We start from the raw sequence: 288,358 nt of genomic DNA, 5'->3' as shown, positions 1-288,358 counted from the left end.
TCATGTGCACAAGAATTGACTGGAGATCCTGCTAAAATCAAAAAGTGAATATGGCAGGACAATCGGTACTGAGCCAGGCACATCGTTAGCTCTCATTTTTCATTGGGGGTGACCAGGCTTCAAACCTCTTTGAGCATAAACTTTCAGTAAAGGACAGTTTGCTGGTGTGGATCCAGTATTTGCCATGCTGTCTTTTTAACTTTTCTATAAATCTAAAACTATTCTGAAATTAAAAGTTTATTTAAAAAGCAAGCCTGCCATTCTGATGATTTCTGAAACTGGGTGTGGTGATCTCCAGCCTCTGACTCATAAGGATTCCCCTCCCTTCTTCCTGCACTGGGCTTTATAGTAGTTTTTATTTGATCAGTTGGTTTTTAATATTTTTAATTCTGAATCCGTGGTCTACTTTTCCTACAACTCAGTTTTCTCCATCTATGAAAGTGAAGGAATCATAGACGACAGTATGGAAAGATACCTTAGGCAACAGTGAAAAAGCAATCCTATGTTTGGCAATAAGAACTCGTAAGATTGGGGTCTTACCAACATATACCAAACACAGCCAACAGCAAAAGGCAAATTGGCTGCCCCCAGTCTTCATGTGAAAGTCAAAAACTGACCTTTCTCTGGGTCCTTCTATCAAATCACCTCATTAACTTCACTTTTTTTTTTTTTTTAATAATCACCATGGCCCAGAATGGTGGCTCATGCCTATAATCCTAGCATTTTGGGAGGCCAAGGCAGGAGGATCCCTTGAGCCCAGGAGTTCAAGACCAGCTTGGGCAACATAGGCAGACCCTATCTTATATAAAAATACAAATACATAAATTAAATAACCACCCTACCGTACTGGCAATTTCTGAGTCTTCCAGGAAATGTTGGTATTTTATAAGACAGGCTACCAGAAACTCTTGCAAAGCCCTGTCAGGGTATTATCAGCTCATCTCTGAAGCACATAATTTTTCATCTTTGATGTCAGAAAAGGTGAATGGAAAGATCCATCAAGTGACAATAAGGAAAAAAGTAAAAAAGTCACACTCACACTAAGAACCTTTTAAAAAGATCTACTGTTTTTCTGTCTTGGTATAGCTTTACATATGGGTTTGTCTTCCATAAAGGAGGCAAGTACACAATTAATCAAAGACAAATGAAAAGTCATGCTGTCTAGCTTTGTATCCTAGAAAGCTATTTCCAGCATTCTTTATTTTAGCACTGCTAGCACATGTTGAAATGAATTAGAATAATCAAGATAAGATCTTTAGGGGACATACACCTAATTTTATCCTAAGTAAATATAGTAACCATAGTGGTTCCAAATTACAAGTTGTTGGTGGGGGAGGGGCATATGAAAAAGTATACAGCAGTTATGATGGAGTCAGAAATCTATAAATTAACTTGAGATAACACAATAGAAAAATACAGAGAGCTACACACTTCTAAACTTTTGCTGTTAGAGATATTTATGATAAAGTGGCCTGAAATCTGTGTGAATGTCAAAAGGAATGAACACCTTTTCTGCCTAAAAGTTGTCACCATGTTGTTCCCCAGAAATACTTCCCTGTGTCTGATGAATTCTCTAACTTACAAGTTGTTTGATCAGAGGTAAAGTTCACCTTCCACCATCCAAGTTGAAATTACCAGATACCCTCAAAGCATTATTTGCAGTTTTAACAACCCAGGCCTCATCAGACAGACATACCCACTCCAGACTGTGAAACAGGAGAAGCAGAGGAGCTGGGATAGCAGGGAATCATCTCCAGCAGCAGCACCCAGTGTTTGGGGACCACAGCAGCACGGTGCTACAATGGATTGTCCTGTCTAGTGCACAAGCTGTAAAATTTAATGTTTGGGATGCCAATGGCAGTGACCTCACCAGATCTACTTTGTGGTAGTTTTAGATGTCTAGTATCCGGATGAATTGGGCTACCTGATTTCAGTGAGGATGCCACAATCCAGCCCTCATGGTATTTCTGTGAGCTATCCAATATTCTTCCAATAAACTGTTCTTGTAAATCAAGATGGCTTGTTTTTCTTGCGACAGCATTTTAACTGATACGGGAATGACTGCAGGCCATAAACTCCAAAGAAATAGAAAAGAATCTGAGATTGATTACCCAGTCTGGTAGGGATAAAAGGCAATGAAAATCCAGCTAGCACTGAAAAATTGCGAGGGGAAGGGACTCTGGCTGACTCAAGACCAGCAGAGATGAAACAATTGATTTCATTATTTCCCCATGGTTATCTAGAATGAAGTTCCTGCTGAGTCATTATGGCCTTAGAGGAGTTTCTCAACCACAGCACTATTAACATTTGAGGTTGGATCATTTTTTGTTGTGGGGCTATCCTATGTGTTGTAGGATATTTAGCAACATTCCTGGCCTCTGCCCACTAGATGCCAATAGTACCCCCACACTCAGTAATAACAACAACTAATGTCTTCAGATATTTCCAAATGTCCCCTGGAGGGCAAAATTGCCCAGGGTTGAGAAGCACTGCCATAAAGAACACAAAGAAGCTGATGAATTAAAATGACTTTGGAGTGGGTAACTTAATTAAAGAGAATGACAATCCAGGAGAATTTTTAGTACAAGAGGATGGAGAGAAAGCCAGCGACTCCATTTGACATTTGCCAAAAGACTCCTTTATCTCATACAGCTCTAAAGGTCATCTTGAGCTTGAACCATGCTCCCAACCCAGTGGGGCCAGAGGTACTCAAAGAGCTGCAAATGGGAGGCCATATGGAAGCAGTGGACCCTGGTTTATAGCATTTGCCAATTTTCATACAAGCTAGCTCGTGCATACCACAAGTCATGGCCAATTTCCCCCTTAGCCCCTTTCTGCTTTCTTCCCTTCTTTTCTACAGGCAGTAATCCAAGGAGCACACCCTGACAAAACTCCTACTCTCCAATCTCTGTCTGTCTTAGAGTCTGCTTCCAAGGGAATCCAACCTGCAACCAATGTGACTCAAGTACAGTGAACCCCGAGAAGGGAGGATAAACTCCCATTATTGAGAGAAAATACTTCGCCCTTCAAATCATGGAGAGCCTTGTTCATCATACAAAGTAGTCTGAAATTTATCACGTAGTCAATGGGGAGATAGTGAAGTGTTTTAAATAGAGCATTAACAAGACTAAACAGTTTAGGAAGGTTATTCTGAAGCAGAACAGAGAGTAGAGTGGCAATTACTCTTGTAATTGTTCCAGCTGGGACAGGTAGAATGGGGCTAGAGAGGAAAGCCCAGAATAAATTGAGAGGATTTGATGACTAATTAGACATGAGGTTGGGGGAGAAAGAAAGAAGAGTCAGAGATTTAAGATGACCACCAGTTTGGGAGACAGGTCAGATGAGTTCATGGCACAGAATTTAGGAGGAGGATAAATTTTCAATGTGTTGAAATTAAGGTATCGCCACATGGACGACCAAGGTGGAGATATTGAGCAGGGGTATGTGTACAGTCCCAGGCCACATAACAGCCTTTCTGTCCACAACGGACCACATATACAGCAGTGGTCCTTTAAGATTATAATGGAGCTGATACAGTCCTATCACTCAGTACTTACCAAACTTTTTGTAGTTATTTTAGACTGTACTCCTATTTTTTTTTTTTTTTTTAAAGCTAACTGGGGCCAGGCATGGTGGCTCATGCCTGTAACCCGAGCACTTTGGGAGAACGAGACTGGAGGATCGCTTGAGCCCAGGAGTTTGAGACCAGCCTGGGCAACATAGCAAGACCCTTCCTCTACAGTAAATAAATAAAATAAAAAGCTAACTGTAAAACAGCCTCAGGCAGTTCCTTCAGAAGGTCTTCCAGAGGCATTGTTGTCATAGGAGATGTCAGCTCCTCTGTGTGTGTTTATTGCCCCCAAAGACCTTCCAGTGGGATAAGATGTGGACACGGAAGACAATGATATTGATGATCGTGACCCTCCGTAGGCCTGGGCTAATATGTGTTTGCATCTTAAGTTTTTAGCAAAGAAGTTTAAAAAGTAAAAAAAGTTAAAAATAGAAAAAATCTTATAGAATAAGAATATAAAGAAAATATTTCTGTATAGCTGTACAATGTGTTTGTGTTTTAAGCTACGTTTTATTACAAAATAGTCAAAAAGTTTTCAAAAAGTTAAGTTTATAAAGTAAAAAAGTTACAGTAAGCTAAGGTTAATTTATTATTGAAAATGGAAAAAATTTATAAACAATGTCACCTAAGTGTACAGGCTTTATAAAGTCTACAGTAGTGCACGGTAATGTCCTAGGCCTTCACATTCACTCACCACTCACCCACTGACTCACCCAGAGCAACTTCCTGTCTTGCAAGTTCCATTCATGGTAAGTGCCCTGAAGACCTTCCAGTGGGACAAGATGTGGACGTGGAAGACAATGATATTGATGATCCTGACCTATAACAGGTGTACCTTTTAAAATCTTTGATACCATATTTTTACTGTATCTTTTCTATGTTTAGATATGTTTTGATACAAATACTTACAATTATGTTACAATTGCCTAGGAGCAATAGGCTATACCATATAGCAGAGTAGCGGCGTAGTAGGGCAGCTCATCTAGGTTTGTGTAAGTGGATTCTATGATGTTCACACAATGACGAAATCACCTAACGATGCATTTCTCAGAATGTATTCCTGTCATTAAGCAAAGTATAGCTGTATTTATAGACACAGGCAGCCCTCCTTATCTGTGGCTTTTGCATCTGTGGATTCAACTGACCATTAATCAAAAATATTCAGGAAAAAAAAGAAATGTTGTGTCTGTACTGAACATGTATGGACTTTCTGTCATTCCCAAGCAACACAATATAACAACTGCTTACATTGCATTTACATTGTATTAGTTATTATAAATAATCTAGAGATTATTTAAATATATGGAAGCACATGCATAGGTTATATGCAAATATCATTTTCTATCAAAAACTTAAACATCCATGGATTTTGGTATCTGCAAGGAGTCCTGAAACCAATCCCCCATGGATACTGAGGGAGGACTATATATACAAACGATTATATAAATAGTCTGTATATGCAAAATATATTACCTCATATATTACTTATATTCATACCCCCTCCTAGTTTAAAAGCAAGGTTATATCAATTTATACATTACAACAGGGTAAAAAACAGATAAAAAGTTTAGGCAAGGGGAATTGAGGTTAATTTAATACACAAAATACAGATCTTAAACAGCTACAGATAGGCCACCAAATCTGTCCTGAATCTCCTAGTGGCAAAACAGAGGGAAACTGTTACAATTTTCTTTTCTTTTCTTTTCTTTTTTTTTTTTTGAGACAGAGTTTCGTTCTTGTTGCCCAGGCTGGAGTGCAATGGCCTAGTCTCGGATCACTGCAACCTCCACCTCCCAGATTTAAGCAATTCTCCTGCCGCAGCCTCCCAAGTAGCTGGGATTACAGGTGCCTGCCACCTCACCCGGCTAATTTTTTTTTGTATCTTTAGTAGAGACGGGGTTTCACCATGTTGGCCAGGCCAGTCTCAAACTCCTGACCTCAGGTGATCCACCCGCCTCGGCCTCCGAAAGTGCTTTGATTACAGGCGTGAGCCACTGCGCCCAGCCCTGTTATGATTTTTACTGTTACGGTTTCTATTTTGGTCTTAAAGTTTCTCTGGCAACAGTGGCCATATAAGTCAAGTTAGCTGCACTCTAGGAGGGTCGACAGTTAGCTTCCAGTGTGATGGTCAGGTGAGACGCAATGATGAGATCAAACCAAAATGCATGAAACAGAAGAAGAAATTTTATCACTTACAGACCCAGAGAGGTTAGGAGGGCTGACGAAAAGTCTGGAGGCAGCAGGGAGCTCAACCATCGGGTGGTGAGTGAGAGAGAGGCGCTGTGGGATGACGCCTTTATTAAGGCGCATAAGCATTAGCACGTGCGTTTTCCCAAGGGAGTTGTGGATTGGCTAATTTAAGGAAAGCACGTGAGAAGAGGGAAACTTATTTGAATGACTGGTGTTGACCACTAGGTTTTATGGAGGTTAGCAGCTGTGGATGTTTTGCGTGAACAGAATGAGGAACGAGTGGGCTCAATAGTATACAACCACACAGGGAGGGGACGTTTTAACTGGGCCAAGGGTGGTGCAGTACCAGTGGGTTTGAAACAACTTAGGGCCAAAAATGGATGCTGAGGCAGCAATGATATTAAAGTTATAACAGAAACACAGTCAAACACATGGTTCACTGAGATTCTAGGTTAAAAGCAAGTCAATGCTTCCGAGAATCACCTGTTTTAGTAGTGAGATCTGAGGGGAAACACCTTCAAGGCAAACCAGCAGTTGCATACAGAGAAAAAGGAGGCTTAGAAGAGGGGCTTTCATTAGAGATGAAGATGTGGGAGCCAAGGAGTATGGGTCCTAGTGATGACCACAGGCACAAGGAGAGTGTGTAACAGTAAGAAAAGGACCAAAGATGGAACCCTAGGCAACACTGGCATTGAAAAGGAAAGCTGAAGAACCAGGGAAAGAGAAAGAATAGGGAAAATTAACCTGCCCAAGGTATCACAGCTATAAGAATTGCAGATATAGGCCAGGCACGGTGGCTTACGCCTGTAATCCCAGCACTTTGGGAGGCCAAGGCGGGTGGATTACCTGAAGTCAGGAGTTCAAGACCAGCCTGGCCAACATGGTGAAACCTCGTCTCTACTAAAAATACAAAAATTAGCCAGGTGTAGTGGCGGGCATCTATAATTCCAGCTACTTGGGAGGCGGAAGCAGGAGAATCCCTTGAACCCGAAAGACAGAAGTTGCAGTGAGCTGAGATTGTGCCACTGCACCTGGGCAACAAGAGTGAGACTCTGTCTCAAAAAAAAAAAAAAATTGCAGATATACTGTTTGGGAGTACTTGCAAATATATTTTATTCCATTCCATTGTCTACCAAATGAAAGCAGAAACCATAGTCTTGAAATCTACCAATAATAGCCTTCAAATGCTTGTCTGGGGAAAAAAATTCAGCAGTCTCCTATCTATCTTTAAAAACACAGGAAAGGCCACTGTCATTAACATAACTTCAAATACAAAGGAATATTAGATTATATCAATGATACCATGGTTATTATGATATGACTAAAGTAACTGGCAGTGGCAGAATGTCTATATAAATTATTAATAGTTGCTATCTTAACTCTGATTTTAAAGTAAAAGATTTTATGTTCACTTCAGGAATGACTGAGTCTTCAGAAAACAATATTTTTGAGGAATAAGTTTCTTCCACTCTGCTGTCTTAAAAGTATAAAATTTTTGTTCAGTGTTTTTTATTTGCCCCACAGATAAATTCCTCTCTATATCCTATATAACAAAAGAATCACTAGCTATATCTATGGATTAGCTGATAAATGAAATCACGTGATCTCTGCCCTGCGGAAATGTGAGACCTGCCTACTCTCTGAGAAAGAAGGCTTGTGGGAATCAGTTCAAGAGGTCATTGTAGGCTCTGCTTTCTTTAAGCAGTTGGAGATGAGATACCATGAAACACAAAGACATAACATAAATAAAAATGATAGTGCCTCCTTAATCCAAATAGTTTCTGATAAGTCTTCAGCCAATGAAAATGTCATGGGGAAAAATACACTATTTTACATCAGATTTTTTACTAGAAAATAGGAGTAGGCTGTGTATCTTGTATGAGAAAGGAATGAACAGATGTAAAACAGGCAACCATATGAAAAGCCCATTGGAGAGAACTGGATGATTAATACTGTACAAACAGGTTGGGACAGCGTGATTGATCTCCATCTCAGAATGAAAACCTATGATGCAGAAAATGAGGTTAAAATGAAAAATGAAGGAATCCTGACAAACAGCAGAATAATGGATAATCTGTGTTTAAAGTAAGGACATAAATTAAAATGTAGAACTGAACTCTTCTTTAAAGGAATTCAAGAATCTACAGACAAGTCTTGGTGAGTAAGCAGACGTGAAATGCTTCCTTAGAGAACTTGGAATTTTTCTCTAGCACAAGACAAACCATAGCTCTTGAATCAAATGACCCACTGTATTTCTTAGTAAGATGATGATGCTTTACTAGGAAAAACAACAAAAAATGTACAGAGAGAGCAAAGGCAAGGAATGGAAGCCACCTAGATTTTTCTTTGTGGTAGATGCAGAGGAATAATTTAGGGTTCCCAGGAAAATAGTTGTGCTCAGATGAAATTATTTGCAGAAATTAAATAAAAACAAACTAGAACCAAACGATGTTTGATAATATTCCAATAACATTATTAATAATCAAAAGATCACTGGCTGGGCGCGGTGACTCATGCCTGTAATCCCAGCACTTTAGGAGGCCAGGTGGGCAAATCACTTAAGGTCAGGAGTTCGAGACCAGCCTGGCCAAAATGGTGAAACCCCATCTCTACTAAAAAAGATGAAAATTGGCCAGGCGCGGTGGCTCATGACTGTAATCCCAGCACTTTGGGAGGCCAAGGCGGGTGGGTCACAAGGTCAGGGGATAGAGACCATCCTGGCCAACATGGTGAAACACCGTCTCCACTAAAAATACAAAAATTAGCTGGGCGTGGTGGCGGTCGCCTGTAGTCCCAGCTACTCAGGAGGCTGAGGCAGGAGAATCACTTGAACCCAGGAGGTGGAGGTTACAGCGAGCTGAGATTGCACCACTGCACTCCAGCCTGGTGACAGAGCGAGTCTGTCTAAAACAAAACAAAGCAAAACAAAAACACAAAAATTAGCCAGGCGTGGTCTTGGGTGCCTGTAATCCCAGCTACTTGGGAGGCTGAGGCACAAGAGTCGCTTGAACCCAGGAGGCGGAGGTTGCAGTGAGCCGAGATCGCATCATTGCACTCCAGCCTGGACGACAAATTGAGACCCTGTCTCAAAAAAAAAAAAAAAAAAAAAAAATCACCTACCAGCTGCCAGGCAGGGTGGTAGGTATGACTTTCCTTTCTACAGATGGAGAAACAGGCTTAGAGTGGACAGTCAGTGAAGACAACTGTCAGAGAATAGGATTAATTACTATATGGGTCAGACTTCTGACGGCCTAAAGGGCACAGTGTGCTTCATAATCCTAAAGTATATCTTAAAGGGAAGGAGTGTTTTCCTACCCTTAGAAGAATAAGTATCTTCATTTCCCTATTCCCATTTCTCAAGATTAAGACCATCAGCTTTCTGGAAAAAGTTATTAAAAAGCTACAGTTTCATTCTGTTAACACTTTCTGTTAGCACAAACCTTTTTTTAAAAAAAATAAGAGCAGCATCAGGTAGATCTTTTCTTTACTTAAATTTTGTGGCTATTATATTTCACTTTAATTTTTTGTAATATAAAATTTTATTGAAGTATATATACAGAAAGTACACACATAAAGGATACAGTTCAACGAATTTTCACAAAATGAACACACATATGTATAAGCTTTCAGATAAAAAAGAAAAATAGAACACGACCAGATCCCCTGAAGTTCCCTTGTGCCCATTCGCTGTCACTAATCTCTCAAGGGTAACAGTCACCTTGACTCCTAACACAATTGTCTTAGTCTGTTTTCTGTTTCTATAACATAATACAACAGACAGGATAACTTATAAAGAAAAGAAATATACTTCTTACAGTTTTGGAGGTTGGGAAGTCCAAGAGTATGGCATCAGCATCTGGCGAGAGTCAGCCCGTGACAGGAGGGCAAGAACAAGGGAGCCAAAGAGAGCTCGCCTTTATAACAAAGCCACTCCCACACTAACAAACTCACTCCTGTGACAGTGACATTAATCCATTTATGAGGGCAGAGCCTTCAATAATCCGTTAATCCATTCATGAGGGCAAAGGGAATAACGTTCCAACACATCAACTTTAGGGGAACACATTTAAATCAAAGTGACAATAAATTAGTTTTGTCTGTTATTGAACCTCATATAAGTGCAGTTGCACAGATTTACATATTACTATATTGAGCTTCTTTCATTTGATGATCTCTGTATTTATGAGGATCATTCATATAGTTGGATATGGTTATAGTTTGTTCATTTTCATTGTTGTATGGTATTCCACAATTTACCTATCCTACCATTAATAGATATGTGTTGTTGTTTTCAACTTTTGACAGTTAGGAAAAATGCTGCTATGAATACTTCTATGTCTTTTTGGCAGATATGCGGGAGTCATTTTGCAATCATTCAGAGATACTCTTGAAGACTTTGAATGGAACTTAAAAGCATACAGTCTGTCTTTTCAATGTGCATTCCTCCTGTTGTATGTACCTAGACAATATATCTTGCACATGGTCAAATGATAAATCGAGGAGTGGAATTATATTTTTAATTTTAATTTTAATTTTGAGTTCTGAGGTTCATGTGCAGGATGTGCAGGTTTGTTACACAGGTAAACATGTGCCATGGTGATTTGCTGCACCTATCAACCCATCACCTAGGTATTAAGCCCGACATGCATTAGCTATTTTTCCTAATACACTCCCTCCCCCAACTCGACCCCCCAACAGGCCCCAGTGAGTGTTGTTTCCCTCCCTGTGTTCATGTGATCTCATTTTTCAGCTCCTACTTAAAAGTGAGAACATGTGGTGTTTGGCTTTCTGTTCCTGTGTTAGTTTGCTTCCAGCTTCATCCATGTCCATGCGAAGAACATGATCTTATTCCTTTTTATAGCTGCATAGTATTAGGAGTGTAATTATTAATATATACTCTGATCAACAACGTAGGAAGGTTTTTTTTATCATGAATTCAATTTATTTAGGAGTGTTTAGGTATTTCATTTGTTTTTGAGTCAGTTTTGTCAAGTTATAGACACACTCCTAGGAAATTATAATCGTAATTATGACAAGGCTGGCCATAATTGATGGAGCTGAGTGATAGGTAGAGGTGTTCATTATTTCACCCTCTTCATTTTTGTATAAGTTTGAAATTGTTCATAACAGAATTTTTTAAGGTTCCCAGCAATGAGAACCATGACTTACATATATTTTATAAGTATACTTTTGATCTACTTAATAGTTAATTTTAAAAATTAAAAAGTGGGCTGGGCATGGTGGCTCATGCCTGTAATCCCAGCATTTTGGAAGGCCAAGGTGGGCAGATCAGTTGAGGTCAGGAGTTTGAGATCAAGCTGGCCAACATGGTGAAACCCCGTCTCTATTAAAAATACAAATATTAGCCGGGTGTGGTGGTGTGCACCTGTGGTCCCAGCTACTCAGGAGGCTGAGGCAGGAGGATCACTTGAACCTGGGAGGATGAGGTTGCAGTGAGCCGACATCATGCCACTGCACTCCAGCTTGGGCAACAGAGTGAGACTCTGTCTCAAAAAAAAAAAAAAAAAAAAGATTAAAAAGTGAATTCAGGAGCCAGGTGAGGTGGCTCATACCTGGAATCCTAGCGCTTTGGGACGCCAGGGCAGGAGGATTGCTTGAGGCCAGGAGTTCCAGACCAGCCTGGGTAACATAGCAAGACCCTGTCTCTACAAAAAATACAAAAATCACATGCCTGTAGTCCTAGCTACTTGGAAGGATTAGGCAAGAGGATCACCCCAGGAGTTCAAGGCTGTATTGAGCTATGATCATGCTCAATGACTACACCCCAGCCTGGGCAATACAGCAAGATCCTGTCTCAAGTAATAAATACATACATACATACACACATAAACTCAGCATTGCCAATATAAACTTGATACAACTTCTTAGATAATTTGGATACTTCCCATATCTATGTTTCCAGGGAAATACTTGGCAATTTTACCTTTGAAGATATTTCAAATACTTTTTAGAATGAAGTGAATATGAAGAAATTATTTATGCCAATTGCTAAAACATCATCTAGCAAAGAATTTTAACAGCATGAAAAATGTCAGAATCTCCCATCTTCTTGCCAAGACCAAATTCTTAAGTCCATTTATGCAAACTCGGCCTCTTCTGAAAATAGACATTAACACTCACAGCAATTTCATGTACAATTTCCTGTCTCGATTTCCCTGCTACATACCCACTACAATGCATGTCACTCCCTTCAGAACCGGGACCTCACTGTATTACCTTTATATTCGTGATCCTGCTAGAGGACCTGGCCCACAGCTTCCTGTCCATAAATGGAAAGGTTAAGTATTACATTATGCCAGCTCCCACCTTTTTCACTGGCTTATGCGGAGACTTAAAGGAGATGATGAAAGTAAAGCCTTGTAAATTGGATGTCTAATTGTGCTTACATCTCTGCCCCAGGTAGAAAGCAGACAGTTCTCTTCTTTTGATTTTTCTTTTTTTTTCTTTTTCTTTTTTAACTTTCCTATGGTGCTGAAGTTCTTATCTTTTGAAAGAAGTTTCTTTGAGTTGAGGAGGAGGCTCCTTCCCTCACCCAGTCCACCACCACGGGCCGATGGAGAGGCTCTCTGCTTTCTTTCTGTCTCTTTACTCTCGGCTAGTTGGGTCTGCCCAGAATGGAATAAAGAGGCTGAAGTCAAAAGAGCACATGAAAAGCCCTGGCTTGCTGCCACTCATGCCACGGCTGTCTCTGCAGGGACATGTTACTCAGATTATTTTGGCATGAACTGTCACCATGAGGAGAGTGGTGGGAACGCATGGGCAGGTGCTATATCATTACTAAAGGGCATAAAATAATGGGGATTATTCTCTGTGGCCTTATTCAATTTAAGGTACAGCCATACCTTGAAGATATTGTGGGTTTGGTTCCAGACCACCACAATGAAGCGAATACTGCAATAAAGTGAGTCACACAAATTATTTGGTTTCCCAAGCATATAAAAGTTATGTTTATACTATACTGTAGTCAAAGTGTGCAATAACATTATATTTTAAAAAAAAACAAGGTACACACCTTAATTATCAAATACTTTATTGCCAAGAAATGTTAAAGATCATCTGAACCTTCATCGAGTTGTATTCTTTTTGCTGATGGAGGGTCTTGCCTTGATGTTGATGGCTGCTGACTGACGGAGATGGTGACTGCTGAAGCTTGTAGTGGCTGTGCAATTTCTTAAAATAAGACAAAAATGAAGTTTGCTGCATCTCTTGACTCTTCCTTTCAAAGATTTATCTCAGCAGCTAATGCTGTTTGATGGCATTTTACCCACAGCAGAACTTCTTTCAAAATTGGCCGAGTGCAGTGGCTCACACCTGTAATCCCAGCACTTTGGGAGGCCAAGGCGGCAGATCACTTGAGGTCAGGGGTTCAAGACCAGCCTGGCCAACATGGTGAAACCCTGTCTCTACTAAAAATACAAAAATTATCAGGCTTGGTGGCGGTCACCTGTAATCCCAGCTACTCGGGAGGCTGAGGCAGGAGAATCACTTGAACCCGGGAGGTGGAGGTTGCAGCGAGCAAAGATCGTGCCACTGCACTCCAGCATGGGCAACAGAGCGAGACTCCATCTCAAAAAAAAAAAAAAAATTGGAGTCAATCCCCTCAAACTGGCCACTGCTTTATCAATTCAGTTTATGGAATGTTCTAAAACCTTTGTTATCACTTTAACAATGTTCATAGCATCTTCACCAGGAGTAGATTCCATCCCAAGAAACCACTTTATTTGTTCATCCCTAAAAAGCAACTCGCCATCCATTCAAGTTTTATTATGAGAGTGCAACAATTCAATCATATCTACAGTTTCCACTTCTAATTCTAGTTCTATTGCTATTTCCGCCCCATCTGCAGGGACTGCCTCCAAGACTCTGAAATCTTGAACCCTTCAGAGTCATCCATGACGACTGGAATCAACTTCTTCCAAACTCCTGTTAATGTGGATATTTTCACCTCCTCCTATGAATCATGAATGTTCTTTGTTTTTTTTCTTTTTTTTTGAGATGGAGTCTCACTCCATCAACCAGGCTGGAGTGCAATGGCATGATCTTGGCTCACTGCAACCTCTGCCTCCTGAGTTCAAGCGATTTTCTTGCCTCAGCCTCCCAAGTAGCTGGGATTACAGGCATCCACTACCACCCCCCAGCTAATTTATTTTATTTTTTATTTTATTTTTTGTATTTTTAGTAGAGAGAGGGTTTCACTATGTTGGCCAGGCTGGTCCTGCTCTCCTGACCTCAAGTGATCTGCCCACCTCAGCCTCCCAAAACGTTGGGATTACAGGCCTGAGCCACTGCACCCGGCTGATTCATGAATATTCTTAATGGCATTTAGAATGGTGAATCCTTTCCAGAAGGTTTTCAATTTACTTGCCAGATCCATTGGAAGAACCACTACCTATGGGAGCTATATCCTTGTGAAATGTTTTTTTTTTTTTTTTTTTTTTTGAGACAGAGTCTTGCTGTGTTACTAGGCTGGAGTGCAGTGGCATGATCTCGGCTCACTGCAACCTCTGCCTCCCAGATTCAAGTGATTCTTCTGCCTCAGCCTCCCAAGTAGTTGGGACTACAGGTGCATGCCACCACGCCCAGCTAATTTTTGTATTTTTAGTAGAGACAGGGTTTCACCATGTTGGCCAGGATGGTCTCGAAATGTATTTCTTAAATAATAAGACTTGAAAGTCAAAATTACTCCTTGATCCATGCATGCTATATCAGCAGGCATGAAAACATTTATATCCTTATATATCTCTGTCAGAGCTCTCAGGTGTGTGGGTGCATTGTCAATAATCAGTCATCTTTTGAGAAAGTTCTTTTTTGCTAAGCAGTGGGTCTCAACTATGGGCTTAAAATATTTAGTAAAGCATGCTGCAAACAGATGTGCTGTCATCCAGGCTTTGTTGTTCTGTTTATAGAGGACAGGCAGAGCAGATTTAGCATAATTCTTAAGGTCCCTAGGATTTTTGGAATGATGAATAAGCATTAGCCCCTAACAAGAGAGTCAAGCTTTGAAACCAGGCATTGACTTCTCTTCTCTAGATGGCATCTTCTTCCAATAGAAGGCTGTTCTATCTACATTGAAAATCTGTTGTTTAGTGTAGCCACCTTCAACAGTGATCTTAGTTAGATCTTCTGGATAATTTGCTGCAGCTTCTACATCAGCACTTCCTGCTGCAGCTTGCACTTTTATGTTATGGAGATGGCTTATTTCCTTAAACCTCTTGAACCATCTTCTGCTAGCTTCACACTTTTGTTCTGCAACTTTCTTTTTTTTGTTGTTTTTTGTTTTTTGGTTTTTTTTTGAGATGGAGTCTCGCACTCTCGCCCAGGCTGGAGTGCAAGTGGCACCATCTTGGCTCACTGCATGCTCCGCCTCCTGGGTTCACGCCATTCTCCTGCCTCAGCCTCCCGAGTAGCTGAGACTACAGGCACCCGCCACCACGCCTGGCTAATTTTTTATATTTTTAGTAGAGATGGGGTTTCACCATGTTAGCCAGGATGGTCTCGATCTCCTGACCTTGTGATCCTCCTGCCTCAGCCTCCCAAAGTGCTGGGATTACAGGTGTGAGTCACCGTGCCCAGCACTTCGGCAGCTTCCTCACCTCCCTCAGCCATCATAGAATTGAAGAGAGTTAGGGCCAGCTGTGGATTAGGCTTTGGCTTAAGAGAATGTTGTGGCTGTTTTGATCTTCCATCCAGACAACTCAAACTTTCTCCATATCAGCAATAAGGCTGTTTCACTTTCTTATCATTTGTGTATTCACTGGAGTAGCACTTTTGATTTCTTTCAAGAACTTTTTCTTTGCATTCACAACTTGGCTAACTCTTTGGTGCAAGACACCTGGCTTTCAGACTATCACACATTTTTTTGAGACTGAGACTTGCTCTGTCGCCAGGCTGGAGTACAGTGGCACCATCTCAGCTCACTGCAACCTCGCCTTCTGGGTTCAAGCGATTCCCCTGCCTTGCCTCCCAAGCAGCTGGGATTACAGGCATGTGCCACCACGCCCAGCTAATTTTTTGTATTTTAGTAGAGACAGGGTTTCACCATGTTGGCCAAGACAGTCTCGATCTCCTGACCTTGTGATCTGTCTGCCTTGGCCTCCCAAAGTGCTGGGATTACAGGTGTGAGCCACTGCCCCCTGCCCCTATCACAAATTTTGACATGCCTTCCTCACTAAGCTCAATTATGTCTTGTTTTGATTTGAAGTGAGATATGTGACTCTTCCTTTAACCTGAACACTTAAAGGCTATTGCAGGATTATTAATTGGCCTAATTCCAATATTGTTATATCTCACGGAATGAGGAAACTGGAGGAGAGAGAGTGAGTCAGGGGAAAGGCTGGTTGATGGAGCAGTCAGAACACACACAACACATTAAGTTCACCATCTTATGTGGGTGTGGCTTGTGGTACCCCAAAACAATTGTAATAATAACATCAAAAATCACTGATCGCAGGTAACCATAACAGACATAATAATAATGAAAAAGTTTGAAATATTTCAAGAATTACCAAATGTGAAACAGAGACAAGAAGTGAATACATGCTGTTGAAAAATGATGTCAATAGACTTGCTTAATGTAGGATTGCCACAAACATTCACTTAAAAAAAAAAAAAAAAGGCCAGGTGCAGTGGCTCACACCTGTAATCCTAGCACTTTGGGAGGCCAATGCAGGTGGATCTCTTGAGGCAACCTGGCCAACATGGTGAAACTCCGTCTCTATTAAAAATACAAAAATTAGCCAGGTGTGGTGGCAGGCCCTGTAGTCCCAGCTACTTGGGAGGCCGAGGCAGGGGAATCGCTTGAACCCAGGAGGCAGAGGTTGTAGTGAGCTGAGATTGCACCAGTGTACTTCAGCCTAGGTGATAGAGTGAGACTCTGTCCCCTGCCATAAAAAAAAAATGCAGCACCTGTGAAATGCAATAAAGTGAAATACAGTTAAGCAAGGAATGCCTGTATCTTCTTCCATGTTCAATCTTTACATAGAAATACTACAAATCTCTACATCTCAACCTCTCTGATCCCTTTGTTTTGTTTTGTTCTTTGACAGGTCTCTTTCTGTCACCCAGGCTAGAGTGCAGTGGCATGATCGTGGCTCACTGCAGCCTCGATCTCCCAGACTCAAGCAATCCTCCCACCTCAGCCTCCCAAGTAGGGACCACAAGCATGTACCACCACACCTGGCTCATTTTTTTATTTTTTGTAGAGACAATTTCGCTCTATGTTGCCCAGGCTGGTCTTGAACTCCTAGCTTCAAGCAATCCTCCCTCCTTGGCTTCCCAAAGAGCTAGGATCACAAGTGTGAGCCACTGCACTCAGCCTTTGCTCCTAATGAGATAAGAGAAACTTGAGAGAGAACTTTTTATTTCTCCTTCCTTTGCCCTTCCTTCTTCAAGACAAAATAAAAGAGTGAATATTATATTTCACAGGGATATGGAATTATTGCAGTTAAATTTGAGGTTGGTATTTAACATTCCAGTTTGTAATTTAAATTGATTTCTCTGTGCAGCTCAAGAAACAAAAGAGATTTTTGGAATGAATTCCAATGGAGTTCAATAACCAGCCATACTGGGAAGATTTTTTTAAAGCCCCAAGTAAGAAGTAGTCTATACATACTGTTTTTGAGCTGTTCAGATGAATTTTTATGACTTCTCCTTTGTCTGGTAGATATTTGTTTTTCCACATGGTATAAAGTGGATTAACTCAAGAGTTTTACACCCAGGAGCAGCTAAAGGATAATTTAACATTTGAATATACTGACGTCCTTAGGGCCACTTCTCTCCTTCCCACCACTGTGACAGCTCTACTTTTCATTTCCTCCTGTTGTGATTCTGGCCACATTCTCTCATCCCACCCTGAATGCACGTGCACAATTTTGCCAACTCTAGATCATAGAAGCTGATCATATATCCTTGTAGCTCAGAAATGTTATGATAGCTTCCACAGAGGACCTCCTCAGCTCTGCTTTAGCCCCAAGATCAATTTATTCTTTAAGCCAAAAATCTCAGTTTATCAGGAGAATCATGCACCAGATACACTTTATAAAATGTACCTGGCTATCACATATATCTTACTTGAAGTGTGTCATAGGGCCACATACATGTTGACAAGCTCTGTTTTCTTTGCTCAACAGGTCATTAGTGTTTTCTGAAAAACTGGAGAGAGAAACAACCTCTCTTCCCACCCCTTTCCACCCATCTCTGTTCTCTAGGTCTACTTTGTCAGCTGAGTGCTGGCAGAGAATTGCTACTGGCTGTCTACACACATGGCAACCAGATCTGACCCATTTGTTTCTGTGCCTCTGAGATGGAGAGGAAGTAGGAGCTGTTCAAACTTAAGATTAGTTGCTTTGGTTCCCATTTCCACTGTAAATTGGTTCATTTTTGTTTTCTTCTCTCACCCATTTTAGTTAGTGAACAGAAGGTCACACAATGAAGAAATTCATATGTCCTGAAATGGTATGTGTCTATGCAAATGTGTGTATATTATATGTGTTGTTTAGGTAACTTAGAAAAAGCATACTTGAAAGATAAACCAGTAAGAACCTGGAACTGATGTCCTGTAACTTGTTTTCCTGTTGCATTAAACATTGACTACAATCACATACTTGTCAGTGGCCAACTGAATCCAAAAGCAAAACATGCATAGCGTAGGCTAATATAGTCCTTTCCCAGATTCCAGAGAACAGCTTGTGGTAGCTCTGTTTCATTAAAGGAAGGTTGGCTCTGTTGCAAGAATGGCTTGCTCATTCTGCTGATGAATTAGTTGTATTAATGTGCCAGAAACCAAACAACAATCTGGGGATGATTTCTATAAAACTTGGTGTTTCATTGAAATGTGATTAACACAACCAAGATTTTTTTTTGCCCTTGCTACTGTGAAATAACTCAGAGTCAGAGATTGAGTTCATAAGGGCTAATCTTCTGTCCACATTTGAAGAAGTGTACCCATCGATTTTCCTTCCTTTGTGTATTAGTCTGTTTTGCATTGCTATAAAGAAATACCTGAAGATTGGGTAATTTATGAATAAAAGAGGTTTATTTTGGCTCACAGTTCTGCAGATTGTACAAGAAGCATAGTGCATACAGAAGCATAAAGCTAATGCTTCTATGACGGCCTCAGGAAGCTTACAATCATGACAGAAGGCAAAGGGGGTCACAGGTGTTTCACATGATGAGAGATGGAGCAATAGAGAGGGAGGGAGAGAGGTCCCAGACTTTTTAAACAACCAGCTCTCACGTGAACTAGCAGAGTGAGAACTTGCTCATCACCAAGGGGAGGGCACCAAGTCATTCATGAAGGATCCATCCCCATGACCCAAACACCAGGCCCCACCTCCAACACTGGTGATCACATTTCATTCCAGTTCAACACGAGAACTGGAAGGCATTAATATCCAAGCCATATCACTTTGGATACTAGTTTTTGAGAGAGCCATAAATAAGCCTCTTATTTTTTCAGTTTGAAGATTTGTTAGTGAGGACCAGAGTTTGGAATCTGCCACATCGGAGAGTAATCTAGGGATGCAGCGTACTCAGGGATCAACAACTATGCACATTTTGTAACAAAATAGCTATAAGACAGATACTGACTTTTAAAGCTGTGCTGTGGCAAGTCAGAAGCTGTAAATATAGCCTTGTCTTTATACTTTGGGAATCAGTAGAGGATTGTGGTTAAATACTCACACATGGGCATCAGGATGACTCAGTTTTAACACTGCCTCTATCACTTTAGATTCTACTGGGAACTGAAGCTAGATGCTGGAGACTGCTCTATGTGTCCATTTCTCATCAACCAACCTCGCTAAGAAATTGAACAAGATAGTTTAACCCTTTTCCTGTTTAGAAAAAAAAAAGTGCGGCTCGCTGCCAGCGCTCATTTAATTTTATATAAACATGCTCTTTGAGGCTGAAGCACATCTGACTGGTTTTCAATGTGAAAATAAAATATAAAAACTGTTCTTGGAGTTATTTCTAAACAGAACTAACAACAGAATTATCTATTTTGGAAAAATCGGGTTCATCAAATGAATCTTTGGCCAACAACTGTTCGAGAATGATGCTAACATCCTGTGTAGGAATACTATGTTTTCTAGGATTTGACATTTTTTAGCTATTTAGAATTACTGTATTTTGTAAATGGAAATACCACTACTAAAAACAGAATGCTATAGCTGTAATCCCAGCACTCTGAGAGGCCAAGGCGGGCAGATCACTTGAGGTCAGGAGTTCGAGACCAGCCTGGCCAACATGGTGAAACCTCGTCTCTCCTGAAAATACAAACATTAGCCGGGTGCAGTGGCTCACGCCTGTAATCCCAGCACTTTGGGAGGCCAAGGCGGGTGGATCATTTGAGGTCAGGAGTTCGAGACCAGCCTGGCCAACATAGTGAAACTCTGTCTCTACTAAAAATACAAAAAATTAGCCGGCCTTGGTGGCGGGCACCTGTAATCCCAGCTACTCTGGAGGCTGAGGCACGAGAATCGTTTGAACCCGGGATACAAAGGTTGCAGTGAGCCAAGATCGCGCCACTGGGCAACAGAGTAAGACTCTGTCTCAAAACAAACAAACAAAAAAACGCAGAATGCTATAAATAGAATGATACGTTTTGTTTCCAAAGTTGATATACTAGAGTGATGTGAAAATAATAATAAAAGCAAGACATTTAGTGGCCAAGTTATCTCAGGGTAAATGCTGCTGCTCTTAGCACTGCTGGCAAGTATTCTCAGGGAAAAGGGGAAAGGGTTTTAAGTAAAGCTCCTAATTCAAAGTAAGTGCTCAACAAATGGTAGCTACTCCTACTAGCTGCCTAACTATTAAATGAATATAATAATTATACTTTAGGTGATAGTAAAGATTTTGCACTGAGTCAGAGGAAATAGTGAGAATTTATCTTATTTAAGTTAATGTTAATACACAAATTCATTTTCTCCATAATTCACACGCCTTATTCATTGCATTAGTAGATTGCATTTAAAACAAAAAACACCACTTAGTGATCTGAAACAGCTGATGTACAGGAAGCTTTCTGAATCAAGCTGACTCAGAAGGTGGCAAAACAACTCAGTGTTTGGGTACAGAACATGATTTCTATTTTAAATATCTTAATCCTTTAGACTTCAATTTCTTTACCAGCCAGGATTTGAGATGGAAGGAGCAAGGAAACTCATCAAATTGCCCTTCCCTGATTCTCCATCAAGTGGTGGAGCCAGGGGTAAAAAGAAAAATTATTGATTCAGGTTGGGGCAAAAGTAATCCCGCTTTTTGGCATTACTTTTAATGTCAAAAAAACTGCGATTACTTTTGCCCCAACCTAACAGATAACCCCCAAATGTGTATTTAACTACTGTGCTATACTGCTTCCTACTTTAGGATAAAGACAGGCCTGTGCTAGAAGTTCCCAACGAGCAACACTCCAGAAGAGCAACATGGTACAGTGGTGAAAGGTGTGGCTTCTCAGAGCCTGCTGCCTGAGTAGGAATCCAGCTCTGCCACATGTGCTGCTGTGAAAACTTGGGGAAATCAATCTTTCTATGCCTGAGCTTCCTTATCCAGAAAAGGCGAATGGAAACAATACCTGCTTATAAGTTCACAGGAGGATTAAATGCCTTAATACATGTAAACTGCTTAGAATGGTGCCTGATTATAAGCGGTTGTTATCTACCTTATTGAGCATATGGAAAATATCCTAAGGTTTTAGGTTTTTTTCTTCATCTGTTTCTTATTAGATCTAAAGAAACTTGCCTCATTTGCAACACATTTTTTTCTTTGTTTTAAAAATCTGGGGATGTACCTTTTATCTCATACATTGACTACTTCAAACACTGCTCATATATGTTTTGCTGGATTTTTTCTATTTCATAGGGATTTCCAGTGATTGAAGGAGATACTTCTAAATCAAGTTCTCTTTCCTTGAGGCCTATAAACGTTATTTATCTTTGGGGCAATGGTTCCAAAATCACTAAACTTAAAAAAAGAAAAAAGATTATAGGAACTGCTTTGTAAGCTGTTCCTATAATAGTAAGGCAAACTCTTACCCAGGGGAATTGCAGTTTATCGTGGAGCTAGGCCCAGCATTTCAGGCAAAAATTAAAGACAGTTAAAATTACCCCTGAAAATCCCTTAGAATACAGGACAGTTCTGTTTTTCAGTAAGTTCACGATAGTCACTTTTTTCTTCAGCGTTGGAAAAGATCACATTTCTTCCATTGAACACTTGATGATGTGATTGTCTTGTATGTAAGCATCTTTTGTATGAAAAAATATATACAAGATAAACCAAGCATTTTCTATATACCACCTCACTTACTCCTCATAATGACCTTATGAAGTATTATTATTATTATTATTTTGGAGACAGAGTCTCAATCTGTCGCCAGGTTGGAGTGCAGTGGCGCAATCTCGGCCCACTGCAACCTCCATCTCCTGGGTTCAAGGGATTCTCCTGCCTTAGCCTCCTGAGTAGCTGGGACTACAGGCACACGCCACCACGCCCAGCTAATTTTTGTATTTTTAATAGAGAGAGGGTTTCACCATGTTGGCCAGGATGGTCTCAATCTCCTGATCTCATGACCCGCCTACCTCAGCCTCCCAAAGTGCTGGGATTACAGGCATGAGCCACCGTGCCCGACCATGAAGTATTATTATTATTATTCCTCTTTTACCTTTGGAGAACTGAGGCAAAGTAAACCCCTTGCCAGTGATCACCAGCAGGCAAACTGTGGAGCAGAATCTTGTTTTCAATTCTCTTAGCCATCGAAGCCCCTACTTTCCCTCTACAGAGTGCTCCCATGGCCTAGCATCACTGTTACATGGCATTGAGGGATACAAGTTGCCTTTTCCTCTGCTCAAGACTGCTTAGTATCTGTTGGAGGAAACACTGAGTTCAGAGCTCCTCAACTTCAATTCAAGACAATACGAAGTAACTGGAGACAGTCCAGAGAAGACTAAGGAACTGATTTTTCTGAAAGAAGTCCCAAGAGGGATTCTGTTTAAGAGTGGAAAGATTTAGAGTGGAATAGAAGGCATTACTGGGTTTTAGGTCCATAAATAAGTGATGCAAGGAAGCTGAGGAAGAATCAGCGCTGGCAGCCTTCCCTGTTTGGTTGCAATCCTCCTTGAAGATGGGCTGGATGGGCGCCCTACGAAGACATCTTTCTATCTGGCGATTCTAGGAATCCACCCCCAGACATCACTAATAAATGTGGCAAAGTGAGAGAGATCAGATACACTCAGCTGATTCCTGGAAAGCCTGTATAAAGGGGGAACAGACATTACTGTCTTCCTCTCATTTAACGATGAGGAAATGAGACCCAGAGACACAATTCACAGGAAAAGTGACTGTTCAACAGGAATGTTTTCAGGCCAGGCAGCCCCAAAGGAGCTGCTTCACATGTGCAGGGTTCTAAGGACACTACTGAGTGAGAGAGGATACCACTACCTACATGCCAAGTGTCCAGACCTCCCCTCCTGGCCTGGAGGAAGTGCAAGGAGGGTACTTAGTCACCCGAATCAGTGGGTTGGTGTGACGAGGGGGTTTGTCAGTTGTTTCTGATGGCTGGTGCCAGCTACCTGTGACCACCGGACAAGCCCATCTCCTCTATAGAAATAGGCTTGTGAAGGAGACCAATTACTCAAATTGCCTGGTCCATAATAAAGTCAGGATCCTTTCTTGTGGCCTTGCTCTCTCTAAAGAGTTCTTTGTCTTTCAATTGCTTTTATCGAATTATACATATAGTTCAAGATTAAAAAAGGAAAAAACAGAAGGCGTAAAAAGATAAATATCACTTCTAATATCAAAGATCACATATTTAATATATATAATTTTTCCTTAAGAAACTCATATATTTAAAAGTCTATCATACAGATAATGGTAATAACAACAATAATGAAATAAACTATGTGCCAGTTGCTGTGCCAGTGCTTAATTTGCATCACCTTGCTTATAAAAGCCAACCTAGAGAGGAAAAGTCTGACACTTCCTCCAGGTCCAATCCAGTATGGCACCTTTAAGGGGTCAGATACTTTTTTTTTGCTTTCCTTGAAAAAAAAAAAAGAAGCTAAATATCTAATGATGCTTAACATTTAAATCATCTTATCATCTTAATTATAGCCTCCAAGGTTGTGGTTAATATTAAAACCTAAGAAGAACCAATGAAAATTAACATGAATGATAAGCCTCTGATCAGTAAGTCCCCTCTGGGCTCTAGGAATATGAAAATTCAAAAATTGCCCACCCCACTTAACCACTAGGCCAATGGTAAAATTAGCAGCCTGATCTCAGAACTGTTTCTAGAGCTTGTGCTTCAGCCACACTTTGTTTTGACGATCTTCTGTAAGATCTACTGTTCTTTTTAGTTCTGTAATTTTTAGTCTTGTAACTGTTGAGGGTTTTTGTCTTGTACCTGTTAAAGATGATACTGGTACAAATATTCTATAAACATTTATGAAAGGTATAATTTTAAAAAGGCCAACATGTCTAAACAAAAATGTTTTCAACTACAATTTCTTAATAGAACTGGGTTTGAAGCATACTATAATATGGAAAAATAATCAATACAAATCTTAAAGTCCTTACAGAGGAATCCACCTTTTCATCTTTTTGTTTTCTCTTCACTTTTGTTGGTTTGTATTTCTATTTTTCTATGACTTCCCATTTCTCTACTAATTCTGAACATTAATTCTCCCCTCTAGAACTTATATATAATTTGTTATTTAAAAATCCCTTTAGGCTACTGAATTACTATTTTTTTATTTTATTATTTAATATATTTTGAGACAGGATCTCGCTCTGTTGCCCACGCTTAACTACAATGATGCAATCACAGCTCACTGCAGCCTCAACCTCCCAGGCTCAAGCCTCCCATCTCAGCCACCCAAGTAACTGGGACTACAGGCGCACACCACTGCACCCATCTAATTTTTGTGTGTTTTGTAGAGACACGGTTTTGCCATGTTTCCTAGCTGGTCTCAAACTTCTGAGTTCAAGCAAACCACCCACCTCAACCTCCCAGAGTGCCGGGATTGCAGACATGAACCACTGGTGACAGGACAGGCTACTAAATTTCAAAATGTGCTTTCTTAATTAAAACCTTAGCAACAAGCCCTAATAGAGGGCTTACTACTTTGAGACACTTTTTGCATACTATTTTTTTCTCTTTGCACTGTTTCAATTCCAACTATTACTTATAAGGTAGAAAATTAGACATATTCCATTCACCATTCCCACATATTAAAGCAACTTCTATATCAGAGTGACTTCATATAGTAGTGTGCTTTACTGAACTGTATCTCAAAAGGTTTCCTATTCCCCTGACTAAATCTCCAGCTCAGGTCCTGCTGCCCTAAGGCCTGCTGGGCTCCTACCTACCTAAAAAACAATTGTCACTCTCAGTTCTGGAAGCAGCTCTGACAGCCTTGCCTCTGACATGTGTGAAGAGGAGAGAAGCTCAAGGACTTTCTATGAGCAAGATTGCAGGAAGAGTAAGGAAGTGGATGGAGTCTTTACAACAACAAGAAGTGCTTTGATCTATAGCTATGAAATGGACTTGATATTTTAATGAGGGAAAGAGTCAGCTTCTGAGACCAAAAAAGGAGGGGGGCAGATAGATGGACACTGAAAACAAAAGCAAAAGGGTTAGAAATAAATTTAGTCAGGAAGACACAAGACTGGTACATTGAATATGAAAAACATTGCAGAAAGAAATTAGAGAAGACCTAAATAATTGTTCATGTATTGGAAAACTTAAGATAGCAGTATTACCCAAAGTGTTTTACAGATCTTTATAATTCCTATTAAAATACTAATGACCCTTTTTAAGATGTGGAACAAATCATAACATTCATATGGATTGCAGGGGACCACAAATAGCCAAAACAATCTTGAAAAAGGAAAAAAAAGGTTGGAAGACTCATAATTCCTGATTTCAAAACTTACTAGAAAAAAAAACAAAAAAAAATTACTAAGTAATCAAAACAGTGTGGTACTGGCATTAAGAATAGACATATAGGCTGGGCAATGCGGTGGCTCATGCCTGTAATACCAGCACTTTGGGAGCCTCAGGCATATGGATCACCTGAGGTCAGGAGTTCAAGACCAGCCTGGCCAACATGGTGAAACCCCATCTCTACTAAAAATACAAAAATTAGCCGGGCATGGTGGCACGTGCCTGTAATCCCAGCTACTCAGGAGGCTGAGGCAGGACAATCGCTTGGACCCAGAAGGCAGAGGTTGCAGTGAGCCAAGATCATGCCACCGCACTCCAGCCTGGGTGACAGAGTGAGACTGTGTCCCCAAAAAAAAAAAAAAAAAAAAAGAATAGACATATAGATCAATATATGGAATAAAATTAAAATTGAGAGTCCAGAAATAACCCATATATCTATAGTCAGTTGATTTCAATAAGGGTGCCAATATCACTCCATAGGAAAAGAATAGACTTTTCAACAAATATTGCTGAGACAACTGGATATCTATGTGCAAAACAATGAAGTTGGGTATATATAAATATATAAATATAGATACAAAATGTATCCACAAGATATACACAAACTAACTCAAAATGGATCAATAAACTAAATATAAGATTTTAAACCATAAGCTTCTAAAACTCTTACAAAAAACATACAGATAAATCTTCATGACCTTGGATTTGGCGATGAATTATTAGATATGATCCCAAAAGAAAGTACAAGCAACAAAAGAAAAATAAACACATTAGAAATCACCAAGATTAAAAAACTTTTGGGCATTATGGCCAGGTGCAGTGGCTCACGCCTGTAATCGTAGCACTTTGGAAGGCCAAGACGGGGGGATTGCCTCAGCTCAGGAGTTCAAGACCAGCCTGGGCAACACGGTGAAACCCCATCTTTACTAAAATACAAAAAATCAGCCGGTGTGGTGGCATGCAACTGTAGTCCCAGCTAATCAGGAGGCTGCGGCAGGAGAACTGCTTCAACCCAGGAGGTGGAGGTTGCAGTGAGCCAAGATTGTGCCACTGCACTCCAGCCCGGGTGACAAAGTGAAACTCTGTCTCAAAAAACAAAACAAACAAAACAAAAAACTTTTGGATATCAAAGGACGCTATCAAGATAATGAAAAGACAACCCGCAGAAAGAGAGAGAACACTTGAAAGTTATATATCTTTTTTTTTTTTTTTTTTTTTTTGGGGACAGAGTCTCACTTTGTTGCCCAGGCTGGAGTGAAATGGCGTGATCTCGGTTCACTGCAAGCTCCGCTTCCTGGGTTCAAGTGATTCTCTTCCCTCAGCCTCCTGAGTAGCTGGGATTATAGGTGCCCGCCACCACGCCCAGCTAATTTTTGTATTTTTAGTAGAGATGGGGATCACCATGTTGGCCAGACTGGTCTTGAACTCCTGACCTTGGGTGATCCTCCCACCTTGGCCTCCCAAAGTGCTGGTATTATAGGCGTGAGTCACCATCCCCGGCTGAAAGTCATATATCTGATAGAGGTTGTCTGGTATCCAAAATATATAAAGAACTCTTACAACTCTACAACAGAAAGACAAGCAACCCAACTGAAAAATTGGCAAAGGACTTAAACAGGCATTCCTCTAAAGATATGCAAATGCCCAACAATCACATGAAATGACATTCAACATCATGAGTCATTAGAGAGATGCAAATCAAAACAATGAGATACTACTTCACACCCACTAAAATAGCTATATTTTAAAAAAAGAAAATAATAAGTGTTGCCAAGAATGTGGAGAAATAAGAACACTCATACATTGTTAGTAGGACTGCAAAATGATACAGTTGTTATAGAAAACAGTTTGGTAGTTCCTTAAAAAAATAAACATGGAATTACCATATGACCCAGCAATTCTTCCCCTAGGTGTATAGCCAAAAGTATTCAAACAAAAACTTACACACAAATGTTAATAGCAGCACTATTCACAATAATCAAATGGTGGAAATACCCAAATGTTCATCAACAGATAATGGATTAACAAACTATGGCATAATAAACAATGTAATATTATTTAGCCATAAAAAGGAAGAAGTTTCCACATGCTACAATGTGGATTAACCTCAAAAACATTATGCCAAGTGAAAGAAACCAGACATACAATGTCATATGTTGTATGATTCCATTTATATTAAATATCTAGAATAGGAAAATCCATAGAGACAAAAAGCAGGTCAGTGGTTGCCAGGGGAGAAAGGGGAATTGGAAAGTGAAGGCTTTATGTGTATGGAGTTTTCCTTTGGGGGGATTAAATGTTTTGAAGCTAGATAGAGGTGTTTGTTGCACAACACTCAATGTGCTAAATGTCACTGACTTGTACATTTTGAGATGGTTACTTTTATGTTTTGGTTATTTTACATCAAATTTTTTTTTTAAAAGATGGTTGGCCGCTAATGTACAACCCACTGCAGTCATTGGCAGTTATTTTATAAATGTATATTTGCTGACAGATATTTTCATAATCGTCATTATGAATCAGGTTATAAAATAAATTATAAATTAAATTTTAAAGATTATAAATGTTAAATTAAAACAAATTATAAATTTTTACAAAGCAAAAGAGCAAACAAAAGAAGAGAAAAAACTGAGAAAGAGAGGGAAGAGAGGCAGGAAACATGAGAGAAGAGAGAGAGAAGGAGGAGGAAGAAAAGGAAAATGCAAAACAAGAGAGGAGAACAGGAATATGAAAGAGAGTTAGAGCAAAAATTTTAAAGTTGGGTAATATCAGGTGTCAATGGGGGTTGTGAAGAAAGGAGAGTGCAGGAAGGAGCACTCTCCTATATACCTGGTAGGGATATAAATGGACACAGACACTCTGGAGAACAATTTGTCAGCAGCAAATAAAATGAAAATGAACATACTCAGAGCCCTACTTCTGAGCATATATTCTGGAAATCATCACATATGTGTCCAAGGAGCATGCACACAGCATTTGTTTGCTATATCAAATGCTAGAAATAGGCCCAGTGCGGTGGCTCATGCCTGTAATCTCAGCACTTTGGGAGGCCAAGGCGGGTGGATCACTTGAGGTCAGGAGTTCAAGACCAGGCTGGCCAACATGGTGAAACCCCATGTCTATTAAAAACACAAAAATTAGCCAGGTGTGGAGGCAGGTGCCTATAATCCCAGTTACTTGGGAGGCTGAAGCAGGAGAATCGCTTAAACCCAGAAGGCAGAGGTTGCCGTGAGCCAAGATTGTATCACTACACTACTCCAGCCTGGGTGACACAATGAGACTCTGTCTCAAAAAAAAAACAAAAAACTACAAACAACCTAAATAGTTAAGAGGATGGATGCACTGTGATATGTTTGTGAAAACAAGTAAAAATCTAAGCTGTTGGAACTTTAAAACATTTTGAGCCTTAAGGGAATCTGATTATGGGATCTGAGTCACATGTAAACAGGCAGCTATAAAGTAGGCAGCTGTGACCTTTTGTTTTTCTGATTAAGATTAGCCTTTGTCTTTACCTATGTTGTTTTGTAAAATGTTATAAATGACTAAAGGGTACCAGGCAAGACCCCTTCTCTCTTAACTGTTGATCTTCATTATAGAGTAACTTCCCTCTTTCCTCTCTCACACAGACTTCATGACTATCACATTGTCTAAGATGGAATGTTAAATACACTCTTTTAAATAGGAAAAGAAAACAAGCTGTATGGAAAAGAAAACAAATTGTAACTAATTAAATTGTTGTAAGTCATAAACCAGCCTTGTATAGAAAATGTTATAATCCTACTAAGTTTCTTTGTTTTCTGCTGGTATATGCAAGATCTTAACTTTGGAGCACTAACTCCATTCCTTTGGAGTCTGTGTTATCTGAATGGCATTCTCAGCTTTTCACTTGGATAAATGCTTTTAAACTGGATTCTGATCCTTTCCATTATTTCAGGTAGACATACTAATAATATAATAGTATATAGTCATTTAAAAGAAGAATTTTATATATACTATATATGTGAAAAGATAAATGAACTTCAAGGTATTTTGTTGTCTGGAAAAGAAAGTTGGCAGATACAGTATAATGCCAAGCAATATACCTTAGTATATTGAATTATATTCATGTATTACTTATACAATAAAATGTATAATAACAAAAAATGAGGGATACAGAGAAAGAGAACTCTGCCATGATCAAGGCAAGAAAATACATGTGAAGGAGTAAGAAAGAGATAAATCAGAATGCAGCAGGGCAGCAGTATTTAACACAAAAATTTCAAAGAGGGATTGCACTCTGTATATACTCTCAAAATTTGGGTCGGGGGGTGCATTTAGGAGTCCAGGCATGGATTAAGTAGATCCTCTGCTCCGGGTTTCACAAAACTGCAATTAAGGTGTCATTGGTTTGTGTTCTCATGTGGATGATTGACTGGGGAAAGATTTACTTCCAAGTTCACTTAGGCTGTTGACAGAATTCATTTCCTGGAGTTTGTAGGACTTCTTGCTGGCTGGCTATGGGCCGGAAGCTGCCTTTCAGCTCCTAGAGGCTGCCCATGGTTCCTCACCATGTGGACTTTCCAAGCATGGCCACTGCCTTCATCAGGCCAGACCGGACAGTCTCTAGAGAGAGTCTGTTCATAAGAGACAGTCTTTTATAATGTAATGTAGTCATGGGAGTGATATCCATCACCTTTGTTATATTTATTTTCAGAAGCAAGTCACAGGTCCCAACCCCTCTTAGGAGGAGGGGATCTAACACAGGTATGAACATGAACAGGTACTGGGAATCAGAAACTATTGGGGCCACTGAAGAATCTGTCACACAGGGATATCTTTGTTGCATTGAGACAGGAAAGCTATTTTAAGATGGTGTGGTGAAAAAGGATGAAAGCTCCTTACTCAAGCTCTAGCTTATCTAACTCTCAGTCAATAGGTAACAAAACACCCAAGAAGCTGTTAACTGCAAGCTCCTATTTCAGAGGGCTAGGGACTTCCCCAGATCCCCACCTGTACAGTTAGACTTAAACTCCAACCTACACTTACCCCTTCCCCACTTTAATGCTAAAAATTACTCCTGGAGTGGAGATTTAAAATGCTAACGCTACATATGATGTATGAAAAAGCATACTGGGCCACTGTGCAAGCACTAGAAAAACTCCTCCTATAGGTGCCCTGATGTAACCCTCCCCTATAGAAAGACCCTATAAAACTGACCCACACACTATCCTCAGAGCAGTCCGTTCCTTTGCCTTTCTTGGTGCTGACTCCCTTGCGCACAAGCTGAATACACTTTCCTTTGCTGGTATGTTTGGTGATCTCTGTTAATCTCTGTCATGGGAGATCATAAGAATCCAGGGCAACAGTAACAGCTTCTGAGTTTTTTAATTAAAAATAACAGTAATATAATCCTTAAATTTTTAAAATGTAGGACACTAAACAAGTAAAATCTAAATCCAGAGTACATCTGACCTCAAAGTTCATGGGCTTCTCACTTTCCTGGCCACAGTTTAAAGGTGTGTGTGTGTGTATATATATATATACACACACCCACACACACACACACACACTATGGACTACATCCAGTTCAAACTGGATTTCCAACATTTGAGCGAATCCCTGCAATGAAGAGAAAGAGCAAAGGCCTAGGAGTCAACTGGTTTCTAGCCATTTCTGGGGTGTAAGACTTTGTGTATTTCTTGATCCTCAGTTCCAGCATCAATTAAAGGGAGTTAATTTTACCATCTATATTCACTGTTTTTGTGGTTACCCTGGGGCTCAAAAAAGACATTGATTGCTCAATAAATGCTTGTTCCTGGAGTCGCTGTTATCAATATGGTTATATAAAATGAAAGCGAACTAGAAGACAGGAGGTGACATTCTTAAATTAGTGGAGTGTTTTACTGGTCGTCACCAACCCTCACATTTGTTTCATCACAAAAACAAAACAAAACTTTGCTAATTGCAAAGGAAGAAAAAATGCACCTGATCATTGCTTTAAAATTGTATGCATTTGGTTATTACTGATATGAGCTTTTTGTCATTTGTGTTTTTAAATTTTTTCCTTTTATGATTGTCTATGCCCTTTACTCATTTGCTTTTGGAGATGTTCATTGATTTGAATATAGATATTTTATCTTTCATGCAACAGTCCGTATTTATTGGTTGGGTGCGGTGGCTCACACCTGCAATCCTAAGCTTTAGGAGGCTGAGTCAGGAGGATGTCTGGGCCCAGGAGGTCGAGATTGCAGTGAGCCGTGATCACCACTGCACTCCAGCCTGGGTGACAGAGCGAGACACCATCTCTAAAAAAAAAAAAAATACTATATTTACCTCTCTCTCTCTCTCTCTGTCCAATACACCCAAATATTCCCGTCCCCACTATGGTGATTTACCTCTTCAGTTTGTTTACGGTGTGTGTGGAGCGGGGGTGAGAGAGCAGGCGTGCAGTTGCCTTGGTTCAGCAGCCAGCCCATCGCTCCTGCCTAGTGTGACTGTGAATACTAGGTGTATGTTACAACCGGGAGCGGTGTACACTCGGGGAACCGCATCTTTGGAAACTTCGGTCCGTAGCGGCTGCTAGGATTCTCCGCAGCCCCGCACCCCGGTGGCCGAACCGCCTGCCCCGGCCCAGACGCAGCCGCCGCGCCCGCCCACCCGGCTGCGCCCCGGGGCGCGCGCCCGTGCCCGGCCCCCGCCCGCGCCGCCGCGCCGCTCCGGAGCCCGCTGCGGTCACGCTGCGCCCGGCGCCGCGGGGTGGGCGACGAGGCACTCACGAGGCGGACGCTGAGGGCTTCCGCGCGGGCCACCCGGGTCCAGCGCGCTCCGCCGGGAAACTTCTGCGGGCGCCGGGCTGGAGCTCCTGGCAGGGCTGGGAAGGAAAGGTAAGAAGGTGAGCCCGGGGGCGCTGCGTCCGCCGCCTTCCGGTGCTGTCCGCACCCTCGCACCTCGCGGCCGCTTCGGGCAACTTAGCGGGCGCGGCTTCTGCTGGGCCGCCGACCCCTGCGAGCGCTTGCGTCTCGCTGCCCCGCGCCGCTCCCTTCCCGGCTCCGGTCAACTCCGCGCCCTGGGGTCCGGGGTCTGGGGTCCCGGCTGTGTCGCCGCTCACAGCTCGGAGGTCTAGGGGATCCTTTGCTGCGGTTCCTATCCGCGCCGACCCCTGAAGAACGCGAGTCGTATGCCCTAGAGGCTTCTGGGCGAATATTCCTCCCAGATCTTCTCCTGCAGGTCCTACTCTGGCCCCAGGCACCCTGGAGCCGAAATAAACAGGCCAGTTTTGCAAGGGAGAAAAGCCGTTCCTAGGGGCCCTTGTCAGTCCTGGGGAAGTCATGCCACCGCCGGGAGTTTCCTTCCCCCCCACCCCCGCCCCCGGTCTGTAAGCAAAGGGCCTGACTGGTGTCAGTGCTCTCACACTCTTCTCACAGAGTTGGGGGTACAAAAAAGCTGCCTCATCAAAGGTCGCGCTGACCTGTTTTCTCCATTTGGGGATCCCCCTGCCAAAAAAGAAATTTGCCAACCACTAAATTGTCTTATCACCATGTCGGTTACAGTGGTATAGTTTTGAGGTTCTGTATTTTAGGCAAAGATGAAAGGCACAACCAAAATACAGTAAGAGGGGCAGTGCCAAAAATTTAGCCAGAAGACATTTGCAGAAAGTGAAAAATTCTGTTTGTAAATAATAAATGGAAAAGTAGAATAGAAGCCCACTTTTGGACGCAATTTGATTTACTAAACTTCGTTGCTTCCTGACTTTTCACTCTAATTCCGGTAGTTAGATATTTTGAATTTGCAAGCCTACAAACTGCAGTTGAGTTTTATAGCAGCCTTAAAAAATTATTGTTGCCTGTTCATACTAAGTTTAGTGGCTATTTTTTTTCCTTCTTGTTTTTAATTCTACGGACTGTTGCATGAAAATATCCTCTTGTGAGTACAATAACTTGGCATTGTTCTTTGTGACAATAGAAAACCAAACAAGAACTACATGAGACAGAAAATATAAACAAAAAATTGGATCTCAGTTTCCATATTTGCAAAATGAAGAGCTCTGGCTGATCCCAGATTCCAGATATCTCTGAGGTTCTGTCCTGAAAAATCTCTGTGTGTGTGTGTGTGTGTGTGTGTGTGTCTTCAGGAGTTTGGGATACAAATATTAATTGAAATCTAAGATATTCTCTGTCCTCAAAATTTTATACATTTAAATGGGAAATATTTGATAGTTGAGTTTCTTTAATCATATCAGTCCCTCAGAATAGCTGAATCATGGTGCATCTTCTGCCTCTAAATGGTTACATTCTATGCTATTAAATAAAAATGTGTCATGGGAAACAAAAGTCCCATACTTTTCACCACAAGACTGACTAATACGGTTGACACACTAGAGCACTGATGCCTGCTTATTTTGAAACAGTCTCCAGGAAGAATTAAGAATGTTATGAAGCATTTGCTACAGTATGTGAGCATAACACATAAGCAACATGGCAGGCAAGAAATTTCAAAACTGCTTTGGAAATATCCATGATAGATCTGAAAGTCTGTAAACTGCAGTTGAGATCACATTTTGTAATTATGGTCATTGGTCAGTTGGGATTATGAGCTCCCTCGAGAGAATGTCCCTCCAATTAATAGAAGAGTATATCGAATCACCGATTCGATTGTTTTAAAGGAAGAGAGAAAATGTTTCTCCCTTTTATCTAAGTAGTTATAAGAAAAAGTCTTACAAGGAAAATTACATCAGGTGTTTTCTAAATTAAATAAATAACCGAAAGTTCCTGACTGAAATTACCTATAAAAATGCAGGGTCCTCCTCCAACCCAGAGAATCCAGGGATTGATTCACACAGACTTTTAGCGAGACCTTCTTACTTTGTGTTCTTCAACAGAATAATAACCTCCAGTGACTCTGGCAAACTGAAATTGGCTAGGATGGGATCATGAAGGAAGGTGTTGTGGGGTAGTATTGGAAGGACATGCAACTGGCTAAGCTTATAGAAGAATCTCCATCCCTCTGAGCTTCATCTTCCACTCTGAACAATGCTGACGATAGTATGTAGGTTTCAGAGTTGCTGTGACTCCTAAATGGATCTGTGTTTGTAGGAATTAGTACCTGCACAGAGAAAGAACACAGCTGATCTTGGTTCTTCCTGTCTTCTTTGGAAGGTGTTTGTTTCCTAGCTGAACAAATTGCAGCTGAACTGTAGATAACAGCTTTTGCTTTTAATTTCAAAATTCTATGTGGCAAAATTTTGATAATTGTTGAATCTGGATAACAGGTATATGGGAATTTGTTGTATACTATTTTCTCTATTTTTGTATGTGTTCAAAATTATCAGAAAAAAAATTTAAGTGTGAATCTGAAAAAAAAACTCCACACTTTTGAGTTATTTCTAGTCCAGGATTTCATTTTACATTGTCTGTTTCATTTTACATTGTATTTTTTAATTAGTGAATACTTAAATATAGAGAAATATAAATTATGTACTATATAGGGAGTGGATGGGCAGCGACTGGTCCTGGAGAACAATCCATGGCAGTCTTCAATTTTTTGTGTGAATATTTTTTATTATGAAACAATCTAAAGAAAATATGACAGTGTGATGGTTGTTAATTCTGGTTGTTGGGTTCATGGATTTTTTTTAATGTTTATATTTAACATTTTTTTACATTGATATAAAATCACCATATTATTTCCCAAAATCATTATAAGAATACAAATAATGCAGCTATTTTTAAAAAGGTAAAAATAGTTTCTATCCCACTATCAAGACATATTCATCTTTAACATGAAGTGAAAATCATTGCGTATGTCTTTCTATTTTTACACAAATAGGATATGTTGGTCGGGCTTGGTGGCTCATGCCTGTAATCCCAGCACTTTGGGAGGCTGAGGCAGGCGGATCACCTGAGGTCAGGAGTTTGAGACCAGCCTGGCCAACGTGGTGAAACCCCGTGTCTCTACTAAAAATACAAAAATTAGCCAGGCGTGGTTGCGTGCGCCTGCAGTCCCAGCTACTTGGGAGGCTGAGGCAGGAGAATTGTTTGGACCTGGGAGGCGGAGCTTGCAGTGAGCTGAGATCGCGCCACTGCACTCCAGCCTGGGTGACAGAGCAAGACTCTGTCTTAAAAAAAAAAACGATATGTCAAAAGATTAAAAAGAAATGCTTTTATAAAAAATAGAATTGTTAAATAAGCAGGAGGCCATTAGCCTGAGTCTTTCTCCCTACTTTGAGTCCGTGTGAAAAACTGACTTTGTACATAAACAAACAGAAAACTAACTCAACAGTGTATTTTTTGTAATAGCCAGGTTTCAGCCAATCACAGGCGGCCAGCTCATCACACTATGCCCAAATAAAGCAGATGCAGAGCTGTAGCCAATCGAGTGATTTTGGTTTTTTACTTCTGTCATCAGTGTATAAAAACTGCAGCTCATGCTGCTGGATAGAGCTCTGTGAACCTCTTCTGGTTGTGAGTGCTGCCTGATTCGTGAGTTGTTTGTTGCTCAGGTAAACTGTTAAATTGAATTTATCTAAAGTTTTTCTTTTAACAGGATGATACTATATATGCTTTTTAAAATAAAAAAATTATATTTTAACAGAAGAAACTGTAGTGAAAGTGAAGGAATTGCTGAACTTGACATCAGTATTTCTTCATTCTTAGAGATAAACAAGTCTTCCAAACTAAGAGAAAAGATTCTGAATACATCTTGAGATCAAGATTTTTTAAACATACATTAATTTAGACAGTCAGAGGCTCCCTGTTATAAAGGATGGAGCACTGGGCACTCTTACATTACCTATAGTTTCACTTCTACTCATATCCCAGTTTTTATTCTTTGTTTATTTATTTATTTATTTATTTATTTATTGAGACAGAGTCTCACTCTGTCATCCCAGGCTGGAGTGCAGTGGTGCGATCTTAGCTCACTGCAACCTCCACCTCCTGGATTCAAGCAATATCCTTGCCTCAGCCTCCCGAGTAGCTGGGATTACAGGCATGCACCACCATGCCCGGCTAATTTTTGTATTTTCAGTAGAGATGGGCTTTTACCATGTTGCCCAGGCTAGTGTCAAACTCCTGACCTCAGGTGATCCTCCCACCTCTCCTCCCAAAGTGCTGGGATTACAGGCATGAGCCACTGCGCCTGGCCTATTTTTTATTTTTTTAATTTTGGAGACAGGGTTGCACTGTGTCACCCAGGCTGGACTGTAGTGGCATGATCACAGCTTACTGCAACCTCAGCCTCCCAGGCTCAAGCAGTCCTCCCACCTCAGCCTCCCATGTAGCTGGGACTACAGGCATGCACCATGGCACCCAGCTTTTTTTTTTTTTTTTTTGTAGAGTTAGGGTCTCACTGTGTTACCCAGGCTGATCTCAAACTCCTAGGCTCAAGGCATCCTCCCACCTCAGCCTCCCAAAGTGCTGGGATGACAGGCATGAGCCAATATACCCAGCCCCAATTTTAAAAATATGTTTATATTGTGAGGATCTATAACATTTGCATTGTGTTTTGTAAACTTCATTTCAGATACAATTTTTTTTTTTGAGATGGAGTCTTGCTCTGTTGCCCATGCTAGAGTGCAGTGGAGCATTGTTGGCTTACTGCAACCTCAGCCTCCCGGGTTCAAGTGATTCTCCTGCCTCAGCCTCCTGAGTAGCTGGGATTACAGGCGTGTGCCACCACGCCTGGCTCATTTTTGTATTTTTAGTAGAGATGGGGTTTCACCATGTTGCTCAGGCCGGTCTCGAATTCCTGACCTCGTGATCCACCAGCCTCGGCCTCCCAAAGTGCTGGGATTACAGGTGTGAGACACCACGCCTGGCCATTTCAGATATAATTTAGTCTTAGTTTTATAACTAAATGAAATCACGATGAATCACTGGTTCTTTTACCATGGCATCTCAAGTATCAACTTTTGATTCATCCTTTGATTGGCTAGATTTTGTCAGTGTGTCTGTTTGTTTCCAAGAAGGGCTCATTTCCTGTGTCTTTTTATGTTTGAAATGCCCATGTTTCTTTCCAGACAGTCCCTGACTCACAATGGTTTGACTTAACCATTTTTCAACTTTATAATGGTGCAGAGACAATACACAGTCAGTATGCTCAACTTTCGGTGTGGTTACACCCAAGTAAACACATCATCGTCATAAATTGAGAAACTGTAAGTCAAACGTGTGTTTTCAACTTACGATATTTTCAGCTTACCATGAGTTCATTGTACATTGGGGAGCATCTGTACTTGAATGACCATTTGGCTGGCTGTACCATTTTTGAGCCAGTTTCCTTACCTCCGGATTATATAGCCTTCACTCCATTCACTGCTAGCATCTAATGTAGCTGTAGAGAAGTCTAAGTTTGGTTTCAAAATTTCTAGCTGGGCGCAGTGGCTCATGCCTGTAATTCTAGCACTTTGGAAGGTCAAGGTGGGCGGATCACTTGAAGTCAGGAGTTCAAGACCAGCCTGGCCAACATTGTAAAACCCCATCTCTACTAAAAATACAAAAAATTAGCCGGGTGTGGTAGCGCCTTTAATCCCAGTTACTTGCGAGGGTGAGGCAGGATAATCGCTTGAACCCGGGAGGCGGAGGTTGCAGTGAGCCAAGATTGTGCCATTGCACTCCAGCCTGGGCAACAAGAGCAAAACTCCATCTAAGAAAAAATTTCTTCCTTGCAATTGATTTGCTTTTTCTGCCCGGAGTCCTAAAGTATCCTTTATATTCCTGAAGTGTAGTAATTCAGGCTATATCATTGTTAAGTTCTGTATCAATTTTTCATGGAACCTGGTGCATTCCTTCTATTTCTGTTCTTTCTATTGGAATAATCTGTTGTTCTTAATTTCAGGGTTTTTTTTTCCCATTATGAATGCTTTTTCTTTCCAATTTTGTAATTCTCTACTTCAAAGACACCAATTATTCTCACACTGTCTCATCTTTGTTCTCCATAATGATTGTTATCTTGTTTTAATTTCTCCTCTGTTTTCTTCATTCACTCTACTTGTCAAAATGATTAAAATGTAACTGATTTATAAATGAAAGTGTAGCATGGTATAAACAGAAGCAGGTTAGGTATGAGGATATTTGGATTCTAACTCGGCCAAGTCTTTCTTAAAGAGGTTTTCTTGCTTGAAAAATAGGAAAGTAACTACCCCTTCCTCCTGCCCCCAGTATTTTTGGAGCTATGAAATAATATACATGTAGTAGTTCACACAGGTTCTGACACAGGGTTGCTACTCAACAGATGCTGGTTATTATTACTTACTCCTCCATTCAAGATGCAGGAGGGGTGGTGTTAGAATTCAAGTTCCAAACACATGTTACATTATAATTGTTCTGGAAGTTACAATGCATGAAGGATAGCTAGTACCTTTTCCTCTATGTTATAAAGAAAATTTAACCTCCATGAGAAAAAGAGATAAACAGAAGCACTTTAAAACATTCTGTTTGGAATTTATTTTGTGGAATCTCAGCTTATTTTCTGTTGTTTGAGTTCATTTTCAAGTTTATATTAAATCTTGGTAATGCATGGAAACCTACCAATTAGTGGAGCATCCTTGATCAATACTTGGTCAGATATGAAAGGAAATTTAAGATAATGATTCTAATCTCATTAAGACTTTAGACTGTTTTAAAATGTAGCATTTCTTTAAAATTTAGTATGCAACAACTGACTTTATTTTTTATTATACTTTAAGTTTTAGGGTACATGTGCACAACGTGCAGGTTTGTTACATATGTATACATGTGCCATGTTGGTGTGCTGCACCCATTGACTCGTCATTTAGCATTACGTATATCTCCTAATGCTATCCCTCCCCACTCCCCCCAACCCACAACAGGCCCCGGTGTGTGATGTTCCCCTTCCCGTGTCCATGTGTTCTCATTGTTCAATTCCCACCTATGAGTGAGAACATGCAGTGTTTGGTTTTTTGTCCTTGCAATAGTTTGCTGAGAATGATGGTTTCCAGCTTCATCCATGTCCCTACAAAGGACATGAACTCATCCTTTTTTATGGCTGCATAGTATTCCATGGTGTATATGTGCTACATTTTCTTAATCCAGTCTCTCATTGTTGGACATTTGGGTTGGTTCCAAGTCTTTGCTATTGTGAATAGTGACGCAATAAACATACGTGTGCATGTGTCTTTATAGCAGCATGATTTATAATCCTTTGGGTATATACCCAGTAATGGGATGGCTAGGTCAAATGGTATTTCTAGTTCTAGATCCCTGAGGAATTGCCACACTGACTTCCACAATGGTTGAACTAGTTTACAGTCCCACCAACAGTGTAAAAGTGTTCCTATTTCTTCACATCCTCTCCACTGGACCTGTTGTTTCCTGACTTTTTAATGATTGCCATTCTAACTGGTGTGAGATGGTATCTCATTGTGGTTTTGATTTGCATTTATGTGATGGCCAGTGATGATGAGCATTTTTTCATGTGTTTTTTGGCTGCATAAATGTCTTCTTTTGAGAAGTGTCTGTTCATCTCCTTCGCCCACTTGTTGATGAGGTTGTTTTTTTCTTGTAAATTTGTTTGAGTTCATTGTAGATTCTGGATATTAGCCCTTTGTCAGATGAGTAGATTGCAAAAATTTTCTCCCATTTTGTAGGTTGCCTGTTCACTCTGATGGTAGTTTGTTTTGCTGTGCAGAAGCTCTTTAGTTTAATTAGATCCCATTTGTCAATTTTGGCTTTGCAACAACTGACTTTAAATGAGTTTTAATGGCTGGGCACAGTGGCTCACGCCTGTAATCCCAGCACTTTGGGAGGCCAAGATGGGAGGATTACTTGAGTCTGGGAGTTTAAGACCAGGCTGGGAAACACAAGGAGACTCCATCTCTAATATAATAAAATAAACGAAATAAGTGTTAGGTAGTTTATTTGTAGATAAGGTGTATTTTTAGTTAGTAATATTTAAAATAGATCACAGTTTTGAAAACTGGACTTAAATAGTGTTAACATTGGAATTTCACTAAAATGCAGGCTCCATGAGGACAGGTTTTTAATGAATAATAATAATAATTATTATTATTATTTGAGACAGAGTCTTTCTCTGTCGCTCAGGCTGGAGTGCAGTGGCGTGATCACAGCTCTCTGCAACCTTGACCTCCTGGGCTCAAGTGGTTCTCCTGCCTCAGCCTCCTGGGTAGCTGGGAATACAGGTGCATGCCACCATGCCCAACAAATTCTTTTAATTTTTTTGTAGAGCTGGGGTCTCACTTTGTTGCTCAGGCTGGTCTTAAACTCCTGTGATCAAGCAATCCTCCCACCTCGGCCTCCCAAAGTGCTGGGATTATAGGCATGAGCCACTGTACCTGGCCCTGAATTATTGCATATATTAATTCACAATATTTTTAAGGCCATTTGAGAGCTAATGATACAGTTAATTATGTTATAATGCATGTTTTGAAAGTAAGCATTATTCCAAAAAATTGATGTATTAGGGAACGATTTGGGCATAATACAACTTTCATGTTTGCTTATGCATGTTTTACCCAGAAAAAACAATGGGTGAATTCATTAAATTGCAACTAGCTGACCTAAGCCATGTAGGGATACACAAAATGCAAAATGCAAAATGCAAACACATACCTCTCAAACATCTACCAGCTATCTTGGTTTGCCATGTATTATTTTGAAAATTTACACTTTGCTATCCTTTCACACTTGTGAACTTTCCTATATAAAAACATGCTCATTCTAGGATTTAAGGGCTGAGAAAGAGCACAGTTTTTATTCCTTCTTCCACCGCTTCACCATAACTCACAAATGGCAACCATTCCCATACCACCTCCCTAGCAAGTTTTTGGCCTTTTTTTAAGATCAAGTGCCATATTTGTGTATTTTTAACCATTTAAGATAGATAGATGTAACTGTGCTATTGTTTTTATTAAATTCCTATCTTTTAAAGAATGTGCCACTGATGAAGATTTTAAGTGTTATATCACTAACCCCATTTTCTTGTGAGCCCTGTGGTTGTTATTGCACAGTTTAGTATAGTGCAGTGACTGTTTAGGATCACATATGTTGTTGTGTTACAGTGGAATTGACTCTAGTTGATTAAAGTGGCGTAGAAGTGCTATTAAGTGTCATGTTGTTGAGACAATAAGCGTGATATCTACATCTGGTATTCTCTCTACTAAAAGAGTCCTAATGTGACTCCCCTGACCCAAATGTGTGGTCCACCTGGTTATTTAGCCAGAAAAAAAGAAAAGGCAGAGATTATGGCCAATTAGCTATCATACATGATCTTGTTAGGGCTGTTTGCCAGGAAGTAACTTGAAAACTTGATCTAAACATAGGAAAATTGAGTTCATTTTCTGCATATAGGTCACTTAGAGTAAAGGAAAGCAAAGGTGTCTATCATTGATTCATATAAAGAAACGACTGCTTAATGTATCTAGTTTCTCTTGCATCTTTCATCAGGAATCTCTCTTCAGTAAACTTACTGCATGATGTCATAGCAGCTCATCAAAAGGGAATGGCTTCCTGCTTATACCTTTAACCATTTCCAGGATATGGAGAAGTCAGAAGAACTTGAGCAGAGCCTGTCAATTATTTAAAACAGTCTAATGGCAAGCTTGAGAAGTAGAGACTTTACTGCTGCTTCTTAAAATTAAGGATTTTCACAACTATAGGGCTGAGTGACTCAACTGGTAGGACCTACCCTCCTATCCCTCTGTGCCTCAAAAAACTGTAGCTTCTTAAGAAGACATTTAAATTATTTAATCTAAACTGAAGAAAGAAAATAAGAATGTTGATTTGTTTTGTTCCAGTAAGTCCAGATATTTATTGAAATTGTACATGTAGCAGGATATTTTGGTGGTAAAGAGAGCAGACACTGGCATCTGCCTGCCTGGGAGTGAATCTGGGCTCTATCTTCGTGTTTCCCTAGGCAACCAACTTAACTTTCCTAATACCTCAATTTTCTTATCTTTAAAAACTGGACAATAAAACTATCTGCTCAGTAAATGCTAGATGCTAGTAGTAGCATATGAGGATCAAGAAGATGACAGCTGGATATTGCCTTCCCAATGCTGAAGTCATCTGGCCTTGGTGGCGTCACACAATTTGAAGAAGTAGAGTTAATTCTTTTGAGTTTCTCTGGGCTGTATTTTGAGGGTCAATCTCTGAATATATGTAAAACATTAAGTATTTGCCCTATCTTTATGGCTCAATGTTACAAAGAACTGACTGATTTGAAAGTCAACCATGAAAACATGGTATTCCAGGAATTTTGGAGATTGGTATATCAATGTCATAACTATTCTGGAAGTTGCCCATGTGTTCAAATGCTTAACAGTATGGTGACTACCTGACTATGAAAGGAAAACCTCTTCAGTGACACTAGGAACCACAGTGAATTTAATGTAATTCCCAGGGTCTCTCATAGGGTCTTGTTTTCCAGGTTCTATCAAGGAATGATTCTCAGCTGATTTTCCTGATTTAAATCTAGCAAGGATTGAGTGTCTTCAGCTTCAGAGATCTATATTCTAATTCTATTATAAAATATAGATTATTAATGAAAAGCCTCATATACAGTGAGTACTTATAACTGTTTATGTGTGTGTTTAGTTTTCTGTTGCTGTATAAAAAATGACTACAAACTTAGCATCTTAAAACAATAAATATTTGTTATCAGTTTTTGTGGGTCAGGAGTCCAGGCACTGTTGAACTGGATCTTCTGCTCAGGACCTCCCAAGCCTGCAGTCAAGGTGTCAGACACACTGACCTTCTTATTTGGAGTTTGGGGTCCTCTTCCAAGCTTCTCAGATGGTTCACAGAATACTGTTCCTTGAGGTTATAGGACTAAAGTCCCAGTTATCTTCTTCAAGCTCATAGAGGCTGCCTGCCGTTCCTTTCCTTGGAAACCCCACAGGCAGTTCACATATGGATGTTTGCCTTCTTCCAGTAGGAGCACATCAATCACTCTGACATCCAATCTCTCTCCAGTCCTATGATGGAGTCCTGTATAACTTAACATAATCATAAGAGTGACTATTCCACCACCATTTGCCATATAATGTTACCTAATCAAGGGAGCATCTATCCCATTCCATTCACAGGTTCTGCCCACACTCAAGGAGAGGGAATGATACAGGGCATGTATACCAGGAGGTCAGGAATGTTGAGAGCATCTTAGAATTCTGCCTACCACTGTATGTGATAAAATGAGAGATCAATCATGGGTAGAGATAAATGTGATGTTAGCTGAGACATGAGAACAGAAAAAAGTCGGGTGTAGCCTGTCGGCATGTTCTCTGATTTCTTCAAGTCTCAAGGAGACTCCAAGATCTCATTGATAAGGGGGATCAAAAGCATGCTCCAGCCTAAGAGATTAGTGGTACATGAAGAGTCTCCAAGTATTGTGTGAAAGCAAAGGCTGGTGTGAATACTCTGGAATCCATATCAGAAGATGAAATGAGAAAATTAAACCATGTAATATAATTGTTTGGGAAAGGGGAACTGTCCTCAGGCAAAAGGAAAAAGGTGATACTTCCCTTGGTAGGATAAAGGAGCCAAGTGCTGTAGTGGGGTTGGCCACCCCTGTAGGCAGAAACCAGATGGTGACATCTATGCTTTGGGTAACATCTGACTGATGGCAGCATATGAATGTTGTAACCAATACCATTTACATTTCCATCAACACTCTGTTCTGAATCTTGGATAATTCTTCCACATTTATACACTTATGCATTATACATATGCAACGTTTGCATAGCATCATGCCAAGTCTTTTCCTTTCTTCTCTCTGTTACTTGAGAGACTCTAGACCAGCACTGTCCAATAGAAATATAATGCAAGCCACATACATTTTTTTAAAGTAAGAACAAGTGAAGGCAGCTTTAATAATAGGTTTTACTTAACCCACTATTTCTAAAACACTGTCATTTCAATATGTAATCAATATAAACATTAATGACATATTCTTTACTTTTTTTTTTTTTTGAGGCTGAGTCTCGCTCTGTTGCCCAGGCTGGAGTACAGGGGCACGATCTCAGCTTATTGCAGCCTCCGCCTCCCAGGTTCAAGCAATTCTCCTGCCTCAGCCTCCCGAGTAGCTGGGATTATAGGCACCCACCATCACATCTGGCTAATTTTTGTATTTTTAGTAGAGACGGGGGTCTCACGATGTTGGCCAGGCTGGTCTTGAACTCCTGGCCTCAAGTGATCCATCCTCCTCAGCCTCCCAAAGTGGTGGGATTACAGGCGTGAGCCACCATGCCCAGCCTATTCTTTACTTTTGTACAGTCTTCACAATCTATTGTGAACACTTTCATTTCTCCCTATGCTCTTTTTCAATAATCTTAACAACCCTAGTTTTTATTTAGCATTGACCTGTGTGATAGTAACTGCTAAATCTCTCTCCCTTTATCCTACCCCTTATCCTCTGCTGTAAATTCTGCTAGACTCAGAGCATCAGATTAAACATGGCTAAAACTGAGTTCCTTTTTCCTCTGACTTTTTCCCTAACTTCAAGATCTTGTATAACCCCAAAATGTCTTCAACCCTTCTTCGTTCCTCTGTTTCAATAGATCCTTTCACCTCTTCCTCATAGTCTAATACATGCTTCCCTTTTTTTTTTAATTCAACATCTAAACTGTTGATTCAGGAGCTTTCTGATTTATTAAGCCTTATCCCAAGCTTATTTCAAACACTGTTTTTCTACCTGTGCACTCTTGTCTTTATTAGTGAATGTTTACTAGAGACCACTTTGTGCTAGACAGAGGAAAATTTCAAATATATTTATATAAATATATATATACACACACACAATGCTCTATCAATAAAGCTGTTATTCTACACACACACACACACAACCATCTATGTTCATTTTTTTAAATGCTTGAATATGTAACCCAACTGAAAAAATTAAAAAATTGTGATGCTTTAAAAAGGAAAAATATACATAATGGTCAGTATGACACAATCTATGATGGAGGCTATGTAGACAGATAATAAAGGCCATTAAAAACTCAGCTTACAAGGTGCACTTCAGGCCACCATGGTCAGGGAAGGCTGCTGCAAAATTTCCACAAGCTTCATCCCTCTTGGACTGATGAGTGTACGGAAGGAAAACGTCTTTTCACCGAGGTAAAGGATGGAAGTGAGAACACACGAAGAGGAAATGTACCTTTCCAGCTCTTTAAAAACAAGGATTAAAATCCAGATCCTTTATTCTGTGGAATGTTCTGGTGTCTCTTTTCCCTCCCCCACCCCCACCTGTCACCTCCTTCCTATCTCTTAGATTTGTTCAACACTTCTTAACCCTGGTTGAACATCAAAATCCCTGGGAAGTTTGTGAAAAAAATTCAGTGCCCCGGCGACAAAACAGGCCAGTTAAGTAACAGTCTCTGGAGCTGGGCCCCAGTCAAACACCTGGTGTTAAGACCTGCAGTCTTAATTCAGTTCTGCCACTCGGCTCTATATTTTGACCCATGTTTGGAATCATCTTCTACTCCACATCATACGGAGTCATGTCATTTTAGAGCTCTTATGATGTTGTCCAATTCTTTCATTTTACCAATGAGGAAACCAGTCTAAGGAGATGAAAATCACATAGCTATCTAGGGATACAGCTAAGACTAGAACCCTTCTCTTGGGTGGAATCTTAGTTCCATTATAAGCAATGTGACATTGAACAACTTAGTTTTTTGCTGAATTTAAATTTTCTTATCTGTAAAATGGAGATAATAGTACTTTCCTCCTGGGGTTGTTAAATGAGATAATTTTAAAAATATGCCTGGCACATAGTTGCTGGGTAAATGTACCACCTCAAGGACAAGTCGAAAAAACTAAGAAAATGATAATTTAGCTTAGGGAACACATGCCAAAGTTGAGAGCTGATCCCAATTAATGAGTAGAATATTGATGGAATTTTCAGTTTGTGGGTTGCTTAGCAACCAAAACTCACTCAATACCACTGACTACCCAAGTTGTTGTTTTTAATCAAAGCAACAAACTGTTCTTAAGGAGTTCAAGGTTGTGAACAGACAAAAGGATTCCCTTATGCATTTGGGGTTGTGCCAGGCATTTTGAAAAAGTGATGCCCCAGCTCCTCTGTGTTTTTGCACTTAAACATCTTGGACATTTGGAGCCCCCCAATTCTGTGCCCATAGATGACAGAAGATGTTACAATATCTGTTACACTGGATAGAGAGTGAGAAGGGAGAAGGCAGAGTGCTTGCACTTCTGTACCAATGTATTAAGCCAAACTTATTGAGTGCTAGGGCTCAGAAATACAAAAGCATTTGTCTTTGCCCCTGCTGCCCCTTAGAATTTCAGTCTAGGAGAGGAAACCAGTCAATATTGAATAATACAGCAAATTATTCATGAGCGGCTCTGTGTGTCTCCAGCAGTATTCTAAGAGTTACAGACTGAACAGTACAAGAACTTATAGGGTAAGTCTGAAATATCCATGGTTAGGATTTTTATTTTCTTGGCAAAGCAGCCCTGGAAGAATATCCCACTTGGGTTCCCCAAAACATTAATATTTGATTCACAGTCTTGAGAGCTGGCACTGAATGTTGGAGAGGGTCTAAAGAGGGGCGGACGGGAATTGGAGCTCCATGCCACCACCTGTTTTACCTGAAGCCAGAGACTCAACCAATCTGTGCCCTTCTTTTCTCATTTGTAAGCTGGACATGATGATTTAGATTCTGCCTCCCTCGTGGCAATGAGATAATAAATGCAGAAGTTCTGTTGCAATAAATGCAGTTTCTAGCTAATTTGCCAGCAGGTTTACTTTGCATTTCATTGAGCATCCTTGTATCTTCATTTACATTTCCTATTCCTTTATAACTCGTAATCTTAACAATTTAAAGAGAAAAAAACCCAGATGAGCTTGGAACAACTGTGTTTATTTGCACTTAAGTTTGTCTTCATCATTTGTAGCTCAGTGTGCTAACTTACTTTGCAGTGAAGATCAACTCTAGTGCTTAGGAAAGAAATCCATTGTGCCACTTTGGCATGTCAGCATTTATTTACGCAAAACATGACCTCAGGCTTACAGGCCTTTAAGGCAGACAGCTGGTTGATGAATCATGTTGGACATTCATATAGTGCTGCTGGCACATGTCAGAAGGACACCCCTGCTCATCACCTGCCCCTGTCAGTTCTTCCACTTCTAATAAAGCATATCTGTTTTGGTGACCAAATAAAAACACAAGTGAAGAAGGGCTGGGTGTGGAGTAATTTAATCAGGGCAAGTCAGCACGCTGCATTGAGCAGTACAGTATCAAGGATAAAAAGATGGTTTGGTAACAGCTGAATGAAACGAAGTAGATTAGTAAAGACGGAAGCACAGTTCCCCTTATAATCATAATGGGTCATGACCCTGGAATGCAGAAACCCCAATATATCCTACAAATCAAGATTTTTAAGGAGACAGGATTCCCAGAAGTTCCCTTCTGAATTGCCACGAACGTTTTACATGGCCTTTCTCTATTAGCATCATTTTAACATTTCGCTGAAGATTATAAATTTTTAAGGAAGTTCAAACCAAAGTTCAGAGCTCCACTAGCAAATCTTTTTAATACTGGCTTTCGTGGGTGTGTTTGGTATCCTGAAGAATTGATTGATTTAAAATATCCTAGTTTTGAAACAGCAGGGAGACTGACATTTGCAGCCTGGTATTTTGCAGTTCTCACTACTCATTGTATTTGAACAATAATTTTTCTTTGTTGTAATACCCAGTAGAATAGAATTTTGTGCTTTGTTTAAAAGAGGAGAAATTGAACATGTTCAGGATGCTGGCCTGTCTTCAATTTCATCACCATCATCTCGTAGATTGATGGCGAGAATAATTAGGGATATGCAGCATGTTTGAAATGTATTTGAAAACAAGCAAAAACAACAATATGACTATAAGTTGTAAGTCTAAGCTTTTTTTTCTTTTTTTTTAAATGATTCACCTGGCAGTGTTCTTGAAGTCATTACTTACTGAGAAAAGAATCACTATCCAAGATGAAAAATCAGGAACTTCAACAACAGCTCCTTTATTTCCATTTCTACTTCTGTTGGTGATTACACTGTTCCATTTTTTACTCCAGCTAAGTCATTTTCACCTCTGTATTTTTTCTCCTATGGGGCAAGATCTGTGATATCTGATAGTTTATTAACAGGTGTGCTGGAAATAATCTATTTCAAAAATAAAACACTAAATATAGCACACAAGTTCAAGGCTTTTGAATGTTACCATGGTTTTAAAAAATCAATGTCATGAATGCTTTACACTGAAATCATTTATTGTTAGGAAACTGGGTGGCAAATGATACACATATCCTGTAGCTCTGTCATCATGGCTAATGCTCTCCTGACTCAGATTACATATTAGCATTTCCACCATATGGCTGAAAGGGTAGAGAATGTATGTGCAGAGGAACAGAGTTGGTAATATTTTTGACCATCTGGTAAATAAATATGTAAGTAACAGGAATATTAATATTTATTTCATCATATGATGCAAGCTTTAACCTGAAATAACCACTAATACAACAAAGTAGTACATTTGTTTCTCAAATAATTTCAATCTAATTTATTAAAGATTTCCATAGTCAATTAATGCTCTTAGAATGTGACTTCTAATTATGTTTCTTATGTTTATTGATATAGTAGGGTTCCTTATCATGCCAAATTTAAAAATCTTTCATGAGAGGCCACACGATTGGACCCAGCATATGGGCATGAGCACCAAAGTTCTGCTCTGCCAGTGACCACTGTGTGGCCTGGGATAAATTACCTGACCTCTCTAAGCCTCAAATTAATGTGTAAAGAGTGAATAATCTATTATCAGACAGTGTCCCTCAAAGGGTGGGCCATGGAGGACCATGGATTAACACATCAGAATCACATGGGGAGCTTAAAATACAAACATCTGGGCCCCACCCGCAATGATTCTGGTTCATGTATCTGGAAGCAGTCCATGAATCTGCAAATATATATATATATTAATACAGAGTCTTACTCTTTTCGCCTAGGCTGAAGTGCAGTGGTAAGATGATCTCGGCTCACTGAAGCCTGTCTCCCAAGTTCAAGTGATTCTTGTGCCTCAGCATCCTGAGTAGCTGGGATCCCAGGCGCACGCCACCACGCCTGGGTAATTTTTCTATTTTTAGTAGAGACAGGGTTTCGCCATGTTGGCCAGGCTGGTCTCGAACTTCTGGCCTCAAGTGATCCACCCACCTCAGCCTCCCAAAGGGCTGGGATTCCAGGCACACGCCACCTCGCCCGGCCCGCATTTTTAGTCACTGTCCCGAGTGATTCTGAGGTACACTGAATCACTCCCATAGAGACGAGATTAATATAGAGCACTTAGCTACCTTGAAAAATATGTAGCTAATTTTAATATACTTTTTATACCATAGAAATTTAACACCCAACAGCATTTGTGCTTAAAATACTCTAACTTCATAGAAAATGGGAGGTCAGCTTGCTAAGTAATGCTGCTGATCATTAAATATACCCCACAATTCTCCTTTTTGTTTAATTAGATCCTTTATCTTTTTTTCTCTTGCATAGGAAATACCAAAATATTTGCAGACTGGATCCAAATCAGGAGCCCACATGAACTTAAAGAAGCGAGCATGGGATTCTTAGTTTTTCAAGATCCGTACACACGAAGCCTTTAATCAGCATCAACTCCAGTGTCCGTTTTCTCTGGTTTTGTGAAGACTGCACAAAACTCTCATGATGGAGAACCAAAGGACTTAGTTACCTGTTTCAGTGTCATCTAAAGTCAACTGAAAAGTGAAGCAGGCAGTAATACAGCCATGGAAAGAAATTCAAGTTTATGGAAGAACCTAATAGATGAACACCCAGTCTGCACAACCTGGAAGCAAGAGGCCGAAGGAGCCATTTATCATCTTGCCAGTATTTTATTTGTAGTAGGTTTCATGGGTGGCAGTGGATTCTTCGGGCTCCTTTATGTCTTCAGTTTGCTGGGGTTGGGTTTTCTCTGTTCTGCTGTCTGGGCTTGGGTAGATGTCTGTGCAGCTGACATATTTTCCTGGAATTTTGTACTGTTTGTCATCTGCTTCATGCAATTTGTTCATATTGCATATCAAGTTCGCAGCATAACCTTTGCCCGAGAATTCCAAGTGTTGTACAGCTCCCTTTTCCAGCCCCTGGGGATCTCTTTGCCTGTCTTCAGAACGATTGCTTTGAGCTCTGAAGTGGTTACTTTGGAAAAGGAACACTGTTATGCCATGCAGGGGAAAACTTCCATTGATAAACTCTCCTTGCTTGTTTCAGGAAGGTTTGTACCTTTGGTGCTTGCATGTCTTTCCTCAAGTATTAGTTGTTTGTGTTTCTTTCCACTATATTTTTCCATCTCAGTATCACATAGTCCTGGGTGGCATTTAGCACCCTGAGGCTTGAGGAAGTCTTTGATACTTGAGTCACAGACATAGCCATTTAGAGTATATGGCATTATTTACTTGAAGCAGAAAATAATCAAGAGCCTTAATATTTCATCTTAGAAATCAAATTACATAATCTTAAAGTATGAATTTGTTTATGTGATATGATATTTGTTTCCTAATTACTGAAAGTCGAGAAGAGGATGATGTCAGCTTGAATTAATAGAATACTTATATTGGCGTGCAAAATATTTTAAAGACTCTTTGATAGGGCTTTCTTTTAAGTAACAGAAAACATTTAAATTTTATTATTATCTTTTTTCTTCAGTAAATTCTAGCAATTGCCCATGAGAAGCAGGCTGGGGAGACACTTCAGGAACATATATAGAAATCTAAACTTTGAAAACAGGCCAGGTGCGGTGGCTAACACCTGTAATCCCAAAAACACCTGTAATCCCAGCACTTTTGGAGGCCGAGGCAGGATAATCACCTGAGGTCAGCAGTTCAAGACCAGCCTGGCCAACACTGTGAAACTCCCATCTCTACTGAAAAAATACAAAAACAAAATTATCCAGGCATGGTGGCACATGCCTGTAGTCCCAGCTACTCGGGAGGCTGAGGCAGGAGAACTGCTTGAGCGTGGGAGGCGGAGGTTGCAGTGAGCTGAGATCGCGCCACTACACTCCAGCCTAAGCAACAGAACGAGACTCTATCTCAAAAATAAAATAAAATAAACTTTGAAAACAAAGTTTGGGAGAGGAAACAATAATGGGATTACTCATGGTTTTCAAAAAGTTAAAAATGTGGCTTACAGGCCAGGCGCGGTGGCTCACGCCTGTAATCCCAGCACTTTGAGAGGCCGAGGCTAGTGGATCACTTGAGGTCAGGAGTTCGAGACCAGCCTGGCCAACATGTTGAAACCCTGTCTCTACTAAAAATACAAAAAACTTAGCTGGACATCGTAGTGCACGCTTGTAATCCCAGCTACTCAGGAGGCTGAGGCACAAGAATCGCTTGAACCTGGGAGGAGGAGGTTGCAGGGAGCCCAGATTGTGCCACTGCACTCCACGCTGGGCAACAGAGTGAGACTCTGTCAAAAAATAAATAAAAAATAAAAATTTGGTTTACAGAGGTATTTGCAGAACTCCTCTATGTTCTTAAATGTTTCCCTACTTAATTTAAAATCTGACAAAGTCCATTAAAATGTTTTATTGAAGTATAATATGCACACATAAATGGACATATATCATAAATGTACAACTTGATGAATTTTCTGATGAATTTCACTCAATATTCCAGAATCCTGACTGTATAAGGAACATGATAACATGAATCTTACAGGACATTATGTCACTTATTATAATGTATGAATTTAATATTTTGCCTTTCAAAATCATAAAGGGCAAGAGTCATCAGGGATCTGAAATACACTTCCTCTACCCCCCACCCCTCCCCAATTATGTGCTCTCTTTCTCCTTCCCTTATAAATGTTGTTCTTGTGTTTTGATAGGATCAGAGTGACAGTTGATGGTGAATTTCTGCATTACATTTTCCCCCTTCAGTTCCTGGATTCTCCTGAGTGGGATTCACTGAGACCCACAGAGGAAGGCATTTTTCAGGTAAGGGATACCAGAACACACAGTTAGCACTCCCTCTTTCAAACAGATGTTTGTTTAAAAATAAGTAAACAAATAAACAACAGTGGATAAGACAAGAATATTTTAAGACTTTGGAATGTACTTTGCAGCATACATGACTTTCCCAATTCTGCTGGACTCTTGATGATTAATGCCACTTTATAGGTCCAGCGATGAGAAGAACAGGTGCTACATATGACAGGAAGGAGGCTGTGATTAATACTTTAAGCTTTACTTTGCGTAACTGCGTATTTAGGAATTAAAATATAATTGAGATTTGACCAAACACTGCTAATGCAACGTCTAGAAAACATCAAGAACAAAAAACTGCACTTACTAAAAAATAAATGATTTTTAAAATTTAAAATGCCATTGGATTTCAGTTGTTTTCCAGCAACAGAATGCTAAACTTACTGTCATTACTCTGCTGCCACGTCTGGCAGTTTTGAAAGATAATCATTTCAGCAGGTTTCATTTATTTTGTTACACAGTTTTCTAACAAATATATGTGTGTATGCAACAAACTCAAATATGTATGCAAATTAGGTATATAAATTCTGTTTTCTACTGCAGAAACTGCATTAGGGTTAAATGTCCACAGTCTTCAGAAGTGACTTGGAAATATTTCTGTAACATCAGCCAACTTTTTTTTTTTTAAGATCAAGTAGTTCTCCCTTCAATAAAAGAAATGTAGATACTGGAACTTAGAAAAACAGACAGATTGAAGATGGCTAGAACATTGTGATTATTCACATTATAAATTATGTATGTAGTAATGAATTTTGTAGTTTCTATTTTTGCAATATATTGTAGGTCAGTGGGCTTTTTCAACCTAAAAAAAGGCAGCACGTGAAATTAATTTAACAATTGGGGTACTAAAAATGTGGCAGAAGTTTTCTTGCTTCCACATCTGTTTATGTGTGGTCTTGTGTTTTTTAGGTAACCCTCACTGCAGAAACTGATTGTCGATATGTGTCTTGGAGGAGAAAGAAATTATATCTGCTCTTTGCTCAGCATCGTTACATCTCCCGCCTTTTTTCAGTGCTAATTGGCAGTGACATTGCAGATAAACTCTATGCCTTGAATGACAGGGTATATATAGGAAAAAGATATCACTATGATATTCGGCTACCCAACTTCTATCAAATGTCAACTCCAGAAATACGCAGATCACCCCTGACACAACATTTTCAGAATTCCAGACGATACTGTGATAAATGACATCAAAGTCTGAAATTTATAAGTATAAAAAAAGACTCTCTCTTCATCATTCCCCAGTGAAATAGCAAAATACAAAAAAAGAGCTCCCTAATGTTTTTATAAATCAAATTCAGAAGCGAGATGCCATTGCCAACTGTTTTATTCCTTTCAACAACTGCATTGTGAATAAACTTTACAAATTTTTCTTGTATTTCTCATTGTTATAATTGGGGAGGGGGTGGATAACTATGGGCAGTTTGCCCTTTTCTGCATCAAAACTGGGAGAATGAAATTCCACTTTCTCAATTCTTTTCTCACATTTACTCAAATGCATTGTCTTGCCCTATAGACTCAGGAGTTGCTTCTCAAGAAACAGCCAGCAAGTATTCTCAGCCTGAGGGTGGGTTGCTACTGTCCACATAGGCATTTCCGGAATTCACTTTTTTGCTACAACCTCCAGTGAAAGCAATTATTTATTTTAAATGTGCAGTTACTTGATGTGACTAAAAAGTAGAATAAATGCAAGAGATAATAATATGTGAATCTTGAAGCCTATTTTATTGCTACAAATAAAATAACATTTAAAAAGAAGCCTTTCCTGGAAAACAAAGCTGCCTGATCATTACTAAGTCAAAAGAGTACTCCTGAACCAATAGTAAAAATGTTGCACGGTGTTTCAGTTTCACGTGTTCAGCAGAAAGAGCTTTCAGTGGTGTGAATGGGCAGCGAGGGTTCACAGGGAATGCTCAGCCCACCACACAAACACAAGGGTCTGCCTCACAGCAAGTGCTTCAGCTTTGTGAAGAGCTTAAGAAAGAACCCTAGTTGGAGATCTGATCCCTTCCTTTGGAAAACTGGTTTTCTGAAGATCACATGCAGACTATGTTCTTTGATACAGAGATACATTATCAAATATTTAACAAGTGTGTATTGAGCACCTTCTATGGCTGACATGGGCATGGGGATACATCAGGTAACAGATGGAGATCCCACCCCTCATAAAGCTTACATTCTGGGGATGCGGGAGACATAATAAAGTAAATCAGTAAATATTTAGAAGGTGATATTTACCTTCTAATTTATCACTTACCACTTGGTAATTTATCACTTACCAAGGGGAGTGATAAATTAGAGAAGGTGGGTAAGAAAGGGCATTGCAATTTTAATAGGGTGGTCAAGGAAAGTATCCACAAAAAGGAATGTCTGAATGAAGACCTGAAAGAGGCAATGGAAGAATCCATGCAGATATCTGGGGGAAGAGCAATTTGGGCAAAGGGGACAGCAACTGAGCAGGCCCTTAGGCATGAACATGACTGGCCTGTTGCAGGAGCAGCTGGAAGGCTAGTTTGGCTGGCACAGAATGAACAGAAAGTAACCGTGGGCAGACTGGGTAAGGCCTAAATAAGTCATGGTAAGGACTTTGATTTTTTTCTAAGAGTGACCAGAAGCCATTGTAGGGTCTGAAGTAGAAGAGTGATATGATCTGCCCCATGGTTTAATAGGATCACTCTGGCTAGCCTGCTGAGAATAGACTAGGGGGAAGAGAGAAAAGAGTGGACTTGGAAAGTAAAATAAGGATTAAGAGTGAGATGCCTGCTAGACGCTGAAGTAGAGTAGATAGCTGGAGATATGAGCCTGGAGTTTCAAAGAAAAGTCTGGGCTGTAGAGACAGCTTTGGGAGTATTTAGCATATACATGGTATTTAAAGCCACGAGTCTCCATGAGATGGCCAAAAGAGTGAGTGTAGATTCAGAAGAAAAATGGTCTGAGGCTTACCTTGGAGCACTCCATTGTTAAGGGGACAAAGCGATGGGGGAAGAATCAGCAAAGGATCTGAGGAAGAGCAGCCAATGAAGTAGAAAGAAAATCAGGAGAGCCTGGGATCCTGGAAGCCAAGCAAAGAGAATTTCTGGGAGAAGGGAGTGATGAACTGTCTCAGATGTGGCTGAGAGGCCTGAGAATGAACCATCGGGTTAAGCAACATGGAAGTCACTGGGGAACTTAACAAGAGCAGTTTTGGTGGAGTGAGCAGGAACAAAAACTCGACTGAAGCAGGTTGAAGGAGAATGAGAGGCAAGAAGTTGGAACAGTAAGGGTAGGTAAGTTTTTCAAGGAGTTTTGATGTGAACTGAAATAGAAATGATCAGTAGCCTGGGCAGAAAGTGGGGTCAAGGGAGGGGGTTGTTATTGATTTTCAGATAAGATGGTGCATTTGCATGCAGATGGAAATAATCCATAAGTGAGGAGTGAACTGCGGGAGTGATGACCTTGAGCAGGTGATGGGATCCAGTGGCCTTAAAGAGAAATATGGACAATTCTTCATGAATGAAAAGAGAAGAGTATCTGTGAGAGTAGTTGCTGGCAAGTGGGAGATGTGGTGAGAGATTGTGAAAGTTCTCCAGTGATTTTCATTTTCTCAGTGACCTAGGAAGCAAAGTCAGCAAGGAGAACGGGAGAGGAAGTACTGGGGTTATGTAAAGGACGTTGCTTTTCCTGTATGTTAGCATCTACCATAAGTGGGACAATGTGACAAGATGTAAATCATTAGTCTGGATGAACTACTGAGCTATTCAAGTTTAGCATGAACTAAAGGAATCACTGGAATGGTTTCTTCTATTTCTTGGCCACACATGGCCATCATGGGCAGCTCTTCCAAGCAGACACGAAGGCAGCTGTCTGCCAGATGCAATCAAAGGCCTTCAGGAAGCACCCACTGGCTTGTCAGTGGGCTTTACAATGGCTCTGGGAGAAATTCATTTCTTGAATCTTTAAGACTTTGAGATATTTATAAAGTATTAAAATGCAGAGCATCCCAGGTAGAAGTCACATCTTAAGTCAGTACTACCAGGTAATAATTTTACAGGGATTAATTATCAGATAGCTTTCTAACCATTAAAGTCAGCAGAGAACAAAGCCACATAGAAATGGGATGTAGACTTTTGGCTCAACTCAGTGGCAGAGGGGACAAGATTTTATATGTAAGTTTCCCAGAAATCTATTTTTACTATAAGGAGAAAGGGGTACTGAAAGAGGAGGTAAAGGGATGCTTTGAAACTTCACAGTCTTCACTTCTGTATAGGGCTGGCACTGTTCCTTGGTGTTAACAGATATGCTATTATCCAATACCTAGGTTTGCACTCAGGTTTTCTCACTTTATTAAAAAAAAAAAATCAAAAACCTACAGTGACTTTTAGGTAGCTGTATTGTATGTCTGGTTTGAAATGTCTAGCAAACCACATACTATCTCAAAATAATCAAACCAGATGGAAAGCAGAAATGACACATATCCTAGAAAAATACCTCTGACCTCTGTATCATAGTGCCCCTAAAATTTAATTTTTATTAAAAATTGGGCTCATTTTAGTCTTAGCCTAATTATTTCCATCCTTTGGTTCTCTTGTCATTGATAAGAGTGCACTAAGATGAGCAACAGCTTGTGTTCTTGTGCTAAAAATGCTTTATGGCTTTGTATACAAGATCTGGATATTCATAAATAAATGGACTCTTTGTTCAAAGAGTCTTAAGAATTTCAAGATGGAGATGGCAGAGCATTATGCCAAGTGCGGGGCTCTTGTAAGCCTGGAGCCCTTTGTGACTGCACAGGTCGCATGCCCAGGAAGCTGGCCCTAGCTGAGTTGTTCCTAGACTTTAAGAAATTGGGGTGACTGCCTTGTGATTTTCTGTCCTAATTTTCATGGTCAGGAGGGACTCTGAGAAGTAGTGAGTCCGGGAAAAGAGAGTGGCTTTGGCACAAAATGAGGCCGTAAACACCCCACACCCCAGTCGCCAAAGCAAGTCCCTGGAGGCTGCAGGCTTCTCTTGCATGGCCTTTCCTTTACCTGCATATCTGGAGGCTTCCCATCCCCATGGGGCTATTCCTCTGAACTTGATTTGACCCTTGTGCAAATATGAGAAAGGATCAGTGGGATTTGCCTTGGACTCTGCAGCCCCTAGGAACTCATGGTCTTGAGATTAGTCTACTGTAAAGAATAGTATGATGCTCTCTGAGCACTTACAGCTTGAAGAATTTTTCTCTCCTCTTCAACAGGGGAGCAGAAGGAAATTCATTTGCTCTCTGCTCATCTGGATAAGCTCTGGATGCCACATTGTTACACTGCTCAGACCCAGAAAGGCAGAATTAACAGGGCAGTTACAAAGTGAAATTTCCTCAGCTGACAAGAGCCATAAGAAAAACAAACTAGGCAGACAGTACATATTATTGTAAAAGCAATACGTTTACAATTTTATGTATGTGAGATGCTTGGTTTGACAAAAGCCATAAATATACATGCAGCATTGGATGGCACTTTCTAATTGGGTTCCATGTTCCTCCTATACTGCACATTGTTAGAGAAATTAAACTTCAGAAATGATGTGCCAATTTAGTATTACTTGTTAGTAAAAGACAGTTTTTATACAAGTTAAAGAGATCAATGGGCCCAATTAATTCCACTGTTTTTCTTCATTCTACTAAAATTTAACGCATACATATCAATCAAAAATACAAATAAGCATTAGTATGATATAGACCTATTATAATAAAATGCAGGTTTAATTTGATAGAACTGTGTATTATTTCAAGACTGGAACTCTCACAGCTGTGAAAAGATGCAGCAAGACTGAAACACTGGTTACTTTAACTCTTAGTCATCTCATCATAAGTATTACCATGACTGTAATGCTGAATTGTACATTTGCATATAATATCAGCATGATTTGAACATAACTTCAAGTTTTATTGCTATGCTAAATTTGACTAGTTTTAAAACCTACTAGCTATTAAAGATTGGCAGGGAACTTTAAAACACTTTTCTCCCTAAGAACTGATAATTTGTGTCTTGAACTGTAATTGTCCCCTTTTTTCTTTTATTCCAATTCAAGCTTTGGTGATCTTAATAAGAGTAATTTTATTTTATTTATAAGATTCTAAAATATTTGTTTTTACATAATTTCATAGAATTTTAGCTCCACTTGATATAATATCAAGTGTCTCAGGCCATCAGAATTGAGATTACTACTCTTATTAAATGTAAATTTATCTCACAAATTATATAATTACAAAACAATGTCTTACATTTATTTAACACTTCATAGTTTATGAAGCACATGCCTACATGTGATTTCATTTGCTTGTTCCTTGGAAGGATCCCATTTTATGGATAAAAATCAGAAAGACTGAATCACAGTTAGTAAACAGTGGTGACACTCAGCTTAAGCCTAATTCTTCTAAATCAGTGTCCTTGCATTTTTCATGCTGCACTGACCATGTTCTTGACTGTGTTCCTGACTTGGAGAGTACTAAAATGTCCCCAGTCTGACTTGAAGGAAAATTCAATGCCAAAATGCTAGTTACACATATTCCAAATCTGTTAGTGACAGCATGAGGAAAAATTATTTAAACATGAACCTTTCTTCTTTTGAATCATCAGCAGTAGCTTGAGCTCAAATGTGGTTTACAAGTAAAATGTGTCATTAAGTGTAACTCTATTTTAAATGGCTATAAGTTTACATAATGAAAGAACAAGGCCAAGTTTCTTTGATGCAGTTTAAATCAGTTTTTAAAGTTTTGGTTCTGTCCAATTTCATTCAGATATTATCACAGCTCAATTGAGGTCTCTCTCTAGGTATCCTAGAGAGAAGCCTTCATTATCTCAGCCCATCATGTTTTATGTGCCATCCACTCCTTCTTATAAGAAAATTAATTCAGTGCCCCTTGTAGTGCTACTTCTCTTTCTTCTCTCAGGTAGAATAAAACTTTATGTACAATGAAACGTTGTAAAAGCTGAAGTTTTTTCAAATAGCACCAGGTAAGGGTTCCAAGATGTGGAAGAAATTTTTAGTGTAATACAAGTGGGGTTTCTGAAGAACAGGATATTACTGCAGAATATAAGTTGGTTCCTTTGAGATAAAAGTTTAACCAATGCACAAGCACAATGTCCATCTTATGAGAAAAGGAATTCTACTCTGAAACTCTTCCACTAGTCTATATCTTCTTCACTGTTAGAGAACAATGCCTGGCACATGGTAGCTGCTTTGTAAATATTCATTGCATAGAAGGAAATTAATTGCATCTTTATTTTTGAGACAGAGTCTCACTCTGTCACCCAGGCTAGAGTACAGTGGTGCCATCCTGGCTCACTACAACCTCTGCCTCCTAGGCTCAAGCAATCTTCCCACCTCAGCCTCCCCAGGTGCTGGGATTACAGGCGTGAGCTGCCATGCCCAGCCAATTGCATCTATTTTTGTATTTGAATTTTAACATTGAATCCCCTTCTCAAGTTGATTTCAATTATGCAGTGCCACTAGTAGTTTCTCATGAAATAAAATGTAAGAACTATAATAATAGCATTTTTTATGATATAGAATTATTATTTCCTTAAATGACTTTCAAAGTCACATTTTTTCTTGCTGATACTGTTGAAGTGAGTCTGAACAGCACTTGTTCAGGATGCACAGTTATTAGTCTTTAGGTTCCAAGATCATTTATTGAATTGAAAATCTACAAAATGATTTTTGCTTAGAGATTCTTTGTTGGGAATGTTAAAAGGTAAACTTAGGCAAAACAAAATTTTGAAGAGTTTATTTGGGCAGACAGCAATTCATGAATCAGGCGGCACTAGGCTACAAGTGGTTCAGAGCTTCACTGTAGGGGGACAGGCAAGAGAGAAACTTATAAGGCCCAGAAGCAAGACAAAGAAAATATACTTGAGTGGTTAGTGTGGAAAGTCCCTAGTTAGAGGCTGGTTGGCAATTTCTGATTGGTTAAGCTTAAGTTTTGTTTTACTGTTTACACTGGGCTTTGGTTTTTTTACATAGGAGCCCAAGGCACTGGAGCCACCTCAGCCTAATGGCCTCCCAATTAAATTTTCTTTTTTAACAGAAACATGTAATGGATTATCATGTCCCTCATAAGTGCAGTCAGCCCCCTGTATGTGAGGGTTCCACAGCCACAGATTCAACCAACCTTGGATCCAAAATAAAATGTAAGGCCTGTAATAATAGCATTTTTTTTCCTGCATGATGTAGAATTACTATTTCTTGGAAATAATAATTTGGAAAAAATTTAAAATAACAATACAACACTACAAATAATACAAATAAAAACAATATGGTATAACTATTTACATAGAATTTCCATTGTATTAGGTATTATAAGTAATCTAGAGATGGTTTAAAGTATATGGAAGGATGTTTGTATGCTATATGCAAATACTAGGACATTTTATATCAAGGACTTGAGCATCCTCAGATTTTGGTATCTGAGGGGGTCCTAGAACCAATCCCCCACAATACCCAAGGATGACTATAATTCCATTTTAAATGATAAATTAAATAATATGGCTCTCACACCCTCTTCCCAGGTATGGCAGAAAACAAACATTTGATCCTGCCATTTAAGAGACATTTCTACAACCCACAGAATGGAAGAAAATATTTGCAAACTATTCATCTGAAAAGGGATTAATAACCAGAATATATAAGGAACTTAAGCAACTCAATAGGAAAAAAATCAATCCAATTTAAAAACGAGCAAAAGATCTGAATAGACATTTCTCGAAAGAAGACATGCAAATAAATGGCTGGCAGGTATATGAAAAAATAGTCAACACCACTAATCATCAGAAAAATGCAGCTCAAAACTACAATGAGGTATCATCTCACCCCAGTTAAAATGGCCTTTACAAAAAAGGCAGGGAATAACAGATGCTGGTGAGGATGTGGAGAAAGGTTGGTGGGAATGCAAATTAGTACAGCCACTATGGAGAACAGTATGGTAGTTCCACAAAAAATTAAAAATAGAAGTAACATATGATCCAGCAATCCCACTGCTGGGTATACGTCCAGAAGAAAGGAAATCAGTATATCGAAGAGAATCTGCTCTCCCATGTTTACTGCAGCACTATTCACAATAGCGAAGATATGGAATCAACATAAGTGTCCATCAACAGATGAATGGATAAAGAAAATGTGGTATATAGACAAAATTTTCAGCCACAGAAAATAATGAAATACTGTCATTTGCAACGACATGGATGAAACTGGAGGACAATATTTTAAGTGAAATAAGCCAGGTACAGAGAGACAAATATTGCATGTTCTCACTCATTTGTGGGAGCTGAAAAAAAACTGAATTCATGGAAATATAAAGTAGAATGATGGATACTAGATACTGAGAAGGGTAGTCGGTAAAGGGGATATGAAGTGGAATCATTAATGGATACAAAAATACAATTAGATAGAATGAGTAAGATCTAGTATTCGGTAGCACAATAAATAGGGTGACTATAGTTAACAATAAATTATTGCATATTTTTAATAACCAAAAGAGTGGAATTATAATGTTCCCAATACAAAAAAATGATAAATGCTTGAGGTGACAGGTACTCCAATTACCCTTACTTGATCATTACACATTGTATGCCTGTATCAAAATGTCACATGTACCCCATAAATATATACAACTATTATGTACCCATAACAATTTTTAAATGTTTTAAAAAGATGTTTCTTTCCATTTTAGGCAGTTATTATATTTTATTTTTTAAATTCTATTTATTTTTGCAATGAGGTCTCACTCCATCACCCAGGCTGGAGTGCAGTGGCACGACCCGGCTCACTGCAGCCTAGAACTCCCAGGCTCAAGAGACCCTCCCACCTCAGCCTCCCTAGTAGCTGCAACTACCATGGTATGTGCCACTACACCCAGCTAATATTTTTTTTAAGAGATGGGGTCTCGCTATGTTGCCCAGGGTGATCTTGAACTCCTAATTCCTCCCTGGATCGAATGCAATGTTGCTTGGGTAGTTGGTCTCTGGGTATCTGGGCTGATGGCACCTAGAGTGTGGTTGGCTCTGCTGCTGCCTCTGACTTGGAGGCCTCTGCATTCTTCCCCTATTGCTACGGTCTGACCCCGAGCATTTCCCACCTATCAGACCACTGAGTGTTTCTGAATGAATGAATGAATTCTGAATGAATCTCAGGGTTAAACCTTCCCTCTGCTCCACCAGCTCTTTCCACTCCTTCCAAACGTATCTTTTTCGAGTTGTTCCTGTTCCATCATTAATCAGCTAGACAGGACAGGGGAGGAGAGGACGCTGGTGATGGGGAGTATGAGGGTGGGCTGTGGGGTGGGGTGTCACTGTCATGGTGAGACGTCACCATAATTCTAATAAAGTAATATGACCTGGTAGAATATTAAGTGTCACTTTGTTATTTATTCTATTAGAAAAATAATGTATTATAAACAAGTTAGAATAGAAAAAAGAAAAGACAATCATTCCACTATCCTAACCCAATTTCTATTAACATATTGGTATACATTTCTTCTACTGTTTTCCCCATTCATAATAATTTAAGTTGTAAAACACGATTTTTAAAAAGATTTACTGTTTGTTCTATTGGAGAATTTACCGAGTTCCAAATATATGTAAATCATGTGCTAAGCACCACGGAGATATGAAAGATAAATCAGATACACTTCTTATCCTCCAGAAACTTTTGACCTGGAGGGAGAAAAAGACTTTTACATAAATATGTAAAAGGTAGCAAGTAATAAAGGCCATAACAGAGATAGAGAAAAATGGCTCTAGGGAATCACACATCTGTAGCGTCACCTTAAAACAGCTGGGAATCACATGCCAGCATGTTAAGTCATCAATAATGTAAGTACTGAATGCCAAGTCATTAATAGCAATATTTTATTTTTCCCATTCAACATCAATTTTCTAGGTATTACAAGTTTTATTTATTTATTAAACCAAGTCATTTGAAACCTTCAAAACATGAAAAATTTCCTGATTCACACTGTAATACTCTATTGCTTTTAGATGCCATTTTCTGAGTTTATAATATATTCATACACTTCTACTCCGATGACTTAGTGTGGCTGAAAGATATTAAGAAATTCTATGTTGTGGCATGCAGTAAAACTGCATAATAGTTCTGTATATCTCGTATAAACCCAAATCATCTTCTGTCAGAAACTGCTCTGTCCAAAGTACTTCTATTCTTCCCATACTCTAAAAAGAGATTCAATGGCTCTAAAATCTCTTTTTCAAAGCATGATCTTTTTGTTCTTTCAGGGGAATGTGTGAGGGTGCCCTATAGTTTTCAAACTAAATAGCATTTGCAATCACTTTGTGTGGTTCTAAATTATATCAAATATGTTTGATCTTGGATTAGAGAAATGTTTCATCATGTTTACCAATTTTTTATGCAAAATGCTAAAACTGCTGGATGTGGCTCATAAATATTTTATTAGGTTTTATATATGTATTAAACTAGAGAGGTGTCTTATTTTCATGAATTTATTACAACAATTTAAGTAGTACTAATAATACAAATTTGCATTTAAATAATTCTTTTCTCCTGGGAACTGAGTGCTTTTGCACATCAATTAACACCGGATGGCAGCATCATTATTCCCAACTTTTATTTTATTATTCCATCTTTATGATGTGCTGCTTTGGGTTTTTGTTTCTAGCCTTATGTCAAATTACTTGGCTGGCTATTATCAGGCCTCCTATTTGCCTCCCAAACCAGCCTTTTTGGAGGAGTAATTGTTTAAAAGAATGATACAGAACTCTATGTCACATAGTAGAAACTCTATGATAATTGAAAGTTCTGCTTTCACCAGATAAAGATTAAAAGTCCTTACATGGCTTCACTTTTTTTTTTTTTTTTTTTTTGAGACAGAGTCTCGCTTTGTCACCCAGGGTGGAGTGCAGTGGTAAGATCTCAGCTCACTGCAACCTCTGCCTCCTGGGTTCAGCAATTCTTCTGCCTCAGCCTCCTGAGTAGCTGGGATTATAGGCGTCTGCCACCACACCTGGCTAATTTTTGTATTTTTAGTAGAGACTGGCTTTCACCATGTTGGCCAGGCTGGTCTTGAACTCCTGACCTCAGGTGATCCACCCGCCTCGGCCTCCCAAAGTGCTGGGATTACAGGTGTGAGCCACTGTGCCCAGCCTATAGCTTCACTTTCAATCAATCAAAATCTTATCTATACCACTAAATTACATACTATTAAAAATTGCCAAAAGTTATTTTTCTACCTTTAACAAGTTTTCCTTTCTAACCACTAAATACCTCATATAAAGAAGTTGTTTACACACTAAATAAAATAGTACCTTTAAAAGTGTTGTCCTCAGAGACTAAATGGTTGTTGGCATTTCTCTTCTCTGAAAGTGGACATGCTTGAGATTTATAGATGGGCTTTATAGGTCTGCAAATTCCTAGAAGTTCCCAACAGGGAAAGAACAAAAGACAAGAGAGGTTGTCACTATAGATGGCGCCAGACATTTGAATCTGCTCTTCTTGGGGTATCTACCTAGGCCCCTGATCCAGTTTTGTTTTGAGGATCCTATCTGGCCCAGAGATTGAATCCTTCTGGTTACAGGTTGAAGCTTCTTAGAGAATTGAGTGGAATTCAGGGTCACTTCTCTGATCCTCTTTTCATACTTACCTTTTTTATTTAAAACACGATTTTGTTAGGCCTGCTTACTTACAATAATTTCCTTCTCTTTGAAACAATTTCCAAAAGGATTAGGAAACCCTATGAAATGCTTCATCTGTGGCCTTTGTTTGTTATTATTAATATTTAAAACAAATATTAACAAATGTAATTCTTCTCTTTTAGAAGAAAAGCTATGTGAAAAAGAATAGACAGAGGGAAGATCAGGCCTCTGGTTTTTGACAATATAGTTACTGTATGCACATTTCTGCCAACCCCAAGATGGTGAATTACTGTAACTTAGCTCTGCCAACTGCCCAGTTTATACAATCTAGACTGTTGCATATTTCATGAGTTTGCTTTTGAAGCCAGTATCTTTTTTTTTTTTGAGATGGAGTCTCGCTGTGTTGCCCAGGCTGAAGTGCAGTGGCATGATCTCAGCTCACTGCAAGCTCCGCCTCCTGAGTTCACACCATTTTCCTGCCTCAGCCTCCCGAGCAGCTGGGACTACAGGTGCCCGCCACCACGCCCAGATAATTTTTTGTATTTTTAGTAGAGACGGGGTTTCACAGTGTTAGCCAGGATGGTCTCGTTCTCCTGACCTTGTGATCTGCTAGCTATTCCAGGGAAATCCCAAACTACTGGAAATTTTAGCATGCATCAAATTCTTATAATGTATAAGCAAGTTTCATTTAAAATACCTTGTGTATTCTGTATTCCATCTATTTAAAACTGGCAAATATAGAGAAAAATGAAACTACATTTTAGCTACTTCATGTGTTCATAGGATAGTTCAACTATTTCTTCAGACTAGGGAATTTTGATGATTCAAATTCATTTCCATTAAACAATTAAACTAGAATTCAAATAATTTTTATGAATTGTGAACCATGTGCAGGGCACTATTAGGGGCATACAAGAGATATGCAATTATGCTACCAAGAACTAGATGCTAGGCATTTTAAAAAACATAATCTCTAAAAGTCAAAATCATCTTGGTAACTATGAGTTATTTTCCCAGTTTTATAGACAAGTAAATTGAGGCTCAGAAGAGATAATTATCTGAATACACATACAGCCTATTAAATGTAAAACCATTGTTCAAATCCAGCTGCTAATTCCAAAGCTACCACTCTTTGAACTGCCTTCATAATTCACTATCTTCTTAAAGTTCGGGGTCACTTTTTAAAATTTTGGTGTTGTGTGTGTGGGTTTTTGTTTTTGTTTTTTTTTTTAGACCGAGTCTCGCTCTGCCGCCAGGCTGGAATACAGTGGCGCGATCTCAGCTCACTGCAACCTCTGTCTCCCAGGTTCAAGCAATTCTCCTGCCTCGGCCTCCCGAGTAGCTGGGACTACAGGCGTAAGCCACCATGCCCAACTAATTTTGTATTTTTAGTAGAGACAGGGTTTCACCATGTTGGCCAGGATGGTCTCAATCTCTTGACCTCGTGATCCACCCGCCTCGGCCTCCCAAAGTGCTGGGATTACAGATGTGAGCCACCGTGCCCAGCCGTGTGTGTGTTTTTTAAATTTTGTTTTGTTTGTTTGCTTGATTTGAGACAGGGTCTTGCTCTGTCGCCCTTGCTGGAGTGCAGTTATGTGATCACAGCTCACTACAGCCTCTACCTCCCAGGCTCAAGGGATCCTCCCGCCTCAGCTTCTGGAGTAGCTGAGACTACAGGCGCCAAGTCGCCATGATGGCCCATTTGTAGAGACAGGGTTTTGCCATGTTACCCAAGCTGGTCTCAAACTTTTGGGCTCAAGCAAACGGCCTGCCTCAGCCTCCTAAAGTGCTGGGGTCACAGGCATGAGCTACCACGCCCAGCCTGTGTGTCATTTCTTTTAGGAGCTGTGAAGCCTTTTGGTGAAAGTTTATTGTCCAATGATTAAACTGTTACATGACTTTAGGGAGCTTCTCCCTGAATTTAACATTAACAGTATCTGGACACTGCATTTTTTAGACGGCGGGACTTGCAAAACAATAATACAAAAGTTTAAGCCCTTTGCTTTGAGATGTTGTTTCCAGTTTTCCATCTAGCAAAAATATAGACCTGTTGAGTGCATAACCTGTTTGGTTATTTTGAACAAATTAAGTAATTGAATCAATTTATAAAGTAAAAAACACATCTATTAGAATGGCTAGAACTCCCCACCCCACCCTACAAAAAAATGATAGTATTAAATGTTAGTACAGATGTGAAGCAACAGGAACTGTCATTCATTGCTAGTGAGATTGCAAAATGGTGCAGCCACTTTGGAAGACAGTTTGGAAGTTTTCTTACAAACCTAAACACAGTCTTACCATATGATCCTAGGTATTTACCCAAATGAGTTGAAAATATGTGTACACAAAAAACTCCACACCAATGTTTATATATGTTTAGACATAATTTGCCAAAACTGGAAGAAACCAAGATGTCCTTAAAATGGTAAATGGATAAATGAACCGTGGTACATCCAGTAATAAAAAGATATGGGCTATTAAGACTCAAAAAGACATGAAGGTTACAATTGATACCACAGAAATAGAAAAGATCACAAGACACTACTATGAACAATTATATGGCCACAATTGGGTAACCTAAAAGAAATAAATAAACAACTAGAAACAGACAACCTACCAAAACTAAATCATAAGTAATAGAAAATCTGAACAGACCAACAATGGTGAGGAGAATGAATAGTAATAAAAAGACTCAACGAGAAAAGTAAAGGACCAAATGGCTTCACTAGTGAGTTCTACCAAATATTTAAAGCTTCAATCTTTAACTTTTAATTTAACGTCAGTCTTTCTCAAAGTCTTCCAGAAAGCTGAAGAGGAGAGAACACTTCCAAACACGTTTTATGGGCCCAGAATTACCCTCATACCAAAGCCAGATAAGGACACCACAAGAAAAGAAAATTACAGGCCAATATCCTCAATGAACATAGATGCAAAAATCCTCAACAAAATACTAGCAAACTAAATTCAACAACACATTAAAGATTTCACACACCATGATCAAGGGGGATTTATCCCTGGGATGCAAGGATAGTTCAACATATACAAATAAATAAATATGATACACCACACTGACAGAGTGAAATACAAACACCATATGATGATCATCTCAGTATCTGTGGAAAAACGTTTGACAAAATTCAACATCCTTTCATGATAAAAACTCTCAAAAGGAATGTTCCGCAACACAATAAAGGCCATATATCACAAGCCCACAGCTAACATCATACTCAATGGTGAAGGCTGAAAGCTGACTGGGCATGGTGGCTCACGCTTGTAATTCCAACACTTTGGGAAGCCGATGTGGGAAGATCACTTGAGGCCAGGAGTTTGAGACCAGCCTGGCCAACACAGTGAGCAGTGAGACCTGTCTCTAAAAAAATATGACAATTAGCGGGCTGTGGCAGCACACAGCTATAGTTGCAGTTACTCAGGAGGCTGAGAGAAGAGGATTACTTGAACCCAGAGTTCAAGGCCACAGTGAGCTATGATCATGCCACTGCATACTAGACTGGGCAATACAGCAAGACCTCGTCTCAAAAAAACAAAGAAAAAGAAAAAGGAAAAGCTGAAGTCAGGAACAAGATGAGAGTGTCTTGTCTTCTATTTAAGACAGTACTGAAAGTCCTCGCTGGGGCAGAAAAAGAAATAAAAGCCTTCCAAATCAGATAGGAAGAAGTAAAATTGTATATTTGCAGAAGACATGATCTTATATATAAAAACCCTGTATACTCCACCAAAAATTATTAGAACTAATAAGCACATTCAGTAAAATTAAAGGATATAATATCAACATGTGAAAACCAGTTGTATTTCTGTATATGAATAACAACCTACCTGAAATGAAGTAGCAATCTCATTGACAACAGCATCAAAACAATAAAATATTTAGCAATTCATTTAACCAAGAACATGAAAGACCTATACACTAAAAGTATAAAACATTGATGAAATAAATTGAAGAAGACACAAATAAGTGAAAATATGTCCTACGTTCATGGTTCGGAAGAATTAATATTGTTAAAATGTCTATACTACCAAGAGTAATCTATAAACTCAATGCATTTTCTATCAAAATTCCAATGGCATTTTTCACAAAAATAGAAAAAAAATCCTAAAATTCGCATGGAACTACAAAAGGCCCCAAACAGGCCAGGCGCTGTGGCTCACGCCTGTAATCCCTTCCAGCACTTTGGGAGGCCGAGGTGGGTGGATCACTTGCAGTCAGGAGTTCGAGACCAGCCTGGCCAACGTGGAGAAACCGCGTCTCTACTAAAAATACAAAACTTAGCCAGGCATGGTGGTGGGCACCTGTAATACCAGCTACTTGGGAGGCTAGGGCAGGAGAATCACTTCAACCCTGGAGGCAGAGTTTGCAGTGAGCGGAGACTGTGCCACTGCACTCCAGCCTAGCCAACACAGTGAGACTCCATCTCAAAAGAAACAAACAAACAAACAAACAAAAACCCCAAATAGCCAAAGCAATCTTGAGAAAGAAGAACAAAGCTAGGGGCATCACATTTCCTGATTTCAAGCTGTATTACAAACCTGCAGTAATCAGAACAATGGTACCAGCATAAAATCACACGTCTAGACCAATGAAACAGAATAGCCCAGAAATGAGTCCATGTGTTTATGATTAAGTAATTTTTGATGACAGCACCAAAAATATACAATGGGGGAAAGACAGTATCTTTAATAAATTGTTTTGGGAAGACTGATTATTGGACCCTTATCTTATACCATTCACAAAAATTAACTCTGAATGGATTAAAGACTTAAATGAAACCATAAAACCACTAGAAGAAAATGTAAGAAAAAGTATTCTTGACATTGGTCTTGGCCATGACTTTTTGGATATGATACCAAAAGCAAAAACAAACAAGTGGGATTCCATCAAACTTAAAGGCTTCTGCACAGCAAAGGAAACAATCAACAAAATGAAAAGGCAACTTATGGAATGGGAGAAAATATTTGCAAACCATATCTCTGATAAGGGGTTAATATCCAAAATATGTAAGAAACTCATATAACTCAACAGCAATAAATAAATAAATAATAGGTAAAGGACCTCAATAGACATTTTTCCAAAGACATACAAATGGCTAACAGACACACGAAAAGGTGTTCACCATTACTATCATCAAGGAAATGCAAATCAAAACTACAATGAGATAATCACCTCACACCTGTTAGAATGGCTACTATCAAAAAGACAAGAGGTAACAAGTATTGGCCAGAATATGAAGAAAAGGGAGCCCCTGTGCATTGTTGGTGGGAGTGTACACTGGTATAGCCATTATGGAAAACAGTATGGAGGTTCCCCGAAAAATTAAAAATATAATTACCATATGATCCAGCAAGCCGAATTCTAGGTATATATTGAAGGAAATAAAATCAGTATCTCAAAGAGATGTCTGCACTCCCATGTTCATTGCAGCAATATTAACAACAGCTAAGACAGGGAAACAATGTAAGTGTCCACTGAGGAAGGAATGGATAAAGAAAATATGGCATATGTACACAATGAAATATTATCCAGCCATAAAAGAAGGAAATTCTTTCATTTGTAACATGAATAAAAATGCAGGGCTTACACTAAGTGAAATAAGTCAGAAAGAGATAGACAAATGTTGTATGACCTCACTTATGCATGGAATCTAAAAAAGTTGAACTCACAGAAACAGAGAATACAGTTACCAGGGGCTGAAGGGTGGGAAAACTGGGGAGAAGGTGGTCAAAGGGTACAAACTTCCAGTTATAAGATGAATAAGCTCTGGGGATCCAATGTATGGAGTAGTGACTCTAGTTAGCTATACTTTATTTTATAACTGAATTTGCTAAGAGAGTAGATCTTACATGTTCTCACTACACACATAAAAATGGTAACTATCTGAGGTGATGGATGTGTCAACTAATTTGATTGTGGTAATCATTTCACAATATATACATACATCACATTAAAAAAAGAAAAGGCATGGAAGAAACTTAATGCATACTGCTTAGTGAAAGAAGCCAATCTGAAAAGGCAATACATTATATAATGCCAACAATAGGATATTTTGGAAAAGGCAAAACTATGAAGACAGTAAAAAGATCAGTAGTTGCCAGGGGTGTGGGAGGAGGATAGACAGAGGGATGAAGAACTGCAGCACAGTATATTGAGATTGTTCTGTATGATACTGTAATGGTGGATACATGACATTATACATTTGGCAAAACCTGCAGAATCTACAACATGAAGAGTGAACCGTAAACTACAGACCTTTGTTAATAATGATGGATCAATTTGAGTTCTCCCTTTGTGACACACATACCACACTAATGCAAGGTGTTAATCATGAGGGAGACTATCTGCTCAGTCATCTGTAAACTTGAACTGCTCTTTAAAAAAGTCCATTAATTTTTTAAAAATCAAAAGAAATGTAAAAACAATCAGTGAGGCTGGTTGTCAAACTGGTCAGTGAAAAAGTTAATGCAACAATTAATGAGAGGAATGTGGGTTCAGAAACCAGTCGTGACCAGAACTGTCTGCTATGAGAATGTATCAGAAACTGCTATAGTCTCCATGCAATTAGTAATAACAGTTGAAATAAAGTCTACACTGATGTATACCATGGGCAGATTTGTAGATAAGGAATATAATGCTACTTACTGTTATGTGAGTACTTGTTTTTTTGTTTTTTGTTTGAGACAGAGTCTCACTCTATTGCCCAGGCTGGAGTGCAGTGGTGTGATCTCGGCTGATCGCAACCTCTGCCTCCCGGGTTCAAGCGATTCCTGTCCCTTAGCCTCCAGAGTAGCTGGATTACAGGCATGTACCACCACACCGGGCTAATTTTTGTATTTTTAGTAGAAATGGGGTTTCACCATGTTGGCTAGAACTCCTGACCTTAGGTGATCCGCCCACTTCAGCCTCCCAATATATGTGTACTTTTAAAACAAGTGACTCCCTCAGATCTTGTTTTATTTTCACAAAACTTATTCTATCTGAACTTTGAAGTCTCATTAAGGTTTTATCCAACTGGTAAAAGTAGACTAGGATGCCTATAGAGAAATAAAGGTAAAAATAATTATGTCAATCTAACACTAGCCAGAGTTTTTACAGAGGAGACAGACTGCCTTGTATTTTGTTATTCATGCTTCTTACCCTTTTCATTCTACACGTATGTGCAAATTAGCTCCTTGCTTCATATTAACTTTCAAAATAGCACTCGGAAGCTTTCAATCTGACCTTTCTGTGGCCAGCAGGAGGAGACCAGGGAGCTTAAGGCATTCCCATATCCTGGGCTATGTGTCTACAATTCTCGCTTTGAATTTTATAAAGCTACTATTCATACAACTGGGATAAGAAATTAAAATACAGTAAGATACTCATTATAAATAACGGTTTCAATCCTAGATGGGTTATAGTGAGGGGATTAGGTTTTTTCCAATCTTCACTTCCTATAGAACACAGACTCAAAGAAAACACAGACTCTGTGAAAGGCTAGAACTCAAATCTTATGATAACTAATTCAGTGCTCTTTTCATAAAAATGTGCAAGCTTTATAAGATCTACATGCCTTACAGGTATCCTATCCTGAAGGTAAGGAGTGGGTGTGTAATAGGTGACAATATATCTAAGTTACTTATAACACTGCCTGACACAAAGTATACTCTATGTGAGGCGTCAGTAAGCTTCTTCTGTAGAGCCAGAGAGTAAACATTTTAGGCTTTGTGGGCCATAAGGTTTCTCTTGTAACTAATCAAAGCCGCATTGGCAGCATGAAAGCAGCCATAAAAATGAACGTGACTGGGTTCCAATAAAACTTTATGGACACTGAATTTGAATTTTATATAATGTTCACATATCATGAAATATTCTTCTTCTGATTTTTTCCAACCATAAAAAATGTAAAAATGGGTATACAAAAACAGGCAGTGGGCTGGGGTTTTGGGGGCATAGCTTGCTTTATATAATTAGTAGACGTTATTATGATGTCTATAATATCTTTCTAGAAATTATTTTTAATGGTTGTTTAAACATAGAGTCTGTTTCTATGTTTTTTATTTTTAATGGCTGTTTAAACTGGTAGGAGAGGGGGGATTCAAACCCAGCTTGTGTGACATCAAGGCCCATGCTCTTTCATAAACAAGACTGTCTGGATGTTCTATAATTTACTTAGTCCCCTGTGGTTAGAATTTAGGCTATTTCCAATATTCATTATTATAACTCACCCTCCAGTGAACATCTGTGTAGTTAAGTCTTTACGCACACATGTATACCCACACCTTAAAATGTATTTAGTGGTAGCTATCAAAACAGCTGGCAGGGACGTGCGCACACCTGTAATCCCAGCTACTGGGGAGGCTGAGGCAGGAGAATCGCTTGAACCCGGGGGACGGAGGTTGCAGTGCGCCCAGATCGCGCCATTGCACTCCAGCTTGGGCAACAAGAGCGAAACTCTGCCTCAAAAAAAAAAAGCCTGGCAGAGCATCTAGAAAGAAACAGACTCTAAAGAAGTAATCTCAAAAAGTAATCTTTTATGGTTATAGGAAAGTTCAGACGTATTAGAAAAGGAGTTTTATAAATACAATATATATACATAGAACTTATGTCCCAAACACCATTTTAAGACCCTTATATATAATTACACCATTTAGTCCTCAAAACTATACTATGAAGTGCAGGTACAATTATCATAATTATTATCATCATCATCATCATCCCCATGTTCCAAAAAGGAAACTGAGGCACAGAAGGGCTAGGTAACTTCTCCAAGGTCACACAGTAAACTGGTAGGAGAGGGAGTATTCAAACCCGGCTTGTGTGACATCAAGGCCCATGCTCTTTCTTACTAGGCTGCACCATCTCTTCAACCAGAGACTTGTCCAGTGTGCACCTCCAGGTACTCTTTATAATGTACCTTCACACAATCGGTGGTGGTATTTTTTATATTGAGATCACATTTCACATGCATGAACGATCTCATAATCTAATAACTGATGCCAATTTTAACCTATAATGAGACACTTTTGGTGGAAACTGGGTACCCATCTAACCTTCCTCTATTGTCCTACAAGACAACTCCCAACAACGCCAATTCTTTATTAAGTTTCCTTGCTTTTCTTACCCAAAATAGTTGTCCAGTAAACAGTAAAAGTTGATCGGAGCATACTCTCATGTCTTATTTTCCAACGTATGGCCCCAAATCTACATTCAGGTAGTGCTTTGCCTACGATGGAGGGCCTTGTACCGCCTGGGATTGCTAGTTTCGGTTAAGTACCCCTGTTTGAAAACAAAAACAGTGGCGCGTGTCAGAAGTCCCTCCCGCGCGGCCTCTTCCCCCTCTTCTTCCGCAGCAGGAGGCCTGACCCCCGCGTCCTGCACCCGTGTGGACCAAACGTTCAGCCTCCCCCGCCACAATCGGACGGGAACTCGCGCGCTTTCCGGGCTATTCCCTGTTTGTGCTGAGTTACGGGCGAATCTCCCAAAAAGGAGATATACGAGTGGGTCGTCCAACTTTGAGGGGAAACGAGGATTCTCTTTCTCATTTTCTCTCCTGATTTCTCTCCCTACCCGGACCGCACTTCTCGAATTATCCCCGTGAGGAGGAACGACGAATGCCGCCGGTCCCACGAGACTGCCGCCCCCCACTCATGCCCAAACAAGGATAGAATCTTGTAGCGAGGCGACAAGAAAATAAATAAGCGGGCGTTTCAAACCGAGTCCTCGGGTGTGCAGACCCGCAGCGGAGTCGCGGGAGCGAGGTGGGAAATCCTGGCCGCGGCGCCGGGCTCCGCCCGCCGGGGGGCGCGGGGCGGCGGGCGCATGCGCGTGCGCGGTGCGGCCCCAGCCCTGGCCGCCGCCGCCTGCCGCCGCCGTCGCGATGCCTATTTTAGTCAAAGCGGCTGCGGGCTTGGGGACCCGGCCCGGGCAGCGGAGCTTCCGGACCCGCCGACCCGCCGAGAAGCGCGCGTCGGGCTCCCGTCGAGCAGCTGAGTCCGTGTGCCCCGCGTCCCGCGCCCCGAAGCTGCCGCTCCGAACTTTGGTCAGCGCTGCCCAGGCTCCCCGCCAGGGACCAGCCGGGTAAGGATGGGAGGCGCAGCTGCAGCCGGCTTTCCCCCCGCGCCGGGTTGTGTGCGGCCTCGCGCTCCCCTGGCTAAATCGGGAAGCGAAAGTTGGATCTCAGCCCCTCGGGGAGCAACTTTGTCGGCCCTGGCGGCAGCTGCTTGTTCTACGCGCCCGGGCAGCCGGGGGCGCCGCCCTCTGTCCCTCCTCGCTGGCCGCGCCCTCGAGGGGCTCCCGGCCCTTGGAGGCCGCCCTTCTCCCCGGGTCTGGGCGCTGCGGCCACAGAGACCCTCAACGGTCAGCGGCCGCCGCTCAGGTCAGGCAGCCCCAGCGTCCCCGGGCCCTCGGCCCCACCGAGTGCCGGCTCCCGCGCTCTGCGGCGGCAAGCCCCTTGGTGAGCTCCGTCTCTGCTCTCTCCGCCGAGTCTCCGGGGTTCCTCCTCGCCCCCTGTAGGGCCGCCTCGAGCCGCGCAGAGCCTGCGTGCAGCCGGGCGCGCGGTGTCGCCCACTCCGTCCCCGCTCGGAGAGTAGGGTGGGCCACGGCGCTCACTCCTCACCCCCGCGTCCCGAGAGCGCCTGGCCGAGGAGGACTGTTGCCACGGACCCTCCTCCTTTAAGGAGCGAGGTCAGAGGGCCCCGGAAGAGCGCCGATGGCTGGGGACCCGAAGTCCGCGCCACCCACCCGCAACCTCCTTCCCCGAGCCTTTGGGAACGGGTTGTTGGCCAGACAAGTCCCAGAAACTGCCTGCTTTGAAGCATGAATAAGTGCGAAAAGACTCTTAGCAATGTAATGCCATTTGCCATTCGGGAGATGTGCGAAGATTCGGTTAGAATTACAGAATGAATTAACTCGACTAGCAAGACGCTCGTTTGCAGTTATCTTTTTCATTTTTTTAGTTTGGTAGAGGTTTAATGTTAGTTTCAACATTTAGCTATTTAGCCCTACAATCACCTATTTGAAAAACGATAAACAAAACTTAACTAGTATAGGTAATTTAAGGACTTCAACTTTGATGATCTGATGAGGGAAAAATAATTTCTCTTGATTTAGTCAAAATTAATCTGAAAAGTTTACCAATTTAGCAGTCTAACCTTTCTCTTTCCACCTATTCTCTGTATAAGAATTGTTAAGTGTAAGCCACTTAACGATTAAGTGGTAATCAAAGTAAACTGATCTGATAAATATTTTCGACAATAGGTAACTGGCATTTCACAATAGACAATTATATAGACATATAGATACATATATCTATCTCTCTCTCTCTTTAATAAGGTGTCGTGCGTCAAAACATGTTTAGGATGACCGTACCTTCTAAAAACTGCTAATAATATTTTCTGGTTCTTGGGTCATAATTGTAGTTTTCCTGTCATTTTTCTTGGACCAGAAATTGGTACTTCTAGTGTCACTTTAAGAACTTGTAAAAGCCTGATATTGAATTATAGTGGATTAATAGGCAATACAGGTGAAATTGGGTGAACTCGAGGGGCAACATGTATTGATAGATTGATTATGTAAATGTGTATTATAGAACCATAGGCTATTAAAGTTTTCCCTATTCCAAGGAAGAAACAGACCCGAGGAGCAGAAGTGGCTTTCCCTGGCTTATGTAGCACCCTGGTGGCTTGTGGTGTAGAACCTCACTCAACCTCAGGAAGGCTAGGCACTCCTCTGGCTTTATTACTGAGATCTGGGGAGACGGAACAGTGATTTCTGAAAGTGTTTATCAGGTTGACGTTCCTTCAGAGTGGCTTTCATCCCCGTCTCAGTGGCCTTCTCTACAGAGGCTAGGCCTTGGAAGTACATAGATGAATAAACATTGTCCCTGCCTCCTAGAGGACAAACAGGACAATGGGAGTGTAGGTACATTCTACAGTGCTGTCGAAATGATAGTTATTATTAACCTATGTAATGCTAGGGTAGGTGATGTTGGGTTATGAGTGATAGAGGATACCTCATATCATTCTCTGTCCTGCAGAAGTTACGAGATTCATTCTCGTTTGGCCTTGAAAAGCAAACTTTGTATAAATGGAGTTATTAAAATAATGATCTTCCCCCCCGCCATCCTGATAGGCTTATATATTTGCTGATTTCAGACATTTGGAAAATAGGTGAATTTTTGTTTCTTTCCTTTTTGTAGCAAATCAATATCTAAGTCAACTATTACTATTATATTTATGAGCTATTTCAGAATTATGTAAAAAGATCTTCAGTTGACTTGATCATTTCATTCACAATTTGTAAATTGGTGTGCTTGTTTTTTATCATCTTTTAAGCTGTGGAATTCTTTCACATTTGTCTGTTAACATCCTTTCAAAATACCCATTTTGTACCAATTAATTATTCTACTACCTAAAACCTTTAGTATGTTAAGAACAAGCAGTAGAAGAGTAAGATTAATTGCATGACCTTATTTTGAAAGAAATACATATTTCTAAATTTAAATGTATTTAGGGTCCCCATTTGGAATTTTGCTGAAACAGAATAATTCATATAATCTGTAGACCTACACAGTGTTTGGCAAGGACCAAATTTGTGCAATTAATAATAGAGTGTTTTTTAAGGACCGGAGACCGAAGACAGGTAACATAGGAAATGGTTTTATATAAGCATGTGTAAAATGTATATTCTTTAAATGTACTTGCTATGGATTTTCATATGTATAAGTAAACTGGAAGTTTACTACTTTTAAATTTGTGATATGCTACCAGGTAGAATTATTATGGGAAATAAAGTAGAGATTTAAATAAGACAATAAAAGTTTCATGTTGTATCTCTCTGTGTATATATAAATGTTTATATGGCTATATATTATTTGCATATATGATAATGTATTATGTATGTATGATACAGTGATTTAATGGTGGTATAAAAATAGAGCCTTCTAAATATCCTAAATAGATGTGAGGGTATTCATATTTTTTTAAGTATTCAAATAATTAGTTTTCTAGTTATTTTTCCTGTGTTTGGATTCAGTCACCAGTGGGAATTTGATGGAAGACTAGACTAAATAACTTTGTAATTACCATGGTTTATGAACATTGGTGATTATCTTAAAGACTAATTCCCTCACTCCTCCCTTCCCTACAAGTCTTTATACGTATATATGTGCCTATGAGGGAATAATTTTGCACTATGCTAAGTATTTTATGTATTTTATTTCATTTGATCATAAGGCAAATGAAGTATTATTATCATCCTTTAACAGGTAAGGAACTGAATACATTTAATATGTGACAGAGTTGGATTTGAATCTGGGTCTGTCTAATTCATAAGCACTAGAGAAGTCTATTTAATTCACAGAAATAATTTTGGTATAATACCTATGAAGGTAAAAAGATACAATTGCCATTTTTATGATTTTACTTTTGTTTACTTGTTTTTACAGGAATTTTCAAAATGAATTATACAGAGTCCAGCCCATTGAGAGAATCAACTGCCATAGGTTTTACACCTGCGTTAGAAAGTATCATACCTGTGCCTTCCAATAAGACCACTTGTGAAAACTGGAGAGAGATACATCATCTGGTTTTTCATGTAGCAAATATTTGTTTTGCAGTTGGGTTGGTTATTCCAACTACTCTTCACCTTCATATGATATTTCTTAGGGGAATGTTAACTCTAGGTAAGATACCTAACTGATATTTTATGTAACTTTTCTGTAACTGACATAAGATGGGCTTTACATTGAGAGCTTCAGAGTATTCTTTGTCAGGCCCATAGCAAGCCAAAAAATGTAAGTCTTTGTTAATGAATTAGCAGTATATCAATTAGCTTAGAGCATAGGCCTTCACATGCCATATCTCTCCCTTACTTACTTTGTTTATATGTGCTTTCATATGTTGTTTAGGTTTTCCAGATACCAAAACATTCACTCATGTGTAAGAGTATGAACTTTAAAGCCAAATTGTGTGATTCAAATCCTGGTTCTAATTCTTGTCAACTGTAACTTGGGCAAGTGATTTAATCTTTCTACTGCCTCAGTTTCCTCATGTATCAGATAAGGGTAAAAATAATACCAGCTCCCAAAGTTGTTGTGAATTAAATGTGTGTCATATATATATTTAACTTGGAATATTGCCTGCCCATAGTAAGTACTGTATAGTTTTAACTATCATTACTTGAAAAGATATTTGCTGTGGGCAGTAAAGAAACATTGGGAACAAAAACAATTACCAGATACAGTAGTTCAAATAAAACAAATTTTTTTTTGGTCCCAGTAACCCTGATGAAGCAAGTTAAATTGATTCACATCAGAATATTAAAACAATTGAATCTGTTATATTAGCCAGTGATTCTTGACAAATTATTCTCTATGTGATTATTTCCCTGATGGCCCATTTATTCAGGTGCATTTTTTAGCACCTGTGATGTGTCCAGACAAAGACTGAGGAAGGCCGTCTTCATCCTTGAGAAAGACACTCTTGTGGGGGCTGGTGGAGAAACAGATGGGCAATCCCAGTATGGCGTATCGGATGCTGGGATGCAGGTGTGCACCCATTATCCAGGGGGACACGGAGAAGGTGATAGGCTTAGTAGGAGGGCAGAGCAGGGTCCCACTGAGGAGGTGACATGGGACCTGGATTTTGGAAGATGAGCAGGATTTATCTGAGTAAATGGGTATAGTATCCAAACAAAGAACACAGAAGAGAAGGAAATTGAGCATATTGGGGTGAACGTAGAGTAGTGCATTGTGCTTAAAAATATAAATGGGCTGGGCACAGTGGCTCACGCCTGTAATCCCAGCACTGTGGGAGGCCGAGGTGGGTGGATTACCTGAGGTCAGGAGTTCGAGACCAGCTTGGCCAACATGGTGAAACCTTGTCTCTACTAAAAGTACAAAAATTAGCCAGGCATGGTGGCAGGCGCTTGTAATCCCAACTACTCGGGAGGCTGAGGCAGGAGAATTGCTTGAACCCCGGAGACAGAGGTTGCAGTGAGCCAAGATTGTGCCACTGCACTCCAACCTGGTGACAGAGCTAGACTCTGCCTCAAAAAAAAAAAAAAAAGTGATAAATGACAAGGAAAAAGAGGCTGGAAGGTTAGTAGAAGCTTGTGGGACCTCTGTGGCTGTGTGACCTGTGAGTAAGGTGAGGATTACAGCAGTAGGAACAGGGAGTTGAATGGAAAAAAAAATACCGTACCCTATAAAAAAGCAAACATCAATTATGAATTTTAAGACAGAGTTTTGGAGGTGGAATGAACCAAAGATATTATCAAATCTAACACTTTATTCTGTAAATGCAAAAAGAGAAATCTAGGCCAGGCATAGTGGCTAACGCCTGTAGTCCTAGCACTTTGAGAGGCTGAAGTGAGAGTATCTCTTGAAGCCAGGAGTTCAAAACCAGCCTGGGCAATGTAGTGAGACCCTCTGTCTACAAAACATTTAAAAATTAGCTAGGCATGGTGGCATGCATCTGTGGTCCCAGCTATTTGGGAGACTGAGGTGGGAGGACGGCTTGAGCCTGGGATGTCGAGGCTGTTGCACTCCAGCCTGGGCGACAGAGCAAGACCCTGTCTCAAAAAAGAAAAAAAAATTTTAAAAAGTGAAACCTAGACAAGTAAAACGACCCATCCAAAATTAAGATGGAGAAAAAATGGCCAAACCAGGACTATAATTCAGGTCCTCCAGTTTTTCTCTATCCTCTCATTATATACCTTGTCTCCTTTAAATTAAAATATTTTAAATTGCTTCACTATTTGCTATGAAATATTACTTAAAGAATATTTAAATTTTTACATTTTGGGCTTTATTCAGGTGCCTCAAATCATTCTTATGAAATAAAAAATTGCAAGTGAGTAACTTTTAAAGTGGGTGGTTAGCTTTTGTGAGTATGCGTGTGTCAATGATTTATATCTTCATGATAGTTTTATTTTAAATGTATATACTGTATTAACTCTCCTATCATAAAATTGATCAAAAGAAACTGGGGATATTTTATATAAGGTAAGAGAATCAATAAGAAAACACAGGAAGATTCTCAGAGATAAATGGATAATCACCAAGGGAAAATTCAGATGGCTAAAACATTTTGGTAAAATATGCAGGCTCACCAGTAATCATGGAAATGCAAAATAAAGTATACATAATTCCTCACTATCAAATTAGGAGTTTTCACATTTTATAATACAGTTATGCATCGTATAACGAAAGTGGTCCCATAATATGGTACCACATGTTCACCGTTTCCATGTTTAGATATATTTAGATATACAAATACTCACCATTGTGTTATAATTGCCTGCAGTATTCAATATTCAATACAGTAACAAGCTGTACTTTATTGGTTTATACCCTATAGTGTAGTAGACTATGCCATCTGGGTTTATGTACGTATACTCTCTGATGTTCACACAGCAACAAAATCATCTAACGAAATGTTTCTCAGAATATATCCCTGTCATTAAGTGACACATGACTATACTGACAACTTGATATTGGCATTTCTAACTAGTAGGATTGCAAATTTGTACAAACCTTTTGGAAAACAATTCTTCAATATTGTAAAAAACTATAAAGTTCATTCCCTAGATTCACCTTCAGGTAATCCAGACTAAGTAAACAATCACAAATACAGAAAAATTTGTATGTATAAAATTTTTTTTCCACTTGTCAAAAATTATACCCTCAAAATATTGTGTTTCCGGCAGTAGGGGGATGGTTAAATAAATTATGGTTTAATCAGTTGCAGTCTTTTAAAACTATGCTTGCAAAGAGTTTAATGAAATGGGAAAATCACTGGAATAAGTCAAAAAGGAGATTTTAAAATTGTATGTGTGCTAGGTTTGCCATCAGGTAAAACTGTATGAAAACTGTAAGGCAGAATTAAATTATTTGATATTTAATGGCTTTCTTTAAGTAGTAGAATTATGGATTTTTCCCCTTTAAAAATATTTTTTATACTTTGTATTTCCTATATATTTTTAATACAGATTTTATTCAACAAAGCATATATTTGGGATTTTTTGGTCACTGGACAAAAAACAAAATGAAACAATGTGATATTTGGCTTAGGTAGTTCTAAAATGTGTTTGATTTACAGTAGTCCCCACATCCATGGATTCACTTTCTGTGGTCAACGACAGTCCAATAATATTAAATGGAAAATACCAAGAATAAAGAATTCATACATTTTAAATTGCAAGACATTCTGAATAGTGCGATGAAATCTTGCAGTGTTCTGCTGTGTCTTGCCTGGGATGTGAATCATCCCTTTGTCCAACTTATCCCCACTATCTGTGTTACCCACCCAGTGATTGCTTATTAGCTGTCTTGGGTATCAGATCAATAAAACATAGTGTTTATAGAGTTGTATACTATCCATGGTTTCAGGCGTTCACTGGGGGTCTTGCAAAGTATCACCTTCAGAAAAGGGAGGACTACTGTATATATAGAGGATATCAAATTTATTAAGCTCCCCGCTTAGGCTCTTCTAGATTATCTAACATGTTAACTTTGCTCTTCAACAGGATGTACCCTTTATATCGTCTGGGCCACTCTCTACCGATGTGCCTTGGATATAATGATCTGGAACTCTGTGTTCTTGGGTGTCAACATTTTGCATCTGTCATATCTTTTATACAAGAAGAGACCGGTAATTACTAAAATTAATTAATAAGGAAGTGTTTTTAAAGCTAAAACTTTGAAAGGTACTTTGTTCAGAGTTAAGAGTAAGCATCTAGCATATTTAGTCACTTTAATATAATTTCTCTGAAGTTTAGGCTTTCTGTTTACATATGCCTGAAAGTGAAACATTTTAGTACCACGAAACTTGTTCTACAAATGAGTTTTTAAAACTTTAAAAATCATTAGCATATGAGAGAACATGAATAATATTTTCCTTTTTAAGTCATATTACTTGATTTTTTATGTTGATATTCAGATGTTAACCTGGAAATATCATTGCCCAGTTATAAAATTACTTACTAATAGGCAACTTCTTAAACATTCTAATGATTTACAAATAGTTCATGCTATTTTTTAGTGTAATAACTGTATATTTTTCTAATGCCCAAAATATTCATTTAAGGAAGTCACCGTATTTGGTGGGTTACTACCAAAACACCAGTCTTTAACTTTTTCTTTTCAACTCTGATTTATCTTGTATTTGTTGATCATACCAAGAATAGAAAGAGTAGGAAAACAGCAGGGGTCCTAGAAATCACCCCATATATATCTACTGACTTTCCTAAGCACAAACAAACATTCAGTAAAGTAAAAGATATAATGCTTGCCTTAATCTTACGTTTGGGGCCAGATTTGCATGTAGAAAACTATCAGAAAACAAGATGATTCATAGAAGATTCTAATTTGAATGATGCAGATGATATATAATAGGCATTCAACTAGATTGTAACCTCATCTAAACATAGTGAGTCAGTCTGTGTTGTTTTACTGTAATATTCAGTTTTTTCCAGGTTATGCTATGTAATAAATCTCAATGATATATAACAGCAAATGGGCTTTTTTTCTCACCCACCTTGTATCTTGACTCTGGCAGCTATGTGTCAGCTGTGATTCTGTTCTATGCATCTCATTCATTTAAGGGTCTGTGCTGAAGCAGCAGGTTCTATATTTGGACCATGCATTCTCATGGCAGAAGAAAAAGTACTGGAGAACAAAAGAGAAACACCCAATGTCTCTTAAAACTTTTGCTCAAAAGGGACATATATTGTTTCTGTTCATATTTCATTGGCAAAAACAAGTGACATGGCCCAGTTTGATAATATGGGGCATGGGGTGGAGTAAGGGGGTGTACAGTCCTCTTACAGAGGTTGGGAGCAGTGAATAATTGGAAACAATAATCTAACACACTTATTGTTGTATCCACTTTTCATGTTAACCATTATTGGCACACAGTAGGTGCTCAAAAAAACCTTTGATGAGTAAATGCTTTCGAAGAGGAAAAGTATTAGGCCAGGTGCAGTGGCTCACGCCTGTAATCCCAACACTTCGGGAAGCCGAGGCGGGTGGGTCATCTGAGGTCAGGAGTTTAAGACCAGTCTGGCCAACATGGCGAAACTCTGTCTCTACTAAAAAATACAAAAATTAGCTGGCATGGTAGTGCACACCTGTAGTCCCAGCTACTCAGAGGCTGAGGCACAAGAATCGCTTGAACCCAGGAGGCGGAGGTTGCAGTGAGCCGAGATTGTGCCACTGTACTCCAGCCTGGGTGACAGAGCAACACTTTTGTCTCAAAAAAAAAAGAGAGAGGAAAAGAATTAAGAGGGCTGCATGAGGCTGGGCGCCATAGCTCATGCCTGTAATCCCAGCACTTTGGGAGGCCTATGTTGGAAGATCTCTTGAGCCCAGGAGTTCGAGACCAGCCTGTGCAACATAGACCCTGTCTCTACAAAAAATTTAAAAATCAGCTGGATGCGGTAGCACACACCTGTAGTCCCAGCTTCTCGGGAGGATCACTGGAACCCAGGAGTTTGAGACTGCAGTGAGCTATGATCACACCACTGCACTCCAGCACAGGCAACAGAGCGAGACTCCATCTCCAAAAAATAAATACATAAAAAGGGCTTGATCTGAGAGTTACGGGATGAGCAGATCATGAATAAATGATATTAAATGCTCATTAATAGAGCTTTGGAGTAGAGGAGGTAGATAATGATTGCATTTTCTGAATGTCAGAACTTGCTGGAACCCCAAAATGTAAGGTTCAGAAGTTGCTGATATGATCATAGCACCAAATAGGTAAATCGCTTAGTGTCTGTGCTTTTGTTTCTTCTCATACTATAAATCTACTTTTTTGAAAAATATGAATGCTGGATTTTCCTCAAAATGAAACAGCAGGACAAGTAGGAGCACTGCAAATGCTATAGTGACATCGGTTGGAGCAGCTGTCATGATCCGGGTCTATAGGCTTCGTATCGTGCCTGCCAGAGATACAGTGCAGTATGGTTTTCCATCCACCCAATTAGTATGACTTCCAGAGACTAATGCTGGGCCCAAAGATGGGGCATGACCTGGGCTTTGGAGAATCTGACAACAGAAATGATTAAGCCATTTTGTTTTTCTCTTCCTCCAGTAGCCAGCCTTATTTGCCAGTGGGTTCTCCATTTTACAGAGTTCATTTTAGCTTACGATGAAACTTCTACACTAAAACTCTTTTACACCCTTTTATTTTTCCTTCACTTTACTTGAGAGTATATAAATGTGAAGCAGTGATTGCAGCTGTGCATATTTGTTTTTCTATATTGGTGCATTAAGTAATTACATGGAGATAAAATGCTTAATGTATGTGTTACCTTTGTAAATTTGTTTCCTCATTGATTCCTATTTTGTGTTTATTTTCTTGCTGCCATATTTAAAAGTTAGTAAATTTTTTTGTGTGTGAAACAAAAGGTTTCACAGAAAAGGTTTTCTGTTATTTATAGAAGGTGCTAAGATTGGGAAGATGAATGTTGTGACAACATTGAAAACCTAAACAGTTGCATTATAGCTAATAGGAAGAGGTTATGATGAATAGTGCGGATCTTCCCCTTATGCTCTGAGTTCAGTTTAACTGCAGAAGTTTTTTGATTTTTTTTTTTTTTTTTTTTGAGACAGTGTTACTCTGTTGCCCAGGCTGGAGTGCAATGGTGCAATCATAGTTCACTGCAGTCTCAAACTTCTGGGCTCAAGTAATCCTCCCACCTCAGCCTCCCAAGTACGCAGGACTATAGGTACTAATTTTTTTTCTTTTTCTTTTTCTTTCTTTTCTTTTCTTTCTTTTTTTTATTTTTATTTTTATTTTATTTTTTGATACCAAGTTTCGCTCTTGTTGCCCAAGCTAGAGTGCAATGGAGCAATCTCAGCTCACTGCAACCTCCACCTCCCGGGTTCAAGCAATTCACCAGCCTCAGCCTCCTGAGTAGCTGAGATTACAGGTGCATGCCACCACGCCCAGCTAATTTCTTGTACTTTTAGTAGAGATGGGGGTTTCACCATGTTGGTCAGGCTGGTCTCGAACTCCTGACCTCAGAAGATCCACCCGCCTCGGCCTTCCAAAGTGCTGGGATTACAGGCGTGACCACTGAAAGTGCTGGGATTACAGGCGTGACCACCGCACCTGACCTTTTTCTTTTTAAGTAGAGATAGAGCCTCACTGTGTTACCCAGGCTGCTCTCAAACTCTTGGGCTCAAGTGCTTCTCCCACCTCAGCCTCCCAAAGTGCCAGAATTACAGGCATGAACCACCTCACATGACCTAACCATACCCTTTTAGCATCTGAAGTATAAACTTCTATCACCATTTCACTTGCTGTGTAAGATTCTATTGGCCTAAATACAGAAGGGTGATGGTATATATCAAAGATTTGTTAATTATCAAAACCATATTTAGACCACAGAAGTCAGTGTTTTGGGATTGCTGCTGCATTGGTGAAGCATCTAGTCATTGCTGCATTTCAGGTAAAGATTGAAAAGGAACTCAGTGGCATCTACCGGCGATTGTTTGAACCACTCCGTGTGCCTCCAGATTTGTTCAGAAGACTAACTGGACAGTTTTGCATGATCCAAACCTTGAAAAAGGGCCAAACTTATGCTGCAGAGGATAAAACCTCAGTTGATGACCGTCTGAGTATTCTCTTGAGGGGAAAGTAAGTGTTCTGTGGAAATCAAAATTCCTAGTTTACCTTTAATCTTTTCATGGCCTCTGGGAAGGAAGTGAATGGGAGGAAATGTTGCCAATGAATGGAGAAAGCAGTCACAGAGTTTGTTGTTGGTGGAATTTTTTGCTACAACTATACTTTACAATGCTATAGAGCAACATGTTAAAGCCAGGTTGAGTGTACTGCTCTGAATCTTGATGTCAGGATTTCAATTGCAAGTATTTTAACCATTTTTGACGTTTTATTAAAAATATGAGTCAAAATTGTAGTGGATTTAAATTAGACATTGAAATTCAAAAAGCTTATGCATGCTCCAGAGTTAATTTGTCTTGAATATCACAAAAATACAACTTCTAGGAATATCAGCCATTTGGGGAGAGAGTCAGTCTCTGTTGTGCTGGCATTGTTATTAATAACACCTCTTTCCCTCTCAGAAGTGTGCCAGCTAGAGTTACAGATTATATGGTCACTTCTGTTAGAAGAGCAATAGTAACCACTAGACAGCATACCTCTGGCTCAATACTGGACACTGTTTTTTTCTTTTTCTAACGTTATTTTTTGAAATACTTGTGCCTCAAGAAGTGCTTTTAGTTATGTCCATCATCTCTGTGGAATTTTTAAAACTGTACTACAAAATAAAATCGCATAAGATGATAGCAGTTTTAAGGATTATCATGGTATTTGTGAAATATTGCTTTTATTAACATTAATTTCTGTTATCAGAATGAAGGTCTCCTATCGAGGACATTTTCTGCATAACATTTACCCCTGTGCCTTTATAGATTCTCCTGAATTTAGATCAACTCAGATGCACAAAGGTGAAAAATTCCAGGTATGTTTTCACATGAATTTTAAGGAGATTGAAACTAGTTTGCATCTCATTCAGAATCCAAAGGATATTAATAGAAACACTGCTATGAATTATTGGGGGGAAAAACAAGTTACCATAGGGCATATATAGTATTGTCTCTTTTTTTTTTTTTTTGTTTGAGACGGAGTCTTGCACTGTCGCCCAGGCTGGAGTGCAGTGGTGCAATCTCGGCTCACTGCAAGCTCCGCCTCCCAGGTTCACGCCATTCTCCTGCCTCAACCTCCTGAGTAGCTGGGACTACAGGTGCCTGCCACCACCCCCGGCTAATTTTTTGTATTTTTAGTAGCGACGGGGTTTCACCGTGTTAGCCAGGATGGTCTCAATCTCTTCACCTCATGATCTGCCTGCCTCGGCCTCCCAAAGTGCTGGGATTACAGGCATGAGCCACCACGCCTGGCCTAAAAAATACTGTATATATGTACAGAAAATGTTATAGAAAGATATATTCTAATTTTGTCATAATGTTATTTCTAGACTGTGTTTGCTTTTTGAACTTTTTTTTGCTTATTTGAATTTTTATAATTTTTTCTATAGAAAACATCTTATGCTTTATTAGCGAAAAGGAAAATGTGAGCTGTAGATAATCAGTGTTCTTAAACCAAGTAATTGACATTTATTGAAGAAAACCAGAAAACTGGCTTTGCCTTAGGGAATTTATTTTGTTAATTCTTATGAATGAAATGTAATCACTAAACTCTTTTATACTTAATGAATATGTTTAAGGGGAAAGAACGAAGTTCTTCGTAATGGCAATAATTTGAACATGGACTACTTAGTGTGATTCCTTTTGTGTTAAAACAAATTGCTCCAGCCGGGCACGGTGGCTCACACCTGTAATTTTGGGAGGCTGAGGCAGGCAGATCACGAGGTCAGGAGATCGAGACCATCCTGGTTAACATGGTGAAACCCCGTCTCTACTAAAAATACAAACAATTAGCCGGGCGTGGTGGTGGGCACCTGTAGTCCCAGCTACTCGGGAGGCTGAGGCAGGAGAATGGCATGAACCTGGGAGGCGGAGCTTGCAGTGAGCCAAGATCACGCCACTGCACTCCAGCCTGGGCAACAGAGCAAGACTCCGTCTCAAAAAAAAACAAACAACAACAAAAAACAAATTGCTCCATTATGTGACACTGTTCTGATTCTTTCTGTAAGTGTCCAGCCCTCCTATGTTATTCATTCACCTTGTTATTGGAAGGAAATTAACCAAGAAAATAAATGGGTGAGAGTTTCCTTTAGTCTCAGCCTCTGGATTAACAGCAGTAAGGAAATATCCTGAGAATGGGATTGCTTGTGGGCAAGAAGGTAAATCTATTTAGGTAAGAAATGGAAACGAAGAGGCTATTACTACCTGAGGGAGGAAGGAATGTTAGTGTTTCTTGATGACAGAATCTTATTTTAGAGTCTCATTTTGAGATGTTATACAATTTGGGATGCCACAAAATTGGAGATAAAAGAACACTTTTAGACATACAGTTTAGTTTTTATCATTTACGATGGTTTCAATCCTGCCCTGCTCCCGCCCTTCCTGAATAACTGGCCTGAGTAATCGTGCAGCTTGTTAGTTATGTGCATTTACTGAAAGGTTGCATATAGATTCACTGTTATGCAACATTCTTCCCAAGCTGGTTGGACTTACAATGCAGAAGGAGACAGCTAATGCTGTGTCCTGGCTCCTGTCTTTACACTCTCACCTTGTTGTGAGGGTCAGCTTTGATGTGAGATTTATGTTCTTAGTTTATCTTTAATCACCACGATCTACAAACGTGCAGGGCCGCATCTTCTTTCTCGCCTTCTTTGCTGTGACCTTTTTACAGTTTCTTCTTCCAAAGCCCAACATTTATCTTTTGCCTGTATTTCTCTGTGTATAGTAGCAGGTGGTTTTGTGTGATAACTATCTCATATAATCCTGAAGAGACTGGGATTTGAGGATGGGGTGGGAATTGAACCTGCTTTGTTTCCAGAATCAAGTGGTCCCCAAGAGGCCAGAAATACTAATATACTATCTTTTCTGGACTTCAGATTGTATTTATAATTAAGTCAACAAAAAAGGAATTCCTACCACTAGCTACAGTTCTCTTTCTTCTTGGGGACTAGGGATTGGATTTTGGTAGTTGAGAATTATTCCCGGTAATTACAAAGATTCCAAAAACATGACCAAAATTTTATAGTGCCATAGCTGGATGAAGAAAATGTGTTCAGCTTTTCCTAATGCCAGTCAGCTTTTCTCTGCATAGAGTCTTGTGTGGCATTTCCTGATTGGCCAGTAAATTAAAACTAGCATCATGAAGCCTGTGTCCTGTATAGCTGGAGCCATCAGAGTAAGCCCTTGGGAGAGACTGTACTTTGATTGTTTACAAAATGTTCCTGTTGGCAGATCCTCGAGAGTAATAAATAGCTGTTACACATCTGTGTAGGAGTATGTATATTGCCACTTACCTATGCAAGTTCCCAAATGAAAAATGTCACATTCTCCCAGAGTCAACTTCTCACTACCTGTGTCAGTAGCAGAGGACACTTGATCATCAGCCATCAGGCTTCTCCACCCTCACACTTTTTACCTGCTAAGCTCATCTTTCCCTAACTCTGACCAGTTAAACATGTTCGATGAGGATCTACTTCCTTTGAGTTTCTCTTTCTTTAAATTCGTTCTGTGGTCAGGGTGCTCATGAATTGTACAGTAGGATGAAAAGGAGGAAAGAGAAGGCAAGTGGACTCAATGACTGTCCCTTGAGATTGCACAGCAGGTGTTGCTCAGGTAAATATGTAGTAATTATCATGATAATAAGCATTGTGATAGAGCTGAGAAAACAGATTCTGAACTTACAGTTTGTTATCCCTAGGTACTTATAGTGATTTTGGTACTTATAGCCCAGAGTTGCTGTTTATAACTATTGATAGAATCTTGAGTATTATTATTACAAAAGATGAAAGTAGGCCAGGCGCGGCCGCCCACACCTGTAATCCCGGCACTTTGGGAGGCTGAGGTGGGTGGATCACCTGAGGTCAGGAGTTTGAAACCAGCCTGGCCAACATGGTGAAACCTGGTGTCCACTAAAAATACAAAAATTAGCTGAGCGTGGTGGCAGGTGCCTGTAATCCCAGCTACTCAGGAGGCTGAGGCTGGAGAATCACTTGAACTAGGGAGGTGGAGGTTGCAGTGAGCCGAGATCACACCCCTGCACTCCAGCCTGGGCAACAGAATGAGACTCCATCTCAAAAAAAAAAAAAAAAAAAAGATAAAAGTAGTGTTTTGTTTGGTTTCTTGTTCTTTATGTAGATGTTTTATATTAAGTGAGCTTTACTGTTTGCAAGCTTTTCTTTTGTATTCTATCTCATGCTGCTGCCTTCCCATAGCCAATAGCATGTCCTGGTGTTGCAAAGCCCAAAAATCAAAGTTTTATTGACTTCAAGGGGAGAGGGATGTCTTGCAGGCATATGTCCATGCTCTTGTAAAAGAAATGAACACTAAGTTTTAATGGTATTGAAAGAAAACATTATCTTAATATTAAGTAAATATTTTGGTGGAGCTGTGAAACAATTTCCTCTGCCACTTTTGAATCGGTGTTATTTTAGTGCTTAGGAGAACTCAATAAGCATCAGTGGAATAGACCACTTCTAGGATATTTTAGTGTTTGGTATATGAAATGCAGTATGATGCATGCAAAAAGTATTAAATTATTTCCTTAGGACAGTCAGCCAGTCCTATGGCCACACTGCGGTTTCTGATTCTAGCACATGTGGCAGATCCCTCAGAGACCTTTGTTTCCTACGGTGGAGCCCAGTGTCTTCTCTTTATGACGGCTGTAGAATTGGTTTGGAATCTAAAGGGAGGAACTGATCCAGTACCTTGTGGTAATCATGGCAAACCTGTTTGCAAATGCTTAGTCTAATTCTCGACCTGAAAGATGTCCTTTTATGTCTTCTGTTGCCGTATTTGCTTTTATTTCTTCAGTAAAATTCTTCACAAGGACTCAAGCATAGCACTACTGAAATGCCTAATAAGAAGTAAATTTATTTTATGGAAACTTTTAAAATTCTTATATTGCTTTATAAGATGTTCTCATAAAAAATACACTTTGCTTGACTGTTGTGACAGGAAATCATTAAATAAACTGTCTATTTGGTAGAAATGAAACATTAGGAATCAAGTAAAATGACCTCAGTCAGCACTCTAACTACTGGCTTCCAACCAAATCCATGTTTTTATGGGCCTGTAAGTTACTCATATGAACTAAGTACGGCTTATTATTTGAATACTATTATTTTATATTCAATAATAACTTAAACAGGTCGAAAGTAATTTTTTAACCATCAATAAAAAGTGAATTTGCTAAGGAAATTACAGTGTCATTGTAAAAGTTTCATTGCCTCAGTGGAAACTTGAGGTAATTCAGATGGCTGAAGAAAAGTTAACAGCCTTATGTATCATCTAAATATAATTTCTTCATCTCATAGATGATTTCCATCTCCTCTTTTAACTCCTTCACCCACTCTTTTCCAGAGTCCTGGGTGACATCTTTGCACAACGAAGGAACATCAGTCCTAACTGTCTTTAGCACTTAGGTGCATGGCTGGGCCCTCATGAGGACACCATGCCCACTTTTCTGTTATTACTCCAGGAATATTTTTCAGTTGCCTTCCATTTATGCACCCACCTCATACCGTCTGTGGGAATTCCCCAGGGTTAGTTTGCTTATACTCCTCTTCCTGTAAGTCTTGCCATGTTTTTGATCCTATTTCTTTATTAGCAGCCTCCTCCACTAGAATGTAGGCTTCATGGCGTGTGTTCAGCCTTTCTTTGTATGAGGGACTCTTGATGGACGGCACAGCCAACCTTGTAGTCACTAGGCAGAAATACTTTCTGTGAAATGGTATTGATGAGTATTGGGTGTATTGGGTAGATTTTGACCTGGTGGGAAAATACATTTGGGCTGAAAGTCAAAAGTGCTCACTTTACCACTACTTTTTTTTTTTTTTTTTTGAGAGGGAGTCTCACTCTGTCACCCAGGCTGGAGTGCAGCGGCACGATCTCGGCTCACTGCAACCTCTGCCTCCCAGGTTCAAGGGATTCTTGTGCCTCAGCCTCCTGAATAGCTGGGATTACAGGCGCCTGCCACCATACCCAGCTAATTTTTTTTCTTTTAGTAGAGACAGGGTTTCACCATGTTGGCCCAGGCTGGTCTCGAGCTCCTGGCCTCAAGTGATCGGCCCATCTTAGCCTCCCAAGTAGCTGGGACTGTAGGCACATGCCAGTATGCCCGGCTAATTTTTGTGTGTTTTGTAGAGCCACTCTACCACTAATTAATATGTGTTTGTGAGTTTTTTGGTCCTTCTCATTTGGCATCTGAAAAATGGGGAAGAATATTACTTGTCTTATTTTAAACGGATTTTTGAGGATCCACTTACATGATAGATATGAAAGCACCTTAAAGTTTAAAAGTACATATACAAAGTGAGTGGCATTATGTGCTATTGTCACCCCCTAGTCATTCTCGACCACTTTCCCCTGTTCTATAGTTGTCAAAACACTTACTGCCACCTGAAATTGTCATATTTCTTTATTAATTATCATCCTTCTCCACTAGAATGTAAGCTTCATGGGGCAAGCATCTTGTCTTTCTTGTTTACCATTGTAACTTCATACCTTGAAGAATATCTAGCATAAAGTACATGCATAGTAATGTATTGAAAGAATGAATGAAATTTAGTGTTTCATCAAGTCTTAGATGCTGATGCATTTCTTAAAAACAAATACGTTTGGTTTTGGAAATTCCTACTTTTGATATAATAAATAAACACAAGCTTTTTTTCCTAGGAATGTTGACACCACTTTTTAAAGTAGCCAGACATTCTTAATTTGCCAGCAATCAGATTTCAGCTTGTTGAAGTCAGGAGACAAGCTGGGTTTTTCATTTTCTGTCTTGGTAGATGTACATATCCCCTTGTCCTCTGAAATGTGTTTACTTTTGTGACAAAGGGGACAGAGCTTCTTTAGAAACATTTGCTCTGAGGCTCAGATAGGACTGGATGTCAGTTTAATGGACATTGGTTTTTGCCTACTGCGGTATTTGTGTTCATTTGTTTTGTTTTTGTTTTTGAGATGAGGTCTCGCGCTTGTCACCCAGGGTTCTCCTGCTGCCACTGTATGATCGAGTGTAGTGGTGTGATCATGGCTCGCTGCAACCTCGACCTTCCTGGGCTCACATTATCCTCCCACCTCAGCCTCCCAAGTAGCTGGGACTACAGGCACATGCCACCATGTCCATCTAATTTGTGTACGTTTTATAGAGCCAGGGTTTTGCCATGTTGTGTGTTCATTTGCTTAAGTCCTTCATACAACAGTCATGCATTAAGCACCACTCCATGTTGGAAGTCAGGCATTCAGACAGACGTGAAGATACACAATCCCTGCCTTCACAGTGCTTAGAACAGGCAGATGTGTCAGCTGATGAGCTTGGATTTAATGATAGGATTTAAGCCATAATGAAGCTTGCAGTTGTGTTAACTGATGGAAGTGTTAACATGGGAAGAAGGGCTTCCTGGCACTGAATGGTGAGGGCATGGCCCCTCACTCTGGCAAAGGGACTTATTTGAGGGATACTTGAGCTCTGTGTCGTGCAGTTATAGTACCTTTCTGCTTTCCTACATACAATACTGAAGGAAAGGGGGTATGATTTCCAGCTCTGAGCTAATTTGGGGGTGTCTGTGAATATCTCTAATGGGCTACCCTGCATCTAACCTTGAAATGTGACACTCGAGAAACACCTATGACAGAAGGACCCTCACCAGCCGTATTCATCAGCAACAGCCGAGGGCCCTTGAAGTTTTCTCAGTCTTTAGTGTATATTTGCAGAGTTGGATGGGCAGAAGGTCTTTCACAACTTGCCTCGTGAATCTTAGTTCATCTGCTTGAAGCTGTATTTTTGAACTTCATTGTAATGTACAGGGTGTAAAGAAATATTTCATGTAAGTCATATGTCCAGTGGCATCCTCAGTTGAATACATGCTCCAGCAGCGGTATCAATACAGTGGCCATTCTTCTGTCACCAGACCTCACAAAACAAAACAACAAGGAAACACAGAGAATTTGCTTTTATTTAGTCTGCAGATTGCTTTTTTAAAAAACATAATTTTATACATGTAGAAGCTTGTGTGCATTGAGTCTCTTTTTTTTATAATTTGACAAATCATTGCTATGATAATGTCCACTAAATCATTCCTAGTTTTCTAAATCACTATAGTCATAATTCATATACATAGATGTACTTTATTCTTTGCATGCTTGTTTCTTTGGCAGGTCACCATTATTGCAGATGATAACTGCAGATTTTTATGCTGGTCAAGAGAAAGATTAACATACTTTCTGGAATCAGAACCTTTCTTGTATGAAATCTTTAGGTATCTTATTGGAAAAGACATCACAAATAAGCTCTACTCATTGAATGATCCCACCTTAAATGATAAAGTAAGTGTTTTCTGAGTTTATTTTGTTAAATAAATATGTATATGAGGTATATTTCACTTTATGAAATATGTTTTCCTGAATTTTTAGTAACTAGCCATATGTTAAATGCACTGGGGATACTTGTAATCTTGAGAGGAGAAAGTATTTTGTAATGATTAGATTTGCTGTTACTTAGTAAGGAGTCTACAATTGTCAGGGACTGGTGTTTATGGTGATAAGGCACCCTCTTCATCAAGAGCATTTTAAGGAAGATGGTAAAGGAGTAAGAGGGGGTGGAGGATGGAGTAAGTTAGGGAGGACAGGGCAGCTGGAGGTTTGCAGACAGAGAAAGGCTGACAGACCCCAGCGATCAGGAAGTTGGCCTTCGAACCCTGCTGTCTTCCAGTCTTGCATATCTTCAGGTCAGGCGAGAAAGTGAAAGGAGAGGTGTAGAGCTGCATAGATCTTCAGCAATTTGCAGTTTGATCTTAATTTTCCCGTATCTTTTTAGAAAGAAATTAAAATGATTACAAGAGAGAATTTTTAAAAATGTCGTTTCTGTGATAAGTACTGTTACCCAGTGACAATTGAGTATATGTGCCCTTTCAAAATCATCTTATCTGGACTGTTTATCAAATTAAGCTGGTGCTTATTTCAGTTAATTATTTAGCTTATTATAAATAGGCTACTAAGTATATTTGATTTTTTATAATATATTTATAGTAATAGCTAATAATAAAAATCATAGCTTATGTTTATTGGCCACCTAATATGTATCAGGTATTCTTTTTTTTAATGCACTAACGTATTTCTAGGAAAAGTACATGCTGCTTAAATGGAACGTATGATTCAACTCCCATAATTCTCAGAAAGCTTAAAACTTTGCTTTGTAGAAAGCCAAAAAGCTGGAACATCAGCTCAGCCTCTGCACACAGATCTCCATGTTGGAAATGAGGAACAGTATAGCCAGCTCCAGTGACAGTGACGACGGCTTGCACCAGTTTCTTCGGGGTACCTCCAGCATGTCCTCTCTTCGTAAGTTATCCCAAAACTGATACTACTCCAGAGTTCTGATGGTATCTCTGGACATAGACAAATGACAACTTTGATTAGAAAAATAACTTTGCAGGTAACTATTTGAAATGCAACCTAAAGATAACAATAAAAACAATCAAATTTTGTTTAGCATTTCCCCCATATTGCATATGAGCTAAAAGCCCACTTTAGAACTATTATTTCTGTTTCAGAAATTGAAATTGTTCACTGGTTTTGCCATATACTTTGCTTAAATAGTGGCTCACTGGCTGGGCATGGTGGCTTACGCCTGTAATCCCAGCACTTTGGGAGGCTGAGGCGGGCAGATCAGCACTTTGGGAGGCTGAGGCGGGCAGATCATGAGGTCAGGAGATCAAGACCATCCTGACTAATACGATGAAACCCCGTCTCTACTAAAAATACAAAAAAAATTAGCTGGGCTTGGTGGCAGGCACCTGTAGTCCCGGCTACTCGGGAGGCTGAGGCAGGAGAATGGCGTGAACCTGGGAGGTGGAGCTTGCAGTGAGTCGAGATCACGCCACTGCACTCCAGCCTGGGCAACAGAGCGAGACTCCGTCTCAAAAATAAAAAATAGTGGCTCACCAGAATACTCTTAGAGTCCACATGGTTTGGTTTTTTTGCTTTGGTTTTGTTTGGTTTTGTTGCCATTTGGCTTTGTTACTTTCATGACTTTAGTTAGAGTGAAAGCCTAGACCCAGAAATGTTTTACTAAGTGGTAGACAAATAAATGCTGGGTGTTCTGCTGCTGGCTGGTTATCTCAGTATGAGTGCTGTGAGTTAAAAAGTGATTGAGAAATGGATTATTCCCAAAGATGAAGGAGATCACTCAACACCCTTGTGAGCTACCTCATTCACACGCCTGCCAAGAGGCACATTTTCCAGTATTCTTCCATAGTTTAGATTGTTTCAAAACATTTTAAGTAACACAAATAACCCAGATGTTGAAAATTAGTAAGTAAAATGAGAAAAACTAAATTAAGAATTAAATACTTTAAGAATTATTCTAAAAATGATGGTATAAAAACTTTGAACAAATTCATATGAAATAGCAAAAAGGCAGACATTCTTCCATTGCATGAATTAAAAACTATTCATATTTCCAATTGTATTTTAAGCCAAATTAACTTTTAAAAAATGCAAACACATTCAACAATTCTTTATGTAAATGATCTTGTAACTTTGTATGCCTTTAGATAAGTTATATTAGGGATTTTAAGTGTTGCATAGTCAGGAGAGGCTGGAATTTACAAGGCCATATAATTGGTGTGTAGGAGAGAAAAAACTTTACCTCTTCCCTTTTAGGGTTGTTTTTTGGCTGGACCTGAGAATTAAATTGACATAAGACAGATTAACAAGAGAAAAGGATACAAATTTAATACAAGTTGTATGAGTTTGTGTTAAAAGCTCATACAGGTTTTACATGGCACAGAAGCTTTTGTAAGGAAATGAAGACCTAAAGAAGCAATTAAACAGTTTATAGTGAATTGGACAAAGAATAGTAAGTTATGAAAAGGCAACTAAATTGTGTTGGAAGACTTAAAGACGAGTTATTTTAATAAAGGCTTGTACAGAATTCTCTCTGCCTAGACATCTTGTCCTTGATGATAAGAATGTTGTTTTCCTTCTAATATTTTGGGAGATCACCTTTCATACAAGAATTTCATCTCCTGTTTTTTGTTTGTTTGTTTTCTTTTTGTTTTTGGTTTTGTTTTTTGTGTGTGTGTGGCGGGGGGGGGATGGGAGTTAGTCTCACTTTGTCACCCAAACTGGAGTACATTGGTACAATTACAGATCACTGCAGCCCTGAACTCCTGGGCTCAAGAGAACCTTGTCTCTATAAAAAAAAAAAAAAAAAAAATGCCAGGCGTCATGGTGCAGGCCTGTAGTTCTAGCTACTCAATAGGCTGAGGCAGGAGGATCCCACCCGCCTCGGGTGCTGGGATTTCAGGCATGAGCCACTGCACCTGGCCTGCATAGTAACTTTTTGAAGGTATTAACTAAAGCTCACATGAAGGTCGGGTGCTGCACTTCCCTACTCTTGGGGCTCAGCCACAGGACTAGCTGCCATCTGGGTCACTGCCATTGTAACTGCAGAGGGAAGACAGTCGTGGCAGATTCACAAGATGGCTGGCTGTTAAAGCTCCTGCTCTAAAGGAGCAAGTACCACTTCCATGCATGTTCCCTGGGCCACAGAAGTCACTTGCCAGAACCAACATCAATGGATAGATCATTTAACCCTTCTGCAGGGACTGCTCAGGAAGGGCCTAGTGAGAAACAGCAGGTGGAAAGCTGGACTGTAACACAGTCTACTACAGCGGGTGTTAGGTCATTTTATAGATGAGGAAATTGGGAATATGAGATGCTTATTCACTTGCCCCTCTTCCATGGGGGCTGGTTCTGCAATATAAACCTAGGGATCCTATCTGATTCCAGAGCTCATGCTTGGCCAGGCACAGTGCCTCACACCTGTAATCTCAGCACTTTGGGAGGTTGAGGCTGGAGGATCGCTTGAGCCCAGGAGTTCAAGACCAGCCTGGGCAACATAATGAGACCCCATCTCTACAAAAAATTAAAAAAATTATCCAAGCATGGTGATACATGCCTGTGGTCCCATCTACTTGGGAGGCTGAGGTGAGAGGATTGCTTGAGCCGGGGAAGTCAAGGTTGCAGTGAGCCATGATAGAGCCACTGCACGGAAGCCTGGGTGATAGAGTGAGACCTGTATCAAAAAAAAAAAGAAAAGAAAAACAAAAGCTCATGCTTGTAGACCAGATTACCTCTGTGTTTTTTTAAATGCAAGTAACACTTGACTAGTGTTTTTCCATATACAGGTCACCTTCACATCTGTTCTTGCATTTGAACCTGACAGCTATGTGAGCTAGGCACAGGAGCTGTTATTATTTGCCTCTTTGCAGATGAGTCCACCTAGAGTTGGTGAGAAGGTAGTGACTTGCCCCAAGCCACTTTTTCTCAACTCCCACCTACTTTTCTGGGGAAACCTGTCATCTCCTGATTCCTTCCTTGTGATCAAGTAGTGCTGCAGATAGGTTTTCATAGATTGGTTAATGTAATCCATTTCAATTAAAATTTTTGCCTTATTCTTATCACTGGAATACTGGGGTTCTACTTAGGAATGTGTGAAATTATCCAATGATAATCTCCAGTGTCATTTAGCTTTTAGTTAGATTACTTACAGAATTACAAGCAGTGTCACTCCATACCAAATTAAATATACCTTATGTATTTCCTTAAACCTTTTTACATTGTTCCACCTATTCATTAACCCAAATCTAGGTCGATTTAAACATTAACATGCATACGAATATTTATAATTATTTTTCGAATCACGATCTGAACAGCATGTGCACATTGCATTCAGCCACTACACCTCAGGGCTCCCTTTCCATCTCTCTCTGTCTCTCTGTCTCTGTGTGTGTGTTTCTGCATATGTTTTTGTTTTGGTTTTTTTGTTTGTCCTGTAGAACAACAGATTCTTAAATGTGCATATGAATCACCTGGAGATCTTATTAAAGATCCTGATGTAGCAGGCTGGGGTTGGGGTCTGGGAGTCCACAGGTTTAACCAGTGCCCAGGTGATACCAGTGTGGCTGGTCTGTGAACTACACTTTGAGTAGGAAAGCTGTAGAATTTCCCACCTTCTGGAATTTTGCTGAGTTCATCCGCATGGTGGTGATTATGGTGTTCTTGTCTTTCTCATCTGCTGGTAGTTGGGTGTAGAAGTTTGCATAAAGTAGTAAAGGCACTACTTTAAATATCTCAATCAGTAATGCGACAAATATACTTCATAACTTTACACAGCAAATGTTCAGTGAAACAGAAATACAGACAGAAAAAGGTGGAGGGAAACTAAGTGACCTGTTTTAATGGAATTGCTGCTGCTCCCATTTCTCATGTTGTACTCTGCTTTTATACACGCCACACAATGCTAAATCCACAGCAAGGTCTCTACTCCTTTCCACACAGAGTCTGTATTCCCACTCCAAATTGTGGGAAGAAAGTGAAGTCATGAGATAGCCTGAGAAAAAGTCATTCTCTCTGTTTATTCAGTAGTTCATAATTCAGTTCATTTAACTCTTTCACTTTCCCATTGCTTCATTTACTGGGTTTCATGTTTGCAAACATGGAATATAGTGAGATAGGAAGAGAAGAAGGGACAAGATGTATGAGAGGTGTGAGAACACTTTAGTGCCAGTGTATGTAGGAAAGCTTTCTTCTGTTGGCTCCTGGACCAAGGTGTTGCTCGTCAGGGCACCTTGTTGTCATCTTTGTGTCATCTTCTCTCCTTCTTAGCTCCCTTCATGTATAAAACATATGCATTCACACAGATGGATTGTATTGGCAATTCCATCACTAGTAGGTGCTGCCCAGCTCAGGCATTGCTATGGTAACAGGAAGACGTATGTTTCCTTGAATGTTACAGAACTGTATTTTAGTTAATTGGGGTTAAATAACCTATCATTTGGATTTTTTTTTTTAAATCACAAGACAATATAGGCAATGCAATCAGTTGGAACTCATCTTTGAAAAAGCTTGTTAGTTTAAACCGTGTCTTTTTTCATGAAATAATAATTATGTTGTTTTTAAAAATGCTGTGAGATCTTTAGAGAGATGTTTCTTATTAAGATCTTTGTAAGTATTTTGTTTGTTATTAGTGTCAAGACAGTACTACATTGGCCAGGTACACTGGCTTACACCTATAATCCCAGCACTTTGGGAGGCCAAGGCAGGAGGATCTCTTGACCCCAGGAGTTCAAGACGAGCCTGGGCAACATAGCGAGACCCCCTCTCTACAAAAAATTTTTTTTAATTATCTGGAGGTGGTGGCATGCGCCTGTGGTCCCAGCTACTTGGGAGGCTGAGCTAAGAGGACCACTTTAGCCTGGGAGATCTAGGCTGCAGTGAGCCATGGTCTTGCCACTGCACTCCAGCCTGGGTGAAAGCGTGAGACCCTGTCTCAAAGAAAAAAAAAAATGCTGCTGTGGACAGCCTACTAATGTCATATGACCTAGTTTTTCAAATATTTAGTTAGCTTGCAGTCTGAAAAGACTACCAATATGTCTGAGAGAAACTAATGAGTTTCTCTTGGTTCTCTTCTATATTTATTTACCTGGAAAGACGCAAAAAGCCATTACAGCATTCTTAGTTTCGAGGCTGGTTTCATGAAATAATCTGTTCAGCTCAATTTGTGTTTCATTCCCGTTGTGAGCAACCATAGACTTACAAACAATAAGCTTTACATGAATTGTACAGAGAGGTAGAAAGATGTGTGATTAGGCAGCAGGTTTCTGGGAGATGAGTCTGAACAATTCTCAGACCTACCAAGATGGCTAGAGAAAAGCAATACCCTCATTTTATAGATGAGTAAAGTGTAGTTTAGGGAGATCAATGTGAGCATAAACTTGTTTGGGGATATTCAGCTACTGCTGTAGCAGCTGACACATCCTGACCACTTTCAGCCAGGTTCTCATTTAATCCTCGCAACCACCCTATGAGGTGGGTGTTTCATTTTCCATTTTTAGGCTTAGGAATATGATCATGTCTCCCCCAGCCAGTAGAGGCTATGCTCTCTCATGCCAGTGCCCTGCTCCTCGCCCCAGGAGGGGGCCTCTGTCCTCACACAGCATTTTCTTACCTGTAAAATCTTACCTGAAGGTATTTTATACAGTTGTACATTTTTAGTCTGTTAGTCAAAATTGTTTAAATTATCAAGTTAATATACATAGATATCACATGGTTAAAAAACCTTACAGTGAAAAAAAAAGAACTGACCCCCCTCCAAGCTAATTTTAGTCCTGCTCCCAAGGAACAATCACTTTGAAACAGTTGTTAACCACAGTGCCAAATGATGTGCCGTTATTTATTGCTTTATACACTTAATCTTTTTTTTTTTTTTTTTGAGAAAGGGTCTCACTCTGTCATCCAGGCTAGAGTGCAGTGGCATGATCACAGCTCGCCGCATCTTCCACCTCCCAGGCTCAATATGTCCTCCCGCTTCAGCCTTCTGAGTAGCTAGGACTATAGGTGTGTGCCACCATGTCTGGCTAATTTTTGTATTTTTTGTAGAGACCACGTCTTGCTATGTTGTCCAGGCTGGTCTCAAATTCCTGGGCTCAAGTGATCTGTCCGTCTTGGCCTCCCAAAGTACTGGGATTATAGGCAAGTGACTACCTTCTCACCAACTCTAGGGGGACTTAGTAACCTTTATCTACTGACCTACGTAGATAGCTCACTTCTAATTTCCCCTCCACTTTCTGCTCAATATGATGAAGTCACTAGTTTTTGTTCTTTTGTTGTTTAACTTTGTAACATTAAACAATACACCTAAATCTCCATTTCTTTTTCTCGCTGCACTGATTTTAAAGGTGAGGACATTAAGGGCTGGGCCCAGTGGCTCACTCCTATAGTCCCCGCACTTTGGGAGGCCAAGGCGGGCAAATCACTTAAGCCCAAGAGTTCAAGACCAGCCCGGCCAACATGGCAAAACTCTGTCTCTACAAAAAATACAAAAAATAGCAGGGCATGATGGCCTGCCTGTGCCTGTAATCCCAGTTACTCAGGAGGCTGAGGACACCTGAGCCCGAGGAGGTTGAGGTTGCAGTGAGTCAAGATCACGACACTGCATTCCAACCTGGGCACAGAGTGAGACCCCGCTCAAAAAAAATAAATTTTTTAAAAGGTGAGGACATTAGCATCCCTACTTTCTTATTCTTCCCCCTTCTACCTTCAAACTGTTGTGGGTCTCTTCTTTTACTTTGAAACGGTCAAGTTATATGTTCTCTTTTATAACTGCAGTTAGCTTTTGTCTATGAATTGTTTCACAAAGTCTAAGACAAATAAACAATGTTGAGATTATTGTGCTTTACGTAGAACCAAGTAGTGGGCAGTGCTTACATTTATTTCTGTTTCCAATGTCATGACTCTTGTTCTGTTCAAAGGAGACTGTTCTAAAAATCAAGTTCAAGTGGATTCTTCTTTCACATACAACATGAAAATCATGCCACGGTTTACTTTATGCCTTGACTCTCTTTTTTCCCCTGAAGTTGTTTCATTGCCTTGCTGTTGTGGGACACATCTTATTCACCATATCCCTGGGATCTTCAGGCTTCTTCCTCATTCTGTCTTTTAGGTGAAACCCATTTCATTTTTTCTTCAAGTCTCTGAGTGGTTATCCTCTATTTGAACCCTGCCTTTTCATACTGCTTATTGTTTCTACGGGCATTTCTAGTTGCCTTCCTTTTTCCTTATCATTGTCTTTTCTGTCCTTATATCCTTTCTCCCAGTTCTGTGTCCCATTTTTCCCAGAGACTTTCCTTACAGAGCCTGCCGTCCTCCAGCCTCATCCTGGATGGATTGTTCTCTGAGCTGTTGCATGGCTGCCAGCCTGAGTCCTGCCCTCACTCTTCTCCTGGGTTCATTCACCTTCTCCTCTACCCTGTATCTTCTTCTTTGTGAGCACGAAGAGGCTGCGGGACTTTTGCTCCTCCTTGGCTGCTCACACAACACCTTGCGCGCTGTACAGCTCACGGCCCTGATGGTCCATCCGAGTAGTTAGGGACTGCTCTGAGAACGTGCTCTTGGGGCAGAGTAGACCTCATCACAGGAACCACTAAGCTACTTCGACCTCTGCATTTGCCCTAATTTTGTACGCTTTGCCTGAGTTCCTCAGTGCTGGTGCTGAGTGTATTAAAGGAAACATTTGGTGCACAGGCCAAAGCTACTCTTTAGTATTATTGTTCAGAAAGCTTCAATTCAAACTCAGTTTCCTCAATTAAAAAAAATCTTAGGATATAATAAGCAAAGACAGGAAAAGAATTCTTTCCAGGAAAAAAAAAAAAAAGCCATTAAATCCTTCCCCATTCCCATTCTTCAAAAATTGTACAATCTAATTAAAATTCTAAACTCCTGTAGGTTTTTAATTACTTGCTAAAGCAGTTGGCCAGATGGTTAAACATAATAAAAATAATAACATTTTGAAAGAAATGGAGAAAACGTCATTAAAGTTAACAGGGGAGAAAAGAAAATCTTAGCACCTTATATTAGCTTACAGAAATGTTGCTCCTTTTTAAAAAGTGTATTTCTTAAGCAAGGATAAAAGTCACCTGACAGATTTCACATCGTGGTACTCTACTTATTTGAAGCTCAGATTTGAGGTAGTTTCTTCATCCTCTGGAACAGGCATGACCTTCACTCTGGATTTAAGAACAACAAATATGTCTGTTTATTTTTACTTCCTAGGAGAGGCCTTCAGGCCCTCCTGTAATTAGAAGCACACTGAAATAGAAATAAGCTTAATAGGGACAGAATCTTACCTCATTTTTTCTTACCCTGTATGCCAGAGATTTGACTGATTGTCATGTAAGAGCTCCCTGGTTCATGTATGAAAAGGCCTCCTCTCATTATGTTAAGTGAAATAAACCAGGCACAGAAAGACAAACTTCACATGTTCTCACATATTTGTAGAAGCTAAAAACTAAAAGAACTGAACTCAAGGACAGAGAGAGTGGAAGGATGGTTATCAGAGGCTGGAAAGGGTAATGGGGGTGGGGGGAGGTAGAGGGGAAGTGGAGATGGTTAATGGATACAAAAAAAAGGTAGAAAGAATGAATAAGACCTAGTATGTGCTAGCACAACAGGATGACTATAGTAAAAAATAATATACATTTTTAAAATAACTAAAAGAGTAAGTTGGATTGTTTGTAACACAAAGGATAAATGCTTGAGGTGATGGATAGCCTATTTACCCTGATATAATCATTTCACATTGCATTCCTGTATCAAAATATCTCATGTAACTCATAAATATATACATCCACTATGTACCCACAAATATTTTATACTAAAAAAAAGTTTTTTTAAGGCCTTCTGTGGTTCTTTAACTCAAGACTCTGGAAGACAGAGAAGGATCTGCAGGGCAGCCCAAGCCCGCCCTCCATGGAGGTCAATGTTTTGTTTGCCCTTGCAGCCAGTGACCCTCAGGGACGTGCAGTGGGTCTTAACGATGGGCTCCCCTCCTCCCTAACCAGCACCCAGCCCTAGCTGCCATCTGAACAGTTCTGCCCAGGAGAGACTCTGCTGGCCGTATCTGAATCCCCTTGTGGGAGCCCACGGTGTGGTCACCCCCTGCCATCTGGCAGGAGCAGAGGTGTCCACTGTTTCGCTCAGGACTCTCGCTGCTGTCCCAGTCTTCCGCATGTGCTCAGGGCCCTTGACTTGGAGTTTTTCTTTCTCACCCTCAGCACGGCAGCCTGGTGCTACAGTTCTCTTTCCCACCTGAACATACTGCGAGTGTGGCAGACAGCCCAGAGCACAATTCTGCTCCACTGGCTGCACCTTCTTGATGCCTTGGTCCTTATGGAAGTCCTTTGCGCAGAGGACTTTTTTGCCACTTGGTGTAATATGAAACATCCCTCCAGCAACAGTAACTCTTGACGTAACTGTTTAACAGTTTCACACCTGTTAAGTCTGGGTTGCAGTTCAGTATGATACTGTTTATATGCTTTTATAATAAAATGTATTAACTGGTAGGTGGAAGGTGATTATAGCTAACAGAAAAAAAATTACTACAGAAGTCTTTTCCTGATCACAATAAATACAACAGGATGGAGTTAACCACTCTGCCTCCCAACTGTAAAAATAGTTTTAATAGAAAACTAAGAATCAATTTTCTGGGAAATTTATGGATATGAAATTATTTGCCCCTCTACAATTGGCAATAAATGAAAAGTAAAGCATTCTACAGAGATCATGAACCTTACAGTAACCTCCTTGAAGAACAAAAGTGATTTGAAAAATCACTTAACTAAAGATAAGCTCTATTTCTTCCTCTCTCCTCTCATGTTCTCACATCTCTGGAAGATAGTTGGGCCTCTGGGCAAATTTCTGATATCTATCAGTACGTAAAATTAATGAAAAACCAGGCAAACCTGTAGAAGTTATTTATTAATGTTCAACTTGTGAAATGTAAGAGCATTCCCTTGAAATACAATATTCCCTCTTTTTTTTGTTCTTACCACAAATTGGTTTTGGATGTATTAGGGGTTCAAAGAAATAATTTCCAGCTATATAGGGATGGACTCTGAATCTTTCCATTGAACCAGTAAGTCTCCTGATGAGGCCAGAGAGCCCCATGTCTAGGGGCCAGGTGAGCCCCTCACTCCTCAAAGCTGGCCTTTCTGGTGGCCATGACAGTTGCAGATTCCGAGGCAGGGCAGGTGATCCTTTTGTCTTCCTGGATGTGAATGTTATACTTGGCCCTCAATGGTACAGAAGGCCAGGGTAACTGGGGTTGGTACAAAGAGTGGACACTCTCCGTGATTCTAATTCCAAGCGAGGGGTTGGCAGCCAGCTGGCACCAGGTAGTCCCTGGAAGTGACAGGTTGGGCTGTGCTCCTGTCTGCCAGTGTGTCTACCAAGGTGGAAAAAGAGCAACAAGGCAATGTTGTTATAAGGACAGGGAGTTGGGAGGGGATTGCAGATTCTCAGCCACAAAGCTTGAAATGAAAGTGAATCAAGAACTTTTGCAGAAAAATTCCATCTTTCCAGGCCCTTAGGACTCCCTGGTTTATCCTCCTAGGATGTGTTCTAAGTGGTTCACGCCCTGGTAAGAAATAAGCTCATTCATGGCAGCCACCCCTCTCTGTTTTCTTTCACGGATGTCTTTGCTTTAGCTTCTGAATATACAGTAGAAATAATAGTACAGATGTGGTGAGGGTGAATTGCTCTGAAAAGTGCTTTGAGTTTCTGAGAAATAAAATAAGACAGCATGAAAGACCGGGTGTGATTCCTTTTTGTTTCCCCAACATTTAACCCATTGTCCTAGCACCTTGTGGTCACTCCCTGATTCCTTTTACTGATTGGATGAAGACATTGTAGCAGGTGATGGTGCTATTAAGCCTATTGATATTCCTTTGAGAGAACGGTGTTCTTGTCCATGCTCTAAGCAGTGTCGAATCAATTCTACAAAAGTGATTTCCTTCAGGGAACATGCTACAAAGTAGAGTGATGACAATCCCTTTTCCTAATGAGGTTTACTGGACCCTGAGGCCTGCCTGTGCTTGAGGAGTGCTGGTGGTGCCCCACTGGGAGACCCGCCAGAAATTAAAGGTGATGTCCATGTCTTTTTCCCTCATCCTCAGGATCCTTTCTGAGGTTCCCTATGTGGCCTTTCAGAGGAGGGATTTTTTCATCACTGTGTACTTAAGGACATTATCAAGGTCCTGACTATGTGTGGGGTAATTCTGTGAGGCTGCAGGAGAAAAGAAGCCTTGGTTACAGCACTCAAGATGCCTGTTTTCTAATAAGGAAGAGATGCAAATGCTATAACCACAATGTTACACAGAACATGTAAGGACTGAAGTTATTGAGATGAAGAGGGTAGAATCTTCCCACAGGAGTCACGGAGGGTTACACATGAAGGAGGTGGAGTTTGAATCCTGCTTGAGGAAACGATGGGAATTTGGTGGTTAGAGATGGGAGTGGAGGAACCATTCCAAGTAGAGGGAAAAAAGGCAAGAGGAAAAGAGGAGGTTGGGCTGGATTTGAAGAGCAGTGAGTTTGCAAGAGCTTGGACTGGAAGAGGGAGGGAGACCCAACTTGGAGAACCCTGGATGTCACCCTAAGGATTGTGAAGCACTCTCATTATCCTTTTAATGTTATATAGTAAGTTCCACAGCTCTTCTTCTGCCCCAGCAAATATGGTGGGAGCAGAATAAATTCTTTCACAGAAAAGCTGAAAGCTCTTGGGAAGTTCTCACTTAACTATTTCCATTTGTGTTGAGTCCTCCCTTCATTTTCTCTCAGTGAAAAAAAATGCAAAGGATAGGTGAGAGAGTTGGGAGGGTCAGAAAGCATTGTGGCTCCAGAGTATAGATACCTGCCTCAGTATAACTGTAGGATGTCCTTCCTGGTATGATAGATGAGCTTAAAAACTAGAAACCAGTTAGTCCTACTTCCTCAGACAGAATAAACTGGGTATGTTTCTGTTAAGCGTGTTACACAATTATGTCTATATACTATATATTATTGACTTGATTTAATGCTCTTAGACATGCCATCTTATTGTTTGTTCTGAGAGTTTTATCTCATTGTAGATACTCAGCCTAAGTTAATATTTATGAGACCCAATGATAACTTAAGGCTAAAAATATGATGGAAACCAGGGCTATTTTTTTTTGTTGTTTTTAAAGACAATTTTGCTACACTCAAGAGAGCTAAGATTGAGAAACACAAACCCACATTTGAGCACAAGGCCCATTTCCTTTATTGGCCATTCTTATGAGCAATGATGAATTTTAACAAATTTTCTCATTATTAAGTCCATAGCCTTCCAAAGACCGTAGTAATTGATTTTTATATTCTTACAAATATTTACAAAGTGGTTATTATATCCCAGGCACTGATCTAAGAACTTTACAAATATCAAGTTGTTTTATCCTTATAACAACCATATGAAATAGGTGCTGTTCTTATTATTCCTATTTTACAGGTAAGGAAATTAAGGCACAAAGAAGTAACTTGTCCAAGGTCGCACAGATAGAATTCATTGCCATTTGAATAGACATTGAAGTAGAGGTTGTGTTTCGTGTGTTTGATGTCACCTGCATGGGAAAGGGGAAGAACTCGCCTGAGAACTTCCCATGCTGTGCCCTGTGCAGAATTGGATTCTTGGACCATTTTATTAGATGCTTCTTTTCTACAGTTTATGTCAATAGTTGTCATTCAAGAGACTCAGTATTTTTGCTGTAAATGTCTGTAAGTGAACAATTTCCATATATATACAGCGAGTATACATTAGCTGTACCACAGTCTAGCCCTGCGTATTTTTTTATGTTAGAAGATGTGACTGGTGGTAGCATTTCCCCAGATGTACGGCAGTGACTGTACAGTTAATAAGAAATGACATTTAGTCACATGTTCTATAGGCCCAACACCCTGCTAAGTACATCCTATGCATTATTCTGTTTAATCCTCCTAACAATCCCATGGAGCAGATCCTAAGAATATCCCCTTTTTATAGATATGGAAACAGAGGCCTAGAAAGGTATGGTAATTGAGTGCAGGTTGCAGAGTAGGGATTTGAACTCTGGAACTGTTTGCTGAGCCTTTGGTCTTGACCACTCTGCATGCTCCCTCCCTCTGTGCCATACCAGGGGCCAGGAATGACCACTCGTTCATGGCTGAGTGCCAGGGCAAAGCCTTTGCCGCTGTCTCAGCCTCCCTCCAGGAGCAGCCGTGTGACATGCTCATGGCCCTTGGCCCTCCTTGCTGGTTGTGGCATTCTCCCTGTGCTGGCCAACCCAGCTGTCTGCTCCTGACTCCTGCCAGTGAATGACAGCTGATCTTGACAAACTTCTGTGGTCATCTTGTAGCAGATCTGCTTCATGTCTTAATAGATCCTCCACTCGCTTTTGCTGTGAGCATGTATTTAAAGAGCCAGGTTTCACCCGGTATCCCTCCACCATCAACCTTCTCCCCAGCTGAGTTCAGCGTTTGTGGGCTGCCTGAATGCCACTCCACCCTGTGATTGGGTAGTGAAGATATGGGTGTGGGCAGAGCAGGTGGAAACCCGGAGAACATGGATCCTGACAGTGATGGTGGTGACTATAAGGAGGGGAGTTTATGCAGTCACGTTAGCTGCTCATTAGGCACCTTGAGAGGCCTTTTGATAATGACTTCTACTCTTACTTTTAGATAGTATTTTCTTCTACATCAAACATGGTATCCATTATATGGTAGATGCTTGATAACCATTTGGTGAATGCATGAACCAGTGAATGACTGAATGAATGAATTGCTGCCTGGTTCCTTTGATTAAATGGCATCCTAAAAGGCCCTGGGGTTGCCTTTTCTCCTGCTGCTGCCTGGGATTGCATTTCCTCTACTTGGCTCTTCCCTCCTGAATGCCTGGCCTTTCTTCCTCTTCCCCTGTCTCCTTTGCGTATAAGCCCAGTGGGTGGCTGGACTCCATGGTGGAGGCAAGAAATGTTTTAGGTGGTATTACAGATGGTGATTAGGTTCCATAATTTTGGAATAGAAGTATTCTTTGGGGAAATTAGGAGTTAAACCAACTTTCAAGGGCTAATATGAGACTCAAGCCCCCAAGTATGATATTAATGTAGGAACATGCGTTCTGAGTCCTAAGCAGACTGTGGGGCAAACCCCTGGGAACTGAATATATTTGAGAAGCTCAGATCATCCAAGCACATGCGGTGGAATCTGTCCCTCATCTGTGCTCCTGACTGAGAGTCTCTTCTTGACTTGGTTGTTTTATTGAGATGCTGGATTGAAATAGAATGGTTTATGGAAATTGTGTTCTTGGTGCTAGTGATAGATTCCTACAGTTTTATTTTCCAGTTGGAATTTATAATTGATATATCACACCAGGGTCTGGGCAGATTGTGCATTCAGTGGTTTTCCCTCCTGTATCTTTCCACAGATGTGTCATCCCCACACCAGCGAGCCTCTGCCAAGATGAAACCGATAGAAGAAGGAGCAGAAGATGATGATGACGTCTTTGAACCGGCATCTCCAAATACATTGAAAGTCCATCAGCTGCCTTGATCAGAGAGAGAATTCAGGTTACCAAGACGGAAGGTGTCTTGAAGAGATCCTGAAAAATACCAGCACTTTTTCATGGCTTTTAGGTTATTCTGCTTTAGTGCATCCAGACTGGTAGAGTCGGAGGGAGGAAGTGAGGAAGGGTCAAGGATGGAAGAGTTCTTTCACTTACCCTTTTTATTAGTCAGCTTTTAAAGTAATTGTTTTACTGAGCCTTCTGACTATGCCTTGTTCTCTTTTGAGATATATATTTTCACAGTCTTTTCTAGATATATTATTGTTTTAACTTAACAAATCTTAGCAATCTCTCAATGCCTTTTCACTTATTTTTTTCCAAGTTATGATTCTTTTTCCTCACAGTCTTTTTTGTTCCATGGCAATGAGGTTGTCCATTTGATAATTTTAACAAACAATGTAAGTTTAAAATTGAGGCTAAGGTAACACGAAAAAGCAGGGAATCTCAAACTTTATTCCATATATATATATATATATATATATATATATATATATACACACACATATAATTTTTTTTTTTTTTTGAGATGGAGTTTCACTCTGTCACCCAGGCTGGAGTGTAGTGGCGCAATCTCGGCTCACTGCAAACTCCACCTCCTGGATTCATGCCACTCTCCTGCCTCAGCCTGCCGAGTAGGTGGGACTACAGGCACCTGCCACTGCGCCCAGCTAATTTTTTGTATTTTTAGTAGAGACGGGGTTTCACCGTGTTAGGCAGGATGGTCTTGATCTCCTGACCTTGTGATCTGCCCGCCTTGGCCTCCCAAAGTGTTGGGATTACAGGCGTGAGCCACCGCGCCCGGCCTATTCCATATTTTTTTAACGGGACATTTTAGAGAAAGGTGTGATTTGACTGGTTTTATTTTTCTCCCAGGCCAGAAGTATTACTCCACTAGATCACCTTACTTAATTAGGCACTGTGTGGATAACTTGATAATGAACAAAACTCTCAGATTTTATTCACATTACCCTTGTATTATGCCATTTATAAACTGCTCTGAAACCTGAAGCTGGAAAGATAACAGATGGGTTTCTGAGCACGGGGTTAACCTCCAGCTAAACTCAACTTCCTTGGGATTTGGAGGCACCATGTCGTGCACACTCTGGTGTGGGAAACACTTTATGTAGGGTGGGAGGACAGGGGAGTTAAATGGCTGGGCAGGTGCCACAGGATGAGGCCACTGAAAGATCTGCTTCATTCTTTGATCTGTATTCTGAAGTTCCAGATTGTTCATCTAGAGGCAGAGACGTCTCTTTTTAAAAAGTGCCAGATGCCCCAGTGCCAGAGCTGCGAACGTGAACACAGTGGAAGGCAGAGGGTTTACTACAGGCCAGGCCATGGACACCCCACCCAGGTACTGCAGTGAGGGCCGTGATTCCAGAGCTCTCTTTTCTACTGAAATCATGGTTTAGTGAACAGTGGCATTTGGCTGGTGGGAAATGCGTAACTGGTCAGCGTGGCTGTGGCACTTGGCCAGGATGCTCCGTTGAATGAAGCTCATTGATTGGCCATGCTGGTCATGTCTATTTTGCTTCATCCACTAGAACCAACTTTGAGTCAGTCTCCTGTTACGTTAAATGGCTAAGGAAAGTTCCAAATGAAGTTCTCAGGTGAACTGAGCCAAAAGAAGCAACTCTTACCATGAGGTGATTTCTGTTAGAGGAGACATATAAATAAGCTCATCTAGGGTCACCTCATTTTCCTAAATATGTTTTTAAAGCAATTATTTTAGTAATTTCATTTGAGTTAAATTTACATGCTCGGTCACTCATTGAGAAAATTTACGCAGACTCTGAATCCAGTTCCTGACATCTTCAGATGTTGGTTTATTGACATCACAGTAAAAAGGCTACTGTCGACTGGACACAGTGGCTCACACCTGTAATCACAGCACTTTGGGGGGCCAAGGTGGGTGGATTGCTTAAGCCCAGGAGTTCAAGACCAGCCTGGGCAACATGGCTAAACCCCATCTCTACAGAAAAAATTAGCTGGGCGTGGTGGTGCATACCTGTAGTCCCAGCTACTCAGAAGGCTGAGGTGGGAGGTTCGCTTGAACCTGGGAGGTTGAGGTTGCAGTGAGCCCAGATCACACCACTGCACTCCAGCCTGGGCAACAGAGTGAGACCCTATTTCAAAAAAAGGCTGCTTTCACTGTACTGCTGCAGCAGTCTCTTCAGGTAGCTAACTTAGGAGCTTGTTTTGGAGAAATGAAGCAAAGGTGAATGACAGCCTAGGCTTTGAAATTATAAAGCTCTCTCAGGTTGAACTCTCTCGTGCACTCTCGCTCTCACTTTCGCCCTGTACCTGAGAGCACAGGTGTGACTGTGATGTCATAGTGCCGAGACTACTTTCCTTTAATCATTGGGGTTAAGTTGGGCAGCCCATTTAGTTTACAGGCGCATAAGACTAATTTACAAAATCACTCTATACAGTCATTAGATGTAACATCCTTCCCTGAGTAGAAAGTAATGCATGTGTTTGGAGATTATTTTCTGTAATGCTGGGAACAAACCTGTTTTAAAAGCACACTGCTAAAAGTAGGTGATATAAGACCATTTGCTGTTTTTATTAAAGTATGTGTGTGTATCAGTGTCTCAGTGTGAAGATTGTAACCTCAAGATTAGGAATCTTAAAAGAGCCACTTAGCCTGAATGGGAAACGTGAAACTATTTTTAAATACACACCTCTAAGGAAGAAGCCTCCCATATAGACTTGATCTCAAAGAAGCAGATAAGAAGACAGAAAAGTGTTTTAAGTGTAAGATCTCCTATGGAGTACTTTAAATTCATTTATACAAATGGATAAGTGTATCTTTGTATAATGCATAAATACATAGATAAAAACATGTTTGCTGCCAAAGTTCCCAATAAGATGCTTCCTGTGTTTTTTGGCCTTTACTTAGCTGAATGATCAAAGTTCAGAAAATGGTCTGCAAAAGTTACTCCATATACAACCCCAAATCTACTACTTTAAATGTAACATCAACTCAGTTGTATGAATCTGGAGTATAATATTTATATTAGAATGTATATGTCATTTAAAATATTTTGAAAGCCCTCATAAATATTTATATTTACTAAACTAATAGCATAGACACCATATAAATCCGCAGTGATGCTTATATATCTTAAATTAGTAATAATGGGTGCTATATAATTATTTTCAGTTACTATCCCTGACTCTCTGGAATCTTCTCCATTTCTCCCTATCACTCAATTTCATTTTAATCATTGGACACCTTTGCGTTTTGCTGCTAACAGTGTGTGTATGTCACCCTCTTTATATCTGGTTTTCCCACTTGTCTGAAGCTCTCCTGATCTTAGAACCTGGAGCTGCAGATTCCTCCGTGTCAGCTCCCATCACGGCCCCAAAGACAGAGTCACTTGGTTGCTGGAAAAATCTTTGGGGAAAGCTGGTATAAGCTACACACTGACCTGTCCCCAGTGTTTCCAGGTAATGACTTGGCACTCCAGAGAAAGTTTCATGCTGTTGCGTGTGGTGGCTCCAAGCCAAGCACCTGGCATGCAGGTCAGCCCTTCCCAGCAGGGCGTGGCGTCGTCCTCTTCACAGATGCCACGTTGCAGCCCCAAGGCCTCACCATTTTGCGTTTTTTAGAAACCCATTTTCTTGGTCATTTATAAAGCTGCTTTATAGATATCTTTGATCCTGGCATGCCTTGGTTTCCTCTCCCTTCCCTCTTTCCAATCCTGGTTTCCTAACCTCCTCTTGTAGTAATTCTCAACTCAATTCAAAGTCCCAAGAATTTGGAATGGTAGGATGCTGTGCAGGGAGCTCGAGGCTGAGGCATAATCACTGCTTCGGTTCTGCTCATCAGGGGACACGCTCCCTTACTCATGGCAGCCATGTTCGATTGTCACAGAGCCCCCTGAATACTCTGTCTATAGTGACACACTGTAGGTGTCATAAATTTTAAGAAACCTGCTTTTAAGTACTATTTATAGGTTTTTCTGTTATACTTGCAACCTAGTTTTAAAATACATGAGGATTTTATGAAAGCTTTATACAGACCTTTATAGGAAACTCATTCTTTGATTTTAGATGCCATTTAAATTGATAACACTTACTTTATAAAAAGATGCTTTTTGTCTGGATAGAGCCTTATAGTTTAAAATATCTTCATATATTGCCATTTGATCAAATAAATTTCTTACTTAGAAAATGTGTGTATTTTTTATTTCATTCCTCTTACATATATCTAGCTTGTTCGAATGTCATGCCCAAAGGCCAAGGTTGTGGGGATGGGCCTGGTGCAGGCCATTGTATTCTGAGCAGACCAGCAGGGGCGGTGCTTGTGGGTCGGTCATACCTGACTTCAAAGGTCCTGCCATCTTGGCTGCTTTGACTGTGAAAAAAAAAATGGCCAGAAGGCAGTGTAGACAGTGTTGACTAGATGCAGCAGTGGAGAAGCCTTCAGAGTTTTATTGATGGGACTTGGTGGGCTTCAGCTTTTTTTCTATTGCATCTGAACATTCACTCCCTTCTAGTTTCCTAAGATTCAACAATATGAGGAGTCACATGAAGGAGTCAGAAAACCTCCCTGGATCTGTTCTGTGGTGGATGAGGGGGACAGTCTTTCTATTCTTTGAGAAACCCACGTTTTCTCCCATCAGCTGTCCTAGGTATTGGAATGGAAACTTAGCCCATCTTTTGGCCTTGAGTGGCAAGTCCTTGGCATCTAACACACCCACCCTAGTCAGCCTCAATGATAGGCCCAAATGGAAGGAGCATCTTATACCATGAGAGGAATTAATTCTGTCACTCAACAGGCCATGGCATCTAGGCCTGATGTCTGGGTTTCCAGCCCTGAACTTCGTGCTGAGCCAGCTTTTGGTCAGCTTCCCCTTACCTAAGGCTGTGCTGTAAGAGCTGGGAGTTTCCACTGATGTCCACTTGGGGGTTTTCTGTGGACAGACATGGCTACAGCCCACCAGAAGATAAAGCTGACAGGACTTGGCTATTTGTGGGAGCAGAAGTGGTGGTGAGTGAGAGGAGCATGTCGGAGATTTCTGGCTTATGTTACTGCTGGTGATTCTCTGGCCAGGAACATCACAGAGCGCCAGGTTTGAATGCAAAGCCTGAGTATGTTTTCTTCATGCTAAGTTCCAGGGGCCTTGAGAATAATGAAAAGATGTCAAGCAAGCAATTGGATAAGTCAGCCTGGAACTCAGTGAAGGGATCTGGGCTGAAGATACAGATTTCCAAGTTGAAGACGTCACTGTGAGTTTACCAGCTTCCTAATACATAAAGATTTTTCTAGTTAAGGTTTTTTCTTTTCCTCATCCCTCGCCCCCCCCATGAATGAATGAATAATAATAAATGAGTGAATTTTTGATCTTTTCTTTTGAAATGTGTTAACATTTGAAAGATCCGCATAAGTGAGCCAGTATTTTTTAAATGGTCAACACATGATGTTGTAAAGTCACACACATGGATATAAGATCTATTCCAAGTGCAAGCTAGACCAGTGCAGCAGCACAAAACTGCCATTAACAGGGTTTCGGACTCCACACTGCAAACAACCTTTAAGAAAGATTGTTCCTTTTCCACTCCCACTGCTTCACTTGACTAACCTTAAAAAAAAGAAAAACGAAACTATTATAGAGTTTTTTGTAGTATCAAGAATAGCCACAGTTGGCTGGGCATGGTGGCTCACGCCTGTAATCCCAACACTTTGGGGAGCCTAAGGTGGGTGGATCACTTAAGGCCAGGAATTCAAGACCAGGCTGGGCAACATGACAAAACCCCACCTCTACTAAAAGTACAAAAATTAGCCAGGTGTGGTGGCACGCGCCTGTAATCCCAGCTACTCAGGAGAATTGCTGGAACTCAGGAGACGGAAGCTTCAGTGAGCAGAGATCATGCCTCTGCACTCCAGCCTGGGTGACAGAGCAAGACTCTGTCTCAAAAAAAAAAAAAAAATCCACAATTATCTCAAGATTATTAAAGTACTTAACTCTGTACTCCTCCCTTTTCCAAAATTTGTGTGAGGCTAGATTTTCTTCATATACTTCAACCAAAACGATATATGTTACAATCTACTGAACGCAGAGCAGATGTGAAAATCCAGCTCTTGTATTTAGCCACACCTCTAGAATTGCAAAAGCGTAAAACAATGCCACTCTACACTTTTTTGTTTTATAAAATAGTAATTTTATAAATTTTATAAATAGAAAAACGTTCTTCATGTTAACATGTAATAAGTTATTATTTTTAAGCGGAATGATGAATTTCATCATTCTCTCAGTGCCTCTGTTTCTAGCCCCTGTGGCTCTCCCCTGGTTCCTGCAATAGAACCCCACCTTGTTTCTCCACCTCTGGCCTCACTTTTTCCAGTCGACCTTTGTGCTGCTATCGGAATAATCTGAAAATTTGCCAACAGAATTGAAAACCTTCTGATGGAGCTTCCTTTCCTGCAGAGAAAAGGCCGCACTCTCTGCACGGCCACCAAGGCCCTTCCCATACCCAGTCACCTGCACCCAGCCAAGACAGTGACTTCTCCATCCCCTGAACTCATCACATGTGAGCCCACCTCTGCCCAAAATGCCCGCACTTCTCCATCCAGCGGTACCCCCAGGGTAAACTCCCGCACCTCTGTGGATCTGCTCTTCCCTCCTTTGCTGCCCTCTGTGGCCAAGAATTTATGCACACAATATGGCTGGTTGTATGGCAGCCACGGCAGGGACATTTGCTTAGGTCTCAATGTCTCTTCAGATCATCGTTGAATCTAGCAATGCTCTTTCACTTATCTATTTGAACCGTCAGCAGTACTGTCAATGTGGGAGGGCAGGCCCTGTGTCCCCTTTTTAGAAGGGAGAGAAGGTGGGTACAGAGACGGTAAGTGACTAACCCAAGGTCACATTGTCGGCAGGTCCCAAACATATGTGGTCTGTTCGCTTTCCTAGTTCTGCCTTACAACCCTGGTTAATTTTTTTTTTTTAGAGACAGGTTCTTGCTCTGTTTCCCAGGCTGGAGTGCAGTGGCGCGATCACAGCTCATTGCAGCTTTGAACTTCTGGATTCAAGTGATCCTCCCAGATCAGCTTCTCCAATAGCTGGGACCACAAGCGTGCACCACCATGCCTGGCTAATTTTTTTTTTTTTTTTTTTTTTTTTTGGTAGAGATGGGATCTCACTATGCTTCTCAGGCTGTGTCTTCAACTCTGAGAAACCGACTTATTTTCTACTTATTCTACTCCTACTCTATGCTTAGGCCTTGTTCTCATTCCAGTTTTGGGCCATGTTCACAGTTCCCATGTCATCTATAGCAGCGTCCTCTTGGTTGCTCTACCACTGGGTCTTGGATTTTGTTTTGTGTTTTTTGTATTTTGTTTGTTTGTTTTTGAGACAGGCTCTTGCTCTGTTTTCCAGGCTGGAGTGCAGTGGTGCGATCTCAGCTTACTGTAGCCTCGACCTGCCAGGGTCCAGTGATCCTCCCACCTTGGCCTCCCGAGAAGCTGGGACTACAGGCGTGTGCCACTATGCCCCACTAATTTTTGTATTTTTTGTTGAGATGGAGGTCTCACCATGTTCCCAGGCTGGTCTCGAACTCCTGAACTCAAGCGATCTGCCTGCCTTGGCCTCCCAAAGTGCTAGGATTACAAGTGTGAGCCACTGTGCCCAGCTGGATCCTGGATATTAAACACTACGTTAATATTTTCTTGCTATTCACCAAGGACAAATATATCCCACTGACTTCCAAGTTCTCCCAGCCTTCTTCTTCATCCTGTCACAAGAAAATTTACCTCTTTCCCACTTTTAGTTATGTCTTTCTGATTTTCTTCATCTATTCGCTCATCCCAGCTGCCTGTTAAATGCCATGGTGCTTGTCGTTGCTGGGCCAGTGCACAGGGCCTGCTCCCAGGAGGACAACTTGATTCAGGATTTTACCCTCTGACTCCTTGATTGGCAGGCCAACAGAACCAAAAGTGGTTTGAACTGAGCTAAATTATCTCACATCTGAGTCAATGGAGGTCCCACGACTGTAAAACAGCTCTTATAAAAGGGACCTTGGACGGGGAGGTGATGGTAGCCATTTAATTCTTGATATTTATCTGCAAATAATGAAAGCGTACTGAGCTGTTCACAACTGTTGGTGACTACATTATAATTATTCCATTTGTGTAGAGACTGGCTGAGGCAAGACTGCAGAAGGATCTCAGACAGGGAACAAACCTCAGGTTCAACCTCCCAGCAGGCCAGCTACACTGTGCAGAAAACAGAACTACAATTCACTCATCTGCTATGACATTACTTCTCTTAAAATTGTTTCTGTAGGCCGGGTGCAGTGGCTCACGCCTGTAATCTCAAGGAGGTGGCTTTGGGAGACTGAGGCAGGGAGATCCCTTGAGCCCAGGAGTTCAAGACCAGCCTGGCCAACATGGCGAAATCCTCTCTACAAAAAAAATACAAAAATGAGCCAGGTGTGGTAGTGCACGCCTCTAATCTCAGCTACTTGGGAGGTTGGGGTGAGAGGATTACTTGAGCCTGGGAGGCAGAGCTTGCAGTGAGTCGAGATCATGCCACTGCACTCCAGTGCACTCTGGGCAACGGAGTGAGACCCTATCTCAAAAAAAAAAAAAAAATCACTTCTGTCGTCCTGGAGACCTAATTTTTTTCAACGTGCTTCCCACTACTTTTGTTGTTCTCACCTGATCTCTTCTAACTTTTCTTATTAGTGCTGATATGTTTTGTTAGTAAGAACAATTAGGTGTAATGGGAGATAGTGAGAACAGCATGTATTGAGTGCCTATTATTTACCAGAGGCTGCATTTAAAATACATGATTTAGTATTTTCACAACAATTCTGCAAGGTAGTTATTATGATCACCACTTTGCAGAGGAAGAAACTGAAGCTCAAATAGATTGAGTTTACCAAGACAATTCAGCAAGTCACAAAGCCGGGACTTCCTCCTGGACCCCTCAGACTGAGGCCTGCCTGTCTGCAGCCCTCTTTCTCTCCCGTGCCCCTGGAGGCTGAGTGTGAGGCCACCAGTGTATCTGGTTCCCAGCTCCTTTCCTTAGGTTATCAAGGAGTTTTCATGCTAAAATAGAAAAAGGTAAGACTTTCTATTCTTTGTACATGTATTTATATAGAGGGGCATTTTCTTAGAAAAAAAAATTAAAATCTGACATTGGCCTTTAAAATGATTACCAATTCCTGTGAAAAAATGGGGTCCTAGTATATTTTGTCCCAAACTGATTTCTTATCTACATTGTTTACCTCCACTTGCCTCATAGATGGAAGCAGCTGAAAAGCACAGGCCTGAAAAAGGAGGCAGAGTCCTGTCCTGGACGTGGCTTGGAGGTGGGACAGAAGCGGTTCTGAGCGCCGGCTCTGACAGTGTGATCTTAGGCAAATTGTGAAGCCTGCAGAGCCACTGTGTCCTCACATGTACACTCGAACCTTTCCTAACACATAGCTTGCACCCAGTACATGTTTGTCCTCCTCTTTCCCTTTTTCCTTTGTCAAGTCGAATCCTTAAGCCTTCTGGAATCTTGGCAGCCACAGTCCTTGTAAAGAGCCTTGTAAAGGTCAGTGCCAGGACCCACAGGACGGACAGGGCAGGGGATTATTACCAAGGCTCCTTCTGCTTACAGCAGAAATGGCTGGAGGCATGGGTGGCCCACACCCTCAGCTGCAATCACTCTGGACCTGTTTGCCTGGGGCAGAGAGAAGAGCCAATTCCAACTTAAGACAAGTAGCTCCAGAAAGCACTGGGCAGAGAGGAGGCTGCAGAGACCTCTCTGAGGCAGCCAGTGGATGGAAAGCACTGGTGTAACAGTGAAACAAGAAAAGAACTAACACAACTAACTCCATTTGTTTAAAGGGCCTGTACCCATTCCTGCACGTAGCCTAGGATAATTTTAGAGAACTAAGATAAAACACAAAAACAGCAATCCTGTAGCTTTTGAAACCAGCTCTGGGAATAAAGGGGAAGTATATATATTTTAAAAAGCAAATCAACTATTTTGTTAAAGGTTTACAGGAGCATTGTGACCTGACCAAGGACAAGGAAGTTCTGAACCTCCTCAGACCCTTGCTGGCACTCAGATGTCTGTGATTATTGGTCACCTCTTGATCCAAAAAAGTTATGTTGAGGATAACTTTCTTTTTATTTTGAGACCGAGCCTCCCTCTGTTGTCCAGGCTGGAGCGCCGTGGCGCTATCACAGCTCACTGCAGCCTTGATCTCCTGGCTTCAAGCGATCCTACCACCTCAGCCTCCCAAGAAGCTGGGTATACAGGCACGCACCACCAGGCCTGGCTAATTTTTGTATTTTTTGTAGAGATGAGGTTTTGCCATGTTGCCGGGGCAGGATGCTGCTGCTGCTGTTAAGGACCACATTTTGAGGTCCTCTTGACCACTTTGAGGGCTGATCGTTTGAGTCCACCCGCTGCCCCCATTGGGCAGATGAAAAACACAGCCAGGAAAATTGAACCCAAGAAAAACTAGAACCCACGTATTCTTGTTCACAGTCCAGTTAAAAGCAACTTGTATTTATTGGCTCCTGGCCAGTAGTTTTCAGACTTTTTATAAAACGGTCACTCAGGGAACCAGTTAAAAGTCTAGCTCCAAGAGCCCACCCTCACAGATACTGACACAATGCACCTGCCGGGACAGTGGGTTTAGCCTGGGCTGCACGTTGGGATTAAAGATTCTGATGCCATTCATCTGGGCATTGGGAGTCTTAAAAGCTCCCAGGTGATTCATATGGATAGGAAGGTTGAGAAACTCTGGTCTGGGGTGAGGTCCAGGAGCTTCCCTTGCACAAGCATGCCAGGTGCTTGGGTGGAACTCCTGGCAGGTCCAGGCTTCGCAGGCTAGTGCATTCATAGCCTTGCTTCCCACTGTAAGAAACACAGCCAGGCGCAGTGGCTCACGCCTGTAATCCCAACACTTTGGGAGGCCGCAGCAGGTGGATCACTTGAGTCAGGAGTTCCAGACCAGCCTGGCCAACATGGTGAAACTCCGTCTCTACTAAAAATACAAAAATTAGCCAGGCATGGTGCGCGCCTATAATCCCAGCTACTCAGGAGGCCGAGGCAGGAGAATCACTTGAACCTGGGAGGTAGAGTTTGCAGCAGTGAGCTGAGATTGCACCATTGCACTCCAGCCTGGGCAACAAAAGCAAAACTCTGTCAAAAAAAAAAAAAAAAAAAAAAGAGGCCGGGTGCTGTGGCTCACTCCTGTAATCCCAGCACTTTGGGAGGCCAAGGTGGGCGGATCACGAAGTCAGGAGATTGAGACCATCCTGGGCAACATGGTGAAACCCCATCTCTACTAAAAATACAAAAATTAGCCGGGCATGGCGGCATGTACCTGTAATCCCAGCTACTTGGGAGGCTGAGGCAGGAGAATCGCTTGAACCCGGAAGGCGGAGGTTGCAGTGAGCCGAGATCGTGCCACTGCACTCCAGCCTGTGCAACAGAGTAAGACTCTGTCTCAAAACAACAAACAAACAAGACCAGAGAAACACAGTGGAGCAGGATGAGAGTGAGAGTGGGTTTGGAGAATGACTAGTAGAAATGGGTGGCATGGATGGAAACATTCAGACAGAAGCAAATGTGGGCAATCACACTGGTGTGTGATTTTGATCCTTTCAACTCTCCTACTCACTTCCTTGTCTTCTTGGCACTTCCTAAAGAGTTAGAAGGAAGCTTACTGCCTGGTTCTGGTGACTGGAAGAAGAGAATGATTCAAATCAGAATTCTGAGGTGTCTTTCCTAGCTAGCTCCAAGCCTGGTTATGGCCCAAGTAGTTAATGTAATCTCCCTGAACCCATCTGTAATATAGGAATGTTGATATCTGCCATCTTAATCTTAGGAGGGTTTTGTGAGAATTAAATTTTAAAGCACCATGTCACCGATAAAGCACTATAAAAGTAAAAGCTATTATTACATTAATCAGTGATACATAAATGGAAGCTGAAGGTAAAAGATGTATTTCTTCATTAAATTATACCTGAAAACTCTTTTCAGAACTTGTAGCTAGAGACACACATTTAAATCAAATACTTAGAATACCTGGGTGTGATATCAGCATTTTGACAAGATATTGTTTCTTCTCAAATAATGGAAGTATGGGCAGCCCTATTAAGATGTCTGAGTGAGAAGAGGAACATCAAAGTTTTCAGTAATAAAACCCCAATGAAGAAGTCTTGCATTTCTTATTTATTTATTATTATTTTTTTTTTTTTAGTGACAGTCTCACTGTGTCTCCCGGGCTGGAGTGCAGTGGTGTGATCAAAGGCACTACAGCATCGAACTCCTGGTCTCAAGCAATCCTCCTGCCTCAGCCTTCCAAGCAGCTGGAATTACTGACACAAGCCATCATGCCCAGCTAAGGTTTTGTAGAATCAGGCTGTATTCGTCCGTTTTCATGCTGTTGATAAAGACATACCTAAGACTGGACAATTTTACACAAGAAAGAGGTTTAATAGATTCACAGTTCCACATGGTTGGGGAGGCCTCACAATCATGGTGGAAGATGAAAGGCATGTCTCCCATGGTGGCAGACAAGAGAAGGGAGCTCGTGCATGGAAACTCCCCTTTATGAAATGATCAGATTTCGTGAGAATTATTCACTGTCATGAGAACAGCATGGGAAAGACCCAACCCCATGATTCAGTTATCTCCCACGGGGTCCCTCTCACAACACCTGGGAATTGTAAGAGCTACAATTCAAGATGAGATTTGGGTGGGGAAACAGCCAAACCACATCACAGGGTCTCACTATGTTAATCAGGCTGGTCTTGAACTACTGGCCTCAAGTGATCCCTCTGGGTTGGCCTCCAAAACACTGGGATTACAGGTGTGAGCCATCATGCTTGGGAGAAGTTTTATATTTCTCATAGCTTGAAAGGTGGGGGAGAAACGTATGGGGTAATAATGCAGTATGATTACTTAATGTAATTGAATGTTTACAGTCCTGTGGTTTCTTATTACAAGAAGACTTTTAGAAATACTTTTTTCTAGACAAGTTACAAATATCTGATTATCTCTTCAGTATTGTGAGCTCTGTGTTGACAGCTCCTGTCTTCTGCATAAGAGCTCAAAAGGCATTACTTATAATTACACATTTTTTCAGTCAGAAATTTTCCTAGGTAAGTTTATCAATCATGTGGATATTCAGATACTCAAAAGAGTATTATAGCTATGAGGGGATGTAAAAGAAAATCTGTTTCAGAGAGCAAGTGAAGAGTGCCCTCTGGTGGTGTCAAGCAACAACTGAACTGTATCATGTTCAATCTTTATTCAGAATTATTGAATTCCAGTTCTTCTACATTCTTAAAAGTCGGACTTTCACCTTAACCATAAGGAATTTTTACACTTCTAAAGGCCCACTGCACAGTGGAGTACATTATGACATACTTTTTAGATTGTGTTATTTAGGACATCTTTTACATAAGCCTTGAAGATAATTTTAGTAAGGATAGTGTTCCATTAAGAAATAATGTCTTACTAAAAAGAAACACTGCAGGTTGTCAATATGGTCCCTTTAAATGGGATCTCTTTTTAAATTATTTTTTAGTTTTTGTGGGTACATAGTAGGCGTATATATTTACAGGGTACATGAGATATTTTGGTACAGGCATGCAATGCGTAATAATCACATCATGGAAAATTGAGTATCCATCTAAATGGGATCTCTTGTATAATCTGACATTGACCCACAGTCTTTTATTACTTATTTTTGTTGTTGTTTACTGATTCCATTCTAAAGGAACTCGTGGACTCTCCTCCAGCAGATTTTGGGAATAACCATCTAGGATGGTCAGGTATGATCCTAGATGGAGACAGACTATTGAACCAGATGCCAGTCCAGAGTCCCTTCCCACTGTTTGGTTTTATGTTACATTTTCCCCGGCAATAAGTTTCCCCATTAATGCTGTGCAGCCTCAACAAACAAAAGCCCACCTAAGGAAGTAGAGCGTGGACCGGGCACATCGTCAGAACACCACAGCAGGAGCTTCTCACACGGCAGCCCCTCCTCTGCATTTTACAAGATTTTTACTGTGAGGAAATTATGATTGTAATTAGGTTTTTATTAATATAGTTTTAAGTGGATTTTTTGGGTGTTTGATTGCTTTTGGGCAGAAGCAGTTTAACAGGGGACTAGCAAAACTACTATCTGAACTAGTTAATGAAAGTTGTGGAGAATTAATTTCATGAAGAAATGAGAGAACTTGAAGAGCCGGTGTGGAGATTGATAACTATAAGGGCTCAATATGTGGCCCGATGATCTCAATGAAAGAGTGATAAATGACCAGGCGCAGTGGCTCACATCTCTAATCCTAGCACTTTGGGAGGCTGAGGTGGGTGGACTGCCTGAGCCCAGGAGTTCAAGACCAGCCTGGGTAACATGGCAAAACGCTGTCTCTACTAAAAATACAAAACATTAGCTGAGTGTGGTGGCGCGCACCTAAAATCCCAGCTACTCAGGAGGCTGAGGCACAAGAATCACTTGAACCCGGGAGGCAGAGGTTGCAGTGAGCCGAGATCACACCACTGCACTCCAGCCTGGGTAACAGAGCGAGACTGCGTCAAAAAAAAAAAAAAAAGAAAGAAAGAAAGAAAGAAAGTGATAAAAACACTTGAAATATCTGACATACTGGCAGTGAGGGAGAGGCCACACTTCTAGAAGGTAGAAAAGCAGTATGAAAGGACAGGTCAACAATATGTCTATTTGCACCAAGTCAAACAGAAATGTGGTTTGATTCTCAAGTGTGAGACAGTCTTTCCCTGGACTTTGGGCATTGTCCTTACGTTAATAGGTGTGGGTCCAGCCTCTTCTTTCTTCTTGACAAAAGAAAACCAACCATGTGATTTGGGGTGTAAGCAAAACCTCCAAGGTTGGAGTTTGTGTTTTAAAGAACTTTTACAAACTGGAGCAGGCGGATATAGCTACAGATGCTGAGGAGCTCAGAAATTAAGTAGAAATGGAGACCCTTGACCTTCAGAAACAGCCCACATCTTCAAGAAATTTTGAGTAATTTTAGCAACAAAATACACTATAAATACAATAAACTATCTTATATTGTGTTAAGAAACATGCCTGCTATGCAGCCACAGAAACATTTACCATTTTCCAGGCAGTCCAAATTAATTCAGAAAGAGTGTGTGTGTGTGTGTGTGTGTGTGTGTGTGTGTGTGTGAGTGAGAGAGAGAGAGGATTAGAAAGGGCAACATACTGGTTTCTAAATTGAGGATGACAGAAATTACATTTGAGCAACTGTGAAAGTTTTAAGAATTTTCAATTATTTCTAGAAAGCAAAGCAAACAAGAAACCCCACAGAGTTTTTGAGGAATATTTTACAAAAATAACAGGCAATCAGGAGCAGAATCGATCACAAAATGGTGGCTATCACACAGCACTGCTTTGATTTAGTAGCCTAGCAAGCAAAAGCTTCATACAAAGGTCCTTACAAAAGGCTTATAGACACAGACAGGGGTAGGAAACGTAGTACTCTGTGTACAGAGGACAGCCTGGGATTCTGGCTGGGTCGTCCTGTTAGCCTAAATGTGACTTACAGCTATTCTTTATTCGGAAAAAAAAAAAAAAAAGCATTAATTACATAAGCATATTGGACTATTTAATGATCAAATTATTCTATGTGTAAACACTGGCCAGGCGTGGTGGTTCACATCTGTAATCCCAGCACTTTGGGAGGCCAAGGCAGGTGGATCATCTGAAGTCAGGAGTTCGAGACCAGCCTGGCTAACATGGTGAAACCGTCTCTACTAAAAATACAAAATCAGCCGGATGCAGCGGCACATGCCTACAGTCCCAGCTGGAGAATTGCCTGAACCGGGGAGGTGGAGGTTGCAGTGAGCAGATTGCCCCACTGCACTCCAGCCTGGCAACAGAGTGAGACTACATCTCAAAAAAGAAAAACAAAATCACCCGTATGTGTATGTATCTGTGTGTGTGTGTGTGTGTGTGTGTGTGTAACCAGAAGAAAATTAATAAAAAAATGCTAATGGTTATTTCTAGGCGATGGGATTATGTATAATTTTTTTTTTTTTTTTAAGATTTTCAGCCAGGTGTGGTAGCTTGCACCTGCATTCTCAACACTTTGGGAGGCTGAGGTGGGATCCTTGAAGCCAGGAGTTAAAGACCAGCCTGGCTAACATAGTGAAACTCTGTCTCTACAAAAAATTCAAAAATTGGCCGGGCGGGGTGGTTCATACTTGTAATTCCAGCACTTTGGGAGGCCAAGGCACAAGGATCAATTGAGCCCAGGAGTTCAAGACCAGCCTGGGCCACAAGATAGTAAATTTTTGTTTTGTGATTTTACCACCTCTACAAAAAATGCAAAAACGTAGCCAGGCGTGGTGGTGTAGGCCTATAGTCCCAGCTACTTGGGAGGCTGAGCTGGGAGGATCACTTGAGCCTGGGGAGGTTGAGGCTGCAGTGAGCCATGGTTGAGCCGCTGCACTCCAGCTTGGGTGACAAAGCAAGACCCTGTCTCACAAAAAGAAAACAAAAATTCCATATACTAAATATAAATTAATAAAAGCTGTTATTGGTTACTTTCAGATGATGGGATTATGTGTATTTTTCTTTTAAGGTTTAAAGGTTTTCCATATTCTCTAAAGTACAAAAAGCCCTTCACATTCAAAGAAAAGTGAATCATACATGGTTGTACAAGAATGTGAATATACTTAATAATCAAAAATGGTTAAGGCTAGACATGGTGGCTCACACTTGTAATGCCAGCCCTTTGGGAGGCTAAGGAGGGAGGACTGCTTGAAGCCAGGAGTTCAAGACCAGCCTGGGCAGCAAAGCAAGACTCCATCTCTACAGAAAAAAAAAAAAAAATTAGCTGGGCATGGTGCACATCTGTAGTCCTGCTACTCAAGTGGCTGAGGTGGGAGGATCGCTCAAGTCCAGGAATTTGAGCCCACAGTAAGCTACGACTGCACCACTGCACTCCAGCCTGGGCAACAGAATGAGACCTCATCTTTAAAAAAAAATGGTTAAGATAGTAAATTTTATGTTATGTGATTTTACCAGAATTTAAAATAAAATAAAAGAGTCATAACAGATCATCAAAAAAATAAATCATCCAGGTGAAGAGAGGAAAATAAGTTTGTGGAACTGGCCAATTTAAAGAACTCAATAGTTTTACCAAATGGTTTGTTACAGTACATCAATACTGCATTCATGGTTTGATAAATCTACATTCGTATTTTAGATATTTGGTACTGATAAAATTTGCCCTTTTCAAATTCTTTATTAGAAAAAACTTGTAGAAAAATTCTAAAATGATTTCTTCAATAGGCTTTGAACATTTTGCTTCAGACCACCCTTCTGACCACATGAAGTATGTGTCTTTATTCACAAGCTTGCACAATCCCTGCTGGACAATTCTGAGTGATGGCAGCTCCCACCTTTCCTTCTTCCTTCACTTAGACTACATTTATTCAGCATCTGTATTATTGGAGTAAGTTCCATGTTAATACTCACCACTGAGGATATGTTAATACCACTTAACTTATGCTCCAACTGATGTAAAACACTGCCTAAATGGCCTTTTATCCTTTCACTTAGTAAGAACACACATCATAAAAAATCTCCAAAACCCATCATAAATGCCAACGTTATATGTTTTATTTTTAATCAAGTAATTTTTTTAAACCTCAACATATCCATAATTGACAGAATAAGACATTAGGCATGAAATGAGAATATAAAACCCAGAGTGTACAGAAAGGCAAACAGTGCTTCAGTCCCTCCAGATGACTGCACGCGAGTGAAACGCATTCCAAACATCTACCCCTTTTTTGTCTTTTAAAAACATACAGTTCAAGTGTTTTTATTTTCACTTGTAAACAACATGAGTCAAAATGGACAATGAGGTAATCTAAATACTACACAGGATAATTTAAAAACACTAAATAAAACACCATTATTAAAGACATATAAAAATCAGGGTTCACTTTGGTCTCTAGTACGGTTAGTTGTTAATACCAAAAAGCAACACATACTAATTGAAGCCAGCTTGGTGGTAGGTGCCAGTGGTTGATAGATGTGATTCAAGAGGTAGTCAACACCATCATTTTCAAGCTGGTAACTCTCACAAGTGTTAAGCCACAGATGCATTAAATATCATAATACTTCTCACAGTACAGTACTTTACCATAACTTGCAGCTTTGTTCCAAATATAAAATTTAAAAATGAATCATAGGTCAACTTCTCACTCTAACTGAACAATTAAGACACAGATCATACAACCACCACATCTTAAAGAGGCTGTTCACAGCTATGTAAGACAGAGTTTGATGCTTTTAACAAGATGTTCTTCTCTAAAACAAATAAATCTCATTAAGACATCTAGAAAATTAAAGTCAGTGCAGCTGCACTTGTACATACTTTCCCAAATTTTATAACCAAAGGGGAAATACACATATATATTTTATGATAAACATTTCTTAGAGAAAACAGATAAATTAATTTAAATTAACTTTAAGACTTAATGAGATTTCCCATGTCCTGTATAATTCATCTTATAGTGAATGGTACAAAGTCTATTAACACTTATGGGCTCCTATTCACAAACTAAATACAACCAGCAGTAACTTGGGGCCGCACTGGTGCAAAATCTGAGCCAGAATAAAAAAAGTATCGGCAATATTGGAGGTGGACTGATGCTAATAACATGACATTTCTTGATCTTTTTTCTTACATTGCACTCTAAACTTCCAAGTTATAAGCAGGTAAAAATCTTTCTAAATCTTTCAACTGCAAAAATACATCCAAGGCCTTCTAGTGAAGACTAGAAACCCAAGTATAAAAATGTTTTCATTATAGTCTGCCATGTAGCAAATGATCAGCTTACAGGGCTAAGAGACTGGCAATGCATCTTGTTTAGGAATTACATTTGTGTTGACATGAGGGTGAGGTCAAGAGATAACTTAATTCACAGACCTGCTGCCCCACCATTAGTAATCCCTGCAAAGTGATGCTTCACACAGACCCTTTTCCCTCAATAGCTAGTAATGGCATTGCATGTTCATTCCTTGGCAAGCCAGTGCTAGTTAGTTATGTGCCTGGGGCTATAATGCTGCAATACGCTTGGCTTCAGGGCAGCACAGACAGTAAATGAAGGACATTGGCGTCTTTTAAACTCTTTGCCTAGCATGAATACCTGCATACACCAACCCCTCTCCCTGCTACCCCTTCCAACCTCCACCTCTGGGCAAAGTGGTGCTTCTAAGACTGCTTCCGTGTTCTGTTTTGCTTAAGTTGAACAGTGCCCATAATTCTTTAAACTAAATACATGATTATTTTAAGGAAATGTTTGGAGACTTTGCTAACTAAAACGAGATGCTTCATTATTCACAAGTGTTTGTCAGAAACATGCAGTTGTGAATTGCTATTTATAATACAGATAAAAAGGTTCTGTACCAGAGAATTATCAGCCACCTGTAAGGCTGGAACAGCATACATACAGGTGTGCTATGCATCAACTATGAGGTAGCCTTTTGCTGTAAACAGAGTAATATTTTACCTATGTAAATGAACAATGTGTTCACATCAGTGATATTCACATATGCACAGAGTTGAGGGAATCTGCTTTAGAGGAGTTTTCACATGAAATAAAAATAGGATAACTGATATCTGATATTCAAAAATTTTGATCTGTGTCAAACTCAGAGGTAGTTACTATCATCAGTACATAATACTTATATAAAGGTATAAGTTATTTGGTTTGTTTTGAGTAAGCAGGACTGTAGACTGGTCTGTAAAGAAACAACAAAAATATTACATGGTATGTTCCCTGAGCAAAGTTCTTTGTCCTGAGTATGTTATGTAATAGTGATAATATTCTCATATAAAAAATAAACCCCAACTTTCAACCATAAGATAGGTTTGGTATGTGCTCTTAGTTTAGTCTGGTAAGATGATGAAAAGGATTTCAAATTGCACCCATAAAGACCATAGTTCTCAAGTGTTTCTATTTTTTTTTACCATGATTTTAGCTCTGAATTTCTTTTTGTAAACAGGAAGTGTCCAATTTTGAAGTCCATAATTTCCTATTTCCATAAGGTGAAGGAACTTTGGTTTGAATTTTCAAAGTGACTTATCTATCATGTTTTGCATTTTTACTGTTAACCTGCTTATTATACCTGCTAAAAATTGAGCAACGCTTATCATGTTTTGCATTTTACTGTTAACTTGCTTATTATGCCTGCTAAAAATTAAGCAATGCCACTTTGATTTGTCTACATAATTTAAATAAGTTTGAAATCCTCACATAAGGCAAGGAAGTACTTCTCTACAGCTATATCACATTCAATATCGTCAAAGGTAAGCTTTGCATCACAGCACACCGATATTTCAGTGTATACCACGCAGATTCTCACAATCACTGTTGTGAAATTCAAGCTGAGTTGTAAAGGACTGGCAACCCAACCTGAGGCATTTTCGTCTTATGGTGGTTTGCTGAAACAGCAGCAACTATACACGTCTCCCATGACAGGACAGGCGGGAGAGGAAGTAGAAACTGTTCAGCAGAATATGTCTCACTTGAGTCATGCTATTTTTATTTAATTATCTGAGCTTACACCAACAGGCCCATACATTATAATTATAATGCTTAATCTTATTCCCAATATTAAGCACTATAATTAACTGGTACCTTCTTGCAGATGTTTCAGAAATTTGCCCATAACATCTAGAGCCAGGATGACCCCAAAATAATTTTTTTTTTCCATGACCGAAACCTAACAGGACCAATACTATGGCCCCTAGCCAGTTTATCACTCTAACAAGAACCAACCTGAGAAGATTCTCCCTGGCACTGAATGTTCATCCTGTATCCACCATATAGGTTACTTCAGAATAAGCATTGAAGATCACTTCCATAAGATCAAAGTTACTGTATAAAATACTTCTAGCTCTCTGGTGGGAGAGGTTTGGTACCTCTGCCCCAGGCTTGTCACTCTTGTTAACTGCCACTAAATGCTGCACTTTTTCGTATCATTTGCAGGTCATATATATTGGGCAACTGTGAACATCCACTTAATTTTAATTCTCAACCCCAGTATTCATTTCTTTGCTGCTTGTTTGTTTTAGAAACAAATTAGATAACTCTCCAGGAGGAATAAAAACCACCACCAAAAATATATGCCAAACAATTGGAGTTCTCTAAGGTCTTCAGTAGTAAATAAGGAGGGCTCCCTGCTCTAAGCAATGGGTAGAAGATTGACTTAGCCAAGGGAAGCTGCTGTTGCCACACAATCCCTTACAACCCTCACAACATGGAAAAGGTTACAAGAAGCTGATATTAAAATACTACTGAAAACAAGCCACTAAGATTATCCTCCCCTTCATTTCTCTTAATAGGCATCTAATTTTACAATCAAACACAGAATTTAAAACAGTGAAATATCGGCCCAAATTACACATTCATTGTCTTTTCTGGAGTTATGTTATCCCAGAATCAAAAAAGCTTATGGCAGTCAGAGGCATATGAAGTTAAGGTACTGCCTTCAAAAAAGGGGGAAAAAATTACTACTACAGAGATTTCAAGAAAAAGAGGCAATCCCAAATTCGGGAGAACTGGATGTCTTAAAAACCTTTAGTACCCCATAATTGGCAGCTCTGAGATCTGAAGTATCCTTTGGTTCACACAAAAGGTAACAGTCATGTTTTTAGTTTTATATAATATAAAAGAAGTGGTATTTCAAGAAAACTCCAGTGGGTTAAATTTAAAACTATCTATAATGCTTCACATGGGTTTTCAATTCTTGGAAATATCCAATTATATGAGAGAGGGTGTGTGCTTTGATCTATACACAAATATATAAAGACAAAGGCTCTTTATATATGTGTCTACATTCCTATATAAAAATCCTCATGTACACACACAGACTCAGGCTCTCTCCCTCTCACACATGCACATATTGACAGACATAGTATCTTATTCTCTGAATTAACATAAAACATGACACCCTGCTCAAATGTAATTTGCTTAGAGTGATTTGTCTGTTTAAAAAATTCACAGTTCCCCAATAGTAGTTAAAATCCCAGGTCAGCTACTGCTTGTGAAATACTGTTCCCCTATACTTGCATGAGGTAGACTTTGCAACCGGGTAAAGGAAAGAACATATGAAGAAGACCTGTTATGTCTTTTTCCTTTTTTGAACTGAAGGCCCCTTTTTGCTTTGCTCTTCTGGTGCTGTAGATGACTTCGTGGAGGAAGCTTCTTGAGGTGACCTGCCTGACCGTTCTGAGATCTCTGCCCTAGCCTCCTGAGGAAACGGTGGTGATGTACAGCCATGCCCGCCTCCCACTTCTCGAGGGAGAGTTGAAGTGCATGGCTGGGATTCTGCTTCCTGTCTTCCCTGAGAACTCGCGGGTGGCTGTGCAACATTTTTATGTGGGCAGTTTGCCACCATGTGCATGATGCTCTGACAGTAATGGCACTTCTTTGGCTGAGGAGGTAGACTACATTCCTTAGCATGATGATCAAGGCCACCACAGTTGTAGCATCTACAAGGAAAAAAGATGAAAACATCTTAGAAGTAGGCAGCATGTATCCAAAAACACATTTTAAAATGTGAAAACACACAAACTACCAATGAGATAAGCTTATTTTAATGTGCCTTCTTAAAAGCATTTATCATTGTTTATACTGGTTACACTGTTGGTTCAAAGACTATCATCACCAAAATGTTCTGGTGAGGTTAAAAACTTAGTTGTGTGAGACACAACTAAACACAGTGAAAAACAAGAGTATTAAAACATGTAAGAATATTTAATCACTTCCATGTAGAAAGGATTCCTTTAAATTTGACACTATCTGGTCATTTTAAAAGAACCATTTAGCCCACTAGAGGGCAGCGAATATTCAACAAAAAACAACAAGCCAGTTTTAAAAACAAGAGTGTAGAAATACAGCTGTTGGCATGATACAAAGTGGCAATTCATTCAGAAACTGGCAAAATTTTAGACCAAATTTAAAAGTTTAACACTTCTTTGAATGTTAATTATTTTGACTGTAGAAACCAGCTAAACTGGAAAAAATTTTTTCCTTTGTATAAAATTAAGTAATGCAGTGAAATTTGATATATAAGAAAGTCAGAGTCTAGTCAGAAAGTCAGGATGATATCTGGCAAATTACCAAGTAATTTTAGAGCAATAGAGTAAATGTCTGAATCAGAACAGTGCTAAAAAAAGAAAGCTTCTAAATACTTAGATTGAATTAATAAAGGTTCATGCTAGTTCAATGATGAGAAAAGTTAACTTTCTTTTCTTTTTTGTAAGAAATTAGCTTTCTTTTAGGGTGATCTCTTTTAAGTTAAAATAAATGGAAATCCGTCCACAATATGTGAATGCACACTGGGGACATGGCTTTGTATTAGATGTTTGAAAGTTCAGCTTTTAGCTTGGCAAGGAAAGCTAAGCAAGAAAATTTTTTCAGAGGTATATTTGTTCAATCAGATTTTCTTCTAAAATTTTATATTAAAAGTAACAAAAAAACCGTTAGTGGAAGAAACTAAGAAAAATTTATATTTACCAAAGGTTTTAAATCTCATTTTAAATACAGAATTTGTTTAATGACTTGTCTCCAAATGAAATATTTTAAGAGCTTTCTATTTTATTTTCCAAATACATTTATGACTCCATAAATCTCATTTATGAAGCACAAAGAACAACAGGTTATATATATATATTTTTTGAGATGGAATCTCACTCTGTTGCCCAGGCCGGAGTGCAGTGATCTCGGTTCACTGCAACCTCTGCCTCCCGGATTTGGGCGATTCTCCTGCCTCAGCCTCGGGAGTAGCTAGGATTACAGGCATGTGCCACCATGCCCGGCTAATTTTTGTATTTTTGGTAGAGACAGGGTTTCACCATGTTGGCCAAGCTGTTCTTGAACTCCTGACCTCAAGTGATCCGCCTGCCCCTTCCTCCCAAAGTGCTGGGATTACAGACGTGAGCCACCGCACCCAGCCAGGTTATAATGTTTTTAAAAAATAATAACAAAATGTTTTAACTAGCTGGGTGGCGGTGGCTCACGCTTGTAATCCCAGCACTTTGGGAGACCGAGACAGGCGGATTATGAGGTCAGGAGATCCAGACCATTCTGGCCAACATGGTGAAACTCTGCCTCTACTAAAAATACAAAAATTAGCTGGGCATGGTGGCGCGCGCTTGTAGTCCCAAGCTACTCGGGAGGCTGAGGCAGAACTGCTTGAACCTGGGAGGCGGAGGTTGCAGTAAGCCGAGATTGCGCCACTGCACTCCAGCCTGGCGACAGAGTGAGACTCCATCTCCAACAACAACAACAAAAAAAGTGTTAACTGAGAAAATTGGCTTAAGTCCAGACTCACAACAAAAAGTGAATTATGATGACTTATATTTGTATGTGTGTGAGAACATCAAACTTAATAATTTATACTACCTTATATTTCATAGACAAACTACTAAGGTACTAACAACCTACTAAGCAGTGTATATAGGATATTTAGTATTTTATCTCCTGGCATAAATTGAACAGTGAATTTTTTAATTGGCAAAAATTAGGGTAACTATTGCCTGCTTCTCCAGTTAGCAATATTACCTTATATACTTTAGAATAATGAATTTATAAGATGGGCTTTTATTCTTTGCAATGATTAACAAGTATTTATCTTAGGACAGACTGAATCATATTTTCAAAAAGAGAAAAAAAAAACAAGAAATCACATGTTGTAGTTAAATTATTCATTGTATAATTACATATCTTAATAAAGTATTACAGTGCAGATTCAATATTGTTTCAGCCATATGTTCTAAGAGAGTGTAAGATTAAATAATAAAGTTTACTTGCTAATGCTTAAAATTCAGGTTCTCAAAATAACAACACTAAAAAATGACATATTTGAAAAATATAACCACATTACTTATAATAATATATTTTCCCACACAGTTCTCCTCTACAATAGGTAAGTGAATTCTTAAATTAAAGTTGCCCATCTATAAAATATCTTCTTTTGAATTAAATTCACTTCCTTGAGGATAACTTCCACTCAGGAGCTCATTTTCAAAGAGACAGAAAATAGGTTAAAGGCTTCAGTAATAGGGCTGGCTCTCCTGCAGACACATCAATTTTATCAGTCACCGTGGTATGCACTGTGTTATCCAATTCAGGGAACCATTTTGCCCACTCATTGACCAGGAGCCTGATGTCAGTATTCTACTTTCACAAATGGGATCTTCAATTACCCTCTATCTGTGCATTTACCTTTAGATTTGGGCTATAAAAGTTATTTTTAAGGATGCTATATAATTTTGGTTTCCTTACATTTTGATCTGCATAGTTAATTCACCCCCTTGGCTTTCCTGATATGTGCTATCATTAGGCCAGACTTTCTTCCACATTGAAAAGATTTGCATTTAGTGTCTATGTGCTTAGCCTTAAAAGGGGGAGGAGTGGTATTTATATTCTCTTCTATTTAATCATTCAGTGTCAATCACTCTTACTAAGAGTACAGATCACTCTCCATTATGAAACCCCTTCCTTCCCAAGGGACTGACACCAAAATAGAAATGTTCAGCTACCTTGCAGCTCACAAATTATACCACAACTATATACTCCATACAAGCTATACATGATTTTAGTCCCCTTTGTTCACCCTCCACACTGTTCCACATCAGTTTGCCTTTGTAGTTGGAATGAATTTTACATTGTGATGTGAGCATAAAAATATCATGTGTGTCCATTTTTAGCTATATGCTTAAGAAATATAAGGACATAGTCTCACACAAACAAAAGACCATACAAAGAAAACTATACTCATACTTTATTATATATTCCCATAGTCCAACATAAAAAATAAAATTATTCATGCTAAGTACTTTATTAAATGTTGAACCAATGGCACAAAGGATATTTTCTCATGCATTACAAATAAGATAAAAAAAGGCCAAGTGCAGTGGCTCATGCCTGTAATCCCAGCACTTCTGGGAGGCTGAGGTGGACAGATCACTTGAGGTCAGGAGTTTGAGACCAGCCTGGCCAACATGGCAAAACCCTGTCTCTACTAAAAATACAAAAAATTAGCCAGGCGTGGCGGGGCACACCTGTAGTTCCAGCTACTCAGGAGGCTGGGGCAGGAGAACTGCTTGATCCAGGGAGGCAGAGGCTGCAGTGAGCCAAGATTGCTTCACTGCATTCCAGCCTGGGCAACAGGGCTAGACTCTGTTTTAACAAACAAAGATAAAATAAACAAAAATGTTCAGTTTAATCTTAGACGGTTATCAAGTTCTTCATAAAATCATTTTATAAATACTGTAATTCTAATGAGCTAGCATATTCTACAAGTATTATTTCTTATTTAAGGAGCGTTTAAAGATAGAAGATAATTAACAATCAAATCAAAGTCAACATTTTTGAGACACTATCAAAATAAGATTTATAATTTAAGATTTTAAGGCCTGACGCGGTGGCTCACGCCTGTAATCCCAGCACTTTGGGAGGCCGAGGCGGGCAGATCACGAGGTCAGGAGATCGAGACCATCTTGGCTAACATGGTGAAACCCTGTCTCTGCTAAAAATAACAAAAAATTAGCCGGGCATGGTGGCGGGGGCCTGTAGTCCCAGCTACTTGGGAGGCTGAGGCAGGAGAATGGCGTGAACCCAGGAGGCGGAGTTTGCAGGGAGCTGGGATTGCACCACTGCACTCCAGCCTGGGCGACAGAGCGAGACTCTGTCTCAAAAAAAAGAAAAGATTTTAAATGAAAGAATGGCAACAATGGATAGAATAGAGGCACTTATGATGGTTAAATAAATAAAAACAAATTGTTTAGACCTTTAGAACTATTTAATTATATTCTGAGGTAATTACATGAGTTTTTAAAAATCAAGTCCAAACACCTACACTAGTTAATAAGTTAATCAAAACATACCCAAATTTCTGAGGATTTCATCAAAAAATGAAAACTAATTCAGAAATCAGAATTTAGATCTGCTATGACCATTAAAAATGTTTGCATTTTTTGATCCAAACAACTGAATAAGCAGATTATATTTTCAAATGATATCAGCAATAATGGAGCTGAGCACAGCGGACAACCACTAGGTTAAAATATAGACATTAATTTTTAAATAATATTCCAATGGTGTAAATGAAAATATTCATCAGTTATATATTCCCCCTCGATCCTGAGAGTGATGAAAAAAATTGGGAAGAGGGGCGATACCACAGAGGAAGATCCAGATTTGCTTGTCTAAAAGTATAATGGAAAAAAATGTATCTTAGGATTCTTCACAGTACTTGAACATTTTAACTTAATAAGAATTTATATGTAAACTCAAATCCACATTCTGAGGGTCTGATGGGGGCATTAAGGATAATTTTGACAGTGATCTGTAAGCTTCTGAAGGGGAAGGAATTGTTGAAAGATAGTACGTAAAGCAGTATCAGGGACAGAGAAAAGAGTAGAGAAAGAAGTGCAAGCTTTGGGCAGGAAGAAGGTACGAATACAGAAAAGGAATTTCATAAAAATTCCTGGGAAAAACGGACTAAAAAAAGGATTAATAAAGTTTCCAAATGGGAGGCAGAGGGGCTAAAGAAAAGTCACAGATTGAAAAAAATTACAGGAACTAAACTGAAGGAAAAATAACTGATTCTTTGAAGAGATCATTTTAAACCTTGGTACAGTCCAACTAAAATCCAGAAATGATACTAATAACATCCCTCAGCTCTATTATTTTTTATTCTAGTATGTTTTAATACTTGTTATTTAATTAAAATTGTGTGCCAATCAACTGAACACATGGAAGTGCTGGATCACAGCCAGCTGGTGGTGGGGAGGTGGGTGGGCAGAAAGGTTATTAGAGAACCACAGAGAGCTGACAAGCAAAGGATCCAGAGCATATTGATGGAAGCAATCTGCCTACCCTGTACCTCCTGAAGGTAAGAGGGGCAGATCCTGGAACCAACCTTCCCAAAGAAGGCCTCATTTTGTTCTGACTGATTCTACACAATCTAAATAAACATTTGGGTATTGTTTACTCACTCCACAGGACTAGCCCCAAAATACCAAGAGAGGAGTTAGGAAACTTTGATCAGTCACAGAACTAGTAAGTCTCTTTAATAGTGTACATGTCTTCTGACCTCTATCAACCTATACTTTAATGAATTAGTTTCTTTTATTTCATTCTTCTCATAACCAAATTCATAAGATTATAAGCCAGTTAAACAATAACAATTTTAGTAAAGTTAATTTTTATTTAAGTATGTTTTCCATACTTAAATTTTTATATATTCTAAGTACAGTGGTAAAAACACTGAGTTTTCAAAAATAGTTAGTTGGTGATACTGATGATTTATGTTCTTTTAAAAAGTTTCCTAGATAATAAATACACATTTAACACCAGAAAAGTTTTCATTTGGATCTTCTGGAATATAGAAGCCAGCATCATGCCCCTCTGTTACCTTAATCATGCTAAAAACAAAATATTCTATATACAGAAGGACTAAACATACTTTAACATACTTTTAAGAGAATTAAAATGGTAATAACAGAAATAATAAACAGGTTCAATTCACTGAGAGCTTACTAAATTCTAGACACTGTGCTAAAGGTTTTTAATGTGTTATATAATTTAATCCACCCCCAAAGCCTATGAATTGGGAACTACAATATCTAAATTGTATTGATGAAGAAATTTAGAGATTATCTAGAAAGGAATTTTAATTGAAAGCAATTAAATTTCACTTCCATTTTGATTACATAAAAATGTTATACCCAACAATATTGATGTAATTTTATTATATGTAAGTCTAAAATATCTAGGATCTTGAATTTAAAACACTAATACACACACACACACAGACACAAAAGAATTGAAGTAGACTTTTCTTGAGACTTTGTTACTGGGGAGGTCAGCGTGTTTCTTTGAGCATCCCATCTATAAAACAAAAGACTGGGAGTAGTCCAATGCAGATTCTTTACACTGCCAAGGCTGAATTTTCTTTTCATCTCTCCTATACTTTACATGTTGAAAAACTTGGTCTAAAAATTTGTGAATACTTTTTCTATTCTCTTTAATCATATGTTTAAGATTATAAATTGGAATTTTAAGCTGATATGCTATATAATCAGTGCTATCAAACTCACTCAATAAAATTCCAGTCAAAAGAGAGAAGATGGAAATTTTAGTTAGCCCATTAAATCACACTGCAGTATGAATGATTTATTTAGGCTCTGAAATATTGCAATCAGATTATATTGGTTGGAGTGAATGTAAATTGAGACTGCCTCTCTTGGAGGACAATTTGACAGCATATTTGAAAATATTAATACACATACTCTCTGACCTAGTAACTCTCACTCTAGGAATTTGCTCTACAGGAATATTCACTGATAAACACAATGATTCAGGTACTAAGATATTAACAACAGCATTGTCCATACTGGTAAAAAGTTAGAAAAATTAAATTATAATAATAATGCTAACAATAACTAATTGTTATTGTAAAGCTATAAACTTGTTAAAATGAAAAATAAATTAAAGCCACATATACCAAAAAACATTTTGCAGATAGTAGAATAATGAAATAATTTTTTAAAAATTGAGGTAAATTTATATGTATTGACATGGAAAGATCTCCAAGACAAATTGTTAAGTAAAAAAAGCAAACCACGGCATAATACATAAATACGGTATGATCACATTCATGTTTCAAAGACATTAGACATGATTATAAGTAATTGTGTGCATTTTCAAATGCATGTAAAAACCGGCCAGGTGCAGTGGCTCATGCCTGTAATCTCAGCACTTTGGAAGGTCTAGGCGGCCGGATCACAAGGTCAGGAGTTTGAGACCAGCCAGGCCAACACAGTGAAACTCCGTCTCTACTAAAAACACAAAACTTAGCCAGGCATGGTAGTGCGTGCCTATAATTTCAGCTACTCAGGAGGCTGAGGCAGGAGAATCGCTTGAACCCAGGAGGCAGAGGTTGCAGTGAGCCGAGATTGCACCACTGCATTCCAGCCTGGGTGGCAGAGCAAGACTCCGTCAAATGAATGAATGTAAAAACCACTGGGAGGGAATACAGTGAATTGACAAATAAAGAGTGGTTACATCCAGGGAAAATAGTACGGTGAAAGGGCATTTTATTTTTCTTGACACAAGGTCTAGCTCTGTTGCCCAGGCTGGAGTGCAGTGGCGTGATAACGGCTCACTGCAGCCCGGACCTCCCTATACCCAATCATCCTCTACCTCAGACTCTCTAGCAGCTGAGACTACAGGTATACACCACCAATGTGTGTGTGTGTGTGTGTGTGTGGTTTTATTGGTAGAGATAGAGTTTTGCCATGTTGCCCAAGCTGGTGTCTAACTCCTGGGCTCAAGCAGTCCCTCCCATCTTGGCCTCCCAATGTGCTAGGATTACAGGCATTAGCCACCTTGCCTGGCTGGCATTTCACTTTTACTCTGTAAATTTTTGTATAGTTTCTTTTTTAAATAACAAGAAAGAACTGATATATTATTTGTGTAATTAAAAAAGAAAAAGAGCAATTATAATTATAAAACTCCATTGCCATTGTGTAATTGACCTTCATTATTATTGTTAGTCATCTGACAGTGAGCCTGTCTACCAGTGACTCAGAATCATTTTGAAAGCTTTCAAAAAATACTAATGCCTTGGTCCTACTCTAGACCAATTAAACCAGAATCTTTGAGGATGATGCCCTAAGCATCAGTACTTTTTAAAGTTTCCCAGGAGATGGTGATGTGCAGCTACTTGAGAACTACAGCTATTAACAAACTCAAGTGTCGCACTGACAATATTTCCCACTATATGGAATGTGGTTCAAAAGAGAATAAATCTCTCAAAACAGTTTTCAACAGGTTACTCACTCATGCCTCAGAAAGGAAGAGGGGAGGGATGGAAGGAGGGAAGGAGGAAGGGAAAGAGAAGGAAATAAGGGAGTAAGCAAGGGAGGGAAGAAGTGTGTGTATATATCTCTTATTTCCTTATTGAGAATGGATCCTTGAAATTTCTGGTTGTGATGGCAGAAAAGCTCCTCAACCTTTTACCATCACTGATCCCTGGAAGGCACACACTGCAAAAACCTACTGAGTTTAACTTCAGATATGGTTTCTCTGTTCAATTTATAATTTATCAATCAAGAACAGGTTCAATGTATACTTGTGTCATCAAAATGGATGATAACTTACAGCTTTTTTTTTTTTTTGAGACAGGGTCTTGCTCTGTTACCCAGGCTGGACTACAGTGGCATAATCAGGGCTCAGCATCCCTCAGTAGCTGGGACGACAGGTGTGTGCCAACATGCTTGGCTAATTTTTTTTTTTTAATTTTTTGTAGAGACGGGCTGTCACTTTGTTACCCAGTCTGGTCTTGAACTCCTGGGCTCAAGTAATCCTCCCACCTTGGTTCTCCAAAGTGCTGGGATTAGAGGCGTGGGCCACTGCACCCAGCAAATTTACAGCTCCTTAATCAATAGCTACTTTCCCTAAATTTCACCATCATTACCAATTAACAATTACTGATTTCCCATAATAACTCTTTTAATTCTCCATCTTCTATTGCCTACATCTAAAATAATTTTGAACAGCATATAAATTTGTTTAGTATGGACATGCTCTTGCAAACGTTTCTCTCCATGGCCAAATTCTGTTTTTTTGTTTGTTTTGTTTTGCTTTTTGAGACAGGGTCTCACTCTGTTGCCCAGGCTGGAGTGCAATGGCACAATCTTGGCTCACTGCAACCTCCACCTCCCAGGTTCAAATGATTCTCATGCCTCAGCTTCCTGTGTAGCTGGGATTATAGGTGTGCACCACCACACCCAGCTAATTTTTTGTATTTTTAGTAGAGTCAGGGTTTCACTATGTTGGCCAGGCTGGTCTCAAACTCCTGGCCTCAAGTGATCTGCCTGCCTCGGCCTCCCAAAGTGCTGGGATTACAGGTGTGAGCCACTGCATTCGGCCTCTGTTGGCATTTAAATAGAAAATTACTTTCTTGTCAGTATAAATATAATAAGATCTCTGCTTTTTATAAAAATGATTAAGTATGTTATTTTTCAAAACCCTAATATCTAAACTACATTGTGCTTAAAATAATGCCATTAATAAGATAACTACTGCTCACTGTTTTCCATACCTAAAGAAAAGGAAGTCCATAAAAGATAGTATTTAAACCTATTTAATCAGACCACCCTATGGGTAGGTGCTCAGTATCATCAAATAAAAAGCAAAATTCAGTTAGTATAATTGCCATTTGGTTCTTTCTGTTGCATAATAAATCGTGTGTGTTTGGAAGGCTCTGTATTGTCCAGTACTATTCAGCGTAACAAGCAGGGATCAGCCTGTGGTCTCATGGAACCAAAGTAAATTCAAACTCTGAACTGCTGGCAGTGGAAATGAATACTCTATGTCTCCCCTAAAGCTCAGTGTTCAGACCAACTTAACTAATTTTTAAAAAAATTTATCAACTACTGTTCTAACCTCTTTTATCATCTGATTATATGATGAGAAATTAACTAGACACATTGTCTGCTAGTGGATTCAACTGCTTATAATATTCATTTAATCATTTTCATAGAATCAAATGAAAACCAAATGGACAAAAAAATTGAAGAATATCTACTATGTGCACAACTTTGTATTAGATGCCAATGAAAGGTATGTGAATAGTTAGCTGGATGGTTAAGATTTACACATTTTATCTCATTTAATATCTTCTCCTGACTGGTTTTTGGATTGTCATAGGTTTATTAGCTTTTGGACACTTTCTCTGATTAATGCCATCAACTATCTCATAACATCAGTGAAAATGCACCAAAGTATACTGAAAACCAGCTAAAATACAGTAATAGCTCTATTCACAAACCTTTTATCATCTTATAAAAACAAGAAGGTAAGAGGAAAAATGCGGGGAATGGGTATGTAATGAATGGTGGTGCAGGTCACTGAGAAATGGGGATGAAATGTAGCAGTTTTAAAAGCAAACAAGACATGGAAGGGGAGAGAAATCACTGGAGGCATGGGGGCAAAGGGGAGCATTTTTCATATAAGGGCACTTCAATCAGGCATAGCTATAAACCAGACATTTTTATATATCATTCCATTATGTTTAAAAGTACTTTGTAGATTCTGTGTCAAATCAATGGAACAATATTCATTTGATGAAAGTTTTCTACTTTGTACTGTAACTTGAGAAGGAGCATAATAATGAATTCTAGGTCATAAGTTTAAACTTTATTTCAAATATAAATGTTATCTCTCTCTTACATGATAAACAACATCTCAGACAGATAATCTGTTCTAATGGAAAAGTTTAAAAAAAGAGAGAGAGAGAGAAAGATGTACTCAAACACAGATAACTTCATGCTTTCCAATTTCCTGGGAGTAAAAGCAGTTTGTTATGAAATAGGACCCAGTCTCACATGCAGTGGGTACTCGGCCAGTGCTGCTTTCAGAACCCAAGACAACTAAGAAGGAGTGTCCAGTTCAGGAGTAACACACACACATATACACAAATAAATAAAAGCCACATGCATTTTTGCTGTTGTAGTGTTTTAACTATCCTAACTGCAGGTTTACATTCATCCTTGTTGGAAGCAAGATAGTTTATTGACTCTATTTGGTCTTACTGACCTTTGAGTTAAAGTGTTTTAAAAGGTTAGTACTACTATCAATTATGAAAGGAAGGGAAGATGTTCAATATTTAACTTATCTTGAAATGGTTAAAATTAGGTGCTTGCTTAGATGGAAGAATCAGATTATAATATGCAGTCTGGAAATGTTTGTTCACTTATTAGAGCAGCCTTGCCGAAAACTTAAAACCATCAGGGCTGCTTGCTTTTTTCACCAGACTATTTCAAATTCACAGTGTCAGAGGTGTGACATCTGCTGTAAATAAGCATCAGCTCAGCCTGAAGAAATACAATTCCACTAGAGCTTTGTGTCAACTCTTATAAATATTTTTTTCTTCTCATTGCATGATTTCTTTTAGGCTTTTGTTCTGCAGCCAGCCTTCTTTTTATCTATTAATATAACATTATTTTGTAAGTCATTCTAAAGTCATATCTTTCATATATATATATATATATATATATATATATATATATATATATATGTAAAATGTCTTACTATTAGGACATTTGACCAGAGCACAAGAAATTTTAAAAGAAGAATTCCATCATGATTACCTGATAAGTGAGGCAATAATTTGTTATCTAGAGAAGTAGATGTAAATGTCCAAACAATACATAAAAGAATTTTAACACCATATTAAAAATACCTTAGGTATACAAAATAAGGACTATAAAATAGTGACTAGCTCACATTTTATCACATACACTTCTTCATTAAAACACAGAAGGAAGAGAGAACATGAGAAATTCCAAAGGAAAGAAAGACGTATAGAAGTCAAGAATCAATTTTGGTGGCATGACTGATGTACTGTACATACAAGATTAGATAACAGCTTCAAATTTATACTGGTTGTTTGCAAGCCAGGGGCAAAAGGGCGCTAGATTAAAAGATGTTACCCTAGTTTTAGCAAAGTAAATATCTTCTGGGTTATTCAAAGCTTTGAAGTTACCTATGACTGGGTTACCTTTGATGCAACTAATAATGCTGGTAGAATCTGAGTTTTTACGAAGACAGAATGTTAAAACACCTCTCTATTGGTGTATGGCTGACTGACTACTGAATTACTAGCACTTACTACTAACTACTAGCACTTCCTACTTACTAACTATTATTTTTTGAGACAGGGTCTTGCTGTGTCACCCAGACTGGAGTGCAATGGCACCATCACAGCTCACTACAGCCTAGAGCTCCTGGGCTCAAGCAATCCTCTTGCCTCAGCCTCCCAAGTACCTGGGACTACAGGTGTGTGCCACCATGCCTTGGCTAATTTTTGTATTTTTAGTGGAGACGAGGTCTCACTATGTTGCCTAGGCTGGTCTCGAACTTCTAGGCTCGGCTCAAGTGATCCACCTACCTTGGCCTCCCAAAGTGCTGGGATTACAGGTGTGAGCCAGAATACCCCCAGCCCCCTGCATTATTATTACATTATTGAATTAGTAAGAAATATTAATCATCTTTCCATTTTGACAATGTTTATATGAATAGCATTAAAAGCATTTATAGAGGGCCAGTGGTCTTAGAACACAGTGCCTGATATGATTTAACCAAAATGTGTTCTCAGTACAAATTCATGTGCAAGAGCCAAAAGAAGACTGTCCCAAGCCATCACCTGTCTTGACAGCTACACAGCAATCAGAAGGAATTAAAACCATTTTGCTCAAGTCAGAAAGGAAAGGCTTCTAATGATCGATAAGTTTGGTCTCCCATTCCAGCACTAGCTACCGCTGAGGAAAATGATGAAGTATAAATGAGAAGTAAATGACCTCTGTCCATTTCTCCCTCTGGCCCAACTGGTCTTCCAGTGACAGACTATATATTGCCTTTTGCCAAGAATCAGCAGTTCTTCAACTGTTCACCATGTACGTAAGTAAAAACTGAACAAGGAAAATTGCTACCATGTTCAGATAACCTCTGTAAACTGTGATATTATCTTCTCTTGTGTAGGTCTTACTTTAAAAATTAGAGCTCAAGATAAAGTCTTGTATGGTGTTCTTGGCCTCATGGCTACTTCCTTTCCTCCTCCTTGCTGATTGAGGGTGCCCTTCATGTCATAATCTTTTTATGACTAAAGCCTGATGGTCAAGCTGCTAAGACATCCCTACAGATCTTTTCTCTGATCACTGATCCCTTAAGGGATCTTGTCTTCCTATTTGAACATTTCGAGGCTGTGACCCTGTGAATACACAGCCACTGGTGGAGGTAAAATCTGAAGGTAAGTATGGGAAGAGCCGTTGAATCCCTGGAGAATCCCCAGATAGAACCAGATTGTTTATACAAGTCCAAATACTCTTAATAACTTCTAATCATTAGGGCTAGATTCTACATGTTAAGAGATTTATTTGCACATATTCTGTAAGCCAAAAAAATCGCTTTATTATGAGTACAGTTCCTTAAGTATTTGAATGATGAGTTTTCATCTCCTTTGGTCACCCTCTAGATTTGGCTGGAGGAACTTTCCATGAAGAACTTGGCTTATTCTCTTAGTGGAACAAGAGAAACAAAGACACTAAATATTTTTTTCTAGATTTTTCTTTAAAAAGTATTGAATGATACCCTGACTGGTGTGGTAAAAGGAGGTAAATTTGTTTGGGCAATACTTGAGCTTTTTATTCAAAAAATATATTTATTTCAGAAAATAAACATTTAAAAATACAATAGCTACAAATGGCAGTGCTATTTACCACTCTGAATGTAAAGTTCTCTTTATGTGTTTGACATGTAATTTGAATGAATGCAATATATGTGCGGGGGAAAGCTGTGCTTCAGTGGAAAACATCTGGAACCCAGCTTCTGGATTATCTGATTCTGATTCTAAGAGGGTTATTTTATAGCTCTTTCCATGACTGATAACTGATAGAAATACAACATCATTTTTCTTTACAGAGGGGCAAATTCTATCCTGGAAAGTGGAGAGTCAACTGATTTCCCTTCCCCACTGTGGGAAAAGCCAGTTTTGGCTTCATTTGCATATTCATGTCAATATACCTGATCTACAAATATGTCTATTCTTTGATTCTCCTTTGAACAAGTTACAACATTTGGTTCTCTCACTTAACTGTGTTCAATAAATTCTTTAACACTTATTCTTCTGATATTTGCATAAAAATCATAATGCTGCCTTTTTTGAAAATTATCCTTTAACATACAGTAAATATGCACCACAGAGCCACTACATAAGATGCAAGAAACATTTATAAGCACTTTTAGGCACAGAGACTTCTATTTCACCAACTAGCTTTAACACTGAATTATTGGGCCCAATTTTAGTTTTTTTGTTTCTTCTCAGTGCTTTTGTTTTTCCTATATCTTGAAACATTTTGATCTTTCATAGTATTGGGACTTATTTCCAACTACACTAAAAGATAAAATAATTATAATATAATAATTATAACTATTATATTTAATAAGACGTATTGAAAAATAGAATTCTGAAAAAAAAAAATTTTAAGACTGAGTCTCACTATGTTGCCCAGGCTGGACTGCAGGGGTTATTCATAGGCATGACTGTAGCACAGTGCAGCCTCAAACACCTGGCCTCAAATGATTCTTTCAAGTAGACATGTGCCACTGTGCCCAGCAATGATGATAAAATAGAGAAATCATCGCTGTTTTATTATCCTTTACTTTACCTTTTTTTTTTTCCCCCCCCGAGATGGAGTCTTGCTATGTTGCCCAGGCTGGAGTGCAGTGGCGCAATCTCGGCTCACTGCAACCTCAGCCTCCCGGGTTCAAGCAATTCTTGTGCCTCAGCCTCTCGAGTAGCTGGGACTACAGGCATGCGCCACCATGCCCAGCTAATTTTTGTATTTTTAGTAGAGATGGGTTTTTACCATGTTGGCCAGGCTGGTCTTGAACTCCTGACCTCAAGTGATCCGCCCTTCTCGGCCTTGCTTAAAGTATTGCCTGATCTTCCAAGAATGTACCAAAGACATTGGGACAGTGTTTTTTATAATCTTTTTCTTTTTAACCTTACATTGAACACAGCTGAGAATTCAGAAATTTTCATTTCTGTCCATAATGGCAGAGAGAAGATGAATAAGAGCATAAATACAAAAAGATATCTAGCAGTACTCTAGACTCTAATTATAATGATGTAATTGTATAAACTAAATCTCAGAGTATGAGCCTTTATATAAGACAAATAAATAAATATTCACTGAATCAATGAGTAAACAATATTATTTCTAAGGACAAAAAGGAAATTTGTTACCCAGTTAGTCATTCTACAGGATGTCATCATGCAACATTTTTGGACAAAAAGTTTTACTAAAAGAACACGTGACAGTATTTTACCTTTTATGAGGTTTGTACTAAGAAATTTACATAAGAAACCATACATAAGAAATATGGCTCATAAGTGGACAAATGCTTAAGGCACTGACTGAAAGGAAATAACATAGAAATGAAAAAAATCAATTGAATTGATCATTCTAATCAATGTCTAAAAATGAAAATGTTTTGTCATAGGCTAAAGAAAATGACCACCTTCTAACAAAATTACGAGCCCTGAAAACTTTCAAAAGTATTTCATTTTGAGGATGTAAATGCAAGAACCACCAAGAACAATAAGCTGGAACCTCTTAGAAATGTATTTGAAAACTGAATCAGTATTTCCAAAATAGGTATGTTCCAGGATCATTCATGCAGAATTACTTGCATTCAACGGAAATCACCCATTATGAAAATTAGTATCTTCATACCAGAAACACATGCAAGAAACATTTGAGTTTGTTAAATTCTTGCTAATTTCCAATGCAGTTTTTAAAGCAGGCTTTGATTTATATATTTCTAAATTATTTGTAATATCACTTAAAAATATATTTTAAAACAGTTCATTGGGGTCAAATGGTAACTGTTGCTGACGACTGTTCTTCCTGGTATAGCAATGGCTAATAAAATGTAGATTTTGTTAAATGCTGAAAGATAGAAAGTGTTATGTCTTTTCCAAAAATGACATAATCAAAAACAAAACAAAACAGAACAATGACACAATCACAATTACTGAGAGCGAGAGGGATGACTTTGTAAAGGAGTTGGCCTGGCTGCAACATAGTACTTAAAAGTTATTTTAAAATGAGTAAGGTTTAGGCTGACTCTGAGAGCCCTGTCTCAGAGTCAGCCCTGCTCCGCAAGGAGCAGTACCATTTAAGAAAATATTCCGTCTAAAATAAATAAATACATTAGAATAAAAATAAAAATGAGTAAGGTTTAAATAGATGCAGAGATGGGAAAGAAAATATGCCAGGCAAATAAATGGCCTGAGTATAACACCGAAGTAGAAAAGTAGAGGACATGTTTAGGAAGGCAAGTTGGCTGGCTTGGAAAAGAAAATGGAAACGAAGACTACTGAGCAGAATATTAAATATATTTTACAATGTAATATTTTTAAAACTTTCATCTTACAGTAGAAAAAAAAAACCCTAAGTTTCAAAGTTTAAGTACACATTGTTCATGACCTCAAATCTAATAAAAAAGGGAATCCAGGATTTCAGCCTGTAACTCAGATGGTGGTCCATGATAAAACCACCTAATCTCTCTGGGTTTCCTCATCTATAAGTAAGCTTCATACTTCAAGAATTCATTTTTGAAGATGAGCATAATTTCCACTTACTTCATTTGGTTGCTGTTGGTCTTAAATGAGATACATATTTTAAAATGTTTTGTTAATTATAAAGCTCCATATATAAATGGTAGGTGAAATTTCTCCACTAGTGTTAAGACAATTCATGGTAGATGAATTGAAGCCCTCATGAACTGGGGGGTGGGGGTCGGGGGAGCGAGAGCAAAAATAAATAGCAGAAGAAGCTTAAAATATTTTTCTCTTCACAAGAATGCTAAAGAGATCAAACTAAATAGCCCAATAATGATACAATATATATATCTTATGAATGCTCTATAATTAATTTCTATTTTCCATTCCTTTTATACTGGAATTTTCTTGACCATCTCCTACTGTTCCATTTTGATTAAATATTAGTAAATTAATTTGCTTTGTTGCAGATGCCATGCATTTCTTCCTGTATGTAGTTCACTGTCTAAATATTTAATATTTTTCTGCTTCACCCCTTGGAGTCCCTAAAAATCAAATTGCAGGGTAACTTAGTTCATATAAATTCTATCAGAAAATTTGCAGATAAAGGAAATGATAAAGTAGACTATCTTTGTGTAGTACAGTTTTAAGTACTGGGAATTTGCTGACTATTCCTATATTCTAGGGACTGTTCTTTCATCTGGTTTTCAGAATATTAAAGTGGTTTTCTTTCTACCTTACTGATATAATTTTCCTATCTTGTTCTCAGTACCTTTCTAGAGTCACCAAGATCTATACTTATATTTGTCTACCAACTCCCTTTTGAAAAATTAATCAACTTCCTATATACAAACTACTTTCTTTACTCTGAGCACTCACAAATTATTCCCACTTTTATGTTTTCTTGTAATCTCAAACTCAACTCATCTCTTCAAGGTCATTTTGACCCAACCCTAGTTTCCAAATCTCTTCCAATAAATTCTACATTTATCATTGCATTCACAGTGTTTACTGGTATAATACCTGGTTGGCTCAAAGAAATGGAAAAAGCACTATTGAAAAAGTCACTATATTTTGGGCTTTAAAACATCATGCTTACTGGAAGTCAACTCTCCTAAACCCATGAAGTCATCTCAGCTTCCTGTCTATTTGGGAGTAGATTCCTGATCTCTGGCCTTCATGCCATGTCACAGATCGGTCACTGTAACTGATACTCCAGGTGCATCTATCAGTCTGCTCATACCACTCAGTCACCAACCACTGTGACCCTATTTATATTACTGTGGATAATATAAATGAAACAAACAAACAAAAAATTAATTATAGGTCAAGCACAGTGGCTCACTCTTATAATCTCAACAACTTTGGGAGGCAGAGGTGGGCAGATCGCTTGAGCCCAGTAGGTTGAGGCTGCAGTGAGCCATGATCACACCACTGCACTCCAGCCTGGGCAAAAAGGCGAGACCCTATCTCAACAAAGAAACAAACAAACAAAAAAATGAATTAGCAAATCAGTCACCTTCACCTTGTATTATTAAAAAACAGAGTAAAAGGCTGGGCACGGTGGCTCACGCCTGTAATCCCAGCACTTTGGGAGGCCAAGGCAGGCGGATCACCTGAGGTTGGGAGTTCAAGACCAGCCTGACCAACATGGAGAAGCCCTGTCTCTACTAAAAATACAAAATTAGCCAGCCATGGTGGTGCATGTCTGTAATCTCAGCTACTCGGGAGGCTGAGGCAGGAGAATCGCTTGAACCTGGGAGGCGGAGGTTGTGGTGAGTTGAGATTGCACCATTGCACTCCAGCCTGGGCAACAAGAGCCAAACTCCATCTTAAAAAAAAAAAAAATACAGTAACATGAGAATAAAGAAAATGAAAAGGGAAAATATTGTAAGATGCTGGAATGTAAGGATGAAAAAAGAATATTTAGTACTAAAGGGCAGCATCATTAAAGTGGAAGAAATGCAAAATGACTAGTGTCAAATGCAATAAAAACATGAATTCCTATTTGCCATACTTTTTGGGCCAAATAGTATTGTCATACATTTTAGTAATATTTCAGAGTAACGGGCACCCACTGAGCTATAATGTAACTCTATGGCAGAAGCTTCATCTTCTGGGCAAAACTACTGCACAGTTCAATTTCCCTTTATCTAATCAATTTTTTGTCAAATCTTACTAAGCTTCACTTACCACTATAATGATTTTTCAATAAAATAGTAATGGAAAAACTACAAGTTAACCACATGTGGATGTGCATCTCTAGAGACACAGCGAGTCTGAAACTTGAAGAGATGCTAAGGTTGAAGTCACAGACTTGGGAGACATCACTGAAAGAACAGACAGTAGCTAAAGCTCAGAGGTCACCTAGCAAAATGTGAAGAGTGAAACAAGAACTGCAGCCAAAGCTTTCAGGAAATCCACTATTTAATAACTTTCAGGTGGAGGAACCAGTTAGGCTTTCTAAGAAGGAACAGCCAGAAAAGTAGAAGGAAGACAAGAAAAGAGATACTTCTCCCTAGTTTAAAAAAAAAAAAAACATATATATATACACACACACACACAACATACAGTTTCGCATTCAAGAAAGGGGCTAATAGATCAAACAAGATGAGGTATTAAAATAGACTGCTGGATTTAGCAAGTAGGAGATAGTAAGAGGCCACAGATAGAACATAAAACAAATACAAAAGAATTAAGGAACTAAAATTAAACCATAGCGCCAGTATCAAACTTCCTCAAAGTCTGACAAGCATATCTTAGGAAACAGATCTTCCTAGGGGACTCATTTCCTCAGAAAAGCAGCCCTTTCCAAAGCCATGTACTATATATTCTTTTGAAAATCACCAGAGTCCAATAGAAAAACAGACAATGGACATGAACAGGCAATTCACAAAAAGGGAAAGAAAAATGGCACAAATACCTTTAAAATACCCACAGGAGCAAAAGTGCAAATTTTAAAAAGCAACAACCATACATTAAAATGACATTATATATAACATAATTACATTACATACAAAAATACACTTCATTTCCTTCAAAGTAGCATATAAAATATTCTGAACAACCATACCACTGAAAAACAACTAAAAATGCTGGAAAAAATATTCTAAAGCATCCTTTGAACTGCTTTGCTGATGGCACTGAAAAGTCAGTGATGCTTAGAAGCCAAAAACAAAGTGAAAGCAGAAAACTAGGGAGGTAAGTGGAGCACTGAAATAGCCTCTCATTCTGGAGACATCTACAGAACACTAGCAACAATCTGAAGCTTTCATCTTGTAAACTGGATGATGCAGCAGAGGAGTTAGAAAACAAAGCCTAAGATCTGTCCAGAATTAGGAGTCTAACAGGAGATCCTGTCCCACAGAAAGCTGGAAACCCTGCCCAAAATTATACTCAGAATGTAAAGATCAATGAAAAGTAGTTACCTCAAAGAAGGGAAAAGGCAAGATAACTTTTCTGCTCCCAACTATGTGGTGGGAGGAAGAGAAAACGATCTCCCCCTTGAGAACTGATATCACAAGCCAGATGCTATATGGTGTTGCAGCTCATGTGGGGCTACAACTCAAGCTGAGAATTTCTTTTTAAATGGTTCCCAGTTAGTACAAGTACCTCTAGGAACATGATAAAATAAACACATACCCTCCTCAGAGAAAATGCACCGTCAAGCCAGGAGTCAAAAAATTCCTGTAGACCAAAGTTCAAGAAATATGAATTTCTGGTTAAAAAAATCATAAAAGACAAAATAATTAAATAAATAAGGGACCATGAGCTGCATACAGCCAGTAGAATTAGATCCAAAACGTTCAGATATTGAATTGCTCAGATTCAGACTATAAAATAAGTATGTTTTAACTTGTTTAAAGCAACACTTCTTAACACTACTAGGTCAATATTTCCTTTTTATACTAAGTATTTTTGTAATGCCCCTATTCTTATACTGAAATAAACTTAAAGTAATCTCTATATACATATAATTTAAACTATCTATATTCCTTAACCATAATATATAGAAAAAAGTAATTTATAGTAAACTAATACATACTTCAATTTTAAAATATAGTGGTAAAACTACACAATAATACAATAAAATATCAATGCTTGTACTTGTCTATGATAAATAAATTGGCTTTACGCCATTCCATACAAGTAAAAGAAAATGAAAGAAGAGGTACACGGGGATACTAAGATAAAAATTATACTGAGTAATATACATATGCAGAAAGAGGAAGAAAAATCACCTTGATTGAAGCAGCATAACACATCAAGGCAAATTAAACACTCAACACTGCAAAAATGAGAAATACAACACTCTTCAAATGAGCTGCATGTTAGGTATAAGTGTAGAAGCCAAATAATTTCCTATGCTGTCAGATGGCAGATGATAGTGATGATGTGTAGCAGAAAACATGCCACATATATTTTAATTCAACCTCATGCTGAGACATAAATTCAGTGTCACGTATATAAAAAGACCTTAGAGACCAGATCCTTTAATAGGTGATGGGGAATAGCTGATGGATTGGAAAACAAAAACTAATACAAGAGGTTATAAAGAAATTATCTCTGGAAATGGTACCACAGTTAGGCTGTAAAACAACATGCAACCCCAAAATAAATTTCTACATGTAATTTTTATAGTATAGATATTTTATCTCTGCATTACAAAAAAAGTTATGAATACTGTATATAGGTTCAGTGGGCTTCTGAATATGATAGACTTATTAGACTTACTCTTCTGTGGTCTACAGCTATAACAATGGGAAAGATATAAGACGCAACTGTTTATTGTCACTGGATAGGACAATAAGTAGTAAAAAACTGTAGCGCTTGATAGAAGGGAAACACTCAAAGTAAGCCCAGATGTTTGCCCCAGCTTTCTGCCTGGGTAGACTTTTGGGACTAAGGGGCAAGAAGACAATGAAACACAAGCACAGCAGGATCTCAGTGAGCCATAAAGGCATAAATTTCAGCTCAGAGTTTCTAAAGCAGTTGGAATTCTTGGGACAGGATACTGGAGAGAAGAGATCTGTGCAAATCCTGTACCTTTCCCTCCTTATTCGTAATTAAGGGCCAGGCTGCATGTGTGCAGCACAGGTTGAGACCCTTCAAAACACAGCAGCAGACTTTGTTGTTTGGCAGAGAGATAAGCAAAAATATCCAAGGCCACAAAATGCTGGGAGATACTGGAGTTATGGCCTGGCCAGAAGTCAAGAAACCACAATGGATTTCAAATCGAGAAACACAGGCATTTCACTTGAGATCCTTAGGAATAAGGATCATACTCTATGTACCCTAGGACTGCATCCTAGGACTAAGCAAAACATGAAAATAGATCTACCATAATCTAAAATAAAAACAAAATTGGCAAAAGCAAAAACTGTCTACCAGAACAAAAGTCAACATCTTGTAGAGAAAACAAATGACCCGGACTCCCTACAATCTATCAGCCCAATATTCTACATACAATAAAAAAATTACTACGCATGAAAAGAAGCAGGAAAAAGTGACCCATATTTAAGGAAAAAAGTAGTCAAGATCTTAAAAAGACCCAAATGTTGGAAATAGCAGGAAATAACTCAAAATCGCTATCATAAATATGTTCAACAACTTAAAAGAAAAGATGGACATAATGAATGAACAAATGAGGAATAGTGGTAGAAAAAAATAAAAACAGAGGCTGGGCACAGTGGCTCATGCTTGTAATCCCAGCACCTTGGGAGGCCAAGGTGGAAGGACTGCTTGAGCCCAGGAGTTCAGACCAGCCTGGGCAACATGGCAAAATCCAGTCTCTACCCAAAAAAAAAAAAAAAAAAAAAAAAGCCAGGCATGGTGGCGTGCACATACTCAGGAGGCTGAGATGGGAGGACTGCTTGAACCTGGGAGGTTGAGGCTGCAGTGAGCCATGATCATGCCACTGCACTCCGGCCTGGGCTGGAAGGAAGACCCTGTCTGAAGGACGGAGGGAAGGAAGAAAGACAGACTATTAAAACAACAACAACAACCAGGAATATTAGAACTGAAAACTACAATATCTAAAATGAAAATATTCATGGATTGAATAACAGTAACTTAGAAACTGAAGAAAAATTTAGCGAACTTAAAAAGCAGATTATAAGGAAATAGCACAAACTGAATCAAAGAAAATAAAGAAATATGAATATAATAAATATGAAGATATTTTTGCTTATCTCTCTGCCAGACAACAAAGCCTGCTGCTGTGCTTTGAAGGGCCTCAACCTGTGCACATGCAACCTGGCCCTTAATCAAGACTAAGGAGGGAGAGGTACAGGAGTTCTCCTTTGCACAGATCTCTTCTCTCCAGTATCCTGTCCCATGAATTCCAACTGCTTTAGAAACCCTGAGTTCAATTTTACAGTTCTAAATATGAATCTATTAATATTTTACAGTTCTTTATTTTCTTTTTAAGATTCTGTTATTCATAGTGACACGAGGGACAATATGAAATGGTCTGATATATACATATATGTAATTAGAATCTCAGATGAAGAAGAGAGAACGAAGCAGAATAAAAAACACACGAAGAAATGATGGCCAAAAATTTCCCCAGTTTTATGGAAAACATTGTGGATCAACAAATCCAAAAAGCTCAGAGAACCCGAAACACAATAAATACAAATAAATCCCCCAAAATCCCACACTTTGGTGCATCATAATTCAGCTACTTAAAGCCCAAATAAAGGAATAAGAAAAAAGATACATTTTACACTATGGAACAAATAAATGAATTATATATAACATCCTCTCAGAAATAATGAAGACCAGTTGACAAGTAGTTTTAAAAAAAACCCTTTCAATTGAGAATTCTAAATCTATTAAAAATACCTTTTAAAAATTAGGTCAAAATAAAGATATCTGAGTGAATTTTTGGCCAGCAGCAAGAAGCAATGCTAAAAAAAAAAAAAAAAGTTGTTCAGGTTCAAGAAAAATGTAACCACATGGAAACTCACTGGCTTGCACCCCGGGTGTGTGTTTCCCCCATGGGGGGCACCCCAAAGTGGCAAGAAGTCCCCTGGGGCACGGGGACAGGACAAAAGGTGATGAATGTCCCTCCATTCCTCAGAGTTCCTAGGACTAAGTTGATTGCTTTCCAGGTTTCAGGTTGTCACTCTCCCACTCCCTCCACAGAATTAGTCAGTCCCATTCCGGTAACTATAATTTCACCTTTATTTTCATTATCCCCTAATGTCTCCAAGACATTTTGTCCATAAGAGCAAGGTGAAATGGGGATAAAGATAGATCTACAGAAAGTAATAAATAAAACTAGAAATGAGAGATGTGTACAGGAAACACTATTTAAAGCAAAAGTAATAACACTGAATTGTGGGACTTATAAATTACGTCAAAATAAAAAATGTATGACATAATAGCACAGAGAATGACACCAGGGTGGTGGTGAATGGAATTAAATTTTGGTAGCATTGTTACATTTTATAGCAAATGAAACAGTATTAACCAAAAAGATGGCAGAAAACAAATACAAACAAAACCAAATGAGAAAAACAGAAAACTGAGAGCAAAATGGCAGACCTGCATCTAACCATATCAATAATTACATTAAGTACAAATGGTCTCAAATCCCAATTAAAAGGCGAGATCATCAGGTTTGATTTTAAAAAACACACACTAATTACATCTTGACTGCAGGAGACATATTTTAAATATAAGTCACAGATATGTTGAAATTAAAAGGAAACAAACAAACAGTAGGCTGGGTGCAGTGTCTCACGCCTGTAATCCCAGTACTTTGGGAGGCCGAGGCAGGTGGATCACCTGAGATCAGGTGTTTGAGACCAGTGTGGCCAACACGGTGAAACCCTGTCTCTACTAAAAATACAGAAATTAGCTGGGCGTGGTGGCAGGTGCCTGTAATCCCAGCCTGTAATCCTGAATATGGCAGGCTGAGGCAGGAGAATTACTTGAACCCGGGAGGCTGAGGTTGCAGTGAGCTGAGATTGTGCCATTGCACTCCAGCCTGGGCTACAAGAGTGAAACACCATCTCAAAATACACACACACACACACACACACACACACACACACATGCACCCACACACACACCATACAAACAACCATAAAAAAGTTGGTGTGGCTATATCACTGTCAGACAAAGGATACTTCAAAGTAATAGATATTACAAGGGAGGTGGGACATTTCATAAACATAAAGGGTCAATTCATCAGGAAGACATAATATGCCCAATATGAAAGCAACGAATCTGCTGTTAATGTGGTTTCAAAGCACATGAAGCAAACAATGTTAGCACTCAAAGAAGAAATAGAGAAATCCACAATCAGTTGAAATTTAACATTCCTTTCCAGTAACAAGTAAGTTTATGAGCACGTGCACACACACACGCGCACACACACACACACACCCCATAAGACATAGATTTGGGCTACACTATCGACCACCATTATCTAATTAACACTATAGAACCATGCACTCAACATCTTCTGAATATTCATTCTTTTCAGGTGCACATGAGCCACTGTCTAGGATAGAACCTATCTTGGGACAAAAAAAGTCAATAAATTTCACAAAGTGGAAATCTTACAGAATATGTTTTCTGACCACAACAGAATTAAGTTAGAAATAAATAAGACATATAGAAATTCCAAAATATTAATAATACAATATATTTTTAAATAACACTTAGATCAAAGAAGAAATCACAAGGAAAATAAAAATGAAAAAATAAATTAAGATTTGTGAAATGCAGCTAAAGCAGTGTTTAGAGGAAAATTTAAAACTTTATCTGTTTATGTTAGAAAAGAAGGTTTAAAAATCAATGGTCTAAGTTTTTACCTAAAGAAGCCACAAAAAGAGAAAAATAAACCAAAAGTAAATAAAGTAAATTAAGTAATTAAGAGCAGAAACCAATGAAATAGAAAACAATATAAAAAAATTAACAAAGCCAAAAATTGGCTAGAAAGGATTTTTAAAAAATGAATAAACTCCTAGTTAGAATGATCAAGAAACAAGAGAGAAGAAATCAATACCCATTATCAGCAATGAAAAAAGGGAATATTGGTATGTATCTTGTAGTCATTAAGAGGACATAAAGGAATATAATAAACAATTTTATGCCAAAGCATTCCACAGCTTACATAAAAAGGACTCATTCCTTAAAGAAACAAAACATAAGAAAATTGATCTTCAATGAAGCAGTATTGGAAAGCAGGGCCTAATAGGAAGTATTTGGGTCATGGGGGCACTGTCCTTATGAATGGATTAATGTTATTATCCTGGAAATGGGCTCATTATTACAGGAATGGGTTCCTTGTAAAAGGACAAGTTTGGTATCCTTTCCTCCCTTTGCTCTCCCACCATGACACATCAAGAGGGCACTTGCCAGATGCCTGCCCCTTGATCTTGGACTTCCCAGCCTACAAAACTGTGGGCCAATAAAAATTTTTTTCATCATAAATTACCTAATCGGTGGTATTCTTTCATAGTAGCACAAAATAGACTAAGACACCATCTCACCAAGAATAAAATCAAACTTCATAAACCATGGTCTACATGACCCTGCCAATTTCTCAGCCCTAATCTTGGACCTCTCTTCTCATCAATCAATTCACTCAGTCATACTTGCTGGCCTGCCACTCCTCAAACATGCTCAATTCATTAATGCCTTGGAATCTTTGCACAGGTTTTCCTTTTGAATAAAAATCACTTCCCCCAGATCTTTACAAGGCTTGTTCCCTTACGTCATTCATGTCTCTGCTCAGATGTCATCTCTTCAGGCATTTCCTGATTACTTAATCTAAAACAGTCCAACTATTACTCTGTCCCCTTACACTGCTATAATTTTCTTCACAGCATTTATCACTACCTGACGTCACATTATATACATTTATTAATAAGTCTGTTTTTGCTTATTTGCCTCACATTCTAAAATCTGTGCTCCAGGAAGTCAAGACCCTGGTATGTTCCATTCTCTGCTCCATGTTCAGTGCCTAGAACAGTACCTGGTCCATGGCAGGTACTCAACAAAAATTGGTAAAATGAAAGAATTTACAGATGAGAAACTGAGATAGAGGGAAAGATAACTGCACAGGATTACAACTACTTCAATAAATATTTACTAAGTAGTTACTTTGTACCCATGACACAATAGTAAATAAGGCAGATCAGATCCTTGTTCTCATGGAGATTACACTTAAAAGAACTCAGAGTATAGGTCTTTCTATTGCAGATTTATTTGAAACTTAAAAAAAAAAAAATCCCTGGAGAAGGAAAGAATGTAGTATACAACATTCCTCAGCAATTCAATTACAACCAGTTGTCGTGGCTCTTTCTTTTTCTTTCTTTTTTTTTTTTCAGACGGAGTCTCGCTCTGTCGCCCAGGCTGGAGTGCAATGGCGCGATCTCAGCTCACTGCAACCTCCACCTCCCAGGTTCAAGTGACTCTCCTGCCTCATCCTCCTGAGTAGCTGGGATTACAGGTGCACGCCACCACGCCTGGCTAATTTTTGTATTTTTAGTAGAGATAGGGTTTCACCATGTTGGCCAGGCTGGTCTCAATCTCCTGACCTCATGATCCACCCGACGCGGCCTCCCAAAGTGCTGGGATTACAGGCATGAGCCACTGTGCCCAGCCCACAGCTTTTTCTTTTACTCATTATTAACTACATTTTTTTCTTTTAGACATATTTACTTATTAGTCTACATGAATCCTATATACCATTTCTTTTCTTTCTTTTGTTTTTTAATCTAAGGTCTTGCTTCATTGTCTAGGCTGGTCTCAAACTCCTGGTCTCAAGCGATCCTCCCACCTTAGCTTCCCAAAGTGCTGGGATTACAGCCATGAGCCACCACTCCTAGCCCTATATATGTTTTAAAGCATCATTTGTAAAACACAGTCTTACATATTTTATATCTTGTCTTGAACTTCCTAATAAAACCAAGTACCAAAATCAACATTTCTCAGAGATTTTGGTGATCTCTGTCTAAAAGAAAAAAAAATTTTAAGAAAATTTATGAGGCCATTGTCCTGATAATACAAAAATATACAGTGATGTAAAACATTATAAAATAACAAAGGGAAGCCCATCAGACTAACAGCAGATCTATCGGCAGAAACTCTACAAGCCAGAAGAGAGTGGGGGCCAATGTTCAACATTCTTAAAGAAAAGAAATTTCAACCCAGAATTTCATATCCAGCCAAACTAAGCTTCATAAGTGAAGGAGAAATAAAATACTTTACAGACAAGCAAATGCTGAGAGATTTTGTCACCACCAGGCCTGCCCTGAAAGAGCTCCTGAAGGAAGCACTAAACATGGAAAGGAACAACCAGTACCAGCCACTGAAAAACATGCCAAATTGTAAAGACCATTCATGCTAGGAAGAAACTGCATCAACTAACGAGCAAAATAACCAGCTAACATCATAATGACAGGATCAAATTCACACATAACGATATTAACCTTAAATGTAAATGGGCTAAATGCTCCAATTAAAAGACACAGACTGGCAAATTGGATAAAAAGTCAAGACCCATCAGTGTGCTGTATTCAGGAAACTCATCCCACGTGCAGAGACACACATAGGCTCAAAATAAAGGGAAGGAGGAAGATCTACCAACCAAATGGAAAACACAAAAAGGCAGGGGTTGCAATCCTGTCTCTGATAAAACAGACTTTAAACCAACAAAGATCAAAAGAGACAAAGAAGGCCATTACATAATGGTAAAGGGATCAATTCAACAAGAAGAGCTAACTATCCTAAATATATACGCACCCAATACAGGAGCACCCAGATTCATAAAGCAAGTCCTTAGAGACCTACAAAGAGACCTAGACTCCCACACAATAATAATGGGAGACTTTAACACCCCACTGTCAACATTAGACAGATCAACGAGACAGAAAGTTAACAAGGATATCCAGGAATTGAACTCAGCTCTGGACCAAGCGGACCTAATAGACATCTACAGAACTCTCCACCCCAAATCAACAGAATATACATTCTTCTCAGCACCACATCACGCTTATTCCAAAATTGACCACACACTTGGAAGTAAAGCACTCCTCAGCAAATGTAAAAGAACAGAAATTATAACAAACTATCTCTCAGACCACAGTGCAATCCAACTAGAACTCAGGATTAACAAACTCATTCAAAACCGCTCAACTACATGGAAACTGAATAACCTGCTCCTGAACGACTACTGGGTACATAACGAAATGAAGGCAGAAATAAAGATGTTCTTTGAAACCAATGAGAACAAAGACACGACAAACCAGAATCTCTGGGACATATTTAAAGCAGTGTGTAGAGGGAAATTTATAGCACTAAATGCCCACAAGAGAAAGCAGGAAAGATCTAAAATTGACACTCTAACATCACAAAAGAACTAGAGAAGCAAGAGCAAACAGATTCAAAAGCTAGCAGAAGGCAAGAAATAACTAAGATCAGAGCAGAACTGAAGGAAATAGAGACACAAAAAACCCTTCAAAACATCAATGAATCCAGGAGCTTGTTTTTTGAAAAGACCAACAAAATTGATAGACTGCAAGCAAGACTAATAAAGAAGAAAAGAGAGAAGAATCAAATAGACGCAATAAAAAATGATACAGGGGATATCACCACCGATCTCACAGAAATACAAACTACCATCAGAGAAGACTATAAACACCTCTTTGCAAATAAACTAGAAAATCTAGAAGAAATGGATAAATTCCTCGACACATACACCTTCCCAAGACTAAACCAGCAAGAAGTTGAATCCCTGAATAGACCGATAACAGGATCTGAGATTGAGGCAATAATTAATAGCCCACCAACCAAAAAAAGTCCAGGAGCAGATGGATTCACAGCTGAATTCTACCAGAGGTACAAGGAGGAGCTGGTACCATTCCTTCTGAAACTATTCCAATCAATAGAAAAAGAGGGAATCCTCCCTAACTCATTTTATGAGGCCGGCATCATCCTGATACCAAAGCCTGACAGAGACACAACAAAAAGAGAATTTTAGACCAATATGCCTGATGAACATCGATGCAAAAATCCTCAATAAAATACTGGCAAACCAAATCCAACAGCACATCAAAAACCTTATTCACCATGATCAAATGGGCTTCATCCCTGGGATGCAAGGCTGGTTCAACATATGCAAATCAATAAACGTAATCCAGCATATAAACAGAACCAAAGACAAAAACCACATGATTATCTCAATAGATGCAGAAAAGGCCTTTGACGAAATTCAACAGCCCTTCATGCTAAAAACTATCAATAAATTAGGTATTGATGGGATGTATCTCAAAATAATAAGAGCTATTTATGACAAACCCACAGCCAATATCATACTGCATGGGCAAAAACTGGAAGCATTCCCTTTGAAAACTGGCACAAGACAGGGATGCCCTCTCTCACCACTCTTATTCAACACAGTGTTGGAAGTTCTGGCCAAGGCAATCAGGCAGGAGAAAGAAATAAAGGGTATTCAATTAGGAAAAGAGGAAGTCAAATTGTCCCTGTTTGCAGATGACATGATTGTATATTTAGAAAACCCCATCGTCTCAGCCCAAAATCTCCTTAAGCCGATAAGCAACTTTGGCAAAGTCTCAGGATACAAAATCAATGGGCAAAAATCACAAGCATTCTTATACACCAATAACAGACAAACAGAGAGCCAAATCATGAGTGAACTCCCATTCACAATTGCTTCAAAGAGAATAAAATACCTAGGAATACAACTAACAAGGGATGTGAAGGACCTCTTCAAGGAGAACTACAAACCACTGCTCAGCGAAATAAAAGAGGACACAAACAAATGGAAGAACATTCCATGCTCATGGATAGGAAGAATCAATATCGTGAAAATGGCCATACTGCCCAAGGTAATTTATAGATTCAATGCCATCCCCATCAAGCTACCAATGACTTTCTTCACAGAATTGGAAAAAACTACTTTAAAGTTCATATGGAACCAAAAAAGGGCCCTCATTGCCAAGACAATCCTAAGCCAAAAGAACAAAGCTGGAGGCATCATGCTGCCTGACTTCAAACTATACTACAAGGCTATAGTAATCAAAACAGCATGCTACTGGTACCAAAACAGAGATATAGACCAATGGAACAGAACAGAGCACTCAGAAATAATACCACACATCTACAACCATCTGATCTTTGACAAACCTGACAAAAACAAGAAATGGGGAAAGGATTCCCTATTTAATAAATGGTGCTGGGAAAACTGGCTAGCCATATGCAGAAAGCTGAAACTGGATCCCTTCCTTACACCTTATACAAAAATTAATTCAAGATGAATTAAAGACTTAAATGTTAGACCTAAAACCATAAAAACCCTAGAAGAAAACCTAGGCAATACCATTCAGGACATAGGCATGGGCAAGGACTTCATGTCTAAAACACCAAATGCAATGGCAACAAAAGCCAACATTGACAAATGGGATCTAATTAAACTAAAGAGCTTCTGCACAGCAAAACAAACTACCATCAGAGTGAACAGGCAACCTACGGAATGGGAGAAAATGTTTGCAATCTACTCGTCTGACAAAGGGCTAATATCCAGAATCTACAAAGAACTCAAACAAATTTACAAGAAAAAAACAAACAACCCCACCAACAAGTGGGTGAAGGAGATCAACAGACACTTCTCAAAAGAAGACATTTATGCAGCCAAAAGACACATGAAAAAACGCTCATCATCACTGGCCATCAGAGAAATGCAAATCAAAACCACAATGAGATACCATCTCACACCAGTCAGAATGGTGATCATTAAAAAGTCAGGAAACCACAGGTGCTGGAGAGGATGTGGAGAAATAGGAACACTTTTACACTGTTGGTGGGACTGTAAACTAGTTCAACCATTGTGGAAGTCAGTGTGGCGATTCCTCAGGGATCTAGAACTAGAAATACCATTTGACCCAGCGATCCCATTACTGGGTATATACCCAAAGGATTATAAATCATGCTGCTATAAAGACACATGCATATGTATGTTTACCGTGGCACTATTCACAATAGCAAAGACTTGGAACCAACCCGAATGTCCATCAATGATAGACTGGATTAAGAAAATGTGGCACATATACACCATGAAATACTATGCAGCTATAAAAAAGGATGAGTTCATGTCCTTTGTAGGGACATGGATGAAGCTGGAAACCATCATTCTCAGCAAACTATCGCAAGGACAAAAAACCAAACGCTGCATGTTCTCACTCATAGGTGGGAATTGAACAATGAGAACACTTGGACACAAGAAGGGGAACATCACACACTGGGGCCTGTCATGGGGTGGAGGGAGGGGGGAGGGATAGCATTAGGAGATATACCTAATGTAAATGTCGAGTTAATGGATGCAGCACACCAACATGGCGCATGTATACATATGTAACAAACCTGCACGTTGTGCACATGTACCCTAGAACTTAAAGTATAATAATAAAAAAAGAAATTAAAAAATTGTAAAACCATTTAGTATTAGTTACAATTACTAACTATAAAAATATCATATGAAAAAATAGAAAACCATACAGAGATGAAAGAAGATGGGTTTCAGATTTTCAAAAAGGTGTTATTAGATAGCACATTACATACTGATCACTTGGAGAGTCATGGTAAAGTTCACAGTTCTGAGTTCTGGCAAGGTTTTGCTCAGCATCCTACCAACTGGACTTTGAAAAGCAGCCTAACCATGCACTACAGCACAACCAGACTTCCTTCCTAAGGCAAAAAATGAGTAATTGGTTTAGCATTGTCTAAGTGTGTACAGATATGATTAACTCTTTTAATGTGAAGTGAGTGGGTGCTTGCTTTGCCAGCACATATACTAAAATTGGAACAATACAGAGAAGATTAGTATGGCCCCTATACAAGAATGACATACAGGGCCAAGTATGGTGGCTTACACCTATTATCCCAGCAGTTTGGGAGACTGAGGTGGGTGGATCACTTGAGGTCAGGAGTTCGACACCAGCCTGGTCAACATGGTGAAACCCCGTCTTTACTAAAAATACAAAAATTAGCTGGGCATGGTGGCGCATGTCTTTATCCCAGCTACTTGGGAGGCTGAGGCAGGAGAATTGCTTGAACCCGGGAGGCAGAGGTTGCAGTAAGCCAATATCTTGACCCTGCACTCCAGTCTGGGTGACAAGAGTGAGACTCCATCTCAAAAAAAAAAAAAAAAAAAAAAAAAAACAGAATGACATACAAATTTATGAAGTATTCCATATTAAATAATAATAGTTATTATTATTAAATATAAGTGAGTGGATTTAGGAATACTCAGGATTTAAACAGGCTTACCTATATAAGATATACATAGAATAAAAAATAGTGCCTTCAGGTATTTCTGAAACTTTTCTCAATCTATGATGTGATTATTTACCTGCTTCTTCTATTACTGCTCCTAACAGTTTAACATTAGACTATTCACAGCACATATACTTGTAGCTATAAATGTTATATGCAATTTTTTTTTAAGAGATAGGGTCACACTATATTGCCTGAGCTGGTCTCGAACTCCTGGGCTGAAGTGATCCTCCCATCTCAGCTTGCCAAGTAGCTGAGATTACATGTGCAAGCCATTGTACTTGATCCAAAAATTCCAATGACTAGAAATACAACTTTAAAATGTTACCATTAAGATCATTTCCATTGGGTAGAACGTGCACTAGTCGGGCAAGAGGTACACTAAAAGCCAGGCTTCACTACTTTACAATTCATCCATGTAACCAAAAGCCACTTGTACCCCTAAAACTATTGAAATGAAAATATTTTTTAAACTAAAACAGTAATTTCCAATGACTGTATTAACTCAATTTTTAGAGCATGAAAAAAATTAGATCAAGCCATATGAAGTAGTTTATCGGCTATAATTAGATTTATATCTTCATTGTGGGAATTGAAATTTCTATTCACAGTACTATACTTTGGATTTACAAACTGTAAAACTGGGATTCCTGTACCACAAATATTTTGTGAATAAAATAATTTGAATTCCTATAAAAATACCAATGAAAGTTGATAATGATGGGAAGAAAGTGATTTTTAAGTTCATCTTTAAAAATAAATGAAAATAGCTATAATAATATCTCAGAACAGTAATAAAGGGAGATTTACCTTTGAGGAATTAAAAGGTATTACAAAAATATAGAAATTAAAACAACTAGCGGAAGAAAGAGTAGGACAAGCTGTAAAAGCATAGAGCCCTGAAACATACATATTAGAAGTAACGTATGGAAGAAATCATTAAATAACAGAAGAACTTTCACAAATCAACAGAGTTCAACAAGAGATGCTGAGTAAGGGGAAATTCAGAACAGAGCTTCTTAATCTTTATATAATGTAACAAATAAAATTTTTGATGGATTTAAAAGTTAATAGAAGGAAACCAGGAAAAATATAGATAATTATTTGATCACTGAATAGGTAAAACACAAAGGCAGAAACAAAATGGAAGAACAATAAAATGGATATACCACAAATTATCATAGAGGATATAGTTATTATTATTTGTGGGTAAAAATATTTCATACCTTGAAAACCATGAATATATTGAAAAACTATTAAAAATCAACAAAGAGCCAGGTCCAGTGGCTCATGCCTGTAATCCCAGCACTTTGGGAGGCTGAGGAGGCAGATCGCTTGAGCTCAGGAGTTTGAGACTAGCCTAGGCTAGTGAAACCCGACTAGCCTAGGCTAGTGAAACCCCATCTCTACTAAAAATACAAAATTAGCAGGGCATGGTGGTGCACACCTGTAATCCTAGCTACATAAGTGGCTCAGGCAGGACAATTGCTTGAACCCAGGAAGAGAGGCTGCAGTAAGCTGAGATCCTGCCACTGCACTCCAGCTTGGGTGAGAGTGAGACCCTGCCTCTAAAAAAAAACAAAAACAAAAACAAAAAAATCAACAAAAGAAGTTTTTTAAGTAACTGGTTAAAAATTATCAATCTTATTAAGTTTATAAAAATAAAAGGAGGAAAAGATTTCATTTTGAATAGGATACACACACATACACAAACAAACATATCCCAGGGTAGGCTTCATACTGAGCTTAGTTTTACTCATGTGTTTTCTTTTATACTAACTTTGTATAGTTTTAGTTTTCTTTTCTTTTTTTTTTTTTTTTTGAGACAGAGTCTCACTCTGTTGCTCTTGAGCAGCTGGGACTACAGGCGTGCACCACTATGCCCGGCTAATTTTAGTGTTTTTAGATGGGGTTTCACCATGCTGGCCAGGCTGGTCTCGAACTCCTGATCTCAAGTGATCCACCTGCCTCAGCCTCCCAAAGTGCTGGGATTATAGGCATGAGCCATAACGTCTGGCCAGTTTCAGTTTTCTTCATTTAGACTCTGTATATCTCTCATTAAGCTTTATTCCTAGGTATTTTCACTTTTTTGTTCCTTTGGCAAATGGAATATATTCTTCCAGTGAGCAAAGGACAGTTCAGAGGTTCTTTCCTTGGTCTTCCATCCTTCAACCCCCATCTCCCATAGCAGAGGGGTTGGGCTTTGATAGTTTGCTTACTGTCAGCTCACAAGAGCAGAAATCACAAATCACTTCCATAAATCAGAGGTTTGTCTCTGTTTAAGAGAGGCTAAAAGCCACCTCTGTACTCATGTTAAAGGAAGAAAAACCACAATGAGAGGGGAGAAAAACTCCAGTATTTCATAGGGACAAAGTAACCTGAGAGAGAGAGCTGCACTTTTAGAAAACCTGGCTCCCACTGACATCTGAAGATAATTTTTAACATAAACCAGTTTAGGACAGAAAAGAAAGCTCTCTGGAACTAAAAACATGATCTCAAATTTTGAAACTAAATAGAAAAAAAAAAAAACAGTGAAAGAAGACAGTCACATCTGAGAAGTCAGTCGATGTTCTAGAAGACCTCAATTAATGTTCAAAATAATGATCTTACAAAAGAAAGCAAGACGACAGATGAAAATGCTGAGAAAAGACATGAAACTTTAGGAGCACTAATAGCTATGTAACCAGATTTCCAGGAGAGAAGGAAAAAAGTAAAGAAACATATAAACAAATAACAGAGGAAATTTCTAAACACACGAAGAAAGGAATATTTAGTACAGGTCACACTGTTTTTGTAACAAGGCCTTCCAATGAAGGAAGTGGTATATCAACTTAGATTATAGTACAAGCTCATTGTCTTCTTGAAAAACAGTAACAGTTTACAGACTGGCTACTCTGTAATCCAGTGCTATTTTATGTGTATCAGTTATTTTTGCCTACCCCCTTCCCCCAATTCAGTGTCTCTACTCATAATGGCACTTTTTCTTCTGGAGAATCCTCTTTCCCCTACTTTTAATTCTTGTGGTTTAGATGGGGGGGGGGGGAGTTCACCTGACTCCCCAGCACAGAGTGGGCAAATGATTCATGTCTAGCGAATCAGATTATCACATTCTAGGCTAGATCAAGAAAATTAATTCTGAACTTTTGTGAGAATTGCTGGGAATTCTATCCCTCTTGGCACTAGGATTGAGCACTCAAATCCAGATGTATCTGAACTATTTTAATTCCTGGAATTATAAACTACGTGATTCAACAGATTTCTTCCCACATCACCCTCCCATGCCAAGCCAAGGGATCTCAAACTTACAATATATCAAAATTACCCAGAGGTTTGTTGGAAGAAAGAAGAAAAAAAACACAATGGCTGAGCTCAACACCCCAGGTTAAGTCTAGGGTCAGGCCTTAGAGTGTGCATTTTAAGCAAGATCCCATGTGATGCTAATGCTGGTCCAAAAATGACATTGAGAACAACTACCTTCAGCCATGATGAGTTCATTTGTGTAACTTGCACCGGAAACACTTATGACCACTATACCTCCAGTCAGATGATAAACAACAACCCTTTAACAGCACTGGATTTCAGAGTAGCCAGCACAGTGAAATTCAAGACTAAGTATCAAATTATCTAGAAAATAACAAAAAAAACCTAGAACTTCATACTGAAACCTGTGCAAAACAATTAAGTTTTTCCTAAAAGAATATTTATGGTCTGAAATCCATAGTACCTATAAAAATAAAGACTGAAGATAAATTAAGCATCCAACTTATGAAAATAGAAAGAAAAATATAACAAAATTAACAAAGAAGACATTATACAAGTGAGATCTGAAAGAAACAAAAAACAGGCAAAATTGTAGATAAAATAAAAGGTAATTATTTGAAAAGGTAAATTCGCGAGATACCTAAATGAGAAAAAAAGAAAATGAAAACCTAAAATGTTAGGAATTACTAAAATCCAATTTCAGGCTAGGTGTGGTGGCTCACACCTGTAATCCCAGCACTCTGGGAGGCTGAGGCGGGAGGATTGCTTGAGCCCAGGAGTTCAAGAATAGCCTGGGCAACATGGTGAAACCCTGTCTCTACTAAAAAAAAAAAATTATTGGTTGTGTTGGTGTGTGCCTGTAATCCAAGCTGCTCATGAGGCTAAGGTGGGAGAATCACCTGAGCCCAGGAGGTCGAGGCTGCAGTGAGCCAAGATTCCACCACTGTGCTCCAGCCTGGGCAACCAGAGTGAGAGAACTTGTCTCAAAAAATAAAAAAATAAAATAAATAAATAAAAAATCCAATTGCATATAAGGAGGAAATTTAAAGAATAAGAAAATCTTCTTTCAATTTTTGGCACAAATTAGAAAATCTAATGGAAGTAAATAATTTCTTAGTAAAATATACCAAATCCGATTGAAAAGGAAACAGAAAACTCTAATAGATATGAGAAAACTCTGGACAATTTTTTTAACTACAAAATGCGAAGGGCTTTGGTGTTTATAGCTTAGTTCTATTACCTTTTAAAGTTGTGGGCTCTAAATTATTTTGATCATGCACACTTATTAGTAAGAATTTTTTTTGAACACCTACCCCATTATATGTAAATACACACAAATATACATACAATGTGTATTTGTGTGTATTTATAATATCAGGTATATACTAGTATACATTATAAAACATAAAAATAAAAGGTATATAGTAAATAAATATAAACACAAGTTGTGATGTTTTTCCCATGAAAGAAGAAATCTATTATTTATCACTTGAGAGGAGACTACTACTTAAATTCGTATTATGTTAAACTATACAGCAATACAGAGACAGAAAACTCACTAATTCATGAGACTAGAATAATCTTAATAAATTTAATAAAACTTAAAGAGGAAAGTACACAAAAAGTCCTAGTTATGTATGACTGATAAATATGATGAAACTGAATAAGCAAATAATGACTAAAAAGGGTCCCACTTCCATACAGGAATGTAAGAATGCTTTAACTTCATAAAATCTATAGATGTAACTCACTTTATCAATATACTAGAGTAGAAAATTACTTAATTATGTCGAGAGATGCTGAAAACATTTTTGATATAATAATTTAGCAGCCATCCACAGTAAAAACTCTGAGTAAACGAGGAGAAAAAGAAAGCAATTTAAACATGATTATTTACTGAAAAACAATAGCAAACATCAGACTAAACTTGAAATATTAAAGCTATTTTCATTAAATTGGAAGACAAAATGCTTGCTGTCATCAGCATCATTCAACACTGCTTAGGAAGTTTGAGTGTATTCCTAAGAAAAGAAAAGAATAGGTACAACTCTTGGAGAAGAGACAAAACTTTCCCCTAAATCTTTACACAGCTTTTCTCTACAGTAGGCAAGAACCAGTTAAAACTGAAGAAAAAAAATTCATTCAAAATAGCATCAAAAACTACAATACCAAAAAATAAATAGCATAAGGTGTGGAATCTATTATATATGAATACCCTACTGAAGGTTTCAAAATAACTTGAACAAATGGTTAAATATAATCTGCATACTCCCACAATCCCATTCTCTTCTCTGCCTCTTAAGAGTAAGTACTCTCATGAATTTAGGGTTTATCATGTTTTCACATTTTTGCCACACATGTAAGTATCCATACATAATACATAATATCATTTGATGGTTTTAAAAAATTAATATAGATGGAGTAAATTTCACACACTCTGTGCAACTTACATTTTTATTCAACAATACAGTAGGGTTTTTAAAAAAGGAGTTATCCTTGAGATGTACCTCTAATATGTTCACTTTAACTGCCATATCATCCTAAGAATATACTATAATTTAAAAATTCTCATTGACAGACATTTAGGTTTCTAGTTTTTTGTTACTACAAACAATGCTCTAAGTAACATTTTTGCATAATTCTCTTTGTGTGAAAATGACCCACATTGAGAAAACATTTTCAATCTTGATTCGGAACTCGCACAAATACACACACCACAACTCAAAAGTTTATGAAACAAGTTACTCTTACTACATGCAAAGTGCTCTGATGATTTTTATTCTATCTAATTTTTTAAAATTAATAATACTGGTCATAACCCATCAAATAGATCTCAAAGCCACCAGTGGGCCCCAACCCACAGTTTGAAAAACACTGCCATGAAAAATCTACCCAGAAGTGGAGTAAAAAGATATGAACAATCTTCCACCAGATATTGCCAAATTGCTCTATGAAGTGGTAGTGTCAAGAATCCTATCAGCATCAGTATTGTGGAACGTTCTTCACAATGCTTGGTACTGTCAGACTTTGAAATTTCTGCTATTCAACATGAGTGAAATGATGTCTCATTTAGGTTAGTAATGCCACACAGTTTTTCAGTGAATATTTTTCTTTATGAATTACTATTTGTTCATTTCTGTCAGGCTTTGTTTTTTCTTTTTGATTTGTAGTGCTTTTTGGATATTAATTATTTATCAATTACATGCATTGGAAATATCTTTTCCCACTCTAACTTTGTTTATATTAATGATGCTAGATTGAAATGTCAGTTTGGTTACGGCTAGCACCTGTATTTCACAGAAATCTCCTTCTCTGGATGGTTCTGAGGTAGAGTCAACCAAAAGAGAAACTTGTACAAGATTTGGAAGTGAAGAAGTCATTATTCTTGGACCTGGCCAGACTTGGTAACAGACACAGACCTGCCCAGCAGGTCCCAGCTGTTCTCTCTCTGGTGCTCTGTGCTCAGCTTGTTTTCCCAACTGTTGGCCCTGCTGACCAACACCAGCCTGCCACTGGTCCACTCGGAGGCAGCAGTTTCCACAGGCCTCTCCAGAGACTCCCTCTTCCAGTTCCCTTTTCATAGTCACATGTGCCTGGCTTTTTGGAATTCCCTGAAAGCTCTGATTCGTACCCCCCAGCCCAGTGCTTCTGAAGACTGGTTAATGACTATTTCTCTAAAACACTGACTCTTCCATTGCCCTGCAACTCCCACATAACGTATAAGGTCTAAATCCCTAATTTCTACAGATACTTTGAGTGGTTTTATCTGTCTGACTGAAACCTTTGCCTGGTAGAAGTTTAAATTTTAGAGCAGTCAATTTTATTAATCTTATCCCTTATGGTTTGTACTCTTTGTACCTTCTTTTAAAAAGATCTTTCCCAAACCTAAGATCACAGGAATATTATCCTGTATTTCCTTCTAATATTGTTGTAAAGCTTTCCCTTATGTCTTTAAAAATGGTATAAGGTAGGGGTCCAATCTTACTCTTTCTCTACAGATAGACAATTTTCCCAGGACCATATATATACAAAATAAATTTAATATAAATAAGGTAATCCTATTATTCCAAAAAAAAGAAACATCTCTTTATGAGAACAGTTCAAGTTGTAACTCTTGGCCGGGCGCAGTAGCTCACGTCTGTAATCCCAGCACTTTGGGAGGCCGAGGCAGGCGGATCACTTGAGGTCAGGAGTTTGAGACCAGCCTGGGCAACGTGGCAAAACCCAGTCTCTAAAAAAAAATACAAAAATTAGGGTGTGGTGGTGCACATGTGTAGTCCCAGCTGCTTGGGAGGCTGAGGTGAAAGGATCACCTGAACTTGAGAGGTGGAGGTTGCAGTGAGTCAAGACTGCACCACTGCACTGCAGCCTGGGTGACAGAGTGAGACCCTGTCTCAAAAAAAAAAAGAGAGGGGAAGGGAGCGGGGAGGAGGGGGAGGAGGGAGAGGAGAGGGGAGGAGAGGTGAGGGGAGGAGAGAAAAGTTGTAGCTCTTAATCTGTTATTTTAACCAAATTTCAAAAATTAAAATGCCAATGTGAATTTGGAAGAATCTTTATATAAACTCTTCAAATTTATCAGAACAGAATTTGACTTGCATATCCTTATTATGTAGAATTTAAAAAGTCTAGCTGGAGACTGCTGAAAACTTTGTGATTCCCCTAGATTGTTACTGGGGTTTGGGATGCAGAACTAGTATTTCAGTGGAAGGATTCAGCAGTGCAAGTAACAAATTCAGTGGAAGGATTCAGCAGTGCAAGTAACAAAATTTTCTGTTGATCAGTCTTCATCTTGATCAGCTCTTACTCTGTTCACACAGGAACAGATTGGATGTCATAGTTAGCAGATATAAATCATGATAATTTATATTTAAGACATTTAAGCATAATTTTTAAAATTTAAGTGACGTTAAAATTTACAAGTGATACTCTGAACAATATAATAATGTTCATTTAAACATCTACATACTTAATATTAGAGGCTAAATTAATTTCCTTTTTAGAAAGGATATCAAATTTCTAAAATACTACCAAATTATTACAATACCCTTGTACCGAAATCATACAGTAAATATATGAACTAATTTCACCAAGGCCACAGTCTAAAGCAAGAAAGCTAAGTTACTTCTTAAATCCATAATTTCTACTTGAACTATTATTAGAGTTGCTTCTGGAACTTTTTTTCTATAGGCATTATTTTATTATTTATTATAATCAGCAATCAGAAAATCAACCTAAAATTCTGATTATTTGCCACTTGGCTTCTGACCATTCCAATAAGGCATCTTGGGAGACCTATGCAGCGCCAAATGAAGCTCAGCTCCACACAATGTCTGGCAGAGGGTGATGAGAATGGCACATTGTCTGCCCAGTCTGAACAGAGGTCACAGCAGGGAGAGCATCTGCTAAGATAATGTGAATGAAGGAAACAACTATAATTGCCTCATTAAGAGATCCCTGGCCAAATAATCACAAGAAGAAAGGACTTGGATAACCATCCTAAAATTAGGCTATAATAAAGAAACTTGGGATAGAATTAAAAATACAGAAGAATTAAGAAGACTTGGGTATTCTACTGGTTTTACTAATTTCCTTAGTCACCATATGGATGACTGAAAATTTGGATGCAATAGTTTAGTTATTTAACTCGAGCCTCTGCCAGTCATTAGTAGGAAGTACAAGATGCAAATTCACAGCTGTCCAGGATACAAACAAATGTAAAATAAAGAGTTGTGGGGAATTTCTTACAGGGACCAAAATATAGAAACTAAGAAGGGATATCAACTGATCTATAGTTCGGAATTACAATGAAAAAAAGCATACAAGTAAAAGATATAAGGAACATTTTAAAGGGGAAAGACAAAATTTAAAAGAGCAGTCTCAAAAAGGCAAAGGAGAAAAATGAACAAATTGTCTCTCCCTAATCAATTTACCTTCTTTTACTTTCTACCTCCATCTTTTAAAACTATTTTTTTCCCAAAAGTCAACATTGTATAATTACAACTAAATCCTCAGTCACTTCATATTACCATATGTATATATTTTATGCAAGTGTTGATAAATTAAATATTTCATAGTAAAAGCTGAAGTAAATATTTTCCCAATTTAAGTTTAAATTAAGCATACAAATGCACACAAGACTAAAATGTATTGATATTGTGACAAACTATTTTTACATTTCCTGATATTTTGAGGGTAAGCTATGTGAACTTAATTTGTATTATGCAGCTAAAATTTATTATTCTATAAATAGTACCTTGAAGTAAACTATAGTGATTAAACTTTTCTGATTCCAACAAACACAATAAAATTAGCTTGTTATAACCATAAGCCAGGTTTAAAATAAGCAAACTATTTGATGACTTTGATGTTTTGCAACCAAAATGTGCTGGCTAATTTTTCCATTCCATTTACCATTCTGGTCTTTAAACTGCCTTAATCTCCTGCCCTCAGATGTTGACCTTGTAAGAATAGGGGTCATAGGTCAGAATAGACAGACCTCAAAGGATCTAGACTATCAATTCATGCCTGAAAGATTTCTCTGCCACAATAGGAACCTACTAAACAGCAAATTCCTAAATCTAATCACACAAGTATCAGGGTGAAACAGTTATTTATTGGTATTTGTTGATCTACATTTCAAACATCTCTATCATCTAAAAAGCATTTTTATTTTTATTTTGCGAACAGAATCTGGGATATAATACACATAAAAAATAAAATCATTGACAGAATTTTAAAAGTAAAACAGATATTCTTTAATAAAATGACACCATAAACCTAAACATGGGTTTTTTTCTGTTTTCAGGAACGCTATGGAGATTTCAAAAATATAATACTAGATTTCCCAAGCATAAAGTACCTGGAAAAATGTCAAATTATACCACTGAGATAATGAGTGGAAGAGGTTAATATTGCTGTAGAGGTGGGTGGGAGTGGGGCAGAATTACCACTAGTTAGTTTTCAGCTTACTTGCTCTAAAACTGAATGAGGGCAATAAATAAATATTTTTCTGTTTAATAAAGAAATGTGAATTTACAGCACCTCAATAAGGAAGCCTACACTGATTTTCGTAATCCCAAAAACAAAAACCTAATGGCTTCTAAAACTTTCTTGCAAATTTAAAGAATTTGAGGCCACAAAATTATGGCTCTACAAAAATAACTTTACTATCACACATCTCCACTTTCTTTTTTAAAAAGGCAAGTTAATTCATGTGAGCTAAGAATAAATCAGACATAATTGGTTTCTGTTTCTGTTCATCTTGGTCTTTCTGATCATAAATGATAAATACACCATGATGTACCATTTTAGTACTGACTACAAGGAATGTTAAATTTCACAATCAATTTTTAAATCTAAATAAGTAGCATCTTAAAAATGATAAGTTAACAAATTCTTCCAATATGATCAAACTAAAGAAATTCCCCAAGCTTCCAAGCCAAAAGTAGTAACATCAAACATCTTTTTTTAAACAGTCTATTAGCCTTCTTTCTAAACAAAATATATTACCACTTTAACTCATGTAGAAAATCAAAAAGCTTACTCATACTAACGTAGTTATAAAAACTAAATATTGAACAAAATGAAATAAAAGCAGCAGCATGTATTATTTTCTAAGTTATTTTTAAAAATTCAAGTCAACACTGCAGTATTATGAATGACACTTCTTGGAATATGTGGTTAGGTCAAAATATGTGGAAGGTTAAGAAGAACAAAAAAGACAGTCACTACTCTAAAAAAATCGGAATTTAAAAAGGAGGTAAAAAAAGAAACCACGAACAGTTAAAAATTACAAAGCTATATGTATACAACCAACATATACACTACATATCCATGCACTTTGTGTTCTTTAAAATTATACACATTTTTATTCACCAAGTATTAAGGAGTAAAAACATTTAAACTATATATAAAAAAGATTTCCAGACCATTTTAGTCTAAATCCTTTTTACATATTTAACATATCTGTTAATATAAACGAAAATTATATTATATATTTAATTATGTACTACAGGCTGACATGATTATTTCATATAAATAATAGAAATCAACTGTGGCAAAGAAAATAATTCTACCACCCTCACCCATAATTTCATTATGTTGGAAGTCACTCACTCTTTTTCTTCATAGTAAATCATGTTTTTAAAGAGAACAAAAAGTCCCAAGTATAGGCTAGTTTTATAGAAGAAATATAACATTTCTTAATTTTTTATTAACAATCTTCACTTTATTATAAAGACAGCTGTATAGACTCGTTAAATTTCTTTACTCTTTTTGTAATGAACTTAAGAAAAACTAAATAGAAAAACCAAATCAAAATTATTTCGTTTGAAATGTTAAGAAAACTTTTCAAATGTGGAGGATTTAAAATAAAACAACACAATATTTACTACCTTGAGTAACTAGAGAGTTGTAAGTGGACGCTAAATTAAGCAGAATTTTAAGAGAGAATAAAATAATCCCATTTTCTTTTATAAACAGTCTACTAATAATTAAAGTGGAATCTTCAAAATTATTTTACATTTTTTTTGCCACAGGGAGTAACTCTTCACAAAATATGATTCTACCTTATATATAAACATTAGAATTGAACAAATAAGTTCTCAAGTGATGAAATCATATTTGGAATTTGTTAAACATATTAATACCATGTAATCAAAACTTTGAAATTTCAATTTTTAACCAAAAATGACAGAAACTAAACTTTCTAATCTGAAAACATTTCAAGAAAAAGGATATTCTTTTCAATAAACGATGTTTGAACAATTCATATTACACATAGCAGAAATGAACCTCTACCTAGGCCTTACACTTTATATAAAAACTAACTCTAAATGGATCATTGATGTAAACAGAAAATGTAAAGATTGATAAATCATCTTCATTCAAATTAAAAACTTTTGTTCTAGAAAAGATATTTAAGAGATTGAAACGACAAGCCACAGTCAGGGAGAAAATATCTGCAAATCATGTATCTGGCAAAAAAAACTTACACAAAGAGCTCTTGAAGTGCAATAAGAAAACACACAACCCAGTAAAAAATGGGCAAAAGATATGAAGAAACAGTTTGTCAAAGAGTATATGAGGGTGACACAAAAATACATATAAAGATGCTTAATATCAGTAGCTATTAAGGAAATGAAAATTAAAACCATGATGAGATATCACCACACGCCTAACAGAATGGTTAAAAAAAATTTTTTTTTTTTTTGAGGCAGGGTCTTGCTGTCACCCTGGCTAGAGTGCAGTAGACTGATCACGGCCCACTGCATCTTTGACCTCTCAGGCTCAAGTGATCCTCCCATCTCAGTACAAGTAGCTGGGACAACAGGGATGTACCACCATGCCCAGCTAATTTTTTTACTTTTTGCAATGACAGGGTTTCTCCATGTTGCCCAGGCTAGGTTCAAACTTCTGGGCTCAAGCAATTCACTGGCCTCGGCCTCCCAAAGTGTTGGTGTTAAAGGTGTGAGCCACCACATGGGGCCAAAATTTTTAAAAATTGGCAATACCAAATGCTGGCAAAGATAGGTGGCAGTTCGAACTCTCACATACCAGTGGTGGGAATGCAAAAGAAAAATAATTACTCTGGAAAACAATTTGGCAGTTTTTTATAAAGTTAAACATACATATATGACCTTATTATGCAGCAATCCCACTCCAAAACTGAAAACGAATCTTCACACACTTGTGCATAAATGTTTATGGCTGTTCTATTCATAATTGTCACAACTGGACACCACTCAAATGCCCTTCAATAGATTAATAAGTAAACAGTGTTATAGCTATAAAATGGAATACTATTCAGCAAAAAAGTGAACTACTGATACACTCAACAGCTTGGATGAATTTCAAAGATTATTATGCTGAGTGAAAAAATGCAATTTCAAAATGTTACACACTGTATGATTCCACTTACATGTCATTCACAAAAACACAAAACTACAGTGAAAGAGAATAGGTCAGAGGCTGCCAGGGGTTATAGGTGGGGAAGGGGTAACCATTATAGATAGAGGGAGATTTTTGGGGGTAATAAACTTTCTGAATCTGGATGATGGTACTGACTACAGGAATGTATATGTGTGTTAAAATTCATCTAACTGAATACCAAAAGAAAAAAATTCAATTTTCACTTTGGGAGGCCAAGGCGGGCGGATCACGAGGTCAGGAGATTGAGACCATCCTGGCTAACACGGTGAAACTCCGTCTCTACTAAAAAAATATAAAAAATTAGCGACGTGTGGTGGCGGGTGCCTGTGGTCCCGGCTACTCGGGAGGCTGAGGCAGGAGAATGGTGTGAACCTGGGAGGCAGAGCTTGCAGTGAGCCAAGACTGCGCCACTGCACTCCAGCCTGGGCGACAGAGCCAGACTCCGTTTCAAAAAAAAAAAGAAAAAAAAGAAAAAAGGTCAATTTTACTATACGACAATTTAATATTATGTATATATTTATATACAGAAATATACCAATGCTTACTTCCAAATTTAATATAAATTAACTGGAATTCTAGCTTTCTGGTACATCAGCAGACCAAATCAATTATTTAATATCATTATTTTAAACATTTTGTAGGCCATAAGGTCAGTATGAAAGTATCTTATACCAGTAAGAAAGTACTCAAAAAATGATGAGGACCCATCAAAAGGACACAGAAACCAGCCTGAAGGGGCTCCTACTGGTCAAATCTGGGAAATTTGAGCAGTAAAATAAATAATGGTGGTTACAGATTATAACTTTCAGAAAAATGCAGAAATCCATGGTTCAGACTAATATAATAAATGAAAATTTAAAAGTTTGATGGTGAATGGGATATTTACATAGTCAAAATATCTCCCCACAAAATGCTTATTAAAAAAGGAAAAAGAAGCCACTTTAAATATGTAAGGTGGGCATACATGTTTGGCGGCCATACCTAATTTTTCCTACCTTTTTGTATTCTAAAAATTTTCATAATAAAAGTCAAAATAAAATAAAATAGAAGGAAATAAAAATAATCACAGGAAGTATTAGGGGAAAAACAGTATAACAGAAATTAATCCAAGAGGCAGGGTGCAGTAGCTCACGCCTGTAATCTTTGGGAGGCTGAGGCAGGCGAATCACCTGAGGTCCGGGATTCGAGACCAGCCTGACCAACATGGTGAAAATCCATCTCTATTAAAAATACAAAATTAGCCAGGCACAGTGGTGCACACCTGTAGTCCCGGCTACTCGGGAGGCTGAGGCAGGAGAATTGCTTGAACCCAGGAGGCAGTGGTTGCAGTGAGCCTAGATCAGGCCATTGCACTCCAGACTGGGCGACAAGAGCAAACTCTGTCTCCAAAAAAAAAAAAAAAGAAAGAAAGAAAGAAAGAAATTAATTCAAGAGCCTGTTCTTTGAAATACAATACATTATCTTATCAAGAAAAAATAGCAATAGGAAATAACTAGAGAATCAAATATTTTATAAGATTTTCAAGGCTGCTTCACATAATTGTACTAATAAACATAAAATCTGGATCAAAGCACAATTTTATTCTCATTACTAAAACTGTCTCAGGAAATAACCATGAAAGAAATCAAGAAAGTTATCAAAGATCTTTGAAGTTTTTTAAACATTTGGGGAGCAAATCATGCCTTGGTAACTGTTCCAGCCATCAGCTGACAAAGATCCATTTCTTGCTACCACACTGTCAAATCTTGTTTTCTCATGGTGTCAGTTTCTATGCAGGAGTCTCTACGCTTATTGAATATTTTATTGTATGTTGTCTCTACACCATTTTGTAAAAACAAGCAGCACATGGAAAACTGGAATTGCTAATCCTAGTGACAAAAATTATGGACACCCTTAGCTTAATAGAAAGTTGGAAATTATTAGATATTAAGTGTGTCAAAGCTTTAATTACAATAAGACACACAGTAAGAGTAAGGAGTTGGAACAGTTATTCACTTCTGACCACCACCACCTCGTACCTTGCCAGATCAGTACCCCAACTATAATTCTTTGACTCCACTGCAACCCACACCCCATGTGTTTACTTACCACCTTTTCAATGTCTTCACTCTTTATACAGTTTATATTCTATCATCCATCATTACATTTGCTGCCCTGCATACATCTCCAGTGCCCTTTGTCATTCTCAACTAGGAAAAACCTCAACTCTAGTTAAATCATTTTAATGACTGTTTTACAGCTGTAGCCATGAAGTCAACAATGGCTGGAGAAAAAACACAATCACATTAACTGACTTTAAATTCGTACCCACTATTCTTATGTGGGTCTTTGGCACAGCCTGAAATTCTACCTCTTTTCCATAATGTGTTCATTCTTCTATTTTATACGTCTTTCTTGTTAAATTTCCAAACCTACTCTTCTACCATCACTCTCAGTTGATGACCGTGCTTCAAATTCAAAGAAAAAAAAACCAGCATAAAAAAGAGAAATCTCGCCTTATCCTACCTTCATATCTATCTACCACCTGCATCTGTGCCCATAAGCTACGCCTTTCCTCCAGGTTTGTAAGAATGAACCTTCTGTACTCACATGATCAGCTCCCCCAGTTGTGCTTTAAATCCCAATACTGTCACCCACTCAAGGAAATCACTCCAGTAATCGTTCTCCTCTCTCCTGCATGTTCAATCTTTCCTTTGCACTAGACCATTCCTATGAACATATAAACATGCTATAATTTCTTCCATTTAGCCACTGCTTTGTTTCTCTCCTCCCATTTATTATAGAAACACTTCTCAAAAGATTGTCTAAACTTGCTGTCTCTGCTTCCTCTGTTTTCATTCTCTGTATTGAACACAACCCACGAAGGCTTTCACCCCCACCAGTCCACTCAGCCCGTTCTTGTCAACCTCAGACCTCAATAATGACTTCCGTGTTGCTAAGCGGTCAAGTTTCAATGGTTATCTTACTTGATCATTTCACCATCAGCACCATTTAACATACCTGATACCCTTTCTTGAAATATTTTCTTTCTCTGACTTTCCCTCCTATTTCCCACCTTCTTACTTAGTGCCCTTTGCTGTTCCTCCCTCTTCTTGACTCTTAAATGCTAGAGTGCCCCAGGGCTTAGTCCTCTTCTTACCTATGTATACTCGCTGTGATGGTGATCTTATTTCCTCTTGTGGCTGTAAATATCATCTTTTTGCTAAATGTTGCCAATTTTTTAACTCCAGTGCTGGAACTCCATATAGTGCATCCATCTGCCTAATATACATCTTCACTTGGATGTGCATTATGTATCTCTAATTAAATGTCTGAAACTATACTTTTGATTTCAGGCTCCTTCTGTAGGTTTCCCCATCTTGATAAATAGTCCCTTCATCTTTCCTGTTGTATAGGCCAAAAAACCTTGGATCACCCTGGACTCTTTTCCTCTGATAGTCCAAATCTAATCAATCCATCAGTAAATTCTATGGTCTCTTCCTTCAAAACATATCAGAATTTTTGTTCACCACTTCTACTGCTACTACCCTTGTCCAAACCACCACTACCTCTTTTCTGTATTATTGGAACTTCTTCTTTAGTGGTCTTTCAGCTTCTATCCTTGCCTCTCCACATTGTGCTGTCATTGCAGCTGCCAGAATGATACTCTGAGTAAATCAGATCATGTTACTTTTCAACCTAAAATTTCCCAATGACTTCCTATTTTCTCCAGAATCAAAGTCCTTAAAATGGTTGACAAGATCCAATATGAAAAAATGTCCTGCCATCTTACTCTTCAAATCTCAACCTCCACTATTCTCCCTCACATACTGATTCCAACCCAGAATTGGAATGTAAAGCATTCTAGAACTACTTTGTTAAAGATTTTATCTAAAAGACATGGAAAAATAAACGGCTGTTTTATTTTACTTTGCTTTACTTGTACGTATTTAAGTATGTATGCAGGTATTATCTCCATGGGAGCAGAAAACCACTTTAATAGCTAAGTGTATCATTAAACTTTCACACACATTCATGGACTTTCTTTTGTACAAAATGAGCTCCTAAAAATGTCAATGAAAATGGAATTTATTGTTTCACTGGATAGCTTTTCAAACCAATAGGAAAATATGAAATAGGCGACAAGTGCTACAGAGATAACTGGTTACCAATTTGGAGAGAAAAGAAAACCTAGACCTTTACAGTCCTTTCTTCAAAAGCAAATTAGATTATAAAGAGAAGAGATACTTAAGTGTAAAATATAAATTAACTAAAATAATACTAAAATCAAAACAGTGTGGTATCAGCAAAAGAAGAGACAAGTAAATCAATGGAACAGAATAGCGAGCCCAGAAATAGACCCAGATCAGTATAGTCAACTGACTACACTGACATTTGTTTAAACATTTGAAGAAACATTGTTTTGCTTATCTGTCTACAATAAGTTGGATAAAAAATATGATGGAGAAAATATACAATGGAAAAAAGATGTGATGCTGGAACAACTAGTGCTGTAACAACTGGACATCCACATGCAAAAAAATTTATCTAGACACAGATTTTATGCCCTTCACAAAAATTAACCCAAAATAGACGAGACTTAAATGTAAAATGCTAAACTACATGATATGGTTTGGATCTGTGTCCCCACCCAAATCTTACGTGGAAACTTAATCTCCAGTGCTGGAGGTGGGGCCTGGTGGGAGGTGACTGGATCTTGGGTGTGGTCCCTCATGAATGCTTTAGCACCATCCTCTCAGTGCTGCTTTTGTAATAGTGAGTGAGTGTGCATAATATCTGCTTGTTTAAAAGTGTGTAGCACTTCCCCCTACTTTCTCCTGCTCCAGCCATGTAATATGTTCCTGCGTTCCCTTCGCCTTCCACCATGATTGTAATATTCCTGAGGCCTCCCTAGAATCTGATGCTTCCATGCTTCCTGTACAGCCTGCAGAACCGTAAGCCAATTAAACCTCTTTTATTATTAAAAAAAATAATAATAATAATACTAAAAACATAAATGAATATAGTATATTTTTAATTTTGTAGTTTGGAAAATGAAATAAAGTCAGGTAACATCAAGGAGAGTCACAGACTTGTCTGTAAAAAATTCAAAACTTCAAAATACTTTTTAAATACTATCATTAAAGATAAAATATATTTTACAAGCTAAAAAAATTTCTTATTTTTTATTTGAGAAAAAAGATTCATATCCTAAATATATCAAGAGAACTTAGAAATCAATAATAACAAACGAACATCTCAATAGAAAATGGTCAATGGACAAGAAATGTACAATTCTTAGAAGAAAAAAATGAAAACATATAAAATATATTCAACCTCCAAAGTAATCAAATAATGTGAAAAAAACCACAAACAAACAATGAGCTACATCTCTAACCTATGTAACTGGAAAAGATTAAAAAAAGACAACATTCAATGAGCTGTCTCACTTTCAGAGGTGTTACATACTGGCCCGCTAATCATTTCTGGAGAGTAGTTTAGAACTAGGTATTGAAATTTTTAAAATACGTATTTTTTTGATCCAGATTTTCACTATTAAGTATTTACCCTAAAGATATAATCAGACAACTTTTCAAAAATGTACATCTAAGAGTTCCCACAGTGGTGTTATTGATCAATTCAAAATACATGAGGTAGCCTAAATATCCACTCACATATTATTCTTTAAATTATATTTTGGTACATTCAAATAGTAAAATTTATGAAGTGATAACAATTGACATGAAATATTCTATAATATACTATTAGGTGAAAAAAATTACAAGTTTCAAAATACCATATATATTATAATTCCCACCTCTAGGATTTCAAGTGATTTTTTCCTCTTTACGGTTTTTATATTATTTGGACTTTCTATACGTGAGCTGTCTTTCAAAAACAGACAAAACAATAGGTACATTTTCATTTGAAAAAAGAGGTGAGGTGTTTGGCAAATTCTGGGTGTAAAAAGGGGCACCTCTATCTATTGGGAACTTCAACTCCTCAACTGGGGTCTCAGAACAGTCTGGTGGAAAAGGTGGTCAAGGAACTATTCAGTGCTTAATGCTGAAGGCTCAGTTCAGTACATTCTGCAGATAATTCAAACTGCAAGATAGCCTATATTTCTGATATTTAATATATTCTACATGATGGTGGTTTCCTTTGGCTAGACAATATGAAATGCAGTAAGATGAAAACATTTTCAGAAATCCTTTCCAAACACAATAAACTGATAAATTAACAAAGTAAAAATGATTACCTATCTCCCTTTGGTTTTCTTTTCTGTAGTGTCTTCCCTTTGGGTCTTCTTTCACTTCCTAAACAGGGGCTCCCACCAGGTCCTGTTACCCGTATTGACTCAAGGCCTTTGGAAGATTTTTTAAATGTGAATTCCACTGGTTCTCCTTCTTTTAGGCTTCTAAATCCTTCCATGAATAGTTTGCTCTGTAAAGAGCAGAAGAGGGTGGGGGAGAAAAAGAGAGATCAAAATTATCATTGCTTTATAAATTATCTCTATAATTTTAACAAAGAAAGATACTCTGTCATGCATTACAAAAGTATAAAGTCTTAAGTTCAGTGAAACATATACCATTTTAAAGTTTCTTTTTGCAATACTGGCAGTGGGAGAAAAAAAATTTTAAGGCAATTTGGCAATACTTAGAAAAATTAAAATGTGCATATTCTTTGTCCCAGCAATTCCACAATTAATAATTCTACTACAGACATACACAAAGGCTCAAAAAGATACCACAGCACTGATTGGTAAAAAATAATTACATCTATCTGAACATCTATCAATGGGAAACTGATTAAATAAGTTATTAATATAATAGCACCATATAACATTATTAAGCCATTAAGAGAAGTTTTATTAGTTCTACATGTTCTAATGTAGAAAGATAAGCATGTCATATTGTTGAGTTAAAAAAAAAAGAGTTAAAGAACTGTGTCTACCATAATGCTATCTATGTAAAATTTTAATTTTGTTTATTTATTTTTGATATGGGACTCACTATGTTGCCCAAGCTGGTCTTGAACTTCTGGGATTTTCTAGCCTCAGCCTTCTGGGTAGCTGAGATAACAGGCACATGCAGAGTCCAGCTAAAGTTTTTAAAAGATATATGTTTATTATATAGAGATGTGGTCTGAAACAACAGACACTAGAGTCGTTTTCTCCAGTCCCATTCTAGAAAGGTAGCAAAGTTTTCTGGTATATACATTACTGCATCGTTTGAGCTTTTTATAATTTGAAAGGAAATCAGATTTCATATTTGAAAGATAGCTGATTTTTTGTAAAAATAACAATGTTCACCAATTACAAAATTGTTGATTTTGGTTTCAAATATTATTTGGCTCTTTCAATCCTCTTTTCATCAAAGTCAATGTGCCAGTTCAAAATATACTAAAAATAATTCAATCAGTAGTTTTATTTATTTTTTCAAACCCCTCTGTGTACATTTTACAGATCTAATTTAGAATATCATGTAGTTTTTAAAGACTCTCCTGAATTGGTGGGGCAACAGAAATAAAACATGATGGTAGAAGTCCTTAGTTCAAGTCCAGTTCTTTAAATAAACTGCTATATTGCTTTGAATAAGCCATTTGCTGTCGTTTCTGTTCATTTGTAAATTCAAAAGATTTGAGTTCTGAGTGACAACAAGACCACGAGAAAAAGGTTTTGTGGTCAAGTAAGTTTGTAAAACACTGTATGTTGTTTCTCTGCGAGAGACTCATATTAGCATATTAAAGTCTCAGGAATGTTCTCACCTCCCCAACTCCCACAAAACTAAAAATCTTTTTTAACTCAGCAGTTTCCTGACCTAATTGATCCCAGAGCCCCTTCTTTAAGTACAGATGACGAACATACTTAGAGAAATATTGGACCAGAAAATCTTCAATTCTCCAAGTCCATGACTCTAAAGGCAGCTAAATAATTACATGTAGCCAAATTATTACATAGAATAAATAAAAACAAAACTTCAAAAATTCATTGCAAAAGGAGACCATTCATTGTGAAAGAAAGCAAGACAGCCCATGAAAACAGGGTTATTAACCTGCTTCTAGTGCAGGTCACCTGACATAGTGAAATCTTTCATGTGGAAGTCTGCAATTTGGCAGCACCTTTTCTGCTCTCTGATGAAATGTTGGGGGAAAAAAAATCACAACTGCCTACATTCTTTAAAATAATAAAGTATTATTATTAAAGCTATTTTAACATTTCTAAAGCATCTTCTCATTTTTTCCTAAGCTTTCTCCTCACTAATTATAAATAGTTATTTTGCTTTCATTTCCTTTCTCCCTCTCCACTCAAGAAGGTACAGATTATTTCTCTTTCACAGATGAAATGGAGCATAGTTCAGCTACTGAAATTATGAGAACAAAGAAACAGCATTTTTTATTAGAGCTATCATATGTTCATATGTTTTGTTTTGGCAACAAAAACTCTATCACTGGGCTAAGCGCGGTAGCTCACGCCTGTAATCCCAGCACTTTGGGAGGCCAAGGCGGGCAGATCACCTGAGGTCAGGAGTTCAAGACCAGCCTGGCCAACGTGGCAAAACCCCGTCTCTACTAAAAAAATACAAAAAATTAGCCGGGCGTGGTGGCACTCGCCTGTAATCCCAGCTACTTGGGAGGCTGAGGCAGAAGAATCAGTTGAACCTGGGAGGCGGAGGTTGCAGTGAACGGAGATCGAGATCATGTCACTGCACTCCAGCCTGGGCAATGGAGTGGAAACCCTGTCTCAAAAAAAAACAACCAAACAAACGAACAAAACTCTATCACTTATCTCCTCATAGCTCTTAGTGCACTTTTGTAGGAGTTGGTGCATAGTTCCTAGTGAACTCAATTAAGCTGGTATACTTTCACTTAATTTAATTTTCCATTATTATGATTTTTGATAGGTATCTTATAAGTGAACTGCTTTTCCAAATCTAAAGTAAAATTCCAGCTCTTACAAACTAATAAATTCTAGCTGTTCTTCATGATATTCTGAAAGAATACTTTAAAAAGTTCTATCATATATGTCCCCCTCCCCAAATTAGTCCATAAGGCAATTTAGTTTCATAATACTTGGCAAAAATATATATATATATAATATATATTATATATATATATCCATAAGAAACTATAATGGCTTTGCAAGAAAAAGACAAGAATTCACACAGAATACTCTGTCTTTGCTATTAGACCAAAATAGCTGCTACATAGGTGGAAAAGATTGTTGAAAGGTAAGGAATTAGCTCCCTGTATTTGTTCCCCCAAAAATCAACTTATCCCCTTAACTTGCCAATTTTTATTGAAGGTTTCTCCATTTTTCCAATTACACTGGTTCCAATGCTTACTTTTACCCAAACCGTTTATGGAATCTTGTTTATTTTTGCTTCCTATCTCTCCTCTCTCATCTGCCCCATCCACTTCATTGGATTGCTATCACCCTACTTCAGGTCTTAACTATTGCTGGGATTCAGAAAACAATACAACAAAAAAGAAAACTTTAGAAGCAGAAGTTTTTCTCTGACCTTCTCCAGTCTTCCTGTTTCTCAGTCTCATTTCCCCGCAAGGCTAGCCATAGAAACTGGAATCCCTCTTCTCCAAGGTAGGTTACAGAACCAGAACCCCTTTTCCCCAAAGCCAGCCATAAAACCTAAAAACATTACTCTAATTCCATCCCCACCCGGACCTTTCTGTGCAAAAACTGACCTACCTTGTTTGACTCTGAGTCAGTAAAACCTCCAATCAGAGAAGATCCTGCCCATACCCAAAAGGCAGGAATGCATGCTCAGAGAGGCCAAGAAAAATCTAGACAGACAGACCTTGCTGGGTTTCCCTACTCAGTCTGTTAGCATTAGATCATACATAATCTTTTTGTCCAATTATATTTCTTTACAGCTGTCTATACTTTGTTAAACATATGCCTAAAAATGTACAATTTCCCCTGAATTTTTGAATCATCATTCTGGAGGCTCCTGTGTCACGGTAAAACTATGATCAAATAAACTTGTAAGCCTTTTCTCCTATTAATCTGCCTCTTGTCAGTAATTTTTAGTGAATCTTCAGAAGGCAAAGGGAAAGTTTACACTATCTTCTACCAAGATAAGTGTAATAGTTTCTTCACTGGCATCTCAGCATCACAACTGCTCATTACTCTACATCATCTTCCATACCTGCACATTCTCTCTCAATAAATCTTAGCCTGTTAAGTCCCTTGTCTCAAAAATCTACAATTCTGCTCTTAGGTTGTAGGTGAGATCCTTCATAATCTTACCTTACTTACATTTTCCACTTCATTTCCCATTACTCTAAAACACAATCCCTCCATTAGTAAAACTGGATAACTTATATTTCTCTGAATATTTTCTCATTTCTGTATTCTATCTTATTCCAGTTGGGGATGTACTCTCCTAGTCATGGCTTTCTATTAAAATCTTACTTGGTAAGACCTCAACAGCAAGGCAAAAATAGACAAAAAAGACTTAAACTAAAAAGCCTCCTTCTTCACAGCAAAAGAAATAATCAACAGAGTGAACAGACACCCTGCGGAATGGGAGAAAATATTTGCAAATTAGTTATCTGACAGGTAGATTAATATCCAGAATATACAAGGAACTCAAACAACAACAAAAAATAGTGAGCAAAGAACATGAATAGACATTTTGCAAATAAGACATACAAATGGCCAACAGGTGTATGAAAAATGTTCAACGTCACATCACTAATCATCAGAAAACCACAATGAAATATCATCTTACCACAGTCAGAATGGCTATTATTAAAAAGATGTTAGCAAGGATGTGGGGAAAAAGAGAACTCTTATACACTGTTGGTAGGAATGCAAATTAGTACAACCTTTATAGAAAACAGCATGAAGATTTACCAAAGAACTAAAAATGGAATTACTATTCGATTTAGCAATCCCACTACTGGGTATTGACCCAAAGGAAAAGAAATCAATATATCAAAGATAACCACACTTGTATGTTTTGCACAGCCCTATTCACAATAGCAGACATGGAATCAAACTATTTATCAATGGATGAGTGGATAAAGAAAATGTGGTGTATATATATACACAATGGATATTATTCCACCGTGAAAAAGAACAAAATCATGTCTTCTGCAGCAATATTAACGGACTGCAGGTCATTATCTTAAGTGAAAAAAGCCAGGCACAGAAAGTCAAATATCACATGTTCTCACTAATAAGTGGATGCTAAAAAATTTGTACGCATGGATGTAAAGAGTGCAATGATAGGCCAGGCGCGGTGGCTCACGCTTGTAATCCCAGCACTTTGGGAGGCCGAGGTGGGCGGATTACGAGGTCAGGAAATCAAGACCATCCTGGCTAACACAGTGAAACCCCGTTTCTACTAAAAATACAAAAAAAAATTAGCCGGGCGTGGTGGTGGGCGTCTGTAGTCCCAGCTACTCGGGAAGCTGAGGCAAGAGAATGGCGTGAACCCGGGAGGAGTAGCTTGCAGTGAGCCGAGATCCCGCCACTGCACTCCAGCCTGGGCAACACAGCGAGACTTCGTCTCAAAAAAAAAAAAAAAAAAAGAGTGGAATGATAGACAATAGAGACTCAGAAGGGTGAGGGGTTGGGAGGGAGGTGGATGATGAGAATTCAATTTTTAAAATTCATTCTGGCACATATTTATTTAAGAATTATAAAAATATTGGCTTTCAGCCTGGGTGCAGTGGTTCATGCCTGTAATCCCAGCACTTTGGGAGGCCGAGGGAGGTAGACTGCTTGAGCTCAGGAGTTCTAGGCCAGCCTGTGCAACATGGCAAAACCCCATCTCTACAAAAAAATACAAAAAATTAGCTGGGCATGGTGGCACACACTTGAGGTCCCAGCTACTAGGGAGGCTGCAGTGAGCTGAGGTCTCAATACTGCACTTCATGCTGTTTTCTGTAACAGCCTGGGTGACAGAGACCCTGACTCAGGAAAAAAAAAAAAAAATCCTTGCTGTATTTGCTTTCCTCTTCCCAACAAACCATTTAAAAAGGATTTTTAAATAACATTAACAGGGGCCAGGTGCAGTGGCTGATGCCTGTAATCCCAACATTTTGGAAGGCTAAGGTGGAAGAATTGCTTGAACCGTGGTCAAGGTTGCACCTACCCACGATTACGCCACTGCACTCCAACTTGGGCAACAGAGCAAGACCCATTCTCAAAAAAAAAAAAAAAGAATAACAGGAATAAGGAGTCAACTGAAAATAGTATGAATGCTATCGTTTATTTGCCAATTATTTTTACCCAGGGCTCCAGATAGTAATGGCTTATTCATCTCTCTTGACACAGGCTTTTTCTCTCCAACTAGATTGGGAAGTGGCTACAGTTTAATAACTGATTCTCCTTAGAAATCAGAGTATTTTTTTCTCTAGGAGGCATAAACTGACTTCCAGTTCAAGATGGCAGGCTAAACAGACCAAGTGAGGTGCTTCACGTTACTCTTTAAAAGCCATCAAAATGACAAACTAGTAAAAAGAAAGATTCACAATAAAGAAGAGAATGAGAGATGCATCAGCAGAAAACCAAATTCAATAAATTTCTAGAAGTTTGAGTGCTGACTGATAACTGAGTTGAAGGAGTCACACCCAAGAAAATTAACAGAAGGAGCTGCAGCAGAAGTAGGAACCAAGATTCCTAATAGAACCCGGAGAAACTCTGCTTACACACATGTATGATGAAGGGTAAGAACGAGCAATGGGCTTGAAAACAGGGAGGTTAATGAAAGGTTTGTGTAAGGACCAGATTCCCATTTCATTCTCACATACCATTCCTACCTACACATGTGAAAACAGGCAAACATGGCCTTAAGGCAAATAATATGAGGCCCTTCTCTAAAGAGACTGAAGGAAATATCCAGGCAAGCGGTAAAATATTGGATCCTGTGCATACACCCCTATTCATTCTGACAATGAGAAGACCACTGGTGTAAAAACTGGCTCTCTACCCACTGGACCTTAAATCATTCCTATCCCTCATTCATGTATCTGAAGGGTCAACCAAGAATCATAAAACATACAGCATAATTAAGAAAGACCAGATGGGCGCGGTGGCTCACGCCTGTAATCCCAGCATTTTGGGAGGCTGAGGCAGCTGGATTGCCTAAGGTCAGGAGTTCAAGACCAGCCTGGCCAACATAGTGAAACCCCATCTCTACTAAAAATACAAAAAAATTAGCTGGGTGTGGTGGCGGGCACTTATAATCCCAGCTACTAGGGAAGCTGAGGCAGGAGAATCACTTGAACCCGGGAGGCGGAGGTTGCAGTGGGCTGAGGTTGTGCCACTGCACTCCAGACTGGGCAACAAGAGTGAAACTCCAACTCAAAAAAAAAAAAAAAAAAAAAAGAAAAGAAAAGAAAGACCAACATAAATGAGAGAACAAAAGAAATTTTATACACCATCTATTTAGTATATCCAGAGCTATTTGAGACATCAATAAAAGATTTTAAACAACCAGAGAATTTAAAAAGCACTCTCAGAAAATTCTGAAATGACTAAGTGGCTTAGAAGTGAAAGATTAGAAAATGGAAGGGGAGGGGATGATATGGGAGGTGAGGAAGGAAGAAAGGAAGGAAGCAAATACATGAGACAAACACAAAAACAAATGAGAAATACAGAGGATGAATTCAAAAAGACAAATATTTAACTTTAACTTGATTTCCAGGGAAAGGGAATACATAAAATAGAGAAACAGAAAGAAAAATTATGAAATGAATAATACAAAGGAGGGGTCTATACCATACAGAAGCATTATAGAAGCTTTACACGTGAGGTGTATTTTTGAGTGCATGGAGAGAGAGTGAGATTCTAATGGAGATTGAAGACAGCAGTCCAAACTGAGCTAATGGTACCATATACTTGTGCGGCAGGAATAGTTAATACAATGTTTGAGGATGGCAAGGAGAGTAGTTTAAGTGTATCATTGTGAAGTGAGAGACCAAAAATGAGGTTGTAAAATGCAAGCTAGAGTCATATCACGGAAATTTTTTTTTTTTTATTTAAGAGTAAGGGTCTCACTCTTTGCCCAGGCTGTAGTGCAGTAGCGTAATCACAACTCACTGTAGTCTTGACCTCCTGGACTCAAGCAATCCTCCTGCCTCAGCCTCTCAAGTAGCTAGGACCACAAGTGCACCCTACCATGCTTGGCTACTTTTAAAATGTTTTTGTAGAGATGGAGTCTCACTATGTTGCCAAGACCAGTTTCACTAGGCTGGTCTTGAACTCTGGCTTCAAGCAATCCTCCTGCCTCAGCCTCCCAAAGTGTTGGGATTACAGGCATGAGGTAGCATACTCAGCCAATGGAAACTTTTGATTGACATCTTAAGCACTTTATTATATCTAACACAAATATTTCTTTCTAAAATTATTTCTCTATTTTCAAATTTCAACTTCTTTATTTGAGATTTAGGGGGTACCTGTGCAGGTCTGTCACATGGGTATACTGCATGACGCTGAGGTTTAGGGTATGATTGATCCCACCACCCAGGTAATGAGCATATTACCCAATAGTTAGTTTTTCAACCCTTGCCCCTCTCCCTCCCCTCCTTCTCTAGTAGTCCCCGGTGTCTATTGTTGCCATATTTATGTCCATGAGAACCCATGTTTAGCTCCTACTTATAAGTGAGAACATGCAATATTTGGTTTTCTGCTCCCTCATTAATTTGCTTAGAATAATGGGCTCCAGCTGCAAAAACTGAAAAAACACTCAGAGCCCCAGTTTCCTTGTCTGTAAACTAGGGATAATATATTTCAGGAATACAAAATATCTCATAAGGTTATTGTTGGATCCCAAATAAATGTACAATGCCTAGAACAATGCTCAGTACATTGACTAGTTGTTCAATAAACACTTTAAACTATTTTTATAAGTATCCAGTCTGCTTCCCTATCTGCTGACACAGAGATGGAAGAGGTGGGAGAAGACAAACATGTATGCAGAATCTATTCAGTAACAGGTACTGTGCTGAATGCTTTCACCTGCTATCTCATATGCTCAACCCATCCTTACCCCTCACCCACACTTGGCAAATATCTGTACATTACTGAGTTTCAGTTTAAACATTACCTCATCTTCAAAGCCTTTATGATATTCTTAAGCAAATACAGGTACTCCTTTTCCAGTGCTCCAATTATGTATGGTATATATCACCATTATAACACATGATACTACATTACATTATAATGTGTCTGTTATCTTTCTTTTTTTTTTTTTTTTTTTGAGACAGGGTCTTGCTGTCACTCAGGCTGGAGTGCAGCAGCACAATCTTGGCTCACTCCAACCTCTACCACTCAGGCTCAAGGGCTCCTCTCACTTCAGGCTCCCAAGTTGCTGGGACCACAGGTGTATACCACCACACCCAGCTGTTTTTTTTTTTTGTTTTTTTGTTTTGATTTTCATTACAGATGGGGTCTTGCCAAGTTGCTCAGGCTGGTCTTGAACTACTGAGCTCAAGCAATCCACCCAACTCAGCCTCGCGAAGGGCTGGGATTACAGGCATGAGCCACCGCGCTCTGCCAATGTGTCTGTTTTCTTATAAAGCTACTAACTTCTTGAAAGGAAAGATCATAATTTTTCATTTACATGCCTAAAACCATCCCTGAAACATAGCAGGTGTTCAGCATATATTTGAAGCAGAGAGGGAGAATCAGGATGGTGGGGAACAAGGGAAAGAGGGAGGGAGGGAGGCAGAAAAAAGTAGCTGTGACTTTTTCTCACTTAGATGAGGACATCAAGAGTCCCAAGGTCCTATCTGATGACAGGCAGAACCAGGACTCAAAGCCAGATCATTTGACATAAAAAGCCCTTGTCTATCATAATGCTTAATATAACATTCTCTGGAATATTTCAAATGTCCCTCAACAACATAATCACAATATTAAAGTTTAGAATCTTGAAACTACATGCCACAGGTAGGCCACCCTACTCAACCCATGCTCACCTTTTATCCTTTAATTTTCTGAACTTTTAAAAATTTACTATAAAACTTCTTAGCTGACACAATGAATCATAAGAAATGGGTGCTTTTATGATAGAGTATTTTGTTTTTATCCTTTAATTTTCTGAACTTTTAAAAATTTACTATAAAACTTCTTAGCTGACACAATGAATCACAAGAAATGGGTGCTTTTATGATAGAGTATTTTGTTTTACTGCTCCTCTTTGAAAATAAGAGGTACTTAATAGATGATGGCTGAAGAAATTTTTAAAATCCCTATCAAATCTATACTTCTATGGTATTAATGTTGCACTGTTGAAATAATACTATATTTCAAGTAGATCTTATAAAAATATCTCTGATTTTACATGGAGTGGCAGAATAGTACATCTATGTACACTATCTAATTTAAGGATGTATACTATAAGCCTAGAACACTTTTTCATTATACTTCCCATAGTAAGCTTTGTTTCCTATTTTCCTCTCCATGTGAAATTTTAATAACACAAATATACTGAATATTTACTTATGTACTGTAGCTCTTTGGAAGACTACAAACCACTACAGTATCTGGCATGGTATTGCCTCTACAAGAACTAATTTTCATTTCTTGGTTGTGATATCATGCTCTAAGAATGCATGTCCTCAACCACTTAAAAATGCAAAAATGTGTAACTGAAAAGCCAGTGGATAAACTAAAATGGAATTTTAAAAATATCATATTAACACAGACAGCAGCAGAAAGACATAAAACAGTTACCAAAGAAATGAGATAAACAGAAGAATATCAAAATGGTAGATCTAAATCCAACCATATGAACAGTTACATTAGGTGTTAAATTAGGATTTAACACTCCAACCAAAATGCAGAGATTTATCAAATTGATAAAAAAGCAAGACCCGACTCTTTGCCGTCTACATCTACAAAAGAGCCACTTTAACTATAAAGATATATAAAAATAAAAAATCAGAGCACAGAAAAAGACAATCATGTAAACAATAATAAGGCTACAGCTGTGTTATATTACTAAAAGTAGACTTTAAGATAAAGAGTATTATCAAAAATAAAGAAGGACATTTCATAATGGAATTTTTAAAAACTCATTAAGAAGGCATAACAATCATAAATGTGTATGTGCCCAGTAACAGAGCTTTGAGATGCACAAATCAAGAACTGACAGAATTATAAAGAGAATTAGACAAATTCCAAGCATAGCTGGAGACTTTTCTTATAAGCCACCCTCTACAGTTAACAGAACAACTGGGGGAAAAATTCATTTAAGACACATTAACTTTTAAAAAACACCATCAAGCAATTTAACCTATTTGAGATTCATTTGTTCTCTGATCAAAAGAGAAGTAAAATAGAAACCATAATGATAAATAAAAAGATAAATAATTATAAATATTTGTAATTACACAGTATACTTTTAATTGACCTGATAATGCAAAAAAAAAAATCACGGGAAATTTAAAAATTTTTAAACCAAATGATAATAAAAAACACAACATATCAAAATTTGTGGGATGCAGCTAAAACCATTTATGAAGGAAAATTTAGATTTAAGTACTTTATTTATTTATTTATCTCTTTTTTAAAAGGCCAGGTACAGTGGCTTACATCTATAATCCAACACTCTGGGAAGCCCAGGCAGGAAGACTGCTTGAGGCCAGGTGTTCATGACCGCCTGGGAAACACAGTAAAACCCTGTCGCTATAAAAAAAAATTTAAGGCCAGGTGCAGTGGCTCACGCCTGTAATTCCAGCATTCAGGAAGCTGAGGTGGGCAGATCACCTGAGGTCAGGAGTTCAAGACAAGCCTGGCCAACATGGTGAAACCCCATCTCTACTAAAAATATAACAAAAATTAGCCAGGCGTGGTGGTGGGTGCCTGTAATCCCAGCTACGCAGGAGGCTGAGGCAGAAGAATTGCTTGAACCCGGGAAACGGAGGTTACAGTGAGCCGAGATCGCGCCACTGCACTCCAGCCTGGGCAACAAGAGTGAAACTCCGTCTCAAAAAATAAAATATTTTTTAAATTGGCTAGGCATAGTGGCACATGCCTGTATTCCCAGATACCTGGGAGGCTGTAGTGGGAGGATCACTTGAGCCTAAGAGGTTGAGGCTGTAGTGAGCTGTGATTGTGCCACTGTATTGCAGCCTGGGCCACAGAGTGAGATTCTGTCTTAAAAAAAATAATAAAACAGAGAGGTTTCAAAGAACATCATAGGGTTTCAAACTAAGAAGCTACAGAAAGTGCAAAGGAAACTCAAAGTTGGTAGAAGAAAATAATAGGAACATAAATCAATAAAATAGGGTAAAAAACAATAGAGAAAAGTAAAGACAGCTAAAAGTCAGTGCTTTCAACAAAATTGATAAACCCTTAGGTAGAAACACAAGAGAAAAATAAAGAACACAAATTATCAAAATCAGGAATCAAAGAGGGCCCGTCACCACCAATCCCACAGACATTAAAAGGAGAGCAAGGAAATATTACAAATAAATGATTGCAATAAAATTGACAACGTAGATCATCTCTAGGAACAAAAGGTCGCTTAAAAAATAGATCAGATTAAGTTGTATAATTTTTTTTATTAAGGCTAACAAAATGTAAATTTTTTTTTTTTTTTGAGACAGGGTCTCACTGCTATGGCCCAGGCTGAAGTGCAGTGGTGTGACCACAGCTCACTGCAGCCTCAACTTCCTGGTAATCCTCCCACCTCAATCTCTCGAGTAGCTGGGACAACAGGCACATGCCACCACACCGGGCTTATTTTTTGTAGAGACAGGGTTTTGCCATGTTGTCCAGGTTGGTCTCTAACTCCTGGGCTCAAGCAATCCTCCTGCTTCGACCTCCCAAAGTGCTGGGATTATAGGTATGAGCCACTGCACTTGGCCAGAACGTAACTTGATTTTTAAAAGTAAGCAAATGACTTGAACTGATATGCCTACTTAAAAAAAAAGATACCTAAATAGAAAATAAGCACATGAGTAATCAACATCATTAGGCTTCAAAAAAAAATGGGAATTAAAACCACAATGCAGCCGGGTGCAGTGGCTCACACCTGTAATCCCAGCAGTTTGGGAGGCAGAGGCAGGCGGATCACCTGAGTTGAGGAGTTCACGACCAGCCTGACCAACATGGAGAAACTCTGTCTCTACTAAAAATACAAAATTAGCCGGGCTTGGTGGTGCACGCCTGTAATCCCAGCTACTCGGGAGGCTGAGGCAGGAGAATCGAGCCTGGGAGGTGGAGGTTGCAGTGAGCTGAGATTGCGCCATTGCACCCCAGCCTGGGTAACAAGAGCAAAACTCCGTCTCAAAACACAAACAAACAAAAAAACCACAATGCAATACACAGCCACTAGAATGGCTTAAAAGTTGGTGAGGATGTGTAACTACTAAAATTCTTATATACTGCTGGTAGGAATATAAAATGGTAGATCTACTTTGGAAAAAGTTTGGCAATCTCCTATAGAATTAAACATATACCTGCCCTATGACCCCAGGTTCCATGGCTAGGCTTTTATGCAAGAGAAATTAAAACACATGTTCACACAAAGACTTGTGTGCAAATGTATATTAGGGGTTTATCCATAATAGCCCAAAACTGAAAACAGTGTAGATATCCTTCAATGATAGAACAGATAAACAACTTTTGCTATGTACAATACTACTGAGCAATGAAAAGGAATGAATCACTGGGATACACATCATAATAGTTGTCAAAAACTGAGAAGGGTTTTTGGTTTTACCTGAAGTACAAGCTAGCAAATAAATTAGCCTGCCAAAATTTCACAGAAGGTGGTAGAATGCATGATACTACAGGGTCAGAAACAAAGGATAGGGTTTTTGTTTGTTTGTTTATTTTTGTTTTTTGTTTTTTTTTGGAGATGGAGTCTTGCTCTGTCACCCAAGCTGGAGTGCAATGGTGTGATCTCAGCTCACTGCAACCTCCACCTCCCGGGTTCAAGCGATTCTCCTGCCTCAACCTCCTGAGTAGCTGGGATTACAGGCACCCGCCACCATGCCCAGCTAATTTTTGTATTTTTTAGTAGAGACAGGGTTTCACCATGTTGGTCAGGCTGGTCTCGAACTCCTGACCTCAGGTGATCCACATGCCTCAGCCTCCCAAAGTGCTGGGATTACAGGTGTGAGCCACCGCACCCAGCCCAAGGTCGGTTTATTTTATTTTTTGTTTGAGACGGAACTTGCTCTGTCACCCAGGCTGAAGTGCAGTGGCGCAATCTCGGCTCACTGCAACCTCTGCCTCCTGGGTTGAAGCAATTCTCCTGCCTCAGCCTCCCGAGTAGCTGGGATTACAGGCGCCTGCCACCACACCCGGCTAATTTTTGTATTTTTAGTAGAGATGGGGGTTTCACCATGTTGGCCAGGCCAGTCTCGAACTCCTGACCTTGTGATCTGCCTGCCTCGGCCTCCTAAAGTGCTGGGATTACAGGCATGAGACACCACACCTGGCCGGCAGTTTATTTGTTTATTTTTATTTTTTTGGAGAGACGGAGTCTCACTCTTTCACCCAGGTTGGAGTGCAATGGCACGATCTCAGCTAACTGCAACCTCCACCTCCCGGGTTTAAGTGATTCTCCTGCCTCAGCCTGCAGCTGGGATCACAGGCGCATGCCACCATGCCCAGCTAATTTTTGTATTTTTAGTAGAGACGGAGTTTCTCCATATTGGCCAGGCTGGTTTTGAACTCCTGACCTCAGGTGATCTGCCTGCCTTGGCCTCCCAAAGGACAGTTTATTTTTTAACAAGAGCAGTTGCTTCAATTCCCACAGGGTCATGTAAAGAAGGTCAGATGAGACCTATACACCCAGAGGGTTGCATTAACAAGAGAGGAACACTGCCGGGCAGGCACAGTGGCTCACGCCTATACTCCTAGCACTTTGGGAAGCTGAGGTAGGCAGATCACTTGGGCCCAGGAGTTAAACACCAACCTGGCAACATGGTGAAATCCTGTCCCTACAAAAAATACAAAAATTAGCCAGGCATTGTGACATGTGTCTGTAGTCCCAACTACTCTAGAGGCTGAAGTGTGAGGATCACCAGAGCCCAGGGAGACAGAGGCTGCAGTGAGCCATGATCATGCCACTGCACTCCAGCTTGGGCAATAGAGTCAGACTCTATCTAAAAAAATAAAAAGGAGGAACACTGATGTTAGTTAGGGAAACTGAATTTTTTGTAATGGGCAGTAAGCATACTGGCCCTTTATTTTGGAAGGAAACACAAGCCTATGTTCCAAGGCTATTAGCATATTATAAACATTTTGAAAAGATACTCTGGAACAAAGGAGAGTCGGCTTCACTCACAAGAGATGCAGCAATCTGAGTGAGAGATGCAAGGAAAGTTATCTCCCAACAATAGCAAGTAAAAACAGCTTTATAAAAAATGAGTATACTGTAATTCCATTTATTTGAAGTTCTAGAACAGACAAAATTAACTTACAGTAGGAAAAAAATGAAAATAATTGTTGTCTGTGGGTGGATATATGGACTGACTAAAGAGGGACATGAAGGATCTTTCTGGAATGAGATAATGTTCCATGTCTTGAGATGGGTTTGAGTTACAAAAGGGTAGACATGTGTCATAGTTATTGAATGGTGCACTTACAATTTCACTGTGTATCAATTTTACCTCAAAAAAGATAGTGAACTCTAGTTAATGATATGCATGCTGGAAAATTTAGAGGAGATTATATTGATGTCTGCAGCTTCTTTTGAAATGTAGCAAAAAGATAAACAGATGAATCCATAGAGGTATAATAGATGCAGAGTTATATAAAGTATACAAAAATGATAATTGCACAATCTAGATAGTATTGTGCTCCTTGTTGAAATTCTTTCAACCTGTGTTTCAAAATTTTAAAAATATTAGAAAAAATATCTTTGATACAGATACTTTATGGGTGAGAGATATGTTGGTTTGCTTAAATTTAAAGATGAGAAAGTAATGAGTTGATATTGAAACTGTTATCATTCTTTTTTTTTTTTTTGAGTCAGGGTCTGGCTGTGTTGCCCAGGCTGGAGTGTAGTAGCATAATCTCAGCTCACTGCAAGCTCCACCTCCCAGGCTCAAGTAATCCACCCACCTCAGCCTCATAAGTAGCTGGGACTACAGGTACACACCACCATGTCCTGCTAATTTTTGTGTGTTTTTTTTTTTGTAGACACGGGGTTTCGTCATGTTGCCCAGGCTGCTCTCATACTCCTGGGCTTAAGCGATCTGTCTGCCTGGCCTATTCTTACTGCTATGAAGTATTCAGTAAGAATGGCATGTGCATGGAACTTATATTGGATGCTACTAACAGATTTTAGACAATATTCAAGTGACTGACAATCTGACATTTTATATTGTTCATGTAATAGGAAAATGGGGAGAAGGTAGATGAAGAGACAGAGAGATGAATATGAGGAAATGAATATGAATATGAATGAAACAGAATAAATGAGTATAAGAACTTTGAAGTGAATCTGCGGAATTATTTTCAGACTACACTCTTGGCTGCTGAGCTGATGAATGAATTTGAAAGGCAGCAGGAAAATGATTTAGACATCAACAAATGAGAATACAGATATGAAACTAAAGGGAACAACTGATATAGAGACCCTGCTTTCCTTTTTAGCATATTTTCTGAGAAGTTATATTTGATTCTTTCCTCCAAGGCAGTTTCAGCCATCTTCGTGGAGCTGATCTGGCTTTGAGAACAGTGCGCTATTCACCCTTTATTGCAATGACAGTTGATGGGACAGGTAGTATAGAAAATGAATCAACAAAAGTGTGTCTACTTTTCTTTTAGAGCTGAGAAAAATTAGGAACTTCTCAAGCTGTACAGGTAATAGGAAAATTCAAACTTATCTTTGGCTTTACCTAATGTAAAAATAATAACACGCCTCCCCCGCCAAAAAACCCCAAAACTTTGGCTTTCCACAATCTCCCCACCATCATCTGAAAGAGTGATTTTGAAACTGTTCTATCTTTAAAACTCTGGAGATCAGGGAAATGCTTCAAAGAGTCTAAAATAATTCATTTGAATTTATATTTTTAAATATATTTTTAAAGTATCTTAAAATCTGTAACATATAACATGCACCATTACACACTCAAAACTAAGTCAATGGAATCCCTAACACAAAACTTGGTACCACCAGGTTCATATATTTTTTTTGGTGCAGATTTCAGAATAGTTTCTACTGGTAGCTTTCAGTGCATATATTTTGATTTAGAATATTACAGCTCTGTATTTCTCAATCATTAAAATCCCTGGCTTGTGCACAGCCATTCACACACACAAAAAAACCATAAAAGAGTAGTTAGTTCTAAAGTACTTGTGATATTAAATGATGTGGTGAGTCCTAGACACAGAATGTAATCCTCAGTTATTGATAAACAAATGAACATATAACATGCCTTATTATAATAACTTGTTAGTTCCTCTTAGTTGAATGTCATTGTATGTGTGAAGTAAAAAATAACTACCCTTAGAGCTAGAAGTGGTTTCCTTTTTGTTTTTAACCAAAATCAGGACATTTAAAAAGAAATGTGTCAAGTCTTTGAACTCAAAGTAAAACAAATTCCATTAAATTAGCAACATTGCATTCTTCAACTGCTTCCGCTATGTAGACAATACACAAAATAACAAAAATAAAGTTGTTATTCAACAGCAAGCAAACGTTATGTTACTTGATATTGGTATGCTCTTTTTTTTTTTTTTTTTGAGATGTAGTCTCGTTCTGTCGCCCAGGCTGGAGTGCAGTGGCACAATCTCGGCTCACTGCAAACTCCACCTCCCGGGTTCACGCCATTCTCCTGCCTCAGCCTCCCGAGTAGCTGGGACCACAGGCGCCCGCCACCACGCCCAGCTAATTTTTTGTATTTTTAATAGAGACGGGGTTTCACCGTGTTAGCCAGGATGGTCTCGATCTCCTGACCTCATGATCCGCCCGCCTTGGCCTCCCAAAGTGCTGGGATTACAGACGTGAGCCACCGCGCCCAGCCTGGCATGCTCTTTTATGAAAATAAAAATTGTCTGAACATACATGAGTTTCAAATAATGAAATTTAGCGAAGAGTTTGTATGGTCACTCTCAAGATACAATGTCATTTTCAAACACAGAATGAAAATAATTCCGTTAATTTATTTTTAGTGTACATTTAACAACTTCGTGGTTTGGAAAGCATTTTATTGCTTAAAATAACCTACTATATTGAATATGAGGGGAAAACAGGCATAGACAAGGAAGAAGCTCACAGATTTAGCAATGTGGTGGTGTAATGTTACTATGTCAGCAATAAAATTAAAGTTTGGACACAAGGCACAAAATTACATATGACTGAAATTTTATCAGACAGAGGGCACTAACATACTTGAGGTGTTTTTTAATGACAACATATAACAATTTATGATTTAAAAAGGGGGCTGGGCATGGTGGCTCACGCCTATAATACCAACACTTTGGAAGGCCAAGGCAAAAGGATTGCCTGAGGCCAGGAGTTAGAGACCAGCCTGGGCAACACAGTGAGACCCTTCTCTCTACTTTTTTTAATTTAAAAAATAAATATTATAAAAGGGGCCAGGCATCTTGGCTCATGCCTATGATCCCAGCACTTCAAGACAAGCCTGGGCAACACAGTGAGACCCCATCTCTACAAAAACAAACAAACAAAAATTTGCCAGGTGTGGTGGTATGTATTTGTAGTCCCAGCTATTCAGGAGGCTAAGGTGGGAGGATCTCTTCAGCCCAGGAATTAAAGGCTGTAGTGAGCTATGATCACATTACTGCACTCCAGCCTGGGCAACAGAGCGAGACACTCTTAAAAAAAAAAAAGAGATATATTTAAAAATATATATGCTTTATTTTCAACAAAGAAAGAACATTTAAATTAGCCAAGGAATCTGGTCATTTAAAATCTCCAAATTGGACATTTATAATTCAAGAATGCAAGCAGTTATTAAACATTGCCAGTGATGCAACACAGAAACAAAAATGTCCCACGATTCTTTCAAGCATCTGACTCTGTTTCAATAAATTATTTTGAATAATAAATTCAACTGTTTTGAATAATAAATTCAATTGTTTTGAATAATAAATTCAAATTGAAACTGTTTCAATAAATTATTTTGACTCTAAATTATTTATCTTAAACTACTACTGGGGAAAATAGCTCCCAAATGTTTTCATTAACAGTATATTTACTTAACATAGTAATTTTTAACAAGTTGTTAGGGTGAATGGCAATTCTCAAGTATTACAGCCATATAATTTGAAGCTGAAAGAGACCTTAGACATCCCATTCTTGGAAGATATGTATAAAATCCATTAAAATGGCAAGAGCATATATGAATTATAGAACATGTATAAGTAGAATGCCCTTACAGTTGTTACAAATATTCTGGTCACCCTTGTCTTCCAGACAAAAGCAGGCTTGCATTTCCCTACTGTCTTTTACATTAGGCATGGCCATATAACTTACTTTGGCTAATGAAATGTGAGTAGAAATAGCTTAGGTACTTTTGGGAAGAAACTGTAAGAGTAAGAGCTAGCTAGTGCAAAATCTGCTGTATCCCCTTTCCTGCTTCAAAACTTATGGAAGCAAGTTTCAAGATCCATCTTCTGGGTCCTGAAGTGAGAGGACCATGACTATAGGACTCTGCAGACCACACTGAACATGCAGTGCAAGAGAGATAAAACCTTTATTGTGTTACCCCACTGAAAATTTGGGGTCATATGTTACCAAAACATAATCTAGGCTGGGCGCGGTGGCTCACACCTGCAATCCCAACACTTTGGGAGGCCAAGACGGGTGGATCAACTGAGGTCAGGAGTTCGAGACCAGCCTGACCAACATGGTGAAATCCCATCTCTACTAAAAATACAAAAATTGGCCTGGCGTGGTGGCGGGTGCCTGTAGTCCCAGCTACTCAGGAGGCTGAGACAGGAGAATTGCTTAAACCTGGAAGGTGGAGATTGCAGCGAGCTGAGATTGTGCCACAATACTCCAGCCTGGGCAACAAAGCGAGACTCTGTCTCAAAACAAAACAAAACAAAACAGAACAGAACAGAACCATAATCTAGACTATGCTGAGTGGAACAAAAATTGGAACCTAAAAGTGAATTATGGCCACTTGGTGTTATCTTAGGGCTGGTAAGTAAAAAATATACTGGTTGGCAATCCATGCTATGTAGTGTTAAAGCGTTTAGTAAAAATGTCATACACCAAAAAGCTAGGTCACTCTTCAAAATGGACAGCCAAGAATCACCAGTCACTTCAACATGAGAGAAAGGAGCTCAAACAAGCAAACAGAAAAAAGGAACATAAAGGAAACAGACACAAAGTCAGAAGAATAAATCTTTAACAACTGCAATTAATATTCCTCAGCTGGATGAAAGATTATAATGCATCTATGAAATGAGTCAGAAGTCTCCTGAAAACAAGAAAGAGCTCTTGAAAATTAAACTATTATTAGAGAAATTTAAAGAATCAACACAAGTGTTAGAAAATTGATTAAATCCTCCAAAAAGAACACAGAAAAAATGAAGAACAATGACAGTGTATTAGTCCATTCTCACACTGCTATAAAGAACTACCTGAGACTGGGTAATTTATGAAGAAAAGATGTTTAACTGACTGACAGTTCCACAGGCTTCCCGGGAAGCATGAGTGGGAGGCCTTAAGAAACTTACAGTCATGGCAGATGGCAAAGGGGAAGTAAACACTTTCTTCACATGGCAGCAGCAGAGAGAGAGAGAGAGCCAAGGGACGAGTGCCACACACTTTTATTCAATAAACCATCATATCTCAAGAGAACTCACTATCATGAGAACAGCAAGGGAGAAATCAATTTGACATGAGACTTGGGCAGGGACACAAATTGAAACCATATCAAACAGTAAAAAAGGTTAAAATAAAGCATCCACCAGTAGGAGTTACAGAAAAAGAGAACTAAGAAAGGAGAACACTTTATTGAGAATAGTTCTACGAACAGAAGGATATGAGTTTTCACAATTAAAGGATCAAGTCATAAAAAAATTAATGAAAAACCCTGCAAAATTACTGTGAAACCTCAGAATAACCCAGGGAGGAGGAAAAAAGAAAATCCCTAAAAACTTATTGGAAGAGAACAAAAAAATTAGAGGGGTCTCACAAAAAGGAATAAGAATCAGAAGGGCACCTGAGTTCTCTACAGCAACAGCGAACACCAGAAGATAAATAAAACGATACTTTGAAAATGTGGAGGGAAAAGTATTTCCATATTAATTCTATACCTGGCCAAACTATCAGACAAATGGAGTCTTTAAAAGTTTGCCTCATTACCCTTTCTATGAAGGAGTTTAAAGATATGTTCAATCAAAACCTGGGAGAATAAATATGATGAAGACATGTGATCTAAAAATGGTAAAGAAGAAAGGAAATTCCCCAAGATGAAACTAAAGGAAAGCATGAGACAACAGCTATCAAGCAGGCCTATATAGAACAACAGAGTCTGGACTGGAGCAGGAGTATGGTAAGCTATAGGAATGATTCTCCAAGGAACAACAACAACAAAAATTGGCAGATGACCTGATATGTTTGAAGCTACTGAGTAGATTTCTAGTTCTGTTAAGATTTTAGAGACATATTAATGATACTTACATGGGAAATTAAGCAAAAGCAAAAAGCAATTATAACCCTAAAAGTTGTTTTTTACCAAAAAAATCACTATATACTGTGATTCTGCCACAAACAATATTTATGTAGCTACAACAAAATAAACATTCAATATTTATCTAACCAGAAAATGGGCTAAACTTTCATTTTTGGAAGAATGGTGAAAGAAGTGGTTTAAAACAGCTAAATTCTCATTTTCTGCAGTAAGAAGTTCATGGATAATATCTGAGGGGAAAAAAAAAAGATACAGAAGTATGAATACCAAATACCAAAAGAGACCGCTACCCAATTTAAATGTGGTTGTCTGCACAAAAAAGAAAGAGGGAGTGGAGAGGAAAGGCGCATAAAATTGCTTTTCCTTTTTCCTTCTTAGCTGTGATAGTTAATACTGAGTGTCAACTTGATTGGATTCAAGGATGCAAAGTATTGATCCTGGGTGTGTCTGTGAGGGTGTTGCCAAAGGAGATTAACATTTGAGTCAGTGGGCTGGGAAAGGCAGACCCACCCTTAATCTGGGTGGTCACCATCTCATCAGCTGCCAGTGAGGCTAGTATATAATGCAGGCAGAAAAATGTGAAAAGACTAGACTGGCCTAGCCTCCCAGCCTTCATCTTTCTCCTGTGCTGGATGCTTCCTGCCTTTGAACATCAGACTCCATGTTCTTCAGTTTTGGGACTCGGACTGGCTTTCCTTGCTCCTCAGCATGCAGACAGCCTATTGTGGGACCTTGTGATTGTGTGATTTAATACTTAATAAACTCCCCTTTATATATCTATATATTTATATCTATCCTATTAGTGTTGTCCCTCTAGAGAACCCTGACAAATATATTAGCCTTGCAGAACAATTGATTTTTTAAAATTATTGCTTTGTAAAATTAAATTGAAAAAACAAAGTCAGGCTGGGCACAGTGGCTCACGCCTGTAATCCCAGCACTTTGGGAGGCCAAAGTGGATCACTTGAGGTCAGGAGTTTGAGACCAGCCTGGCTAACATATAGTGAAATCCTGTCCCTACTAAAAATACAAAACTTAGCTGGGCATGGTGGCGCACCCCTGTAGTCCCAGCTACTTGGGAAGCTGAGGCAGGAGAATCACTCAAACCAGGGAGGCGGAGGTTGCAGTGAGCCAAGATTGCGCCACTGCACTCCAGCCTGGTTGATAGAGCAAGAGTCCGTCTCTCAAAAAAAAAAGAAAAAAATATCAGTAAGGCACAGGGAGAGAAAGAGAGAGCGATCTAACCTCACCTCACTGTTTCCTTTGCCACTTCATCCATTTATTCTTCAGTTCTTCGTAAAGTGACCTCTGCCCCAAACTTTCTACCTAGCCAAAATGTTCTAAGGTCATCTTATGACTCCTTGAGTACAAATTCAGCAGACTTTCATTCTTTATTACACTTATCAGCTTTACAGCACTGAACATTATGAATCACTCCCTCACTTGCCGTTGGTATCTGGGCCTCTAAGGCCTACTTTTCTCTATCGTAAAATGATTTTGAATAAGGGCAGGATCGTTTTAGCACCTTTATCAATATCTTTCTCTTTCTCTTTGTATTACCTTTTCCATTCAAAACCATAGGTCTTTTATAAAAGTCGTACCTAAGGGAAGAAAATGCTTAGAATTAACTATTTTAACAAAAGGGACTTTAAAAATTATTTCATTTAAACCTACAATTTAGAGATGAAGAAATTAAATCCCAAATTAACCTGCCCGAAGTCTTACAACAAGTTAGTGCCAAAGCTGGGACAAGGTTCCATGTTTCCTGTCTTTAAGGTCTGTGTTCTTTTTCACTATCTATACAATGCTGTTGCCCAGAAGCCCAACTTTGTAGTATTTTACAGCATAACACAGTAAATATTACTGATTAATTTGAACAGTTGTCCTCTACTAAAGTCAGCTAACTTGCAAATCTATTCTCACTGTAATATACTGTCAAAGTTACAAGAACATCTGTCCAACTTGAAAAAACAAATAGCTTCTCTTCAATATACTTACACTTTGAAAGCCACAGATGAAGCAATATTGATGACCTCTTCAAAAGATATATGCTCTAAAGGAGTGCTGACCAACAAACTTTACACAATCATGGATATGTTCTATATTTGCTCTGTCCAAGACGGTAGCTACTAACTAGTCATGTGACTACTGCACGCTTAAAATACTGTTCTTGCAACTGTGGAGTCAAATATTTTATTTAATTTTTATTAATTTCAGTTTAAACAGCCGTAGATGGGCATGAATTACCATTTCGGATAATGCAGTCCTAGAGTTATATCACAATCTGAGGTAGTCTGCAAAGGAGGACTGAAAATAGATTCCATCTCTACCCTATTCAACCCTATTAATGTCAAAGAATTATCATAGATAGTGATTATGAGATATCATATTATTTTAAAATGTATTTTCTTCATCCTGAACACCTTCATCTTCCAATCTATGTATCAGAGAGCAGGATCTTATATGCCACAGGAGAAAACCTTTATGGCTAATGCAAAGTGGGGTAAAAATGAACCAACCCTTCTCCTGTAAAAAAAAAAAAAAAATACCAGAGAATCTCTTCAAGTGCTCAGCCTGCTCCAATGATCACAGAAGGGTCAGGAAGCCCTGGGGGATCTTTCCAGGCATAAAAAACAAGTTCCACAACTCTGCTCTAATTCTTTCACTAAAGTTGCTGGATACATGTAAGTCAATGGCCCAGCTTCACCATAATGCAGTTTTTACATTACTGCAAATTGTTCCAAACAACCAGATGAAATAGAAAAATATGCAATTTTAGACAAGGGCTGCATTAATATATAATTGTGCTACGTACTTTTTCTCCCCTCCCCACTTTCTAATATTTGAATACTTGTCTAAAAATAAATTCTCTTCCAGCTAGAGATCGAGTTTTTTTGTAATATCAAGAAAAACTTGAAGAAGAGCTCATTTTATTCTTAGGGATATCATAACATCTTCTTAATTAGCTCATCTTTCAGTAATACTGATTTCATTTCTATGATATTTTCATTAGCACATTTCCCCATAACTTCTTTCTCCTTGTCTTCCCTACTCATTTGTTCATCTCAGTTCATTGACCTTGTTAATAATTCTTCCGTTCTCTTACACATGTCCCCTTTCCCTTAGAATCCTGGTAATATTTTTATTCCTGATACTTATCAAACCTAAACAGTATTTTGGAAATGCACTGACTATCTGCTGTAGGAAAAAAGCATATAAATAGCGATTATTAGTCTCCAAATGCACTCTTGATTTCTCCCAGCTTTCTCACCTAGCTCTGAGAAGACCCATAAGGTCGTAGATAAGAAAATATGTAGATAGATGGCCCAATGAAGTTAGTTACCATCATAAATAAGTCAGGCATAAACATCACTGACAGTCATCTTCAGTATAAAAAAGTGTGATTTATGTATATCCCAAGGCCAAATGATTTATATGTGTTCCACAGGCAGAGCATGTAGACACTGTTCATACCCCACATAATTGTGGTAGTCAGCTTGCTTAAAAATATACATAGTAACTCAGGGTCAAAGCTACCACAGACAAAACTTCAAAAATATTTTAATAAGAAAGGGCATCTGATCAACCTAGAAGATCTTCTTGTTTACTATCTGCATATGATGGTAGCAATGAGTGAAGTAACAACAGCTGTTGGTCAAAGGCTTCTAACAAGATGATTTTAAAAAACTGAAAATACAAATAACATAAAATATACACATAAATGTCAATATATATATGTTTTCACATCTGCCATCTATAAACTATTTTTAAAATTTAAAAGAATTAGTTGTCTGAATTGGAGTTCAACGAGGTGAAACTCAGAATACAAAAGTAACATCTAAGGTAGTTTGAATCAGTAGTGTGACCTTGGTCATATTACTTCAGCTTTCTGTACATAACAGTAATTCTGAATTAGGGTTGTTGTAAGAATTAGATGAGTGAATATATGTCAACTGCTTAGAACAACTGGCATATAGTAAATCTTATATTTAGTGATTATTATTCTAGGTTAAGGAAGGATTTTCTATTTTTTAAATTTAATAAATATTTTAAATTTTTATTCTTTATTATTTAAATTATTTTACCTATTAAATTAAAACACTAGTGCAACAGAAATCCAGTTACAACATAGCTCTTTTATATAAAAAGGTCTCTTCAACAATTAGTCTTGACAGGCAAAACTAGTTCTGACCAGACCAGCATTAAAATAGAATTTTGCATGGAAATGTGCCAACATTTTAAAGGTATTTATAAGTGACTGCTATTGCTTTGTTTTCTAATCGTCACAAATACTACCCATTCATTTTAGAAAATATAGACAAGAAAAACAGAAAGTAAAAAACAACTTGAAATCCCACCACACTACTGTGACCATTTTATTTTTTTACCACTCTGTTACCACTATAAAAACCTGTGTGTATGAAAAACTTGCATTTTTTCATACACACAGAGAGATGGAGATATAACTGTTTTTTTTAACATGGCTCCTTCTATACCCAATGTTTCATACTATACTTTTTTCATTTAGGAAGACAACATGCATAGAATTGAACATTTTAAGACCATGGTTTTAGCAGCCAAATGTGCCCCCTCCCCCACCATTTTTGCAGGTAAACTCTTATTTGAAACTTCTGTATTAAAAAAACAGAGACAAAACATTCTGGTTGAAGCAGAATGGAAATGTGCTCAGCTTTCCCCTTCCCTGGTGGTCCTCGAAAGGAGTGCCAAGGAAATCAAAGAACTTCTGAATACAGTTAACAATGTAATCCCAGCACTTTGGGAGGCTGAGGCAGGTGGATCACACCTAAGGTTGGGAGTTCAAGACCTGCTTGACCAACATGGAGAAACCCCGTCTCTAATAAAAACACAAAATTTGCCAGGCATGGTGGCACATGCCTGTAGTCCCAGCTACTCCGCGGGCTGAGGCAGGAGAATCACTTGAACCCAGGAGGCAGAAGTTGTAGTGAGCCGAGATCATGCCAATGCACTCCAGCCTGGGTGACAAGAACGAACTCCGTCTCCAAAAAAAAAGAACTTCCTTTGTTCAGCACCATAAGACAGGGTAAAACAAACAAATAACTTAAATTGGCTACACAATATACATGCCATTACATTGATGTTCATGATTTAATCACCTAATGATGAACATGTTTCTAATTCTTTGTTGTAAGTGCTATAATAAATATCTTTGTGCATATCCATTCTAATTTACATGCTTTTGATATACATTACAAATTATTTCTCTGCAACCTTGCTAGTATTAGGTATTATCATTAAAACAGGCTGGGTTAGGTGGGTTATGCCTGGAATCCCAACATTTTAGGAGACTGAGGTGGGATGACTGCTTGAGGCCAGGAGTTCAAGACCAGCCTGGGAATCATAGCAAGATCCCATCTCTACAAAAAACACAAAATCAGTTGGAAGTGGTGTCAAAGGCCAATAGTCCCAGCTGCTCTGGAGGGTGAGGTAGGAGGATCTCTTGAGCCTTAGAGTTCAAGGTTGCAATGAGCTATGAGCATGCCACTGAACTCTAGCCCCCACCTCAAAAAATAAATAAATAAATAAAATAATAACATTGCCAAACTTTCACATACTAAATGTTGCTTTCAAATTTCAGTTCTTTAATTTCTATATTTATATCTTCATGAATTTCCATATTCCTGTCCTTTGCCCATTTTCGATAAGGATGCTTGTTTTTTCTAATTCTCAAAAGTTCTATATACTGCAAGGATTTTAAATCTTTTGTCTGTACATTATAAATCATTTTCTTACTTTGCAATTGGCCTTTCAATTACTTAAGAAGTTTCTACAAGCTATTTAAGTCTAGTAATAAAAATATAGTTAAAATGACAAAGATCCTTAGTCATGCACAATACCCAAAAAATTACCTGGTTTACCGTACATACATATTTAATTTATACATAATTTACTCACTTTAGTTAAATATTTTAGACCCCAACATGTAAGTAAACTGTCTTGATGACATTAAAATATATTTGGAATAAAATATTTCACTCATTAAATGGCCATCAATACTTTTATAAATAATAGGTTATCTAAATATAAAAATGACTTTAAATGTCAACATCAGTGAATGATAAATGATACTGGATTCTAAGAGGAAATGAATGGACAAGAAATTAATTTTTTATATAGGCAGTTGTAACATGACACAGCTGGCAAGTACAGAGAGAAAAAAGTAGTTATATATAAATGGTGAAGGTAAACAAATTTTAAAATCACAAATTATTATTGTCTATATTTTAACAATAAACTATTATACAAAGAATAAAATTAAACCAGCTAATCCTAAATTATTTTGGAATAAGCTCATTGTTAAGTATGTTCTGTTTAACACTGAAAAATCTAAACAAAATGATAATAAAATGTTAACAGATTTACATCCCTCTTTCAGTTGAACTTTATGCTTTATGAATAAAATATAGTCACACGACTTCAATTACATAATAGGTTAAATTTTACTGCAATGAACTTCAATTATTTCTTGGTTTTAACCTTGTGGGGTCTTATAACATGAAACACTTCTTAAAAACATGGGTCTTGAATTAGGTATGTTTATTTTAATATTCTGTTATTGTATGGTTTGATCAGTATTACACATTTTAGCTAAAACTATTCTAATTATGACTAAAACAAGTTAAATGGATAACAAAAGGACTTAATTTTACAGCATAAAAGGGTTTAAAACAATCTTTCAACAATAAGGCTTTTCCAATAATGAAACCTTTTTTTCCTCAGTTTATTATTGTATATAAATAAGACAGTCTTTTCAAAAGCATGTAGAAGAAGACAAGCTCATCAAAAAGGCACAAGGGAATAAATTAAGGAAAAAAGGCTACTGCTGCTTCCCATGAGTGACACCAACACTAATGGGGATGCTAGGCATATAAACCCGGAAGTGTCAGCCTTAGCTAATGTGCTAAGACTAATTTTTATGGGATATGAACCCGGCCATGTGCAGATTATAAATTCTGATTTCAGTACAAGTATGAGCTTCTTACCATTAGAAATTCTACCATCATTATTCTCTATCATCATCACCAAATGTCAAACCTCTCAACCTGAAAACATTTTATCATTTTAGCAGTCAGGTCTATATTGCAACTTTCAGGCTATCTCATAGAAATAACGTGTGTGTGTGGGGGGGGGGGGATGTTACATATTTTTGTTGGTACTATATTATATTGGGCAACTGAGAAACTATACATATAGATACAGTTCAATTTTGTCATCATCAAGGTTCAAATTTTTTATTCTTTTCTTCCTTTCACTCCATCTTATCTATATATATGAAATACAATATATATAAATCACAATATTTATATATCATAACAATAAAATTAAAATTATAACCATGTAAAAATATTTTATGGACAAACTTTTTCTTTTCTTTTTTTTTTCTTTTTTTTTTTTTTTTGAGACAGAGTCTCGTTCTGTCGCGCAGGCTGGAGTGCAGTGGTGCGATCTTGGCTCACTGCAACCTCTGCCTCCCGGGTCCACGCCATTCTCCTGCCTCAGCCTCCCGAGTAGCTGGGACTACAGGTGTGTGCCACCATGCCCAGCTAATTTTTTGTATTCTTAGTAGAGATGGGGCTTCACCGTGTTAGCCAGGATGGTCTCGATCTCCTGACCTCATGATCCACCCGCCTTGGCCTCCCAAAGTGCTGGGATTACAGGCATGAACCACTGTGCCCGGCCTTTCTTTTCCTTTTAAAAACCAAGGTTTCACTCTGTCACCCAGGCTGGAGTGCAATAGCTCATTCCTAGCTCATGCAGCCTCAAACTCCTGGGGTGAAGTGATCTTCCTACCTTAGCTTCCCCCAAGTAGCTGGGACCACGGGTGCATGCCCCCTTACCTGGCTTGGACAAACATTTTTAAGAAAAATAAAGTTATTTGAAATAGACTTATAGGCAAGGTAAAATGTTCACTAAACAATTAAGGGGGAGTTTTGTCCACAAACACTATTTTCATCATACCACAACCTGGTTAAGGAATCTACATGAAGGATATTCCAAAGTTTATCAATTAAAACCATATACGACCTGGTTTTTCCTTACTTTACTACCCCTCTACACCTCCTTAATTACTGTCCTTAGTGTATTCCCAATACAGACTTACTAGAGCACTTCCTAACAACACCCAACATTTGTCTCTGCCACTAAGCCTTTGCTAAATTCTTCTCTTCACTTATCACTGTTATATACTGAGAAAGACAGAAGCAGCCCTTCACAGTCAGGAGCTGTCTTGGCACTATCTGTTAGGCCAAGAGTGTTCTGTTGAACATAAACAATTTCAGAGAACACTAACATCAGACAAGAACATTCTGTGACCTTATCTGAACAGAGACAAAAACAAGAACACTGTCCAAACCAGAAATGATCAAACACTCCCCTCTTCTGGCTAATAAAGTTGTTTAACAATTTCTAGTTTTAGCCCTGCTATATTCCTCTTTCTAGATAAGAATTGTTAAGATACCCAACCACAGAATGACTCCTGCTTTCTGATGGCATCCAATCCAGAGCAAATCCCTGCTTCCTTAACCCTCTGCAAATCCCCTAACATAAACTCAAGTCCCATAAGTCCTTTTTAACGCCCTCTTATTGAGATGCTACAAGATTCCACATGATGTGCCGTGTCTCACACTGCTGCAAATTATAAACCTGATTTTGTTTGATTCACATGTGTTTCTAGTGGGGTATGTATATATGTGTATTTTATATATATATAGTATATAATTTTAAAATAATTTTTAAATATTTTTTAAACCTTACTCAAAAGACATAGTATCTAAGAAGTTTCCCTTCATTATATAAGCCCAAGCTACTTTTAGTTTGGCTTTAGCTATTTTTTTTAGTTTAGTTTATATTTAGTTCATCATGTTTTTACAGTTCTTATTACATGTATTTATTTACATGCTGTTGAGTAAAAATGTTTCCATTAAACACACATATATATTTGCCTTCTACTTCCAAAACAGAAGATAAGCTTCTTGTGGATCTAAACATTTATATCTTTCTATCACTATGAAGAAAGTATGTCACTAATCCCTCTTATTTACTGGTACTTTGCAAAGTTCTATTCCTGGATTCTTTTCTTCCCACTCTACATTTTCTATTTCACTACCACTTAAATCTGATGATTCCCATATCTATAACTAGAACCCAGACTTGAGTTCTCAGACCCACATGAATATATCCAACTGGATGGTCACAGGGCCTGCATACTTACATTTCTAAAACAGATTTTATATCTGGCCCCCCCAAATCTGAGGATCCCTCTCCTTCACTATAATTCTCACGCTTCTGTCTCTCCGATCCACTCAATCAACTCAAGCTAGAAATGTAATAAGTCACTCGTATGCTTGCCTCCTCTCTCACCCTCTACAACCAATAGTCTACCAAATCCTAAGTATATTCTCCTTAAATCTCTAATGTTCCTGTTTGTCTCCAGTGTTACTGCTTTGGTTAAGGCCTCCTTTACCCTTTTCCTAGAAATGCAGTTCTCTTACCTTCCTTAAATGCATCCTCAATACACAGGCTGAGTATCCCTTATCCAAAATGCTTGGAACCAGAAGTGTTTGAGATTTTGGACATTTCTGGGATTTTGAAATATATACATTATACTTACCAGCTGAGCATCCCTAATCCCCAAAATCCAAAATGCTCCAGTGAGTATTTCCTTTGGACAGTAAATTGGTGCTCAAAAATTTTTGGATCTTGGAAGATTTTGGATTTGAGATTTTCCAGTTAGGGATAACTCAGTCTGCAATACAGCAAGAACCACTTATAGTGAAAATCTGTTCAAATTACTTGTCTGCTTAAAATCCTTCAAAGGCTCCCAGTGTGAATCAGTTTAAAGCTGACCTTTCAATAAGTTTAAGGCCAACCTTTCCATCCCTCTTACCTCTTCAACCAACTGTCTCACACCGTCCTCTCATCCTTTGCCCACACTTAACTATTTAAAATGTTCTAAAAATGCCTGGCTCTGAATGTAATGCCTTCTCTGTTGAGAATTACTGCCTGACAAAGACCCTTCTCTTACAAGGCTCAAATTAATAATCGACTCTTACATAATATTTTTAACACCCTGACAAATGAAAAACCTCCCGTTTTGGGATTCCAATGTACAAATTTTCCCAACAGGATCTATGTCACTTTTATGAACGATTTATAGCTTTCTCTCCTATTCCAAACCACAAGGTCCTTGAAGACAGAGCCCATGACTGAATTCATTTTTATATCCTAAATATCTAACACAATGCCTGGCAGAAAACAAAATTGAATGGATAAGTTAAATAACTGATTTGCTAATTCTTAGTAAAACAATTTTATTTTGCCACAGACTTTCACTTAAAAGTATCGTTAAAAGTTAAAAAATGTTTTTATCGGTCAGGCGCGGTGGCTCACGCCTGTAATCCCAGCAATTTGGGAGGCCGAGGCGGGCGGATCATGAGGTCAGGAGATCGAGACCAACCTGGCTAACACAGTGAAATGCCGTCTCTACTAAAAATACAAAAAATTAGCCGGGTGTGGTGGCACACGCCTGTAGGCCCAGCTACTTGGGAGGCTGAGGCAGGAGAATGGCATGAACCTGGGAGGCGGAGCTTGCAATGAGCCGAGATTGCGCCACTGCCCTCCAGCCTGGGCGACAGAAGGAGACTCCGTCTCAAAAATATATATTTTTTTTTATCAAGAACTGGTATAGTTTAATGATACCTTTAGAGATAAATATTTTCTGCTCAATACTATTTAAGAAAAAGTAACTTTCTAAGATGATTGGTTTATTGCTTTTGGAATTATTATTTGTACTGACGCTCACAAAATTAAGGGTCTTAACTTTTTTTTTTTTTTTTTTTTTGAGACAATCTCGCTCTGTCATCCAAGCTGGAAGTGCAGTGACTCAATCTCGGCTCACCGCAACCTCCGTCTCCCAGGTTAAAGGGATTCTTGTGCCTCAGCCTCCCAAGTAGCTGGGACTACAGATGCATGCCACCACACCTGGCTAGTTTTTGTATTTTTGTAGAGATAGGGTTGCACCATCTTGGCCAGGCTGGTCTTGAACTCCTGGCCTCGAGCAATCCACCCACCTCGGCCTCCCAAAGTGCTGGGATTACAGGCCTAAGCCACCGCCCCCAGCCAAAGCTCTTAACTTTAAAAGCCTGAAACAAACAAATTAAACAATGGCCATTTATTCAGCAATAAAATCTTGTTTTGTTTTGTTTTTTTGAGAAAGGGTCTTGTTCTGCCACCAAGGCTGGAATGCAGTGGTGTGATCACAGCTCACTACAGTCGAAATCCTGAGCTCAAGTGATCTCCTGCCTCAGCCTCCCAAGTAGCTCAGACTACAGGTCCTCTCCACCATGCCCAGCTAATTTTTATTTTTTATTTTGGTAGAAACAGTGTCTTGCTATGTTGCACAGGCTGGTCCTGAACTCGCCTCGTGTGATCCTCCCACCTCAGTCTTCCTAAGTGCTGGGATTACATGAGTCACCATGCTGGGCCCCAACAGCAAAACTAGTCTTAATAATATTAATATAAACACATAACTTCAGGGACTTTTAAATGTTAAAGAAAATATTTTAAAGCTTTAAAAATAAGATGAAAAAAAAGTTTAATAATCTCAGAATAAGAAAATAATTCTGAAACAAAATACAAAAGGCAAAAATCATGTACGAAGGTTGATAAATTCAACTATATTAAAAGAAACAACTCAAGAGACACCATGAGATTCTTGGGAGAGTAAAAAAGTAATAATTCAAAGTTGTCTGAAATAAATTGAGGACGCACACTGTAACCTCCAGTGTCACCACTAAAAAAAATTTTGAGAAAAGTAAAAGTATAAAGCTAATAGAGAAGAAAGAGTAGTAAAAAATACTTGATCAGGCCAGACACAATGGCTCATGCCTATAATCTCAGAACTTTGGGAGGCCAAGGTAGGAGGACCACTTGAGCACAGGAGTTCAAAACCAGCCTGGGCACCATAGGAAGATCCCATCTCTACAAAAAAAAAAATTTTTTTAATTATCCAGATGTGGTGGCACATGACCGTGATCCCAGCTACTCAGCAGGCTGAGGTGGAAGGATCGCTTGAGCCTGGGAAGTTAAGGCTGAAGTGAGCCATGATTATGCCACTGCATTCCAGCCTGGGTGACAGAGTGAGACCCTGTTTAAAAAAAAAAAAACACACACACACACACACACACACAACAGAAAATCCAAAAGCAAGCAAGAAGGAATAATGACAAATAACAGAAAAAACAACTTGAAAACAAATAGCAAGGTTGCAGACCTAAACCAAGTAATATTAATTGTTACATAAGATGTAAACGAGGCCAGGCGCAGTGGCTCATGCCTGTAATCCCAGCACTTTGGGAGGCCAAGGTGGGCGGATCACCTGAGGTCACTGCACTTCCAGCCTGACCAACATGGAAAAACCCTGTCTCTACTAAAAATACAAAATTAGCCAGGTGTGGTGATGCATGCCTGTAATCCCAGCTACTTGGGAGGCTGAGGCAGGAGAATCACTTGAACCCAAAGGCGGAGGTTACGGTGAGCCGAGATCGCATGAACTCCAACCTGGGCAACAAGAGCAAAACTCCATCTCAAAAAAAAAAAAAAAAAAAGATGTGAACAGATTAAAGACTCCAATTAAAAGACTAAAATTCTCCCTCCCCCTCCCTCTTTCCACGGTCTCCCTCTGATGCCGAGCCGAAGCTGGACTGTACTGCTGCCATCTCCGCTCACTGCAACCTACCTGCCTGATTCTCCTGCCTCAGCCTGCAAGTGCCTGCGATTGCAGGCGCACGCCGCCACCCCGACTGTTTTCGTATTTTTTTGGTGGAGACGGGGTTTCGCTGTGTTGGCCGGGCTGGTCTCCAGCTCCTAACCGCGAGTGATCTGCCAGCCTTGGCCTCCCGAGGTGCCGGGATTGCAGACGGAGTCTCGTTCACTCAGTGCTCAATGTTGCCCAGGCTGGAGTGCAGTGGCGTGATCTCGGCTCGCTGCAACCTCCACCTCCCAGCCACCTGCCTTGGCCTCCCAAAGTGCCGAGATTGCAGCCTCTGCCCGGCCGCCCATCTTCTGGGATGTGAGGAGCCCCTCTGCCCGGCTGCCCAGTCTGGGAAGTGAGGAGCGCCTCTTCCCGGCCGCCATCCCGTCTAGGAAGTGAGGAGCGTCTCTGCCCAGCCGCCCATCGTCTGAGATGTGGGGATCACCTCTGCCCCGCCGCCCCGTCTGGGATGTGAGGAGCGCCTCTGCCTGGCCGCGACCCCGTCTGGGAGGTGAGGAGCGTCTCTGCCCGGCCGCCCACTCTGAGAGGTGAGGAGCCCCTCCGCGCGGCAGCCGCCCCGTCCGGGAGGGAGGCGGGGGGCAGCCCCCGCCCAGCCAGCCGCCCTGTCCGGGAGGGAGGTGGGGGGCGTCTCCGCTCGGCCACCGCCCTGTCCGGGAGGTGGGGGGGCGCCTCTGCCCGGCCGCCCCTTCTGGGAAGTGAGGAGCCCCTCTGCCCGCCGCCACCCCGTCTGGGAGGTGTACCCAACAGCTCATTGAGAACAGGCCATGATGACGATGGCGGTTTTGTTGAATAGAAAACGGGGAAATGTGGGGAAAAGATAGAGAAATCAGATTGTTGCTGTGTCTGTGTAGAAAGAAGGAGACATAGGAGACTCCATTTTGTTCTGTACTAAGAAAAATTCTTCTGCCTTGGGATGCTGTTAATCTATGACCTTACCCCCAACCCGGTGCTCTCTGAAACATGTGCTGTGTCCACTCAGGGTTAAATGGATTAAGGGCGGTGCAAGATGCGCTTTGTTAAACAGATGCTTGAAGGCAGCATGCTCGTTAAGAGTCATCACCACTCCCTAATCTCAAGTACCCAGGGACACAAACACTGCGGAAGGCGCAGGGTCCTCTGCCTAGGAAAACCAGAGACCTTTGTTCACTTGTTTATCTGCTGACCTTCCCTCCACTATTGTCCTATGACCCTGCCAAATCCCCCTCTGCGAGAAACACCCAAGAATGATCAATAAAAAATAAAAATAAAAAACAAGACTAAAATTTTCAAAATAAATAATGAAGACTAATATATACGACATTTACAAGAGGCACACTAAACATAAGGTAACAGAAAAGTTAAATTCAAAAGGATAATAAAATTATACCAGGTGAAACACTCATCCAAAGACAGCCAGTATAAACCATATTATCAGATTCTCTTAGACAGAAAAAGCAAACAAAAAAATCAGTAAGGATATAGATTTGAACATGACTAACTAGCTTAACCTAATAAATATATGTAAAACGCTATGCCTGCAGAACTGCAGAATATACATTCTTTTCAAATGCACATACTATGACCACATTCTGAGCCACATACTAGATCTTAACAAATCCTGAAAGGATTAAAATAATACAGAATATATTATCTAATCATTACGGAATTAAATGTGGCTCAATTACAGAAAAGTAACTACGAAAACTCCAAATATTTAGAAATTCAGCAACATACTTTCAAAATAGCCCATGAGCCAAAGAAGAAATCACAATGAAAATTAAAATGTATTTTTCACTGAATGGTAATGAAAACACAACATATCAATCTATGAGAAATGTGGTTAAAGTAGTCTCCGATGGAAATGAATAGCTTTAAATGCATTTACAGAAAAGAAGCGTTTAAAATCAATAATCTAAAATTTCATTTCACTGGCTGGGCATGGTGGCTCATGCTTGTAATCCTAGCACTTTGGGAGGCTGAGGCAGGTGGATCACTTGAGGCCAGGAGTTCGTAACCAGCCGGGCCAACATGGTGAAATTCCATCTCTACTAAAAATACAAAAATTAGCCAGACATGGTGGCGCAGGGCCTGTAATCCCAGCTACTCAGGCTGAGGCATGAGAATTGCTTGAGACTGCGAGGCAGAGGCTGCAGCGAGCCTAGATCATGCCACTGCACTCTAGCCTGGGCGACAGAGTGAGACTCTGTCTCAAAAAAATGCAAAAAAAAAAAAAAAAAAAAAAAAAAAAAACACCCAAGTAAAATAAAAATAAAATAAAATTTCAGACAGCTAAGAAAGCACAAATTAGTGGGACCAGGCATGGTGGCTCACGCCTGTAATCCCAGCACTTTGGGAGGCCAAGGTGGGCGGACTGCTTGAGACCAAGAGATTGAGACTAGCCTGGTCAACATGGCACAACCCTGGCTCTACTAAAATTACAAAAATTAGTCAGCCATGGTGGTGCACACCTATAATCAATCCCAGCTTCTTGGGAAGCTGAAGCAGGAGAATCACTTCAACCAAGAGGTGGAGGTTGCAGTAAGCCGAGATTGCATCACTGCCCTACTCTGACAGAGAGATACTCTGTCTCAAAAAAGCAAAAATAAAAAAAGAACAAATTAATCACCAGGAAATTGGGTGGAAGGAAATACTCAAGAGCAGAAATCAAGAAATAGAAAGCAGAAATAAAATACAGAAAAAAAGAATCAACAAAATCGAAGATAAAATAAATATATCCCTAGCAAAATTAATCAAGACAGAGAAAACACAAATTTCCAATATAAGGACAGAAGGCAGGAACACGACTGCAGATCATATAGAAAGTATGAAGAAAATGTGAGGCTATTACGGACTCTTTGATGGTGACAGCCTTGAGAATTTATATGAAATACACAAATTCCCTGAAAAACACAACTTGCAAAGGTTGACATGGGAAGAAAAGAAAATCTAGGTAGTGGCTGGGCACAGTGGATCACGCCTGTAATCCCAGCACTTTGGGAGGCCAAGGCAGGTGGATCACCTGAGGTCAGGAGTTTGAGAACAGCCTGGCCAACATGGGGAAACTCCATCTCTACTAAAAATACAAAAAAATTAGCCGGACATGGTGGCAGGCACCTGTAAGCTCAACTACTCGCAAAGCGGAGGCGGAGGCAGGAGAATCACTTGAACCTGGGAGGCGGAGGTTGCAGTGAGTTGAGATGGTGCCATTGCACTCCAGCCTGGGTGACAGAGTAGACTCTGTCTCAGAAAAAAAAAAAAAAAAAAATCTAGGTAGTCCTCCTATATGTAGTTTAAAAATCAAATCAATAGTTTAAAACCTTTCTACAAAGAAAACTACAGGCCACGTGGCTGCACTGGTAGACTCTTCCAAACGTTTAAGGTAAAAAAAAAAAAAAAAAAATACAAATCTTTCAAAAACTCTTCCAAGGAATAGAAAAAAGATGAAAGGCTTCTCAACAAATCTTATAAATCAGGCTTTATATCTGGATAAAAACACAATTTACCACATTAACAGAATAAAGCCAAGTACCGTAAGGTCATCTCCATCCATGCAGAAAATGCATTTGATAAAACATTTGTTCATAATAAAAACTATCAGCAAACTAGGAATGAAAGAGAATTGCCATAATTTGACATATTTATAAAAACTCTGTAGCTAATATCATGCTTAATGATGAGTTATTAAACATTTTCCCCGAGTTGCGAGCAAGAGAAAGATGCCCACTATCATCACTTCTAGTCAACAAGCTAGTGAATCAAAAAAGAAAATTAAAAAAAATAGAAGAATATTGATGGCCGGGAACAGTGGCTCATGCCTGTAATCCCAGCACTTTGGGAAGCCGAGGTGGGCAGATCACTTGAGGTCAGGAGTTCAAGATCAGCCTGGCCAACATGGTGAAACCCCGTCTCTACTAAAAATACAAAAATTAGCCAAGCGTGGTGGTGGGCACCTGTAATCCCAGCTACTCGGAAGGCTGGGGCAGGAGATCACTTGAACCCAGGAGGTGGAGGTGGCAGTGAGCCAAGATTGCACCATTGCACTCCACCCTGGGGGACAGAGCAAGAGTCCATCTAAAAGAAAAAAGACGAGTATTGAGATGGGAAAACAAGAAATAAAATTATTATTATTTGAAAATGACATGACTGTATACACAGATCAATTTTAAATCTATAGGAAAAAGAGGTAAAGTATTTATAATAATTTATAAAATGATTGGGTGCAGTGGCTCACACCTGTAATCCCAGTACTTTGAGAGGCCAAGGCAGGAGAACTGCTTGAGCCCAGGAGTTCAATGCCAGCCTGGGAACAAAGAGAAATAAAAAAAATTGGCTGGGCATAGCGGTGTGAGCCTGTAGTCCCAGCTACTAAGGAGGCTGAGGCGGCAGGACCCACTGAGCCCAAGAGTTTGAGGTAGCACCACTGCATTCCAGCCTGAGTGATTGAGCAAGACTCTGTCTCCCCATCCCCACCAGAAATAAGTGCAAAAACCATGTGAATCAATAAGAAAATTTAGCAAGGTTGCAAGATGCAAGGGCGATATTAAAAAATCAATTATTCTTATGTAGAGTAAAAAACAAGTGGAAAATAAAATGTAGAAAAATACTATTTAACAAGAGCATCAAAAAAATCAAATATATAGGAATAATCTAATTAAAGATTTACAAGACCTCTGTACTAAAAACCAAAAACATCTCTCAGAGAAATTAATGAAGCTTTAAATAAATAAAAGGACAAACATGTTCATGGATTTGTCAAAGTCAAAATAAAAATGTAGAGATGAGTCTCTAAACTTAATGTTTTACTTGGGAAGAAAGAATTGCAGTTCAGGGTATACATGCTTTGGTATGTCTGAAGAACAAAGAGAAGATGAGATGATTTTTAAAAAAAGAAATGTTAGGTATTGCTCTTTGAGAAAGTTCGTTGACCCTAGTAAGTGTGTGGGGAGCTGGCAAGCTCGGATTGGTGAGTGGTAAATGAGGGTAGTAGGCAAAATTAGTCCTAGAGTTGCAGCAAATTATTTCAGAACCTAAAGGTAAAACTGGTTTTGGATTGCAACAAGCAGTTTCAACTGTCAGGCTTGCAGAGAATTACATTCTTGGAGCAATGTTTTGTATTCTGAGTGCTTTTTCCCCTGGTTTCTCAACTCTATTTTAGTTGGGTATGACAAGAATGACCAGTTCTTACGACTAGCTGTCACAAATTGAGCACCTCAATATGAAGATGTCATTTCTCCCCTAAAATGAACCACAAATGTAAAGCATTCACAATCAAAACCCCCACAGAGACTTTTTTTTTTTTTTTGGTAGAAATGAACAAGCTGACTAATTTGTAAGGAGAAGAAAAGGACCTAAAATAAAGAGACAATATGGGGAAAAAATGAGATTGGAGAACTTAAAATTACCAGATGCTGTCTTACTATAAAGTAACAATAATTGGGAATCTAATGCCAGAGCAAGGATAGATAAAAAGGCCAATGAATTAGCAGACCCACTGTATTAGTCTGTTCTTGCACTGCTATAAACAAATAACCTGAAACTAGGTAATTTATATAGAAAAGATGTTTAATTGGCTCATGGTTCCTCAGGCTGTACAGGAAGCATAGCTGGGGAGGCCTCAGGAAACTTACAATCGTGGCAGAAGGCGAAGGGGAAGCAGGCACATCTTACATGGCTAGAGCACGAGGAAGAGAGCAAAGGGGGAAGTGCTACACACTTTTAAACAACCAGGTCTCATGAGAACTCACCCACTATCACAAGAACAGCAAGTAGAAAATCGGCCCCCATATCCAATCCACTAGGCCCCTCCCCCAACACTGCAGATTACAATTCAAACATGAGATTTGGGCAGGGACACAAATCCAAACCATATTACCCACACATATGCAATCACCTGATTTACGACAAAGGTTCCAGTGTAATTCACTGGAAAGAGGATCATATTTTAAATCTAGGGTATTGGGTCAACTGAATACTCATAAGACAAAACAAACCTTGACATCTACTTGACTAGCTGCTCAAAAATTAACTGTATATGGACCATAGATGTAAATGTAAAGCTAAACCTGTAAAATGTGTGGAAGAAAACACAGGAAAATGTCTTCATGACCATGAGGTAGACAAAGATGTCTTAAACACGACATAAGAACACTACCTGTAAAAGAAAATATATAATATGACATATAATATAAAATATAAATTGGACTTACTCAAAATTTAAAACTATTCTGTTCATCCAAAGAAACTATGAAGAAGGTAAAAAAGGCAAGTCACATATTGAGAAGATATTTGCTGAACAAGTATATAAAAACTGTATCATATCAAGATATGTACTATCAAGAATATATAAAGAACTCATACAAATCAATAAAAAAGAACAATCAATTAAAGTATAGGCAAAACACACTTAAACAGGAATTCGAACAAACACACCTTGTTAAGTTCCCCCAGTTTACTATATTTAGGTCATATCCCTTTGTACTGTCATGTTTTTCATTGACTTTCCACTCCTCATCAAACCTAGTATTAAAAACACTCAGGCTTAACAGTTGCTTCAGGTCTTAATTTTCCTATGAATGCTTCTGTGTCACATAAAGCTCATATTAAATAAATGTGTATGCTTTTCTTTTGTTAATCTCTCATTTGTTAGTCCAACTTAGAAGCTCCAGCCTGAGAACCTGGAAGAGTAAGACAAAAATATTTTTGTTCCCTCCCCTACAGTTTGTCACTGTGCATTTTTTCTCAAATCCACATTCAGTGATTTCACACTGGTAGCTTAAAATTGGCCATGGTGGAAGTATTTATTACCATGGAAATTCGGAAATGCTACAAATCAGGGCTTGATTTGTTTTCTTAATTGTCTAGACACTTAGGAAAGTAATGGAGAAAATGTTAATAATGCAGATAAAATTTAACAGTGTCATATCTATAGCACTTATGTTGTAAATAGCACAAAAATTTAGGAAATATTCCTACAGTATTCAAAAACTGTTATCTAATTCGGCAAAGAAGTCACTCATAACATTCTCAATGAATAAAGTTCTGACCTATATCTTTGTCTTTGTTGTTTTACTTTTGTGTTACTAACTAGTATCAAAAAATATTACTTAACATACATTTAAAAATTATACTACTTTGGGAGGCCAAGGTGAGAGGACTGTTTGAGGCCAGGTGTTCAAGACCAGCCTGGTCAACATAATGAGACCCTGACTCTACAAAAACTAAAAAATAATTAGCTGGGCATGGTGGTGCACAAACTACTTGGGAGACTCAGGTGGGAGGATCGCTTGGGCCCAGGAGTTGGAGACCACAGTGAGCCACTGCACCTCAGGCTGGGTGACACAGTGAGACCCTGTCTCAACAAAAAAAAAAAAGAAAAAAGAAAGAAATATACTCATTCATCAACTGCAAGCATAGTTTGGCTAGAGATACAAGAGTTGAGGTAAAGCCAACAAAAGCATTCCAAGAGAATCAATTGGCTACACAGAATTTATAATGACTACTGTATGTTTATTATTTATACATTGTGTGCTGTTTTTTAATCAGTAAAATGTGTAACACATACACACAATTATTCTTCTGGAGAAAAAGCTAATTATTAAACATTTACCAAATCACCTATTTTTTTAAACGCATACTGGGCTACAAATAAAAATTAAAATCACTTATTCAGAGAAAGCTCTTATATATCTAAATCACTTTTCTTTCTACTTGTAGAATAAAAGGTGTGGTCTTCAGTAGGAAGAATTTTAGGCAGCTGTTACTATAGCCACATTTTCAATTTGGCAGCTGGATACTCTAGTACAACAGTAGTGTGGTATGAGGATTGGTGCCGGCAAATAAATTGTTCGTGACTTACTTGTCATAGTCCATAAGTACATAAATTGAAAATAAGTATTTGTACACAAGGATTTGGTCTGTAGCCGATCAGAAAAAAATTTAAAACACCTGGAGAATCGACCAGGCATGGTGGCTCACACCTGTAATTCCAGCACTTTGGGAGGCCGAGGTGAGTGGATCACTTGAGGTCAGGAGTTTGAGACCAGCCTGGCCAACATGGTGAAACCCCATCTCTATTAAAAATACAAAATTAGCCGGGAATGGTAGTACATGCCTGTAATCCCAGCAACTTGGGAGGCTGAGGCAGGAGAATCGCTTGAAACTGGGAGGTGGAGGTTGCAGCGAGCCGAGATAGCACCATTGCACTCCAGCCTAGGCAATAAGAGTGAAACTCCGTCTCCAAAACAAAAACAAAAACAAAACCTGGAGAATCACTGGGCTAGCACACCAAGATTTGTCCAAGATTTGACAGTAAAACTGATAATAATCTGTTAAGTAACCAAGGTAGCTGCCTTCAAGCAAATTTTGCTGCTACTCAAGGAAAGGCAGCCAGGTGCTACTGGCCAAAGGCCATTCCCAGACGCTACTAGTGGAAGAGGAATGTCTATCATTTATCATTGTTTTACTTTCTTTTTTTCCTCACAGAACCTACCCCAACCAAATTTCAGCTTCCCTACACCATCACCACTACCACCATCTACCAATTTTGAGCTATCTTCACTCTCCTTTTAAGATACCCAGATGCATGGTTGATGCTTTCTAAATATTCACCTGCTGTTAGCTCATCTGTTATGCCATTTTTATATAAGCCATCCCCTTGCCAGCTTTTCTGGATGCCTTGAACATTATTTATGTCTCTGGCTTTGTAAAATAAAAATATACAATTGAAAATGTTTAGAAAGACCAGGTGTTATGGCCAGCACTTTGGAAGGTCGAAGGAGGAAGATCACTTGAGGCCAGCAGTTCAAAACCAGCCTGGGAAACAGAATAAGACCCTGTCTCTACCAAAAAAAAATAAAAGAAAAAAATTAGCCAGGCATGGTAGTGTACACCTGTAGTCCTAGCTACATGAGAGGCTGAGGTGGGAAGATCACTTGAGCTCATGAGCTTGAGGTTACAGCAAGCTATGATCACAACACTGTACTTTGGCCTGGACAGCAGAGCAAGATCCTGTCTCTAAAATAAATAAATAAATAAAAATGTTTAGAAGATGTTTAAAAGATCTTTAAATTTTTTAACTTAATAATTATGAGATAAACAGTAAAGGTGTTAATATTGATTAATATACAGATTACCATCAGCCAATAATTTCCCAGTACTTGTCTCCATGCAACCACATATGGCCCATGAGATGACTTCTCAAAATGGGAGGGGTGGTCAATGTTCACCAAGTATGGAAAATACATCTTATCCTCCTATCATGGAGATTGACAGTATGATAAAGCACTGGTGTGTCATATATTAAATAAAAGGATTGAATTTTATATAGCCAAGAATTTCCCAAACTTATTTAACAACTTTTGCTTTTCTTTCAGGAATTTACAATAACTAATGTACCACAGAACTATTTATTTGTAAAACATGCTTTTGGGGCATTAACTGTCATTCAATCTCATCACTGAATTGGAGGCCATTCAAATTAATAATTAATTCCTCTTTTTTTTTTTTTTTTGAGATGGAGTCTTGCTGTATCACCCAAGCTGGAGTGCAATGGTGCAATCTCAGATCACCGCAACCTCTGCCTCCCTGGTTCAAGCGATTCTCCTGCCTTAGCTTCCCGAGTAGCTGGGACTACAGGCGTGTGCCATCACGCCCAGCAAGTTTTTTATACTTTTAGTAGAGACAGGGTTTCACCGCGTTAGCCAGGATGGTCTCAATCTCCTGACCTGATGATCCGCCCACCTCGGCCTCCCAAAGTGTTGGGATTACAGGTGTGAGCCACTGCGCCCAAGCCCTAATTCCTTCTTCTTATGATAATCCTGCTGTATCTATTATCACTATGCACAAACACCTTTATGTAATGCCTAAAGGATATTCTAAATATAATCTGTCTGACCAGTTTGTAAATAGTCTTATCACATAACCTTATTTGTAGGCTAACTTGGCTGCTCAAACTTGTTCATGACCTAATGACTAGTTCTTTTAACTCTATTTAATTCTAAGATGCTTGCCATATTTAAAGAAATGTACCTATAAAAAGAGCAACAAGTAACTTTCCCTGGTTTTTCTGGGTATCTTGGGATTGACATTAAAATTGCTTTCTCTTCCTTTTTGCTGGGAAGTCAGCAAGAGCTAGGAAATAGATACACTCATTTTTGATTTGCAGTCACTGTCTTTTGAATAGGAAGCGGCTTTACAAATCGCACTGTACAAGTATACACATTAGCTGGAATTGCTGAGGATATATGAATTACAAGAAATTAGCTCTTTACTCTCCAGTACAAATGAGATAATTGAAAGCCAAGAATTAAAAGTTTATAATAAAAGGGCAAAGTGATAGGAACAGAAGACGAACAGATGTAAGCAGCCATGGGTAAATGAGTGAAATTTCCGGTTAGTTTTCTTTTGTTAAGAGCAGTTTCTCCTGTAAAGAAAAACTGATTAATCAGAGAACTGACAAGGATCACAGGAACCTGGTCAATTTCTGTTAGCAGCCAGCTCCATGTGTTAAAGACTTTGAAGCAGAAAGACATGGATTATCAATTCCCTACAGAAGCTTTTAACACCAGAAAGAGTGAGTGGGGGTAGAAGTTGAGAAAAAGGGGAGGAAAAAAAACCCAAGTGGTGAGAGAAGCAAATATGAGTAGAATGATTTTAAAATAGCAGTGTTTTCAGAAGGATGGGAAATAATAGCACACACAAAAAAACAAAGGCTAAGGTGAATTATAATGTGAAAAGCTATGTCCTGCAACCTTTATTACACTGTATTTTTACTAGCTAAAATAAAATGTTCCAGAACCTGTTGTGGTGTCCAACCTTAGTTCTGCTTGGCATTATCTTAAGAATGGGCTAAACACCCAGAAGACAAGAGAGAAAATATATAGCATGAAAATATATGGCAGAATATGATAGCATTTGGCATATATTTTAATATATGGTAGCAATAAAATTACTAACAGATTAGAAATGGGCTGTTTCTAGTGGCTCTGCTGATAAAACGAGTAGAACAGCTAACAATTTATATGGACATGATATGAAAAGGTTAATTCAGTCTGTGTGCAGAGGAAGTATCCTGGAGTATAGAGAAGATACATGAGTGACCACCAATAAATATGTGGATAAGCAGATAATGAATCCATCACTGTAGAAAAAGGAACATTTACAAAAGGCATAAAGGCTGTTTCCTTTCATATTGAATGAAACTTCTTCCTTTAACATCAGTTTTAAATATCTGTAACGCAGGACAGAACCTGAAGTACATTTGCCATTTAAATTCAGGTCAGCATATGACCTTCTAATCATAAAAGGAATATATACATTTGTGCACCTCTGAAACCAATCTGGGATGATAAAGTTGAGAGAGCCTCCTGGGAACTCCATGTCACACAAAATTTCAAGATCAAAAGACTGTTAACACCTACGTTTTAACACCTGCATCATTTTTGCTACCAGAATGCTTTTCCTCATTGCTCTGTGGTCAGACAAAACATCTTCCTTTCTCAAAGAGATAAAAACTCATCTCTCTCAACTGCAAATGACACTAAAAGGTACTTAATATACCATGGTTACACATATAGATTCATCAAAACTTGTATAAACCTATAAATTTTAATAACATAATTACTTTATGCATTTTATTAAATTTAGGGAAACTACATTACGGAATTTTAAATACATTTTAGGAGTGAAACTGATCTCTAAGTATAGTTAACAGAATTGAATCCCATATTAGCTAGGAGAAAAAATATTAACTTGCCTATTAAAGAGGACCTATTGATAAATTTGTATGCAAAAGCACATCAATCCTTTCTGTTTCTTATGTTAAGATAAAGACATATTGCTATAATTCTGTTGTTTTTCTTCTCTAACCAGGTTGACAAAATTTCCCAAAGCACTTAAATTTTTAAAAATAATAAATGGCTTACATGTTCAGACTAATGAAATTATGAGTGGACCAAAGTAAGAAATAATACAGAATATCAGGTTTACTCATTTTTAAAGATGTATACTTCATCAACAAATATAATTCAGAATCTGTCACTCAAATGCATAGTGTTTCTCTACATTTTCTTTTTTTCAATTTCCAAATTTATATATGTTTTTCTGTATAATTTGATTAATTTTAAACTCATAATTTGACAAAGAAAATTGAAAGTTAATTTCCCTATTTGTATAAAAAGTCTTAAGCTAATAGCATAAATACCTGATTCAGAAACAGCTTTTTTTTTTTAACAAGAAAAAGAAAATATACCAAAGGGTAAGCAGTGGTTATCTCTGAGTGATAGAATAATGGGTGATTTTAAAAATCATCTTTGGCTGGGCACGGTGTCTCACACCTGTAATCCAGCACTTTGGGAGGCCAAGGCGGGTGGATGAGTTGAGGTCAGGAAGTTCAAGACCAGCCTGGCCAACATGGTGAAACCCCGTCTCTACTAAAAACACAAAAATTAGCCGGGCGTGGTGGCGCACACCTGTAATCAGCTACTTGGGAGGCTGAGGCAGAAGAACCACTTGAGCCTGGGAGGCGGAGGTTGCAGTGAGCCAAGACTGAACCACTGCATTCCAGCCTGGGCGACAGAGTGAGATTCTGTATAAAAAAATTAAATTAAATTAAAAAATAAAAATAAAAATCATCTTTATATTCTTTTTCTCCAAATATCCTATAATCACATGTACTACATTTATAATCAGAACAATACAACATATAACACCCTAAAAACAAAAATGCTAAAATGTTTCATATTTAGTCCATATTGTTACTTAAATCTTAAATGACTTACTGGTAGTTTCTTATGTCTAATGTTTAGGCCCTCTAAAAACTAGTAACTAAAAACTAATAACTGCTCCCTTCAGACTGAATCAGACAACTTATGTCTCACTCTCCTAGACTTACAATAGTTGCCAGAAGAATGCCATGCTTAGACTAAAAAGTCTAAGCCCCTTATATTGGGGGTGGAGCCACTTTTCCCAGTGGCATATGGGGATAGAGGTAAATACATGAATAAAATAACCCAGGGTTTTGATCAGAAGGAGGAAGGGAAGAAATGGATGTTGGATATACAACCAACAGTGTTCACTACAAAAATCTTTGGTGCCAATTTCTCTTTTATTCCATTAAATTTCACCTTGTGTGGTTAGTCCCACTTACCTGCTACAGGGATTAAGATTTGGCTCCGTCACCCCTTTTATCGGACTCACTCTGCATTATAGCAATTGTAGCATATCTACATTTTTTTAATTAAAAAAAAAAAAGACAGGATACCTTTATACTCCTTTCAGACACTGGACCAGACACTTAAAATACATGAACACTAATCCTCACAATCCTGTAAAATTAGTATTACTGATTTCTATAAATAAGAAATCTGAGTTAAGGTATTCAAGCAGCTGATAAGCATTAGAGTTGGGATTCAAACACAGGTCTCTCCCATTTCAAGGCCTCTACTAGTTACATTTAATACCATCTCATCTTCCCAATGAGACTGCCACTTCAAAATATTTATTAAACATCCAGTTCAATGTTTTTTGGACTTAAAAAGAGAATTAGACAGATAGATCCTTCCCCTCCAATGAACTGCAGATACTTTAGACTTAGCGATAAACTATAGTAACAAATAGAACACGGAAGCCACCATCTTTTCCACTGAAAAAAAGAAGGTGGGGGGCAGTAGCCCAAAACTATCTTGGATTTCTACAGTTTACCGTATATAACTCAATGCATAATGAATATGTAAGAGTGGTATTAGAAGGGGATGGAATATAGGTTAAACACTTGGTTTTCTTAAACAAGAAGAGTTAATACATATTCTCTTGGACACTGAATACAGTTTATGTTCTAGAAGCCCTATGTTTTTACCCAATGGAAGACAGGAAAAAAATTCCTAATGTATTATGCTTTTTTTCATTGTTCAAGAAATGTTCTGCAGTAGGAATTATAAGAAAGGCATACACCTGGTCGGGTGCGGTGGCTCACGCCTGTAATCCCAGCATTTTGGGAGGCCAAGGCGGGGCTATCATGAGGTCAGGAGTTCAAGACCAGCCTGGCTAACATAGTGAAACTCCATCTCTACTAAAAATACAAAAATTAGCCAGGCATGGTGGCGCACGCCTGTACTCCCAGCCACTTGGGAGGCTGAGGCAGGAGAATCACTTGAACCTGGGAGGTGGAGGTTGCAGTGATCCAAGATCACACTATTGCACTCCAGCCTGGCTGCCAGAGTGATCGTCTGTCTCAACAACAACAACAACAAAAAGAGAAAGGCATACACCTAAGTACTGTCAGAATACCAAACTTAATAAAAACAATTTCCACATAGAGTTTACAATTCAGTAGGAGAAAAAAGGAAACAAAATAATAATAGAAGATGGTCTATGATAAATGACCCATTATTTATAAAGGGTTTTGAAGTTTATAAGAAGGAAGTAAGCAATTCTGGCTAGAAAGCCCTTGGAGAAAGAAGGTTCTGACTTTGGGGCGAGGTTCTGAAGGATGACAATGATTTCCAAAAGTGAATGTAGGAAGGAATTTGGGAGAAAATACTGTTTGTGCAAAGGAAAAGTGGCAAAGAAGTGAAGGGCATGTTTACAAAATGGCAGGTCCTATTTGACAAAGCAAACAATTTAAATAGGAAATATGAGAAGAAAGATTTTAAAAGTGGATTCACTCAGGAGGCTGAGGTGAGAGCATCACTTGAGTCTCGGAGTACAAGATTATACATAGTGAGCTATGATCATGTCACTGTACTTCAACCTGAAAGAGCAAGACCCTGCCTCAAAAAAAAAAATAAAAATAAGAAGTAGATTCAATCAGATCATGAAGAGCTTAAATATCTGGCTATGATGTCTAAATTTTATTCAGAAAACAAATAGGCAATGAAACTTCTGAGAGAGTGAATACTTTAAATAAATTCACTAATAGCAATGTTCAGGGTAAGGGCTAACAAAAAGTATAAGCCTGCCCGCTACAAGCTGGTCCCAACCTTGGCTTGAGCTTCATCTTCCACCTCCTTCCCTTTTGCCCTTCACCCATCAAGTCCCCATGCTCTAACCAGACATTGGCCTTTCCAAGAGGCTCTTTAACCTCTCCACATCTTTGCTCATTTACAGTATGAAATGCCTTCTCAGGCTGACAATTTCCTAGGTATTTCCAAGGCCCATCTCAAATGGACTCTTCCTTTGTAAAAGCCTTCCCTGCAACTAAAAGCATTGGCAATTGCTACCACAATGCTGTTATCTTGGCACTTTACACTCTGTGGGAACTGTTGGTCACATGTATACACATGACTATAAGCTCTTAAAGACAGAGACTGGATATTACTGATCTTTGTCATCTTAACACTTTGTAAAGCTAATGTTCAATGAAGTTCCATTGTCCTTCCTGCCACAAAGCCTCTGCCCACAACTCCTTCTTCTGTTAGAATGCTCTTTTCCTTGTTTATTTGCCTACTCGTTCTTCATTCTTCATCACAAATCTACTGCCCCAAAGAAGCCTTTCTCACCCTGAGACTAGGTCAGGCCCCTCACCATTATACATGCAAAGCACCATGTACCTTGTCTTTATCATACTAATTTTACTTTCATTTGTGTGATGAAATTGTCTGATCCCTTAACTGGTCTTTAAGCTCCACGAGGTCAGAAACCCTCTCTGCTTTTTGCTCATACCTGAATCTTTAGCACCTAGCACACAGTAAGTAATTAATATAAAATTAAAACAGCTACATGTGGCTAGAACCCAGAGATTTAAGAGCACTACCCTGGGGTGACACTGCTGGCTCAAGTGTGTGAAATTAGGCAATCAGCCATTCTGTGATCATTTTCTTCATCAGGACATAGCACACTAGGCTAAGCACAGTGGCTCATGCCTGTAATCTCAGCACTTTGGGAGGCCAAGGTGGGGTAATCGGATTGCTTGAGCTTAGGAGTTTGAGACCAGCCTGGACGACGTGGTGAAACCCCAACTCTACAAAAAAAAAAAAAAAGAAGAAGAAGAAGAAAAGAATTAGCTGAGCATGGTGGCACGCACCTGTAGTCCCAGCTATGCAAGAGGCTGAGGTGGGAGGTTCACCTGAGCCTGGGGAGGATGAGGCTGCAGTGAGCCGTGATCACACCACACCACTGCACTCCAGCCTGGGAGACAGAACCAGGTCTTGTGTCCAAAAAAAAAGAAAAAAAAAGCACAGTACTTGGCACATGCAAGCACTCTGTAAAAGTTACACTATCATCACTGTGTTGTCACTATATCAAAATTTTCATAATTACTACAATACTGTCTATAGTTGAACAGTTCTCTCAGGTGGCAGAACAGAAGGCTTGGTAGAGAGAAGTTAAACCAGTGGCTTTGGATAATCGGTTAAGAAAAAATGGTGGCAAACTGGGGTCTATGCCTAGGGATTGGTAGTAGTGGGGATTTAGTGTTAGCAAGCATTTAAAACAAAATATAAATGTTAATCTATAAAACTATAAAATAACTACAAATGTTAATCTGCAGAGGAATTAACAGAGAGGAACAAATGATTATAATCTAACTGTATTTTTAGATATTGTTAAATATTAGATATTCTATTATAGAATAGTCAAAGATAAGATATTACTCTTTCGATAGAATGATCAATTTTTATATTACCTTAAATCTACTTAGCTATTATGTTTGTATTTATCCTTTAAACAAATAATATTCAAAAATTTCAAAATATCCAGGGCTGGGCACGGTGGCTCACGCCTGTAATCTCAGCACTTTGGGAGGCCAAAGTGGGCGGATCACCTGACGTCAGGAGTTCAAGACCAGCCTGGCCAACATGGTGAAACCCCATGTCTACTAAAAATACAAAAATTAGCTACTTGGGAGGCTGAGGCAGGAGAACAACTTGAACCTGGGAGGCAGAGGTTGCAATGAACAGAGATCGTGCCACTGCACTCCAGCCTGGGCAACAGAGTGAGACTCCATCTCAAAAATAATAATTCAAAATATCCTTGATTCTTTCCATAAAACATGTTTTATGCAATATTTATTTTTATTATCTTTCATATATAGATTGTGAGCTAACTGTGAGATTCATAACCATACTGTGTAAGTTTTTCAAACTAGTCAACAAGCATAAGAGACTTAAATTCATGTGGAGCTAAGTAAAGAGATTACCCTTTAAGATGAAGAAAAGCCAAAAGAAATACCTATACCGCAATGGAAGAAACTTGGGCCCTTCAGGGAGTTTACACTACGGTTTATAGAGTTTATTCCACTGAATCTGCATTTTCTTTTTTTCTTTTTCTTTTTTTTTTTTTTTTGAGATGGAGTCTTGCTGTGTCGCCCAAGCTGGAGTGCAGTGGCATGATATTGGCTCACTGCAACCTCCGCCTCCCAGGTTCAAGCGATTCTTCTGCCTCAGCCTCCCAAGTAGCAGGGACTACAGGCACATGCCACCACACCCAGCTAATTTTTGTATTTTTAGCAGAGACGGGGTTTCACCATATTGGCCAGGCTTGTCTTGAACTCCTGACATGGTGATCTGCCCACCTCGACCTCCCAAAGTGCTAGGATTACGGGTGTGAGCCACTGCACCCAACCTGAATCTGCACTTTTTTACTCATCTTGGAAAACAACCAACTTCACAAACAGTCTTTCTAAGGAAGTAAACAATTAAAACATTTCTACATCTATTGATATCAATTTATTTCCATTATTAGCCTATTTTATGAGTCAGTCTGTGGTTTTAAAAGCCTTCTTCTAGGTAAAAATATGCTAGAAACACAAACACTATCTTCAGATGACAAGTGATGTACAGTAAAACATTTCATATATACTTTCTTTGGAAATTCAGGTAATATCAATAAGTGTGTAAAAATGTTAAAACTACTTAACCATCCAATGCTCTTGTTAAGAACTCTTTCTTCTTCAATGTTGGAAAAATCATTAGCCTTTAGAAAAGGTATAAAAGAATTAACCAAACCTAAGTAAAGACAGAAATGTGGTGAAGAACTGGATTTGACTTTGCTAATACCTAAAGAGACAGAACAGACATTTTTTCATGACAGCAATAGCCAGCTGTATCAAAAATAAATTCTAAAGTAATTAGAATAAATTCTAAAACTCTATTATCTGTTACTAACTTCTTCTCAACTACACTCTTCGTCAAGGAATGACACTTCTGCTAAAGACAGACACTTTCTGCTGAGTGATTGCTTTTTCCTGGTATCTCTAAAGCCAGGGCCTCAGGCTTCCTTCCCAAAGGGGAGTGGGGGGAGGAGGAAAAAAGAGAGGAGAAGGAGACTAAAGAAAGAGACGACTTAAGGCTGTAATAATTCCTGGTGGCAGATCAAATTATAATGATAGGGCAGGGAATAATTTGGGGACAGCATAAAGCACCAATAATTTGGGTAATTTCGTTTTTCAATTTACACTGAAAATTGAACAACATAAATCAAAATAATGAATTCTATTCTATTAAATTCTCACTCTGAAAACATTATCCCATGTTTTAAGAGATTTTGGAATATATATTCAACATTAAATATAAAAGGAAATTCTGAATTACTATTAGGAATATTAATGGCTTAACAGTGACCAGACATTTTTAAAACTAAAGACAGAGAGGATGGAAAAGCGGTCACCATCTAACAAGACAATTTCCCAAACATCATTTGTTAAGACTTTTTTTTTTTTTTTGAGACAGAGTGTCACTCTATCCCCCAGGCTGGAGTGCAGTGGCACAATCTCGGCTCGCTGCAACCTCTGACTCCCAGGTTCAAGCGATTCTCACACCTCAGCCTCACGAACAGCTGGGATTACAGGCGCCTGCCACCACACCTGGCTAATTTTTATATTTTTAGTAGAGACAGGGTTTTGCCATGTTGGCCAGGCAGGTCTCGAACTCCTGACCTCAGGTGATCCGCCTACCTCAGCCTCCTAAAGTGCTGGGATTACAGGCATGAGCCACCATACCCGGCCTCATTTGTTAAGATTTTTAAATATCATATCCTTTTAAATATCATATCCAAAAAAATAAATACTGAACTCTAAAAAATATGTACTGAAACAGATATCTGCATCTATCTGGCTGTTCACATATTTCAACTATTTGAAAATTTGTTTATTTAGTATTAATTTTATTTTAGGAGAAAGAAAATCTAGAAATCAAATAATTCATTAAACTTATACTTACAATAACCCACACAAAAACAAGTAGCAACACATCTAATGGTGTTACCCCCCCCAGCAAACTAACCTTGTATTTTTGACAAAACATGAAGATGCTTAAAACCTGAATACATTCATTTTAAAAACTACTTTTCTCCACAGAAGTTAAAGAAAAATTCTGAAGGAAGAAAACAGGTATAAAGGGGAAAACCCTCAACTTTTCCCCTTTCACTTCCAAATGTTGTTATTAATTAATACCAAATTTTGTTATGTATTTTTTTTTTAAAGCCTGGGTCACACAAAAAAACCAAGGTAGCACTTCCTTAAAAACAGGCTTTTGTTTATCTTTTTATTTTAAAACTCACAGTAGGCCAGGCAAGGTGGCTCACACCTGTAATCCCAGCACTTTGGGAGGCCAAGGTGGGTGGATTACCTGAGGTCAGGCATTCAAGGCCAGCCTGGCCAACACGGTGAAATCCCGTCTCTACTAAAAAATACAAAAATCAGCCAGGTGTGGTGGCATGCACCTGTAGTCCCAGATACTCAGGAGGCTGAGGCATGAGAATCACTTGAACCCGGGAGGTGGAGGCTGCAGTGAGCCAAGACTGCGCCACTGCACTACAGCCTGGGAGACAGAGCAAGACCCTATCTCAAATAAATAAATAAATAAATAACAGTAATACTAGGATACAAATAATTTCAACAATAAATGTTAGTACTAGATTTAAATGCTTAATAATAGTTGTTAGTGTTTTCTATATCCCTTGCTAATCAAAATGACAAATGAGGGAGGATCATGGATTTGAAAGATTTACTATCCTAAACCTTTCCAAAAAGCAAAATTTAAGTGACAACTTAAGCATTAATTAAAATATCAATAAAAATTTAAATTTAACTAAGTAAACAGAAGTTGAAACATTCAATTGTAGAGGACATAAAAAAAAAATCAATTGCTGTAAATTTTAATGTCGATGAAAGCATGGGCCAATACATTAATTAGACTTCATACCTGATCCTAGTTCTTGAAAGGTTGATAACCCACTGTTATCAACAGAAACTTAAGTAGCCTTTCTATGTAGCTCAACAAATCTTGTATTTAACTTTTAAAGGTAAAATAAACTTACCACAAAACACTACTAAAAATGAAAAGATGACTTTGTTTCTCTCATTATTTATCCTAAAAGCAGACCAAAAGATTGTATTTATAAATCTAGTTAACTTACAAGTTATCTTGGACTGATAGGAAGATCATATGACCAAATATCATTGCCTTTTAAGATCTATAAGACTGAAAATTTAAGGAAGAATTTTTTATGTAAACAATAAATACTCATTGAAATAAAATATTTTAAACAAAAATGCCTATTAGATTTTAAAATGTAATTACTTATGTCAAGGGTGGTCTATACAGTATTCTTAAAAGTCTTTTAAAAGTACTTATTTGCACGAAAATATGTGCCAATAAATGACATATTTTAAAAATCAATGGCAGAGAAGGTACTATTTTTGAAACTATTGTTTCAAATATTTTAGTTATTATTTGGACACAGTTATACTGTTCACTGAAATAGAATTTAAACATTTGAATACAAGTAGCTTAAGAACAAATTAAAATAACTTTAAAGATCAAATATTTAATGGTTCACAATAAACTAGAGCATCATGACTAAGTCACCAAATTAGGAATAAGCATCAAACACTTATCCTCATTTAACTTTATAAAAAAAAGTATATAAATATCACAGGAGGTGGATAGGATTTTCTTCCAAACAGCTAGCTACCCTATGCTAACTGTTAAGAGGTGAGTCAGAAGAGCAAGAAGAAATACATCTAATTAATTCCCTCTTGTATTTTACATGTAGTCCTATAACATATTTCTTTCTTTTATTCTGCCAGCAATTATTTCTTGCTAATGTCTCCCAACCACCACCCCTACTTTCTCTACACTATGAGTTCTGAGAAACAAGCTACAGTTTAGAAACCTCAAATGATGCTAAAAGATAACTGATAGAAAAATAAGTAACTAAGAAACTACCACGGTAGATTAAAAGGTCCGTATTATTTTAAAAATCTATTTAGTAGTAATTTTTTTCAGCTTCCTAAAAAACAACAGCATGGATGTAATGTAAGGTAAAGCATATGAAATTAAACAAGACACATATCAATAAATATTTTCTCAAAGTTTTATGCTTCATTCTGAGATTCACTGCAATCCCATCTGTGACTAACTAAAAGGGAAGTCACATGACTTAAGCAATAAAAGAGAAAGTTTTCTTTCCTTTCCTTTCTACAGGAAGAAACAAAAGCTTGGTATTAGCTATCCAAAGCTAATGGGTGGGGCCTGAAAGCCAAAAAACTATACTGAATTAAGATTAATCTTAATAGGGGCCCATTTTAGCCTTCTGAAAACATCAAAAATGCGAAGACTGCAGCCAGAACTTAAATAAAATAACAAGCATTTAATGTAAATTAGGTTTTACAACTAGAAAATTCTTCAGGGACAAAATTCAGTATATAAACAATATTGAAGCTTTTATTGAGGTAAAATCACCTAACTGTGATTCCTTATACAGATACACACACCATCCCCCACTGGCACACAGATACTTCACAAGCCTCTTGAATAAATAGGAGTATCCAATGTCCAGGGTGATGGGTGGTCCTGAGGTCCTGAACCAGAGCTGTATACTTTTAAAGGATGCTAAGATAAGAACAAAGTGTTTTGTGTTTGTTTAAACCTGGGTCTAGATGTAGTCTTTGCACCATTATTGGAACAGCTCATAAACTTGTGCTGTTATTAATTCAGGGAAGCTTTAAATGTCTGCATAAATGCTAGAAATTAAGCACATCAAAATAAAATACTTTAGGGCTTTTTATAGCTCTCATTCAAATTAATTCAATTTACTTAAAAGTAATCATTACATTTCAAAAGTGGTAAATCTCAACCTAAGAGAAAAACATCATATGACCACACTTTCACTACCAACAGGATACCATACCATATAAAATAACATGTATTTAAAGTATATACATCAAATAAGCTGCAATGCAATGAAAAACTTCTAAAGATAACGAAATTAACCCATGGAGAGTCCCAATAAAGAATCAACTATTGTGCCCATTTTTATACTGCAGGCTTTATACATGTCCAATATAAAGAGTTGTTTGTGGGGCTTTTTGTTGTTGTTGTTGTTGTTGTTTTGTTTTGTTTCCCAGAGCAGAAAGCAGGCTTTACAAGTGGCCCAAGGAAAAGATAAGCAATGAATAGTTCTGACCCCGGCTTCTGTGGCTTGATCAAGTGGGCCTGCAACCTGAGCCAAAGGGCACAAATTCCTCACCATTCAAAATTCTTCAATGGCATGGGGGAGGAAACAGTGAAAGGGGCAAACATGCAAATCCAAGTGTCCTTAGATTGAGTATTCAACGAAAATTTTTAATTGGAGAGCTAAAAAATGAGGCCAATAATATGACTAAATTTCTAACGCACAGTTTAATCAACCCCTGAAAAGAGCTTTTTTTCTTGTGAAAATTGAAAAAGATGCACTTTAAAAAAAAAAGTATGGCTTACACTGAGCTGTGTTACGTATATGTCTCTAATATCATTTAATCTATTTAAAGGAGCTGCTGAAAAGTGTTACTAACTTGGAAGGATCAGTGCTTATATATCATAAGCAAAATCATGTATTATTTAAATCACACAGGAAGAAAAGTTGATATAATTCATTCCAAGCTTTACAATATGTTAATGATCTATTAAATATTTAAAGCAATAGCTATAACCTATGTTGCCAGACTTTTGTTACAGACTGAACTAAGGATAAAGACAATTCATTTGAATGGAAGAAAAAAAAATAAGCTAAGTTAAAATAATTTAAGCATTATAGGATCTGGGAACATTCTATTCACTATCTCTAATGGCCTAGGAAATTGCTTACAAAAGCTTAAGGAAGAAAATGATCACCAACAAATCTTGGCCAAAGTAAAAGTAATTTGAAATTTATATGGAGTCTTTATATCCTATAACACCATAAAACGAAATAGCAATCTTAAGAGTTATTACCAAATTAAACTTACAAGATTTAAAAATAGTCTAATTTTAAGATTAACAAAAGTAATAAATTTAAGTGGGTTTTGATTTTTTAAAGTGGGCTGTTATGACAAAAGATTTAAAGCAGCTGGTAGAAATTAAGTATATTACTAATAGCACAATAAATTAATGATTCTAAGCACTGGCAAAAACAGTTTCTCCACATGAAATGTGAAAAACATATTTTAATACTATTGAGAAATCATTGCATTTAGCTCAAAATTTTAAAACTAATATTTGCTTTTTATCTTAGCTATCCAAAAATTAAATTGGTAAAGACTGTATAATTAGACTTCGTAAAAGGAAGTGAATACAACACAGGAAAAATGATCCTTTGCTTTTATGCCTTATATGCAAACAATGAGAATTAACTGGAAAAAACTTATTTTAAAGTTTGCTAAAATGAAAATACCAAACCAACAGTGTTTCACTTAGTACATGATCAATAAAAATTAGTTGGCTTTACTGAACCATGATTTTTATAATCATTTTTTAAAAGTTAATACTTTTCTATGACATTAAGCCATCTTGTTGATTTACATTTCCAAAAATGTTTATACAAGCTGAGCAAAGTGGCTCACATCTGTAATCCCAGCACTTAAGGAGGCAGAGGCAGGAGGATTACCTGAAGCCAGGAGTTCTAAACCAGCCTGGTCAACAAGGCAAGATTCTGTCTCTACAAAAAATTTTAAAAATTAGCCAGGCGCAGTGGCATGTGCCAGGCATGGTGGTGCACGCCTGTAGTCCCAGCTACTCAGAAGGCTCAGGCTGGATAATTGCTTGAGCCAGGAGTTCGAAGTTGCAGTGAGCTATAATCCCACCACTGCACGCCAGCCTGGGTGACTGAGGAAGACCCTGTTTCTAAATAATAATAATAATAATAATTAATTAAATAAAAATTTTAAAAATGTTTATACAAAAACTGAGTTGGGACAGAAATTCAATAAATTTCTTTCTTTTTTTTTTTTTTTTTTTTGAGAGGGAGTTTCACTCTTTTTTTTTTTGAGAGGGAGTGCAATGGCATGATCTCGGTTCTCTGCAACGTCCACCTCCCGGGTTCAAGTGATTCTCCTGCCTCAGCCTTCCAAATAGGTGGGATTACAAGCATGTGCCACCAGGCCTGTCTAATTTTTTGTATTTTTAGGAGAGACAGGGTTTTACCATGTTGGCCAGGCTGGTCTCAAATTCCTGACCTCAAGTGATCCACCCCCCTCAGCCTCCCAAAGTGCTGGGATTACAGGCATGAGCCACCACGCCCAGCCAATTCAATAAATTTCTGACAAGACATATGAACATCAATAAGCCTAATTATTCCCTTTAAGTAAGTGGTGAGTTTACAGCACATGAGAAAATACCATAATGATAAATGAAATTAATATTATATTGAAGATTAGTAAAATGCATATGAATTAATCTCATTAACAAGCACAGACACTACTAGGATAAAGGTTAATTTCCAGGTAGAAAAAAAAACTAAAGAAAACCAGAGTGAGGCCAGGCATGGTGATTCACGCCTGTAAATCTCTGTAACTTTGGCAGGCTGAGGTGGGAGGATCCCTTGAGCCCAGGAGTTTGAGACCAGCCTGGGCAACATAGGGAGACCCCGTCTCTACAAATATAATAAAAAATATCAGCCAGAGGTTGGGCGCGGTGGCTCACGCCTGTAATCCCAGCACTTTGGGAGGCCGAAGTGGGCGGATCACAAGGTCAGGAGATCGAGACAATCCTGGCTAACTCGGTGAAACCCCATCTCTACTAAAAATACAAAAAATTAGCCAGGCGTGGTGGCGAGTGCCTGTAGTCACAGCTACTCTGGAGGCTGAGGCAGGAGAATGGGGAGAACTGGGAGGCGGAGCTTGCAGTGAGCCGATACAGCACCACTGCAGACTCCAGCCTGGGCAATGGAGCGAGACTCTGTCTCAAAAAAAAAAAAAAAAAAATCAGCCGGACATGGTGATGCACACCTAGAATCCCAGCATCTCAGAAGGCTCAGGTGGGATAATTGCTTGAGTCAGGAGTTTGAGGTTGCAGTGAGCCATGATCCCACCACTGCACTCCAGCCTGAGCAAGAGCAATACTCTGTCTCAAAACAAAAACCAGAAAAACTCTTATAATTAAAATGATTAATAAAAACATAGCTCTTGAAAAAAAGATAAAAACTAAAACCTGAGATTGTTACAGTTTTTAAATTATTTTCATGTGTATTATTTCAACTGACCCTTACCATAACCCTCTAAAATAAAGATGAAAAATATTATTTATCACATTTTACCCATGAGAACACTGAAGCTCCCTGGAAGTGACCAGCCAAAAGTTATAAACCAACCAACTGGCAGAGCCGAAGCCAAACACTCATTCCCATGGTTTTTTTTCTCACAATACCACACTACTTCTCCTTTATAATACTAATTATGTACAACACACATTGAGTCCCTACTATCTGCCAAGTTTGTGTTAGGTGCTTTACATATGTAATAACATGTAATCCTCCTAACAGCCCTATACAAAGTGGGTACTATTTTTGTCCTCCGATTTATAGGCCATTGAGACACTGACAAGGTAACTTATTTCCCTCACAGGTATCTAATAAACTGGGATTTGAATACTGATTTGACCAGAATCTTTATCATTCTATACTATCTTACAAAGATTAAATAATTATTAATCAAAAAATGGTATTAAATTATCACAACAGGCCTATTTAAAACAGTATTTTTTCTTTAGCTTATAATGAATACACATGCATATGTACACAGGTAAAATCTTACGCAGGTAAAATCTTATGTTACAACAATTATTAAAACCAAAATATCTGCATAACAAAAATATTTCCAAGCTGCAGTTTACACCCTGATACTTTAAACAATATTCTAGGCCTGGCACTGTTGCTCATGCCTGTAATCCCAGGACTTTGGGAGGCCAAGGCAGGAGGATCACTTGAGCCCAGGAAGTCAAGGCTTCAGTAAGCTATGATCCTGCCACTGCACTCTAGCCTAGGCAACAGAGTGAGACCAGATCTCAAAAATAATAATAATAATTTTAGAGACCATCTTGCTCTGTTGTCCAGGCTGGAGTGCAATGGAGTGATCTCGGCTCATTGTGGCCTCTGTCTCCTGGGCTCAAGAAGTGATCCTTTTACCTCAGCCTCCCTGATATTTGGGACCACAGGTGCATGCCATCAGGCCTAGCTAATTTTTTTGGTAGGGACGGAGTTTTGCCATGTTACCCAGGCTGGTCTAAAACTCCTGGGCTCAATCTGCCAGCCTCAGCCTCCCAAAGTGCTGGGATTACAGGCATGAGCCACCATGCTCAGCCAAAAGAATTATTTTAAATAACAAAAACAATATTCAATGCCACAAAACTATAATAAAAAGCCTTAACGTCAACTGTAATGGAAATTAAACTATTAATATACAACACATTTTGGCCAATTTTAAAGAAAGCACATAAAAGACCAGCTTAATTATCCACCATGAGTATACACCACTGAAAATAACTTATCCATGATTCTTTTGGCAAAGACCAGTTTACATTAGTTTATTTTCTCAACAGACACTTACTAGGCAGTTATATAACATTACCTCTACTCTTCAAAACAACTTTAAAAGTTAGGTATTATTACTCCAGGTAACAGAAAATTATAGAAAAAATTATAACACTAAATCTATCAATTATTTGTAAATCTTATTTAGAAAATATTTCCAAATTGTCAAATATTTAGATATTGGAAAAGAAGAAGCAATAATCAGACTGTCCTCCAATTTAAGATAAATGATTAGATGTATCCTGATGTATCAAAATGCAACATGGTACTTTCATTACTTGTTTGATAAACTACTCATTAAAAGATCATTTTTAAATGTACCCCACTGACCTGCAATGTACTTTCTTAAACACATTACTGTTATCAACTTTTATGATATTAGAAGATGCTATAATCAAATTATTTTAGGGAGGAATATAAATCAGTTGAGTTTCTTATGCATTGTATATGGTACAATGCCATCTATTGTAACTATGTATTAAATAAGCTGAACTTCCTGTTACTCAAAACTCAGGGGAAATAGCTCAAAGTATAAAGAACTGATAGTCTTTGATAATGATAAAATATCCCATATTTCATTCCAAATCAAGTCTATAGAATATAACATTTAAGATAACTTTCCAGTTTAATTGATCAGAAGTATCTTTACTTTGTTTAGGTTATTCTCAGTTTAGAAGTAAGAATATAGTACATCAAGCTGGACACAGTGGTGCATGCCTGTAGTCACAGCTATTAGGGAGGCTGAGGAGGGAGTATCTCTTGAGACTAGCTAGGAGTTCCAGGTCAGCCTGGGTAACTTAGTCTCAAAAAAACAAAAACAACACAGTGCATCTTATTTTTAAGTAGCAACTTTTAAGTTAATCACAAACCAAAAGAGCTGCTCGGTTAAAATAGACATAACTATCTGTAATATTTCTAACTATCTCTGAATAGGAAGAATTAAACCAAATCCAAATGATGTTTTGTTGCTGCCTGAAAGAGACAAAAATTACAGTGAAGGACTCAATTTTTAATCTACCAAGTTGAACGCAGGTAACAAATAAGCTTTTAATTTCTCATGAAACCTAAGAACTCTAAGATAAGTTAAAGACATGCTTTAAAAGGTTACACTGAATACTTGTAAGTGGTTTGACACTCATATTTTTATTTAAAAAATTATTCTTTGATTTACTGCATTCATTTGTTGTGAATAGTCTTTTAAAATAAAAGAGGAATCGAAAATTAGCGAGAACATGCAACACCAAAGGCTAACACTAATATAAACTATGGACTCTGTGTGATTATGATGTGTCAGTGTACATTCATTAATTGAAACAAATGTGCCACTCTTGGTAGGGGATGTTGATAATGGAGGATGCTATGCATTTGAAGGGGCAAGGGTACATGGAAAAATCTATGTATTTTCCTCTTAATTTTGCTGTGAACCTAAAACTGCTCTTTAAAAAGGCAGGAGAAAAATATTTAAGAAGTACACCAATAATCTTTAAAACAGGAGAAAGGCCTACATCTTCAATATGTACCCAATTCACATTTCACATTTAAATTGAATCAGAATGTCTTTGTAGGACTTAAATACATGAAAAAGAGTCTGAGAAATGCACCGCCACTTGAAAATCAAAAGTATCTTTAGGGCTACATTAAGAAATCTTATAAAATTTTGTTTTATAATAAATGCCTGGCCAGGAGCGGTGGCTCACGCCTGTAATCCCAGCACTTTGGGAGGCCGAGGTGGGTGGATCACGAGGTCAGGAGATCGAGAGCATCCTGGCTAACACAGTGAAACCCCGTCTCTACTAAAAATACAAAAAATTAGCCAGGCGTGGTGGTGGGTGCCTGTAGTCCCAGCTACTCAGGAGGCTGAAGCAGGAGAATGGCATGAACCCGGAAGGCGGAGTTGCAGTGAGCAGAGATCGCGCCACTGCACTCCAACCTGGGCGACAGAGCCAGATACTGTCTCAAGAAAAAAATTAAAAATAAAATGCCTTTAAATGTGATGTTATGATTAAACGGCCTTAAAGCACTCAGCTTGAGATTCTCTGAAAATGGTCAACTGGGCAATTCATCTTAAAAATCTGGTAGGTTATAAACCATTTTAAAAATATTAAAATACGTAACTCACTATACAAATGAGCTGCTTATGCTCACATTTTCAAGTTTCCAAGATGTCTAATTTTTTTTAATTGGCATTTTAAGCAGCCCAGAGAATAACAATAATCACACATATTCTTCATGTGAAAAATGATTTTATGCTTAACTATAACAAAACTAAACATGGTTAATTAATTAGCAATGAAATATTACGAAAAGCCCTTAAAAATGAACATACTGAAATAAATTTGTTTTCCTACATTGTATAATTAATACATAAGAACTCTATATTAGATCAATTGATTGAACTATGTGTAAGAAATTTTTCATATATTTAAGTACTAGTCATCTCTAAATGTTTTCATATCTCATACTGTTAATGCTTTAACTCAGTAACAATAATGATTCTTATTTTTTCTATTTCCATTACTCCTTGAGATATTTTTGAAGCAAAGGAACATAAAATATATAAAGCCTTTCTAATGTGGGCATTTGAATTATCCATAAAGATCAAAATCTAATTCAAAAATAAAGACCATAAGAAGAAAACACCAATACTTGTAAGGTAAATGAAGATGAATAAAGGTAAATTATTAATAAATATTTAGGCCTACTGAGTAATGGTAGCTAAATTGCAGTCATTTTGAAATTACTCTTTCTCTTTGAGAAAAAAAGAGATACATACATTATGCATACATTATGAAATAAATGAAATACATTTATGTAAACAATTGTATCATATTTGATGGCAAGGAATTCCAAGTATATATACACCCAATATGTGAAGTATTATTAGGCACATAAGCTGAGGAGAGAGTAATAAGGAGAATGTATTCTACACCTCCCCAGAACAAAATCAAATTCAAATGATCATTTTATCTTATTAGGTAAGATAATGACTTTGGAAATAAATATCAAAATCTATAGAAAAACCTATATAACAAACATCAACAGGTAGTTATTAGGTTAACGTTGCCCTTCTCCAAAAGAGATCTAATATTTAATTACCATTCTATTCCTCTAAAGTACCATCAAATATTTAAGTCTTATTAAAAACTTTTAACATTTCAAAAAACTGCCAGTAACATTTTCCAGGTAATGTAAATGTTATCCTACAATCTAACTGTGATTTTAAAAAACATAAGAAACTGGTAGGAGTATTAATTACTTGCACTTACAAAATAATCATATTCTGATTTATGAAATCACCTTAGTAAAAATTTAGACTTAAAGCCGGGCGCGGTGGCTCACGCCTGTAATCCCAGCACTTTGGGAGGCGGAGGCAGGCGGATCACGAGGTCAGGAGCTCGTGACCAGCCTGGCCAACATAGTGAAACCCCATCTCTACTAAAAATACAAAAAATTAGCTAGGCGTGGTGGCAGGCACCTGTAATCCCAGCTACTCAGGAGGCTGAGGCAGAAGAATCGCTTGAACTCGTGAGGTGGAGGTTGCAGTGAGCCGAGATCTCACCACTGCACTCCAGCCCGGGTGACAGTGCGAGACTCCACCTCAAAAAAAAAATAAAAGAATTTAGACGTAACAAATTTGTATTAACCACGTATATCCTTACTTCATTTGAAACAAATCTGTGTTTGCATTAGATACTCAAGAAATTCTTAAAAATTTATATTTAAAAATAAAATCATCAAAATTTTCCTATTTTATTAAATATTTTTTAAAAACTTCAACAGTGAGATATGACAAAATTCACAAATATAATACTTACATATTTTGTTAATTTTTTAAAAATAAAATATTCATTATTGAACTATATCAATGTTTCACAATTAACATGGGTCAGAATATATATTTTCACATCATAAAAATATGATTATTTAAATTACAAGTTAACATTAGAAAATCAAATGAAGACTGTCATTTTAAACCATCAATGGTTACATACCATCCTCAAATAGCAGAATCTCACAGCATTTATCAACATGTCTAAAGAGAGACAAAGTACAGCACCTAGGCATGTGTTTCTTTTTGAGGATTTGGTGACATCACAGGAACTACAAGAAAGTTTGATGGTATTACTGCCAATAAATTTTAAGTAGAGTTATGTAACTATAAATATACATAACTACAAATACACAGCTCAATTTTAAAACACACACATATATATATTCTCTTTATTTTGAAGCAACTGAATATGTTTTGATATGCTGTTACATGCAATCAATATTTTTAAGAGAAAAAGTATCCTAGGTTCCTCAGCATAAATTTTTATGTATTTATTAAGGACACAAATAATTTGTTTTTTATTTCTCCAAATATACATTATTAAAAATGTTTCAGAATACTTCAAAAAAAAAATCCAGTGACACATGTACTTCCAAACACTTCAAAAAAAACTATGTCATATATTTTAAAAATTTTGAGTAGACATAGGTCCAGTTGAACATTTAAAATTCCTAATCACCTATGATACATATCCTTTCACAACAAAATAGTACATAGACATAAAACCTGGTATGTTTTCAAAAATGCTTATAAAACTAAAAAGGCCTCTAAAATAATAATAAAAATGTTTTTTAAAATTCTATGAACTCGTCTTGAATTGCAACCTTATTCCATAAGTGATGCACACATAATACCTGTATCATTTACAACCATCTAACTGTTACTTGTAGTTGCTTGGCTAACATCAGTAGGATTCCTGCCTTCTTCAAAACAATTATTCATACAATTTATATACAATTTATGTATATTACAATATAAGAAACCTCTTTAACTAGGCATCATTTAATACTGTCCTTTTAATATACACATGAACTGTATGTATATACTACTGTATATAACTGAAGATTAAGTCAACTATTTAAAAATCAATGTTTATAGTATAGAAACAGCTATATATTTAAAAATTTCAGCAGCTACATGTTTTAATTCAGTGAATAGAGGAATGTTTATCAATATATAATCATTAAATAGTGTAAACACAAATGTCTTGTCATTCTAAACATTAACATTGGTTAATAAAATATCTTAACATTTGATGAATATTTTAGAAGGTAAACATAGAAAATCAAATTATAAAAAGGTGTGACCAGACAAAGAAGAAAAGGGTTATTTTTTTCATTCATCTATAAAACAAATTTATGAGATCATAAAAAACAATTTAACAACCTAAAGAAGGTTCAAAGGGGGAAGAAAGAGCCTGAGAGAAAATGGATTTGTCAATGATTTTTGTCATCCAGTCTTAGAGGGGAAAAAACAGAAAATGTAGCTTCATTTTGCACTATAAAATAGGAAGCATAAAATCCAGTAGTCTGTATGTGGACTTGTATTTGTGTATTTAGACCCTGTTTCAATTCACAGATTATGCTGATCCTTCCACATATAAACAGCCAATAATGATGGCCAGGCCTTCAGGAAAGGAAAACACACACCACACAGCAAGGTCAGGAAGCTACCAAGCACCACAGGACAACAGATCAAAACAGAATGGTTTCATATGTTTCTATTGTTTATATATTTAATTTGAAGATGATATTCCTTAGGGAAGGGGGTATAAATATTACTAGGAACATGCAACACAGTATCAAATATATACTTTTCATGCAAATATACCAAGTATTTCACCCATGTATCTGTCAATCTGTAGTATTAACAGCCTTTCATTCAATTCTTTTTAACTTAGATTATCATGCCAAAATAAACCTCTTTAGTCGTAAACCTCTTTATTTCTAACTACAGAAAATTTATATTTACCTTTTTTTGAGGAAACAATCGGCTTCCATAAAAGTATCTTTTTTACTATAAAGGGATTAAGCAGTAGAGAGGAGTAAAGGCAGAAGTATTAATTCATTATTTCCTGGGTAAAATTTTGAAAATGGGAAGCAATGAAATTCTGTTTGGTATTAAAACATCTTTAAAAATTACAACACAATACGAGCAAAGGTGGAAATTTACCCCAAGTAGCAGACCAGCACATTTTAAACACACAAGCAAGAGCCGCCTCTGGCCACATGTTTTTTTGAGTTCAGTCTCTTAAAGAGACAGTATATGTAGACCAAAGACTACACGGAGCACATTTCTAAAATGTTTGTCAAGCATCCCTCTATTGCACGCATTTCTTTACAACCACATTAGGCCAACAGTGTTCTATTTTATTTTACTATGAAGTCAAATTATTTTGATCTGAATCTACAAAATGATTACAGGACAGGCAGCGATGAAATAATAAAGGGAGCTACTGTGACTAGAGGTGTCTAAAATAAGGCAATCTATACATTTCTTTCCACAGCAAACTGTTTCGCTTTGTTTTTTCAACCTTAAAATGATCATGTTTCTTCATTTTTCTACCCATTCACCAGATACAGGCGACAAAGTATATTGTATAGATAATACCGGAAACTACAAGAACACTATTTCGCTGTAGAATGAAGCAGGGGGAAATGCTAATAACGTCAACCTTAATATATATAGTGAAATTTCAAATATTTTCTTTTCTCTTTAGACAGAAAACCCAGGAAAAGGCCCATACACGTAGCCTAAACGTTGGACTACCTAGTGATTTTAGGGAAGATTTTGTCTTTCAATATACCGAAGGACATCTTATTGTACGTCTATTGGCATAACTACCGATCAGCTCCTCCACATGGAAAAAGATGAAGAGGGGGACAAAAAAGTTTGGCTTACTTGGTGTACAAATACATCGACTGGAATATCCAAGGGGCTTCCCTCTCGGTTTATCATGGAGATGAATCCAAATCCCATGCGCACATTGAACCACTTACAGTGGCCAGTTCCGCGCAAAACCTGGGATTCCTCCTCTGCCGGCTCCGGCAGCTTCCCGGGCTCTTCTCCACCACCTTTGCTCGCCCCGCCTGAGAAGGAACAGGACAAAAAAGTCAGTCTGTATTCCCATTCAATGTGCATTCAAAGATTAAAAAAAAAAAAAAAAATTGCCTGCCTGGGGTTTGGGGGGGAAGGGTAACAGAAAAAAAAATTTTTTTTAATGGTTTGATTTCTTTTCTCCACAGAAAATACTTAAAATGAAAAGGGTTAAAAGGAAAGCGGGGGAGGGGGAAGCCACACTGTTCTATCGATCACACCAACTTCCACGTTTCTATACATACGTGTACTTATTCATTTAACTCCATTTTTCAGCCACATTTTACATTACAGCATGCGATACTTTACTTGTATATTGCTGATTTAATACTGATCCCATTGACAAAGAGAAATTTTCAGCGAAACTATTCTCTCCGGCGGGCACGAGGAGGAAAGAGAAATCGTGAAGATGGTTTAGAGCTACTAGTTAAGGCACATGGGGCAGCACTGAATCCAGCGTTATTTGCAATGTGCATTCCCCTCCCCCCCATAACTTTCAATTAAAGTTGGGGTGGAATGGGGGAGGGGGCAGGTGTATAAAAGTTTTCTTGGAATCACTAACTGAAACTGCGCTTAATCACACTCACACAATTCAAACAATAGCCCCCTGAAAGCTTTTCAAGTTGTGAATCAGTGTGGGCGGTACAAAACATTTTTGGAGATCTATAACAATAGGTTTGCAGAAAGCCCCACTGCGTGATGGGGGGTTGGGAGGTAATGCCCAGTATTGGGGTAAAAGGGGAAGGGGGGGACGGTCTAAGAAGGGTGGGAGAGGGGGAGGGGGAGGAGAAAAGAAGAAAGAAATTCACAGTAAAACAATAGAAAAGAAAATTAACCTTCGGCCATGTTGCCCCACGGGCCCTCAGCTCCAAACTCGTGAGATGAAAACTTTCCCTTTGGAACGGAGTGATCTTCTGCATCAATCTAACATCTTGATTTTGTGCGATCACAAATTTAGCTCGCATGGTCTAATGTGCTTTCCTTCTTTTGATTTTTTTCTCTCCTCTCTCCAGTTTCTGGCCCCCTGAGCACACGTGACTTTGTCAATTACATGCTTTCTTGCTACTAATTTCACCTCGTATCCTTAAGGGGCTGGCAAGAGGAAGAGATAACCAATCGCCATTTCATCTATGCTGACATCAAAATAATTTATGAATGAACACGAAAAACTCAAACATGTTATCTTAAAGACAATTTGGAACGCTTCTTTAGGATAAATCAGAATGCTGATTTCGTGCTTCTACTTAAACACAATGGAGGGACCTTGTGAATCATAGATTTAGAAAAAAAGGCAGTCATATATGTGCACACGCGTGCCTTACACACAAGCCTGACTAAAATCATGGGAGGGGGTCGTTTAAATAAAACAACCGATGTTAACGCTTTTTTTCCCCTTAAGAATTCAGCTATTCCATGGCAGTAAACCTGCTTGGAACGCTAATTTCATATTTAATTCAATTCTTAGAGGAAAATATATAATTTATAAAAGATCTAATTAAACCTAATTACATCCCCATGAAACTTTAGATAATGAAAACATACACCTAGGAAAAGGCAGAGGCACATAAATTACCTGATTATGCCCGAAATTTTTTCAAATTTAAAATAAAATCCTACTAGAAAAATCGTTTTCACCTTCATATAGTCAAATTGTGTTTAGGTAAACCATTTTGGAAAATTTTAGAGGGGGTTGGTAAGGAATTGTACTTCACAGGTTTCTCTGCCATCTCTTTCCGGGGGAGGAGATGTGATTAATGACTTCCTAAATAACAGCCCAGTTTTCCAGCCTAACATAGAGTGAACCTCAATCAGTGGCGATTGTTCCCCAAGAGCTGGAGGACATAGGGCAGGAGGGGGAGGGGATCGCCAGGCAGGGGAGGTGAAGAGGAGCCGCCAGGATAGGCGGCAGCAGAGTCAAAGAAAGAGGTGGGAGAGAAAAAAAGCCGGCGCGGGCAGGGGGTGGGGTGGAGAAAGAAGGACAAGTGGGAGAAAAAAGGTAAATTCATATCATATTGACTTGTATCCTGCCATTTTAAAAGTCCACTACCAATGGCTAGAAGAGTTGAATAAACGAAAATGTAACAACGGATGAAGCTCCTACTGTCCTTCCTCAACTGACCCCCAGTTTCAAAATGCCTACCCCCTTTACCTTTCAAACTGGTTCAAACGATTGATTACAAGATGCTGGCAACAGTATTTCTGCCCTTATCGAATACTATAATAAATATTATAGATTAACTAAAAATACTTTATTTCCTTTAAAATATAAAATATCGCTATTTTAAAACCTTAAAATGCACCACCAGACTTGCCTACCCCACCCCCCATTTTCTTAAACAAGCAGTTTACCAAGAAACTAACTGTTCAGATACCACTTCCTTCGACAAAGCTACTGAGTTGACCCTCCCCCACCATGCCAGCAATCCCCCTCCCAGTCTCTTCAAACACATCCACACTCCAGCACTGTTTCACACAAGCTAAAATGTAGGGATTATGAATCGAAGAGCTATAGAAAAAGCTGTATACACCTATTTATACTCCCTCCCCATATTAAACAACTAAATATAAATTTAATTGGCTCAGATTGGAAAATGGATGTATAAAAAATAGAAGTTATTTTCAGCTGTTTTTGATAAAAGGTTTAATCAAAACTAATCAATTTGGAAAGATTTTTTTTTTTTGTCTGTTATTCCTTTTGTTATTTCTCAGGAAAAAGGGCTACTTTCTCATTTTATTTATTTTGGGAGGAATAATCCTGTGCCAGCTGTTAGGGAGAAAAGAAAAGGTGCAAAAATCCAATGACTTTGAAAGTTTAACAAAAGCTCAAAGCTCTGAAAAAATTATTTACTAACAAAACATTTACTAGGCATTATTTTGATGGTAGAAATTACTTCTATTATACTGATTACACTGACAAGAAAGTAATCTCAATGATGGCATTACAGGCTAAGCTTGTGACATAATATGAAATCGAGAAAGTAATTTATATTTTTTCATATTTTAATAATCACTTTAAAAAATCAACATCTGGTATAAGAGGAAAAAAATCTCAGAAAGTATTCATGTAAATTGAGGTGAAATGCTATTACTTACATAAAAGTAATGATCACAAAATTCACAGGCCAGTATAGTTTAGCTTTGTAAAATATTCATTTAAGTTTGCTTTTAATTAGAAAACAGTTTAATCATTATAAAACCAGAATCATAATAATGTAGGTAGATTCAGAATCTGTTTATTGTTAAATTTGATGAAATTCAAATTTATGAACATGTGGGTGAAAAGTGGAATACCATAACTGAACTACACTGTACAGTATAGTTATGAGATTCACAGTCTTGCCTGATTGGGGGCCTCCAGTATTAGTGGAATTAAGGTAAGGTTCACTGGAGTGGTCACTGGTGTCAGAGGTTATCGACTCATTCATTTCCTGAGAGGGACATCAGCCTTTCAAGTTGTGTAGAAGGCTTTTTCCAACTGGTAACCCTGAAAAATCCTCTAAAATTCGTTCATGAAGAATTTAAGACAAATGCATTTACATACCTTGGGGGAGGGTAAAAGAAAGGGGAAGAGAAGAGGCGAGGGAAGGGTAGAGGGAAAAGGAAGAAGAAAGCAAGGAAGTTGGAAAGGGAGAGAAGTAAAGGAAGGAGACACATTGAGAAACACAAAATAATCACTCACCAATTTAAGAATATGGCACTGTTTTTTCTGTGCCTTCCCCCAAAACTTTTGAGCCTAAAATCCTTTTATAATATAAATTGCCCATAAGCTTTTAAAGCTCGTAGAGTGCTTCTTTCACAGAAAGTCGTCCTATGAGTCTTCTAGAATGCTTTCCAATTTGTCACTTTCCTGAAGTCTTCTGGTTTTAATTTTTTTCTCATTTCCTACTTGTTTTTAGTGCCTGAAAGACCTGTGTTTGACTCAAAAGGGGTGTTTTATTCCTGCAAAAGCCAAACACTTTATAGCTTGACTTATAGTTCTTTCAAAATGTCTTTAAAATGAGTTCAAGTAGCTACAAAGAATCGTCAATGTACTGGGGGGAAAAAGCAAGGAAATAACCTACCATATGCCTGTTGGCTATCACAATCATCCCCATTTAAAAAACAAGGTACACGTTTTCCCAGACTTTTTTTCCAACAGTACAAGGAGCCGAAAGAGGTGCCAGAGCCCACCGTCGTTGTTTTCAATTACAAGGAATGAGTGACTTCTGTTAAAGCAGAAACAATGCTTCGGTTCTTCTTAAAACTAGGAGGAGGGGCTGTGGCAATGCGGCAAGTGACTCCACCCGTCCTCTCCTCCCCGCAAATAAGGCGGGGTCTGTAGCCCAGCGCTGCCATCGCAACCCGCCTCTCCAGGCAGGTCGCTCCCCAGGCGGCCGAGACCTGAGACCCCAGACCCCGCGCCAGCAGATCTGCGCTTTCCCTCCACCTCCTGCCTCTGCAGCTTCCTCTCACCTTTCTTTCCTCAGTCACTTTTCCCTTTATTCGTCACTTTACCATCTCCTCTCCCTAAGTGGGGTAGATCCAAAGGCTGGTGATTTCTCACTAATTTAGGGACTTTTACATTTGTCATCTTGTCCCCAAGAACACCAAACAAAAGAAATCCCTGCCTTCACTACTATGGCAAAAACACTATGCACAACCTACTATTTTTACTGAATTTCCAGACGTATATCACTTATAATTTGATCCCTTTTCCTATGAGATGCCAGAATCTCCTAAAGCTAAGATAAGTGCGGTCAAAGAGAGGGAATCCGAACCCAAGAAAATGACCATCCCCACCCCCACCGGGCCATGCCTAAAACTGAGCTGTCTTCCAGCAAACCCGGCACCGTCCTTTCGGGAAGCCGCGATGGCAAACGTCGCCCTGGGCCTTCGGAGGATCAAGAAAAAACGTCGGCGAGAAAGGGCTGGACGCAAGGCTGGGGGCGATTTTCGGGATCTCTCTCTGCCCCTGGCAAGATCTCTCCCGCCTGAAAGCCGCCGACCCGCCCGTCGGGCAAACTGTCCTGATTCCTTCCACCGCGTTTTGGTAAACCACTTGGCGGTAACTTTCTTGACATTCCTACGACATGGAGACAAATGCAAGGCGCGCCCGACTGGGTGCTTGGGTCTTGCAGCAGAGGCACTTCAGAATATAGTTGGGTCGCTTTGCTTTTGTTTCCAAAAAGCAAAATTCTATTCTCATTTAATTTCCTTGTCTGGAGGCAAAATGCTCTGGCTTCACACAATTGGTCCAATGTTAGAATTTTTATACAGAGGTAAAAATCTCTCGAGATTTTCATTAAATACCTTAACACACTTTCCCCAGAATAATAAAGTAAAATTATGGAAATACAGAAACGGATTAGCATAAATTTTAAGTTTTCCAGACAAATTGCCTTTATATTTCAAAATTTGCCTTTATATTTCAAAATTTCCCTTTACATTTCAAAATTTGCAAATGCTTCCTTCTTTTTGGTCAGTTATGTTTCAGCAAAATATTTACAACAAAATTCAGAAAAGGAGCATTATTTTAAGACTAACATTCTGAAGAAAGAATTTTTTAACTCTTTTTTTAAAAATTATACATAATAGCTGTAGAAAGTATCTTTTTAAAAACCTGGAATAGCAAAAATCCTATTACATTAACATACTTCTCTCCCAATAAGCAGGAAAAATATTTTCCAAACTGTGCTCAACAAATACTTTCTTAAATTACTTTACTTAGAATAGTAACAGGCTAGAAAAATCATTTAGTACTAAGTTTTACATTACTTTGCCCAGAATGGCACAAAAGGAAGCTTCATGTTTTAGCTGCAAAATGAAAGTATTTTTCAACTGTACTACTTGAACATGTATGTTTCCTAATTTAAAGGTCTTTTTGCAATAAATACCATGAGTCTGTGGAGCAAACACTAAATAATGTTAATATACTATTCTTTCTTCCTCCCTCAAGCAATGAATAAAAGTATTCTTTAAAGCTCTATTTCATCAAAAGAAATAATCAACTGAAATAAGAATGTGGACTGTCTCCCAGGTATTTATTTCAATATTTACCCTTTGGGTTTATTTGAGGGGAGAGGGCAAGTATATCAGAAATGAAAAAGGAAAGAAGAGTGGCAGGGTAAAAGATGAGACAAGTTAAAAGAAATCTTCAGGCTTTAAAGATGCCTGAAGCAAATCAGCATGTGTGAGAAGCAAATCAGTGGAGAAAAAGCCTCAGCTAGAAAATGGAGGCCAGAATTCTGGTCCTATTTACCAATTCTGGTCCTATTTACCAATCTGTGGCCTTGGGCTAATCACTAAACTTCACTGGAACTCAGTTTCTTCATCTGTAAAGTGAGGAAACTGGACCAGCAAATATTCAAAGTCTTTTAAGTTGAAATGTAATCTCTATAAATAACCATTCTTCTGGTGAAAGTTGTACCTTTCCCCTCCGATCCTTTTTAATCACAAGGAAATACAGACATGAAACTTTATTGCAGTCACTTAACACATTGGTGTTAACATTATTTCCCAACAGAAAAGAAAAAGGTCTCTGAACTGGCCCCAACAGAAAACCACAGTCGATAATAAGGGGAAAAAAATAAAAAATTAATAAATGAAAACAATAATGAGAGGAAACTAGGTGGTATACTAAAACATTTGTACCAACTTTTGAGAATCTTCTCTTTCATGATATTAGAGTATCACCCCTATGTCAAGATTCACTCCAAAAAAAAAAGCAGTTTCTCAAATGGAAATCCTATTATGGTTTCCTCATTCAACTTTTTGATCCTTACTGCTTTCCTCTAGCTACTCACAATCCTATATTTGAAAAGTTTAATAACAGAATAACATCATTTTACTTGTAGTTATTATTAATATTCATATACTTTGCAATATCACAGCTCCTATGTGTGCCTTCAAAGTGGTATGGTCAAGCCAGAGTAATAAATTGTCATCAAATAAGATTGTTACTAAAAAATGGTGCTATAACTTTAAAGTTAATTTTAATAATATAAGAAAGCATGTCAAAAGTCTGGGTTTAAAATATTAAAGTTCAAATGACTCAGCTTTGTCATATGAAAACGAGGAGCAAATTCTGATATGTGTTTATGAAAAGCAACACAGAGCTTCCTAGATAAGAAAAATTTCCTCAAAATGTCTAATATATTGTGCTATTTCTGTTATGATAAATTATTTTAAAACAGCACCATGTCTCCATTTTTAATTTAGTTCAGCAGATATTTGTTAGTGCATATTTTACTTTGGGAGTTACAAAAATGAACAAACCATGAATACTTTTCATTCATCTCCATAAGCATTTAAATATCTATTATCTATGTTGCTTGAGTTACAGAAAAAGGAATCACAAAATACAATACTGCTAAAAGTGGGGGGGGGTGGGGAAAGGGGTTAATTAGAAGAGGTTGTCCACGTAATTCTTATGGGAACACCAGTTTTTTAGATGGAGTGATCAGGACGAAGTATAGGAGGACTTGGTAACTGTCTTGCCAAAGTAGAAAGGATGGAGAATTCCTGAGGGCTGTCAGGTTCTCATATGCCTCTAGCGATCTTGATCTTTTAAAACATTAATTAAACAAAATATTAAAAAAAAAAAAAAAGACTAACCTGGGGCTGATGAAACCTGGTTGAATGACCTCATCCTCTTCTGAAGAACCTAAAATCAGAGAGCTCAAGTCAGTACTACATTAATTGCCTATTTAATTGCCTCTTCTTCATCCTAATGGCCATTAGAAAGCAATAAAATGCCCAGGTTTTGACTCTGTGAAGAGACCTGTAAACTTTTTTTTACAGTTTAAGACTCACCTAGCAAAATTAGATAACCAATTGGCATATACTTGCCTTTTATATCTAGTAGAGGACACTAGTTTAAAGAACATTTACAACATTTAAGACCATTAAGATGCAGTCAAAAGATCCCAATATCACGAACAATGCAGTTTAAATTTTAATATTTAATTTTACACTGTAATTTTAAAATACTAGTATTTTTTCCAAGCACAGTTAAAATCTACTTAACCTAGAATATCATGTTTCTTGAAGAACTAACTTCTTTGACTATTCTCTTCAGATATATTTCAGAAGATAAATCATGAGAATCTAACGATGGTACTATAAAATTGATATTGGGGCTGTTGCAGTCAAGTGAATGAAAAATTACATTAATGGTAATACATTTAATCATTAAGTATATTTTAAAATATCTAATATGCATTTTAACTTATATTTTTAAATGGGTTAATGTTTTTTAAAAAGCAAACAGTTCTCATTTTTAAAATATGAGTAAATATTGATGTTTCTAATACATCCATTGGCAGATGCCACAACACAATAAAACTTGCAATAAAGAGGCCACACAGTAATCAAGTATAGTGATTGGAAGAGGAACTCCTGGTGACTACTAAATTATTGTTTTTATCCTTGGGTCAGTTATTAAGGTTTGCAAAACAGATTGGTGTGAACATGCATGCACTCACCTGCTACACCCAGAGTTGTCTTTCCTTAACTAAGTTTTACACACTAGACCTACTATATCAACTCACAAAAAATAAGTAAAACCATTCTGTGCAAATTCTTTAAGTTGCAATCTAATTTTCTTCTCAAAAGGAAATGGAGACTTTTCCAAGTGCAGGGTTCTACTGAATGTTGACCCAAGGTTCTTTTTACAAAGGATGACAATCCCACCGAGTTAGATTTGAAAAGAATAGAGGAAGAATGTGAACAAAAGGCACGTGAACCTCTGTACATTAAATCCTTCACTTAGCCTGTGTTTACAACCAAAAGACACAAGATAATGACAGATCCTAACTTTAACAAAATTCATTACAGACACTTAATGAAACAGAGCTTTCCTTTACATTGATCCTGTATCAAGTTTTATTTTGCACATCTGGCTTATGTGTGAGTATATTTAATTATTGTACATAAATATTTCAGCACAACTGTAGCTTCTGCCTTTCTATTCTAATAGTCCACAGCCTATTCTTAATCCTATCTGCTTATATTTGGAGAAGAATTCAAGCCAACATATTTTAAAGATGTGTAAATACAATAGATAGGGTTTGTTAAAAAAAAAAAAAAAAAAAAACCTTTGCAAATAATTTGGACAAACTATCACAAATAGGTTTAATAAAGCCAAAATCAAATAATGTAAGAAAGTTAGCTAAATAATGCTATTTAATTCAAGAGCTCTAACTATTAGCTTTTGGAGTTTTTTTTAAAAAGCCAATTTGACTGACAATAACATTCAGATTTTTCACTATTCAAACTTACATATGATGTCCTTGGTTATACTAGTTTTAACAGTAATGTCCGCTTCAAAGGAAAAGTAACATGAAATTATTTCACAATTAATGTTTTTCACTAATATTAATGGTTTAAAATTGTTCAAAAACAAGAGTAGAAAAAATAGCATTGTTTAAATGTAGATATTATCATGTATCCATCCAATATTGACTGAACAACTATAATAGGAATGAGACAGGTATAAGCTGTAAAATATTTATAATTTTAAATGTTCATATTCTTATTCTAGGTGACTGTTTTTTGAAATGAAATATCAGGAGTTAAAATAATTCTTCAAATGCATGAATACTCCAAAAACAGCCACTCACATTTTATACATGAGTATTTATATGTAATAATTTTTTTTCTTTTTTTAGACAGAGTTTTGCTCTTGTTGCCCAGGCCGGAGTGCAATGGTACAATCTAGGCTCACTGCAACCTCTGCCTCCTGGGTTTAAGCGATTCTCCTGCCTCGGCCTCCCGAGTAGCTGGGATTACAGGCATGTGCGACCATGCCTGGCTAATTTTTGTATTTTTAGTAGAGATGGGGTTTCACTATGTTGGCCAGGCTGGCCTCGAACTCCTGACCTTGTGATCCACCCGCCTTGGCCTCCCAAAGTGCTGGGATTACAGGCATGAGCCACCGTGCCAGGCCTTGTATTTAATACATTTTGTTAAACTATTTTATTTAACAGAGTTCATTACGTTTTCTTAGAAAACAAAAACCTAAACCTATGAAATCCCAAAATACACTTCTTTGCCCCTACACTAGAATAATCTCCATTCATCATTTAGATCTCTACTTAGAGCTCTTTTTCATACTGTTCCATACTGAATACAATGTCTCTACCATGTAATAGTGTACTGTGGTTTATTATAACAGTCCATGAAAATGTTCTCTCTCCCAACTGAACTCTATGCTCTGTGATTAGAGAGACTGTGTATATTTAGCTCATTATTATAATTCTGGCATTATTTTGTATTCATTATATTTTTTGAACCAATGACAACGAATTCCTGTACCGAGGTTGATTATTCCTAGGTTGGCTTTTATAAAAAAAAAAAAAAAAAAAAAGTACGCAAAATGTTTTGTTAAACCATCTTTTCATAAAAAATAATTGGATAGGCAATTAATCTCTTATAAATATAAAATACATATATTACAAATATAAAATACATATATACAAAATAATTCCAATTATTTTAATTTAAATATATGATTTACTGCTATAGGAGTGCCTAACTTATAAAGAGTATCCATCACAAACATTCTTAGATTTCACACTTTCTATTAAAATATATAACAATATTCTTCACAAATACATTATATATTGTTCATTGTTAAAATCCACTGTTGTAACTAAATGTAAAGGAAAATGACTGCTATTATGAATTATATATTGTAATTCACTCAAAAATTGCCAGCTGGTGTGGTGGCTCATGCCTGTAATCCCAGCACTTTGGGAGGCCAAGGCAGGTGGATCACTTGAGGTCCGGAGTTCGAGACCAGCCTGGCCAACATGGTGAAGCCCATCTCTACTAAAAATACATGAATTAGCCAGGCGTGGTCGTGCATGCCTGTAATCCTAGCTACTGAGGAGGCTGAAGCAGGAGAACTGCCTGAACCCGGGAGACAAGGGTTGCAGTGAGCCAAGATCCCGCCACTCCACTCCAGCCTGGGTGACACAGTGAGACTCTGTCTCAAAAAATAAAAATAAAAATTGCCAAGCTGTTAAGCTCAGATAAATGAAGTGATAAATAAAAATAAATTACTACTACATTTCACATTACTCAGAATTTTATTTCAATTCACATCATGCTAACTTTTACTTCTAATACTAACGAATGCAAAATTTACTTTAAGTTGCAAAAATGATTTAACAATCAGGAATAGTATTCACCATAATAAGAAAAATTATTTCATTACTTATTCTCATCTCCAGAATTTTTCAACATTTTAAAAAATACTTCAGATAATTTTTTGTTTCTGTTATAGTATTTTCTAAAATAACATAAGTGTAAAGTACATTATAACTTACTATAATAAATATTCACTTTATGGTTTAAAGAAAAATTAATCTATAGTATGTGTCAACTATCACTGAACTACATTCTTTGGAAAGCAACACACATTTTTCTTTCCTAGCAAGAGAAAACGTTTTAAAATAACATTACTTAAAATCATATAGCAAACATATTAATATTACACTAACACCAGAGTAAAACCCAAAGCACAATACTGATTTAAATTGACTATAACTTAAAATATAACACACACACACATCAAATAAAATATTAAACATGGAAGTTCAACACTGAAGTGAATGCAGGTGCTTTATGAAAGTGTTTCCTTACATTGTCCTTTAAACGAACATTTAATATCTATTACAAACCTTACTGTAATTATTTTTTGCAATTAGTCAACAGACTAAATTCAAATGCTGCCTCAGTAAAATCAGGATAAATTATTTTGCAATTTAACTGAACATCCTACTTTAATCATAGATGTAGCTGGAAATGTTGCTGATGTACCCTCAATCATACACAGGAACAGAAAATCTAAACAAAATAATTTACTTAAAAGTAAGAGAAATAGTTACACATGACTTTCTACAGTTTAAAAATATTAGGCTATTGGAGTTTGAAAACAAGCTTCACATTCGGTGAAATATCTTTACAATTATCAAGAGAACAGAAAATTTTATATTAGGAAAAAATCTCAAAGTTGCATTATTTCTTATATTTATAAAGTATATAATTTAATTTAGAATATATCATATGAAACACTCAACCTTAAATCAGAGGGTAGTATTTTTGGCACTGCTGAATCACAGAGATAAATTTAATTTTCTCAACCATATTACAAATAGAAATTTTATTTGTTTCATATAAGATATGGACACCTCTATCATTCTCTTCAAATACTGTAAAATAAGAAGAATTTATTTTGGAAAATAAAAACAAATGAGTAATAATTTAAGATGACTGGCATATTTTCAAAATTGTTTAAAGGCAATATTATGGCACAGATAGCAGCTGGCAAACACAATTCTTTAGCTTAAATGTAAGCTATAACACAGTTGAGCCACAGCACAGTTAGTTTTGCTAATGTGTTTGTATTTTCCAACATATGAAATAATAACTTTATGTAATCAAGCTCACAGCCCAGTCATTGTTAGATCACGTTGAAGAAAAGTAAAAGAAAGCGATAGTGGTTTCAAATCAAAAAGATCAAAATAATGGCAAAATTCCTGCCTTAAAAAAGGTAACCACATATACTTTGAAGGCCCACCATAACTTTAAGACAAAACTTTAAAGTGGCTTTTTGATACAGTAAACAAAAATGATTCTAGGTAAAACTGAACACTTCTTTTAATTACAATAATAACAAGAAAATTTTATTGACATACATTTTAAGTTTTAATATACAACATTATTAATGGTTCAAAATTTATATCATCACCAGAGATTAACAAGTAAATGAGAACTTTGTGTATTCTAAATATTTTCAATTAACATTTTAATAAAGATAAAGAGACACTTTACAAGTTACTCATCCTTACAACACTGGGTGACTTACTGATGTAATAAATGTAATAGCAAATAAAAATAATAGGATTTTAACTAACAGAGGAGATTATAACAGACTAATATAAAAGATAACACATAATTTACAGATTTTTTCTAAAATGTTAAATCCACAAAATGTCTATTTTTTAACCTATACAGTCTAGAATATTTTAGTTAAAATGTTTTTGTAAAGTCTGAACAAATGATGCACAGAAAAATGTTTGAAAAACATAAAAGTAGCATTTCGGCTCTTGCCTTTCCAAGTAAGTCTGTAAAATAAATACTGATTTCAAAATATCTAGAAAATTGTAAACATGTTTTTCCACCATTAGAACTGGCCATTCAACATCAAGTCTTTTTTTCCATATAATTAAGCTTTTGTTCCGCTAAGAAAAAACTAGAAACTGATTGCTTGAAAATGAGCTGCATGCCCTTTGTCCTGATTTGTCACCTTTGACCCTTAATTTGATGATCCTGCATATCAACCCATTCTATTTTTAGAAGAATCATGTCAAAGTTCTATGCTTAAAATAGTACTTTTTACTGATATATTAAATGTATTACAACATTACTTTTCAGGTAATTTCTACAATGGTTTCATACTAGTACTCATTTCAAATAATGTAGAGCACAGTAATATTGTAAGCAGTAAAAGCCTGCTGTTTGTCCTGTTTCAAACAATAGAAAATTTCCCCCAAATGACAGGTCAATATCATTATAATTTCAAAATTTATATTCTTATTTTTTAAATTATTTAATGTTTTTAAGTGGAATTTATTTCATGAATGATTTCTAATTTAAGCTTGATATCACATATTTTGATGTTGGTTTTGATAGTGCCAGAATATGAACCTAAATCAAAAATTGCAAATATCAAGTTCATACTCTATCTTACCAGTAGTGTCAACTAAAACTGTACAGTTGAGTTAAATAACTAGTTGCTTAAACGGGTTTTAAAAATCTTGTCATCATCTGCAAGTGGCAGCTTTCAAAGAAAGAGAAAACCTCTAGCATTGATCCTATTGATTTTACTGACATTATTCAAAATCAATGTTACACAGTAAATTAATATACTTCAGGGATAACATTTCTCTATCACAATTTCTGATGATTCCAATTCAACTAGGTGAAAAGCAAAAAAAAAATTTATGAAATATATATGCATATATTTCCTATAGTCATGATGCTACTTGAATCCCTACACAATTTCTGTGTACTGTACAGTTTTCAGTCAGATTTAGCAGGGACCAATATGGCTGTCTTGATTCAGCACTGTGGCCAGCGACTTTGTCGAGCATCATTGTGTCAGAGAAATCCAACACAATAATGTACATGTATACAAGTACATGGTGGGCAAGTTTCTCAAAACAATGAGATTCTGTATTTCATATAGTCCAAGACTTATTCATATAAATCAACCTTAAGTATTTGAATGTAAAGAATTTCCATTGTTCTTCTTGGCAAGCTAGAAATACTTTACTTTGTGGTTCATCAAAAACAGTAGTTATTTGTAAAGAAAATACAGTCCCTTTAAAAGTCAAGGAAATAAGGTACAGGTTCAAAAGTATTTAAACAAAAAAAACTGAGTGAGAATTTTAAAAGAAAATTAAATTCTATTAAAAAATACCTAATAAGAAAACGCTTTAGTTGTCCAAAAATTTGTAACGCCACTTTCATAATCAATAATTTAATTACTTCTAAATTGATTCATCCCTGTATGCCCATGTTTCATTTTTTAAATCAATGCAACTTTGGATTAAGATAAATGTTTATAGATCATTTCCTGACCTGAACTTGCTAATACAGTCCCCAAATTTGGTAGCTGTGCCTAGCGCTTCAATTATTTTTAAAGAGACATCACTCACACCTGAAGACTGTTATTCATACATGTTTTATTTAATAACTTATTTTCTTCCTTTAATCATGATTTGTAAATTATGACAGCAGTGTGTCACAAAACCCTAATCATGTTACCAGATCAGATACCAAGCATTATCAAACTTTTAGGCAGGTAAGATCTATTTAATCTTCTCTTTCTTCAGAGTAAACCGGAAAAAAAAAAGCCAAACTTAAATTCACCGTATTTTGGGATTTATACGTGCAATAAACTTAAAAATAAGTTATTCTGAAGACTAACTTTGAGCACTACTATTTTAAATCTCGATTTGCTTCCCTTACAAAGTATAAGATTGACATACCTCGCCTCACAACCTAGCGATTTTTAAATTTAAATCTTGACTAATTTCACAACAAACTTTTTATTGTTTCTGAAGTCTAGTAGAGAACATACATAGTAAGACACCATACAGTCTGACAAGGATTAATGAGAATATAATTATTGAATCATTTAGTTCCAGATCTATTAATTGAGAAGCACCTATAAAGTTACCAAAAACCAATATGCATTACAACCCGATCCAATTCCTTAAATTTTTATGACCTTATATTGTCAAGCAAAGATTAGCTGATCCTACTTGTAAAATGGAAAAGTCAAATAAAACTTTTTTATTCATTGGTAGTATAGCTCCTTCCCCACTAAGTGCTAGAAGAGGCCTTGTGTCAGTTTCATTTCTAAAGCTCTGTAGGAAATTAGGCACACTGGATTGCTGTATTTCATACATGCAAAGATAAATAATTTGGCAAGCAAGAACCTTCCCTAAGATGGACAAGGGTGTAATTATTATTGAAAATGGAATACTGATTATTACATTCTCTTCTGTTAATTTATCATATGACTCCTCTATAAAATCTATGCAAATTCACAGCAGAAGAAAAAAAGGCATAAATTTCATAGCAAATTTATTTTTTCATACAAAATGGCATATAATTCCAAGAATTCACCCTTAACTTTCAAATTTTCCCTGAAAGCTTTCATAAAACTGTGATGTTTTGTACTTATTGTTGGACGTAAAAATGTGCTTTTTAAAAAAGCACTTTTGCATTATCTAAGTAAATATGGTAATAACCAGCACCAAAAAAAGAGAAACATTAAGATTTTCTTGATTAAAAATCACTTTAAGTCATATTTTCCCAGCAATGTTGTAAAACGTTTTAAATTCATTCTAATACTAGTTGTCAGGTGTAATTTTCACTTCCACAGTATTTGTGATCGATAAATAAAAAACTACAATAGGAGTATAATTTATTTTCCCCTTGCATTAACAATAATAGGTATAAAAATCTACAGTGGAGAATTTAGTTCCATGAACAGTGACACTTGGCAACCTTAAAAACCTACGGATGAAAACAAACCCACAAAGAACTGAAGGGAACTCAAGGAAACACAGGCACCTAAGATTTCATTCTGTGTTACATGAAACAATTCAAAATGGCGGACTTACTATTACTTACATTTAAGAAATTTCCGCAATAAGGGCACTAAATACATACTGTTAGATTTTACTCGAAAACACTCAATATTTACCAACGTGCAATTTTTAAAAAAAGTTTTTGGAGTACAAATCTTCACAAAGCACCCGCATCCAATGTTCCAGTCAGTAGTCAGTTAATGCTCCTGCAAACGTATCATTTCTTCTTTGGTTTTTCCCTTTCAAAAACAACCTAAATCCAAGTGCGTTCTTCCCCGTTCTTTTCAAAATCCTTAATTTTAATTCATGAATTTACATCACCGATACCGAAGCAAAAACGATCCCCGACGCCTGCCCGGTACAAAGCAGTTCGGCTTGCGGAGCGCGAAAGGGAGGTGCGCACGCCCTCTGGCGGCGCGGCCCCGTGCGTCCCAGACGAGCCGGCACCGGCCGCGAGGACCCGCCGCCGGGACCCCAGCCTGCGCCGCACCCTCGCGCCCTGCGCCCCCGCCCTGCCCCGCCCCGCCCTCCCGCTCCAAGCCGGCTTTGGCCGCCCGGCAGCAACCGCAGCGGCGAGCCTGGGCGGCCGCTTTGGCAACGCAGTGCCCACACCGGGCGCCGACCCAGCAGCACCGAGCGGGGAGAGAAAGGTGTGAACCCGGAAGTACATCGACTGCCCGCGTCTTAGCGGCAGCACCGGGGCAATAAATCAGGGCCGGCGAAGGAAAGACGCGGCGCGCCGGCTCCCGAACCGCAACTTGCTGCGAGACCTGTCACTTCCCCGCGGTGCCCAGTCCTCGCCCCTCCCTGGCGCTCGCGCCTCCTCTTTTCTTCCTGCTCCTCAGCACGGAGCTCCCCTCGACGTTGCTCACGTGCCAGACTCGGGACCGCGAGCGGCGTCCGCACCCGCACGCACACCCGGCCACGCTCGCACTCGCGCGGCCGCGGGGCCGGCTGCTTACCTCCGGGGCCTCATGGTCGCGTCGCTAGCCTGGGTGTGAGAGGGGGAGAGGGTGTGAGGACGTGTGTGGCGTTCAGTCCCGGAGGACGGGGCGGAGGAAGGGGCCTGGAGTCTGTCACTTCCTGAGGGAGTGCGGAGGTCGAGAGACCTGTGAGGCGCGCGGCGGGGCCGGGAGGGTCAGCACATTGTGAGCCGGCAAGGGGACGCGGAACAGCCGGGCGGCGCGCGGCCACCGGGCGCGGAATCCGCTGTCGCCACCCCTCCGCCGCCGCAGCCCGGCGAGTGGCGGGGCGCGGGGAGGAGGGGGCTGAGCTGGGTGGGGGAGCGCGGGGCGCGGCGGCGGCACCAGGCGGTTCGACTGGAGCCCTGCGTCAGCCGGCGGCACGCGCACACCTGCCCGCCGCCGCTACCGGCCGCGTCATTGGCTGCCGGCGCCGAGCGCGCGAGATTGAACCTTCCATTCATTCCAGGGCCGGGCGGGCGCGCGCGGCCGCGGTGGAGCTTTACCGCGGGCGCCCCCGAACCCCCGAAGCGCGTCCCCGCGCAGGCCGTGGGCGCGCACGGCCGCTGCCGCCGTTTGTTCTGGTGGAGGCTGCGAGTGCCTGGGCCTGTGACTCCCGGCTCTCCGCGCGCAGCGTCAGTCTGGGAGGGAAGCTCACGTGGCGGTCCCTAGGGTGCGACTGGAGGGAGGCGGGACGATGCTACTCCTTGCTCCCCAACCTGACACCTTGGTGCGGTAAAACTGTAAGAAGGTAACAAAATCATATCTGAAGCCCAGGTCTTCTTTTCTTTTACTACAGATGCCCTGGACATCATTCCGAACAGCACAATTCAAGGTAATTATAGTCATGTATTTCAGAATCCAGTGAGCATGGTAGACAATGCCAGAAGTTTGGGGAACCTACTGTCAGCTGTTTCTTTTCCTAAACAATAAGATACTCAACGTCAAATTGGATGATACAAACTTAATCATCATCACTCAAAGAGCCACAAGATCTGGGGCCAAAAATACTGTGATATACACACATATTTAGCTTGGTATTTTGGTATATGTTCCCAAAATATCACTGCTTTCTCTCCTATAATTTTCTACCTGATAATTTTATAGTTCTTTTTTATACTTTGGGTAGTTTCTCATCAGACTTTCAGAACTAAACAGTACTAGTCAATCATTATCTGACCAGCTAAAAAATCGAATATCGCCTTGTAATCTGGACTGTTCTGTGGAACTGACTAAAGGGATTAAATATTTCAGCAAACTAAAAATTTGTTCAAAAATTTAAAATATAGGAAATCAAATTAAAAGTGGAAAACTTTTCAAATGAAAACACTTTCATTTGAAAGTAACTAATAAAGGCCAGTTCACTGGCTACTATTGTATGACTAAAAGGCAAATCTCCAAACCGTTGCTGTGTGATGATACATTTCTCCCTTCCAATTTCTGGATTGGGATTAAGAAACCAATGTATCTATCAAGGGTAACCACAGTCTAGAAAAAAGCATCTCTGGCCTGGGAGTGAGATCAATGCAGACAAACTGATCAGAAGCAAAATCCTGTTGTGACCCCTCCTAAGAATTTTCCACATTGGCTACCACCTTCAGCAAATTCCCTGGATGGCTGCTCAACTTTCCATTGAGCTAGTGGAGTGAATACCACTTACTTTAAAGATGCCTTTTCACTGGCAAGTATGTAAAGTATTTCCTACATTACTTTGCGAAGTAGTACAGAGGATTCTTTCAGATACAATTCTTAGTTATAATCATTGTATCAATTTACACTATGATTTCAAATATAATTTAGAGGAAAAAGATGTGGACATTGATTACTAGAAATGAAAAACAGCAATTATATCACCATCTGAAATGTGATATGCTTTGACTTTAAAGCATTATAATAATTTTTTATTTATGAGTAGAGCTTACAAATGCACTTACAGAATGAACTGTTTTTTTTAATAGCTATGTTTCTAGGTATTTTGTAAGCCTTTCAGCATTTAAGTGTGATGTATATTTATGCAATACCTATTTAAAGTCCTGAGAAGAATTGTAAACAGAAAATAAAAAATTAAAACACAACCCAGGGTTAGTATCCCAGCACTCAAGAGTTCATCCTTTTTTTTGATTTCAAACTAGTTATCATCATGCCATCATGCTCCTGTGACACAAATAAAAAATGGGACATTATAATATTTAATGTATTATTTCATATAAGGTACCCGAAAGGGGCGATTGATGAACATTGATAGGCTAAGCATTAAGGAGTATGTTAGCATGATTAGAAATGAATGAAAAGCCATATGAACAAAGGAATTTATCGTTTACGTATGGCTCTTGGCAATTTCTTTTTCTTTTCAGGTTTTTTTTTTTTCTTGAGACAGGGTCTCACTATGTCCCCCAGGCTTGAGTGCAGTAGTGCAATCTTGGCTCACTGCAGCCTCCACCTTCTGGGTTCACGGGATTCTCGTGCCTCAGTCTCCTAAGTAGCTGGGATTACAGGCCTGCGCTACCACACGCAGCTAATTTTTGTATTTTTAGTAAAGATGGGGTTTCACCATGTTACCCACGCTGGTCTCAAACTCCTGGCCTCAAGCAGTCTGCCCACCTGGCCCTTCAAAGTGCTGGGATTACAGGCGTGATCCACCATGCCTGACCTTGGCAATTTCCTTCCAAAAGTGAACCTTGGCAATTTCTTTATAAAAGTGAATCCCTCTACCTGGGACCATGGTCATAATTTATTTTACTTTATTTCCAACCTCCCCTTTTTTAGAGACTCGGTCTCACTCTGTTGCCAAGGCTGGTGTACAATAGTACCTTCCTAGCTACTGCAGCTTCGACCTCCTGGGCACAAGTGAGAATCCATCTTCAACCTCCTGAGTGGCCGGGACTACAAGCGCCTAATTTTTTTGTTTTTTTGGTTTTTTTCTGCCTAATTTTTTTTTTCTTTTTTTTTTTGTAGAGACAGGTTCTTGCTCTGTTGCCCAGGCTATTCTCAAACTTATGGTGGCAAGATATCCTTGCAGTCTTGGCCTCCCAAAGCACTGGGATTACAGGCATGAACCACCGTGCTTGGCCTGCTTTACTTTTAGAATATATCTAATAATTATTCCCAAAGAGAACAGGCTCTTACTCTTAATATCTCCAATGCCTACAACGGTTCCTAGAATATGGTAGTGTGTAAGAAATGTTTTTTAATGAATGCATCTGAATGCACCCTGATTATATTTTCAAGGAAATACTTACCAAGACCTTTAGAAAACATAAAATACAGTGTTTCATATTTCTCTTGCCCTCTATTTTTTTGTGAGTGGAGTATATGAAAGCAAACCCCAGGCATCACGTCATTTTACTTACGAATTACAAGTATTGAGTGTTACAATGTTGAAAAACTAGGCTTATATATTTATTATACTACATTAAAACAATTTGAAAAATAGAGTTGGCCGGGTGCGGTGGTTCACGCCTGTAATCCCAGCACTTTGGGAGGCCGAGGCGGGCAGATCACTTGAGCCCAGGAGTTGGAGACCAGACTGACCAGCATGGTGAAACCGTCTCTACAAAAAATCAGGCAGGCTTGGTGGCGGGCGCCTGTAGTCCCAGCTGCTGGTACTCAGCAGACAGCCGGGAGGCGGAGGTTACAGCGAGCCGAGACTGCGGCCCTGCACCCCAGCCTGGGCAAAATGGTCACCGCTTCTCTACAAAATACTAGCTGGGCGTGGTGGCGCGCGCCCGCGGTTGCGGCTTTTGGGGAGGCTGAGGTCGCCCGCCCGACCAGTACCCAGAGGTTCCAGTAAGCTAAGATCGCACCACTGAACTCCAGCCTGGGCGACAGAGTGAGATCCTATCTCAGAAAGAAAGAAAGAAAAATATAGTTTAGAAATAAACTGACCTGGCGGCGGTGGCTCATGCTTGTAATCCCAGCACCTTCTTCAGAGGTTGACGTGGCGAATCGCTTGAGCCCAGGAGTTCAAGACCAGCCTGTGGAAAATGGCGACCTGGCTCTCTACAAAAAATTCGCTGGGCGTGGTCTGCGCGCCAGTGGTCCCAGCTATTGGGGAGGCTGAGGTGGGAGGATCTCTCCAGCAGGGGGGCGGAGGTTGCAGTGAGCCAAGATTGCGCCACTGCACTCCACCCTGGGCAACAGTGCGATCCTGTCCTAAAATGGAAGAAAGAAAGAAAAAGATTAAAACTAGCTGGCCGGGTGCAGTGGCTCATGCCTGTAATCCCGGCACATTAGGAGACCGAGATGGGCAGATCGCTTGAGTACAGAAGTTCCAGACCAGCGTGGGCAACAGGGTGAATAGCATTGTATTTGCTTTCTAGGGTGGCTGAAACAACAAAAATGTAACGTCTTACAGATCTGAAGGCTTCCGGATCGATTCTGGACTGTGATGAGAATCTGTGCCATGCCTCTCTCCTGGCTTCTGGTAGACTCGGGCATTCCTTAGCTTGTAAATGGCTGCTGCTTGTGTCATCACATTGTCTTCCCTTTCTACTTATCTGTTCCCATGCCCCAATTTTTCCTTTTCAGGACACCAGTCAGATTAGGACCCACCCTAATGATCTCATCTTAACTTGATTAACTACAAGGACCCTATTTTTAAGTACACATTTACAGAGACTGGGGGGTGGGACTTCAACATCTTTTTTGGAGGGATGCAGTTCAACCCATAACAAGAATCATTGTTAGAAATGATTTTGCTTCTTCACTGAAAAATTAATATCATTCTGCAGAGAACTGACTTGCTGCACATGGCACAGATTTTTTGCATTTATCATAGTAAAAGAAATCAGTCACAAAAGTTTGTTTTAGACTGCTACATACCTATCACAAATACAAATTATTTCCAACATCAAAAGTTAATAAAGCAAGCACTGTCACCCAAATTATATTGTATCTATCGAGCACTCCCTTATGTACAGAAGAGGAAAATGAGAAATGAACAGGAAGTTTAACATTCATAAAAACTGTTGGCTGGGCGCGGTGGGTCACTCCTGTAATCCCAGCACTTTGGGAGACCGAGGTGGGTGGATCACCTGATATCAGGAGTTCAATACCAGCTGGCCAACATGGTGACACCGCGTCTCTACTGAAAATACAAAAATTAGCCGGGCGTGGTGGCGGGCGCCTGTAGTCCCAGCTACTCCGGGGGCTGAGGCGGGAAAATCGCTTGAACCCGGGAGGCGGAGATTGCAATGAGCCGAGATTGCGCCACTGCATTCCAGCCTGGGCGACAGAGCAAGACTCCATCTCAAAAAAATAATAATAATTCATAAAAATTGTGACAAACTTATGTTTGTCTATTAAACTGGCAAAAATCCTAATGTTTGACAACACACTGTGTTAAAATACAGCTTTAAAGTTTTAAAATAATTTTTTGGTGAGGCTATAGATAAACCCATACTTTGATACATTCCTGGTGGGAGTACCAAGGGGGCACAACATTTAGAGAGGAAAATTTGGTGAAATCTCTCAAAATTTAAAATATACTCTATGACTTAGCAATCCCTTTCCTGGGAAATTATCCCAGAGATATAAGTGCATCTTATACAGCAAATGATGTGTATACCTGGATTGATTTTTATAATAGCAAAAGAATGGAAATAGCCTACGTGTCCACCTACAAGGACTGAATAAATAAACAATAGTACACTGAGATGTAAAATCCTTCTGTGTATTTATATGGGAAGAGCTCCACAATACATTGTTAAGTACAGGAAGCTGCATACCAAACATCACATATGCTGCCTTTTGTGTGAGAAAGGAAGGGGATAATGAGAATATATGTTATACTTATTTATATACTTATAATTATATAATATATTTATATACGGAAACACTCAGAAGGATATATAAGAAACTAAACGATTGCGGGCAGATAGGGAGATCAGAATGGATGGAAATAGGTGTGGGAGCAGGATTTAATGTATATTTGTTATATAGTTTTGATTTTTCAGCCATGTGAATGTACAACTTACTTTTAAAAATTTAGTCAGAAAAATAAGGTTATAAAACACTATTGATGCTACTTCTATGAAAAATGCCTTTAGAAACCTATATTTTGAAAACTCAAATGCTAAAAAAGATAACCTCAAAAAAAATAGATGAAGCAAATGTGGCAAAATCTTGATAACTGTTATCTGGGTAATGGATATGTGGCATTGTACTAGTCTCTCTAGTTTTATCTATGTTTGCACATTTTCACATTTTAAATGTTCTGTCAATCATCAAAATTTATGAAATTTCATAGGAGGCATCCTTAAAGTGTTATTTTAAAATTGTTAATGACTAAATATTCTAGGCTCTGGGGAGAATCTGTGTAATTCAGAGCTTTAAGGTAGGTGCTAGAAATAGCCAGTAAAGCCTCCTTTGAATAGATGGTCTTGCCAAGTATGTGGACCAGGAAAAAAAGAATGCTTGGCAGAAAGACTAGTTATTATTACAGTTCAGTCATACATGAATCTACAGACCCGAGCTTTTTAAAATCAAACTTCTTTATCCACCTCCAACTTCTGAAAGAATCATTGTTGTTCATTTTTTAATTTTTATTTAAAAGTTTTAAAGCTGTATTTTAAATTATTAGAGCCATGGTGTAAAGGTTTTTATCTTACACCACTATCAGTTTTTTTAAAAAAAAGTGTTATGCACACACCTCTGTAGAGGAGATAAAATATCTTATCCTTCTATCATTCTTAGGTTCATTAGCCAGGGCCCTGTAAATTAGACTAACAAATGATGCAGGAGCCTTTAAAAGATAACGAAGAACTGGAGAAATAATTCCACCTAAGCATTTTTATAGTAGGTTTGTTGAAGAGTGGAGAGTCTTGGAAAAATGTGATAGGACAAAAAGATCTGAGCTAACAGTGGTAAACCGGGAGAAATTTAGTGTGTTCTGTTTGTTTGGATTCCCCTCAGGGTCCCTCCATCTTCAGAGATAAAGATGCCCCCTTCCTCCGTGTATAGGAAGGGCACGTCTCATATGAGGGTCTTATGACCTGCCTCAGGGAAGCAGGGCAAGGTCAGAGAGTTCTAACATCTGCATTTCTCAGATTCCTTCAGCTTAAAATATTCAGTTGCACCAATGCACCATACTTTAGGGTAGAATGCTGTGAACCCCATCACCTTCAATTATGTATATTTATTTATAGATCGTATACTTGTGTACTATAGTACATTATGTAATGTAAAACATGTACAAGTAGAAATTTAAAAGAATGAGATTTTTAAATTTGTAATTATGTGTTTCCCATTCTTCATTGGATTATCTTCTATGCTTATCCCATTTGGAGGCTTTGGGCATCCTATCACTGTGGCCACAAACATAGGCTGGAGGTCAGGGACAGTGAGCAGCCCTAATCCTGCTCTGCTATTGCTTAAGGCGTAATCAGAACAGAAAAAGTGCAAATTAATAGGATGTTTATCCCCACCTCTGGAAAATTAAGATCCAAGACTTAATGTAGGTACATTAGTATCATTTTTGTATATTACAATATAATAATAATTTGCCCCATGAGGGCAGGTGTTTTCCTTATTTTCTCTGGCAACAATAAATAGTTGTAGAATAGATTAAATATTTGCACTGCTTTCATCAAATTATCTCAAGCCTTCAAGGCATAAAATGATTTATTAGCCCCATTTTATAGATGTGAAAACTGGTATCTTAAGTGAGATACATGGGCTTTTAAGCAAAAGAACTAGTGGTCAAATTCAGATCACCTGATGCTCATATGCAGTATTCTCTGTGCTCTAGGGGTTTCTTCAGTCTGACATATTTTTCTTTCAGATTTTCAATTCACAAGTAGGGGAACACCTCAACAACCATTTTTTCATTTATACCTATAAAAAATTTACATATTCTTACAGCCGGGTGCAGTGGCTCACGCCTGTAATCCCAACACTTTGGGAGGCGGAGGCGGGTGGATCACCTGGGGTCAGGGGTTCAAGACCAGCCTGGCCAACATGATGAAACCCTGTCTCTACTAAAAATAAATAAATAAATACAAATAAAATTAGCCAAACGTGGTGGCTGGTGCCTGTAATCCCAGCTACTCGGGAGGCTGAGGCAGGAGAATTGCTTGAACCCAGGAGGCAGAGTTTGCAGTGAGCCGAGATCACGCCATTGCACTCCAGCCTGGGCAACCAGGGGGTAACTCCGTCTAAAAAAAATATGTATATATTTACATATTCTTCCTCCATTCCACAGATCTCTTAAATCCTCAGATTTTAATCTTAACTTTGCTTATAATATCTTTTCCTTTATTCCTATATTTGGCTAGAATTTTGAAGTTTAAAAAAGTATACTGTTATTCAAACTTTTCATTAATTTCATAATTAAATAATTCTAACACTTATTAAATGATTTATTTAAATTAGTGCTCTCATGGCCTTTTTCTATTTTAAAAACATTTCATCCTCGCCAGGTGCAGTTGCTCACACGTGTAATCTCAGCACTCCAGGAGGCCAAGGCAGGAAGATCAATTGAGGCCAGGAGGAGTTTAAGATCAGCCTGGGCAACATAGTGAGACCCCATGTTTACAAAAAAAAATTTTTAATTAGCTGGGTGAGGTGGTGTGCACATACATCCCTAGCTACTTGGGAGGCTGAGGCAGGAGGATTGCTTGAGCCCAGGAGTTTAAGGCTGCAGTGAGCTAGGCATGTGCCACTGCCCTCCAGCCTCAGCAACAGAGCAAAACCCTTTCTCTAAAAAAAAAAAAAAAAAAAAAAAAAAAAAAAAAAAAAAAAAAAATTTATTCCATCATCAGTCATTGACATGCAATTAATAGAATGAGATTTTAAAAATAAAATTGTAATTATATGTTTCCCTTTCCTCATTGGATTGTCTTCTGCACTCATCCTACTTCTTGGAGGCTTCTGGCTTTGAGCATCCTATCAGTATGGCAACAGACACAGGCTGGATGCCAGGGACAGTGAGCAGCCCTAATCCTCCTTTGCTATTGCTTATGAGCATAATGAGAACAGAAAGAGTACAGGGTAAAATTATGGTATATTGATACAAACATTCTGCTGCCATAAAGAATAATTCAATAGAAATAGAATTAAAATAATAATGTTGGGCCAGGCATGGTAGCTCACGCCTGTAATCCCAGCACTTTGGGAGGCCGAGGTAGGCAGATCACGAGGTCAAGAGAGCGAGACCATCCTGGCCAACATAGTGAAACCCTGTCTCTACTAAAAATACAAAAATTAGCTGGGTGTGGTGGCACATGCCTGTAGTCCTATCTACTCAGGAAGCTGAGGCAGGAGAATCGCTTGAACCTGGGAGGCGGAGGTTGCAGTGAGCCGAGATCATGCCACCGCACTCCAGCCTGGCAAAAGAGCAAGACTCCTTCTCAAAAATAATTAAATAATGTCACTAATAATATCTAACAGTTATATAATTCCTATCTGAAGTCTGATACAAGTGCTTCACGTGTGTTCTTTTATTTAATGATCACAACAAACATCTTAGTACAATTGCTAAACTTTTCTACAGGGGAGGCTTTTCCAAATTATGCAGCTGATAAGAGGCAGAAGAGAAGCAAAGGATGACCGTGATCTCAGGTTGTACTTCTTGATTTATTGCTTCTACTCAATGCTGAAATTCTTGAGGCTTGATTCCCAAACAGGAATTACAAATTTAAGAGTGCACCAAATGCTGGCTTTTGGTCTGGTAGGGAAGTTGAGACTTTCCCTCTGAAGATCCAGGTCTAAGTTTGCTGAAATGAATTGACAAAAGACAGATTAATAGGAGAAAAACCAATCAAAATTTATTACGTGCATAGGCACAGGAACCACACGAAATATGAGACTCACAGAAGAGCCAGATGATTAAAGTCTCTATAGCATACAGAAAGGAATAGAGGCTTGGAGTGTGGCAACAGCTTTATGGGAGGGAGAGGGGAGGAAAGGCATGGTGAGCAAAGGCTGTCTTGTTATGCAGATGAAGCCTCAAAGGTAGCAGCCTTTAGAAAGAAAAAAATGGTAGTCTGTGGTAAAAATTTTTCTGTTAGGCATTTAAAAGTGTTAGGACATTTGGTCCCTTTTCCTGGAATCAATCTTTCCTGGGTCTGGATAAGGGGACCCCTGAGAAAGACTCTGTAGCTGCTATTTATTTCACTAATGTAGATTTCCCCACAGAATGACAGCTTTTAGGGAGCTATTTCTGTGGTCTGTAGCCCCTCTGAATAGCCATCTTAAAATATGCCATGGAAGTATATTTTGGGGTAGCATATTTTGGTTTCCTTCTGTCTCTGAATATATCTTCTGTCTAATCTTCCTCTTTTAAGATTCCATGAAGGGAAGATGACATGCACAAAAGTTTTTAACTCAATCCAAAGATACCAAGCTTAGAAATGGTCTTCAAGGGGCTCCTTATTCCAAATGTTGTATGTGTGTTTGAATATATGCTTTTAGTGGGATGAGAGCTCACAACCTTCATCACACTCTCAAAGAGATCCATAACCCACAGGAGGTTAAGAACCACTGACTTACAGGATGTGTGAGGATCAGGTAACAACTCTCCTCTAGGAGTGCCAGTGCTCACATCAATGGTAAACTGCACTTCTAAAAAAAGAGGCAGAGATAATTGTGAGTGTGATTATGAATGGCTTGGCCTTCCTGGCCTTCCTACTTGAGATTGACTGATTGCTGTAGAAATCAGGGGTAGAGCAATCTGGAAAGGACAATGGCAATGAAAAAATATTCAGAACTTTCTTTAAAGCAGCGACACAACAATCAATGAAAGTTATTCTAGAGGTGGGCTGATACGGAACTCCTGGCCTCAAGCAATCCTCCTGCCTTCATCTCCCAAGTAGCAGGGTCTACAGGCCTGAGCCACCACACCTACTACCAGTAGGTCTCTTTAAAGACACTTTGTAGCAGCCCTTCACACTATTCTAATGTTTATTCTGGAAACTGACCCAAGGGCTCTATTTGGCTACTCTGCATTTTAATATAAATGTTCCTATGCTAAACCTAAAATTTAGAAATCAGGTGGCTGGTATCTGTATTTAAAAGCTACCAAGTTTCTTCACTTTCTCAAGTTGTCATCTCATCTCAATAACATAATAGATTTTTTTTTTTTAATCTCACTTGGACTGGTCATAACAGTGCGTTAACCAGTTGTTACTTGCACTGAATTGGATATGTTGGCTCTTCACCACATTATTGCCTGGTTATGTCAAAAAGCCTTAGAGACTTTGAAATGCTGCAGAATATAGAATAAAGATCCCTGGTTTCACAGACAGAGTTAGATTTGAGTCTTGGCTTGGTTATTTAATATGTCCAGTGACCTTTAGCAAATCATTTTACCTCTTCAAATCTCAACGTTCACATGTATAAAATGGGCAGATGCTTGGCATATATTAATAGTAAGCTCTCAATACACATTGGTTGCTGTTTTTACTTCAGGGTGAAGACACGCAATGCACATAGTGCTCAGACAGATTCGAAATCCAAGAGTCAACCTTAAGTTCTGCATCATCATTGTGGCTTGCAGTCAGCACTGTGCTAGTGTTCCTGTGTTCCCTTTACCAGTCATCTTTTTTTTTTTCTTTTGTTTTTGGAGGTGGAGTTTCGCTCTTGTGGCCCAGGCTGAAGTACAATGGTGCCATCTCAGCTCACTGCAACCTCCACCTCCTGGGTTCAAGGGATTCTCCTGCCTCAGCCTCCTGAGTAGCTGGGATTACAGGCATGCGCCACCACGCCCGGCTAATTTTTGTATTTTTAGTAGAGACGGAGTTTCTCTATGTTTGTCAGGCTGGTCTCGAACACCCGACCTCAGGTGATCCACCCACCTTGGCCTCCCAAAGTGCTGGGATTATAAGCGTGAGCCACCACACCTGGCCAGTCATCTTAAGATTTTAGCATTTTAATATAAAGTGCTACTGATAATCAGATGGCTTTTTCACAAATATACTTGAATTTGTTCATCAGAATGAATGTGGTCTACTTCTTAATACATTTATTCCAGCACTATCTGCTTTGAACATCTCTGACACTCCTTTTTTGGACTAGCTTTCAGAGCTGCCTTTCCATCCTAAGAAACCTGTCATGCTGCTTTGCAGTTACAGGATATTCCCTCTTATCTGACATTTCATTTATCTGTCTCTCCTAGGCTCAATTTCTTTCTCTTATGTCCATGCTTTTCCTCATCTACTTCTATCAGTACTCTGGAGTCAATGTCTAAGAATTCTTCGTGTAGGGCTGTGATAACTGATTGGTTAGGAGTCTATATGTATGTCAGCACCTGTCTGTTTTAGGAGTAGGGGGAGACTAAGGGATTTGGAGAGGTGGCCAAGCAGAGCTAAGACAGAGCTAGGAGCCAGGGGAGATTTATGGGGAGGGGAACTAATCAAAACAAAAATAAACTATGGATGTTATTAATGGCACATGGAGCCAGTAACTAGTTTATCATATAGGAAAAAAAAAACCCTATATTTTGGGAGAGTTAATACTGCCAGAGAAATTACTAAGTTGATCTAAAATTGTATGAATCTGCTCTAGATTTAGAACTACTCTTAGGCTTGTAAGAGTCTTTGGGCAGGAAAAGGGTTGAGAAACATGTGCAGCTTCCAAGGAAGGCATATTTTCCAACAACCACTTCAGGCGTCACTAAAGAGGTAATAGAAAAGGAAGAATCTTCTGGGGAGGTTGAGTTGGGAATGCGGGGGAGCAAAGGCTGTGGAGAACAACAAACAAAGGAGCTCTTCTTAGAGAGCAAAGTCATGACCTAATCAAGGAAGATTTTCCACACCTTGGTCAGGAGGGCCTCACAGCATCTATCTAGCAGGATTCCAGAATTGCTTTAGACCATTGACTACTGTGTGTCTCCCATTTTTCTCCCTTTCAGAATGGGAGAGTTAATTACAGTCCCAGTTCTGCAATTATATATTGCATGTGGTTCAGGAAGTGGGAAGCAGATATTTCATCCCTTTGGGCCATTATGTAGTGGAATCAAGGGGATTCACATTTGGGCCTGATGAGAGGATCACTGTGAATCACTGAGAAATCCAGAATTTTGAGCTCCATGACATAGCTAGTTGAGATTTTTAGATTATCTTTTTTGGGGAGGTGGTTATTGAATCTACATCTGAGAAGAAGAGACATGGCCTTGTGGTGACAAGAATGGTGGACTATAGAAGATACTTCTGATGCTCACTCACATCCACATCTCTCCTGATAAACAGAAATCTCACATGCAGTTGGACAGGGCCATGTAGCAGTTCTACCCAATAGGTTATAGATGAAAGTGGCACATGCTTCTTGTGGGCCAGAACATATCATTGCCGGTGTAAGAACCCAAAGCATCTTCCCTGATGCGGTGACCAGCAACTTTCCAGATGGTGGCCTCCATCAGCCTGAGTCTGGAAGACTACACAGTTAGAGTCCCCGGTCAACATAACATTGACATGTAATAAGAACAAGATTTGGCCAGGCGCAGTGGCTCACTCCTGTAATCCCAGCACTTTGGGAGGCCAAGGCAGGCAGATCACCTGAGGTCAGGAGTTCAAGACCACCCTGGTCAACATGGTGAAACCCTGGCTCTACTAAAAAAATTCAAAAATTAGCCAGGTGTGGTGGTATGCACCTGTAGTCCCAGCTACTCAGGAGGCTCAGTCAGGAGAATTGCTTGAACCTGGGAGGCAGAGGTTGCAGTGAGCCAAGGTCACGCCACTGCACTCCAGTCTGGGTGATAGAGCGAGACTCCATCTCAAAAAAAAAAAGAATGAGATTTAAAATTTGTTGTTCATGCTACTGATATATTTATTATTATATATTATTACTGCAGCACAACCTCATTTATTGGTGACTGCTACAGTGTTGAATATGGTAATTGATAATGCCAATGTGTTCATTAATGATTTCTACCTGAAATATGTGCAGTGTATCTTAATAGCTCTTAGATTCAAGTAAGGTGCTCTGTTCCTGAAATTAACAGGAATATAAAAAAATTAAAATATTTACCTCTAAGAGAAGACTAGCTTCAGTAATCTTACAACTTTAATACAAGTTGAAAGTTGAAGAAATAGTGTACAAGAAAATGACAAACCTGATAACTAGAGCCAATCCTAGATACAAGTATAATGAAGGTAAATTTATCTCCCAAGTCTAGGGTAGATTCTATGCAAAATTGGTTGCAATAATTCCTCTGCTTGTTTCCAGGCTCTTGGGTAACCCCCTCCCACACCAACTCTGAGTTTGTTTATGGCTTGTTTTGGACAATAAGACATTAGCAAATGAGATATAAGTACAGGCTTGAGAAGTACATGGGCACTGGGGCTTGCTTGCTGGCTGCTCTGTGGAACCTGAGACTACCACGTGAAGAAGTTCGAAGTGCTAGAGGTTGAGAGAACATGTGCAGCAAAGATGAAGCATCCCAGCTGAGATTCCCCTAGACCAATCAGCTTGCCAACTGCCACAAAAGCGAATAAAGCCGTCCAAGAGCATCCAGCTATAAGGTGAGCCAGTCCAGACCAGAAGAATCACCTGATCAACTGAAAGATATATGTGAAATAATAAATGTTAGAGGTTTTAAATTTTAAGAGGTACAGAGGCATATGGTTGATGGTTCTGTTGTATAATCATTATTTAGTCTGGAAAGAATCACTTGGAGTCGTCTGCTTTTAACTTTTGTCATAAACACAACATATGAGATAACATATTTCAAAACATTAAAAAATTTTTGTTTTGTTTTGTTTGGGTTTTGAAATGGAGTCTCGCTCTGTCACCCAGGCTGGAGTGCAATGGCGGGATCTCAGCTCACTGCAACCTCCACCTGCCAGGTTCAAGCGATTCTCCTTCCTCAGCCTTCTGAGTAGCTGGGATTATAGGTGTCCACCACCATGCCTGGCTAATTTTTGTATTTTTTGTAGAGCCGGGGTTTCACCATGTTGGCCAGGCTGGTTTTGAACTCCTGACCTCAGGTGATCCTCCTGCCTCGGCCTCCCAAAGTGTTGGGATTACAGGCGTGAGCCACTGCACCCAACCAAAAAAAATTTTTTTAAACTATAGAAACCCCCCTCAGGTTTGTAGCTGATGTTGGGCATGAAGATGTCTGTGCTTTTAGAGCCCATTTTCAAGTTTTAGATACAGATTTTCCCCCAACAAAAATTCATGGAAGTTTCAAGGATTGCCCATAAGAATATATCTCTCAAGAAAAGCATTGAATTTATTTCATTGTACCATATTTTGAAATGTCCAGGAAAAAGGAAGATGCCTCAAAACATTGCAGATTCACACACAGCTTTTCTTTATTTTTAGCATTAACATAAATTACATTAAACTCTTGATTTTTAAAAATCATTATACAGTTAATTAGTGAAGAATTCCTAAGTGTTTATCTGCCCAGGGTCATTTCTTCCATTAGTCCCCCCTTAGTACTTAACTGAAATTGCTGTGTTTTCAGACCTAAAGATTAAGTCATGGGAGGTTGGTGTTGAAGTACAAAAGGTATTTGGTATTTTAGATACATGATAAATAAGGCATGAATGCGTTAGCTCAAATTATGGGACAGAATTAAAATATGATAATAATCGTGATTTCCATTTATTAGGACACAGTATCCTGGACCTGGGGCAAGTGGCAAATGAATTTTAAGCAGTTGGCAAAGCTTTTCATAAGTAAATCTAGCTGCATATCAGACTGTATTGTAGTCCCAGCTGCTTGGGGGGTAGGGTAACTGAAGCAGAGGATAGATAGCTTGAGCCCAGGAGTTCAAGGCTGCAGTGAGCCATGATCCCACCACTGCACTCCAGCCTGGGCAACAGAACCAGACTTTCGCTCTAAAAATAAATTAATAAATAAAAAGTAATTCAGCAGTTTTCTTTCTTGGATAGTAAAAAATATCTCCTAAAATAGGAAGAGGTGTAGGGTGAAGAATTAACATATGCTGAATCCTTACCAGGTGGCAGATTCTATTCTTAGCATCTATGTACATGATCTCATTTATATCTCATAATAAACCTATAAATTGAGCATAGTCATTTCCATTTACAAAGGAGGAGCCTAAGACTACTCACTGTATGTTTCTCAAAGTGTATTCCACAGATCACTCACACCAGATAACCTAGGGAACTTAACAGAAGTTTACATTTCTCATCCTCAAATCAGATTTCCCTGACTCATAATTTCTGGGGCACTTTTAAGAAAACCAATAAATTATACAAAAGCGGCCGGACACAGTGGCTCATGCCTGTAATCCCAGCACTTTGGGAGGCCAAGGTGGGCAGATCACAAGGTCAAGAGATTGAGACCATCCTGGCCAACATGGTAAAACTCCATCTCTACTAAAAATACAAAAATTAGCCAGGCATTATGGCGCATGCCTGTAGCCACAGCTACGCAGGAGGCTGAGGCAGGAGAATCGCTTGAACCCAGGAGACGGAGGTTGAGTGAGCTGAGATCAGGCCACAGGCCACTGCACTCCAGCCTGGCGACAGAGCGAGACTCCGTCTAAAAAAAAAAAAAATTATACAAAATTTACAAAATACAGCTGGCACAGTAGCTCACGCCTGTAATCTCAGCACATTGGAAGGCCGAGGCAGGCAGATCGGTTGAGGCCAGGAGTTCCAGACAAGCCTGGCCAACATGGTGAAACCTGTCTCTACTAAAAATACAAAAAATTAGCCAGGTGTGGTGCTGCAACTACTCGGGAGGCTGAGGCACGAGAATCATTTGAACCTAGAGGTGGTGGTTGCAGTGAACCAAGATTGCACCACTGCATCCCAGCCTGGGCGACAGATCGAGACTCTGTCTCAAAACGAAAAAAAAAAAAAAAAAGTTATAAAATCCATGAAAGTTTTCACTTTTGGTGGGTGGATGTTAAAGTCATTAGTTAATCCACCTCTGTTCATGACAGTTTCTTAATGATCTGTATCTATAATTACATTTCTATGTTATAAAAGGTCAATTATTTTTATCTGCAAATAAAAGCAGCATAAGGAAGAAAGAGATCAACATTCTAGACATTAGTGTCTATCCAGTCTCTTCCTCAATGTATTGCTATTTTTATCACTTGTAATTATTAAAAAATATTTATATCTTTCTTTTCTATTTTTTTTGTCCTTATTTCAGTCTCTCTTTTTACTACTTTCTTATTCTACACCAATTTTTCTTCTTCCCTTACTAGCTAGCCTTGGGTTTGTCACTAGCTTCTCGTGATATTTGGTGAGGTGTTAAATAATTCTCCCCTTTCCCAGTTCTGAACAAATTAATATCCTATATACAGAGAATCCAGACAGATGGAGATTAAAACCAAAAAGCTAGATTGAAAACTAGGGCTTAGATCAACAACTAATCAAGCTTCCTAATACTTCTCACTAAGTGTAGACCTTGGGATGACCCACTTACCTGAAATCACTGCTTCAAACCTGTCAAGCCTAGAGAGTAGTAACAGGGACAAGCAGCCTCCAGCCATGTTTCTAGAAGACAGTTTTAAATTGGGTATTAGTATTAATGCATATGTATTTGTATATGTTTATAATTAATACATATATTCATATATATTATATGAAAAGGTAAATATTTCTACAAAATTTAAACCTAAATTAA

The 288,358-nt window shown here is 38.5% G+C and overlaps 4 protein-coding genes and 2 non-coding genes across 24 annotated transcripts; 4 read left to right on the top strand and 2 right to left on the bottom strand.

Annotated features, from left to right (window-relative positions):
- Window positions 1–32,473: 32,473 nt before the first annotated feature.
- POPDC3 (popeye domain containing 3) lies at window positions 32,474–54,102 on the top strand. 3 transcript variants are annotated; one of them, XM_518655.7, is made up of 4 exons: window positions 32,474–32,584; window positions 50,216–50,951; window positions 52,565–52,673; window positions 53,631–54,102. In XM_518655.7, exons 2-4 carry the CDS (start codon window positions 50,467–50,469, stop codon window positions 53,910–53,912), a joined length of 876 nt encoding a protein of 291 aa, XP_518655.2. In that variant the 5' UTR covers window positions 32,474–32,584; window positions 50,216–50,466; the 3' UTR covers window positions 53,913–54,102. The 3 variants fall into 3 exon arrangements, with proteins under 3 accessions (XP_518655.2, XP_016811549.1, XP_016811550.1); XM_016956060.3 differs by lacking the exon at window positions 32,474–32,584 and adding an exon at window positions 36,091–36,198; XM_016956061.4 differs by lacking the exon at window positions 32,474–32,584 and adding an exon at window positions 48,617–48,717.
- Window positions 43,312–75,160, bottom strand: LOC737815 (uncharacterized). Of its 3 annotated transcripts, XR_680929.5 has the most exons (6): window positions 75,053–75,142; window positions 74,461–74,615; window positions 65,021–65,125; window positions 57,908–58,005; window positions 45,682–45,840; window positions 43,312–43,671 (listed from the first exon to the last, which is right to left on the bottom strand). It is a non-coding gene; the product is annotated as an uncharacterized LOC737815 (transcript). The 3 variants fall into 3 exon arrangements; XR_001718609.4 differs by lacking the exon at window positions 57,908–58,005 and having other exon boundaries at window positions 75,053–75,160; XR_001718610.4 differs by lacking the exons at window positions 45,682–45,840; window positions 57,908–58,005 and having other exon boundaries at window positions 75,053–75,140.
- Window positions 75,153–111,253, top strand: BVES (blood vessel epicardial substance). Of its 2 annotated transcripts, none has more exons than XM_001143515.8 (8): window positions 75,153–75,416; window positions 78,784–79,020; window positions 82,866–82,990; window positions 86,796–86,983; window positions 87,719–87,827; window positions 95,164–95,331; window positions 96,204–96,345; window positions 110,822–111,253. In XM_001143515.8, the coding sequence occupies exons 2-8, from the start codon at window positions 78,795–78,797 to the stop codon at window positions 110,944–110,946; spliced, it is 1,083 nt and encodes a 360-aa protein (XP_001143515.2). In that variant the 5' UTR covers window positions 75,153–75,416; window positions 78,784–78,794; the 3' UTR covers window positions 110,947–111,253. The 2 variants fall into 2 exon arrangements, with proteins under 2 accessions (XP_001143515.2, XP_527578.3); XM_527578.8 differs by having other exon boundaries at window positions 75,153–75,792.
- Window positions 111,254–128,571: 17,318 nt separating this feature from the next.
- On the bottom strand, window positions 128,572–270,898 carry LIN28B (lin-28 homolog B). Of its 4 annotated transcripts, XM_009451721.3 has the most exons (5): window positions 270,812–270,898; window positions 261,295–261,343; window positions 253,507–253,694; window positions 185,877–186,061; window positions 128,572–133,481 (listed from the first exon to the last, which is right to left on the bottom strand). In XM_009451721.3, the coding sequence occupies exons 2-5, from the start codon at window positions 261,326–261,328 to the stop codon at window positions 133,112–133,114; spliced, it is 777 nt and encodes a 258-aa protein (XP_009449996.1). In that variant the 5' UTR covers window positions 261,329–261,343; window positions 270,812–270,898; the 3' UTR covers window positions 128,572–133,111. The 4 variants fall into 4 exon arrangements, with proteins under 4 accessions (XP_009449996.1, XP_001143220.1, XP_009449998.1 ...); XM_001143220.5 differs by lacking the exons at window positions 261,295–261,343; window positions 270,812–270,898 and adding an exon at window positions 254,538–255,812; XM_009451723.5 differs by lacking the exons at window positions 261,295–261,343; window positions 270,812–270,898 and adding an exon at window positions 254,011–254,179.
- Window positions 165,942–166,048, top strand: LOC112209599 (U6 spliceosomal RNA). The gene has a single exon (XR_002944433.1). It is a non-coding gene; the product is annotated as a U6 spliceosomal RNA (small nuclear RNA).
- LOC112209484 (atherin-like) lies at window positions 265,794–287,860 on the top strand. Of its 11 annotated transcripts, none has more exons than XM_024357342.3 (4): window positions 265,794–270,499; window positions 271,611–271,646; window positions 280,302–280,369; window positions 284,972–287,860. In XM_024357342.3, exons 1-3 carry the CDS (start codon window positions 270,156–270,158, stop codon window positions 280,327–280,329), a joined length of 408 nt encoding a protein of 135 aa, XP_024213110.2. In that variant the 5' UTR covers window positions 265,794–270,155; the 3' UTR covers window positions 280,330–280,369; window positions 284,972–287,860. The 11 variants fall into 11 exon arrangements, 3 of the variants coding, with proteins under 3 accessions (XP_024213110.2, XP_063669393.1, XP_024213111.2); XR_010158125.1 differs by lacking the exon at window positions 265,794–270,499 and adding an exon at window positions 270,859–270,948; XR_010158124.1 differs by lacking the exon at window positions 265,794–270,499 and adding an exon at window positions 270,872–270,960.
- The last annotated feature ends 498 nt before the right edge of the window (window positions 287,861–288,358 follow it).

This window comes from Pan troglodytes, chromosome 5, assembly GCF_028858775.2.
Source record: "Pan troglodytes isolate AG18354 chromosome 5, NHGRI_mPanTro3-v2.0_pri, whole genome shotgun sequence".
Lineage (NCBI taxonomy): Eukaryota > Metazoa > Chordata > Mammalia > Primates > Hominidae > Pan > Pan troglodytes.
Note: the sequence above shows the minus strand (reverse complement) of the source record. Positions and strands in the feature narration are given on the sequence as shown.

Coding starts and splice junctions, on each gene's coding strand:
- POPDC3 (XM_518655.7), top strand. CDS start 50,467: ATGGAAAGAAATTCAAGTTTATGGAAGAACCTAATAGATGAACACCCA. Junction 50,952..52,564: donor TCCTTGCTTGTTTCAGGAAG/GTTTGTACCTTT, acceptor GTGTTTTGATAG/GATCAGAGTGACAGTTGATG. Junction 52,674..53,630: donor CAGAGGAAGGCATTTTTCAG/GTAAGGGATACC, acceptor TGTGTTTTTTAG/GTAACCCTCACTGCAGAAAC.
- BVES (XM_527578.8), top strand. CDS start 75,423: ATGGGAGGCGCAGCTGCAGCCGGCTTTCCCCCCGCGCCGGGTTGTGTG. Junction 75,793..78,783: donor CTGCGGCGGCAAGCCCCTTG/GTGAGCTCCGTC, acceptor TTGTTTTTACAG/GAATTTTCAAAATGAATTAT. Junction 79,021..82,865: donor TAGGGGAATGTTAACTCTAG/GTAAGATACCTA, acceptor GCTCTTCAACAG/GATGTACCCTTTATATCGTC.
- LIN28B (XM_009451721.3), bottom strand. CDS start 261,328: ATGAGGTCATTCAACCAGGTTTCATCAGCCCCAG. Junction 253,695..261,294: donor CCAGGTTTCATCAGCCCCAG/GTTAGTCTTTTT, acceptor GTTCCTTCTCAG/GCGGGGCGAGCAAAGGTGGT. Junction 186,062..253,506: donor TCGATGTATTTGTACACCAA/GTAAGCCAAACT, acceptor TGCTCTTTACAG/AGCAAACTATTCATGGAAGG.
- LOC112209484 (XM_063813323.1), top strand. CDS start 270,156: ATGAATTTACATCACCGATACCGAAGCAAAAACGATCCCCGACGCCTG. Junction 270,500..271,610: donor CACCGAGCGGGGAGAGAAAG/GTGTGAACCCGG, acceptor CTTTTACTACAG/ATGCCCTGGACATCATTCCG. Junction 271,647..284,971: donor TCCGAACAGCACAATTCAAG/GTAATTATAGTC, acceptor GCTTGTTTCCAG/GCTCTTGGGTAACCCCCTCC.